The following is a 288358-nucleotide window of genomic DNA, read 5'->3' on the forward strand; positions in this document are numbered from 1 at the left end:
TATTGTAGTTTAAGTGCGGTAAATTAAAAACTCATTAAGTGCTTAACTACTACTTGGACAGAAACTTCTTTTTGTGGAACACTCGATTCAGGTCGGTAAGTGGTTATTTTAAATAATATAATTTAAGAATTACATTTATCGAAAATGTTGATTAAAGTTAAATTCAAAACAAATACAGGTTAACCGTGTTTGGATAAAGAATAAAATATAAATATGGCTGCAGGAGGAATGCAACCGACTACAATAAACGAAGCGTTTTTAATGCAACAAAATAATAATTTATTTCAAGAAAATTGTCAACGTTCCCAAAACGAACAATTATTATATACAGAATGGGTAAAAGTCAGCAATGAAAAAGATCAACTACATAGTATGATCACGCAAATGCAAACACATATCCGTGGCTGGCGTGAATATGTTGACATGTCTAAAAATGCAGTTTTTCAAGGCATTGATTTTAAGTTTTGACAATTAGCTGTAAAAAAGATTATTAACTTTTTTTTAGTTTAGTATCGTAAATATAAGTAATTTTAGTCGATTTTTACAAATCTGGAAAAAAAGTGGGATTTCCTTTGGTTATTTTATAGAAATCAGACTTGTCACATTGTTCACCTAGTACTTGTCAACTTATTCACCATAAGCAACTAACTCTAATTTAAATAAATCTGATGAAATAGAGAACTTTACAGCTAAATAAAACATGCCCTTCGGTTTGGAATATTTATTTCAGAAACTAACAGGAACGAAACATAAAATAAAAAATTGTAACTAAAATAAAACAGTCTTCTTTGTCACATACAAATAAAACTAAAAACAGTAAATAGTTTTTGTTATTATTCAATGCTCTCTTCATCTGCATTGTCATTATCGACATCATCTGGATCTCTTTCGTCAATATCGGGATCTGTTGATTTGGTTTCAGTTGTTTTTATATTTGAATAGAAGTCGTGGAACAAAGGATCTATTAGATGCAAAATGTCCAGAAGATCTTTTTTCTTTTCTTTGCTTATTGGTAAAGGTTCTTTCGTTATTACGTTTAAGTGAAAGGAGTGTGTAGGTTTTCCTCTTTTTCTGAAAGTAAGACATTTAAAGGGGGTATTATCTTCGATATTATCTTTAAAATGAATTTCGCCAACGGATTTTTGATATTGCAGCCATTTAACCGGTTGCCATAAAAACTTATCTCCAGCAACATCCTTTTTTCTAATTGTGAAAGGTCCTTTTCTTAAGCCAAGCTCAGTAAAATTATAAAAATCGTTTAAACTCATATGAACAACTTTAAATGGGTTTTTTATCTTACATGATCTAACCAGTTGAATCCAATCATGAAGATGGTTAATTTTCATTTGTGTTTTTTTTTTAGTTTTCTCAATAATGGCGTGATCAGAGTCACATTCCATGTGACTATGACCACTAAGGAGAAATTTGTGATTAATAATTTCTAAAGTTGGGTGCTTGTCTAATAAAAATGTAAACATCATTGCCACGATGTTATTTTTATTCTGTCCACCGCAAGTATCTGAAAAGAATGTAATTTCTTTGACAACTGGTGGAAGATAATTTAAACAAAAGTGCCACAGACAGGATGCGATTTGATTTGCACCACGTGCTCCAATTGCCTCATCCCACATGTAACACGTAGCTTCATCCGTTGCCAAGTTGTGAACCGTTAAATTAAAGGTCCAAAGCTGCCTCTTGTAAAAGGCAATTGAGGTTTGTAAAAGTGGTGTGGGTAGACACTGTTGGAGGTCAAACGCATAAGCCTGAAACGAGGAATCTTCTTGAGCTCTTACTTTACTGGCGCGTTTTGCAGAATAAGCCTTTTCAGCCTGCAAATGATGCTCAGCTAACTGAATTTTTAAATCTCCATTTTCCTCAGCTAACTTCATCTGCATCGTTATCATATCACAGGTGTGACAGGTGTCTTTTGATGGTTTTTTAAAAGACAGTTTTAAGTCGTGAAAACAGTTTGAGTACAGTTTTAAAGAAACCGGCTCTAAGCAAGTTTCTTTATATAGCCTATACATTTTTGCTATAGAAAGATCAGGAGATAAATATTTTTTATTCGTGGATTTTCTACAGTAATGGCTTTCGTAGCTAGGAAAAGATAGAATATGATTTTTGACTGAAGTTATATCTTCTATACTTTTTTTGTTGGCAGGAGGACCTACACCCCTTTGATCGGATTCTATTATTCCGGTTGAAGAAAACTTCTTCTTCTGGACAAGTACATTGATAAATCCTTTAGTCTCCCCTAATATTCTACAAAAACATTCTTTGCAGGTTCGTTTTGCTTCATTATTAACGATCAGTTTGTATGTACAATAACACTCTCTATTTATTGCTCTGCCGTCGGTTTTCTGGGTCTTTTTAGGTAAAATTGAAACTAACCCCGATATGTACATAGCCCTTCGATCTCTACTCCCTAACTTCCAGTAATCATTAAAACATGTAGCCCTTTCGGCTTCACTGAACCTTTCCGCACATTTTAGCCTACAAGGTAATAAGTTTTTCGATAATCTTTTGGGTTTAGTTTTGCCTTTTTCTGTAGTATAGCTCTCTCCTGCATTTCTAAGCCTTTTACATTCTTCTCTTTCTCTTCGTGTTCGACCTTTTCTTTTTGTATCATTTCTACTGGTTAGAGTTTGCAAAACTGGAATATTTTCCGTATCAGAGTTGCTGTCGTTATTTTGCAGGTTTTCGACTGGATGTTTCATGAAATTTTCTTTGGGTAAAACATAATCTGGATCTGCTACACTATCGTCTGAGAGATTTAAGTCTGAAAAAAAAATAATAATAATAGAGTGTGACCCAAAGGAAACAATCCACCTCAATATTTAGCAGTATTTATTAGATTTTAAAGAATTGACTAAACAGGTCGATTTTTGATCTAAGGGGGACAAATTTTTACATTACATACATCCGCCATTTGTCAACCACTTCCCTTCCACTTCCCCCACTACATATTTTTAAATAGGGAATATGGGTCCTGTGCTAGCTCATTTGAAAGAATATTGAATTCTATACTCAGTAATATAAACATTAACATAATTATTTATAGGCGGTGTCCAAGAAAAAAATTTAGTTAAATTTTTTCACCCAAAAAGAAGAATGTATGTAATTTATTTAATTCAAAATACATTCTACTGCTGTCACAAAACAGAAAAAAATGTTTTTTGATAAATAAACATTGCTTTTCGCTTAATTTCAATGTTCAAGCTGCCACCCATCTGTCTCGTGGTAGGTTGAAAATTGAATATAAGCAACAAACAATGTTTAGTTATCAAATAAACATTTTTTTCTGTTTTCTGTCAGCAGTATAATGTATTTTCAGTTAAATAAATTACATATATTCTTCTTTTTGGGTGAAATAATTTAATTAAATTTTTTTTTCTTAGACACCCTTTATAAATAATTATGTTAATGTTTATATTACTGAATATAGAATTTAATTTCCTTTCAAATGGACTAGCATAGGACCCATATTCCCTATTTAAAAATAAGTGGCGGGGGAAGTGGAAGGGAGGTGGTTGACAAAATGCAAATGTATGTACCGTAAAAATGTGTCCCCCTTAGATCAAAAATCGACCTCTTTCGTTATTTCTTTAAAATCTAATAAATACTGCCAAATATCGAGGTTGAGTTTTTGTTTTGGCCCACACTGTATACAATTCTACACACCTAGCTAATTTAAATAAATTTCTCACAAAAATTTCCGTTGATATCATTACAACCTATTAAAAATTGATTAACATCCACGTTTTTACAATTATTTCATTAATAAATTTTGCGTAGTCATATTAACAAAAAAAATACATTGATGTAACAGCTACTTTATTTGATAAAGACAACCTATTTCGAAAAAATTCTGATGATTTTAATTTAGCACCTTACTTTGCAAAGTATTATTTTACAAAATATTCAGAAATATAGACCAACTTTTAGATACGGCAGTTCACAACTTTTTGAATTAAAGATAGGTACTTACTAAAAAACAATAACGTTCATGTCATTTTATTTTTACTAGACTATTTAGTTGATATTTTGTACCTACGGCAATGTTCACAAATATTCAAATATTTCCTGGGCTAAAGTTTACTATGAAACGTAACTGAAAAATTGTGTGCCCCATACCTCGAAGAAAAAAGATTAAACCAGTTATGTTTTCAGTGTATATAAGGATAATAATTTATAATTAAAATGAATAGTTGTAACGCCTTTAAGCCTATATTCAATCAACGCTATAACCATAGCATACGACATACATTTTAAAACCCATTGCCTCTAACAATATCTCACAAATTGATACATGAGTACAAAGGTAAACATGCAACTTTTGTTACCTTTAATATAAGTTTTTTTACCAAATTAGCATGCATTTCTTACAGTAAAGCCTTACACTTACGTTCTTCTAGGATATTGTTTTCTCCTGTTGGTGAACAACTTTCACTTTTATTCTCTGGAATAAGATTTTCCACTTCCAGAAATTCCTCGTCATTACTTGGTACACAACCTTCTTTGACATTTTTGTGCAATTCTCTTAAAAATTGTACCCGCTTCGCCATTGTAATAGAAGTAACTGGTGTTTTCAACATTAACATATGTGATTAACTGAACAACTGAACAGCGGCAGCAGACAGAAAACCGTTAAACTGTATGTACATCACGTGACCCACGCACCTACATAATCGAAGCATCCTGATATTGAAAGCGGGAAATGTTCAGATCGTGCATCTCATTTTATCAACTTAAGATCATATTGTACCCAAAATGACAAGTCATGATATCAAAATACATAATAGTCAGAAACGAGACGTCAAGTTTCACATAACTAGTTATCAATTTATTATTACAAAAAGAGGATCAGGAATAACTGGATAAGTCGATGTATCACATTAGATATAGTGGCATTCTAACAAGTGTAACATCACAAAATGAGTTATAAAAATACGTAAAAGAATCTAAAGTAAAGATTATGTCAACAACTCGACTGGTCAAATTTAAATTTTCTTTATCAATTTGATATCTATAGATATTAGATATATCTCGGCTTTCAAAGAGCTGTCAGTATATTCACAATGGGTTTAAACGTTATTAATGTGATTTCTTAAGATATTCAGTTATTCACAGCATAAAGTCATTAATAAGCAATCCATTGCAATAAATATCACAAAAATGCAAAATTTCGACTTGTCAAGTTATTCACGCCAGCCACGGATATAAGTATGCTAGAAAATCAAATCAAACAGATTTGCAATCAATCAAATAATAACGCTAAAAATACTGAGGCAACGCCTCCTCCCAGGCAAGAATACGAGACTGATGAAGAGGAACTGGCTAAAGAAACAGAATGGGTAAGGGTAAGAAACAGGCAAAAAAAAGGAAAATAATGAATACCTCATTTTCTCCACCTACTCCTACAAAAAATGAAGAAATAACCAATAGGCTTGAACCAAAAAAAAAGTACAACCTCCACCACCAATAATAGTGGAAGGAATTAAAGAATATAATAAATTTATCGAACTGCTCACAAAGGAAATAGGTATAAATAAATTTATAATCCAAATGGTAAATAAAGAGAACTTCAAAATTAAAGCCAACGATGAGGATACGTATCGTGGCGTGACAAAAATACTACGAGAGCAAACACCACACAGTTGGTTCACATACGAAGATAAAAGAACCCGACCAATTAAGGTAATAGTCAAATATCTCCCGCATTCGTGCAAACCAGACAGCATAATTGAAGAATTGGTAAGGAGAGGTTTTAAAGCAGTGAATGCTATAAATAAAATTAAGTGGCGTACCAAGGAACCACTTGACATGTTCATAGTGACTTTTGACAATAGCGAAGATGTAAATAAAATACATAGTATACAGCATATACTACAATGTAAAGTCGAAATCCAACCATTTAAATCCTCCAAATTAATATCCCAATGCAAAAATTGCCAGGCATATGGGCATACCCAAAAATTTTGCGCCAGACAAGCGAGATGTGTCAAATGCACAGGGAAGCATCATACTAAGGAGTGTACCAAATCAAAAGATGTCAAACCTAAATGCGTACACTGTGGACAAGAGCATCCAGCTAACTATCGTGGCTGTAAAGTGGCTATTGAATTACAAAACATGAGGAATAGAGCAATAGATAAAAAAAGGGGGGTTAATAAACATCCTTCAGTAAGCAGGCAAGTTAACGAAAATCTAACATTTGCCAATGCAGTAAACAACGAAAAGGAAAGTGGCAAAAAGGAGGAACGAACTAATAATATCGAACAAAGTCTGCAACTCATATTAGCGAAGCTAGAAAATCAAGAACAAATCATAACAACACTGGATGAGAGGCTAAAAAGATTAGAATATAGTGCCAAAGGACCTATACCTAAATCGAAACAATATTAATTCAATTAAGGTACTAGTGTGGAACGCAAACGGACTCCTGAACCACCAGCAGGAGCTTCAATTAGTTCTACAGACAGAAAATATAGATGTATGCCTCATCTCAGAGACACATTTTACTAAACACTCATTTATCAAATTTCACGGTTATAGAGTCTATCATGCGATTCATCCTGATAATAATGCAAAAGGAGGAAGTGCAGTGATAATTAAAGAAAATTTACAACATTACGAAGAAGCCAACTACGTAACAGAAAAAGTGCAGTTAACTGCAGTAACACTTAGAACTCTTAGATACCCACTGATAGTGGCAGCAATCTATAGTCCTCCGAAACATGCAATAACTAAGGAGGAATATATTGATCTCTTTACCGAGCTGGGAAATAGATTTATAGTAGGAGGCGATTATAATGCTAAAAATACCCACTGGGGCTCAAGGTTAACCACAACAAAAGGCAGAGAACTTTTAAAAGCTGTGAATGAATACGGAGCCATAACCTTGTCAACAGGGAAGCCAACTTATTGGCCTACTGACCCCAACAAGATACCTGACCTAATTGATTTTTTCATAACCAAAAATATATCGCAAAACTACCTGAAAATAGGTGAATGTCATAAGTTATGTTCTGACCATACAGCAATAACACTAACACTAAGCGAAAACATAATATATAAAGAAAATAACCCTTCGCTAACTAATAAGTACACCGACTGGATAAGCTTCAGACAAATGCTAGAAGAAACAATTAATTTAAACGTTTCTCTTAGAACCGTAAAAGACATTGAAAAAGAAGTTGACCAATTCAATAAAGACATCCAAAGAATATCTTGGGAATGTACTCCAGACATCAAAAGACGCCTAAAAGGATGCAACTACCCGGCAGAAATTAGAACGCTGGTATACGAAAAACGGAAAGCAAGACGAAATAGGTTCCAAAGTAGAGCTCCTCAAGATAAAACAATTGTAAATAATCTCACCCAACAACTAAAAAGAGAGATAAAAGAATTTAAAGAAGAATCCATTAGGACATACTTAAACAACCTAACGAATGAAAGATCCACAGAATACTCACTATGGAAGGCAACCAATGGATTAAAAAGACCAATGATGCAAATACCACCCATAAAAAAAGAAGACGACACTTGGGCTAGAAGCAGCGAACAAAAAGCAGAATGCTTTGCTACACATCTAGAAAAAATATTTCAACCGCATCAACAACAACAAGAAGAAGAAGCATTACAGAGCAACCATTTGCAAGAAGAAGAGAACATAATGCCAGTAACTGTAGAAGAACTAATAAAAGAAATCAAGTATAATTTAAACCCGAGAAAACCTCCTGGCTTTGATTTAATAACAGGACAAATATTAAAACAGCTCCCAAGAAAAGCAATTGTCAAGTTGACCTATTTAATTAATGCTGCGATCAGATTAAAATATATTCCTTCATTGTGGAAAGTGGCGGAAATAGTAATGATACCAAAACCAGGCAAACCACCACAAATAACCTCTTCCTATAGACCAATATCACTGCTACCCACAATGTCTAAATTATTTGAAAAACTTCTCCTCAGAAGATTGCAACCAATTATAGTAAACAAAAAATTAATTCCAAATCACCAGTTTGGTTTTAGGCAAAAACACTCAACTATAGACCAACTCCACAGAGTCACCGATATTATAGAAAATGCACTAGAGGAAAGAAAAGTTTGTTCAGCTTTATTCTTAGATGTTGCCCAGGCATTTGACAGAGTTTGGCATGAATGACTATTTCATAAATTAGAGAATATTCTTCCAAAATCATACACAGACATAATTAAATCGTACTTAACTGATAGATATTTCAGAATCAAGCAAGATGATGCTTATTCTGAACTTAAAGAAATAAAAGCCGGAGTCCCCCAGGGTAGCGTATTGGGCCCGGTCCTATATCTCCTTTATACATGTGATCTACCAGAATTCGATAACTACTGTTTAGCTACCTTTGCCGACGACACCGCCATATTAGCAGTAGGTAAAGATAACGTAGAAACAGCCAATAAAATACAAAATGCGATAAGCAAATTCCAAAAATGGACTAAGACGTGGAAGATTACATTGAATGAAAGCAAATCAGTACATGTTGATTTCACTAATAAAAAAATTCTGTACGCACCAATAAAAATTAATGGACAAGACATTCCGTATGCCAACACAGCCAAATACCTGGGCTTAACCCTAGACACGAAGCTTCGCTGGAAAGCCCATGTAAAGAAAAAGAAGGAAGAATGAAATATTAAATATGAAAAATTGTACTGGCTACTGGGAAGATACTCAGGGTTGTAAACGTATAACAAGATGCTAATCTACAAACAAGTTATAAAACCAGTATGGACGTATGGTATCCAACTGTGGGGATGTACAAAAAAGACAAACTTGAAAATAATACAAACTTTTCAAAACAAAGTATTAAGGGGCATAGTTAACGCACCCTGGTACATCCGTAATGACGATATCCACAAGGATCTACGAATGGAGCCCGTAGACAAAGAAATCCGAAAACACGCAGAAAGTCATGAAAAAAGACTTCTTCTCCACGAAAATATTGAGGCTATACAGCTCCTGGACAACTCAAACCAGAAAAGAAGACTGAAGAGGACCAAACCTTACGAGTTGGTGTAGTGTGCGACAAAGCTAATAGCGGAGCATTGCGCGACTAGTGTGCAAGCAACGTGTTGGTGTAGTGCGTGATAAAGTGAAAAGCAGAGCTTTGTGTGATAGTGCGCAATCAAAAAGTGCGCCAGTAATAATAAAGACAACTAAGAAGACATCAAAGGGTGACTCTTAGATATTAAGTAGTTAGTAAGATAGGATAGATAAAAAGTTACTCATTGGTCAAAGACCAGATTGTAGCACTTAGCAAATAAAAAAAAAAAATAATAAAAAAAAAAAAATAAATTCATTATTTTGAGAATGGGCAAATTTCAAGAGAAATCCTCAGACAGGTCGATTTTTATTTTTAAATTAGGACTTTTTGGCATATATATAATACTAGTGACGTCACCCATCTGGGCGTGATGACGTAATCGATGATTTTTTTTAAATAAGAGTAGGGTTTTTTTGATAGCTCATTTGAAAAGATATTTAATTCTCTATTCAGTAATATAAACATTAACATAATTATTTATACAGGGTGTACAAAAAAAATTTTTCTTCTATTTGTCAAACTTTATCAAAGTTAATTTAATAAAAAAAAAATTTTTTGTACACCCTGTATAAATAATTACGTTAATGTTTATATTATTGGATAGAGAATTAAATAACCTTTCAAATGAGCTATCACACAACTCCTACTCTCATTTAAAAAAATCATCGATTACGTCATCACGCTCAGATGGATGAGGTCACTAGTATTAGGGCTTAAAATACCGAGCCAAAATCTCAATACCGGTATTTGGTATTTAAAATTTCAAATACCGGGATCCCGGTATTAAAACCGGTATTATGAATAAAAAATATACACGTTATATTTTTATACTATCCTCAGTTGTTATATCGACTTTTATTAAATAATATATGAGACCTATTAAATTTTGTTTTGAAATGAGTAGATGTTGTTTATAACATTCCTAGAGAGCAGGAATAGATAGATACAAAAAATGTGCAAATAGAAAAACTATATATTTGATTCTAGGATAAATTTTGCATATAATAGGATAGTACTTTTACTTATGAAATTTGCTATTTGTAAATTAATTTAACCTTAAAATATATTAATGCAAAGATTAACTTACTGTGACAAATATTTTATATAGATTACTCTGTATTTAGACCGCTATATATTTTAAATTATTATTAATAATTCAGAAAATAAGTGAGCCTAATTTATACACCACAATACACAAAAAATGAAAAATAGATCTGAAATGTAAAAACAATTCTGACTAAAAAATCTTTCGGCTTATTTATAAAATAAAGTAGTCTAATTTTAAATATTTAAGAATCTTTAAACTCAATTTTAAGAACTCATTTTATATATTTGTATATAATAATACACGAGATTTAATAATTTGTTTGTAGTGTAGAAGCTGATATGTATAAACGTTCGCCTTAAATTAACGACATTCACGCTTTTAGAAAGCGATATACTTGACTTGTATGTGTAATGAATGTGTTTAATAAATATTTTTTACAATGATATTTGATATTGGTAGTTTATCTTCAAAAATAATTTCTTGTAATAGCAAAAATTATCTTAGAAGAAAGTTTATTGTGCATCAATTCCATTTTTATAAATTAAGCTAATACCGAAATACCGGTATATTTATTATAAATACCGGTATCGAATACCGGAAAATATCGTCCGGGATCCCGGTATTGTAAGCCCTAACTAGTATTATATATATGCCAGAAAGTCCTAATTTAAAAATAAAAGTCGACCTGTCTGAGGATTTTTCTTAAAATTTGTCCATTCTTGAGATAATGAATTTATGCCAACTCAAACGTCCTCACTTATACTACAGTGTCGCGCTCGCTTGATTAGCAATTAAAAAACAAAGGCGTTTCCGATGTTGTATTGCAAAAAACTCTTTGGGATTTCATCAATCAATGTTTAAAGAATATCTACCTACCTTGGGAACTTTGAAATTTTTGGTTAAAATTGAAGTTGAAATTTAGGGTTAAAAATGGCCGATTTCGCAATCTTCAAAATTTTCAATCGCTTATATAACAAAAACTATTAACTTAAGAGAAAAATAGCTATAGACCTTTTCTGGTTGGAATTATTCAAAAAACCTAAAAAAAATAGTCGATGCAAAAAAAATAATTTTAGGAAAAACCCCTAATATTTCCCCTCGCCTGGCAAGGTCTTATGCTCTTCAGAATCACTGTCATGATACACATTTCTTTTAAATGACTTACTCAAACACATACTTACATTTAAACCTTACAGGAGAAAGTTTATTTTACCCCCTAAATTTGCACTTTTCGATTCACCTGGTAGATACACGTGCACCGCTGATGCCTTCCAGGTCATTGTTTTTAGCCTTGGTGTGCTATGAATAATTATCACTAGGAAAATTTCTAGCCTTACAGGACGACCGTTAGTCGGAGGGTTCACTAGCTCTTAGACTAAAAGCAGTGTTTTTATTTACAGCTTTTACAACAAAAGAGATATTCAGATAATTCAAAAAATAGAATGTTAGGGACACCTCCAAGAGAATACAAAAGAAGTATGTAACAAAATCAGCCCTCCAATTTTTCAACAAAATTTTTTTAAAGTGAGGAAAAAATACAACGCTTTTATTCACTCCATATATTGCAATCCAAGCAAAAATTGATTGTTACCGGAATAATAACAAACGACATTAATAGGGCTTTTCATTCACAGTCATTTGTTTCGAGCTTTTGTCATGTGTCACATAATATTAATATATCTACGTCATACGTTATTGGTATATACCAATGATACAAACCAAGACGTATGGCGTAGATATATTAATATTATGTGACACATGACAGAAGCTCGAAACAAATGACAGTCGATGAAAAGCCCTATATGAAATATGTAGCTACAACTTGATGCAAGAATCTTGAAAATCGGGGTACAAATAATAAGAAAATTTTGGGTGGAGGAACTTAGTGCAGTAGGAGTGTAGTTTAGACATCACCAGCCTTCCAATGTTAAATTGGAGAAAGCTTTAAAAATAATAAGAGGAAAATTAGAGAGGGAAATTGAAAGTACAAAAACATCGACAACCAAAACCAAATTGAATGTACTATTTCTGCTATACAGGTGTCCAGAAACTCTACCGAAAAACGAAGACAAGAGATTCATCAGATAATTTTAAGACAATTTAACCCAATTCACCTAGTCCGAAAATGCTTCTTAAGGGAGCTAGAGCTCTTTGAAGATGGCGTCAAGAAATTAGTTTTTCTTAAATACCTCCAGAACGCTTCTATTTAGAAAAACGAAAATTGGTATGCATATTTACTTTTTAGAGATGAATCGATTCCATCCATTGCAAATTTCTAGTACCGGTCATGGGCGTGGGTTTTGGGTAGAGCAACGGCTATTTTATCGTATAACTTTATTGTCCTTTACTTTTATGCATTTTTGACACCGGATTATTAAATTGTGAGGTATTCTAGTACTAAAAGGTACTCCTGATTTAAGTCGGTAGGACACACCGATTTCTGGAGAAATCGATTTGAAAGTTCTTCGTTTTTTTAATTTGAAAAAAAATTCAAAGAACTTTTCAACAAAAAATAAAGCATTTTACCAACATAAAGTAAGAGTAAATTTTAGTACTCGAATACCTCATAATTTAATAATCTAATGTCAAAAATGCTCAAAAATTCAAGACAAAAAAGTTATGCTATAAAATAACTGTTGACCTACCCAAAACGGGCGCCTATGATCGGTACTAGAAGTTTATAATGGATGAATTAGATTTATATCTTGAAGATAAATACGCGTACCAATTTTTGTTTTTCTAAATAAAAGCGTTCTGGAGGTATTTAAGAAAAACTAATAACAAGACGCCACGACATTTTCAAAGAGCTCTAGCTCCCTTAAGAAGCATTTTCGGACTAAGTGAATTGGGTTAAATTATCTTAAAATTATCTGAAGAGTCTTCTGTCTTCAGTTGTTGGTAGAGTTTCTGGACACCCTGTATATTTATGCATTTTGCGTAAACAACCTTAATTTTGATAGCAAGCAAATCTTACAGCTTTATATCGGTCCTGACAAATTTATAAATTCAAGTAGTTAAAAGTTGAAATATAATTTAATTTTTACATTGTTTGCAAGATAAAGTTTAAATGTGACAGTGTGTTAAAATACCAACGATTCTGTGAGTACAAAATTGCATTATTTATATCTAACCATAAAATCAGAAGTTAAAAGGCAATATTTTATCGATTTCAATCCAAATTATCGATTATCGACAACAACTTTTTGCTGATTCAAGTAATTAGGCTGCCGTCTAATTTTGTTAAGAGGCCAGGTCCGGCTTCAGATCCGCTGTTCCAATGCATGTAAATTTTCAACGGGACGATGGCTGAACCGGAATTAGCTACTACTTCACGAAATACACCGACAACGTCACATATCTCTTACTCTCATGCATTAAACAGTTTTAAACATCCTTCAAAAGACCAAGGTATCATACTTTCAACCATACAAGGAATACAAGTTTTCGAATATGTAAAAGCTGTTGGATCAATAGTACAGCCCAAAAACGTTATTTGGGCATCCAGAATCGCAAACAACCGCATCTGCATCTACCTCTCGTCTAAATATATAGTTGACCAATTTCTTAGCTCCCACAAACATGTAATTATTGACGGCAACCAAATTGAAGTAAGAAGATTAATAACTCCTGCCCAGAGATTAATCATATCAAGTGTATGTCCTACTATACCTAATAGCATAATTGAAGACCATCTAAAAACTATGGGTATAAAATCCGTCTCCAACATGACGTTTCTACGAGTAGGCATGCAAGACCCGGAATACAGCCACGTGCTTAGCTTTAGAAGGCAAATCTTCATAAGTCCTTTAGAAAATGCATCGATTCCTGACTCATTCCTAATTTCATTCGACAATACATCATATAGAATATACATTTCCATAGACGGTTTAAACTGCTCCAGATGCAAGACGGTCGGACATCAAGATTCTGACTGTCCTTCTTTATCATCATTAAGTAGTCCAATTAATCAAACGGAAACTGACCATCAAGTGAACGTACTCAACTCTGCCAATAAAGAATATAGCCAGCCAGAAGAACAACCACGGAAAGAACATGAAGAAGGTACCCAGACATTAAAGGAACCGAAACTTAACATCACAAAAAATCACGAATTAACATCAGCCACAAACGACCAAACCACTTCCTTACAAACAAACAAAGAACTACAGATTTCGTCACAACCACAAATATCCCAAGATTCAGTAATTGAAAGCGATAGAAAAATCTCTGAAGCTATTCATGTTACTAAAAGACAAATTTCCACTTCTCCCGAAATCATTGAAAATGACCTACCTCCTCCCACTACTGAAAAACAAAAAAATAAAAAGCCTAAAACTCAAGATTCTATTCCAGATATTCTCAATGAAATTAAAGAAAAAATTGAAAATAGAATCCCTTCCTTCACACTTTCTTTTCATGAAATATGTGATTTTCTGTCAAATTCCCTTCACTCAAAACATCCTGAACTTATTGCTAAAAATTATTCAAATGAAAGCGATGAAATCAAAGAAATTCTAAACTTTATATATTCTCAAACACAAAATAAAAGTTTAAAAAACAATATTACCAGATTGAAGAAGAAACTACTTCTAAGCAGTCTTTCTTCTACTGACGAAACTGACTACGAATCAAGTTCTCAAGTAAATAGTTAAAATGGCCAATAATACATTCATATTACAGTGGAACCTCAATGGTTATTTTACCCATATAGAATCCATCAAGCTTCTTATAAACGATTATCTTCCTTTAGTCATATGCATAGAAGAAACCCATTTCAAACATCAAAATGTAACATTAAAAAATTATGTTCCTTTTCTAAGAAACCGAGTTACAGATCATTCAAGCGGCGGAACAGCAATTTTCGTAAGGGATGACATAGAGTCAACCGAAATACAACTGCAAACAAACCTGGAAATAGTTGCAGTGTCAGTCACCCACAAAATGAAAATCAATATTTGCAACGTATACTTACCTCATCCTACTGATTTAGATATAACTGAACTAAGCAATGTTTTAAACCAAATTCCACACCCAAAAATAATATTAGGCGATTTTAACTGTCACAACAGTACCTGGGGAAGTAACAAAACCGACAAATGTGGTAATCTCTTAAACAATCTCATCGACAATTTAAATTTAGTGTTACTGAACACTGGCAAATCTACTAGGTTCAATTCATACAATGGTACATTTTCAGCTATAGATCTCTCTTTATGCAGTCCGTCGCTAGCTACTTTATTATACTGGGACACATTGGGGTATTTATATGATAGTGATCATTTCCCTATCACAATAAACATAGATACTAATGATATATTGACTTTTCCAATTCACCAAACATGGAAAATAAAGTCAGCTGACTGGGATTTGTATCGAACACTTATAGAAGGACAAACCAACAACTTTAATTTAACCAATACCGCAAACGAAAAGCTGGAACTATTTAATAATATTATTATTTCTGCAGCAACAATCGCAGTGGGAAAAACAAAATCTAGTAAAAGGCAGCCAGTTCCTTGGTGGAATAACGAAATTGCGCAAGCACTTACTTTGTCTAAACACGCTTTCAACGTTTATAAGAAACATAAAACTATCGATAACCTTATAATTTTTAAAAATCTCAGAGCAAAAAGCAGACAATTGATCAAGAAAGGAAAACGAGACAGTTGGAAAAAGTATGTGGCTTCAATAAATCCTTCCACTCCCATAGGCGACATATGGAACAAAGTACGCAGAATAAAAGGAACAAAATACTTCCGAGGCATAGATACGCTATCATATAATAACCAAATGCATTCAAACAAGGTAGCTATTCCAGAAATACTAGCAGATATATATGAACTTAATTCTAGTGATTCCAACTATAGCATATCTTTTTTAGAATATAAAAATCTAATGGAATCGTCAAATATACAAATCACCGAGAGCGACAATCCAATAAACAAACCCATAAGTCTTCAAGAATTAGAATTTTGTTTAAGCGCAAAAAATTCGACGCCAGGACCTGATGATATCCACCCTCTTTTCTTACGAAATCTTCCTCTAAATGCAAAACTAATATTAGTTGATATTTTTAATAATATTTTCATTCAGCACGACTTTCCTGATCTATGGTCGCAAGCAACTATAATTCCAATCCTTAAATATAATAAACCAAAAGACGATCCAAATTCCTATCGTCCAATCTCACTTACTTGCTGTACCTGCAAACTTTTAGAAAAAATCCTTAATTATCGTCTTAAATGGTATCTCGAAAACAATAACCTAATAAGTATCAGACAAAGTGGATTTCGTACGGGTAGATCCACAACAGACAATCTAATAACCCTTGAATCAGCTGTACATGAATCTTTTATGCACAATCAAAAACTTATTGCCGTATTTTTTGACATAAGAAAAGCTTTTGACACAACATGGAGACATCTTATACTAAAAACACTTCAAGAATGGAATGTCCAAGGGCATATGTTGTCGTTTATTAAAAATTTTCTAGAAACACGAACTTTTCGAGTTAGAGCCAATGGATTCACATCTTCCAGACGAGTACTGCAAAATGGCACTCCACAAGGATCTACTCTAAGTCCTACACTCTTTCTGATTGTAATAAATAGTATTATACATCAAATAAAGCTGCCTGTATTTACTAGCCTATATGCAGACGACTTAGTCATTTATCTAAAAACAAATAATGTAACTCTGGGATCACATATATTGCAAACGGCCTTACATACAATTGAAAACTGGTCGCAAAACACGGGTTTTATATTTTCTGGCGAAAAGACACGTTATTTAATTTTTAGCAAAAGGAAAGACTATCCTAATATTCAATTAACACTTAACGGAGTTATGCTGAAGCAGTCAGAAGAAATAAATTTCTTAGGACTTTCTTTTGAACGTGACTTAAAATGGAAAAACCACGTAACGAATCTGCAACGTTCTTGCCAATCCAGAATTAACCTACTAAAAATGCTGTCAAATACCTCTTGGGGGGCTGATACAACAACTTTACTTAATCTATATAGATCATTAATAAGAAGTAAATTAGATTACGGCTGTTTATGCTACGATACTGCTAACAAAACATCTTTAAAAAAACTTGACTACATTCAAAATACGTGCTTGAGATTGGTTTTAGGTGCCACAAGAACTAGTCCAGTAAGTAGTTTACAAGTTCTGGCTAATGAACTCCCTTTAAGCCAACGAAGGCAACTTCTATCACTGAATTACGTTGCCAGAATTTCAGCAAACAAAAGCAACGTAACCTACTCAACAATATTCTACAAAACAAATATATTTTCTGATCATTACGAAAACATTGCAAGAAATATGCTACCATTTCCTGAGCGAACAAAACGTATTGGTTTTAATTTAGAACAGTTCAGTCTCACTATACCCATTCATGTAAATTTTCCTCCCTGGATGATCAAACCTCCAAAAATAGATATGTCTCTAAAAGATCTCCCTAAACATTCCACACATCCTTTCCTTATCCAGCAAGCTTTTAAAAATTTAATTTCCAAATACCCAACAACTCATCGAATCTTCACTGATGCTTCCAAATGTGATGAAGGACATGCTGCAGCTTATATCTGCGGAAACATCAAGTCTACCGTACGAATCCCAACAAATTGTTGTATATATACCGGAGAACTTACAGCAATTCACCAGGCAATGAAAAAATGTGGTTCTATCCATGAAAGCAAATTTGTGATTATCACCGATTCAATGAGCGCATTACTTGGGATAAAACAGCTATATACAACTCACGCTATACTTCTCAAAATCAAAGAAGAATTATCTTATCTACAGAATCAACAGAAAGATATTCTCTTCATCTGGGTACCTTCCCATATGGGAATAATTGGCAACGAGGAAGTGGACTCTCTAGCAAGCAATGCAACTACCGACCAAAGTATTTCTATCACAGATCAAATACCTTGGACTGATCACAAAGTAAATATCAAAGGTCATGTCCACAGAACGTGGCAAACTACTTGGGATCAGACTAACAACAAACTAAAAGAATGCCTAAGTCAAGTAGGAACTAAACTCATGTTACCAAGAAATAGAAAAGACCAAGTCATCATCAACCGACTCCGAATAGGACATACGTTACTAACACACAAGCATATCTTCAACAAGGAGGCCGCTCCGATGTGTACCAATTGCAACACGCAACTGACAGTGAAACATATAATTATCGAGTGTCCAGTGTACCAGAAAGAAAGGATCGCGTGTGCTCTTAGTGACAATATTAAAAGTGTACTGACTTCAAACCTAAACTCCTTATTAAATTATCTCAAAATGACTAAACAATACACCAGATTGTAAAGCATTTTTATATAATAATATGTATCTTACTGTTTGTGTATGTCCCCCCGCTAATAACCCTTAGTGGTTGATGCGGGTTTATTTGTGTAAATAAAAAAAAAAAAAAAAACCTTAATTTTTAACTACATAGATTATGATTTTTAAAAATAAGATTTTGAATTCGTTATGGGCTCATCCTGATCTATATTATTTTTTGAAGGAAAAAAATTAATAAATTAAAAAATACAGATATTATTTTGAACGACTAACTTCATAGAAAAAATTCTTCCCTAATAAAACTTAGTCAGTTAAAGATATGCCGTAGGGTGGAATAAAAGGATAGGAAATTTGTTTTTCAAAGAACTTTCTAATAGCAATCGAAAGTTGCCTTATTATGTCTACAATAAAACTACAGACTAGTTTTGTTCTAGGATTATATCTTAAGGTTCCGCAAGAGCTTGGAAAAGATAGGTTTTTAACAAAAAAATACGGAAAGTTTCAATAATTTTATATATTTAACCTGGTGCCATAGCTAACATTTTTTAGTCAAAAATTGTTTCTAATAACAGTTAACATTGCTATCATTGCTATTTGTATATATTGCTATAAGGTTTCTTTAGTTAAAATATTCATTTTGTTACTTAAATAAATTGTTTTTTTTTATCTCAAACTTGGACAAAATCTTTTGGGAAGCAATATTTGTTCTAACAAAGCCATTTTTGCTTCAAGACCACAGACACTAAGAGATGACTCAGTCACGAGCTTTATGGCTCTTTTCACTGCCTGTGTATGACAGGGAAAACACGGAAAATCCACACACTGCACCTGACAACTAGGGTCTCTTGCTTCAATTATATACTTGTTTAAGTCCCCGTCAGTTATATGTTTTGTCATAGGAGGCTCAGAAATTTCTTCTTCCGTCCAGTTAATTATATCAATGTAGTCACTGGCATTGAAGTGAACCTTCGTGACAACAAACTTCCTTAATTTATGAGTTTCGATCTTCCCTTCAAAAGTCGCCGCAGACCTAGCTCCCTTATGAGTTTTCTTGTCACATAACATGGAAAGAAGCACCTTTTCTGGGTGAGAGAAGTAACCATTCCTTTGAATTACTGGATCAATTATTTGGACATGTTTCTTACAAAAAAAGATCACGTGAAAATTTGATGAGTCTCCATAGATATATCCATTTACACAAAATGTTTTCGGTTTGATATGAAACCAGACTATGGCATACACCTTCATCAAATACATAGTTAAAGTTTTCAGATTATTTGAAGGATTTTCTGTTGCAACATATATCCGTAGAAGACGATTGGCCAACGTAAGCCATCATGAATGATTTAATTTTCCATGAGTTTTTAAAGAAAGATCAGAAGGACATACACCCCTGGAGATTGCTTTGCATATTTTAAGTAAATATTTTTTATCTCTGCTTAGATCATCCTTAATATCTAGAATAGGGAGGTTGTTTTGTATGGGAGCGAAATTAACCACAGAAAGTTAGTTACAGATTTTAAGTTGTTTCCTTAAAAGCCCTCCAAATTCATGAGGGCCTTTAATTTTTCCATCCAATGTGCAAAACAAATGACGCAAAAGCAATTCATTGGTATAGAATAGAACAAACAAATCAGCAACTTCAGCGGCTTATTTAGGTTTTTCTCTATTAAAGCTATTACACCATTGTTAACACCGGTGTTAGTGGCAGCTCCATCACATCCGGCAGCTGTTATATTGGAAATGTTCAAAGGATTGTCACCTTGAAAATGCTCCATTACCCTATATTTTATATCTTCGTCTGTTCCGGAAGCAGGAGTTATATGCCCTAGGAAGGTTGATACAGATTCCTCTACTATTGAAATGTGCTCTTCCACTGTAGTTATAATATCTGTGGCTGGTTCTAAAAGGGCCAATGTCAAATTTTTGTTTTTTTGTACAGCTTCCTTTTGAATTTAATATTGACCAAAAAAAATGCAAATAATTGCCTCTGGCCCTTTTACCATTAAGCCACATTATGTGACTTGGTGGTAAAATGGCCAATTTCAATTTTTTGCATTTTGTTTGGTCAATATTAAATTCAAAAGAGAGCTGTACAAAAGAACAAAAATTTGACATTTGTCTTTTTAGAATCAAGCAACAGATATTAAGTTATATTAAGGAATGAAGTAAATATTTACTATTAAACATTTCTTAAATGAGGAATTAAAGTTCAAACTTTGCCAGTTTTAGTAAAAATAAAGATTGGATTATTGACAGTTAAAACTAAAATTATCTTGAAAAAGTGGTTTTAGAGTGTGTATTTTTCATCTAAAATAGGAATTAAGACATTACAATCATCATTACAAGAGCTATTTTTTACCAAATCAAAATCATCAAAATTCACAAAAATTTAACTAAAAATTCTAACTTTCAACCCTTTTGCGGCACCTCTATAAATATTTAGTTTAGAAAAATATTTTATTTTTGGCTTAACAATGACTACAGGCAACTTTCTAACACTATTACACATTCAAATTATAAAAACATTTTTTTCGTTCTACCCTACTATACGGTGGAGACGCGTAGTAAAAATGCATCACTTGATAAAAGTCCCTGCTGAAAGAGCTGTAGTGCTAACAAATTATAATTAAATTTTGTTTTATTGATTTAGTTTAACGAAGGCTAATTAAGCTTATATTTTTAGGCAGAAGTAAGAAAAATATGGGCAACGTGATGGTTCCCTTTCTCATTGGAGTTGCTAAAGGTACGGCAGTAACTATGGTCTTATCGACTTTGAAGTTGTTTGCAATAAAGGCATTACTTATTGCCAAGACAGCATTAATACTGACAGTTATAATAGTCGCTTCCAAATATATTAAAAAATCAGAATCAGAGCCACAATACATGGAAGTTGAGCAGCATTCATCAGCATCTGAGAATATTCCTATATTTGAGTATCCAGGTAAAGGTCATTGATTTGCATAAAGGCGTAAGCCCCCAAAAAAATATAATAAAACAAAAAAATCACATAAAAACTCGAGCAACAAGTCATTGGGCAGAGCCCAATAGGGCTCAGCACGATGACTTGGGGCCCAAGCAAGCAATTTTTAGTACCGCGGTTAAGTAAGTAAGACGATAAAGGTATAGAGCGCATCACGCTGAGCCTAAGATTTTTGCATTCGATTAGGGTACCACATGGAATCTTATTACCCAGGATTCCATTGTGAAGAGCATTTGGCTACGATAGTTGTGCCCTCATCGCGCATCAGCGTGCTATGGGGGGGAAAGGGATGGCCTGGGGCATTGGAGCGAAGTGGGGTGATCCCTGTTTACACTCGGGTCAAAACACCTCGCCCCAATGAATTGTTACACCCGAATGTACTCTTTCGAGAGGGTGGACATTCCCACAGGTCGGGTTGAATCAAATTGCTTGCTTGCTTGCTTGCATTGATTTGCATTTTTCTAATTAAAAGCTATAATTAAACAATAATATGTTTGTCTAAACAGATGACAAAAAAGGATAAAATATAAAACTTCTTTTTTTTTAATTTATCTGTAAACAACTTTTTCACAAATAATTTGTTACAGTCTCACAATCTAGTTTTTGGTGAACGAAGGTAGAATTCTAATAATAAAACCTATACTTCCACAGAATTTATTATAACTAAGTGACTACAGCTGTTTCGGCAGAGTGCCTTTCTGAAGTGATATAGTTTACAATGTGTTTGCCTTTTTAAGTCTTCAACTGAAGAGGTTGAGGAGTGGGGAGCTGTTTGTCTCGAGTTGGTCATTCAGAATTATATCTGTATTTTTTAGTTTATTAATTTCCATAGATTCTAAAAAAGATAGCTTATCTATGGAAATTAATAAACTGAAAAATACAGATATAATTCTGAATGACCAACTCGAGACAAATAGCTCCCCACTCCTCAACCTCTTCAGTTGAAGACTTAAAAAGGCAAATACATTGTAAACTATATCACTTGAGAAAGGCACTCTGCCGAAACAGCTGTAGTCACTTAGTTATAATAAATTCTGTGGAAGTATAGAAAACAAACGTTTTCAGTGTTTTATTATTAGATGAAATGAACTTCCATCAAGTAACGGTCGAATCAATCAATTATTTGAAGGTAGAATTATTATGCATTTCATGTGGTAGTCTTACCTACACCAGAGAGGGTAGAAGGTCTAAAGATTATATATATCATGTGTTAGTCCAGTTTCCAGTCCTTGACATCAGAACGGGACAGGAAGTAGGTGACTAGATTTCAAAGGTATAAAGGAGAGTGAACGCGGTTTTTTTTGTAAACAATTGATAAAAATCATGGTTTGCTTAGGAAGAATGGTTTTCTTCGTGTAGATTGTAAAAATGTGTGTGCGCACAATTTTTCTGAATTTTAGTTCGGAATAAAATCATCATCATCGAATCAAAACTTGGGCTGATGCTACGGTCACCAATTTTATAAAATTGTTTATCATATAAATGTAATCAAGTATATTATAACGTAAGGAAATGACCTATTAAAAAGATTAATATTAATGTACGCATAATAATTCTTAGATGTTACTTCATTAGTGTCCTATACACGGACTGGAAAGCTGGAGTCTGTAGAAAGACACTACGCAACTATTGTCGAGAGGCTAAGTAAAGACACAGAAAATTGGCTTAATTCGACCGTATTATGCGTAATAATAAATTCAAAATTCTACAGTTGATTTGAAAGGCAAGATTGAGGTCAGGAGAGGCCCAAGACGAAGACGTATATCCTGGCTGACCATTCTTACGAAGTTGACTGGTCTAATGTGATCTGATCTATTTCGAGCTGCTGTGAATAGAATAAAATGGGCACATTAAAAAGCGCATACCTACTTATTTATATTTAGTCTGGGCAGATTTTCGGAGAACAAGCCATTTTTGGGAAAAGTTATTTACCAGCAATTTTATTGCTGGAATCGAATCTTATGATTGTGTATATTAATAATATAGGCATACAAAGTCCGCAGATAGTGTGCTACTTTTTTTATAAAGAAAATGGCGCCCAAAAAACGTGTTTTTTTCAATTTTTGCTCTATAACTTCAAAGATTTTAACTTTACAGCAAAAACACTCAAATAAAAATTCACCGTAATTAAATTCTGCATAGTGACGGGTTTTTCCCGATTTACTTCGACAAAAATTTTCCCCGGAAAATGAGGGTTTGGAAACAAAATCTTTAATTTTCAAGTAAAATTTTAGATAAGTAATTGTTTATCAATAATTAAATAACTTGGCAGCATAAAAGCTCTTTCTTAGAGTATGATTCCAGAAGCCGATGGAAATTGAATGAACAGTTTAGCAACAATTGAATTGTTAATTAAAAATTTACGGTCGCTATAATAACCACAATAATTATGATACATAAGAATAACTATGATTTTTCGCACCCTCAGCACAATTCAAAAAACAGATTGCTGGGAAATCGCGTTTAAAGATTCTGGTTTCCAATATTACAGCTATTTTTCAAATAACATGCTTATTAATTAAGTTATAAATGTGAAATTTGGCAGATTTGTTACTTGATAATTACACAATAAATAGCCATGATAAAAAATAATATAAATAAATTACATTAATTATATGTAATGGAAAAAATATACTTTCAAGTTTGTCCCATATATTAAAAAAAAATAACATAACAGAAATAAGGAACTCTTTAAGTTTGATCCCTTATATTATGAATGCTTTGTCACTGTTTATATAAAATAGCGATCTATTATGAATTATACCCATTTATTTATAATATTTTCTATAATAAAACGGATCAAATAAAAACTGTTCTATATAATACAAAATGTTACAACACAAACTCACCAGGATATTCGTTATAGAAAGACATGTTACCGATTGCTACCTTGTAGCAGTAAAAACAAGAGGTGGGCGGAGATTAAGAAAGAGGCACAAAAATATAGTTACTGAACCATTTAATGTTCTTTTTATCTCTGTCAGCGCTAACCGGTAGAGAATTTCATTTTGTGCCCATATCATTTAGAATCACAGTTTACACAATTTTTATGCCCTTATATTACTGAGGGTGCGCTTTGTATAAAAAGACACTGCTCCTATCTAATGCACTTTACAGAATTGAAATTGGACTATTTAAGCGGCCTCAGAAATATTTTAAAATTATAAATAATTTTTTGGCTTATAAACAAATAGGATATTCAATTAAATTAAATCATGAAAACGGTATTGGAAAAAAGCAGCAGGACGCTTAAAAGAACAAACGTTTATTTGTGAGGAGTGGTTCCTGAGATACAACCGGTCAAAGTTGACTGGCATTTACGGCAAAGGTATAAACAATAGGATCATAATTTTTGAACCGTCACCTTTTTATTTTTATCCCCTTTCTTTACACCAATTTTCATATCTTTAAAATAATCATAACATATATTATTATACGAGTATATATAATATATTATATATACTCGAGTTATATATAATATATTACGAGTGAAAATTGTCAAAAATAGCAAAATTCCAATCAAAGTTACTCCAGTAGAGCCATCAAACTTACGCATTATTAAATGTCAAATTTGCTTTTGTTTTGTTATAATAAATTAATTTATTTGTTATAACAAAATTTTTAATTTATTTAAATAAAGATTGTTTAAATAATTATACAGCTTTCAAATGAAAATATTTGTGTTTTTAACGTTAAAAGGTACACTTGAAGTAAGTTTATCTAAAAAAAGTCTACAAACTGGAAAAAATATGTAGTTTTCTTTTCTTATAAATAAATTAATCTATTATAGTAAAACAAAAGCAAGTTTGACATTTAATAATGCGTCAGTTAGATTGCTCTACTCGAGTTACTTAGGAACAAACAAAGAATGAAGAAAACTTCTCCATGGGAAGCCGAGAAAATGCATTTATTTAATGTATACCGATTTTAAACTTTGAGATTACATTTTCTCCAATCTGATTTTTGATTGCAATTTTGCCATTTTTGGCAATTTTCACTCGTAATATCGATAGTGTTTATTATAATAATATATGTTATGATTATTTTAAAGATATGAAAATTGGTGTGAAGAAACAGGATAAAAATAAAAAGGCAATGTTTCGAAAATTATGATCCTATTTTTTATATCTTTGCCGTAAATGCCGGTCAAATTTAACCGGTTGTATCTCAGGAACCACTCATCACAATTAAACGTTTTTACATTTAAAAAAAGCGTTCTGCCGTGTTGTTTTCAATACCGTTTTCATAATTTAATTTAATTTAACATTTCCCGGGATATTCTATTTGTTTATAAGCCAAAAAATTGTTTATAATTTTAAAATATTCCTGAGGTCGCTTAGATAGTCTAATTTCAATTTTGTAAAGTACATTAGATAGGTACGTTGTCTTTTTATACAAAAATCATAGTTATTCTTATGCATCATAATTATTGTGTTTATCATAGCGACCGTAAATTTATAATTAACCATTGAATTGTTTAGTCCTGTCGCCAGGGGGGGTACAACGGCCTCGTTAATTCAGATGGACTTACCCAAATTTTTTTTATGTATTTTGACCCGTAGAACACGAATTTTTTGGGTAACAGTTGATCCGGATGTCGATAAGATTGTTATAGACCAAGAACTTGAGGAATCAAATAACAGCGATTTTTGGCAAAACAAAACAATATTTTGTATTTTTTGGGTCATTTTAAGCAAAAAATATTTCTACAAGTTTTTTAGTAGGATGCACAGTTTTCGAGATAAACGCGGTTAAACTTTCAAAAAATCGAAAAACTGCAATTTTTAAACCCGAATAACTTTTGATTAAAAAATAAAATAGCAATTCTGCTTAGCGCCTTTGAAAGTTCAAGTCAAATTATGTCGGTTTTGATTATTTGCATTGCTAAAAATTTATTGTGTTATTGCTAAACAAAGCTACAAACAACTAGTGCGTGAGTGATGTTTCTATGATTTCTCATTTAAAATCGAACGAGTAGGTAGAATAGGTACTAGTGCAATCAAGACTATTTCTACGTTACATGCGTTAAAACGCATGTAAAAGCACGGGAAACCCTACGTGTTTATAGCTTTGTTAAACAATAAAAAAATAAATTTTTACCAATGCAAATAATCAAAACCGATATAATTTGACTTAAACTTTCAAATGCGGTAAGCAGACTTGCTATTTTATTTTTTAATCAAAAGTTATTCGGGTTCAAAAATTGCAATTTTTCGATTTTTTTAAAGTTCAACCGCGTTTATCTCGAAAACTGTGCATCCTACGAAAAAACTTGTAGAAATATTTTTTACTTAAAATGGCCCAAAAAATACAAAATATTGTTTTGTTTTGCCAAAAATCGCTGTTATTTGATTCCTCAAGTTCTTGGTCTATAACAATCTTATCGACATCCGGATCAACTGTTACCCAAAAAATTCGTGTTCTACGGGTCAAAATACATAAAAAAAACTTGAGTAAGTCCATCTGAATTAACGAGGCCGTTGTACCCCCCCTGGCGACAGGACTAGTTGCTAAACTGTTCATTTAATTTCCATCGACTTGTGGAATTAAAATCTATGCAAAAATAACTTTGATACCACCAAGTTATTTAGTTATTGATAAGCAATTACTTATCTAAAATTTTGGTGGAAATTTATAGATTTTGTTGGAAAAACCCGCATTATCCGGGGAAAATTTTCATCGAAGTAAATCGGGAAAAACACGTCTCTATGCGGAATTTAATTACGGTGAATTCTTATTTGAGTTTTTTTGGTGTAAAGTTAAAATCTTTTGTTATGGAGCAAAAATTGAAAAAACACGACTTTCGGCCGCCATTTTGTTTATAAAAAGTAGCACACTGTCTGCGGACTTTGCATGCCTATATTATTAATATATACAATCATAAGATTCGATTCCAGCAATAAAATTACTGGTAAATAATTTTCCTTGTATTTTGCTAATTAATCCAGAGTAATTATAAAAGTTGGCACGTATCTCAATGTTTTTTATAATTTTTTGCATTAATACAGAAATAATTATAATTGACTTCTACCGTATATAAAGCTATTAGTGCAGTAACTATTCTTAACGCTGTTTTGCTTAGTAATAATTTAGAGAGACCTTTGAGACATATTAAAAATATTTCTTATTTGATAAATGATGCACCTGATCCACTCTCTCCTACTGTTTTAGCTCCTAGTGCCAGTGACCAAATACCAGCTGTTGCAATCTCCCCGTACCACGCTTATGAGCCATACGCTGCAGCTGAAAGTGCCTTGAACTATGCTACGGTCGTAGAGGCACCTGTCGACAACAAGACTGCACCAGTCAAGCAGTACTATGTACAACCTGCAACCAAGAGGCGTGACCTAGGAAGACGGAAGGTCATACCTGCGGTACTAACTATTCGGCAGTATTCACGGCCAGAAAGTGGACTTCTTTAGGGGAGAGAAGAGTCAAAAATATTTATTGTTATTTATTTTTATTAACTTATTTTTTTGCATAAATTTGCACTCACTTTGAACTATAAATAAATATTGTAATAAACATTATTACCTTAATTTATTCTGGAATGCTATAAAATCCTTTGTGATATTAAATCTGTGTATAATTGTGAATATATTTGTGTTTTTTTAACAAATAAATGCGTTTACCTACATAAACATTCTTTACTGTATCTAATTTTGTGACCTAATGAATCTTTTTTTCTCACTCTAAATACCAAATATGCAATGCGTAATTAATTTCAGGTCACATAACAAGATAATTTTTCTATGGATGCTATACAATATGCAACTTCCCTCACTACTTACATACATTCAAAACCAACAACTTCTCAGGCAGTGAGAAAAGTCGGCCATTGCAGTGAGAAATATTTTTTCTCGCGGGTTCTCCGCCGGTTTCAATACATGTGATCTCCGTTTCCATGGTAACATGCATAATACAAACACAATTAATGTTGTCAAACAAATGTGTCAAAGCCAAACCTACCAGGAATTAAATACCTTTCAAAACTCTTCAAAAATAACTGTGAATTAGAATTTTAAAAAATAAGATATGTATATTTTAAGAATATTAAATACCTATATGTATATGTATTTTATTTCCATTTATACATATAATACACCTGAAAGCACGTAAATTATTTAATTTTGAAGTTTAAACTCTTAACAGAACCGCATCCATAGAAAAAGTACAGTGTACAACACATGAGAAAATGACATATTTCTCCCTCGCTTGATTTGCGGCCCTCGCCTCGTGCCTCGGCTCGTGCCAACAAACTTCTACGCTCGTGAGAAATATGTCTTTTTTCTCACTTGTTGGACACTATACTATTTTCTGATACTTCATGTCCAAGTCAAGCATACCCTGGCATTGTATTGCTTTTGAGTGGCTTTCTTTGTTTCTATCCTATTAATTTCTGGCTGGAGTATAAATTTTACGTTTTTAACTTAAAAGTAACTGGTATACACGTTTTCCATATTTCCATAATTATAAGTTAGATTAGGTTAGCAAACTCATGGAACAGAGGAATGAAACAATAAAAGAAGAATGAAATAAAATTAATAGGTTACGTTGGGAAACAATAGTTAAAAGTCTGATATTAAATAAACATTAAAAACGCTTTGGCTTGATGAAGAATGTAGACAAGCAATAGACATAAGAAGTGAACTACACGTGCAGTATACTCAAACAGAATACGAGAAAGGCACAAAAAGTTTGAACAAGAACGAAGACGAACTTTGCAGAAGAAACACGAAGAGATACGAAAACAACCAAATACTGAAGATGCAGGATTTCAATCACAATGACACTAGAGGAGTATGTAAATTCCTAAATGAACTCAGAGGGGGATATAAACCACGCACTAACCTTATTGGAAATACACACACCGGCAAAATTAAAGGAACCCCTTAAAAATAGGACATGTTAGATGTCTCGAATTTCCTAAACCTGTTGTCCGATTTGAGAGATTTTTTTTAGTATGTTATAGCCTTATCATTTAAGAGTGTCAATGTAATAGTATTGTTGCTAGACAAGTAAATTTCATGTTATACCGAGTACAACAATCATACTGTGTTTTTTTCTTAAAATTCGAAACACTGGAATATTCTAGCATAGATAAAATATTTAAATTAAAACTCAATTGTAGTCTTAGGGAGTCCGGCACTGATATCGAATAAGCACACATGCTTTTTGATCGATCCTGACAAATAGTAAATTTAACTTAAGAAAACTAATCATAGAATTCTGACACTATGTTAACATCAAATATAATAGTGTTAGTTCAGTGTGTATAGAAATACATTTTCTGTGAGTACATATTTTTCTATTAATAAGTATTTCATAACCAAAGAATTTTATAAAACCGTCAATAAATAACACCAGTCATTGATCGACACCAGTTTTTTGCCGTTAAAAACAATTACTAAAACCCGAAGCGGAACAGGTCCGTACTTAGGAAAATCAAATGGTGTTGAGAAATGGAATATGACGTCACTAATCATAGCGATGAATTATCATTGCAATCCACATCACAAAAACCTTTATCTTACTCAGCTGCAGCCAGTAGACAAAAAGAACCAATCTATCTATCCAAGCTACAAGCAGTAGTTTTTAATTCTCTCAATGATGTTAAATTAGAAGAATACTTGTTAGCGGTAGGATCTTTAGTTAGTCCAAAACACATTCTTTTTTCATCAGGAATCACCAACAATTGTATCTGTATTTATTTCTCAACCAAACAAGTCGTAGATGATTTTTTTTCAAACAGTAAAGGTTTCATCACTGTAAACAATACACAAATTCAAGTCCGTAGACTAATTACTCCAAGTGAAAGACTCATAATATCCAATGTTTCTCCCACTATACCGCATAAGGTTATAGAAAACGAACTACTGATCTTAGGGCTAAAACCAACTTCATCAATGTCATTTTTGCGAGTAGGAACCAACAATCCTGAATACAAACATGTACTCAGTTTCCGCCGACATATTTACGTATCTCCACCAACAAGCCCAATTCCCGATACCATTTTAATAACTCATGAAGATACTATAAATCGAATTTTTTTGACATTAGACAACTTATGTTTCATTTGCAAACAACATGGCCATATTTCCAGTAGTTGCTCAGTAAATGTAAATGACTCAGGAACAGCTGTCCTAACTGCTACACTTTCAAACAGAAACGAACGTACTACAGTAACTTCAACACCTTCAACATGCACCTCTACAAACATATCAAACAACTCAACGTCACTAACAAAAATATTATCTACAACCAACCTAACACCTCTTGATACATCAACTACAGATAATACAATGCCAGTGATATCCAAACCAAATATACCCACCTCATCAGCTCCATCACCTCACATAATCATAACTAACCAGCCTTCATCTTTTAGTCTAAATAATAATTCTTGCTCGTTTAATAAAAATAAAGAGAATCCAGCACCAAAAGAATTTAGCGTATCCAACGAAGAAAATATATCTAAATCATCCCCAAAACGAACTGTATCTGAAGCAATATCACCCCCGATTGAGACATCAGCTAGTGACGGTGTATTTTCAAAGCCAACTCAGACATAAAAAAGAATAAAAACAAAAATTTCAACAATATTTTTAGAAACGCTAATGCAACCAATTAAAAAATTATTCAATTCCGAAAAGCAAATATTAACTTTTGAGGAGACAGTGGATTTATTTGAAAACAGTCATGGAACAAAAGATGTTATCTGCGTTATAAATAAATATACAGTAGACATTCCAGAATTAAGACAACTCATAACCAAAATTCATTCATATACATACGAGCGCTCATTAAAATTGAAATGTACAAAGCTAAACAAAAAAATTACGAGACAGCTCACAAAAGACAACTACGAGGATGAAGAACCTGACACGGATACATCGACTGAATTATCCCAGGAGCTGAACATTCAATAATTGTAACTATAACATTCAATTTATTACAATGGAATATAAATGGGTTTTATACCCATTGCTAAAACTCTTAATTAATGATATTACCCCCGCTATCATTTGTCTCCAAGAAACGAATTTCAAAGACCAATATCGCCACACATTTAAAAATTTTTCAAGATTTTATAAAAATAGAAACAACCAGGAAAAATCAAGTGGTGGAGTGGCCATTTATGTTAAAAATACTCTTGAAGCACAAACGATTCCTTTAAAAACAGACATCGAAGCTGTAGCCGTCTCAGTTAAAGCTTCCCAATGCAATGTATGTTGCATATATACTGCCCCAAATACACTTCTCGCCTTAACCGACTTAAAAGCACTCATTTCACAAATACCTATGCCCAGACTAATAGTAGGAGATTTCAATAGCCACAACCAAATGTGGGGCTCAACAAATTTTAATTTCAAAGGCAGACTACTCAAAGACTTGGTAACTAAGGAAAATTTAAATATTCTCAATGATGGAAGACCAACCAGATTTAATGTACATACTGGTACAACATCGGCAATCGATCTATCGATTTGTGACCCAACTCTTTCAATTGCTCTTAATTGGGATCCCCTACCCTTTTTATATGGAAGCGACCATTACCCAATAAAAATTTCTGTATTTTCTAATGACACTATCTCTGAATACCAACTAGTCCGAAAATGGAACCTGAAAAACGCTAATTGGTACAAGTACGCTGATGCCATAGAAACAGACATAGTATCACAAGGATCTAGTTTTGAAAACACTGATATAAATGAAACTCTCAACATTTTTACGAATATTATTACATACGCGGCAGAAACGCATATAGGAAAAACTAAAATATTAAGGAAACATAGACCTCTACCATGGTGGAATACGGAATGTCAAAATGCAATCAAGCAATATAAAGCATCTTTTAATAGAATGAAAAAACATAGTAACACAACTAACATAACTGAATACAAAAAACAGAGAGCACATGCTCGATATATAACAAAAAATGCTCGAAAAACCAACTGGAGGAAATTTGTCTCAAATATAAACAGTACAACACCTTTATCTACAGTCTGGTCCAATATTCGTAAAATATCAGGAAAAAACAAATTTTATCAAGTGCCTTTTATTACTCATAATACTGATGTAAAAACAAAACCTAATAAAATAGCTGATGCTTTTGCTACATACTTCGAAAAAAACTCCAGCAATAGCAACTATTCCGAAGAGTTTATACAACAAAAAATCATCACAGAAAAACAACAGCTTGATTGTGAAGATAGAGATAACAATTCCTTCAATATCTCTTTAACGTTAGATGACTTAACTTTGCCCTTAGTACTACAAAAACTCTGCTTCTGGACCCGATAGTGTACCTTTAGTATTCTTGGAAAAACTGCCAGACAATGCCAAGTGTACTCTTCTAAAAATTTTCAATCGAATATGGTTAAATAATGTCTTTCCAACTTCCTGGAGTGATTCAATAATTATACCTATTGTCAAACCTAACAACGCACGAAATAAAATTTCCTCTTATAGACCCATCTCTCTCACCAATGTAATGTGCAAAGTCATGGAAAAAATAGTTAATAAAAGATTGCTATGGATATTAGAAGCAAATCACCTCCTGGTTAACGAGCAAAGTGGATTTCGACAAAATCGAACTACTACTGATAACCTCATTGATTTAGAATCTGAAATTCTTGAATCTTTCGCGAACAAACAAGAAAGTATTGCAGTATTCATAGACATTACAAAAGCATTTGACACAGATTGGCGTTACGATATTATCAGATCATTACACACTTGAAATATTAGAGGTAATATCATTAATTTCATTTCAAATTTCCTTAGACAACGCAATTTTCAAGTAAGAGTCAACCACTGCACATCTTCAATAAGACGTCAAACAAATGGCACCCCTCAGTGGTCTGTAATAAGCGCAACGTTATTTTTAATTGCCATGAATAATATTATAGCATCAAACTCCAGCTTAGTTCGTGGCAGATTATATGAGGATGATCTGGTATTAGTATCTTCAGGAAAAAACATCTCATCAGTACAGCGTCACTTACAAACCTCACTTCATGAACTCGAAAACTGGTCGAAGAAAACAGGATTTCAGTTTTCACTCAGCAAATCAAAGTGGTTGTTATTTTCAAAGAAACGTGATCCGAATAAACCGCAACTAAAATTATGTAACCAAATCCTGAATTATGCCGATGACATTAGGTTCTTAGGGATGATTTTTGATACGAAACTCACATGGAAAAAACACATTCTACAAATAAAAAATACATGCCAAAATGGAATTAATCTTATGAAAACTCTCTCTAATAAAAACTATGGAGCTGACTATAACTGCCTAATCCATGCTTATAAAACCCTAATTAAATCTAAAATAGATTACGGTTCCATAGTATATACATCTACGAAAGAATCCTTATTACACCACCTTGACGTAATTCAAAATACGGCATTAAGAATAGCCACAGGAGCATTCCGGACCAGCCCAATAGAAAGTTTACGAGCAGAAACTGGAGAGCCATCACTTAAATATAGAAGGATGCACTTAACTCTCACATACGCGTTTGCTGCTAATTCTAATCCAAACAATCCATCTAGAAGTAACATATTCACTGATCGTTTTAAAAACCTATATACTGAAAATAGGAACATAAAACCGCCATTCTACGAAAGATTTAGGCAAACCCTTAGGACTTTACACATTCCGATACAAAATACCTATTCTAACTTCATAGAAATTCCTCCTCCTTGGACATTAAGCATTCCTCAATCCGATACATCCTTAAATATCTTTAGAAAGAACGATACTCCATACTCCTTAATAAAAAATACTTTCATGAACAAACTAACGAAATTTACTAAATCCTATCATATATATGCAGACGCTTCTAAAACATCTACTGGAGTTGGGGCAGCTGTCGTTACTCCAAATATTACACTTGAGTATAAACTACCATCCTTAAGCTGTATCCATACTGGCGAGCTATAAGTTATCTATCAAGCTCTCGTTCATATTAACTCCAGTAATATATCCAATGCTCTTATAATTACCGATTCCCTCAGTTCCATCCATACCATTAACCAACTCTACACGAAGCATCCAATTGCTCTCCTAATTAAAAGAGAACTAGCTACCATTCAAAACAACAACCATACTGTACAATTCCTATGGGTTCCTTCACACATTGGCCTTCAAGAAAATGAAGAAACGGATCGTACAGCCCAACAAGCCAGGAACAGTGAAACCGCGAGTGAAGTGAGAGATGTAGTTCTTAACGATTTAAAGTCATTTATTAAAGTGAAAGTCGAAAATCTGTGGCAAAACCAGTGGGACAGTTCAACTTCAAAACTTCGCGAAGTGAAAACGTTTGTAAAACCGTGGAAATTTCAAATTCACAACAGAACTCACCAAGTCATTGTTACTCGTCTTCGTCTAGGACATACCCGACTTACCCACGGACCCATAATTGGTCACACTAATCCAATTATATGTGAAAACTGTAATATCTCACTAAGACTTGCTCACTAAGGCATGTACTTGTAGAGTGTCCAAGATACCAGTTGCAGAGACATAATAACCACATCATCGGATCAACAAGTGAAATCTTAGGAGAAAATTGTAAAATTGAACATTTGGTAAAATTCCTTAAAGATATCAATGTATTTAACAAAATCTAACATTTGTAAATAAATTATCTTATGTATATGTATATATGTCGCTAATAACCTCGGAGGTTGATGCGACTATTTTGTAAAAAAAATTTTAGTCTTAGGCTTTCTTACATTTTCTTTTTTGATTTATTTGCTTATGTTGGACAATAAAAAAGTTAGGTACCTTAACAATTGGCCACGTTCTTCATCAATACAGGGTGTTTCTAAATAAGTGAGACATACTTTAAGGGGTTACTGCACGAAAAAATAATGACCGTTTGCTTTAAAAACATATGTCCGCAAATGCTTCGTTTCTGAGATACGGAATGATTAATTTTTTCTTATAAAGTGACGATATATTTAGTACTCCAAAACCAGTTGAGATATGCAATAGTTCTATATTTACCATTGGCGCGCATTCGGCTAATATTACCCGTCATATTACCCGTCAAAATTCCTAATTGTATGTCAAAAATTGCGCAATAAATAGATACCTTTTAAAAACCTACCAAATTTCACTTGTATATCTCAACAGGTTTTAGAGCAACAAATAAATCGTCAGTTTGTAAGAAAAAATTCAACATTCCGTATCTCGGAAACGAAGCATTTGCGGACATATTATGTTTATAAAGCAAACGGTCATTATTTTTTAATGCAGAATTACGCGTTAAAGTTTGTCGCACTTATTTAGAAACACTCTGTATTGACGAAAAACATGGCTAGTTGTTAAGGTACCTAACTCTTTTATTATCCAACATAGTCAAGTGAATCAAAAAAGAGAATGTTAAGAAAGCCTATGCCTAACAATATTATTACACCGATATTCTTAATTAATAAGGCTATAACATACTAAGAAAATCACTCAAATCGGACAACAGGTTTATTAAATTTGAGACATCTAACATGTCCCATTTTTAAGGTGTTCCGTTAATTTTGCCGGTGTGTCTAGTAAGAAAAAATAAATTGTAAGTAACTATATTGTAGTATCAGTCGTGGAATATCGTGGCTGCGCATCCTGAGAGAATGGTACTAATGTATATCAAATAAACTTTTCAAAGTCTCCAAAGTCCGAATAGTGATGATTATCGCCGACGACCTCCGTCGCCAAAATAAATAGTAATAAAATCAGGCTGAAAAAAATATTTGTATACTAATATTCTGTTAATTTAGGTTCGGGTAAGATGGGTTATTGTAAACGAAAGTTTGTTCTCCATATCCTTCCGTTATCGAAGGATTAGCTTGTTAAAACGAAAACCTGTCCAAAGGCAACATTATATTTTACACAGTTTATATTATGGTAAAAATTGTGCCGATAGTATGTACGTAAACACATAGTGTCAAAATTTTTGAATAAATTCATTTTTCTGGTAATAAGCGCTTTGAAGACAAATTCCTACAATGAGAATAGGGTTGGTAGGCTAGCTCATTTTAAATCTTATTCAATTTTCTATTGGGCAATATAAGGAATAATATAATTATTATTTATGCAGACTGGTGAACAAAAATAATTTTTGGATTAAATTAATTGACAAGAAATATGTATGGAATTTGTTTATTTAAAAATACATTTTACTGATCTCAGGAAACAAAAAAATGTTTATTTGACAAATATAATTGCTTTTCACATAAAGTAAAAGATGTAGCTCCTCTGAGCCAACTAAAATAATTCAGGTCGACTATAGTTTATATTTTCACCAGGAGGGGCAAACCAGAGATGGGCATCGACACGTCGACTTTAATTGTCGACACAGACGTGTCGACAATGTCGAGAACGTGTCAACAATGTCGACAATGTCGACAATGTCAGCAACGTGTCCATAATGGAAAAAAGTGAGGTTATGTTATGAAATTATTCAGTTGTAAACTTTGAATGTGATCTGATCTGATCAGAATCAAAATGAGTGGCAGAAAACTGAATAAAAACTATGATATATTATCATTCAAAGTATTAAAGATAGAAGGAAAGCACGCGGCTAAATGTTGTGTATGTGGAAATGTGATAAAAAATACAGCTGCAGCAAGATTGCAAAGTCACAGGTAAGAAGAAATATTTTAATTAATTTTAGCTGGATAGCTATAGAGATTTATTCTCTGAAATTGATATTTGTATCGGCTGATAACTAACCCCGTCCCGTACTTTCATTTTAAGAAACGTCTGCAAGTTAGATCGTGGCAATGGTAATCAATCCAATAATGAAATGTCGCATGTTTCGATATACGAAAATACTGGCTCAGACACAGGTTTTACACCTACAGTTAATCCACAAGTGAGTATATAGGACGTATGTTCTACTACATATTTAGCAGGGGCGGATCTAGAAAAAATTTTGGGGGGAACTTTTTGAAATTACATTTATCTATAATATATAAATGAATCGTAAAATGTGTTCGGAGCCGCATAACTCAACAACGCATGGATCACCATTTCGGTAGTAGTATATTGGAGAAAACATGGCGTCAAAAACCGTATAGCCATCTAACGGCAAGAAGTGAAAATAACGCACTATATATTATTGTAGATTTCTTGATTACTATTTAATTCGAATTCGGAAGGGGACATAAATTGCATCAGTTTTCACCCCAGAATTTGTATTCTGAGGTTTTCACGCCCGGCAAACTAAAAAGACAGATTCACACCCAAGAAAGTCACTAGAATAGTCACCAAATACATCTTCTTTTTTGGTTGATCATGTCGGCCCTCGACGGTAATCCATAAATAATATATTATATTAATACATCGCTAAAGAGTTCTGAAAACAACAACTGCTTTTTATATAAAAGCAGACTAAAAATTCAAAAATTGCAGGAATAACGCAGAAAATATAAAAAATCGCCGATATAACTTAATTAACTTATGAAATACCAATTGTGTCAAAATTTGATAAATGTCATTAGCGTCAAAATTGTATAACAGTGGAGTAAACTTGCCTGCGGTTGAACCAATTACAAACAACCATTACAGCGCTGTAAATTTGAATCACTCCTCTTGGTTTAAAAACAAACATTAGCCCCATATTGCAACTAACAAAACGGCAGTGGTATTTAAGGGACATATACTAGAAACAAGTCAAAGTTATAAAGTCTTCAATTCAATAGGTGATAGTTGGTTCAGAAGTGGCTACATATATGCATCCTCTGATGATTAATTAATAAGTGCTGAAACCGGTTAGGGTGCTTGTAGCGCTCTTTAAATGGACTAATAAATAAGACGGATTTGGCATCGTTTTGCAACTGAATGAAAATGTTTATTCATTTTTATTTCAGTAGGTTACTTCCATAGAGTACAAGGGTCCATTTTTTGTTGGAAATTTTCCGCCCTGGACAGATGAGTTGTAAAATTGTAAATTGTAGAATTTCCTCATCTTCATACTCCAGCATCAGTTTGGCTTGAACTTTTAGTAGCACGGAGGTGTAATCAGAGAAATGGTCCCAATACAGTTTTCAATTTAATATTATTTTATATTTTGTTGGACTAAAGACTATAACTTCGACCAATTACTGGTAGATGCCTCTTAGACACCCCTGCCATTTCGTTAGTTGTAATTCGAGGCTAGTGAACCTGAATTATTTTAGTAGGTTCAGAGGTAGGTACATATGCATCCTCTGATGATAATCTAATAAGATTTGATACCGGTTTGAGTGCTTGGAGCGCTCTCTGAACGAACTAAAATATAAGACGGCTTTGCTTTCGTTTTGCAACTTAATGAAAATGTTTATTCATTTTTATCTAATTCATTGATTATGATAGGGGAGCGTAAGCGGGGATTTTACGCGTTACTCGAGCATATCAGAAAATCAAATGTGGACAAACCTTGTACCCTGTAAATATATGGAACGTGTATGGATTCTTAATACAGGGGCCTGCGTTGGGGAATTCAAGAAAAAATTCTATCCTTAGAAAAACTCGAAGATATAAGATAAAAACTAGCTAAGTTAAATACATGAAGAACAGTGAATATGTTATTGTCAAAGCCCGAATTTCAGGCACTGCTAGGTTTGACTAAGCAATCCACAAGTCTGACTGACGATGACAGTCTTAGTCAAATTTAGAAATAAATTACAGTTTCGGCCTTTGAGTAGTCAAACTTAGGAGAGACTAAGTTGGTAAGGCAAAGGTAGAAATTTACTTTTTAAATCGGGGTTAAACTAGTCAAGCCCCGATTAGCGATAAAAATGTCGTAATTTGTTAGACTAGGTTTAGTAAAAGGTAATTTTTTAATTTTAGTGTTTATTATTTTTATATTGTAATTAAAATAAAATAAAATAATGTTTATTCTCACATGTTAAGGCATTATGGCATTTAGAGTTGCACAATACGTTAGACCTTTTACACTTATCTAATCTTGAATAGCATTTCTTATTCCAGTAGCATTTTATAAAGCCTTTTCCTCCAAATTTAGAATCTTTTGTACTAATTTCCCTTAGAGACAGCTTAACGTCTGAAACATCTTCGAAATTAAGAAAATTCTCTTTTTTGATTTCTTGAAAAAGTGTTTTTTCCTCCGTATTTCGTACAAGCTCTATATAAACCGTCAATTGTTTTATCTTGTATGATACCCAAAATATCTCGAGCATCTCCTTTGGCTCAATCAAAGCTGTGGATAAGTATTGTTACAGTTTTTCCGATCGAAATTGGAGGAAATTTTTTCACTTCATTGTTTCTTTCATAGCGTTATCTGGCCATGAAGACCTTCAGTCGTCTTTCCTTTATTTATTTTAATTTTTCTGTCTGTGCGCAACGCATGCATGTAACTTTTCTGTCAAAACCTTCATAGTATGCACCAAGGTGTGCTGTCAACGCCCACAACATGTACCACCTGATTACAAATTATGCACGTATGTGCGTCAGAGCTCTCTTTTTGGCAAATAGAGCAAAACAAATCTGAAGAAGTCGTCTGAATTGTTTGAGAATTTTATTCGTCTCCTAGTTAGACGTTAGGCTGTCTCCAAACGCGCATTTAAATCAAAGCGAACACGAACGAACGAACGAATTCGTTCGTTAACTTTATTGTATTTGTACAGCGAATTGAGCACGACCGAACGAATTCGTTCGCATTCACACATGTTCCAACCCATGTCGGTAAGTGAGCGAATCATCAAAGGAAATCGTTGTTCAATGTGGACAGTGGATAGACGGTAGCGAACGAATTCGTTTAGAAGTACTGATTTAATTTATTTACAAACATTAGTTTGAGAGGGTGGTTTATTGTGTAGTTGTTGAAAACATAATTTTGCAATATGGAATATGCCTATGAAACCCAAAATCGAAGTTATATAAAATAATAAACAGAAAAACTGATGCTTGTTTTAACATTTCTATAGGAATGGGTTGTGATGTCTCTGAACTAAAAAAATGAATAAGCTTCTGGCATCATTTAGACGAGAAAGACAAAAAGTGGTTTGCTTTTAAAAGCCTAATGTTTTTATTGGATAAATTTCAACCCAGACACTCTAATGAGGTAACCAAATCAAATTAATGGCTAAAATTAATTAAAAGCAAATTTATTTTGATACACCAATCTTACAATTTATTATTTAAACATAATATAGTCATAATATCAAGAGCAAGTAACTTTTTCGAGGAAGAATTTTAAGAAAGCTGGTTCTTTATTATGTTATTTTCTAAGCTTCCTCAAACAGCGTATAATATCTGCTATTTTTGTAAGCTATTATTTTATTAAAATTTACCCAGAAAGAAACACGAAAATAAACTTAAACACAATGTGTGACTGGCACTGGCCGATCTTAAAAACATCTGCGGGCAATATGCACTCCCGATCATCAACGAATGCGAACGTTCGCTTTAATGTAAATGGCCCTACTTTGTAGCGACGAATGACCAAGCGAACTTTGATTTAAATGCGCCTTAAGAGTACAAAAGATTCAAAATTTGGAGGACAAAGCTTAACAAAATGCTACTGCAATAAGAAATGTTCTTCAAAATTATGTAAGTGTAAAAGGTCTATCGTATTGTGCAACTCTAAATGCCATAATGCCTCAACATGTGAGAGTAAAAACTATTTTTTTTATTTTAATTACGACAATATAAAAATAATAAACATTAAAATTAAAAAATGTCGTTTTATTAAACCTAATCTAACAAATTACGACATTTTGATAGCTAATTGGGGTTTGACTAGTCAAACCCCGATTTCATAAAATTAAATTTCGACCTTTGCCTGACCAACTTAGGCTGTCCTAGGTTTGACCAGTCAAAGGCCGAAATTGTAATTTATTTCGGGCTTTGACTAAGACCGTCAGTCAGTCCTGAGAATTGCCTAGTCAAACCTAGGAGTGCCTGAAATTCGGGCTTTGACTATATATATTTTCAAAAATCTGACGATCTTAGCAGGGCGTCAGGAAATGGGTCAAAAAGTTTCACGCAAAAAAAACAAAACTATATCGCAAAATGAACATCAGATCGAAAAACTGAAAAATACGTGTTCAATCTTTTTCAAAAATCTATCGAAATACGGCAAACACGACCCACCAAGGGTGGGGGTGGGGGTAACTTTAAAACTTTAATTAGGAACCACGCGATATTTCGCGAAATGAACATTAGATCGAAAAACTGAAAAATACGTGATGAAAAATTATAATTTTTAAAAATCTATCTAAGTCTTAAATAGGAACCCTTATTGCAGATTTGGATTCCTTAGGTAAAAATAAGTAACTTTTATTCCACACATTTTTTCGACCTATGGATAGATGATGCTATAACCGAAAAAAAAACGATTTTGGAAATGAACAATTAAAATAAAAAATGGAAAGCCATGAGGCTTTAGTAACTGCAAATTTATCAATCCACAAGTAGTGATTAGGTTATTCAGGCTCCCCTACAATTATTAGTACTACAAAATAAGCATTTATTAGAAGTGTTTTCTGAGAATAAAGTTATAACAGAAGACCTTATAGTTAGCTTGTTGGCGTCACATCATACTTATTTAGATATAGCCAAAATAATTATTACAATTTGTATTAAAATAGTGGTTTAGGGACGAAAAGAATCATTACGATATGTAACAACATCTTCTTTTATTGCAACAAGTTTAACAAAACACATATAAATAAATATTAAATAAAATAAATTAAAGTTAAAACTCTGAAGTACTACACCAATATGGTGTCGGTAAAACCGAGAAAATCACAATTTAATTAGATGGAACATGGGCACTGTATGCTAAGTTTTGAGCAGCTTGGGCATCGAAGTTCCTTCCCCATCCGCCGCCTCCACCATGGGCGTCGAATCCTCCCCCGGAATGGCTGTGTTCGACGTGGTGCTCGTGATGGGGTTGAGCGACTACTTCGTATGTGACGTGTTTCTCGCCTCCACTGAGAAGCTTCTTCAAACCGATGATACTGGCCAATACAAGGGCGAGCTAAAATAAAAAAATATATATTAGTCATTTTGATGTATTGCGTTTGTACAAAATATACATGTTTAATCATATAATCAGATTAGATGTATCCGAGATAAAAATACTAAAATACTAATTCACGAAAAGGATGTCAAAAATATATGGAGAAAGTATTTTGACAGTTTATTAAATGAAGAATTTGACAGACAGCCTGTGGAGTTAACGGAGACAGTAACAGCAATGGTTACCAGAATAACAAATGGGAAAGTGGCTTCAAAAGCTTCAAAAAATAAAGAAAGGAAAAGCAGTCGGACCAGATCATATTCCGGGGTAAGTATGGAGAGCATTGGGAGAGACAGGAATAAGTTGGCTAGCAGGTCTATTTAATAGAATTCTGGAAGTTGGACAAATGCCAGACGAATGGAGAAGCAGTATATTAGTACCTCTCTACAAAAGCAAGGGAGACATACAACAATGTACAAACTACAGGGCTATAAAACTATTTAGCCAAACCATGAAAATATGGGAGAGAGTAATTGATAGACGGATACGTGAAGAAACCAAAGTATCCGATAATCAATTTGGCTTTATGCAGGGCAGATCAAGAACAGATGCAATTTTCATTGTAAGGCAACTGATGGAAAAATACAGGAATAAAGAGACCAACGCTCATATGGTATTCATTGATCTTGAGAAAGCATATGATAGAGTTCCTCGAGAGATTCTGTGGTGGGCACTCAATAAGAAAGGAGTCCCTGGCGAATATGTAAAGATTGTGAAAGATATGTATGAGGGAGTAACGACTAGTGTTAGGACAGGTGTGGGAGAGACTGATAAATTTCAGGTGAAAGTATGATTGCACCAAGGCTCGGTACTTAGTCCTTACCTATTCTCATTAGTTTCGGACCAGATACCAGCAAAATTACAGGGTGGCATTCCATGGTGCCTAATGTATGCTGATGATGTAGTGTTAATAGGAAATAGTGAAAGAGACTTACAAAAATACTGAAACAGTGGAGACTAGCTCTGGAGGAAAAAGGTTTAAAACTTAGTGGGACAAAAACAGAGTATTTGGAATGTTCATTTAAAGATGGAGTTAATACCAATAAAATGGTACCTTTGGATGCTGAAATGATTGTGAAAAGCAATAGTTTTAGGTACCTAGGATCGGTATTACATAGTAATGAAGAAATAGATTGAGATGCATGCAGTAGAATTAGGGCTGGATCGATGAAGTGGAAAGAAGCGAAAGCTGTGTTGTGTGACAGAAAAATTCCCATGAAGCTGAAGGGAAAATTCTTTAAAACAGCCACAAGACCGGCTATGATTTACGGAACTGAATGTTGGGCAGCAAAAAAGAAAGAGGAACAACGAATGCATGTGGCGGAAATGAGAATGCTTAGATGGATGAGTGGAGTGACAAAGAAGGATATAATTAGAAATGAATATATTAGGGGAAGTGTAGGTGTGGCACCAACTGATGCCAAAATGAGAGAGCAAGGTTAAGATCGTTTGGTCATGTTCAACGTCGAGACGATAATCACCCAATACGAAGATTAGCTGAAGTGTAGATTCCTGAAAGGAGTAGGAGAGGAAGACCAAAGAAGACCTGGATGGAGACGATAAGGCAGGATATGATGGTAAAGGGGATTAACATTGATATGACCCAAGATAAAATTGTGTGGAGAAATGCAATAAGGGAAGCCGAGCCCGCATAGGGGTAAGACAAAGAGAATGATTTACAAAATATATATGTTTCTTTTTCAAAAATGAGAATATTTGTATTTAGAATGTTAAAAGGTACACGTTTGGTAAGTTTTTCTAAAAAAGTCGACAACATAGAAAAAAATAATGTAGTTTTATTTTGTTATACACAGATTAATTAAATTATGTAAAAAGAAGACAATTACTACATTAGAAATCAACAAAATACATTTTTTTACGTATGTCGATTGTGAAGTTTGAAATATAATTTTCCCCAACCCAATTTTTTTTAATATTTTTCGTGCGCAATACCGATCGTTTTTTTATCATTGAAATATGTCATGTGTATCTTGCCGATATGAAATTTTTTATTGAAAAAGAGCTCAGAAAGAAAAAGCTAATGGTTCAAAGATTACCATCCTTCTTCGCAAATACCGGTCAACTTTGACTTTTAATTCCACTTTTTTCTTTAAAAAGAAGTATCTGGTTGAGTCTTTTTCAACGCCTTTTTCTGTACTTAATTTAAATTATTAAATACATACTCCTAAAAATAAAGAAAAACGTAATGGTTCAAAGATTACCATCCTTCTTCTCAAATACCGGTCAACTTTGACTTTTAATTCCACTTTTATCTTTAAAAATCTTGTTGAGTCTTTTCCAACTCCTTTTTCTGTATTCAATTTAAATTAATAAATACATACTCCTAAAATACATAAAAACGTAAGGGTTCAAAGATTACCATCCTTCGTCGCAATTACCGGTAAACTTTGACTTTTAATTCCACTTTTTTCTTTAAAAGAAATATCTTGTTGAGTCTTTTCCAACGCCTTTTTCTGTATTTAATTTAAATTAATAAATACATATTCCTAAGAATAAAGAAAAACGTAATGGTTCAAAGATTACTATCCTTCTTCACAAATACCGGTCAACTTTGACTTTTAATTCCATTTTTTTCTTTAAAAAGAAGTACCTTGTTGAGTCTTTTCCAACGCCTTTTTCTGTATTTAATTTAAATTAATAAATACATACTCCTAAAATACAGAAAAAGGTAATGGTTTAAAGATTACCATCCTTCGTCACAATTACCGGTAAACTTTGGCTTTTAATTCCACTTTTTTTTGAAAACAAACATCTTGCTGAGTCTTTTCCAACGCCTTTTTCTGTGTATTGTTTAAATTAATAAGTATTGATATATTATATTTGTTCATAAGCAAAAAATTTGTTATAATATTAAAACATTCCTAAGACCGCCCAAATAATCCGATTTTAACTCCATCAAGTACGTTAATTAGGTGAAGTACTTTTTTGTTGTGCAAGATTTTAAAGAATTTCAATAAAAAAAATATATTGCAAAATTATTGTAAAAAAATGAAAAATATGAAAACATTTCTATGCCTTAAAACTGTATCAAATAAGTTTTTACTGGCGTCTGTGTACTATCCAATAATATTCATATTTTTTGCTTTCTTAATATTTTTCTTCTTTCGAACTGCAATTTTCTGTATAAACTGGAAATCCATTTTTGTTATATATATTTTATCTTTGCTGATGTAGTAGGAACTATCATTTGCATATTTTATTTGTATGTCATTTGATTTATTGTGCCTGAGTTTGAGAATTTTTATTGTCAGTTTTGTATATCTATGCTGTTATTGAAACATAATCCCTTTTAGACATTTGCACGATTTTTCACCTTCACAAAATAGCATTTGTATTGACGCTCTACAAGATACAGTTTTTTTGTACACCTTTCTTTTGAGTGACATAAAGTAGTTGTGAGTCGTATTTTTGTAAAATCGTATAGACATACGAAAACATGTACAGGGTGTTTGCAAATAAGTGCGACAAGCTTTAAGGAGTTATTCTATACATAGACTAAATTTCTATACATTCAAATAAAAAACTTTTTCGAATATTTTTTAAGCGTTAAGTTTTACTTTTTTGTATGAAAACGGCGTCTCATAGGAAAAAATGGGAGGTAGATTTTTTATTAGAAATTGAACGAGAAATTTAAAAATGATTTTTAGTTTGAAATATCTCAGTGGCATACTATTTTTTTTCTTAAAAACATCAGACCATTGCCCTTATGCGCGCATTGTCATTATTTTTTGTTCATGCATAATTACTCCTTACAAGTTTGTTGCGTAATCTATTAACAAACGCCATATATATCAGTCATATAGTTTTGTTCAAATAGAGTAAACAGTAAAAAATCTAAAGTGGATTTGCGGTCTTGGGTTACGAGAAAAGGAAGAGATCTGTCTGTCTCTCTTACTCTCTTTCTTTCTCTTCCTCTCTCTTATTCAGTTGTCCATACCAGAAAGCGCTAAATGACTAGAAAACCAATACATGCATACAACAATATTCCATTATTTCTAATAAATAAAAAACTGAATATAAATGTAAATCATTGGTATCGTGTAATGTTGTTAAGGTTAAAATATTTTTGCAAAATAATCAAGTTTTTATTCTTTCATTTAACGAATTTATAAATCTCTTTCGCTCATTACCCTAGACTACACATATTTACGTTTTGAAGCTGTTGACCATTGCAGCAATTAAACATAATTAATGCTTATCGCTACCGTTAGTTGAAATGAGGCAATTTATATCCATTAAAAGTCAGATTTGGTTTTAGCAGGAATTTCGAGAATATATAGATAATAACAGGAAAATTTATTGTTCCGTTTAACACTGTTTACTGTGGCTATAAAACGAGTGGCTGGTAAACACTATTTTTTGATATACAGTAGAACCTCGTTTATCCGTCAGGACACCGGACCAAGGGTATGACGGATAATCGAAAAGACGGTTAACAGAAGATTAAAAAAAAATAAAAATTCATAGTACAACTCTCAAATTTCATTTGTATGCTTTGTTTGACAATATAAGAAGGATTTGTGTTCGTACAATCGAATCAATTTAAAATATTCTAAAATCTTTTTTTGTTTTACTGTTGCTTCACATTTTGCGACGGCTGAAATTTCTTAATCAGCAACAGATTATGCAATCTGCTTTATTGGCTTTTTCTTGTTGAGAATACCACTCGATGAATTATTGCATATGCGATGCAGCTTCTCTAGATTATTTACGCAAATCTTTGTCAGTTACAATAGGTTCATCAACATAGCTATAGTCAAATTCCAAGACTGTGTCAGCTTCTTAATCTGTTTGGTCCGCCTTTGTTGCCATTTCAACGATTTCTTTATGTGTCAGCAATAGATAGCCGTTTGTGTCCTCATCACAGATCAAATTAACTTTTTTTTTATTTTTCTTTACATTAAAATTTTGGCTTTTGTAGTCAATACAACTTCTGTATGTACCCTGACGGTTAACAGAGGTGACGGTTAATGGGGAGACGGATAATCGAGGTTCCACTGTACCTTTAACCATAACACATTTAATATATTTTTTGTGTACACTAGAGCAACGCACCTATAAGTTTAAGAGAAAGATTCTATAAACAAGAAATTAGTAAAATCCTTTATAAAAGGTATATTTTATTTAGAAATACTTTAAAAGGCTATAACACAAAACGTTTTCAGACTAAAACGTTCATGATGCTGGAGGATTTTTGACATGCTTGACCAACGTACCAGCAAAAACAGTACCACCAACGTACAGTAATTAGCCTCACATTAAAAAATGAGAAAACCTCACTGATGATGAACTATTTAGTTTAAAAACACTCTATGATGTAGCCCATAAAAAATTTTTAAATACAATGTACCTTTTACAATAGTTATTTATGATATAAGTGTTAAAAGTACACGTTTAAGGCACGCATGTGAAAGTTTGCAGTATGAGCGAAAGCGAGTTCTGCAATTCACATGCGTGCCTTAAAAATGAACTTCTTAACACGCATATCATACAATATTTGTTCTACAAACGTAATTACAGGACAATATCTACAAAAACTTTTACTTGAACTTGACTCACATTTCAATTTTATATTTTTTGACATTACATCAAAATTGCATATACGGTCAATACGAACTGCAGTGCCTTAAAAAATTTTTAAAGCACTAAAGCTAAAAGTGCTAAAAATTGCATTTTTAACACGGTTGTAGAAAAACGATTTTACTAATTTTTTTGTAATTTATAATATACAGCCAGCTACAGGAATTTGTTTTACCCATGGATTCTCTTAAAGTCGGAAATATTTGAAAAATAAAGATTTTTACTAATTTATTGTAAAAAATAATATCTTGTCGTAGCTATACTCGATTTATTATTCTTCTTAGAGTCGTATCTTCGATTGTACATTAGCTATTACCATTTCAAGAACATATTATGTTTGTATTAACTGCTATTTTAAAATCTCGAACCTTAGTCGAATATTCTTAAGCCACGATATTTTTGCACACCGTTCTTCAAGATTCCATACTGTGTTTTTCCTTATAAATTATGAATAAGCTTGTGGTATCATATATTCGATGCCCACAAAAATTTTGATGGTAACAGTTTTTAGATACGATACGAGAAACACTACTTTCTGAAACAGGTAGTATTTTTTATTTTCAAAATAAAAAGCAGATGTCGAGTACAGTTATTTATTAAATTCTGCCTAAGTATTTCCGCTCTGGAAGCATCATCAGGGGCATTTCGTGAACAAATAAGGAAAATATCCTATAATGTGGTATATACACTCACCGGCAAAATTAACCGCCCAACTTAAAAATGGGCCATTTTTAATATCTCGAATTTTCTAAACCTGTTTTCCGATTTAAGTGACTTTTAAATACGTTATAGCCTTATTCCTTAACCGTATTCCTGTAATTGGCAGCTAAACAGGTAAATATTCATTATATACCGGGTGTACCAATCAAACTCTGCTTTTTTCCTCAAAGTTCGTATCACCCTGTGGAATATTTCAGCATTGATAAAATACTGAAATTAAAATCCAATTTTAGCCAATTAAAATCCATATTTTCTCAACATTCTCTTTTTGACTTATTCGCATATGTTGGACCATAAAAAAGTACTTTAACAACTAGCCATGTTTTTCATCAATACAGGCTGTTTTTAAATAAGTATGGCAAACTTTAAGGGGTAACTCTGCATGAAAAAATAATGAGTTTGCTTTATAAACGTATGTCCGCAAATGCTTCGGTTCCCAGATAGAGGGTGTTAAAATTTTTCTTACAAACTGATGATTTATTTATAGTCCAGAAAGCCACTGCGCATCCGCTAGGAAAAATATTCTAATACGGATTTTTTGCACAATTTTACTCAAAAAGGACTCCTTTTAACAAATTTGCATGTTGCCAGGACCAAAAGGTGGTCAAAAATTTTTTAAACGTTTTTTTTTTGTTTTTTTCCTAAACTTATTTGTTTTGCATGGAAAAAAGTTTTTTTAGGTTTTTTGGATCATTCCAAACAGAAAAGGTCTTTAGTGACTTTTCTCTAAAAATGATAGTTTTTGACATATAAGCGATTAAAAATTGAAAAATTGCGAAATCGGACATTTTTAACCCTGGAAAACTATGTCAAAAACTGAAGATTTTAATGTTGCCAAGGTAGGTAGATATTCTTTAAACATCGATTGATGAAATCCCGAAAAGTTTTTTGCAATACATTATTCAAAACACCTTTGTTTTTTAATTGCTAATCAAGCATGCGCGACACTATTTTCCACCGACAGTATGGTGCAAATGAAAGGAATAAATTCGTTATTTCGTAAACCGGCGACTTTAAGGAAAAATCCCGAAACAGGTCGATTTTTATTTTTAACTTATGATTTATGATATTGTGGCATATATGTGATACGTGATGACGTAATCGATGATTTTTTTAAATGAGAATAGGGGTCGTGTGGTAGCTCATCTGAAAGGTTCTTCAATTCTCTATTCAGTAATGTAAACATTTACATAATTATTTATACAGGGTGTCCTTCTACTTCTTTTTTTGTCAAATAATTTAATTTAATAAAAATTTTTTGGACACCCTGTATAAATAATTATGTAAATGTTTATATTACTGAATAGAGAATTGAAGAACCTTTCAAATGAGCTAGCACACGACCCCTATTCTCGTTTAAAAAAATCATCGATTACGTCATCACGTCCAGATGGATGACGTCACTAGTATACCATATATGCCATAATATCATAACTTAAAAATAAAAATCGACCTGTTTCGGGATTTTTCCTTAAAGTCGCCGGTTTACGAAATAACGAATTTATTCCTTTCATTTGCACCATACTGTCGGTGGAAAATAGTGTCGCGCATGCTTGATTAGCAATTAAAAAACAAAGGAGTTTTGAATATTGTATTGCAAAAAACTCTTCGGGATTTCATCAATCGACGTTTAAAGAATATCTACCTACCTTGGCAACATTAAAATTTTCAAAATCCACAAGGAAAAGAAAAGGTTTTCCTGTAGTTGGCTGTATACCATCAATCACAAAATTGGAAAGAAATCCTTTGCAACATTGCCATTAAGTCATTGAAATGTGATCAACTCAATTTGGATCCCACGTGTTGGGAAACCTGTATACCTTACCTTAGGGCATTATCCTGTTTGCCATGTGACCACCACAGGCCTTTTTATCGAAGTATGCACTTTTAAGGCATCTATATTATATGTAAAGGGTTTTTACCCAGATATTTTTTTTTGTGGCTCAGCTAGCATCCAGTTTATCGAACACTGATCATGATTTTTTATAAAAATCGAAAACGTTTTGTTGTGATGTAGCCCTTTTAAGGGATTTTTAATAAAAAAATTTTATACCTTTTACAAAGGATTTCTTTCCAATTTTATTAAAATTTTCAGTTTTTCACATAGTTTTCGAGGGTTAGAAATGGCCGATTTCGCAATTTTTCAATTTTTAATCGCTTATATGTCAAAAACTATCATTTTTAGAGAAAAGTCACTAAAGACCTTTTCTGTTTGGAATGATCCAAAAAACCTAAAAAAACTTTTTTCCATGCAAAAAAAATAATTTTAGGAAAAAAACAAAAAAAAAACGTTTAAAAAATTTTTGACCACCTTTTGGTCCTGGCAACATGCAAATTTGTTAAAAGGAGTCCTTTTTGAGTAAGATTGTGCAAAGAATCCGAATTAGAATATTTTTCCTAGCGGATGCGCAGTGGCTTTCTGGACTATTATTGCTCTAAAACCGGTTGAGATATGCAAATAAAATTTGGTGTGTTTTAAGACATAGTTATAGCTAATTTTTTTACATACAATTAAGAATTTAATATTTACCATTGGCACTTACACGTAATATGACCATGATGACAATAATTAAAATACACTAGCCAACGGACAAACAGATTAAAATATTTTAACGACGCTAGAGAGTTATGAGTTTAGACTTAGAGGTACAATAATAATTGTAGGTATTGTTTCTATAACTAATTCACACATACTTGCAATAATTATGATAACACTAACGCTCAGTGATCTTCTTATAGGACGGGTCAAGATCCAAAAATGCAAAAATACAAAACAATTTCATGAATATTTCAATATTAAAAACAATATTAGGTATAGTATATATAAGTTAAAATTTGAAAGAAAAAAATAATAATTTGGGCGATAATGGGATACGAGTCTACAAAGTGGTAGATCAGATAGATAATTACAATTTTTCAGACAGATCTTTGCACAAACGTAATGATTAATTTGCAAACAAGTTTAATCAAAATATGAAATGAAACGTACTTCGGCATGTACTGTCAATGTAATTATTTGGAAATGGATATTATCCCGGCGGGCATGTTTTCTAAACTTATTTTATTGAATTGTTTGATCTCTATTCATCATTGAGGAGATTGATGGACTCCACATTAAACAGCTTGAACATCATCCGACTAATAATGATATAAAGAAAAATATAGAATGGTGATAAATAAATAAAAAAAACAACAAAAGTTAAACAGTAATATTGAAAATAAACAAATAAGTTTCCGATCGACAGAACTATAGCCAGACTTATGGACTATAATGACAATTTGTAAGTTAAAAATATTACTTGCCTCATTAGCTTAAAAATAAATAATTACTGGAGGTAATCAAATAAAAGGCACAACACAAGAACAACAAAACTTATGAAGATAAATACAGAAAGAGAAATGGGTGTATTCATTGAAGGAGAAGAAGTAGAAAATGTACAGAAGTTTTGCTATCTGGGAAGCATAATTGACGCTAGCGGTGAAATAGAAGAGGAAATTAATGGAAGGATAACTAAAGCCCGAAATGCATTCTATATGCTAAAGAAAACATGGGAGTCCAATAAATTAACAACCAAAACCAAAATCAGGATATTTAATACAAATGTAGAATATTTTGCTATATGCAGCAGAAACTTGGAAAATGAAGAAAAAGATTATACAAAAGGTTCAAACATTTGTAAATAGATGCCTTAGACGAATATTGCAAACATATTGGCCAAATCGGATAAGTAACAAGGAACTTTACAGAAAAACTAATCAGGAGCCGATAGCCAAAACGATAAATAGACGCAAATGGAAGATTATTTGACACACATTAAGGAAAAATGAAGATGATATAACCAAACAAGCCCTGGATTACCAACCAACTGGAAAAAGAAAACAAGGCAGACCAATGACATCCTGGAAAAGAAATATTACCAGAGATCTAGAAGACAATGGGTTAACATGAAAAGAGGTGAAAGCCCTGGCCAAAAACAGAGATGAATGGAGGGGGACTGTAGAGGCCCTATGTTCCAAATGGAATCAAGAGGAGTAAAGTAAAGTAAAATAAGTAATCAAATAAAAGAGTGGTAGCAAGTCATTCTAGCAAATATGTTTGAAAATAAAAATTACAATGAAAAGTTCAAACAAAGACTAAAAGCTTAAATAATATAAAAAACCATTTTTAAACACAACAAATGCGCCAATGTCACTGAAAATGATAAACGTCAAAATTCTTAATAATAAATAATGTACCTATTAAAGACATGACGTATCGCTTAACTTTAGTTTAACTTATTGTGGTTTCTATGTAGACCAGGGCGCATCTGTAAAAATATTAGTACATTTGGATGTTGAGAGGTGACTCATATTTTTTTGAAGAAATTACTTGGAAATAACTCATATAATATTAATTGAGTTATCCTCCCACTCAAAAAGGTCCGGAACATTGTTTAAATAATCAAAATGTCAAAAAATGAAGGAAAAATTCGTTATTTTCTTCGTTTTTTGATTGAAATTTTAAAAGTATTCACTTTCGAGAAAAGTTGCACTGACATAGAAGTTGCGTAATTAAATTTACTACAATATAGGATTACCTAAAATTTTTAAAAATTGTCACCCTTGTTCCGTTGCAAAATAGCAATCATTTCGAAAAAAAAAAAAACCTAATAAAACAAGTATTCGCATTTTACGTTTTTCAACCATTTATGCTAAACTTAAACCTACATATTTCATCGAGAAAAACTATATGATATAATAAAACAATACTGTAAATTTCATTAAGATCGGTTTAGTAGATTTTGCAAAATAAATTTTTCAATCCGGCTTTTGCAAAAAAAATTCATTTTTGTTAAATGTTGCAGCACTGAAAATAACGCAGATAGCAAGTTGAATTTTCTTTGCATATAGAAGAATACTGTACCTTTCATATGCAATTTTCCAAACTAAAATCGGTTAACTACCACGGCGTCAGGATTTTTTTTAAATAAACATTAATTTTTGGTTCTTTTTATGTTTTTTTTTTCGTGCTATTTTGCAACAAGAGTGACAATTTTTAAAATTATTAACCATTTCTATATTGTATGAAATTTAACTACGCAATTTTTATGTCAATTCAACTGTTCTAGGAAGTGAATACTTTTAAAGTAATAATCAAAAAACGAAATAAATAATCGAATTTTCCTTCATTTTTTGACATTTTGATTATTTAAACAATGTTACTGACATTTTTGAGTGGGAGTATAACTAAAATATTATTATAGGAGTTAATTGCAAGCAATTGCTCCAAAGAAATATAAGTCCATCTCAAAACAGATGCGCCCTGGACCAATGGACAAGCGGCTTAATTTTGCTATATCTAGTGTCTGTGACCTAGTAAAAAAAAGTAATTTCGAACTGTATATCGCCTAGTGAGAACAATAGTGGCGAAACTCGAAAATTAACGTTTTTGAGTTAAGTCTATCAATCGATATCTTAATATGCCCTCTTTTATGTGCAATATCGGCTAACAATTATTTAATTTCCTTATTACTAGAGGGCGCCTACAAGTCTTTATGGTATTGTGAATTTGTCAAATATTTTGATGCATTAACGACGAAAGCACACCAAACTTTATATCAATACTGGCGAATCTGTAATTACGCCGTGCCTGCATGTATTTGAAATATTAGATATTTTATTAAAGATAGTAGTACAATGTGCAATAGTGGCGAATGAGCACTTTTGTCTGTGTGGTCGTTTTTGCCTTTGTGTTTTTTTATAAAACTTCTTACAGAGAAACTCAGTTTCAATCGTTCTTAGGTACTTAGAAATAGCAAATCAAGAAAGCGTCTATCCACTTTGGATCAGTATTGTTTAATTCCATACTATCGAGAACCAATATTCATTTCTAAAAAGAAGTCCTACAAAATAAATCAATTCCTTCTACCTACAATAATTTCTTTAGTAGTTTGAAATACGAAACATACGTGAGTGAAATTATGAATTTAATTTTACTATTCATAGTTCTTTTGCTTACTTTTTATCTTTTATCATGTTTATCGTTTTCATAATTATTACTTAAGATCTTATTTTGTTATTTTTCTATTGTACTCAGTTTCATTTTGCGCATAACTGGTGTGTACAATAAAATATTTTATTTGATGCGTTTAATTTATTTTTAAAAGTAAATTTTTTAATTATTTAAAACAGAAACTAAACTGTTGTAGTATAGTAGTATTAAAGTATAGTGGCGAAACATCAAATTAAACATCTTCGATAATGCAATAATGGCGTAACGCAGAAAAAAAATCAAAAATGAATACAATATTAATCTCTTTTTCAAATAAAATTACTTCTACTAATTGGTTTACATATCTAGAAAGCACATTATTAGAAAAATTTTGCAAAATGATTACCTATAAGTCAGTTATACTGTTTAGCAGTTTCATCAAAACTTCAAATACGATTGTCTCTAAATGTTCATTTTGAAGTTTCGTCACTATTGTTCTCACCAGGCGATATGACCAGGCACATACAACCTTATACTTCTAATTATGCAAAGGAAAATGTGCTAAAAAGAATAATACAACAAAAACAAGAGATATCACAAGATTTCTCCTTTACACGCACAGAAACCTGCTTATCCATATATAGAAAACAAAAACATTGTAGTAAATACTGCCTTATAAGTTCAGTAATTGCTTTTCACTGCAGGAATTCTGCCGCTGCTGTTTTCAGCAAAAATGTGAGATTTATGATGTTTGTTTCCTGAGAAACTTTCTTCGGTTTATACATAGACAATCATGTTAACAATATCGGTCAATGAGAGTTGCCGACCTAGGTACTCGATAATACTCTATCGTTAAGTTGATATCTTTGGTGAAAGTCAAGATTCTTAAGACGTATAAAAGTTGCCTACATAGTAGATGGAGATGGCGATTCAACTTTAAGTGAAATACCTACTTGATTGATGTTTGTGTTAAACTGGTATAGTGTCGATTATGGTTCTTATGGACCAAGAGCTAGCAACGTCGGAAAAATAATTATTTTAAGAAAACTGGTTCTTTAATATATTATTTATTCCCTATGCTTCCTCGAATACCGTACCGGCCATCTGGCTGCTGATACAGGTTGCGTTCATTATTTCGCAGCACATTTGTACAGGTAAATATAAATATCGAATTTAAAATTATTGTAAGACGAAAAATTATTATGTCATTACTTTTTAAACCATATTAGGAATATGAACTATAATTGCCAGACATTTTTGTGGTTTAAAAAGTAATGACGAAAAAATGTTTCGTCCTAAAATAATTTAAATCCAATATACAAGGTAATTGATGAGTATGATAAAGCTCAGTAGATCCGCTATAGTAACAGATAACAATAAAAGTTGATAATTAAAATTGTAGCCAACTCTCAGCTTTACATTACGAAATTAGTTAGAATGTCACAGGGTGTTCGATAACATAGTGGCAAACCAAATTTGTGTTTTTTTTCATAAATTTTAAATGGAACACTGTATTTTATATCACCATCGAAAAGTATCATTACCGTACTTTAATTTTTGTATAATATTCCCTATGCCTAAATTTGTAAGATTTCGAGATATTTTCATTTTTCAGAGCAAGTTATTGATTAAGGTGTTCTATTTAAAATTACTGAGAAAATAATGTACTTGCGTTTTGACTCATCCTGTATTCGATATAAAGAAAATTAGCAATATCAACCATTTTTATAAATTTTGGCAATCAACAAAAAGAGATGGCACCGACAAACCATTGCTGTTGTGCTTATTTTCATTTATACAGGGAGCTGAACTTATTACGATTTTCGTAGAACATTGGTTATTTTTTTTTTTTTTTTAGTGAATTTGATGGCCTTGGCCGAGCCAATTAGCCAGACATTAAAATTGGTTATAACTTTGTAAATACCCTGTATAACATAACAAACCTTTATATTTTTGTGATGGAGAAGTTAACAGCATTTCGAATATAAAATAAAATATAGGGTGTTCCTTTTAAAAAAACATACGTTTGGTCTGCCAATATGATATCGAACACTCTGTAACATTCTAACTAATTTTGTAATGTGAATCTCAAAGTTGGCTACAAGTTTTGTTATTAAATTTTATTGCTATCTATTACTATAGCGGATCTACTACGCTTTATCACACTAATCAATCACCCTTATTTTGTATTTACCTGTACAGGTGTGCTGCGCAGCAATGAACGCAACTTGTATCAGCAGCCAAATGGCCGGTATGGTGTTCGACGAAGCATAGGGAACAATATATGAAAGAATCAGCTGTCTTAAAATTGTTTCTCGAAAACGATGCTCTTAGACCATTATTGAATAGTAGTCTTTTACGTTTTTGAACTAACCATATCATTAGAGTTTCTGGTAATTACGAAAGTGTTATTTACTCTTTTTTCTACTGTTATGACTTGTTAATATATTTTTGCCATCATCCGGAATTAAAAAGGCGTTGCCTATAAACTTTTTCATATAAGTATATTTTAATCATTTTAAACGATACAAGTACATTAAAACTTACGAGGCCATTGTTAGAACGTTACACATGGTCTGCTTACTGTTTTATCTTATGCGTGTTCCCTTTTCTGTCAAATAATACTTGTTATCTAATTTAGTCCAGGAACCGAAGCTTGTCACCTCGCAATTTTTACAGAATGGATCGATTTGATTGAAAATTTGAGAATAAGTAGTGGATAGTCCAGGGATAAAAATCTTTATGGTGCCGAAAGGCACCTTTACCATGGGGGTGGTTGCCACCCCATCTCGGGGGTGAACATTTTTTGTTAAATTTTGGCCTCAAAAGTTGATAAAAATGTTCATTTTAAGCAAAAAATGTTCTATACATTTTTTTGATAAAATTAATAGTTTTCGATTTATTTGCTATCGAAAGTGTTACTTTTATATCGTATTGCCGTAGAAAAAATTTTTTCAAACCAAATTCTTGGAAATTAAATAAACTAGAGTTTCATATTTTAACATTTTTTCGTATCTCTGACGCTAAACTTTCTATTCTGAAGAAAATGGCATTTTTTACCAAACTACAAAGATTCCTTATTCGTTTTTAACTCCAGTTTTCTAAAAATTAATCGTTCTAAGCCAGTAAAGCTTCTGAAATCTATTAATCTCATTCTTCTGAAATCTGTTAATAATACATAAATAAAGAAAAATGAATAAGGCCAATGACTAAAAATACTGCTGACTTAGATTTTGATGCTTCCAAATACATTTCTCATTTTTTTTTTCAAAATAATATATTGATTTTTAACCGTAACTTTTCATTTTTTGTCCTAGAAAGTTTGGTAAAAGAGAATGTAGTAGGTTTTTAAAAAATCTATGAGACTATAAATATTAAATCCTTTTAAAGTTGTCAGTCGCAAAAAGAGGTGACTTTGAAAGGGTTGGTAAAGGTGGTTTTTGCAAGTTATTTCAAGTTTTAATTATCAATAGCTCACTCAATTTTTGCTGTAGAAAAAATTTTTGCAAACCAGTTTCTTGGAAATTAAATGAGCTACAATTTTGCGTCAAAAAATTTTTCGTATCTTTGATGCTAATCTTTCTATTCTGAAGTAATTGGCATTTTTTACCAAACTACAAAAATTCGTTATTCGCTTTAAACTTCATTTTTTTTAAATTAAGCATTCTAAGCCGGTCAAACTTCTACAGCCTATTAATAATATATAAATAAAGAAGGCCAAGTAAGGTCAATGACTAATTTTAATTAATTTAGGAGTAGAAAGTAGGTGTCCGATCAGTTTTCGCTAAAAAAAAAATAGCGACTGACATTCTTTTTATCATAGGTCACTTAATTTTTGAGCTAGAGCTTATTTTTTTATTTCAGGAGATAGATATTATTAAATACTTTAAATTAGTTTGAACAAGTTATCCTCGAAAAATGCATAGTTTTCCCGTCTTTTGTCTTTGAAGCTACAATATTTAGCATTTGATGAAGAAGAGCTAAAATATAATAAAATATAACTCGATTGCTATTGGTCTTAAAGAAAATAAAAAACGGTTTAGTTTATTTTTTAAAAGGTAAATTTTTGTTTAGCAAAATTGTTTTTATAAAACGAAAAATTTTTGCGTTAGCAGAAAACTGATTTTCTGAAAAACTGATAAAAACATTAATTTTTTCGATATAAAACTAACAGTTTCGATAGCGAATAAATCGAAAACTGTTAATTTTATCAATAAAAGGTATAGAACATTTTTTGCTTAGAATTAATGTTTTTACCAACTTTTGTAGTCAAAATAAAATAAAAAATTTATATCACCGAAATAGGGTGGCAACCACCCCCATGGTGAAAGCACCTTTCAGCCTCATATAGATTTTGATCCTTGGACTATCCACTACTTATTCTCAAATTTTCAAGCAAATTGATCCATTCTGTAAAAATTGCGAGATTTTGTCCTATTTTAAGCTTCATTATTTGGACTAATATTGTTTCAATTTCAATCTCATTTTGAAACATCCACTACACTTTACAATCAATGCACCACATTAAATAAGTTTGAAGCTTTTTTCTTCTACAATATTAAATAGATTTTTTAATTTTTCACATTATAAACCAATTGTTAAGGAATTACTGTACCAATATTACCTGCCAAGAAATGTCAACGTTTTATCCATATTATACAATGGATTTATCAGACGAAGTAAAATTCCCAACAGATTTTAATCTAACATATAGTGTATCTATTTTGATCCATACAATGCACATAATAATATGATACAAATAAATAAGCTCCAGTTATTTGAAACGTACTGTCACAGAAGGATGCTTAAAACAACATGTAGGTACACAGAAAAAATCAAACAAGGAAATATTGCGAGAAATGGGCAAAGAATATAAATTAATATAAATAAGAAAGTTACAATACCTGGGATGCATAATGAGTGAACAGCGATACGAAATGCTAAAATCGATAATACAGGGAAAATAAGAGGCGGAATGCGTATAGGAAGAAGGGGAGAATCATGGTTGAAAATTTTAAGGGATTGGTTTAAACGCTTTTTAGGCCAGGCCGCATCTGTAAAAATATTAGTACATTTAGACGTTGAGAGGTGACTTAAATTTTTTTGCAGAAATTGCTTGAAAATAACTCAAATAATATTATTTGAGTTATCCTCCCTCTCAAAAAGTTCCGGAACATTGTTTAAATAATCAAAATGTCAAAAAATGAAAGAAAAATTCGATTTCTTTCTTCGTTTTTTTGATTATAACTTTAAAAGTGTTCATTTCCGAGAAAAGTTGCACTGACATAAAAGTTGCGCAATTAAATTTTCTACAATATAAAATTGGTTAGAAATTTAAAAAATAGTTACCCTTGTTGCAAAACAGCAATAATTTCGAAAAAAACATACAAAAATAAGTATTCGCATTTTACGTTTTTTCAACCATTTATGCTACACTAAGGACCTTCATATTTCACCCAAAAAAACTTTATGATGCAGTAAAATAACATTGTAAATTTAATTAAGATCGGTTTAACAGATTTTGCAAAATAAATTTTGAAATCTAGCTTTCGCAAAAAAAATTCATTTTTTCAAAATGTTACAGGACTAAAAATAAAGCAGACAGCAAGTTGATTTTTTTTGCTTATATAAGTGTACTGTGCCTTTCATTTGCAATTTGAAAAACTAAAATCTATTAACCACGACGGCGTCAGGAATTTTTTTTAAATAAGCATTAATTATTGGTGCTACGCGCAGGAGAGCGGATAGTTTGCTATGATTGGGCATTCCAATGACCTTTGATAATGATTGATACATTTTAATTTTTATTACATATCGATATAAATAAATAAATTTGTTTATTGCAAAATAAAAACACATACTCTGTCCTTTGAAGAAATAACACTTTTTTTTACAAAAATTTTCTTTGTTCACATATTTTCAGTTAGAGAATAAAAGTTTATTTTTTTTAAACATATGCAATTGCTTAAACATTATTTCACAAACAATAATAAAATTAGTTTGATTTTTGTGGAATTAAAATTTTAAAATACAACAAAATATAGGATAAGAAAATAATATATTAGATAAAGATTGGAAGAAATTTTGGTGAAAATCAACTTGTGTGAATCGAACACCGCTGTCCTGCGCGTAGCACTAAAAATATATGTTTATTTAAAAAATTTCCTGACGCCGTAGTAATTAATCCATTTTAATTTTGAAAATTGCAAATGAAAGGTACAGTACACTTCTATAAGCAAAAAAAATTCAACTGGCTATCTGCTTTATTTTCAGTCCGGCAACATTAAAAAAAATGAATTTAATTTGCGAAGACTGGATTGCAAAATTTATTTTGCAAAATCTATTAAACCAATCTTAACGAAATTTACAGTGTTGTTTACCTATATCATAAAGTTTTGCTGGGTGAAATATGAAGGTCCTAAGTGAAGTGAATACTTGTTTTTGTATGTTTTTTTTTTCGCAATTATTGCTATTTTGCAACAAGGGTGACTATTTTTTAAATTTTTTGCCAATTCTATATTGTAGGAAAGTTAATTACGTAACTTTTACATCAGAACAACTTTTTTCAAAAATAAATAATTTTAAAGTTATGATCAAAAAACCAATAAAAAAATCGAATTTTTCCTTCATTTTCTGACATTTTGATTATTTAAACAACGTTCCGGACCGTTTTGAGTGGGAAGATATCTCAAATATTATTACTTGAGTTATTTTTAAGCAATTTTTGCAAAAAAAGTTGAGTCACCTCTCAACGTCCATCTCAAAACAGATACGCCCTGGACTATTTTAATAAACTCTTTAGAATAGTGGTAGATAGAGTAAAAAATATCCTTCGATTGGGAGATAGCGCTCAAAGATATAAGGAAAATGAAAGCAAAGAAAAAACTACTTATATAAATTTTGTCATTTAAAACAACTAAGGTCTAAGAAAACATATTCAAAATCACATTTTGACAAGTTCTCTTTTAAAAAATACTTGATAATTATTATTTCCTCCTCTTTTTCTAATAACTTAGTCACAGCGACTATAGTTGTGTACACTTAATATACAAGTGTCATTTTTAGTCTTAATCAATTTTAGCCTAGACTTTTCTCACTGTAACATCTATATTTTATCGTCAAGAGAGGCAGGTGGTGGTTGTCGGTTCCTCAGTTAACGATTAACAATATCCCACCAATTCTTTATGGGAATTACATCAGAGCTGCAGGGTGGCCAGTTCATGGTTTTTACACCAACGTCATCCAAATATTCATGGACTACACGTGCAACATGTGGTCTGTGTTATCATTCATTAAAATATTTCACACTGTGTTGAACATAGAAATTTAACATTCATTAACATTCCAGTAAAAGTGATCTCTGGAAAATTGCGATCTACTTCTACGGTGATTTACGTTTAAAGCTGCTGCCCTTGCTTATAGCATGAAGCCTGATAAACTGATCTTGATGTGATATTATGACTCTTCCTTTTCCCTGTCCAGGCAACCACCAGGTCGTTTGTTTTTTTAAAAACGTTAAACGATTCGTGATATTATGATAACAAGTACATGCTATCTCGCAATATAATAGTCGTCACATGTAGCGTTTGTTTCCAATAAACTTCACATGGACGTGCAAAATAAGATGAACAAGCACAACTTCATTTTTTTGACCTCTTATATGGGTAAAATGTTGGCGTTTCTCAGAAAACATTACAACAGTAATTATTTGGAAATATGCCTATAACGTGAAATGAAACCACCAAAATCCAATGAACGGTTCAGACGAAAAAACGCTTCAAACTAATAGTACATTCAAATTAATACATTAATTTTGTAGAATACTATTCTTCTTCTTCAGATGCAAATCCACTAATGGATGTTAACTATCACATTTTCCAATAACTCTCTGTTTCTTGCAATGCGTATCAGAGATTGTATGCCGTAAATCCCTGTTCATTGCCTTATGTTTCGGAGCCAGGACATTTTCTTGCGTCCTATTCCTCTCTTGCCTTCAATTTTACCCTGGATTATAAGTTGAAGGAACTGGTATTTTTCGTTTCGCATGATGTGAACCAAATAAATTTGTGACTTTCGCTGTCCATGGTATCATGGACATTAATTTCTATTAATTGTTGCAATATATCGATTTTTTTTTCTTTACTTTATTATCTTATATTTTGTATTTTTGTATTTTATTATATTGACGATTTATCAAATTTCAGAAAATTGTATTTGTTATTGTTATTGTTAATGTTAATATTTATTTATTTTTTCTGACTTTATATTAAGCTTTGTCCGTAAAATTTGTAAAATTTTCAGTGAAAATAAAGCATATTTCTATTATATTCTATTAGGATATGGCGATAAAGCCACATTTCTAAGACTTATAATCTGTTTATATCCCTCGTTTTGAGTGTCCAGCCCTCTATGCCATATAGCAGCAACTAAAACACGTAGCATTTAGTAAACTTTAGTCTCATTGTAAGATCAAACTCTGAACAGGTTTTACGAAAACATACCTTACTGGTTTGTTATTAAAAATATTCTGGTATACTGGTATATAAAAATATTATTAAAAATAACACCTTCCTGAATTTTACGAAAGCTTGTCGAGCTTGCTCAATGCGACATTTTACTTCCCTGTCGATGCACAGTCTTGAAAAAGCCCCGTTCCCAGGTATTTAAATTTGCCCACACTTTCAATGGACTTATTATTCAATGTTATGGTGGAGTTTTCAAATGCATCCAAGTTTCTGGAGATGATCATGAATTTGGTCTTTTTGGTATTAATCTCTAATTCCATTCGCTTACTCTATTCTTCGATTTTAGTGGCAAGTTGTTGAAGATATGCTATATTGTCAAAAATTAAGATAGCATCATCAGCATATCGTATGTTGCTGATCAATACCCCATTCACTTTGATTCCCATCTCTGCATCTTCCAAAAACTCATAAAATACGGCTTCCGAATAAATGTTAAATAAAAGAGGGGAAAGCAAACATCTCTGCCGAACACCCCTTATTATACAGAGTGAGTTTTATGCATGGAAACGCTCAATTATCTCGGAAACGGCTTGGTCGATTTTTATAGATTTTGGTGGATAAGGGTTTTTTAATGAGGCCAATATTATAGTGGTAATTACATTGTTGTCAGATCTTCCATTTTTCTGAAAATCTAATGAAATTTCTTATTTTAAATAGAACACTCTGTATCTTTTTGGCGTTTTGAAGTCCTTAAGAAAAACTGATTATTTTTCATATGAAATTTCCTATACCTAAATGCCATAATTTCGGATTATTGCTACATTAATTTTCAAAAAAAAATTTAAACAAATTTTAAAATTCATTTTTTCAGCCCGGGTACCATTATTTTAGGTGGTTTGGATTATTGTGAACAAGAAAGGTCTTTTGTAATTTTTCTTTAAAGTTAATAGTTTCCGAGCTATAAACATATTAAAACTGAAAAAAATCGAATAATGACGATTTTCAAGGTTCAAAAACACAAATAAAAAATATTATACATATTTGAAACTATTAAAAACCTAAATTCAAGTTACAGCCTTATTTTATCAGCTACCGATAAGGAATTTGAGCTTGTTTCATTTTAAAACATTGTTTTTTAGTTGTTAATACCCGTCCTCTCATATGCGCTTCATTACCAATTAAAAAACAATTATTTAGAATAAAACGTGCCAACAATTCTTATGGTGGGCAGATAGAAGAAAGTTTGGGCTTGGAAATTTACATTGTCTACTTGTGTTTTTAAACATTGAAAATCGTCATTTTTCGTTGTTTTTTTGTTTTAAATTGCTTATAACTGAAAAACTATTATCTTTAGAGAAAAAGTACAAAATACCTTTTTTGTTCACAATATTCCAAACAACCTAAAACAATGTCTACCCGGGCCGAAAAAGTTTATTTTTATAATATTTTTAAATTTTTTTTTAATAAATGGAACAATAACTGTGAAATTATGTCATTTAGTATAGGAAATATAACATGAAAAATAATCAGAATTTCTTAAAGACTTCAAAACCTAAAAAATATATAGGGTGTTCCAGTTGAAACAAGAAATTTCATTAGATCTCCAGAAAACGGAAGATCTGACAACAATGTAAATACCACTATAATATCGACCGTATTAGAAAACCCTTACCCAGCAAAATCCATAACAATCGTGCAAGCCGTTTTTGAGATAATTGAGGGTTTTCATACATAAAACTCACTCTGTGTGTATGGGTTTAGATATAGAATTGTCTATTTTTAATTGTGCTGTCTGATACCAGTATAAGTTTTCAGTGCATCCTATGTCTTTTTGGTCTATATCAAGCTTCTTGAGAATCTGCATTAACTTGTGATGTTGGAAACGATCAAACGCTTTCTCGTAATCTAAAAAGCACAGGAACACGTCCTTCCTCTGATCGTAACAATTTTGGACCATGCTACTATTGCTTACCTTGTTCCTAAACCTTGCCTAAACCCAAACTGAGAATCACTGATGTCCCATTCACATTTTATATGTACTGTACTATATATGTAAAATATATAAAGAGGGGTTCTAAATTATGGCATAAATTCATTTTTTTTTCGAGAACAGGCTACTCTCTGTATATTTATGTCACGTAAATAAGTCATCACTTTACAACATAATCATGATTGTCGGCTTTTATTCCTCTCTTATTGATTTACTACATGATTTGCTTCTTTTTTACAGGAAAGTTTTCATAAAAACTCCGAAAACCATAGCTTTTCCAAACATACACGTAGGTAACATCATTCATTTTTTTTTTGCAGGTAGGGTTGTTGCGTGAGTAGCAAAACCGAAATATAATATTATGTTCTCATAATTCAGAGGTTTACCTATACCTGCAAATATCAAATAACCTTTATTCCCTGGATTCGTTTGTTCGTCGATACGATTCGTTTCATGTCAAATTAATAAAAGATAAATCTTGCATGAGCATGAGCTTAATTATTAATCTGGGCAGATTATCGGAGAATATGCCATTTTTGGGAAAAGTTATTTACCAGCAATTTTATTGCTGGAAACGAATCTTATGATTGTATATATTAATAATATAGGTATGAAAAGTCCGCAGAGTGTGCTACTTTTTTTATAAACAAAATGGCGCCCGAAAATCGTGTTTTTTCAATTTTTTCTCTACAACTCCAAAGATTTTAACTTTACACTAAAAACACCCAAATAGAAATTCACCGTAATTAAATTCTGCATAGAGACGTGCTGTTCCCGATTTACTTCGACGAAAATTTTCCCCGGAAATGCGGGTTTTTTCCAACAAAATCTTTAATTTTCAACTAAAATTTTAGATAAGTTATTGTTTATCAATAATTAAATAACTTGGTAACGTACAAGCTCTTTTGATATACAGGGTGATTGATTAGTAGGGTAAAGCTCAATTGCTCCGCTATAGTAATAGATAACAATAAAAGTTAATAAAAAAAATTTTGACAAACTTTGAGCTTCACATTACAAAATTAGTTAGGATGTTACAGGGTATTCGATAACAAAGTGGCAGACCAAACCTATGTTTTTTTAAATGAAACACCCTATATTTTATTTTATATTCGAAATCTTTTTAACTTCTCCATCACAAAAATATAAAGGCTTGTTATGTTTTACAGGGTATTTACAAAGTTATAACCAATTTTATATGAAAATCATAATAAGTTCAACTCCCTGTATAAATAAAAATAAGCAAAACAACAATGGTTTAATAATACCATATTTTTAACGTATTGTCAAAATTTTCAAGAATGGTCGGTATTGCTAATTTTCTTTATATCAAATACAGGGTGAGTCAAAACGCAAGTACATTATTTTCTCAGTAATTTTAAATGGAACACCCTGTATTTTATATTACTATTGAAAGTACCATTACCGTACTTTAATTTTTAGATAATATTCCCTATGTCTATATTTATTAGTTTTCGAGATATTTTCATTTTTCAATGGACCAGTAGCGTGGCCACTCAAATCACCAGAATTAAATAAACTGGACTGATTTTTTTGCGGTTACGTTAATAATGAAGTTTATAAAATACCTCCAACAACAAGGGATGAGATGAAAAATAGAATACAAAGTGTATTTCGATGTGTTAATTTACAAATGCTCCGTAGAGTAAGTAGCTCATTCAATGATCGTAGCTCATTCAATGATCATTCAATGATATTAAAACACTCAGTCGCAAAAAGTGGTGACTTTGAAAGGGTTGGTACAGGTGATTTTTGCATGTTATTACAAGTTTTAATTATCAATAGCTCACTCAATTTTTACCGTAGAGAAAATTTTTGCAAACGATGTTCTTGGGAATTAAATAATTAAATAAGCTACAATTGTCCTTCACATAACATTTCGAACATTTGTACTTATGGTAGTGGTCTTTTCGGGCCGCTGATCACAGTTTAAAGAAGCAGAAGAAGAAAAAGAAGATTATTAAGCTTCTTGACAAGTGACGTCCGCTCATCACTGTTTTTTTTTCTGTGCCTGTACTGATCACAAGTGGTTTCCAAATAGTTTTATAAAAATTATTAGAAAGTGTTTAAAATACAACAAAAGTCATCAGAGAATAATTATGTATCCCGAAAGAGGCGGAAATATGAAAATTTGCAACAGAAACTGGTAGAGTTAAGGTATTTATATGATATTTTTGGGTTTTATCCCAAAAGACCAAGTTATTTATAAGATATTTTTGAATTATTTTATGTTAGATAAATTAAATTATGTGTGAATAGATCGAACTATAAATATTTAATATTTACGAAATGACAATTTTAATCAAATTCAAACTTGGGGTCCTATTTTGTTGTTATCAATATATTTTCTCTGTTGTCATAGTTACTATATCTCGCCTTCTTCCCTATTCGAAATACTCAAAACGTCAATAGTATTTGTCAAAACACACAGAGATGTAACAGGCGCTATGTTGCCACACTGCTCTGATTTTCCTATTAATGTTTATTTTGTAGCAAAATGTCCGACAGACATGATATTATGCAAAAATTTATATTGTTTGTGTCAATAAGGATAACTTAAGGTAGCCCAAAGTAATACAGACTAAATTATTAGGGGTTTAACAATAAAATTATAGCCCAAAGGTTTAAAATAGAACAAAATAAAGGGTTTACCAATAAAATTAGAGCAGGGGTGTTTTTAAGCAGCCCAAAAAATCTTTATGATTATTTGACCTGCCTCTATTTTTCAGAGGTACTCTACAGTAGTCCAGAAGTTTAGAATAGAACAAAATATTAACTGCTTTTGTAAATTTTACTTCGATTTCACGTTACAAGCAAGTTTACTTGCACTAAATTATTTGTTTGGTTTTGTGTTCAAACAATAAAACTAGAGCAGAGGTATTTTTTAGTAGCCTAGACGATCTTTATGATCATTTTATCTGCTTCAATTTCTCAGAGGTATTTTTGCAGTAGCCCAGCAGTTTGGAATACAATATAATTATATTTATTTCACTACTTTTGTAAATTCTACTTCGATTTAAGATTACAAGCAAGTTTAATTACACCAAGTTTATTGTTTGGTTTGTCTTCAAACAATAAAATTACAGCAGAGGGTACTTTTTAGCAGCCCAGACAATCTTTATGATTATTTTATCTGCTTCTATTTCTCCGAGGTACTCTAATGTAGCCCAGAAGTTTAGAATACAATAAAATGTATTTATTCAACTACTTTGTGCACATTTTGGCTAGATTTCATATTACGAGGGTAGTAAGTTTACTGCTTTCATTAAATGTTTGTTTGGTTTGTCCTCAAACAATAAAACTAGAAGAGGGTACTTTTTTTTAGTAGCCCAGAAAATCTTTATTTTGAGCTACTCCTATTTCGCAGAGTTACTTATAGTAGCCCAGAAGTTTAGAATAGAATAAAATATATTTAACTACTTTTTGCACATTCTGCATTGATTTTTATCGTCTACCTTGATATTACAAAGTTAGTAAGTGTACTTACAATAAATTTTTGTTTGGTTTTGTCAAAAATATTAAACAAAGATACAAAATCAGCTTTATTAAGTCATCTCGAAGTCATTACGAAGCCACAAAAGACCACTGTTTATCCAAAAACTGTACCACAAAGCCAAGCTGCTGTTTCCACTCAGCATCCATCAAGAGTTCTTTCAGAATCTAGCAACTTTAATCAGCAGCGTTTAAACTTCAATCCAACCTTGAGCAGACCAAGATTTGGACAAAGTCAGTACTCAAATGACCCTCTACTAGCATCGAGATACAAACAATCGAACAGACAGCAGTACCAAAAGCAAATGAGAACAACCAGGATGTCATACTAAAGGTCAATAAAAATTAATAGGGTAATATTGCTAACTGTATTAAAATATGGAAAGGGATTACTTCAGATAAGAAAGTTTTAAGTTGGGTCTAAGGTTTTAATATTTTATTTAAAACAACGCCCTCTGAAGAGAGAGCACCAAAAGTTCTCATAGACCCAAACTGGTCGTATGACCAAAAAAAAAAAAAAAAAAAAATACTTGAAAAGTAATTAAAAATTACTATTTCTCCTTCTTCACATACAAAAGGACAATTTATTTTTCGTAGTTTTTTGTGCCCAAAAAGGACGGAAATCAGAGATTTTGTTTTGAATTTAAAACAATTGAATTGCTTTATAGAAGCCACATATTTTAAGCTGGAAGACTATAATAGGTCAGTCCTCAAGCTCATTTTCAAGGGTTATGGCAAAAATAGATTTAAAAGTTGTCTATTTTGCTATTCCTGTTCATTAAAATTCTAAAAAATATTTAAAATTTAAGTACAGAACTTTTTTATATTAATTAAACTGTTTACCGTTTGGTTTGAATAATATCTCGGCTTTTATATTTACAAAAACTTTAAAACCAGCCCTAAATAATCTAATAACAGGAGGCTTTACTTTTGTCAATTTTTTAGAGGACCATTTACCAATTTCAAAATCATATTTAAAATGTAAAGAAAATATTGTTTAAACATTTTCTATGTTTTTCTGCTTGGGATTTACTATAAATAAAAAAAAAAGGAAAAGTATACTTTCACCCACACAAAATATAACTTTTCTTGGTTTTACGTTTGATTCGAACCTGATATATTTTGCACCTGCTGACAAAAAAAAAAAAAAAAAAAAAAAAAAAATATCTAATAGTATTCAGAACATCAAAAATAAAAGTACATGTAAAATATGATCATTTGCAGCCTTAATCGGTCAGTTTGTAACAGTTAGTCCATTTATGGAAGTTAAATATGGAAAATTATACTAAAAAAATATATATATATATATATGTATATATATATAAATAAATAAAAAAGAAAAGTAGCCTCTTTCTTAAACTAATAGTTATAACACTGAAATGACCATACCTAAATACTTAAAAACGATTACAATTGGTGGTTAAATAACAAACCAATTAGTGAGCAAAATATAAAATAATCCAATTATGTACTTGAAATATTTTGCGATGCATATATCTTTTAGCATGGCGGGTATGCTGCATTGATAACAAAACTCATGGTTTTTGGAGTCATGAACAACAACTACATATAAATGTACTTCAGTTACTAGCAGCATATAGTGGCTTGAAATCCTTTTTGAACGAATATAGGAATTGTAACATTTTGCTAGGAATAAATAACGCAACAGCTGTGTCTTGCAATAACAAGATGGGTAGTGTACAGTACTCAACATTTGCAGATAAGTTTAATAATTCTGTGAAAATAGGAATTTAAAAATTATTTTTGCATCTATAACAGTAAAAAAAAAATGCTTTTGCCTGACTCGGAATCAAGATCTTTAAAAATTGAAACAGAGTAGGTATTCTTTAAGTGATAATTGTGTTACTATAATTTTTGAGCAGCTTCTTATTCCAGAAATCGATATGTCTGCCACATATCCTAAAAAAAAAAAAAAAAAAAAAATGTGCAAGGTATGTAATTTTGAACCCTGACCCCGGATCAGAGAAAGCCAATGCCTTAACTCTAGATTGGCATGGATTTAAATTTTATGTTTTTCAGCCTTGGTACACAACCTTTGACAACCACACCTTACACAACCAAAAAGATAATTATGGACCTGATAAAAATTTAATCTAGAATTTTTATTTGGGCTTTTATATCCAGGACATCCTTTGGGTTTCCATATTCTTGTCAGGCAAGCTTTTTAAGAAAAGGCATTCCTGAGGATTCGATCCCAACTATTACAACAAATCACTAAATCTGTATGATACAGTTTTCAAGAGATGGCGACGGTTTAGTATAAAATAGTAACCATTTTGCTTATGAATTATCAAATTTTAATTTTATTAAATCTATCGTAGAACAGGATTATAATTATAGCTCGTATAAACATTCACAGTGCTGCATTGGCGTTGATAGAAGATATCCTAGAATATTATAAAAACATTTTTAAATTTTTTTTTACAAATGTATATATAACCTCAAACCTTAATTGCCCAAATATTAATTAACTTGGGACCCTCTACCAGTATTACTTTATTTAGAAACATTATTTCGTCTCACAAGTCTTTCCCTGAAAGATCTTACTTACAAACTTGTAATGTTGATTGCACTCACTTCAGTTCAGAGGTTGCAAATCCTGTACCTAATAAAAATTCAGAATATTTTCATGGATCAAGATAAAATTGACATTTTGATATAACATAGGATAAAGACTTCCCCAAAAAATAATAATAATAATAAATAAACAAATAGCAACCTATTTAAAACAAAAAACACAGTTGAGAGTGTTTAGAGATTTCTAAAACATTCGTCCTCAATCGGAAGACAATTTGTTTATAACTAAAAACAAAAAAAAAGAGACGTAGAAAGCAACATCTACCCAGGCGTTGAGTAGATGGATATAACATTTTTTTAAATTAAAAATATAGACACTAATATTTTTGAAGTGTATAGTGTCAGACATGCATCTACCTCAGCGGGAGTTAGAACTGGATTATAGAAGATATTAGAGAGACGGCGAGATGGACAGAAAATTCTCAAGTATTCAATATTTTTTATAATAAACCTCTAGCAAAAGATTACGGACTCTTTGCAAAACCGTATTGTCTGGTGAGTCCATGTAATTGTATGTAATTGTAATTATATTACATGTGTAGGTTACTAATATTAGTAAGAACATTAATTTTCTTATTATGTTTATTTGTACCTGGTTGAAGGTACACATCTCATATAATTAAAATATAAACATGAATCTTAATTAATAATTGCTCTAATATGTTAGTTAGGTATACATATGTATATATTTTGTGTAAAGTTTCTAAAAAAAAAAAAAAATTACTAAGTACTATTCATTTTTGGATTGCAATGTACTTTTGTTTATTTATCGCACAATATTGTTTAATCTTTCAACAGCCTACCATAAGTACAAATGTTCGAAATGTTATGTGAAGGACAATTAATTGATTGGTTGACTTACCTGTTAAGGAGGGACAATCATAATTGTCCTATCTTACATTTCGAACATTTGTACGCTCCCCCCATTGATCCTTTTGAACCCACCCATGTCTTGTGCGATAAAAATATAAAAAAAAAAAAAAACAGTGATGAGCGGACGTCACTTGTCAAGAAGCTTAATAATCTTCTTTTTCTTCTTCTGCTTCTTTAAACTGTGATCAGCGGCCCGAAAAGACCACTACCATAAGTACAAATGTTCGAAATGTAAGATAGGACAATTATGATTGTCCCTCCTTAACAGGTAAGTCAACCAATCAATTAATTTTATATTTAAATATTTTTTGTATCTCTGATGATAATCTTTCTATTCTGAAGAAAAGGGAATTTTTTACCAAACTTCAAAAATTCGATATTTGCTTTGACTCCATTTTTTTTAAACTAATCATTCTAAACTAGTTAAACTTCTAGAACCTATTAATAATACATAAGTAAAGAAGACGAAAGAAGGTCAATGACTAATTTTAATCAGGGTGGTGATTAGTGGTTTGCTTTTGATCACTTTTTCGCTGAAAAATATAGGGTCTAACATTCTTTTCATTATAAGCCACCTAATTTTTGAGCTAAAGACTTTTTTTATTTCTGAAGATAGATATTTTTAAATACTTCAAATTAGTTTAAACAAGTGATCCTCGAAAAATGTATAGTTTTCCAGTCTTTTGACTTTGAAACTACAATATTTAGCATTTGCCGAAGAAGAACTAACATATAATAAAGTATAGCTCGAGTACTATTGGTCTTAAAGAAAATTTAAAAAAACGGTTTTGTTGATTTTTTTAAAAGGTACATTTTTCTTAAGCAAAGTTGTTTTGATAAAACATAAACTTTTTGAGTTATTTGCAGAAAACTGATTAAAAACATTAATTTTTTTAATATAAAACTAACACTTCGATAGCGAATAAATAGAAAACTATTAATTTTATCAAAAAAATGTATAGAACATTTTTTGCTTAGAATGAATGTTTTTACCAACTTTTGCGGTTAAAATACAATAAAAAATTTTCACCCCCGACATGGGGTGGCAACCACCCCCATGGTAAAAGCGCCTTTTGGCATCATATAGATTTTGATCCTTGGACTATCCACTACTTATTCTCAAATTTTCAAGCAAATCGATCCATTCTGTAAAAATTGCGAGGTTTTGTCCTATTTTAAGCTTCATTACTTGGACTAAATAGCAAAATTCCAAAAAATGTAATCTCAAAGTTTAAAATCGCTATACGTTAAAAATATGCATTTTATCGGCTTCCCATGGAGCAATTTTCTTCATTCTTTTGTTGTTCACAATTAACTCGAGTGGAGCCATCTGACTAACACATTATTAAATGTCAAACTTTCTTTTGTTTTGTTATAATAGATTAACTTGTTTACAAGAAAAGAAAACTACATATTTTTCCAGTTGTAGACTTTCTTTAGATAAACTTACTACAAGTGTACCTTTTAACGTTAAAAATACAAATATTCTTATTTAAAAGCTGTATAATTATTTAAACTATCCCTAATTAAACAAATTAAAAAGTTTTGTTATAATAAATAAATTAATTTATTATAACAAAACGAAAGCAAGTTTGACATTTAATAATGCGGTAGTTAGATGGCTCTACCCGAGTTACTTGGGAACAAAAAAAGAATGAAGAAAATTTCTCCATGGGAAGCCGGGAAAATTCATTTTTTTAACGTATACCGATTTTGAACTTTGAGATTACATTTCCTCCAACCTAATTTTTGTTTGGAATTTTGCTATTTTTGGCAATTTATTAATAATATAATATTAATATCGATAGCTTTTATTCCTCCTAGACAATTCCCAAGAACAGCGTAGGTTAAAGAGGTTCAAACCACTGGACCTACCATTTAGAGTAAACTTTTAAACTAATTAGTTAGTAGTTATAAAATGTAATTATTTTCTACACAACTTTCTAAAAATTGTACTTTGATTTTACCAGTGGGTAAAATCCTTCTTATCCTTAGTCAATGTCATAACTTTTGTTTATTGTTGACACTCAACAGATTGCAAAATACTTTTAAATACCTAAATAAAAAACACAACCTATCTCAAACCTTTGTATACCTAGCTGAAAGAGATTTTCTAATCGTGATGAGCAAGACTGGTCTTGGTCTTGCGGTCTTGGTCTTGGTCACCAAGACCGCCTTTTGGTAGCAAGACCAAGACCAAGCTTGCAAGAACAAGACCAAGACCAAGACCGAACCTTGCAAGACCACGCAAGACCAAGACCAACCTGCAAGACTCTTGCACTTTTTTGAGAAAAATTGGTTTTTATTATTTAACTTTATTTTTTTAGTTCAATAATATATACTGACAATGTAAGAAACCTCAAACAATATCGAATTTTTAAACTACATAATATTTTGGTTATATTTTTAAGTCGTTTTGATTAAGTCAAACGGTTTGCATTTTCTCAACCTTCAAAGTGTACAGAAGGCAAGTTTTCAAACGGCGACAGTTCAAGGAAAATTGAAATTACTTGTAAGACAAAAAAATGTAATTATAGATAGGGTAATTCATTTAAAAAAATGCAATTAAAAACGGTTTTTATGTACCAGTGGTTTTCGCTTTTTTGTCTAATAAAAATACTGACACTTATTTCAATTCTTTTCACATAATCGAGGAAAAATGTAGGTCGTTAAATTTAAAATGAATACAAAAAATATCATAATAGATTTTGAAAAGGGATTCACAATGCTGTGAAAGCATTGTGGCCTGAATAAAATATTGCTGGTTGTCGATTTTAATGTGTCAAGCTTGGTATCGCAAAATCCAAAGCTTAGGTTCAGTTTCTGAATATAATGACAAAAATTCCGATACTGGGAAATTTTTAAAATTATTTTTGGATTAATTTTTTACAATCAACGAAAGTTGGAATTTTAATTATTTGTGAAAATCCCGGATGACAAACGTGTAAAGAATTTTACTGATTTCATAGTTGAAAACTATTTGGGAGAATCTAGGTTTTCCCAGAAAGGGCCAGTAGTACAAATAGTATGTGCCGCACTTGAAATGTATGCGCATCATTTCAGTGTGTTTTAAATTCTAGTTTTTACTACTCACATCCGAATATTTTCAACTTTTTAAATGTCATAATGGGTATTCAATCCAAAAATATGTGAAAATAAAAAGTGCTAATAACTCGTGTTAGAAGAGCAATGTAGTTTAAATAAAATTAAAGAACTGCAAGATAACAAATTTATAACTTTCCATTAGGTTTAGTTATTATGCTATAATATTAGGTCTATAAATAAGTATGGTAAATATGTACGTATTTACTAAAAAGTATGTTTTAGTTAGTTTATAAAAAAAGTTATTTATATTAAATAATAATTAAATAGAGTAAAAAATATTTGTTTTTTGTGTTCTCTTAAAAAAATTTAATTTATGTTCTTAAATTTGACCCTCGTAGGATAAATACTACAGTATTCGAGTGAAAGGAGCAGATCATTATCTGTTAACAACTATAAACCGTTTATTCCTTTTCGTAAAATCCGTGAATTGAAGGTCCCCGACCATTTGTGGCACCTTTAAGAAGCTCTTTTTCTTTAACATTTTATTAAAATACAGGGGCAATAAACAATAATCCAGACTCAAGACGTGGTCTGAAGGCAGGCGGCAGGTATCGACAGCATGCAAAACACAACGTGACACAACCGAAGGCCGGCAATTGCAACAAGGGTTGTAAATGCAGGTTTTTCCTACTGATAAACATTACCATTATAAAAATATACTCTAATCTCTTTATATAGAGAGAAATAATTAGGTCATTAGGTGAATGTATAATGTTAAAATTGGTATCCGTTTGAAAATACATTCTACATTCTGGTAAAATTTTAAAGCAAAAAATATAGTTTCATTCTTCACATCTTTATTTATTCCAATGTACATTTTATTCGAAATTGTTTGGTTCAAATTATTACTACCAAAAAAGCAAGATCAACAAGACTAGTGCAGCAAGACCAAGACCAAGAACAAGACCGGCTAGTGCAAGACCAAGACCAAGACTGTATTTTAGCTGCCAGACCAAGACCAAGACCAAACTTGCAAGAACAAGACCAAGACCAAGACTAGCCTGGTCTTGGTCGTGTTCTTGTTTTGCTCATCACTATTTTCTAAGGCTTTGCATAATATTTCATTGGTAAAATACTTGATTCTGGTTATTACTTTATCAAATGATTTTTGAAGTTCATACAGAATGTTGCTGTTACTAATTGCATTGCTTATTTACAGGTCTCTGGCATATTTTATCTATTTCTATTATTGTACAATAGTAAATTATCAAGCGAGCGCACTTTTTAAAAAGATTACCGAATAATTGGTCAACTCTAAAGAAATTCTTTTTCCCAAAATGAAGCAAATATTTGAAATTTAGAAAATAAAATGGAAAAAATTATTTATTTTTTTAAAATAAAAATTAAAAAAAAACCGCTTCGAAAATTAAAGTAAAAATTCAAACAAACTCATTATTAAACCCAACATAACTATGGTTTACTTACCTTGCTTACAAGCAGAGCTTTTCCGACCAACAACACTAAAGCTTTAAAAGCTAAAGCCTTCAACAGACCAATCTTCATCACAGCTGCAGCCATAAGAGCGTTCATTCCACCATCCTTATTCTTCTTTTTACGACCTTCTTCAATACCGGCAGTATTAGGCTTCAAGGAGAGACCGAGATTGAGGCTTCCATCTTTGTCAGATCCGCCGGCCAAAACAAGATCGGCTCCATCTAGCACCTAGATCATTAAAGCAATATTAGTCATCTTTTAAATTAGTGGCTATAAATATGTTTTATGAAGACAATATTATCGTGAGATCGAAGATGAGTCAAATCCAAGACAATATGCCTCTAGTTTCTCAATGTGAAAAGACAGGTAAATAAAACACAAGGTTAAATATCTTGGAAGATATAATGTCTACTTGATTCAGACCTATATCTATTTTAACTCTATCGGTTTTTGCATCCTAATTGACTTTAACATGTAATGTCACCTTTTTGTATTATATATCTTTATACATTTGTATCTACAGGGTGATTGATTAGTGGGGTAAAGCTCAATAGATCCGCTATAGTAATAGATAGCAATAAAAGTTAATAACAAAAATTGTGGCTACTTTGAGCTTCACATTACAAAATTAGTTAGAATGTTACAGGGTTTTTGATAACACAGTTGCAGATCAAACTTTTGTTTTTTTAAATAGAACACCCAATATTTTTTTTTATATTCGAAATCTTGTTATCTTCTCCATCACAAAAATATAAAGGTTTGTTATGTTATACAGGGCATTTACAAAGTTATAACCAATTTTGTATGAACATCGTAACAAGTTCAACTGTGTGTGTAAATAAAAATAAGCACAACACCAATGGTTTATTACTGTCATATTTTTTAATTTATTGTCAACATTTTCAAGAAATAGTGACACTGCTAATTTTCTTTATATCAAATACAGGGTGAGTCAAAACGCAAGTACATTATTTTCTCAGTAATGCTAAATGGAATACCCTGTATTTTATATCATTATTGACAAGTAACATTACCGTATTTTAATTTTTGTATAACATTCCCTATATGTCCAAATTTATTAGTTTTCGAGATATTTTCATTTTTCAGAGCAAATTATTTTAGGTGTCTAAATTTATCTAAATTTTAAGTAAGCCATGACTGAATGAACAATTGACGATTACTGATTGTCAATCCCGTAATCAATGTATCAATGTATCAAATAAAGAAATAAAAATAATTTATTGGAAATACATTTTACAAAAAAAAACACAACCACAACATGCAACATTTTTGAAACAATTTAAAACTACTTTTTTATGTAAATGTAACAAATAAAGAAAGAAAATTAGTAATAAATTTTACAAAAAAACACACAAACGCAAAATACAACATTTTGTGAAGACAATTAAACACTACTTTTGTATGTAAATGTAACAATGTAACAAATAACGAACGAGAATAATTGATCAGTAATATATTTTGCAAAAAAAACATGTTTGAAAAAATTAGAAGCTACTTTTAATAAAATATTTTTAATATTTAATTAAATAAGGTGTTCAAAATTACCTCCTAACACATGCACGCCTAAAAACGATCATTGAATGAGCTACTTACTATAAGAAGCATTTGTAAATTAACTCATCAAAATACACTTTGTATTCTATTTTTCACCTCATCCCTTGTTGTTGGAGGTATTTTATAAATTTCATTATTAACGTAACCCCAAAAAAATCAGTCCAGTTTATTAAATTCTGGTGATTAAATTCTGGTCCATTGAAAAAAGAACATATCTCGAAAACTAATAAATTTAGACATAGAAAATCTTATATAAAAATTAAAGTGCGGTAATGGTACTTTTCAATAGTGATATAGAACACAGGGTGTTCCATTTAAAATTACTAAGAAAATAATGTACTTGCATTTTGACTCACCCTGTATTTGATATAAAGAAAATTAACAGTATCAATCATTCCTGAAAATGTTGACAATACGTAAAAAAAATGGCATTAATAATCCATTGGTGTTTTGCATATTTTTATTTATACAAGGAGTTGAACTTCTTACGATTTTCATATAAAATTGGTTATAACTTTATAAATACCCTATATAACATAACAGACCTTTATATTTTTGTGATGGACAAGTTAACAGAATTTCGAATTTAAAATAAAATATAGGGTGTTTTATTTAACCCTTAACTACAGAGATCCGGTATTTTTTACCGGCGGGCATTCCCAAAATGTGGATTTCATGGTAACCTCACGACTTACAAGTTCATGTGTCTCTGCACCTCTCGGGTAGTTTGTATAACAATGCTAGTCAAAGCGTGTAGTGTGTATTGTCAATATTTTGTTTTCTAGCACACATCAAAAATCTTAACCGGTAAAAATTACCGGATGTCTGTTTTAAGTAAGTATTTTTATATGAGTACTATATTTGTAAATCTGAAATGTTTATATTATTTTTTTATGTTTTTAGGAAAAAAGTAAAGAAATGGACTGCGGAAGTCATCCTGGACCTTCAATGAAGGTTAAATTTGACGATAAAAATTTTGAGGCCACTTTGCAAAAATGGAATTGCCATTTAATTCTGTGATAATTTTACCCCTTGCAGTTTTTTTCTCATGAATGTAAAATTTTTTGTAAATGCTATTTTATGTTTCCTTTGTGATTGTATGTTACGTTTATTTGTTAAAAAAAAGTCCAAATTTTTGTTCATAGCATTTATGGCCGCTTGTTTCAATAGACCAAAAATGTTACCAAAATTCTGGTTTAATAGATTATTCTTCAAAAATGTTGTATTAAATTATTAAAATCACTCATTTTACTATTTTTCCCATATCTAGCAACTCCAGAAAAACTCATAATGCAATTTTTTTTGTTTTTTATTAGTAACTTTATATTTTGACTCTATTTTATAATGACCGGTAAAAAATACCGGGATCTGTAATTACGTGCTAATATTGGGATGTATGTAGTTAAGGGTTAAAAAAACATAAGTTTGGTCTGCCACTGTGTTATCGAACATTCTAACTAATTTTGTAATGTGAAGCTTAAAGTTACCTACAATTTTTGTTTTAAACTTTTATTGCTATCTGGTACTATAGCGGAGCTATTTAGCTTTACCCCACTAATCAATCACCCTGTAGAATCAATTCTAGCATCGTTCGAGCTCGTACGAAGGCTCTAGTTTCAATTTTGTCAAAAGATTTTTTAAAATCAATGAATTTTTTTCTATTAATCTTCTTATAGTCTGATCTAAAGATAATCAATGATGCTAAACCCTTTTCGAAAACCTCCCTAGCCTACTGTTTGTTTTGCATGGAATGTATTAGGAGAAATTTGGAGTTTGGAAGAGTGAGGAGTTTATATACATAAATGCGAGAAGAGCCTGATTGGTCGATAGTTTTCTATATTACCATTATCCCTTTTCTTAAAAAGAAAAATTTTTGCTACGTTTTGCCACGCATCGGGAATACTGCCTTTCTACAAACATTTATTCAAAAGAGTTTGGTAAGATATTAAAGTTTGCAAGGAGTTCGCACTAATAGGTCTGGATCCCGCGTATGAAAAAAAAGTTGATTAATAGCAAGCTGAAAATTTGTTAATAGCTTAAGGGTGTCTAGTCGAATAAACTTTGATATGTGTGAACACTGGAACAGGGGTAGTTTTAATTGTGGAACAGGTTAAAAATTTGGAACGGTCACAGCACGAAAACGGCACATTTATTTTGTCCGACAGAACAGACTTAAACTCTTCGAACAGAGATTAAACTCTCATGCAAAAATCAGACTGCTATTTATCACCAAATGGGCGTTTTAATGAGTGAAACATGTAGAATATGTCAAATGACAGGAATTATGACAGGTAATAAATAGCAGTCTGATTTTTTCATGAGAGTTTAATCTCTGTTCGGAGAGTTTAAGTCTGTTCTGTCGGACAAAATAAATGTGCCGTTTTCGTGCTGTAACCGTTCCAAATTTTTAACCGGTTCCACAATTAAAACTACCCCTGTTTCAGTGTTCCCATATATCAAAGTTTATTCGACTAGACACCCTTAAGCTATTAACAAATTTTCAGCTTGCTATTAATCAACTTTTTTTTCATACGCGGGATCCAGACCTATAAAGAGTTTGCGTCGTTAAAGTAGAACTGGGTAGGACATGTCGCCAGATTATCAGACAACCGATGGACAAATTGTATTGTTGGGTGGAGGCTGCGAAAAGAAACACTACGGAGCAGAGGACGCACACCAAACTAGATGAACAGACAATTTGAATCGTGTTATCTGTAACTGGATACCAGCCGCACAAAACCGAGAGAAATCAAGAGAGCTCAGGGAGAACCATTGGACGCATACAAGATGACAATGAAGATACTTTGATGGCTGATACTCCAATTTTTAAGAGCAGCCAGTATTTCTGATTATGGTGTTTCTGGAATTATATTATATCTTATATATTTATCTATTTTTTGAACTCGTTAAAAAGCTTGGGATTATTTTATATACAGCGTGTCTACTTAACCCTTAACTTGGCGCGCCCATAACCGCTGTAAGAAAAATGTTTTTGCATACTGAATGTCATTTTTAGAGGGCTCCATTACCAGAGTCCATTACATTTTATTTTATATTTTAAATTTTTTGACATTTTATTGACATTGTATCCCATAAGATACACTACTAGGCGTACCGTACATTACAATGTACCTCGCAAGACACATTGCCAGGAACACTATAAAACAAGTACTGATGCCCAATAGATACATTGCCAGGTTATTACAAAAATACCTCCGTATCTAGAAAGATACATTGCCAAAATGTATATTTGTAATTTGGACCAATATATTAAATAATATTGGGTCATTGAATTAAAACAAAATTATCAAAATTCCACAAAATATAATGAAAACAATAAACAAATCTACAATAAATTGTCTAAAAGTCTTGTCGCTAAAAGTCTTTAGAATTTTCAAGACTTTTAGCGAAACATTTGTAGATTTGTTTAATGTTGTCATTTTATTTTGTGGGATTTTGTGTTACTTCAATTATGAATAGATGACTTTTTGTGTAGGGGTTTTAACCATACACATAGAATTGAATCAATTAATACATTAATCATGTACATTTATAAATTATAAATAAACTACAATGATGATCAAACATTTATTTTTAAAACTTAAATTCAAAACTTCAAATAAAACTTGGAACACTCAAAAAATAAAAGTAAAAAGTAATTATGAATAGGTCCATAGTTAAAAAATTACAAAATTTAGTTATTATGAAAATCATAAAAACAATTACGGGATTCTACCAAACAAATTGTCACCCTACATTTTGTACAACACATTGCTGTTTGTCCTTAGGAACAGTTTCGGCATCGTCCTTTGGTTGTAAAAGTTGGAAAGTGTCCGAAACGATCTTTTCTGACATCTCCAGGTATATTCTGAACGTGACTACGAATCTTATGCCAAATCGCCATAATGCCATGCCATTATGCCAAAAAATCGTAATTCAAAAATAAAAATCGGTCTGTTTAGGGAATTTCTAATAATATTGTTTATTTAGATAATAATGAATTTATGTGTTACTTTATAGACGCACTGTATATACCTAATATATAAAAATAGAATTCAATAATATGAAAACATACTGTATAACAGTTTTTTATACTGATACTTTCAAGAAATATTGACGGGACATACATATATGATTCACAAGCTTTTGGAGTAAATAAGAACATACGATAAATCATTACAAACATAATATACCAAATGTTTTTATCACTTTTCTGTTAATCCTCTAATGGGCAAAGTAGCTAATAAGAAACAGTTAGTATTTGTCCGTATACCGGGTAATGTATCCAAAAATATACTCATTCAATTTTCATCAGTACCTGCCAATGTATATTCAAGGATACTATCTAAATTGCCGCTAACCTGGCAATGCATTTTCAGAGATACTACTTTTCAAAGTGATCCTATCTGTTTGTTTATAAACAAATCCTGAATATTATTTTATGCGATTGTTTGTTGCAGGCCTAATTATCTAGAAACATAGTTTACCAATTCATATAATAACTCAAAACATTTAAAAAATGAATTTACTTTCCGAACGACACAAACTAACACCTTCTTTGGAAGCCATTTTGAGCACGCTTACATAAAACGCTCTCTCATTGGTGGAAATCTCTGTGTATGACAATCAAATTAATTTAATGGTTAGGCGAATGCTTTATGGAGAGGGTATGTTTAAAATATCGCGCCAACTTTACGTATATATAGAGAAATTAATTTTAATAAATAACGTATCCTGGAGTACACACCGCCAAGTTAAGGGTTAAGTTGGAAACATATGGGAAACTTTTTTATTATTAATTTTAGGAGAAAAGGTATTCTGCAGAAAAAGTCCTGCATACAATAAAACCCATGATTCAATCATCAGATATCAAATTTTATCAATATTATACGAGGTATGTCAAAAAATGTGAATTTCCTTCAAGAGTAAATTACCTTTATTTCTCTCAATATCGAAAATTCTTATTCGGAAAAGTTGTTTTAAATTAAAAACTAAGATCAAGTAGGTATGCAATTACATGCTTCTAATTGACAAAAAATGTTTTCCAAATTTTTCTCAAATTTATGGGGATACTTGACTTCATTTTTATTAATTACACATATGATAACTCTATTATTATTACTTTTACGAAAAAAGGTTCTTTTATAGGAAGCTCTGTATGTCCTAAGACCTAAGATGCAACCATCAGATATCACATTTTATTAATTTCATACGAGGTATATCAAAAAATATGAATTTCACTCAGGAGTAAAATATCTTTGTTTTTCACAGTATTGAAAATTTTTATTACAAAAAGTTGTTTAGAATTAAAAGCTATGTATTAATACGAAATTACATCCTTCTAATTAAAATACTGTAAAATATAAAGGTACTATACTTATGAGCGGAATATTTCATATTTTCTGACACTCATTGTATAAAATTAATAAAAGTTGATATATCATGGTTGTATCTTAGATTTTAGACTTAGCAGAGCTTTTTGTGAAGACTAATTTTTTTCCGTAAAATGAATAATAAAAGAGTTATTATATTTGAAATAAATCAAAACGATGTTGGGAAGGTATTCATAAATTTGAGAATTTTTTTTTTTAATTAGAAGCATGTAATTGCAAATTTGATGTTAGTTTTTAATTCCAAACAACTTCTTTCGATAAAAATTTTCGATATTCAGAGAAATAAAGGTACTTTACCCTTGAACGAAATTCATATTTTTTGACATACCTCGTATTATTGATAAAATTTGATATCTGATGATTGAATCATAGGTTCTAGTGTATGCAGAATATTTTATGAAGAATAACTTTTTTTCATAAAATTAATAATAAAAAAGTTTCCCATATGTTTCGAACTTAAATAGACACGCTGTATATAGGGTGAGGCAGATAACTGGTCTATTAGAAATATCTCGAGAACTAAAGGCAACAGAATCATGAAAATTGGAATAAAGGGATTTTGGAGGATGATCTATTAAATGAAGATATTTTCATCTCTTTGCAACTTCCGGTTATACCGGAAGTTGCTTATAACTTCGTTTTTTTAAACGGGACACCCTGTATATTTTTACATTTTTGGATTCTCCTCTATATCTTCTTTCTTAGAACATGAGATTTTGTAATATTATACAGGGTATTTTAAGAGATATTTACGTTTTTTTATTAATTTCGTAGCAAAGTTCACACCCTGTAGAATTGTAATAGTTTGACATTAAAAACTCTGCTTACGTTCAAGTGATTTTTAACATAGTCTACTATTGTTAAGAATCATTAGTATAGCTAATTTTGAAATTTTAGTATACAGGGTTGGTCGAAACTCGGAATGAATATTTTCTGAGTTTTCTTAAATGGAACACCCTGTATTTTAGTATTGTAATGAAATGATATTTCATGGTACTTTTTTATTTTGTTAGTATTCCCTATACCTACCTGCTTTAATTTGTGAGTTATTGGTGATTCAAACTAACCATTAATTTCAGCAAAAAATACGTAAAATTTTATTAGGTTGGCCGTGAAAATATTCAGTCATCAATAATTTTTCATAAGTAAATACATATTAATCCAGACTGATCCTTAAAATTACCAATAATGGTTTAGCTATCAAAATACCTACGTAGTTAAGATTATTAGTGCGATTAACAATTAAGCACAAATTAAAGCAGTTAGATATAGGGAATGCTTAAGAAATAAAAAAGTACCATAAAATATCATTTCATTACAATACTAAAATAGAGGGTGTTCCATTTAAGAAAACTCAGAAAATACTCATTCCGAGTTTCGACCAACCCTGTATACTAAAATTAAAAATTTGGCTATACTAATGATTCTTAACAATAGTAGACTATATTAAAAATCATTTGAACGTAAGTAGAGTTTTAGATGTCAAACTACTACAATTCGACAGGGTATGAATATTGCTACGAAATTAATAAAAAAACGTAATTATCTTTTAAAATACCCTGTATAACATTACAAAACCTCATATTTTTAGAAAGAAGACATCGAAGAGAATCCAGAAATGTAAAAATATACAGGGTCTCCCATTTAAAAAAACGAAGTTATAAGCAACTTCCGTTATAACCGGAAGTTGAAAGGAGATGAAAATATTTTCATTTAATAGATCATCCTTCAAAACCCCTTTATACCAACTTTCGTGATTCTGTTGCCTTTAGTTCTCGAGATATTTCTAATAGGCCAGTTATCTGCCTCACCCTGTATATTACGCATTTCCAAGTTATTTTAATGTAACTGTTTGCATATATTCGAGTATTGTGTTCAATATTTAAAGGCAAACGAAGAGTGACTACGTGTTTGGGAAAGAGAAATCCTGAGGAAGAACTTTACCAAGACGCCAACATCATAAAAGAAATCAAGTCCAGAAGACTCCAATGGGCGAGACACCTCAGAAGACATTCGGACGAAAGAACAGCATGGGAACAAGTCCCAACTGGAAGTAGAGCACTTGGACGCTCTCGTCTCCGGTGGCAATATAGCAGGAGACCTGAAAGCTACGGGATTGGAGAACTGGAGATTGCTCAAGGCCGAGAAGAGTAAAGGCATGTTGTCGAGTCGGCTAAAGCCCACGAAGGGTTGTAACGCCACAGAGTAAGTCATTTAAATCTCCTAAGGTTAGAGAGACCGGCGTTATCGAAATGCCTCCCACTTTTTCAGGTAAATATTTTCATACATGAAATGCCTCCCAGGTACAATCGAAATGCCTCCGTTTCGTTAATCATTTAGGCTGATATTTTGTCTATTTAATCTCTGTATAATGACATAATGTTGCCAAATCATAATTTAAATAGGTACTATCTATTTTGATATTTTTAATTCTTAACGCAGTTAATGCATAATTACATATCTTTGGGCTGAGCACTCCTCATCCTTACAAAGAACCACAAACCCATGCGAAAGTTTTCATTCCAAGTATAATTCTTCTTTCTACCCTCCTTATCCTAACATTAATAATTTTTTCTTCAAACATCAAATAATGATGACATTACTTATCTAACTTGATCCTGTCAAAGTTTGATGTCTACGCCGGCAGCAGTTTTTTTCCCATTTCTTTGGCGGAGGGAAAAATGTTGTCAAGGCAACAATATGAAACATGTCACAAAGCAACCATACAAATGTCATTAACAACAATTAAACATCATTTTTATTTATAGTAATATTAAAAGTACAATTATAGGTCTGGATCCCGCGTATGAAAAAAAAGTTTATTAATAGCAAGCTGAAAATTTGTTAATAGCTTAAGGGTGTCTAGTCGGACAAACTTTGATATATGGTAACACTGGAACAGGGGAAGTTTTAATTGTGGAACAGGTTAAAAATTTGGAACGGTCAGACCAAGAAAACGGCACATGTATTTTGTCCGACAGAACAGACTTAAACTCTCCGAACAGAGATTAAACTCTCATGCAAATTCAGACTGCTATTTATCACCAAATGGGAGTTTTAATGAGTGAAACATGTAGAATATGTCAAATGACAGGAAATATGACAGGTGATAAATAGCAGTCTAATTTTTGCATGAGAGTTTATTTTCTGTTCGGAGAGTTTAAGTCTACTCTGTCGGACAAAATAAATCTGCCGTTTTCGTGGTCTGACCGTTCCAAATTTTTAACCTGTTCCACAATTAAAACTGCCCCTGTTCCAGTGTTCTCATATATCAAAGTTTATTCGACTAGACACCCTTAAGCTATTAACAAATTTTCAGCTTGCTATTAATCAACTTTTTTTTCATACGGGGGATCCAGACCTATTAGTTAATGAGGCATTTTCAAAATTGAAACCGTGCAAAATTGTTCCCGACTCTTGATACGCATTGGTAATTGTTGATGATACTGATGGTCGAGCACAACTTTCAGCAATCATTCCCGATGTTGGCGAATCATGAGGTTTTAAAATTTTTTGAGCATTATCGTTCTTATTTCTTATTGAATCCTCTATATATTCTTCGGCAACCGTGCTTGATTTCCAGCCCCCATGTCGTTTGAGGCATTCTAGATTTCCGCCTCCATCAATTAAAAGTGTTGCTCAAGTTCGTCGTAAAGAGTGACCCGTGTATGCGCTTTCATCGTTTAAATTTAAATAACTAGCTACTTTTTGGGCTACTGCGCTGATCGAATGTATTCCCATGACGCTTCGGTAACACTTTCCATTTGGTACTTGATAAAAAATCATTTTTCTGTGAAATTTTCAGGACGCAGTGATGCATACTTATTATGAATTGTACTATTTATGGTTGAAAATTGCTACGTTTGAAGAAAAAATAGTATACTTTATTCGGCAAAGAAGCGACTTTTCTTGACTTGCCCTCTATTACGCGCCTCACTTCGTTCGGCGCGTAATATCGGGCGCGTCAAGAAAAGTCATGCTTCTCCGCCTCATAAAGTAATATACTATTATTGATATAATTTTACAATTTCAAATAAATACCTACATTAAAATGTTTCCGACACCAAAAAAAAATTGTTGCGGAAAGTACAGCAAAAATAAACTTTCTAAATGAAAAAATTTTAGAATTAAGAGAATGTAAAATAAATAGATTAGATAATTGATGGATTCGACCGTTACTTGATGGAAGTTCATTTTATCTAACAATAAACCACAGAAAACGTTTATTTTCTATACTTCCACAAAATTTATTACAACTAAGTGACTACAGCTATTTCACTTGAGAAAGGCACTCTGCCGAAACAGCTGTAGTCACTTAGTTGTAATAAATTTTGTGGAAGTATAGAAAATAAAAGTTTTCAGTGTTTTATTGTTAGATAAATAGATTAGAATTTGTCAAAGTAGTATCATATAAATTTAGGAAAAATATTTTGTAATTTTATATTTCTATGCACATTTTGTAATATTTTCCAAATAAGTTTTTTGTGATGGTATTTTAATAAATCTATAAAATACTTATTGTTTTTGAATTTTTTGTCAAATTATTAATAACAAAAAATAGTGGTTATTATATATAATGGTTATAAAACTAATTATATATGTATAATTTAGTTGAAATTTATAAATACTGCCTAGTGTCAATAATGTTTAATACATAAAGTTTGAAAATAAAATAAATTAAATAACAAAATACCAATTTTGCCGAAAATTTACAAAGGGACGAAGATGTGGCAACGTCTCACCTTCGCAAAAAGATTAGAAGTATGTAATTAATTTAGAGCTTGGGAGGCAATTCGTATGTGACCATTTTAGCGACAGGTAAGAAACGCTTCTTCGGGAGGCATTTCATATGCGCCCAGAGAGACTTGTCGTACAGCCCTCAGCCAACACTAAAATTCTTAAACAATAAACGAAATTTTTGACGATTTGTAAAATTTTAACTGAAAAGATGTAAAAAGTAAAATCTATAAGGACAATTTTTCCAGTAGACGGCTGTATACCATTAATTACAAAAATTGAAGAAAAAGGTCTTCTGTGTAAAAGGTATATTAGTTTGAAAACACTAATAAAGGGCTACATTAAAATACAGAACGTTTTCGCTCTAAAGAGAGCATCATCAGTGTTCTAACCAAGCTCTACATGCTAAGCCACTAAAAATACATGGGTTAAAACCCTTAAAATGCCGACCACAGGTCTTACATTGGCATATTATTTATTAAACCCTGGCGATGGGTGAAATTTAAAGGGTATACTTCAAGGCACCATATTATGAGTATATACCACAAGCATGTGGGTGGTTGAGTTGATTTCTCTGTCTTCACAAAGAGAAAGGTGAAAACCAACTGTCAGTTGGCTTTCACCTTTCAACTGTGAGTTGGCTTTCATCTTTCTCTTTGTGAAGACAGAGAAATCAACTCAACCACCCACATGCTTGTGCTATATAGTCATATGGTGCCTTGAGGTATACCCTTTAAATTTCACCCATCGCCAGGGTTTAATAAATAATATGCCAATGTAAGATCTTTGGTCGGCATTTTAAGGGTTTTAACCCATGTATTGTTGGTGGCTTAGAATGTAGAAATTGCTTAGAACACTGATGATGCTCCCTTTAGAGCGAAAACTTTCTGTATTTTAATGTAACCCTTTATTGCGGTTTTCAAACTAATATACCTTTTACACAGAAGATCTTTTTCTTCAATTTATGTAAAAAGTACTTACTAGTGTAGTCACCGAAGGTTTTCACCTCTGATTTCGTTGAACCTTTATCGATTTTCATGAAAATTGGTGAGTAATTAGAGGATACATCAAGGAATAAAGGTGACATGATGCCAACTTGTGCTTTTAGTCTGATGGTGGATGCCACCCCATTTCTAGGGTGAAAATTAGTTTATTAAAAATAATACCATAAATCGATAGAGGGTGAAATTCTAAGCAAAATTTGTTATATTAGGTTATTAACATATATCTATACTTCTTGAGTTATTCACTGTTTTTCACGTATAACTCAAAAATTATTAGCTTTTACAAAAAAGTTATTACCAAAATTGAAGACAATAAAAAATTGAATACACTGCTTACTGAAAGTACTAAACTAATATTAATTCAAAGTGAGTTATGGGTAATTGATGGTATATTTTTTTTCGACGAGTACTCAAATCTAAGTATTCAAGCTTAAATAACAGGAAAACGATGCATTTTATAAAATATACCTGCTTAACACTTATCAAAGTACTTCAGAATACCTAACAAATGAGCTCCAGAAGAAAATAATAGCATCAAAATTAAGCAAGTTATGATGAAACTAAGAGAACCCGTTCGAATTTTTTACAAAAAAGTGAAAAATAAAATATACGATATTTCCACAAAAATTAAAATTTATAGCAACCCTTACAAAAATTTCTTTGTATTAGTATAAGTAATAATCATAATAATTTTCACCGGTTTAGAATGCATATTTTCGAAAAAATGATACAATTTAAAAAAATCTGAATTTTTAAAATTATCGTCATTTTAATTTTCTTTTGATAATAACTATAAAAATACTTAATATACGTAAAAAATAGTAAATAACCGAGATAGAAACGTTTAAAACTTAAATTTTGCTACGAGAACCATGTAACCGTGGCCATTTAATCTTTGATTTAAAAAAAAAGTAAGGGGTTTGAAAGATTAAATTCAACGCCTTTTAATAGCCTTTAGAATTACCTTTCAAACCTTTTTTAGGCGAAACTGATATCGTAAAAATTAACGGAGTTATTAAAAAAACGATAACATTTTTTGGAAAAATTTTTAAAAGATAAAATTTGAAAAATTTTTGGAGTATAAATTTTAATGCTATTAACTTGTTTGGGATCTCATTTGATAGACATTTCTAAGTACTTTCACAAATGTTTAATAAGTTTATGTTATAAAATGCATCATTTTCCCGTAATTTTAGCTTGAATACTTAGATTTGGGTACTTGCCGAAAAAAATATGGATTCAATTACCTATAACTCACTTTTAGTTAATATTAAAAGGTATTTTTAGTAAGAAGTTTACTTAGTTTTTTATAAACTTCAATTTTGGTAATAATAACTTTTTTGCAAAAACTTATAGTTTTTGAGTTATCTATGAAAAATCGGTTAAAAACCTGCATTTTTCTTACGAAAGATTAAAATTTTTGATCTTTAATAACTCAAAAAGGTTTGATTTATTTTAATAACTTTATATAACAAATTTTGCTTAGAATTTGTCCCCCTATCTAATTATGGGGTTATTTTTAATAAAATAATTTTCACCCCGAGAAGACGTGGCATCCATCCCCAGGCTAAAAGCTCAAGTTGGAACCATGTCACCTTTGTTCCTTGAGATATCCTCTAACCACTCACCAATGAGGTTGAACGAAATCGGAGGTAATAGCTAATATCCGCCTTCAGTGACTCCACTATGAACTATAACTTTTTTAGGGGAAACATTCAATCTTGGGCTCGGGGATATTTGAAAAGCAATAAGCCAATATAATAAAAACTTTTGTAATTTTTTGTTCATTTGACAAAAGAAATTGTAAGCAGCTCCTAATCAACCATTTCTTTTTTCATTAAAAACAATAAATCGTGTTGTATAAGCTACATGAGTAGTAATTCAATCAAATTAAGTTAGAGCTGATTCAATCACAGTAAGTATATGAAAGAAATCCAACGTAAGAAACTAATAATTTGAGACATGCCCCGCTCATAGCCAAATGGCTCTTGGCCAAGTGCCGAAAAAAGTGTGTAGAAATCTTTTATTTCTTTTATTGGAAATTTCTTTCTGTTCGTTCGTAATGTAACTCGGGACTTAATTAGTTTCTATCGATGTTTCACATAGCTTATATCGATTACCGCGTGGGGAATAGAACTAAAACGATATATGGAAACAGATGTGTTTCTGAGAAATTTTTGATAAAAAATAAATTTACTAAAATGAATATAAAAAAAGTGGGATAAATTTACTTTTAAACTAATTTAGTAAAATATTCCGATTCTGAAGGCAATCCCCAAAGGCTGCTGCATGCATTTCATACTAAAGCTAAAGAACTAAATTGGCTCATCATAAGACTAAGTGCCTATAGGGCAGTCAATGAGAGCAAGAAGAGGTTATTACCTCCAAATTCTATCCTACTGCATGGATTTTAATGAAATTTTAGAACTAGCCTAAAAATATTTCCTTATTCAAAGGCCGATGTATGCATTTGTCTTGGGGGCGCTTCCCATCCCTTCTCCGGGGTGGAAAATTTTTTGGTTAAACAGCTACGGAAGTTGCTAGAGAACTCAATTCTAAGCAAAAACTGTTCTATAATTTTTTTTTTTTCGAAAACTCAATACTTTTTGAGTTATTCGTGGTTGAAAATTGGCCATTTTCATTGAAATATAACACCTTTTCAAACGGTTTTTGGCGAATACCTTAAAAACAATGAATCTAACCAAAAAATTATATAAAACATTTTTGTAGCTCATAAAAAACAAAGAGATTGGTTCCTTTTTCAATATTCTAGTTATAACACAAAAAGAGATATGGTAGGTAAAATGTTTGTTTTTTTTTGTGCATGCTCAAAGCAATGTATTCAACTTGAAATAACAGAGAAACGGTCGATTTTATGTATATAATGCTACCAATATATTTTATTGTGCTTGAAAAGTCTTTTCAAAAAAGCAATATTAAATGTCGATTACATTCAAACTAAGCGAGATATGCTGCAAAAAATTGATGACTAACGAATTTTAAGAAAAATTTGAGAAGTATATTTAACCCCTCACCCACAAGAATTTAAAGGCATCGTTTTCCTTCTACAATACATTTTACTATAGTGTCATTTTTTGTTCAAAAAGTTGAGCGTGTTTAAAATTAATGGTTTTTGAAAAAAATTAGATCAAATTTTACAGCCCATATTTAAATTTTTTTAAAAATCTTCTTTTCCTCCAAGTAACTTGAAAATGATAAGAGATACTGTTATAAAAAATAAAATCAGAATATTTATCCAGAAGAAACCTTCATTTTTGTATGGCTTTTTTTTTGGCATCTCCTATCATTTTCGAATTACGTAAAGAAAAAGGAAGATATTTAAGAAAATTTAAAAATGCGCTCAATAATTTGATCTTATTGTTTTCAAAAACCATTCATTTTAAACCCGCCCTACATTTTGAACATAAAAAGGACACTATAGTAAAATGTATTGTAGAAGTAAAACGATGCATTTAAATTCTTGTGGATGAGAGGTTAAATACACTTCTCATTTTTTTCTTAAAATACGTTAGTCATCAAACTTTCTACAGTTTATCTCGCATAGTTTGAATGTAATCGACATTTAATATTGCTTATTTTAAAGGTATTTTCAAGCACAACAAAAGTTATTGGTAGCATTATACACGTAAAATCGACCGTTTCTCTGTTATTTCAAGTTAAATACACTGATTTGAGCATGCACCAAAAAAACAATTTTTTTTTCACTTACCATATCTCTTTTTGTGTTATATCTAGAAGATTCATAAAGGAAAGAATCTCTTTGTTATTTTATAAGCTACAAAAATGTTTTATATAGTTTTTTAAGTTAGATGCATAGTTTTTAAGGTATTCGCAAAAACCGTTTGAAAAGGTGTTATGTTTCAATGAAAATGGCCAATTTTCAAGCAAGAATAACTCAAAAAGTATTGAGTTTTCGAAAAAAGATTATAGAACAGTTTTTACTTAGTATTAGGTTCTCTAGCAACTTCCGTAGTTATTTAAGCAAAAAAATTTCCACCCTCGAGAACGGGTGGGAACCGCCACAAGACAAAAGCACACATCGGCATAGGGTAGACTTTGTTTCTTGGGCTATTCCCTGCTTACTGTGAAAATATCACGTAAATCGATATAGTAGGATAGAATTCGGAGCCACATACCCTCATTGACCTACTAGTAATTTCCAAAGAACCGATAAGGTGCAAATTGGAAATTGACTCCAAAACAGCGGAACAGGTGAATCATTTCAGATATCTTGATGCGGATATAACAAGCTATGGAAATCTCTCAAAAGAAGTCAGAGAACAAACAACTAAAGCAGCTAGAATCTCGGGATGCCTGAAAGAAATCATATAGAGATAGTAATTTACGTAACAAGTTCCGAAAGTGATATTTTACGAGACGAGTAGGAAGTTTTCAGGGCGAGCCGTAGGCGAGTCCTGGAATCCTGTGAGTCTCGTAAAATCACTTTTGGATCATGTTACATACAATATTTTTTCTGCAGCCGTTTTGTATGTTAAAAAGAATATATGGATAAACTTTACTTATGACCTTTTATTAAACACTTTAAAGTTACTCTCGTGAATTCAACATTATAGAAATCTACTTATGAATACTAATAACAAAATTATAACAATTATTTACATTGATATTGTTAGGAATATTAACAGAAGTGGCAGTGTTGAAATTAGTGTTAGCATTACTTTTACTATTTTTTGAGATATTAATCTGGTTGTGGCCATTTTCAATCTGTGAATCTGTCATAATCAAATACAAAGTTGATGTTATTGTCAAAGCCGTTACCTAGCTACCCAAAATCGTCCCGAAAGTAAAAAAGTGCCCCGAAAGTGAAAAAATTAGTACCGAAAGCAGCTACTTTTCAAGTCCGAAAAGTCTGACCGAAAAGTCAAGATATATCAAACAAAAAAAAGACCTATCATAACATATGCGGCAGAAACAAGTCCAGATACAAATTAATAGAACATTACAAAAATGATGAGAACAGTTGAAATGAGAATATGAGAACACCAAGGAGTATAAAAGGCGAAACTCTACGTGACAGAGTAAAAAGTGAAGACAGCAGACAAAACTGTGGAATACAGGACACAGGCAGGTGGGTTAGGCAGAAACGAAGATATTGGAACAAACATATAAATAGAATCATATAAAAAACAAAAAATAGATCGACTGTACAAAGGGTTTCGACACCACAAAAAGTGCACTGGTTCCCTATTGGCTTTTAGCGCACCCGCCGTAATCAAGGGTCCCAAGACCGCATAAATTTCCACTGAATCAGTGGGCAACCAGGTTCTTGTTTTATTAGGATTTTTCCCATTCCAATCCTGAATGTATTTCTCCGCTTTCTGGTTTGTACATTTGACGATGATCTCTACAATTTTCTCATCTACATATAATTTGAAGCAATCACTAATTTTATAGACATTTTTAGATTTTTCTGTAAGCCCTGGTTTTTCGAGCAAATTTTTTGTGCGACATCTAGTTTTTCGTAAAGGACGATTTTTCCAAACTGTACCATTCTTGGAAATAAATGTGGAATCTACTGCCCCCAAAACTGGTTTATCAGAATCATTACTGTCGCTCTCAGATGGCTAAAATATAATAAACTCAAGATAGAAATATCGTACATAAAACAAAAATAAAAATCACCTGCAGAATTTCAGGCTCGTATTCCGCTACTTCTAAATTATCATCTAATTCTGAATCATCCGATAAACTATCTCTTTCAGAAAGGTAATCATCATCACTTTCCTCTAACCACTGCACTGCAGTTTCACGATCCTCTTCTTTCCGAAGGTCTAACTTTATTTTTTTCGACATATCGTTAAATCGTGTAATCACAAATGGATAAACTAAAACGGTATGTTAGCACTAAGTCATCCACAGAACTGATTTGTGTGTTATTGCAAACAACAGGTTTGGTGCCGTGCGCAAAACGTCTGGTTTAGTCAGTGGCGTCGACCGCAATGAACTGTACCGCGGTTGACGGAGGGGGAACAACTTGTACCCCAAGCACAGTGCTGCACTTTTGATAGGTAAAAATATGTCAAATTGAAAACAAATGGTTGGATATGCTTTTACACATCCCAATGAAGAAGTTGTCGTGTTAGTAGGAAGATGATGTCGTGTTAGTAGGAAATAGTGAAAGAGACTTAGAACAAAAACTGGAACAGTGGAGACAAGCTCTGGAGGAAAAAGGTTTAAAACTTAGTAGGACAAAAACAGAGTATTTGGAATGTTCATTTAAAGATGGAGCTACTACAAATAAAATGGTATCTTTGGATGGTGAAATGATTGTGAAAAGCAATAGTTTTAAGTACCTAGGATTGGTATTACAGAGTAATGGAGAAATAGATGGAGATGCATGCAGTAGAATTAGGGCTGGATGGATGAAGTGGAAAGAAGCGAGTGGTGTGTTGTGTGACAGAAAAATTCCAATGAAGCTGAAGGGAAAATTCTATAAAACAGCCATAAGACCGGCTATGATGTACGGGACTGAATGTTGGGCAGTGAAAAAGAAAGAGGAACAACGAATGCATGTGGCGGAAATGAGAATGCTTAGATGGATGAGTGGAGTGACAAAGAAGGATAAAATTAGAAATGAGTATATTAGGGGAAGTCTAGGTGTGGCACCAATTGATGCCAAAATGAGAGAGCATAGGTTAAGATGGTTCGGTCATGTTCAACGTCGAGACGTTAATCACCCAATACGAAGAATAGCTGAAGTGCAGATTCCTGGAAGGAGTAGGAGAGGAAGACCAAAGAAGACCTGGGGGGAGGCGATAAGGCAGGACATGTTGGTAAAGGGGATTAACATTGATATGACCCAAGACAGAATTGTGTGGAGAAATGCAATTAGGGAAGCCGACCCCGCATAGGGATAAGGCAAAGAGAATGATGACATCCCAATGAAGAAGTAACTAGAACAGTTAAACAAAATTCCAACATTTTTAAAAATTATTCATGAAAAATCGAATTTGGGGTACAATCTGTACCCCCCTCCGGTAGCGCAAGGTTAAACTCTCCGAACAAAGATTAAACTCTCATGCAAAAATCAGACTGCTATTTATCACCAAATGGGCGTTTTAATGAGTGGAACATGTAGAATATGTCAAATGACAGGAATTATTACAGGTGATAAGTAGCAGTCTGATTTTTGCATGAGAGTTTAATCTCTGTTCGAAAAGTTGAAGTCTGTTCTGTCCGACAAAATTAATGTGCCGTTTTCGTGGTCTGACCGTTCCAAATTTTTAACCTGTTCCACCAGTAAAATTGCCCCTGTTCAGTGTTCCCATATATCAAAGTGTATCGGACTAGACACCCTTAAGCTATTAACAAATTTTCAGCTAGTTATTAATCAACTTTTTTTTCATACGCGGGATCCAGACCTAATTGACCCTATAGGAAATTTTGATGTAATGTCAAAAAAATATAAAATTTTAATGTCAGTCAAGTTCAAGTAAAAGTTATTGTAGATGTTGCCCTGCAATTCGTTTGTAGAAAAAATATTGTATGATATGCGTGTTAAAAAGTACATTTTTAAGGCACTCATGAGAATTGCAGAACTTTCACATGCGTGCCTTAAACGTGTACTTTTAACACTTATCATAAATAACTATTAAAACTCATTTGAAAACATTAATTTCAGGTATATAAGGCAAAGCAATATATTTTACATCCATTTTTTTCTGTTCTTGTCGTCGTAATTATTGTAAATTTTGCGGATCCTTTGCTTTATTATAGGAGTACCGTCTAGTCAGTGTTAATTGTCAAAAGACCAACTCTGTCTACCTCGATTGCTTATCGCTCCGGACCGGTCTTAAATGGGCCAAGTCAGATAAACTTAATAATATTTACGGCCGCACTAATTGAAGTCAAACATTTACTGCTAAACAATCTTTAATCGACAGTGTGCTGTGTTGCCATTTATAGGCTGTATATCTAATTCAAAACTAAACACACGGTGTCTTCTTCCCGGTGAAGTCCAATTTGATAGTTTTCTTGGTTGATATTTAAACATCGTGTTCATGTTTCTAAGTTCACCATTGATAAAAAATTGCAGTTGTCTAATTTCTCTCCAATTTTCTGTCCTCCAAACGAACTTCGACTCCTCTATCCGTCTAGTAATTTTAGAATAATTTCGCTTTAAATATTAATCACAATTGAAGAGATTATGCAACCCTGCCTGACACGTGCAAGGTTTGTTCTAAAATTATCAGTAGTAATTGCACAAGAGCTCTAAAATTATTGAATTTTTCCCGAGTGTCACTTTGGCAGTTTTAATTTCACGAGCCGAAGGCGAGTGAAATTATATCAACGTGTCACGAGGGCAAAAATTCTATATTAATTTTAGAGTTCGAGTGCAATTTGTTGCAATTATTTCATGAATAAAACTGTTCAAAACCAAAATTTTATTGTAATTTATATATGTAAGTACCAATTAGTGAAATTAAACACACATCACTTTTATAATTTTTAAAACATTTGTCATTAATGTCACTGAATGTATTTTTTCGTAGCAACGAAGGGCATCTGACGTAATATGCTTAACGACGGGAGATTATCAAAAATTATCACCTTAATTTGCATGTCTGTAGCTTTCTATTGGTCAGAATCTCCTATGAATGAAATAATCCCATAAATTTACTGTTTATTTTACTGTGCACTTTTCATTTCGTATCTTATCATAGTACATTCTTTAACGGTAAAACATTGCAAAATCTCTAAATTTTAAAGAACCGCTTGGATTGACATGAAATTTGGCATACACATAGCTAACAAGTCATAGAAAAAAGCGATATTGTGCCGATATGTGCTTTTGCCCCGGGGGTGGTTTTCACCCCCTCTTGGGGATGAGAAAATATTCGTCCAAAGTAAGTCCGGAAATGGATAAACTGACTAATTTTAAGTAACTTTTGTTCTATAGAGTTTTTTCACAAGTTAATACTTTTCGAGTTATTTGCCAGTGAATATGTACATTTTTTCAACAAAATACCCACGCTTTTAGACGGTTTCTCGCAAATAATTCAAATAGTAAGTATTTTGTCGATAAAACATTATTAGCAAAAATATAGCCTGTAAAAAATTTAAAAAAAAAATGGTTTATACATCACGTCCCTATACCTAGTAGAAGCAGAGTTATAGCTAATTAAAAATATTCGTAATTAATTCGAAAAAAATCATATTCGTCAAATTCCAAATGAAATATTTTAACGTGAAATAACCAAAAATGAAGCACATTTCGGGGAAAACTCATTACAACTTATTTAAAGTGTTTAAAAAAAACTTCATTTTTGTTTTATAAACAAATTTCTTGCATCAAAAGTAAACAAGTTACGGTCAAAATAAAGTTAGTCCTTTTTGTTTGGTAACAACATCGGGAAAATCACCCCCTAATTAGTATCTCAAATGAACTTAATCGTTACGACTTCACAAGTTTCTTGACTCGTGTATGTATTGTTTATATGATCTGTAAGTTTCATCGGTTCAAAGTCCTTATTTTTGAAAGGGCTGTAGTTAAAAGGGGTTGAACGAGTCACTAATCACGAACGTATGCAAATTTAGAAACACCAAATCTTAATAAATTTTTGTGTAACAGAAAAACAAAAAAATAAATGATATTCAGAAAAGAAATGCTGACTTTTTTTGTTTTTCGAGATTTTTGGTATCTCTAGCAATTTTTAAGTTATTTTGAAAAAAGCATATTTTTAAAAATTAAATTTTTTAAGAAGTTTACTTTAAAACCAAATTTTTTCAAGAATAAGCACTTTGAATCGATGAAACCTACAGATCATATGTATAAACACAACATAAGTAAAATAATTTGTGAAGCGGTAACGACTAATTTCATATAAGTTGCTAATTAGGGGGTGGCCTTCCCGATTTTTTGCCAAAACAAAAGGGACCAACTTTGTTTTGAGCGTCACTTGCTTAAATTTAAGGTTAAAAACTTTTTATAAAAACAGAAATAAAGCTTTTTTAAACACTTTAAAAAGTTATAATGGGGTTTCCCCAAAAAGTGCTTAATTTTTTGGATATTTCACTTCGAAATATTCTATTTGAAATTTGGTGAATATGAATCTATTCTTCATTGGCTATAACTCTGGTTCTACGAGGTCCAAAGACCCAACGCGTACACCATTTTTTTACTTTTTTACAGGCTATATTTTTGCTAAAAACGGTTTTTTCGACAAAATACTTACTTTTTGAGTTATTTGCGAAAAACCGGCTAACAATGTAGTTATTTTGTTGAAAAATGAACATATGCACTCGCAAATAATTCGAAAAGTGTTGGTTTGGCGAAAAAGCTCTATAGAACTTAAAATTAGTCAGTTTATCCATTTCCGGACTTATTTTGGACATATATTTTTTCACACCCAAAAGTGAAAAGTCATCATCAGGGCAAAAGCACACATCGGCACAATATCACTTTTTTCTTTGACATATAAGCTATGCGTGTACCAAATTTCATGTCAATCCAAGCGGCTCTTTAAAATTTAGAGAAAAAACCGTGAAAGAATGTACTATCAGCTGACTACGTGGTGGGGATTCCCCATCTCCGCTAGAGTTGCCTGTAACTGCTGCCCCTTAGCTTAATCAAAGGCCTTTATATAATCCACAAAGTATATAAGTGTATGGACATTATGAGTTCTCTGACATTAAGGATGTGTTCTTTTGTGCCTTTTCCTGGGAAAAAATCTAGCTTGTTGTTATGATATTCGAAGCAGTAGAAAATCTTTGAGCCTTTGGTATATGACGTGAAGCACAATCTCACTTGAGTATGATATTATAGCTGCTGTTTTTTAGTTACTGCGCTTTAGCAGAGTTCCTTGTTTGAAGATAGAGATGCCAGTGGACATAACTACTGTCATTTGCCAATCTCCAGTTTCCCACATATTTTTGCATTTCTACGGATCCCATCCATGTAATAATAGTCGAAGCATTAAAGAACTGAACCTCCTAAAAAAAAGAAAGACAAGACGGATCTTAATAATTCTTTTTGCATTCGATTCGTAAATGCGCCAGGAAACTTTGTGACCCCGAGCCATGATATAATATTGAAAAACTGCATACAATAAATTCATTCTTAAAGTGCATCTCAAACAGACAATAAAAAAAATTCAAAACTCGTTAATTATCGGCGGAAATGAGTTCAATTTTGTTACTCTGGGGTTTTCGGGGTCGATGAAAACGAATATGACGTCATAAGTGATCTCCGTAGTACCTGTTGCCCAGGGTACCTACTGTTTACCTCGTCATTAAAATTCGTTAAAAACTAGTCAAAAATCATTACTTGGGGGGTTTTTAGGGTCACTAACGATGAATATGACATCGGAAGTGATCTACGGAGTACCTGGTGCCCAGGATGCCTGCTGTTTACCTCGTCTTGTGGAGTTTTCGGCAAAAATTAATTAAAACGTTAGTCAAAAATCGTTACTCGGGGGGTTTTTGGGGACGCTAACGACGAATATGACATCGGGAGTGATCTCAGGAATACCTGGTGTCCAGGGTACCTACTGTTTACCTCCTCTTCGGGAGTTTTCGGCAAATTCATTAAAAAATTAGTCAAAAATCATTACTCAGCGGGTTTTTGGGGTCGCTGACGACAAATATGACATCGCAAGCGATCTCCGGAGTACCTGGTGCCCAGGGTACCTACTGTTTATCTCGTGACTAATGATTTTTGACTAATTTTTTAATGAATTTGTTGAAAACTCCGGAGACGAGGTAAGCAGTAGGTACCCTTGATATCAGGTACTCCGGAGATCACGTCCCATGTCATATTCGTCGTCAGAGACCCCAAAAATCCCTCGAGTAATCAATTTTGACTAATTTTTAAATAAATTTGCAGACTTAAATCTCCAGAAAACGAGATAAACATTAGGTACCCTGGGTACCAGGTATTCCGTAGAACATTTCCGATGTCATATTCGTCGTCAGCGACCCAAAAGCCCCCAAGTAATGATTTTTGAAAAAAATTTTAATGAATTTGCCGAAAACTCCAAAAGACGAGGTACCTTGAGCACCAGATATTTCGAAAATCACTTCCGTTGTCATATTCGTCGTTATTAACCCTAAAAACCCCCCGAGTAAAGATTTTTGACTAATTTTTTATTGAATTTTAATTACAAGGTAAACAGTAGGTATGCCGGGCACCAGGTACTCCAGAGATCACTTACGACGTTATATTCGTTTTCAGCAATCCCAAAAACCACAGAATAACAAAATTAAACTCATTTCCGTAGATAATTGACGAGTTTTGAATATTTTATATTATCTGCTTGAGATGCACTTTAAGATTACATGTTTTGTATGTAGTTTTTAATATTATATATCATCGCTCTGGGTCACAAAGTTTCCTGGCGCATTCACGAATCGAATGCAAAAATAATTATTACGATCCGTCTTGTCTTTTTTTTTTTGGAGGTAAGGCCAATTTTAGTGCTTTATTGCTTCACCTATAAAGCGATAAACTTGAAACGTTAACGAAGTCCACTTAACATTTATTAAAAATCATTTTGTGCAACTTCACAAACTGTTTTAAAATCAACGGAATATTATTAACTTAAATAATACGTCTCCACCATATTCATGCTTTCGTTGTTTACCAAAGGGGCTGCAATAGTCATATAATTACATTTTCTGGATGAATTAGGTCAGCACTTTCTTGGAAAGTCACTTCGCATCAATTTTAAGTAGACCAATCTCATGCAATCGCAATAAGTTTACAGTCGGTCAAAGTTGAGTCACGATCTCAGTAAAGTAATAATAAATAATTAAAAAGATGAAAGGCCTTTTCAAGCGTGCTAGAGGAAAAAAACTGAAGTAAACGGTTTGCTGCTGAAGGCTAAGTAATTTCCTAGACAAGATAAATTGGCGTAAAGAAATATAAAAAATTTAAACAATTCAATTTAAATTGTTTTTTATGTAGATATAAGAAGCAAAAATTTGATGATTTAATTATACATTAGTGGGTACATTTATCGGAGTGTAACACTCAACACTTTTCCAAATATTAAGCTTGATTTTTACATGTAATAATTACTAAAAGCCCCCTAAAAATTAAACAAAAAATAACGAGCTGAAAACATGTGAAATGAAAATATTGGAAAAAACACATATTAAGATGCTTGAGATATATTGGGTTTAAATAATCTCAACTAAAAGATTACTAAAAGAACATAAATAGCCCCATAGGAGGACGATAAATAAGAAGTCTACTCTAAATATATAATATTAACCCTTAGCCATTGACATGCGGTACGTCATACCTTTCCGAACTAGTTATTTATGAAACAGTTCGTGAAGTATACTTTTTTCAAACGCACGCGATTTTTAGAGCACGAGCGACAACGGAGCGAGTGCTATACATCGCGTAAGTTCGCAAAGAGTACTTCACGCACAGTTTCATACCATATTTTATCTACGATAAACAAATAAAAAAACTGTAACTCTTCCTCATTGGAATTCATTTCTATTCTACGATTTTTAGAAATTTGACATTTAAAAATCCTAACTACTTTCAAACCACAAAACTGTCAAACATTTTGTTGTAAGTCATTGCTCATATTAACATCACCATGACAACGCGGAAGTTAAGGATATTTGATTATATGAAAGTGTGTCAAAAAACCCATTGAAAGTGTGCGAAACAGTAAATCCCATTTAAAATACATTGTTACTTCACGCACACTTCAAACACTTCACGCACTGCTATCTATAATGACAGTTTTCACAAACTAAAAACTTATAAATAATATGACATAAAGTAGATAAATATATTTTATCTACTCTATGTCATATGTATAAGTTTTTAGTTTGTGAAAACTGTCATTATACGAGTACCTAGATAGAAGTGCGTGAAGTGTTTAAAGTGTGCGTGAAGTAACAATGTATTTTAAATGGGACTTACTTTTTCGCACTGTTTTTGACACAATTTCATATAATCAAATGTCCTTAACTTTCGTGTTGTCATGGTGATGACATAATGAGCAATAAATTACGACAAAAGTTTTGTGATTTGAAAGAAGTTAAAATTTTTAAATGTCAAAGTTCTAAAAATTTTAGAAGAGAAATAAATTCCAGTGACGAAGAGTTACAGTTTTTTATTTGTTTATCATAGATAAAAAATATTGTATGAAACTGTGCGTGAAGAACTTTTTGCGAACTTACGCGATGTATAGCACTCGCTCCGTTGTTGCTCGTACTCTAAACATCGCGTGCGTGCGCAAAAAGCATACTTCAGAAACTGTTTCATAAATAACTATTATTGTAAAACGTGTTTTATAAAATATTTCTAAAACACCATCTCTGTAGCTTCAAGAGGTGTGTACCTAATTGTACTTGCTCCCAACTCCTGCTGTTTTAGTATGGTTTCGTCTTTGAGCTACGTTGACGTAAAGTTTTCTTGCGGTCTCACATACCGCATGTCATTGTTTACGTTTGTATAGTTTAAAACAGTCCAGCATTCCAGCAGTCCAGTATTCTTTCCTTATTAGTATGTGAGTAGGTTCATCCAGTTTTTCTACCTTCAAGTGGAAAGCACTATTTTACTATTTCTTGAGTTAGCAATACTCAAGCTTTTTGTAATTCAGGTTATAAAGGTTTTTGTAAGAACCTCCACCATTTTTTTAATATTCTGTATGCGTTCATAATTTTCTTGAAAAAATAAAGTTTATTTTATTTGGAGCTGTATTTTATTCTACAGCAGTGTGAAGAATCATTCCGTAGTTGTTGATGTAAAAAATAAATACAGTGATATAAGACAAATTCATATTGAAAACAAAAAAGAATAGGCGACGGTATGGCAACATGCCACATGTCAACAGGCACATGTCAGAGTCTATACTAAATTTACAATAAAGATGCAGTATAAATAGACAATCCAAGACACGTTAAGTGCTACTAGGAACACTCCAGAATCATAATTTACAATGTATTAACTTTGGAAATCATGATTTGGGATTAACAATATATATACATTTTAAATTATGATTCGGGAGTGCTCCTAGTAGCGTTTAACGTGTCTTGGTTTGTTTATTTCTACTGCATCTTCACTGTAAAGTTAGTATAGGTCCTGAATCATCCATGTCAGTAATAAAAGATTGAAGGACCAACCAGGTGAAGCAAATGGTAAATAAAAAAAATTCTGACAATAAGAATGTCCCGCATTAATTAAATTTGCAAATACCCTTATCTTACTCAACTTCAGCTAATAAACCAATCTACCCATTCAAAGTACAAGCAAGATTTTTTTCTGTTAATAATGTAAAAATAGATGGCTACTTGTTAGTCATAGGATATTAGAGCAGGTTCACATGGCACGCGCTTAAGGAGCGATGAACGAGCGCTTAATTTTTGTAGAGGGTTCACATCGACTCCAGACTCAACTGGACCGGAAGACCGATTAATGTAGAAGACATAAGGAAAATTAATACCATAACTGGTCCGAACTATAAAAATGAAAAAAACGGCTAACGTCGCGCGTCGGTTGTATCATTCGCCACATCGAATAGCTATAACTATATTTGAATTAATAGAATTAGTAATTATGGGTCATCATAATCATCATTCTCTTTGCCTTATCCCTATGCGGGGTCGGCTTCCCTAATTGAATTTCTCCACACAATTCTATCTTGGATCATATCAATGTTAATCCCCTTTACCAACATGTCCTGCCTTATCGTCTCCCCCCAGGTCTTCTTTGGGCTTCCTCTTCTACTCCTTCCAGGAATCTGCACTTTAGCTATTCTTCGTATTGAGTGATTAACGTCTAGACGTTGAACATGACCAAACCATCTTAACCGATGCTCTCTCATTTTGGCATCAATTGGTGCCACACCTATATTTCCCCTGATATACTCATTTCTAATTTTATCTTCTTTTGTCACTCCACTCATCCATCTAAGCATTCTCATTTTCGCCACATGCATTCGTTGTTCCTCTTTCTTTTTCACTGCCCAAAATTCAGTTCCGTACATCATAGCCAGTCTTATGTCTGTATTATAAAATTTTCCCTTCAGCTTCATTGGAATTTTTCTGCCACACAACACACCACTCGCTACTTTCCACTTCATCCATCCAGCCCTAATTCTACTGCATGTATCTCCATCTATTTCTCCATTACTCTGTAATACCGATCCTAGGTACTTAAAACTATTGCTTTTCACAATCATTTCACCATCCAAAGGTACCATTTTATTTGTAGTAGCTCCGTCTTTAAATGAACATTCCAAATACTCTGTTTTTGTCCTACTAAGTTTTAAACTTTTTTACTCCAGAGCTTGTCTCCACTGTTCCAGTTTTTGTTTCAAGTCTCTTTCACTATTTCCTACTAACACGACATAATCAGCATACATTAAGCACCATGGAATGTTACCCTGTAGTTTCGCTGTTATCTGGTCCAAAACTAATGAGAATAAATACGGACTAAGCACAGACCCTTGGTGCAATCCTACTTTCATATGAAATTTTTCAGTCTCTCCCACACCTGTCCTATCACTAGTCGTTACTCCCTCATACATATCCCTCACAATCTTTACATATTCACCAGGGACTCCTTTCTTATTGAGTGCCCACCACAGAATCTCTCGAGGAACTCTATCATATGCTTTTACAAGATCAATGAATACCATATGAGCGTTTGTTTCTTTACTCCTGTATTTTTCCATCAACTGCCTTATAATGAAAATTGTATCTGTTGTTGATCTACCCTGCATAAAGCCAAATTGATTCTCGGATATTTCGGTCTCTTCACGTATCCGTCTATCAATTACTGTTTCCGATATTTTCATGGTGTGGCTAAGCAGTTTTATAGCCCTCTAGTTTATACATTGTTGTATATCTCCCTTGTTTTTGTAAACAGTTACCAGTATACTGCTTTTGTCTAACTTCCATAATTCTATTAAATAGACCTGCTAGCCACCTTTTTCCTGTCTCTCAAAATGCTCTCCATACTTTCCCAGGAATATAATCTGGTCCTACCGCTTTTCCTTTCTTTATTTTTTGAAGCGCTTGAGCCACTTTCTCGTTGGTTATTTTGGTGACCATTGCTGCTACTGTCTCCGTTGACTCTACAGGATGTCTGTCAAATTCTTCATTTAATAAGCTGTCAAAGTACTTTCTCCATCTCTTTTTGACATCCCTTTCGTGAACTAGTATTTTATTATTTTCATCTCGGATATATCTAATCTGATTAAAATCTTTTGCTTTGTTTGCTCTCTGTTTGGCTATTTTATATATCTTCGTTTCGCCTTCCCTGGTATCAAGTTGATCGTATAGGTTTGAGTACGCTTCTGCTTTGGCTTTTGCTACTGCTACTTTCTCTTCCTTTTTCGCCACCATATAGTTTTGAAGATCTGTGTCGGATCTGGTTTCTTGTCACTTTTTATATAATTTTCTCTTCTCTTTTATTTTTCCTTGTACTTCGTTTGACCACCACCAAGTCTCTTTATCCTCAAACTTTTTCCTGGCCTTTTCCCAAGTATCTCAATAGCAGTCTCTCTAATACTACTGGCCATTTTCCTCCAAATTGTATTAGGGTTTCCTTTCATTTTCTAACATATTTTTTCTATTATTCTTCTCCTGAATATACCTTCTTTCTCATCTTTCAGCAGCCACCACTTGATTTTTTGTGGTCCTCTCCGATATTTTTGTTTAGTTTCGCTTTTTACTTCGATGTCCAGAACAAACAGATTATGTTGTTGTCTTAATCTCTCAATAACTATTACCTTGCAGTCCTTGCATTCATGTATGTCTTCTTTTCTTATCATAAAGTAGTCTATTTGGGATTGATGTTGTCCACTTTTGTAGGTAATAAGTTGAGTTTCTCTCTTTTTAAAGAATGTGTTAACAATTGCCATATCCAATGCTGTTGCTAATTCAAGCATGTCATCTCCAGCTTCATTTCTAGTTCCAAAGCCTAATCCCACATGTATTGTTTCATATTCTGTCTTGGTTTGGCCCACATGTGCATTGAAATCACCTCCTATTATAACTTTCTCCTCTGCTGGAATATCACTCAGTACGTCTCCTAATTGATCATAGGAAGCTCTTCTTTCACTCTCACCCAAACCTGTTTTGGGAGCATACACACACACACACAACAATTAGTACCTTTTCATCAATTACAAATTTCACTGACATCATTCTATCACTCGTTCTTACAACTTCACTACGTTATTTTTCATTTCACTATCAGCAATTATGCCAACTCCATTTCTAGTGTTACTATTCCCTAGATACCATAATTTGTATCCTTCAACTAGTTCTTTCGCCCTTTGTCCTTTCCACCTAGTTTCTTGAATACAAGCAATTTGAACTCTTCTTCGTTTGAGCGCATCCACTAACTCCAGACTCTTACCTGTAAGACTACTAAGATTCCACGACCCTATCCTGATTTTTCTAACCTGCAATGGTGTTCCCCCTGAGATAGTCCTCACCCGGAAATCCGAACGGAGGCTCATTTTACTTCCGGTACATTTTACCTCAGGAGATGCCATCATTTCAGTACAAGTTTTTTTTTATATCATTGGAGAAGGTCTTTACATTGTTATGGCCTGAAAAGATTTTGTTTGAATATTTGATGCCTGAACGCCTTTTCTATCAGCACCATACCCTGTCCTGCACGTTTAGCCAATACACCACCAATGCAACCAAAGGGCAGTATTTCCTTACACCCGCCTGCATTTTTCTGTATAGGCCAGGATCCCTATTGTAAGGACTGCCCTATAAGCCAATGTATTGTTGCCCGTATCCCGCCACTAGGAGGCACGTACTTTATTCGGGATACATGGAAATGGATATATGGGTCGAAAGAAAAAATTGTGACCAAGAAATAAAAGAGCATGGACGAACACCAACGGAAATAATCTAATACCTACTGCATGGGATAGATACAAAGTTGCTGTAATGATCACCACCTTAACCGTGGGGTTAGACGTGGGGGAATTCAGACGACGGCCGTTATCATGTTTACAACTCTTCTACTATTAAACCACATGATTGTTTAATATTACTCAGCCATGAGAAATTTTCTTTCGGTTAATCCATATTTTTCCTCCATTTTCCTTGTATTATAAAGTGAGGTAGATTGTGTTAAAGTGCTCTAATTATATGGCCGAAGCATTATGCTGTTCTCCTCCATGATATTTATGAGTAAACGTTCTGAGTTCATCATTTTTAGAACATAGTCATTGGAAGTGTGTAAAACCCACGATCTCTTTAGCATTCGTCGATAGCATCACAATTCGAATGCTTTTCTTGCAAAACCGACAAACGCAGATACTTATGTTGCACGCAAAACTGCGGCTGAATTGTTTTTTTTTTCAAATGAAAGTTGCCGTGTGAACTTAGCCTTAGCCTCAAAGTCTGTTCATTCGTTCGTTCGTTCGTTTGTGCGTCGCCGCCGCTGCAATACTTGTAGCGGATCTATCGATAGATTCTTATGTAGTTTTGTTTCCCGAATTCAAATCTTAAAACGGCATTTCGTTATCTCGAGATAACCTCAAAGTACAAAAATCTAATTTTTGATTTAAGGCATAATATGATAATCAATTCAATATATTTTTTACGTAGAATACGTATTACGATTATCATATTGCCAGTATGGATATCTCGAACCAAATAAATTTTGTCAAACTTTAAATATCTAATTTTGTGGCTTATATTATTATACAAAAAAATATAATAAGATAGAAATGATCCTTGCTAACCGTAAACAAACTTTTAGTCAAGTCAAGTTTACTTGCTTCCCTACAGCCATGATGTGAACTTGTCAGATTGAGCTCATTGGTACCTCTTGTGTATAACATTGGATATTTTATACATCCATGTTATAAATCACATCTTCTTCATATATGTTCCTATGAGGGATCAATTATAAAGGGTTCATACCCAAATATTTTTACTTTGGTGGTTAGCATGTAGATTCTACGATTACACTGATGATGATCGGTCAACCGATCGAAAACTAGTTATATCTTTGATGTAGCCCTGTATAAGCATTTTAACAAATATACCTTTTATAAAGGATTTCATGTTTATGATAACTCAAATATTATTTTATGAGTTATTTTCAAGCAATTTCTGCAAAAAAATATGAGTCACCTCTCAACATCCAAATGTACTAATGTTTTTACAGATGCGCCCGGTCTATTAAGTAACGGTCGAATTCACCAATATTTAATTTGTATTTGTATTGTTATCTTGAGTACCTGTTTCTCATATATCAAATATTCTTCCGCAGTGTCTTCCCCTTTCACTTGTAGTTAGTCATTCAACTTAGACGACGAGTAGATAATAAGGTTGATGCGTGTCAATTAACATGAACACAAAGGAACATATTAATTGGGGAAGACAGCCAAAATTAATTGTCGCATAAAATGAACTGATGCTGATCGGGAAATCGTGCAAAATGATTTATCTAATTCGTGTCTCATCAGTCATTGTCATTCAACATTAAACTACTTATCTTGTGGTATTGGGGGACACTCATTCAAAACAATGTTTTAATTTGGAAGATGTTTGGAAATTACAAAGAGAAAATCAGCTTATCAAAAATAAGCAAACAGAGAATGTGAGCATTGTCATAAAGAAAAGTTTGTTTACGGTTAGCAAACATCATTTTTATATTAAGTAATTTATTTTGTATAATAATTTAAACCGAAAAATTCGATTTTTCGACTTTGATGTCGGTTATCTCGATATAAAGAAATGCCGTTATCATATTTGGATTCGGAAAACAAAACTACATAAGAATCTATCGATAGATCGGCTACAAGTATTGAAAGGGCGGCGACGCACAAACGACCAAACGAACGAATGAACAGACTTTGAGGCTAAGTTCACACGGCATTGTACTGCACGCTTTTTTGCAGTATTAAATTTTAAACGCTTCAGATTTTAAACATCTTTCATTTGAAAGAAAAAAACAGATTCGACGCAGTTTTGCGTGCAGCATAAGTACGTTTGTACGTTTTTGCAATAAAAGCATTAGAAATGTGATGCTATTGACGAATCCTAAAGATATCGTGGTTTCACCCACTTTCAATGAATATGTTCTTAAAAAATGATGAATTCAGAACTTTTCTTCTTTCTCTTCTTCTTCTTCTTCTTCTTCTTCTTCTTCTTCTTCTTATAGTGCCTATCCCTTTCGGATGTTGTCGACCATCATGTCAATCTGTACTTTGCACACTGCTTCTATAAAAAGACTTGTGGTTGTTGTGTTGAACCATGTGGGTAAATTCTTCAGCCAGGAAATCCTTAGCCTTCCTGGTCCTCGTTTTCCCTCCATTTTTACTTGCAAGATTAGTTGCAGTAGTCCATATATTTCGCTGTTTCTCATGATGTAACCGAGGTATTCGATTTTGGCCGCTTTTATTGTGGTTAACAGCTCTTTTCCTTTTTGCATTCTCAGAAAAAAACCCTCATTAGTAACGTGGTCGGTATAAGATACATTCAGGGTTCGACGATAAATCCACATCTCAAAAGCCTCAATTTTCTTGCAGGTGGCGTCTGTGAGAGTCCACGACTCAACTCCGTACAACGGTATAGGAAAGATATAACATCGCAATAACCTGACTTTTATGGGTAATGATAAATCATGATATTTGAATAACTTAGCCATTTTTTGGAATGCAGATCTTGCTTTCTCTGTCCTACATTTAAATTCTGTGGAATGGTCCCAGTTTTCATTGATGTTCGTACCAAGGTAGGTGTATGTTTTTACTCTGTACATTTGTTGACCGTTCACACGGATTCGTCCAAATTGCTGTTCCTTCTTAGAGATCATCACACATTTTGTTTTCTTGGTGTTTAGTGAAAGTCTGTAACTCTGGCTGACTTCTGGAATTCTGTTCATTAACTCCTGGAGGTCTTCAGAAATGTCAGCGAATACCACCGTGTCGTCTGCGTATCTTATATTATTCATACATTCTCCGGTAATTCTAATTCCGGCTTCAACATCATCCACTGATTCTTGAAAGATTTGCTCAGAGTAGATGTTAAACAGCAGTGGTGATATTATACATCCCTGACGGACTCCAAGTTTGATTTTGATATCGTCTGATTCTCCTGCCTCTGTCCGGATAGATGATGTTTGATTCCAGTACAGATTGCTGATAATTTTTAAATCACAGGTGTTTATTCCAATATTGGTTAGTATCTCCATCAGCTTGTCGTGCTTTACTGTATCGAACGCTTTATGGTAATCAATGAAGCATGCATAAATATCGCAATTTACGTCTCTACATCGTTGAAATAGCACTTGTATACTAAAGAGAGCCTCTCTCTTACCCAATACATTCCGAAAACCAAACTGTGTACGGCTGATTTTGTCTTCGCACAGTCTATAATATATCCTTTGATGTATAATTTAAAAAAAAATTTAAAATATGGCTCAATAAGCTGATGTTTCAGAAATCACTGCAGGATACGGATTTTGTTTTCTTTGGTAAAGCAACAAACGTCTACTGCAGCCATGTACTTGGTATTACTCCGCTCAAATATAATATATGTCATTAAATATTTTTGTTGGCGTTGAGTACCGTCGGTATTAAATAATAGTTTTATGAGTTCAGCATATGCATTGTCAGGTCCAGGAGCTTTGCCATCTTTTAGTTGTGATATTGCTTTTTCCACTTCATCTAATGTGATTAGTAAGTGGTCATCATAAATGTAGAATCGACGTTGTTCGGATCTAGTATCATCAAATTGTATTTTGTCCATATGCAGATTTCTTGGTTTTTGTCTATGATAATATCTCCCTATTGGTCACGCAGTTTGCTGGCTGTGTTGGATTTTTGAAGACCAGCTGCTTGTTTGACCTTTTTATGCATGTTAAACGTATCATGTTCAGAATTCAGAACAGTCGCTCATAAATATCATAAAGAGAAGAACAACATTTTACTTTGGCCATATAATTAGAGCACCTAAATACAGTCTACCTCCTCTTATATCACAACGAAAATGGAGGAAAAAAGATGGATTCATCGAAAAAAACTTTCATGGCTGCGCAATAGTAAACAATCATGTGGTTTAACAGTAAAATATTTATTTTGCGCAGTAGCCGCTAGAGAAAGATTTAAGGAAATTGTAAACATGATAATGGTCAGCGTCTGAATTCGGACACGCCACCTTAGTAAGAAAAACGCTTTATTTTGCCACGATGTTTTAAATTAACCAAACAGTTAAGTTGGTGACCATTACAGCCAATTTTGTATCTATCCCATGCAGTAGGTACTAGATTATTTCCGTTGGTGTTTGTCCAAGCTCTTTTATTTCTTGGTCACTATTTCTTCTTTCGACTCTAAGACGTTTTTATTATTTTGTACAGTTGAAAAACGTCCATGTGAACACTATACAAAAATTTAAATCATCTGCACTAATCGCGAAAAGCAGTGTACACGAATCAATACATACATCGGAGATAGGAAATCCACTGTGAGCTGGAGAATTCTTAGAAATCTACGCCATGAGACAGGAAAAGAACTTATAACTGCAATATCACCGAATGAGTGGAAGGCGTATTTCAGTGACCTACTGACAGAAAAGGAACGGAATTCGAAACATCAGAATCATTCTAGGACACAGTATGAGTAACAGGATCTCCAATAAGGCTATCCACCAATGAAATAAAGAAAGTATGTACCGAACTAAAAAACGGTAAAACACCAGGACCTGGAGGGATTCCAGCGAGTTAGTAAAAAACGGAACTCCAAGACTTTACGAGCACATAAGGAAACTACTACAAAGATGCATCGACAACAGTCCCACAAGATTGAAAATTATCATATATGTCAGCAATATACAAAAAAGGAGATCGAAAACAATGTAATATCTACAGGGGTATTTTCGTTAAACTAACAGTCAGCAAAATATACGAAAGGATCTTAAAAAACCGGATAGACGAATACAAGGAAATGAAAGCAGAAGAACAAGCAGGATTTAGAGCCGGAAGATCTACAATTGATCAATTTTTTGCCATCACACAAGTCATGGAAAAGAAAACAGCGGTTAACGAAGAGATTCATTTTGTATATATTGATCTAAAAAAAGGCATACGACAGTGTACTTTTGGTAAAGTTATTGGAGGCAATGGAGAATACAAATATAAACAGAAATCATAAAAATATCTAAAAATTTTTATAACAACACGACCACGAGAACTAAACAAGGAAACAAACTCACCGAAGGATTTCTGACAAATAAAGGGCTCAAACAAGGATGCTGCCTCTCTCTCCAACACTTTTATAAATAAATTTGAAACAGGCTCTTAAAAATTGGAAACAGAAATGCAAGAACATGGGCTCCCACTAAATGACCATACACTATACCTATACTCTTTGTTTCGCAGACGACCAAATACTAATAGCACAAGACTACGATGATATTTGTTACATGACAAGAAAGCTAATAGAGGAATACAGGAAATGGGGACTACAGATCAACATAGAAAAAACCAAATATATGAATATCCGTGGAACGCAGCAGGACTTGATACTAGAAGGAGGAGAAACAATCAGTGAATGTAACGAATATATTTATTTATTTAGCGTATGGCTTAAGTATATCACAGAATATATTTAGATTTATGCATTATACAATGCATCACAAACAGATGTCCAATTTTTTTATATATTCGATTGACCCTTCAGTTGCCATTACAAAGTCTATAGGGTTGCCTGTGTATGCTCTGCGTGGGCAGTCCTGAACAATGTGACTGATCGTCTGTCTTGCAGCGCCGCAGTCACAAGAAGGCGAGGGGAGTTTACCCCATCTGTGGAGGGAGTCGACGCATCTTCCACAGTTTGTTCGAATTCGATTAAGGGCTGCCCAAATCTTACGGGGACGTTCAAATTCGCCAGGTTTCCCTATGATGTCCGGTAGACTACGGTAGTGCGGATCTATCCTACTTTCCCAATCTTCTCTCCATCGGGTATTTAAGTCAAAGTTGGATTGCTGCAGCGCTTGAGCAGATTGTAGAGGGGGTAACCTGGATCGGAGACGGTTTCCAAGAATATCGGGGATGTCGTTGTGGACTAGAAGCTGGCGACTGTCCATTATTTTGTTATATTCTTTAACCAATGTATGTTCGCGGCGTAGGTTGGGTGGTGCTATATTACTAAGGGTAGGTAGCCACATTGTAGGGGTGGGCTTAATTGTGCCTGTTATCATACGCATAGTACGGTTTAGTTGGGTGTCGACCAGGTGGGTATGCCTGCTATTTAGCCACACTGGAGCACAGTATTCTGCCACTGGATATATCAGGCCAAGAGCAGAGGATCTTAATGTTGATGCTGTGGACCCCCATGTAGTGCCGCAGAGTTTCTGTATTATACTGTTGCGTGTTTTAAATTTTGCTGCTGTTTTCGTCAGGTGTTCTCTGAATATGAGCGTTCTGTCTAGAGTAACCCCAAGGTATTTCGGGTATTTATTGTGTTTTAACAGCTTGTTATTAAAATACACTCGCAATTCTCTGTTTGCCAACTTGTTGTTTAGATGAAAAGCTGATACTTCAGTTTTTGTAGTACTTGGCTGTAGTCTCCATTTCTTAAGGTATTCGCTGAGGATGGATAAGTCATTCGTGAGAGTGATTTCTGTAGTTTCTAAAGATTGGTGGCTTGTTGCAAGGGTCCAGTCGTCAGCATATCCAAACTTCCGAGATTCGGTTTCAGGCATGTCAGCAATATAGAGGCTGAAAAGTAAAGGGGCAAGGACAGAACCCTGTGGGAGACCATTGTTAAGTTTCATCTGTCTACTCGTCTTCTTTCCCATTATAACCTGGAAGGCTCTGTTGGTCAGCATGTTGTCAATGAGGTTAATTATCTTTCTGCAGGGGATAATGCGGGCCAGAACGAATATAAATACCGGGTATGAAAATCACGAATGATGGAACACTGGACGGAGCCATTAAAGAACGAAATACTCAGCGCAGGAAAGCAATTACGCCACTAAACTCAGTACTCTTGGACAAGCAGATAAACAACCAAAATAAGAAAAAGATCTATAACGCCGTAGTGAAAAGCATTATATCATACAGCTGCGTAGTACGGTCTAGGAAGGAAAAATCAAAACGAATGTTAGAGGTCACCGAAATGGATTTCTGGAGAAAAGCTGCAGGAATATTAAGAGAAGAACATGTCACCAATGAACGGATACGAGAAATAATGAAGGTCACACATACAATTAACGACGAAATCAACGAAATACAACTACGATGGTTTGGTCACGTACAAAGAATGCACGAAGACAGAATCCCAAAACAAGTACAAAACTGGAGACTGCAAGGTAGACGAAGAAGAGGTAGACCGAGGAAAAGTTGGCAGGCAGGAATAAACAAAGCCATAGATGAAAGAGGTCTGCAAGTAGATCAATGTGCGGACAGAGAGGAATGGCGAACGGGTATAAGAAACCGATAATATATATATATATATATATATATATATATATATATATATATATATATATACTAATCGGTTTTCCATTTTTAGTTTAATCCAAAGCTTTAATTAAGGAATTCGTAAAGCATTTCAGGTATACCTAATTTAATGTCCCTCTACACAATTTTCTGTCTTTAATTCTAGTGCCTTTTATTCATCTATAATCTTGCGTCTCCTATATAGTCAATGTTGTAGCCCTTCACTTAAATTATTTGGTTTACACAAGTTTACAAAATATGTTTATTCATATTTCAACCGTTCTTGTTTCAATATGTTCGTATTTACCCTAAATAGAGTTTAAAAAAACTTGAAGAAAGAAGGAAACCTGATTGTTAAAGAGCTTGCGAGATTATTATGGTATTGATACAAGCATGCTATTTAAGGCGGTCGTGAAAAGGATTGTAATATGGTAACCAACGTTCTGAAAGGACAAGGTACATGGGAAAGAAGAATAAATATAATTTTATGTTAGTGCGGGCAAGAAGTTTTTCATGCTAATTAAAAACTAACAATAACAAAGTCATTTCGTTTAAAAAAAACTTACCTTCCATTTCAGGGATCTAGTTTTAATAAAGTTAAAAGCTTTGTTCATCAATACTTCATACAATTGTTCTTCTTCTCCCATTTTCTCAACTTCATTTAAACCTCTGGACGATTCTACGTTAACGGTTTCAGTGGAGGTCTGTGTGATTTCAATGTCACCTAGTTCAATATACGACTTCTTTAGTAGCCTGTTGAAATAGTTTACCAACTTCAGCATCATGCAGGAACTGATATCTTGATTGGAACATTTCACGTTGAGTTTCTTGAAAAGTGATTCTTCAATGGTTGATTTTTCTGGATGAACCTATAACAAAATTTTTCTATTAAAAAAAAGAAAGGAAATATAGGGATGTTTTTTTTTTCAAAACAATTATGTGTATAGTGCTGTCGCCAGGGGTGCAACGGCTTCCTTTATTTAGATGGACTTTCCCAAGTTATTTTATGTATTTTCACCTGTAGAACACCATTTTTTTTTGGGTAACTGTTGGTCCGGGTATTTTACAGAACCTTTTAAATCGAAAAAATATAGCCAACTTTATAGAGAAAGCACACCTGATTGTGACAACCAAGGTTTGAACTGTTGAAAAAGTCCAAAATATTTAAAACATCAATTAAAAATTCATGTATATTGCGAGATACACTGGTCAGAAGAGGGTTCCCTTTGTTATTTTTGAAAAATTCGACATTAAAAAGCAATAAGGAAAATTTTGGATATTTTATTAAAAAAACTGGCTTTTTTATGCCTACCACTTTGTATATTATAAACTGCTTAACGTTGCATTTAATAAATAAAAGAATATAAACGAAAAATTTATAAACCAGTCGTAGAAAGTATTGGGTTTTAGGACGCCGAACTCTGGGAAATAAAACAAAGAGGCAAATCAAAAATCAAGGCTGCAGAAATAAATTGGAGACCATATTTATTTCCATATCATTATCTATTTATAAAGTATACTTTTATTGGAAGTTAAAGGGAAGTACCACATATCAGTATGTACCACATATCAGTAGTTCATATATCATAATAATATGGTGTTGTTATCTAATTTATAATTTCTCTTTTATCAAGCACAAATACAATCGTGTGAAAATGAACTAATCGGATCAGGCGCTAAATAGAAATGATGTTATTAAATTGAATTGTATCGAATGCTATTCGTAATGGTTACCTACTTAAAACCACTCCTCAACAAACTTTTCCTAAGTTCTGTTTCCGGATTCTTTTCGTCTCATCCTACGAGTTTCACCGATCATTATTATTTTGCGAGAAGTTAGTTATTAAAACTCAATAAGTAGAAATGTGGCAGCAGTACTATTATGGTCTAGCTAGAGATTATCATATCTTGTACAAGCTATTACATTAACAAGCTAATTATATTCTGACTATAAATTAATAATTGAAAAATGCTTTTTTTTATAAATTAAAACAAATCGGCCCAGGCCGATATTATTTTAAATTTTTGGATCATAATAATAGTCTCCCGTTTTATACCGCTGACGCGGCTTTCGGATTATAGCAGGGTAGTCTGCTATACCTAGGGCCTACGATATACAAGGAAGGTAACAGGGCCAGTGCTACGCTTCAACCGCCTATTATTACCTCTGGTTTTACCCAAGGTACTCATTTTATTTGGGCTTAGTGGACCTGGGGCCTACAGATATTTAATAAAAATGTCTAGCTATTCTCGCCGGCGCTGGGTTTCGAACCGCAGCCTACAAGCATGCGAGTCAGACATCCTACCGCCTGAGCTACGCCGGCCCATCTTTTTATCTATTTTTGGATCATTGTAAACAAAAAAAAAAAGATTTTTATAATCTTTCTCTAAAGTTGATAGTTTTTGAGTTATAAACAATTTAGAATTGAAAAAAGAACGAAAGATGACGATTTTCAAGGCTGAAAAACATAAGTAAAGAATATTAGTTTTGAAATTATGTGATACCAAAATTCAAGTTCAAACATCATTCTATCAGATGTTGATAAGTATGTTGGACTTATTTCATTTCAAAATATCGGTTTTTAATTGTTAGTGCAGCCCAATCGCCCTTCTTCCTATAAGAAACTTTTCTCATTAACAATTAAAAAGTATATTTTAAAATAAAACACGGCAAAAATTCTTATCAGAACCTGATAGAAGAAGGTTTTAACTTGAATTCAGGTGCTTGATGATTACAAAGATAATGTTCTTTATTTGGGTTTTTGAGCCTTGAACATCGGCAAAACCCTTTTTTGTTTCAATTGGTCCAAAAATCTTAAATAATATCTGCCCGGACGGATTTTTTTACTTATCCTTAATTGTCAGAACGAAATTATATCGGGCTCCCTTTCTTTTTTTATAATTGTTAACATACTAAATTACATATCCAATAATTTTCTTCCATTAAATAGATCGGTGCAGTTCGACTTTATACCGGATCTTATGTTATGTAGTATAATTGATGAACCCTTTTTTAAAGATAGCTTAAATATAGTCCTGTCACCCGGGGGGTACAACGGCCTCCTTTTTTGAGATGGACTTACCCAAGTTATTTTTATGTATTTTGACCCGTAGAACACGAATTTTTTGGGTAACAGTTGATCCGGATGTCGATAAGATTGTTATAAACAAAGAACGTAAGGAATTACATAACAGCGATTTTTCGCAAAATATTTTTTTTGTATTTTTTGGATCATTCTAAGCAAAAAATGATTCAACAAGTACTTTCGTAAAAAGCATAGTTTTCGGGATAAACGCGGTTGAACTTTCGCAAAATCGAAAAATTGCAATTTTTGAACCCGAATAACTTTTGATTAAAAAATAAAATAGCAATTGTGCTTACTGCGTTTGAATGTTCAAGTCAAATTATACCGGTTTTTGTTATTTGCATTGCTATAAATTAATTTCTTTATTCTCAAACAATGCTATAAACAAATAATGTTTCCCTTGCCCAATGCATGCGCTTTAATGCATGCTACGTAGAAATTGCCTGTTTGCAGGCGCGCCAACTCGTTCGATTTTATGAGAGATGCATTAAAAACATCACTCAAGCACTATGCGTTTCTAGCTTTGTTTAACAATAAAAACATGAATTTTTATTAATGAAAATAATCAAAACCGATAGACTTCTACTTGAACTTTTAAATGCAGTAAACAGAATTGCAATTTTAGTTGTTCATCAAAAGTTATTCTTGTTCAAAAATTGCAATTTTTCGATTTTTTGAAAGTTCAACCGCGTTTATCTCAAAAACTATGCATCCTATCAAAAACTTTGTAAAAATATTTTCCACCTATCTCTACCGAAAGTATACTTTTCCGGACCTGATTGTAGGGAGCAAAGTTGTTCTTTTCCTCCCTAGGGAGGAAAAGTAAAAGTGACGTCGTGGTATTTCATTCATGAAATATAACTTATTGACACCCTGTACAATATCTATTTTCTATTACGTAAGTATCTATAGATTTTAACGTTTATTTAAAAACACTCTGTATTTTGCATAATGATAAAAAACAGTAAATTGTTATTCTGATTTAACAATGTTTACATTAATAATTTGACTTATATTTGACAGTTGACAGTTATAATGTACCTACTTGTTGTTTTTAGTTCTAATTGTGTTGGTTAGTAACATAAATATATTAAGTAAAAATAAAAAAATGACTTGTTATTTGAGGAAGGTGGAAAAACCATATGTATAACATGGGAGTAAAGTGCCTTTTCCTCCCTTCTTATACAAATAGCTATTTTTTGCTTAGAATGACCCAAAAAATACAAAAACACGTTTTGTTTTGCTAAAAATCGCTGTTATGTAATTCCTTAAGTTCTTTGTTTATAACAATCTTATCGATATCTGAATAACGGAGACCGTTGTACCCACCCCCCTGGCGACAGGATTAATACCGCCTCGTTTCAAATATTGGCTCATTTTATCTTTCTATCGTAAATACGTATTCTAAAAGTAAAAGAGACAAAAATATTAACCTAATAAAGTTTACTGATCGAAATAACCACATTATCTTGAATAAAATCTTTCACTTTGCACTAAAAGTTGAAGCCAGATAGCAGCGATAGCCAGAACTAAATAATAATATGAATTATTGTAGATTATGTAGATTGATTTTTATTACTTCAAAATTTTTGCGAATATTGTCCTGAGCTTTTAAATTGTCAAGTTAGCTACAACGTTAACGGGGTTTTATTATTTCATATAGTCAATGGACATCTATATATGAAAAAACCGCGGAGTGCTACCATTTAAAGTGGTGCGTTTTTGAGAAATGGGTGAATTAGTCCCTGGGCACAGGTTACATTAGGGTGAGTTCTATGCACTTTTGGTACAAACATATCTACATAAAAATTGTTCCTGGTTAAATTTCGTATCTAAATATCACTATTTAAAGTCAATGATATTTTTTTCTACAAAAATATATTCAAAAGAAAAAGCACAAAATAACCCAAAAGAAAGAAATTTTGTTTTTTGTCCCATAACTTTTGTCCACGAAGATATAGGTATATAGGTCCACATATTTTTTCTTTAAAATGTTGTTTGCTAGAGGTAATTAGGATTTATAGTTTTCGAGATATGATTTTTCACGCCACTCACAGCAATTTTGGGCAATTTTCCTTGTTATTTCGCAAATATTGTTCTGTAACTTTTTTCTACGTAACTTTAGGTATATGCAATGGTACACGTAATAGGAATAGAAATCAATTAACTTTAAGATGGTCTACTGTATAATGTTGTACAAATTTTTTTTAAAGAGATTAGGGTTTTTAAATGTTTTATACTTTTAACGATTTTTTATAATATAAAAATAAATTAATATTATTATATAATATATTATATATTATATATTATATATTATATATTATATATTATATATTATATATTATATATTATATATTATATATTATATTATAATACCTAATATAAAAAACATATCTATTATTTTTTACGATTATTTTTGAAATTTCTCATAACTTTTTTCTTCTACATTTAGGTATATATTCTATTATATAAAAAAGCTTATTTTGTTTACTTTAAAATGGTGTATTACAAAAAATTCTAGGATTATTTTTGAATAAGATAATATTTTTCACAATGTATTAAGAGGAAACAGTAGCGATCAACAGGTAGCGAAAACGCGTTCCAAGATTGCGGCTGTAATTTTGAATATTTTTTCGAGATATTTGGCACACGTATTCGTAATATAATAAAGAATGGCGGTACAGAGCCCAATTTGAAAAATATATTAATGTGTGGAAATTACTCTGTAATTAAATACAATATTAAAAAAACGAGCCTGTACCGCCATTAAGAAGAACAAAAAAATACACTTTCTTCAAATAAACTTTTTTATCCGATGCCTAGATTTTGTGTCATTTTGGAACTACTAAATTTTTTTATTTCATTAGTAGTTCCAAAATGACACAAAATCTAGGCATCGGATAAAAAATTTTATTTGAAGAAAGTGTATTATTTTGTTCTTCTTAATGGCGGTACAGGCTCGTTTTTTTAATATTGTATTTAATTACAGAGTAATTTCCACATATTAATAAATTTTTCAAATTGGTCTCTGTACCGCCATTCTTTATTATATTACGAATACGTATGCCAAATATCTCGAAAAAATATTCAAAATTACAGCCGCAATCTTGGAACGCGTTTTGGCTACCTGTTGATCGCTACTGTATCACCTTAAGTACTTGCAACGATTTTTGATTTTAGGTTTATTTTTTAAATTTCCCATTATACCTTTTTTTCTTGTACATGAATATACTATATATTGCTCAATAAAGATGGCTTACTTTCTGTTCTTTAAAATGGTGTATCATCTATATTTAAATAATGGAAACCGAATGATTCGTTGGTATTTTTTACCTGTATTATGTAAAATTATTTCATTTACAAAAATTACAAAAACATTAGTCTTAGAAAACATCACTTTAGTTAAAATTATTTAAACGTTGACATTTAAAATTTTTTTAGATTCAAAGTCCATCTCTTCGTTAGCATTAGATTCAATATCTTCCTCTGACACCCCAGTTATCTTAGAGTTCCCACAATTAGTACCCATGCACATGCACCCTTTGCAGAATATTGAACAACTAATTCCTATCTTCCTACAACCGCAGTTTTTTGTACATTCTTTGGTACATTTACATGCTATTTTTTCAAGCAAAGCTTGTGGTGCAGGAGCTTCAAGTGAAGTAAAGTCCGAGTCAAGTGGATCCAAAGTATTACCTATAAAAAATAAGATTCAATCATAACACACAATCACATAAAAAAATTACAATGAGAAATTTAAAAAATAATCCTAAAATCAAAAATCGTTGCAAGTTCTTATTACATTTTGAAAAAGCATATCTTATTCAAAAATAATCCTAGAATTTTTTATAATACACCATTTTAGAGAAACCAAAATAAGCTTTCTTTTTATTATATAATATATAGGTACCTAAATGTAGAAAAAAAAGTTATAATGGAAAATTTAAAAAATAATCGTAAAAAATATAAAAACTCGTTAAAATTATAAAATCTTGAAAAAGATAACCTCTTTAAAAGAAGTCGTACATTATACAGTAGAACATTTTAAAGGTAATTGATTTCTATTCCTCTTACGTGGACCAATGAATATGCCTAAAGTTACGTATAAAAAAGTTACAGAACAATATTTGCGAAATAACAAGGAAAATTGCCCAAAATTGCTGTGAGTGGCGAAATTTGAAAAATCATATTTCGAAAACTATAAATCCAATGACCTCTACCAAACATCATTTTAAAGAGAAAATATGTAAGTTTTTTTTCTGTGAAGCAATGTCTATACCTATATACCCGTGGACAAAAGTTGTGGGACAAGAAACAAAATTTATTTCTTTTGGGTTTCTTTGTGCTTTCTCTTTTAAATATATTTTTGTAAAAAAAAGTATCTTTGACTTTAAAAAGTTATATTTAGATAGGAAATTTAACCAGGAACAATTTTTATGTAGATATGTTTTTACCAAAAGTGCATAGAACTCACCCTAATGTAACCTGTGCCCAGGGACTAATTCACCCATTTCTCAAAAACGCACCCCTTTAAATGGTAGCACTCCGCGGTTTTTTCATATATAGAGATTCATTGACCATATGAAATAATAAAACCCCGTTAACGTTGTAGTTCCTTTCTATAGTACATAATCAATAGCCTATTGTGATAATAACTACTTTCTCTTTTGGTTTGATGCATGATTTTTCCTTTTTCGTATCTTATATTATACTTTAATTTCATCATATATTTTTTCTTAAGCTCCTTTAATGCTTGCCTATTGTTTGGGATACTATAGTTTTTTCAGCTTTGACACTCATAACCAAGTTCTATCCAATCTTTGGTATTTATTAGTACTTATATATCTATACAAATATATGTCTTCTTCTTCTTCTTCTGGCAGCACTACAACCAGGGGTGGGTCTTGGCTGACTGTACAATTCGCTTGCATCTCGAACGGTCGTCCATGATAGTTGGGACATTGGGTAGCCCCATTGTTCCTAGATCTGACCATATATTGTCGCTCCATCGCATTTGCGATCGTACTAAGGGCCTTCTTCCTGTGGGGGCTTCCTCCCAGATCAGTTTGGCAAGGAGGTTATTAGGGAGTCTATGGACATGACCAGCCCATCTTAGACGCTGAGATTTAATTCCTTGAACTGCTTCGCCCGCCCTATGCATGTACTTCATATCAGCATATACTCAGGGCTAATTATTTTTTCCCAAACAAGTAGTCTCTCTTCGTTTGCATTTGTTATCGTCCACGTTTCGCTTCCATACATCACAACGGGTCACATTATTGTTTTATAGACTTGTATCTTCGTACGTCTTGTTAGTTGTTTTGATTTTATAAGGTTTTGGAGCCCAAAAAGACATCTGTTGCCGACCTGTATCCTGTTGTTTATTTCTTGTGATCCTTTATTGTCTTCAGTTATTGTCGCTCCAAGATACTTGAATTCTTTAACGCGCTCAAAGTTGAAGAAATCGATGGTGATGTTCTGACCCATGCTGTCTCTGCTTTGGTTATTGCGGCTCATATACATATAGTCTGGGCTGATTATCCGAGGATAGGCCATTTTTGGGAAAAGTTATTTACCAGCAATTTTATTGCTGGAATCGAATTATAAGACCCTCTATATTAATAATATAGGTATGCAAAGTCCTCAGATAGTATGCTACTTTTTTTATAAACAAAATGGCGCCCGAAAATCGTGTTTTTTTCAATTATTGCTATATAACTACGAAGATTTTAACTTTAAAACAAAAACACTCAAATAAAAATTCACCGTGATTAAATTCTGCATAGAGACGTGTTTTTCCCGATATGCTCCGACGAAAATTTTCCTCGAAAAATGCGTGTTTTCCCAACAAAATCTTTAATTTTCAAAGAAAGTTTTAGATAAGTAATTATCTACCAATAATTAAATAAATTGGTGGCTTAAAAGCCTTCTTAGTTTAGATTATAGTTCCAGAGGCTGGTGAAAATTAAACTAATATTTTAGCAACAATTCAATTGTTAATTAATAATTTACGGTCGCAATAATAACCAAAATAATTATGATAAACTGATCAAACTTTAAAATCTTATAAAGATGAGATGCCTATTTAACATTTTGTCGACAAAATATTTTTTTTTTATTTTTTTGCAAAATCTTTAAATGTTTAAGAAAATAGTTATAAACAAATTAACGTTCCTCAGAAAGTTTTTATTATATTATACATTTAAAAAATAGCTAAAATGCGTATTTCAAATACCTTGAAAATGAATGCTTCTAAACTTTTTTGCAGCCATTTGCAAAAAAGTTATGAAACAGCAAAATAAACATAAGATTACTACGGTGTTTATAAATTTTTTTTAATTCTTTCAAAGCGTAGAAGTCAGTTTTATGGTTATATTTTAATTAAAGATTATATATATATATATATATATATATATATATATATATATATATATATATATATATATTGTTAAATGATCGTTAAGTCGACTAGTGGTGATCTCTAAGAGTCTCCTGAAGTAGTAAGGCAGATAAGTGAATAGTTGTGAGTTTGTTGAAATAAGTGTCCTGACGGAAGCTCATCACGTAAAGCATTGTAAGTTATATTGTTCTACTTATATTCCAAGAGTCACCGTTGCATGCCGGAACGAGAAATAGATTCAGTTTATCGAGAGGAGAAAAGGCTAGCATTGTTTTTTGAAAGATACGTGCATCTGTAGGGGGTCATTAATGACAATAGGCTTGCAATAATTTGTTGCGAGATTGCTGACTACATAGGGGGCTGCTAAGAGTAAATTGTAGGCGACCAGAGACAAGAATTTGGACAACTCATCATCCGAGAGACAGTTTTATTTTTTTTGTAGAATTATTCATAACGCAAATTTCAATAAGTACTTTAGATAGTGGTAGGGTTATTTCAATAATCAGAATAGGAGATATTATTTTTAGAGGATATTTTGAGGGTGAATTTATTTCAATAGATGCTTTTGTACCATATATGTGTTTTATTCCGTTAATCTTTGACCTTATTTATCATATGTAAAGCAAAGGAGATATTGAAGCACGAGAATATAAAACCCTGAGATTAGAGCATTAAATAGTGTGATTAAATCATAAGTGCATCATTAAAATTAAATTTAATTAATTAGTTAATTATCTAATCAAGTGCTTTGAGCACACCGATCTTTGAATATCACATTAACTGGAGCCCAGAACGTGGTGGCTTAAAAATATCGCAGCTTTGCATTTGATGGTAGGGAAAGAGATAAGGAATAACTACAGGTGATCCAGAGATAATTTGACAATTTTTCCAGGTGTAAAAATAATTTTGATTTATGGATTGATCGTAGGTATTGGATATTTACTGCCATTGAATTATTTGATTTTTTTTTTACCAATCGTACATTTGATATTTATTTTGAAATTTACTGATTGCATATTTGATATTTGTGGCGAAAATTTATTAAATTTGGGGAGAAATATTTGTCGTGTTCTGCAACTTATAGAGTGTTGTAAAATTTCACATTTGGCGGGGACAAAGAAAACAGTAACGAAAAGAAACAACATGTCGACCACAAGGAGGCAAAGCAAAATGCAAGAAAACAGAGAAGAGGAAAAAATTGTTGAAGAAGGATTGGATAATGAAGGAGATACAACGATTATGGAGAGAAAAGAACAGGAATTAACAGGAATAGAGAAACTATTGCAACTGATGCAACTCCAGTCACAACAAATGGATAGAAATCAACAGGAAACAAAAAGGACAATGCAAGAAAATCAACAGGAATCAAAACGAGCCATGGAAGAAACACAAAGAGAAATATCACAGAGAATAGAACAGAAATTGGAAGAGAATGATGGCAAATTGAAAAAGCGTTTGGAAAAATATGAAAATGAAATGAAAGCCTGTTTAGAAAAAGTTAGAGAAGAAACAGAAAGGAAACTGGAGATGCAACGAGAAGAAATAGAAACTAAAATGAAGGATATTAAGAATGTGCAGAAGATGGAATTAGAACAGTTAGAAAGCAAATTTGAAAATGCAATACAAGAAGACAGGCGAGAAATAGAAGAAAAATTTAAGCAAAACGAAAAACAAATTGCGGAACTCAAGAATCAACAGAATTGTGGAGAAAGAAGGGAAATGATTATCCATGGTACAAGCGACGCGAAAATACAATTTGGCGGGGATATTAGAAAAACACACCCAGTACCATTTGTTAAAAATTTGAGAACCAAATTGCAACATATTAGATATTTTGACGACTGCAAAGAAACAATTAGAAACCATCTGAAAGAAGGAGCAGCGTTATGGTATGAAAGTAAAGAAGATGAGTTTGAAAATTGGACAGATTTCGAAAATAAATTTCTCAACTATTTCTGGGGGAAAGTTAAACAGAGGGAAATCAACCAAGAGCTAGAGAATGGAAGATATCACGAGAAAATGTGAATATCGGAGGAAAGATATGCTTTGCAGATATATAACAATTCCAAATATCTAGACTACAAATACTCTACCGAACAACTGGTAGAAATGATAAGCAGACATTTCGAAGAAACGCTGGAGGACCACGTGATTTTGAGAAACTATCAAGATATTGATAGTTTGTGCCAATTCCTTCAAGTAAGGGAAGCAAAACGAAGAGAAATGCGAAACAGAAGACAACATGAACAATATAATGGACCGGCAAGAAGGTATCAATCAAATTATGACCACAGAAACCGACATGCCCAATCAACAAACGAAGATAGGCCGAGAGAATACCAAAATTACAATAGACAACAAAATTATGATAACAGGAATCACGCAAAAAATAGAACATATGAAAATCACAACAGAAACAGAGATGCACAAAATCCTCCGACTAGGAATACGAACGAACAAAGGGACGGTAGAAACAATCAGAATTTCCAACGACAAAATAGAAGGGAGATGAATCATGTAACAATAGAAAACGAGGAAGAAGATATATGCAATGAATCCAGACAGGATTTTCAATAAAGCATCCACTGAACAAACATAAACAACTCTCCGGTATATTTTGTCATCCGAGAGAGTTTATACAGTTGGCGGGAAATGAAAGAAAAAGTTCTAATTCCAATTTAATATTCTTAGATGCATTTATAAAACATAAAGCGATTAAAATTTTGATTGATTCTGGATCGGAGATATCGTTAATCAATAAGAAACTAGTAAAAGAATTAAATTTGGACAGATTTGTGTACAAAATTCCTAGGGTTGTTTTAGTGGGTGCAAACAACAAAAAATTGACGACAGTAAATGAAGGTTTGGGAGTGCGGATCAGAGTGGGAGACAAATACTATATTATGCAATGTGTGGTGATCGAAGATTTAAACCATGATATGATAGCGGGAATTGATGAATTGAGTGAAAAACACATCACCATAAATTTTTCGGAGAATAAACTGGAAATCAGAGCAGAACCAGACAACATAGAAGAAGAAACGGAAATAGAGAGGAAAATAATTGTTGAAAAGATAAATGAACAGGAAAAACATAAAGAAATCAATATGACTGTAGAGGAAAAACCGAAAGTACAAGAAAAAAATCAACCAGAAAAAAAAAAGAAGGAAGAAAAAGAAGAAGAGTTCAAAAAGAAAGAAGGAAAACACGGTGGATACAAGAGAAAGACAGGAAATCGAAGATACGGAAGAATTGTCGGCAATCGACGATAAAACAGAAAGGAAGCAGGAAGAAAAGGAAGTTCTCATAAGAGAAATGAAAGCAGTAGAAACATGGTGCTCGGGATACCAAATGGAAATTGAAGATAAAAAAAACAGAAGAAGAAATAAAGGATGAGGACAGAGAAGAAATGGCAATAATGGACGAGAATCCAGAATTTTATGAAGAAATATTATGGACAGTGAACACATGCGAACAAAATGAGGATGAAAGAAAATTAAAATGTGGAGAAAACATGGAAAAGGAAGTAGAGAAGATTCTAGAAAATTATGGAGATTTGATTAATGAAGAAAGCCGAGTGGCTAAAAATTATGAACATTCTTTTAAAGTTAAAAACTTAGAAAATTTTAAATCCAAGACATATCCAATCCCGTATAAATACAGGCAAAGCGTCGGACAGGAAATTAAAAAAATGATCGAAGACAAGGTGATAGAAAGATGTGACTCTCCATATATCAACCCGATAGTATGCGTTAAAAAATCGAGTGGTGATTTGCGATTATGTTTAGATGCAAGAAACATTAATTCACACACAATCGCGCAATACGAAGCGCCTTTGAACATCGAAGCCATATTTGGACGAATCACAGGGTCACACATTTTTTCCAAAATCGATTTGAAACATAGTTTTTGGTTAATACCTTTGGCAGAGAAATGTCGAAATTATACCGCTTTTTCGATCGACGGAGTGGTATACCGATTTAGGGTGGTACCATTTGGCCTACAGAGTGCATGCGCTGCTTTGGTTCGCGCATTGAACACAATCTTAAATAGGCATGAAGAATTTGTTGTACATTACATAGATGATTTATTAATTTTCTCACCGGATATAACAAGCCATCTACGACATATTCACACTGTGCTAGAAGAACTGGATCAAGCGGGATTGAAATTAAATATTCAAAAGTGTCAGTTTTTCCAAAAGGAAATACTGTATTTAGGATTCAAATTAGACACAAAAGGGATTAGTCTTGCAGAAGATAGAATCGAAATTATAAATAACTACGCTAGGCCAACCAATTTAAAAACATTGCGGGGATTTTTGGGAATGGTAAACTATTTCAAAAAACTAATACCAGACATCAGCACAAAAGAAATACCGTTGATAGCATTACTTAAGAAAAATGTTAGGTGGAAATGGGGAACGGAACAAGAAATGGCTTTCAAAAATTTAAAAGGAGCTTTCTCCACAGCTGTAAGAGTACACCACCCAAGATATGATCAACCTTTCATTCTCCGGACCGATGCTTCCATAACAAAATTCGCAGGGGTGTTATCACAGATCCAAGACGATGTAGAGGTGCCAATCTGTTTTGTCTCCCGTGTAACCAAAACATATGAGAGAAAGTACAGCGTTACTGAATTAGAGTTCGCCAGTGTGTTATTTTGTGTAAATAAATTACGGTTTTACCTACTAGGGGCAAAATTCACCGTTGAAACAGACCATGCAGCTTTGGTACATATAATGAAAAATAGGCTGGTAAATAATAGAATTCATAGGGGCATTCTTTTACTTCAAGAGTATGATTTTGAATTTAAATATATCAAAGGAACTGACAATATCTTGGCTGATGCGTTGACGAGAGATGAACAATTCCGCAAAGAGGACCACAAAACTCTCCACGTTGGCATGAACATAATGAGAGAAGAAGCAGGCTTATTTTCTTTGGCTCAGATCAGGGAAAATCAGGAACAACTGGATGAAAGAGAAAAGCAAAGGGCCGAACAAGAAGATAACTTATATTTTAAGAGGGTCGATGGTAAAGAACTATATGTAATCACGGAACAGATGGCAAAAGAAGTTTTAGCAAAATTACACTGTGACAACGGACACATTGGAAGCAGGAAGGTGTGGCTTATGTTCAGGGAGAACTACATTTGTCGACAGGACTATACAATAGCCAAAGAGATGACTCGAAATTGCGAGACATGCCAAAAGTGTAAAAGTAAGAATTTCAAAAACGAAAACATCACAAAAAACGTCATAGCTCGGAAGAAACTGGATATTGTCACCATTGATATGTTGAGCGATTTAATAACAACAACACAGAGGAATAAACACATATTAGTTATGGTGGATGTTTTCTCAAAGTATTTAAAACTGTACCCATGTAGAACCACGAAAGGAGCTGAAATACTTCGGAAGATAGACGATTTTATCGAAACAGTGGGAAGACCAGACAATATTTTGTTGGACAATGCGACATACTTTAGGAATGACCGTTTTAAAGGGGAATTAAGAGAGAGAGGCATAAATACAAAATTTGTAAGCATCCGACATCCACAGAGCAACCCATCAGAGCGTTTTATACAAGAAGTCACAAAATTTCTAAGAATTGCTGCGGAAGAACATCATCGACATTGGGACAGAAAAGTGTTTGAAATAGAGACGTATTTGAACTGTGCACCAAATACGGTTACCAAGGAGACGCCTTTATATGTAATGAAAGGAACAATGCCTACGAGACCGTGGGAAGACACCGCCCCCAGACAATACGAAGAAGTGATCGAGGTGGTTCAACGAAGATTGAGACGAAGTGGAGAGAAATATCTCCAAAGGCAAGAGAGGACCCGAAGAAGAAGGCCGGTTACATTCCAGAAAGGGGATAAAGTTTTAGTGAGGGCACTGAGGGTGTCCAATTTACAAAATGGTATTTGTGCTAAATTGATGCCGGTATTTGAAGGTCCATATAGGGTCAATACGGAAAATGGGGTAAATAGTTATGAATTAGCGCATATAGAGACAGGCAAGATACGGGGTATTTTTAACATTCACGACATTTATAAGTATCATGAGTAGAGTTTGGTAACATAATGGAATAATTTGATCCTAAAAAAAACTTGTGTCATTTAAATAAATAACAAATTTTTTCGGCAAATCAAATGGCGGGGAGTTGTTAAATGATCGTTAAGTCGACTAGTGGTGATCTCTAAGAGTCTCCTGAAGTAGTAAGGCAGATAAGTGAATAGTTGTGAGTTTGTTGAAATAAGTGTCCTGACGGAAGCTCATCACGTAAAGCATTGTAAGTTATATTGTTCTACTTATATTCCAAGAGTCACCGTTGCATGCCGGAACGAGAAATAGATTCAGTTTATCGAGAGGAGAAAAGGCTAGCATTGTTTTTTGAAAGATACGTGCATCTGTAGGGGGTCATTAATGACAATAGGCTTGCAATAATTTGTTGCGAGATTGCTGACTACATAGGGGGCTGCTAAGAGTAAATTGTAGGCGACCAGAGACAAGAATTTGGACAACTCATCATCCGAGAGACAGTTTTATTTTTTTTGTAGAATTATTCATAACGCAAATTTCAATAAGTACTTTAGATAGTGGTAGGGTTATTTCAATAATCAGAATAGGAGATATTATTTTTAGAGGATATTTTGAGGGTGAATTTATTTCAATAGATGCTTTTGTACCATATATGTGTTTTATTCCGTTAATCTTTGACCTTATTTATCATATGTAAAGCAAAGGAGATATTGAAGCACGAGAATATAAAACCCTGAGATTAGAGCATTAAATAGTGTGATTAAATCATAAGTGCATCATTAAAATTAAATTTAATTAATTAGTTAATTATCTAATCAAGTGCTTTGAGCACACCGATCTTTGAATATCACATTAATATATATATATATATATATATATATATATATATATATATATATATATTTTTGTAATTTACAAGCGTCAAAGTAGACTAATACAGTACTGTAGCTAAAATTTTCACTCGGAGCGACGACCGACCGCGCAACGTACACTTTTAATAAAAATAATGTATGCTGCGTGTCAGTCGCTTCGAGTGAACATTTTAGCTCCGACTCTGTATCAGGCCTACTTTTGCGCTAAAAATTACAAAAGAAAGTATTTTTAATCTTTGATTAAAATATAACCATTGCACTAATTTTTGACATTCTTTGTGAGTAATTAGTTTGTACCATAGACTCACACTTAAGCTTGGAAACAACTAAAACAAATTATAAACAACGGAGATCGTATATTTACTTTGCTGTTTCATAACTTTTTTGCAAATGGTTGTAAAAATTTTTTAAAGCATTCATTTTCAAGACCTATGAAATACGCATTTTAAGTATTTTTTAAAATTAGAATATAATAAACAATTTCTGAGAAATGTTAATTTGTTTATAACAATTTTTTTAAACATTTAAAGATTATGCAAAGAAATGAAAAAAATTATATTTTGTCGGCAAAATATTAAATAGGTATCAGACCTTTATAATCTTTCTAAGTTTGATCAATGTCTCATGATTATTTTGGTTGTTATTGCGACTTTAAATTGTTGCTAAAATATTCGTTTCATTTTCGCCGGTTTCTGAATTTATAATCTATACCAAGAAAGCTTTTATTTCACCAAGCTATATAATTACTGATAAATAATTACTGGTCCAAAAAATTTATTTAAAAATTCGAGATTTTGTTGGCAAAACCCACATTTTCCGAGGAAAATTTTCGTCGGAGCAAATCGGGAAAAACTTGCCACTATGTAGAGTTAAATTGGGGTGAATTTTGATTTGAGTGTTTTTGGTGTAAAGCTAAAATCTTCGGAGTTTAGAGCAATAATTGAAAAAATACGATTTTTAGGCGCCATTTTGTTTATAAAAAAAGTAGCACACTATCTGCGGACTTTGCATACCTATAATAATAATATACCGTCTCGGCAAAATGTTATGGTTGGTATTGACCTTACGTGAGAGGGAGTGAAAAACAGCTACTTTAAAAAGAGGTAGGTATATTAGGTCCGCCTAATATTGTCCAAAAATTCAGTAGTGGAAGTACCTAGAGAGGAGAGGTTTGACATTGTTGCCAAACTTATTGTTTTTACTTGACCTGTTGCATGTCGTCTTTTAAGAATTTGAACAATGTTCTATGACAATAAAATTTGGGTAAATTGATTTAAATAACATCATATTATTTTTATTGGGAATATGCCACAATTGTACTTTAAAATAAGCTTAGACATATTGTTTTCACCCAATTTTGAAAAAATCTGAAAACTTTGAATTATTCATGTCCGTCTGTCCGTCCCTCCGACCGCAAACACAACTCCTCCGTCATTATACCAGGTGGAATGACAAATGAGGTATTGAAATAATACAAGGCTTATAATACAAGGATGGTACTAAAGTTTAGAAATTTTACCTGGTACTTCCGGTTTTAGAAATGCAACCGGAATTACTGTTTTGAAGTCACTGGAATAGTACAAGCAATATATTATTCGACGCGCCTTAGCAAGACGAGAACAAATATGTACTTCCGGTTTCATGACAGACTGCGTGTCCGTCCGTCCGCGAATATCCTTCGTTTAGAATGACAAGTGAGGTGTCGAAAGAAAGCTTATAACTCGAAGATGGCATTAAAGATGACAAATTTGACTTCCGGTTTTAGAGCTTTAACCGGAAGCGATATAATATTCGACGTACCTGAGCAAGATAAGAACAAACGTATACATCTAGTGTTTAAATCATTTCCGGTTAAAAAAGTTCTAACCGGAAGTGCCATATTATAGTCGCAGAAATTATACATGTAACATGTCAATCGAAGCGTATTGAAAAGTCAAGCTTGAATCTTTAGTTCCGGTTTTGAAGGGTACCTAATTTCTATTTAAACAATAATTATGACCGAAAGTTTAGTAAAAATGGCTCAATCGACAAATTAGTGAAATCTTATATCAATCGACGCAAAGTTATAACTTTGCGTCGATTTTAAATATCGACTTTAGGTTCTACTTTAGATCACTTTAGGTGAAAACCTAGGACTTACTAAGTCCAATTACTTGTTTTGATTTTCACTTCGGAAATCGTTTTATATAAATAAAATTTATTAATGTTTTGTATTTTGGAACGATTTCCGAAGTGGAAATCTAAACATCAAAATAAACTTATTTTAAATTCAAATTGTGCCTGATTTCCAATAGTAGATTGCATTAAGATGCCACAAGAAAAAAGTTTCAGAAAAATATTAATTGGCAACGTTGTGTAGGTATATCATTCACAGGTGGGTGTGGTCGCTTGTGTCTAACCTGTTAAAGGTTAAAATGTTAAAGTTTAAGTTTAGTTAGTATTCATTCGTCTGTTAAGGGAGCGTGTGTTGAATTCAATTTAAACTGGAGAAAAAATTACGTTTTTTATGTAAAAATAAGATATTATTTGGTATTTTCCAAATAATATCTTTGAAACCATATTTTCTTTAAAATTTTTTGGAGGTAATAGGTGTTACAATAAAAATTAGTTCTATAAAAATGAAATAAAATACAATTAATTCTATAAAAATGAATTAGAAAAAATAAAATTTGTTCTAAAAAAATTAAATCAAACAAAAAATAATTGCAACATTACTGTTTAAATTAAAAATAATTCCAAACAATTAGAAAGTATAAACTAAATTGAATTCTTAGGGAAGTAAATGTTCAAACAATCCACCATTTTCATGCGAACAATAACCAAATCTGTTATACAATGCATTTCTCATGGCGTTGAGTTCATCTGCCGATATGTTTTGGCTAAGTTGGATAATCTTTTCTCTCAGTTCATCTAAGTTGGTGGCTCGTTCGAACTCATGCCCATACAAATTGTTCTTTAGCATCCCCCAAAAATAAAAATCTAGGGGAGCTAAGTCGGGTGACCGAGGCGGCCATTTTATTGTACCGTCTGTACTAATGACACGTTCACCAAAAGTTACAGATAAATAATGTTTAACTGCATTTGCATTATGTGCAGGACAACCGTCTTGTTGGAACCATGTTTCGTTGAAGTTAATTCGAAGACGTACAAGTTCAGGAATAATTTGATTTTGCAATAATTCAAGATATTTGACAGCGTTTAAATTGCCTTCGATGAAAAAAGGACCAATAATATGGTCTCCCAAAATTCCAACCCAAACATTTAACTTTTGTGGATACTGTGTACGTACAGACACACTCAAATGCTTATTTGCCTGAGACCAATAACGTACAACGGATGAATTATGTTTTTTGTGAATAGTGAAGGAGGACTCATCTGTAAATAAAATATTTCTCAAAAAATTATTATTTCTATTGCATCTCTCCATCATCTCTTCACAAAAAACCATCCGTTTAAAATGATCATCAGGAAATATTTCCTGAGTCGTCTGCACTTTATAGCAATGGTATTTATTTCTTTTCAAAATATTCCTCACTGTTCTTGCCTTCAAATCAACTTCATCGGCGATTTGTTGACTAGAACACGGCGTCGCTTCTGCCAATGCACATACTTGAATTTCTCTAGTTTCTCGTTCTTGAGAGATTTTCTTTTCGCGAGGTTGATCTGGTGGGCAGCATGTTTTACACCTGCCATGAGTACAGCCAAACTTTTCAAAGTGGTGAATAATTGCCAATACAGTTTTTTCGGAAGGTATTGGCCGATTTGGAAAAGCTACAATGAATTCATTGATAGTGTCTTGTACTGAACGGTTCGGATGACAGTACAATTTTACTATTTGTACTCGTTCTTCAGTTGTATAAACAGTCGGCATATTTATATTTAATTCCTAATTTTTATGTTAACACCTTGAAGTCTACCTCTAAAAAGAAATAGCCAGCCGACTTCGTGTCCCTTTAAGCACATTATGTGCCCAGTGTTGCCCAACCGTCGGCAAACTTTTTCCCTCAACTTACCTTAAAAGTTTTATGGAAAAATTTACTACTGTTTACAAAATTTGAGAAGATATGTTGAATTATTTTCAAATATTTTGGACTGGGGCAAAAATTTCCTTTTGGGTTAACTCTTTCCCTATTATCACATTTTATGTTAAAAATTCCCGCAAATGGGGGAAGTTTTCCTCTGGTTGGCAACACTAAAGCACAACAGCTTTGAGAAGCGGTGTCAGTAACTGATAGGATTATGGTACTATGTTGCCAAAATTATCGTGTTTTATCGGAAATTATGTTACAATTTCGTCAAATAAAACTGCGATTCTGTAAATTTCCCATGATTTTGAGAAAGTTTGTACCAGTATTTGTACAAAATATGTACCAAATATGTATGTAATAGCAACCCTGCATTTTACGTATAATACGGGTCGGTCTTAGACAAGGAAAGGGATCGGTAATAATCGTGTTTCGTGTTGACATTCTCTGATGGGCGTATATGAACAATGTGGTGGGGAGGACAAGGGGAAATACGATTGATATCTTTGTCTATTCGCTGAAAACATGATCTTATATCTTTGTTAGATATCGCATTAAATTTTGCTATACCAACCATAACATTTTGCCGAGACGGTATACGATCTTTTAATTTGATTCCAGCAATAAAATTGCTGGTAAATAACCTTTCTTTGTACTTTACTAATTAGACCAGCGTATTATAACTATTTTTTTTTTCAAAATTTAAAGATTATGCAAAAAAAAAGAAAAATTTATATTTTGTCGCTAAAATATTAAATAAGCATCTCATCTTTATAATCTTTATAAGTTTGATCAATGCATCATTATTATTTTGGTTATTATTGCGATCGTAAATTGTTAAATAACAATTGAATGGTTGCTAAAATGTTCGTTTAATTTTCACCGGCTTCTGGAATTACAATCTATACCAAGAAAGCTTTGATGTCACTAAGTTATTTAGTTATTGATTAATAATTACTTACTTAAAACTTTATTTGAAAATTAGAGTTTTTGTTAGGAATACCCGAATTTTCCCAGGAAAATTTTCGTCGAAGTAAATCGTGAAAAACAGATCTCTATGCAAAATTTAATTGCGGTGAATTTTTATTTGGGTGTTTTTGTTGTAAAGTTAAAATCTTCGGAATTATAGAGCAATAATTGAAAAAAAATACGGTTTGTCGGCACCATTTTGTTTATAAAAAAAGTAGCACACTATCTGCGGACTTTGCATACCTATATTATTAATATATAGGATCTTATAATTCCATTCCAGCAATAAATTTGATGGTAAATAACTTTTCCATGAATTTTGCTAATTAGCCCAGAGTAATATATTTTGTCTTGTTTTCGTTGATTTGGAGCCCCATCTTCTCTGCTTCCTTCTCGAACCTCACGAAAGTCTCCTTCATCCTTAATCGTGTGTTACCTATTAGATTAATATCGTCTGCAAATGCCAGTAGTAGGTTTGGTCCTTCTCGATGAAATACTGTATTTTACCCATACATGAGCACGGGTCCAATCACAGTTTTATATATTCTGATTTCTGATATTTGATGCTCGTGTTAGGCTCTTAGATTTATTAGTATTGTGGAGGCTATACATATACATACGTCTGTTTGCTGCCTGAATTCTCCCTTTAATCTCTTCCGTGATATATGCAGTGATTGTTGCTCCGAGGTATTTAAAACTCTCCACTTTTTCAAAGTTATATGGCTCTATCGTAACATTTTGCCCTATTCTATCTCGTCCCTTTTGTCTGTTGATGCACGCTCAAGGATTATATTAAAAAGAAGAGGTGACAGGCCTCCTTGTTTCAAGCGACTGCTTATTTCGAACGATTCTGAGAATTTGTTACCTCTCCGTACTCTGGATATACAGCCATTTACGCACACCTTAACAAGCTGGATAAGTTTTTTTGGAACTGAAAGTTCTGCCATTGCATTCCAAATCTGATCCCTTTCAATGCTATCGTACGCTTGTCGGAAATCTATAAAGAGTATATGGATAGTTCTATTGAATTCCGCATACTTTTTCAAGCAGCTCTCTTAGAGTGAAAATCTGTACTATGGTCGATCTATTTTTTCTGAAGCCGGCTTGGTATTCCGCTATGCCATCTTCCACAAACGGTGTTAGCCTACTTAAAAGGATGGATAGGACAAAATATATATCTTATACAAATATATCTATACAAATGTATCTATACAAATAATATTGATATGACAATATCAATATGATATGATATTTTGACAATATGCATTATAATTCTACTGAGAACTAATACATTTATGTGTCCGCATTTATTGATCCACCTAAATCACTAAACCGTGAATTTTATAAAGACTACCTCAATCATTAACACGAGTTAAGCGGTTTAAATATTTAGGATATTTGCAAAACACTTGTATGTAGTAGTTGGTATGTATTGTATTCAATATACAATAGGAATCGAAACGAATAATGATGGGCCATGGATTTTCTACTTTTCGTAGAACTTAGCTGCATTTATGTAGTACCTATTCAATTTACAGCATTCGAAATGTTACACATTTAAGCGCACGAAAACTGTTTACACATTATTTGATACAGTACACAGAAAGACAGGTCTGACGCCAATATCAGTACCTCAGCATTGGGTTTTATGGGTGCGAAGTAATGGGTATTTTTATATTATTGGATTCAGGGGGTAGTCGCACCGTTAGGAAAAATCTAACATTTTATCATTTTCCGTGATAACTTAATGAAAAATTTTGCAACAGAACTTTCCACTCGTAAGTGCCTCAAGGAAGATTGTAGTAATGGGTGGGATTTTTTTTAAATTTGTTTTAATTTTTAATTTTCTTTATTTTTTTTGTGGAATTTATGGCTTGGTAAGAACCAGTTAGCTTTTAAATTATTAGAAATAGATATTTTTAACATAACAAGTAAATAAAAATATTATAAAATAGTAATTTGTTTTAAATTCGTATTGTTAGATTTTTTACCATCGCGCGACGGCTTACGTGACAGAAGTGAGCGCGACTGCACCCGGGTTAATTATTATTAATGAGTAGGTATTTATATTATTGGAATCTTGATTTTAAAATTTAGTGCGTTAATTAAATGAAGAAAATTAAGACGCTTTGAAATGCTTCTAGAATTAGAAATAATCGGATATGTAGTAAAGTAATTGACTAACACTTAGCACATCACAAAAAATAGAAAAATAACTATTCAAACCTTCAACGCGTAAAATGAGTTTGGGATAGTAATCCGTAAATATAAGATCTTTGTGTTGGGACCCATAACACGAAGGCTATGACAAACTAAAAAAATTAAGAAACTTAGAAGAATTATAAAAATTTTTCCAAAAAAAACATAGGTATAGGTAAATAAGTGTAATAGAAAAACACTGTAGCGTATATTGTATGTATACTGTGTGGATACTTTTAAAAAAGAAACTATCACGTAAGTGCAAACAATAAGGGACCAGAATTGTGTCATTCATCATCCATCAGTAACATCGCAGCTCGTTCTTCTTTTAATTTATGGGCTAAAGTGATTATTTTGGACTTACCACTGTGGACTTACCACAGCAAGTCTAGGTATATGATAAATCGTCAATTATTATTCTTCTAGGTATCTCTTTACTTGATCTTGTAAAGTGGTTTTCAATGTTTTTGAGTCATGTACCACCAAATCCTTTTAAAATTATTCTTGGTACCACCTAACTGAAATATCTGTCGAGCTAGCTAATCTAACTAACTATAAATATGCTGAATTTGGCTGTGTTTTTGTTTTGTGTACCACCCCAAATAATGATATGTACCACCAGTGGTACATGTACCACAGATTAAGAACCCCTGATCTAATACAACATATATATTTGGTCTAGGGAGTCTAATCCGGACCGAGATTTGTTATTTTTCAATTTTAACACAATAGAAGTACATCTTCTCTATTTTTTTCTTCTTTTTTCTTCTTTAGAAATGGTATGAGCACAGGAAATGCTTTGTTTGGCTTGAATGTGCTGGCCCAGAGATGCATGGACATGAATAAGGATATGTACTTTTGTTTTGTAGACTTTGAAAAGGCATGAGATAAGGTTCAACAAAAAACGCTTGTAGATATATTAAAAAGCAAAAATATTGACAGTCGTGATATGAAAATTATATCTAATCTATATTGGAATCAAACTGCCAAGGTAAGAGTTGACAAACAAAATACCAAAAATATCAAGATACATAGAGGAGTCCGTCAGGGTTGCGTGCTGTACCCAGTACTCTGCAATGTCTACAGTGAAGCGGTAGTTCAAGAAGCGCTCTCAGATTTAATTGCAGGTATATCTATCGATGGATAAGTTTTGAATAACTAAACGTTTTGTAATCATTAATAATAACAATTATTTACAGAACGTAATGCAACGCCTTAATGAACTCTGTCAATGAGTACGGACGGAAGATGAATATAAAGAAAACTAAAATGCATGATCATATCATGACTAAATCAGCACATGCAAATAATATCCAATTGACTATAGAAAATACTGTAATTGATAGTGTGGACAACTACAAATACTTAGGAATATGGATAACATCAAATATAAACCAAACCAAAGAAATTAAGATACGTATTGAAATAGCACGTTTATTGTTCGTCCGCTGTACCTTTTCACATCCGTCACAATTCATTTTCAAAAAAATTAAGTCAAAACATAAAGTGAAACGTACGCCGATGTGTGTAGTGTATAGTATAGTATACAGTATACAAAATGTAGGTACATACACATCGACGTTAGTTTCGCTTTATGTTTTGACTTTATCAATTTGTTTGAATTTGTTTGAAAATGAATCGTGACGCATGGGAAAAGTTAATGCGGACGAACTATATCATTCATTAAACTGAAGAAATTTCTTTGTTGTCGGGATATAAGGTTAGAACTACGCCTAAGGATGCTTCGGTGTTACGTGTTCTCTACTCTTCTTTATGCCTTGGAAGCGTGGACATAAAACAGTTCATCTATGAATAAGTTGGCCGACTTTGAATTTTGGTGTTACAGAAATATCCGACGAATATCATGTATTCAAACAATCTCAAACGTTGAAGTAACTAGAAGAATAGGAAATGAGGCCGAAATAATTTTAGCTATCAAAATACGAAAACTTGAGTGCTTTGGGCATGTTATGAGAGGGCAAAAGTAGTTTTAGGCATGGCGAAACTCCAGCAAAGCGAAATGTCGGAAGATAAAGAATACCTGGCTTAAGAACTTGAGGAAATGGTTCGAATGCAGTAGTGCACAGGAGGGTTAAGGGAAAAAACAAGGAATGTCACGTTATCTTTGTTTTGAGAAAATAGAAAATTTAATGTTTGTGACTACATATCTTTAAACCGTTGCACTGAAGAAATAGTATTTATTTTTATTTAGTAAACTTAAAGTATATTGTATTTAATACACAAACACATTTTAACCAAATTTTTAAAGAACAGAGATAAAAAAGTTAAAAAATACCTAACTACAAATAAAAGCTGAAAAAAAAAACAAGAACTGTCCAAACGTCATGTTGTATTTTACAATACAATATTACTTTACGTTAGAAACATTAGTTGTACCAGCTGATACAAAGGCTGAAAACAAAATTATGGCAACAAAAATGGCAATAAAAATTATAACAAAAGGCAATGCAATATTTTTTTGGTAGTCTAAGGCAATGGTCGCCTGATTTTTTGACTTTTTGCCAGCAGCCTTTTTAAAATTATAGGTGCCTTACGTTTGTGTAACTCATTTTGAATACAAGAATCTACAGGTCGAGCAAGTCTCGTAAATTTCACGATTGCGAGCCACGCTTCACGCAACCGTGTTTGAGTACTTGTGTTTCGAGTTGCGTGGTCGTGCGGAGTTATATTTACCAAATTTAAATATAATCGTTTCTACTTCTACTGATTAGTGATTCATAATAAATGTCAATATGGCTACTGGGTGTAAAAGATAAATCTTATTCTATCTGTTCTTAATGAGTTTTAGATAATTTTAGTTGTATTTCTTTGTAATTTTGTGTTGTACAAAGATTAATTTAACATTTTCTCTGGAAGTATTAATTTAGAAAGATAATATGCTTCATTGGTGTTGTGTTTTGAAGTGTGAAATGCAAAGTAATTGTGATAAAGTCAAGATAAAGTTCACTTTTAAACTGAACTAAATAAGGTATCTGAGAGACAACAATGGTTAAATGCAATACAATGTACAGGTTTTACTAGCGAAATGAAAATTTTCCTGTCCTGTCTGCTGTAATCATTTTATATCTGGTAAGTTACAATTACAACAGTAACGATTTTTGAAGATGTTAACATTTTAATCTTATAGGAAAACCAGCCGACTTAATCGATAATAACAATCTCCAGATTGGGTTCCTTCAATAAATATGGGCTATAAACACAATGAAATAAAAAAATGAATAACCATTTTCAATTTCTGATAGAAAGAATAGTCTTTTACATCGAAATAAGTTCCCCAAAATCTAGAATGGAGTGGTATCAAAGGAGAATTAAAGGAAAAAATATTTATATTGAAATTATTTATAAGGCACTGGACTGTCTTAAATTCTACAATAATACTAGGTGGGTAAATGATTTTAGACATTTTTCATTAAGAGTAGATTAAGATTAAGTAGATTTTCATTCAGTAGATTTAAGACTTGTTTACACGGGTAGAGTAATGCTGCAAGTACTTGATAGAGTAGAGTAACTCTACCTGTAAAAATGCTCAGCACAGTAGAATAGCTGGTAGGGTGTATAGTTGGAGTTAAAGTAGAGTGACTAGCAACCTATGGCAAAGTAACTACTCTATAACCACCACTACTGTCAAAATGTCTACTCGGCTGCACACTCTACCCATGGAACACACTCAATTATGGCAGAATAGAGTAGGTAGGAGAGTACATGGGGGCGCTGTCATTCTGGCTGGAATTGTGTTTTGTGTAAATAGTGAAAATGAAGTTCACCGAAGATGAAACTTTAAAACTTGTAGAGCTATAATACGGCGAATACCAGTGTTTATGGAATTTAGGTAGTGTATACTACAGAAATAAAAGTTTGCAGCAAGCTGCGGAGGATGAAATCGTCGAAAGAATGGCAAAGGGGGCTTTGGAGTAAACGAGCTTAAGCAAAAAATTAAGAATTTAAGGTGCACTTATAATCAAGAGTGTTTAAAAATACAAAAATCGGTTTCACTATACTAGCATCAGTACTATACTTGTACTCTCCTCATGTGAATGCTATCAAGCCATTTTTGGTAGAGTACTACCGCTACTCTACTCTCCTCAAAACTCTACCCATGTAAACAAGTCTTTAGAAACAGTGGAAATGAGGTAGCCAGTAGAGTAGTAGTAGAGTAAAATATACTGGTTTAGCAAATTACAATGTTTTAAGGTAATACAGTAGCGATAAACAGGTAGCCAAAACGTGTTCCAAGATTGTCACTGTAATTTTGAATATTTTTTCGAGGCATTTGGCACACGTATTCGTAAAATAATAAAGAATGGCGGTACAGAGCCCAATTTGAAAAATATATTAATATGTGGAAATTACTCTGTAATTATACAATATTTAAAAAACGAGCCTGTACCGCCATTAAGAAGAACAAAAAAATACACTTTCTTCAAATAAACTTTTTTATCCGATGCCTAGATTTTGTGTAATTTTGGAACTACTAATGAAATAAAAAATTTTAGTAGTTCCAAAATAACACAAAATCGGATAAAAAAGTTGTATTTGAAGAAAGTGTATTTTTTTGTTCTTCTTAATGGCGGTACAAGCTCGTTTTTTTTATATTGTATTTAATTACAGGGTAATCTCCACATATTAATATATTTTTCAAATTGGGCTCTGTACCGCCATTCTTTATTATATTACGGATATGTGTGCCAAATATCTCGAAAAAATATTCAAAATTACAGCCGCAATCTTGGAACACATTTTCGCTACCTGTTGATCGATACTGTTTCCTCTTAAGATAGTTTTAATAGTTATTTATGATATAAGTATTAAAAGTACAATTTTAAGACGCGCATGTGAAAGTTAACTTGAAAAAATAATTTTATTAATGTTTTGACTTCCACATCAGATGTCATTGTCAAAATACAAAATATTCATTATTATTAGGTTTGTTCTAGCAAACAGTCAAACTAGTCAAAAACCATCAGCAAACAGTTGGTCAGTAAAAGAACATAATACAGTCACCAGTGCGATCCCCTCGACTCGCGCTGGTCCACTATTCGCTGATGGTTTCAAACTGATGCTAGAACAAACCTATTATTATTATGCATATCATTATCTGTAAATAATATTTTTTCTGATTGTTAATTGTAAAGGATAGAAAAACTACCATTTATTTTATTTTTTTTAGAATCAGCTGAGAGAAGTGGTCTACAAAAAACCAGGAAGGAAACGGAATATGTGGCTACGAAAGGCAAAAGAAAGGTTTACAAAGCAAATGTGACACATTTTTTTGAAATATTTAGGAATATCAGTAAATTGCATTAAAAAAATGTATGAAAAGATTTTGTTCAATAAAAATGTTTATATTTATCAAGGATGTATTATTTGGTATGGCCACATATCGTCAGTGATGTAATAATACATCCTATCTGTTTTTTCATGAGTTTTGTAAGAGAGACTAAAAACTTGTCTTAGGGTCACCTCCTGTTTTCATATGATATTTTTTGACTTGTTTTGTAGTAAATTAAACTATCTATGAACTACAAAACAAGTCAAAACTTACATATGAACAGAGGAGGTGACCTTAAAACATGTTTTTCCATCTCTCATACAAAACTCATGAAAAAACAGATAGGAGGTATTGTCACATCAGCAAGGATGTACAGTGATGAGTGCCCTAATAACCGGCAAAATATGGGCAACATATTTAGTTGTGAGATAAAAAGAAATGAAACTAGTCGAGCTGGGAAATTTAGCGAAATTAACCTTTAAATTTACGTTATATTGATCCCACCTTTACACATATCGGAGGAGTATGTCAACTAAAACTGTCACTGTGACAGTGGTAGTTTCCAAACTCGTCTGATACGTCTGAAGGTGGTACACAATCAATACAATCTAAATGTATAAGTTAATATCGCTAAATTTCCCAGCTCGACTAGTTTCATGTCTTTTTATCTCACTACTTAATACATCTTTTGTGCTATTTTGCCGGTTATTAGAGCGCTCATCACTGTATTTCTGGTATATCCAGGGAATGTCTACAAAATATATTTTGAATGTCCAGAGAACATTCGTGGACATTCATGGAATGTTCCAATAAGACATTCAGGTAATGTTTAAAATGCTGACACAGGATTTTCCTGGGATGTTCAGGGAACATGTTTTCGGGGATATTCCAGGAATTTTTCAATGTCTGTGTACCTTCTATGGAATATTTTGGCGTTATTACCGCCGCACTCCACTTGCGATTTGTAATCAGGAAGATTGAACACATTGTTTCAAATACAAGTCAATCCATTTGTGACTAAATAATCATGGATTGACTTCTATTTGAAAGAATGTGTTCAATCTTCACAACTACAAATCGCAAGTGGAGTCCGGCGCTTAGGGCTACTTCCTCTTCGGTATTATGTATTATACTACAGAAATCAGGAACTTTCCTTCTAAATATATGTATGCATCTTGGCCATCAAACATATTCTTCCAAACATTTTTTTAAGGGGTTACATAGGTCTTGTGGGTAAAAAAAGTGACTTTTTAAAAAAATTATATCTCGAAAACTAAAATTTATTTTTATTTATAATTGGAACATGTAAAAGTATAGTACTTAAGGTAGTCTCAAAAAAAGTTTCAGCCAAAAATATTCATTTTTGTAGAGTTTAAGTTTTTTTTGCGTTGGCAGCATAACTAAGTCCAGTCTCATCTGAAATCAAAAAGTTTCTTGTAGTTTATACCTCTGGCTAGAATATGAACGAAGGAATTAAAAAAAATGAAATTTGAAGATTTTACATAAGTTTAAACACATTTTTGACCCCAATTTTTCTCATTTTTAAAGCAGTTTTTTTTATAAAACAAAAATGACCTCATCCAATAAAAAATCCTTTGTTCATTCACTAGCCAGAGGTATAAACTACAAGAAATTTTGATTTCAGATGAGACTGGACTTGTTATGCTGCTCACCGCAAAAAAGGGCTGTTGTCGAAAAATTGCAGTCAACTCTACAAAAATGAATATTTTTGGCTAAAAATTTTTTGAGAGTACTATACTTTTACATGTTTCAATTATAAATAAAAATAATTTTTAGTTTCCAAGATATAATTTTTTTAAAAAGTCACTTTTTTTACCTGCAAGACAACAACTTAACAAATTGTAACAGTTGTTTTGCAAAGTATGCTGCCCTCTTGTATTTTCTGTGTTATCTTCAAAAAACACAAAACAAAAAAAAAATAAAACAAAAGTTTAACCACCTTCACACCACAGAATCAAGCAATCAATTTACACTACACAAATTTTCAAACACCTCACCTGACACAGCGTCTCAAGTACGATTGCGCGAATTGGTAAATATAACTCCGCACGACCACGCAACTCGAAACACAAGTACGCAAACACGGTTGCGTGACGCGTGGCTCGCAATCGTGAAATTTACGAGACTTGCTCGACCTGTAGATTCTTGTATTTTGAATTGTTAACTTACGAATCTCTACAACAACCTTGTCATAATTTAACAATTTTAGTGTCGCCTGGAATTCATTACATGTTGAACGTGTGTCTGATCTTGGGTAACCAAAGGACAAATTAAATTTCGTGTTAAAAATTTGCCGATATGTAACGTAAGAAACTTTAATGGTCGGATGTTTTTCTTTAATCAACTTGAACATTTTTGTATTATTCAAACTCTGTGGTAAATACTTTTTCTTAGATTCGTGTAAACTGTAATGGGATAATCTAGTTTTAAAAGACCTTGTGATTATATATTGCTTCACGCGATTCTGGATGCAACTTTTTATGCTGTGAACTATGCTTACCACGTTTGTCTTGTCCAGAAGTTCCTGTAGCTTTTAAATTATTTTGTAGGTGTTCAGTTTTGCCCTTAGTTACACCATGTATTGACATGAATGCTTTAAAACACACATTAATTTCTTGGGAAACTCCTTTACACTTAACTCTAACTTTATTGGCCGTGTTCTAACTCTTCAGGCTTTGGAGGTATGGTTGTACAGTAGGGTGTATCATAATAAATACTCAAATAATGAATTTTCGAAATTCAAATTTTCAAGTTGATAAAAAGTTGCCTCTTACATTACTCTTTCAGGGAAAAAAGTTTTGTTTTAATTAAAACATATTTAGGTCTCCCGGAATCGACTTAAACTTTAGAATTTTTTCTCAAAAACACGATTTTTCATCTTTTTTTAAATTTTATATTTTTATTGTCAAGTTAAAAAAAATTTAAACTTTCAAGTTGATAAAAAGTTGCCTCTTACATTACTCTTTCAGGGAAAAAAAGTTTTGTTTTAATTAAAACATATTTAGGTCTCCCGGAATCGACTTAAACTTTAGAATTTTTTCTCAGAAACACGATTTTTCATCTTTTTTTAAATTTTATATTTTTATTGTCAAGTTAAAAAAAATTTAAACTTTCAAGTTGATAAAAAGTTGCCTCTTACATTACTCTTTCAGGGAAAAAAAGTTTTGTTTTAATTAAAACATATTTAGGTCTCCCGGAATCGACTTAAACTTTAGAATTTTTTCTCAAAAACACGATTTTTCATCTTTTTTTTTATTGAAAATTAAATTTTATATTTTTATTGTCAACTTAAAAAATATTAAGTACGTGATAACAGTGAACAATAAAAATTAGGATAATATCTGTAACTAAGCATAAAGTCACCCGGAATCTTTATAAAAATCTCAATTGTAACAACGAAAAATCGAGGTACGAAATTTATTCAAGAAATACAAAAGTTTACTTAAAAATTACAGATTGACAAAGAAAAATCTTTAAAATGGTTCTTTATTTCATCTTGAAGGATGTTGGCTAAACAAATCCAGTTAGCCTTCAAAGCCACAGGTATTGTAATGCTTCTTCGATCTGGAACCAAGGGAATTTGTTAGGGCGAGTGTCAGATTGTAATTATAGTACTAATACTAAGTTACTATTCAAAATAGAATGCTGTGATGTAATCCTAAATAAGTATGAAATAAATCTTACCTGTAATTTATTTTTGCAATAGAGCTGTAGCAGATGTGTACTGTCGCTTAGTTTCAAACTTAGGAAGATACTTTCTGTCCAATAATCTTGATCTTATAAAGCCTTCTCGTTCTTGAACGCCACAAACGTGCTTAGAAGCTGCAGTAACTTCCTTTACAACTCGTTCTACCGCTTGAGTGTGAAGTGGTATTTTGAACTCTTTTCTATCACTGCTTCCTGAATTAACAATCATCTCAATCTCTTCTTTGCTGAAGTCAGCTATAAGTGGTGGTTCTGTAACTGTGGTGGATTGCCAGTCAATGAAATCGATGTAGTCTTCTGCCTCAAAATTAACTTGTGGTGGTTTGAAGACTCGATGTGCCCTTGTTTCTGTCTGTCGGGCTTTTTCTATCCGTTTGCCTGCCAAAGCTCTTATATGTTTTCGAGAGCCAAACAATATCCCTAAAAGGATGTGTTCAGGATGAGCCATAAAGGCGTTTCTTTGCAAGGAAAACTGAGCCACATCCTTCAGTTCACTGTCTAAAACCTTGGTGCACTGTACGATGAAGAAAAAGTGTTGTGATGCGTGGATAATTTTAGGACGACATATTATGGTAAACCATGAGGTAGCATGACGAACTCAGCAAGCTTTCTAAGTTGTGGGGTTGGTTCAATAGTTGAAATATACAGACGTAAGATTCTATTTGCTAATGTCAGCCACCGGGCGTGGGACAAGTTTCCGGGGTTTCTACTGGTCAACTCAGAGGGACATTCACCTTTGACTACAGACTGACATATATCCCAAAGGTATTTCTGGTCCGTACTTAAGTTTTTACTATCGACTTCTGGGAAGGTGCTATATATTTTGTCATAATTAACAACCGGGAAGTCTTGGCAGTTGGTCAAACCTTTGCCTATTGGCCCACTGAATGATGTTGGTCCTGTGGTTGGACCGTCAAGAGCAACAAAAACTTTCCTCAGAGGCAATTCGTTTAAGTGCAACATACATATTACTACTTGGACCGGATGTTTCAATGCGCGTTCAAACAACAAAACTGCTCCTTGCGATGTTCCAGTATTCGTTGCCGTACCATCACATCCAAGCGCTTTGATATTTGAGTTATCAATGGAGTTATCACTCATGTAACTTAATATTGATGATACTATATCTTTCGCAGATCCACTGTTTGGAGTTACATGACCGAAATATGCTGAACCTGGTTCCTCGACCAAAGATATGTGTCCTTATTGTATGGTTTTACGGACAGATTTCCCACGTACAATTTCTTTGATTATGGTTTCATCCTTCCTACCATCGAAGTAAAGAGCAATTATTTCGTTTGTGCGAGTTGAATTAATACTTCGGCGGTACTTTAACCTTTCACGAAAAATCTTGGACTTGTCAATAACTGCGGCTTGGTTTTCTGATGATATGACATTCAAATCTTGTAGAAGAGCACTTGCTAGTTGAGCACCTGCTCTGTTTGAAATGCCTTTGCGATCACATGCCCTAGAAAACAATGACAGATTCACTGGCAGGCCTTGTTTTACTTTCACGCTTGGACTTTCAATTTTGTTTCTTAGAGGAGTTATTTTAGAACCTTGAACTTTTTCATCAGGCCTACTTGATTCTTCTTCCATGGATTCATAATCAGAGTCACTACTAAGAATATCCACATTTATTAAATCAGGTGGAGTAGTTAGTTCCACATTCCTACTTAATTTAGATTGCAGGGACTTTTCCTTCCGTTTGTTTCGTTTTTCAATTTTTTTAGTCTCTGCTTGGTCAATACCTCCGATAATCATCATCCTCAAGTTCCGTTGGTCTGTCAAGAATGCATGTTCTAATTTTGGTACTTTTCTTGGAGCTGGGCACAAACATTTGTCTAGTTCACTACATTTGCATGAACAAATATCAAAAAGACTATTATCAATGTCAGATCTAAACTTTTCAACTGCAACTTTAAAACTCTTGGCATTTTTTGTATTACAACCTGAAGATTTTTTAATCTTTTCACACCTCTCATGAAATTGTAGAATCATAAAAACAATATTGTTAGTAGATGAAACAGGTATTGATGATATTTTCCAAATTTGCTCTAACTTATGTGTCACTCGCATTGCAATTAACTTTTTCTGTGGTTGGTAGCATCCTTCAGATTTCAACTGATTTCTCACCCATTCAAAATACCTCAGCACGTTACTTTTAGTAGGTAAAACATTAATATAACTAATGTCAAGAGGCTGTCCGACTAAAGGAGCTTCAGTGCATTTCCTCGTTGTTATAGTGTTTGTCTTTTTACTCATGATAGAAAAACAACAAAACCACGCGGAATTCACAAGTCATAAACCACACACACTAAACAAAACACACTGAAATACATGTAATAACGCGCAAACCACGTGCTTTCAGATTAAACGGTGGAGTCAGACTAACAGGAACAAAGGGTGTGAGTGAGTGGGGGAGGGGAGCCAGACGCCAGACATCCGGTGACTCACAAGTCAGTGCCAGCTGCCCGTCTCATTGACCCATTGCATTAAAATACAGCACTGTAATGATGGTATTAGAATTTTTTTTACTGTTTCTGATTCATGTCAAACTTGAATTAAATATGAAAATTGTGATATATTTAGGGTAATTCCGGGTTACCTAAATAATTTAACTCAGAACCAAAATGTTTACTATGGATAAATTAAATGTAAAAATACACATTTTTTAACTTGATTACATCATTTGTAATTTATAAACTGTGTAAATTATTTTTTCAAAAACGTATTTTTTACAAAAAATTATAAACTTTTTGTACATTCCGGGAGACTTAAATATTGTTGGAATTCAAAAAGATTTTTTTTGGTAGATCTATGATGGTAGTAACAACTTTTTATCAACTTGAAAAATTAAATAATAAAAAAAAATTTTTGTGATACACCCTATTGTACAGAAGGATCCTGAAGATAGCATGCACAGACAAAGTCACCAATAAAGAAATACTATGGCTACGGATGATGAATACAACCGCAGATTTGGTCAACATCGTGAAGAACAGTAAACTGCAGCCGTTGGCACATATGATGAGAAATCAAGGCAGATACGAGCTACTCCAATGCAGTTTACAAGGTAAGATTGAATGAAAATGGCCCCAGGACGAAGACGAATATTCTGCCTTGCTAACCTGAGAGCATCAAACAAAGTCATCATCGCTAGAATGACCGTCAACGTTCGGAATGAACAGACACCCTAAGAAGAAGAAGAAGTTTCTAACAAACATAAACAAAGGAAACTAAACGATTAAACACGAAATAAAAACGTAGTTAATTTTTGTTTTTCTTCAAGTGGACCCTCCTTTTCGTTAATAAACTGCTTTCTGGCTGCATCCCGTATCTCCCGATTTTACAATATATAATCACAAGAGACGACGAAAGTAGGAGAAAGCAAATAGAGGACGCTTAGGCCACGCATTTACCTTCCCTTCGTCAAGGAAAAGGACCGAAAGACAGTTTCTAAATACTCAAACTGAGTAGGTAAAAATGAAAAAGATAAAAAATATCAAGGCAGGTTTTGTTTATATTTGATTCAGAGTTGGACCACTATCTCCATATAGCTATTTCAGCATCCTTATGCCTCATCTGTGAAGCTCAGAAGTCTTAACTCTGAAGGAAATACAAACAACTCTGCCAATTTAAGGCAAACCATCGCTATGCAATGAACCCACCTCTGAGACGCAATTTAGCGACATCTCTCGTATTACGAGGAAAACAACGAAAAGCCCCAGATACAAAGTTTACTACCTTTTAAACAATTAGAATAATTGAAATAAAATTACTATAAACAATATTTTAAATCTAAGACTTTTCGTAGTAAAGGTAAGGTCTATTTCGTAGGTAGTAAACTTTGTATCTGGGGCTTTCCGTTGTTTTCCTCGTAATACGAGAGATGTCGCTAAATTGGGTCTTAGAGGTGGGTTCATTGCATTGCGATGGCTTGCCTTAAATTGGCAGAATTGTTTGTATTTCCTTCAGAGTTGAGACTTCTGAGCTTCACTGATGAGGCATAAGGATGCTGAAATAGCTCTATGGAGATGGTGGTCCAACTCTGAATTAAATATAAACAAAACTTTCCTTGATCTTTTTTATCTTTTTCATTTTTACCCAGTTTGAGTATTTAGAAACTATCTTTCGGTCCTTTTCCTTGACGAAGGGAAGGTAAATGCGTGGCCTAAGCGTCCTCTATTTGCTTTCTCCTACTTTCGTCGTCTCTTGTGATTATATATTGTAAAATCCGGAGATACGGGATGCAGCCACAAAACAGTTTATTAACGAAAAGTCTTAGATTTAAAATATTGTTTATTGTATTTATATTTCAATTATTCTAATTGTTTAAAAGGTAGTAAACTTTGTATCTGGGGCTTTTCGTTGTTTTCCTCGTAATACGAGAGATGTCGCTAAATTGCGTCTCAGAGGTGGGTTCATTGCATTGCGATGGTTTGCCTTAAATTGGCAGAATTGTTTGTATTTCCTTCAGAGTTGAGACTTCTGAGCTTCACTGATGATGCATAAGGATGCTGAAATAGCTATATGGAGATGGTGGTCCAACTCTGAATCAGATATAAACAAAACCTGCCTTGGTCTTTTTTATCTTGAACTCTCCTTGTTTTTATCTTTCACGCGTGGACATATCAGTTTTTATCCTTCGCAGTACTATTTTAAATAGATATATTTATGGGACGGTCCAAGTTATTATCCACCAGTCTACTGTAAATAGTGTCACTAACTCAATTTTTTATAAAGTGTGACATTCCCTGTTTTTTCCTTCACCCTTCAACTACTTAGAGCGGCAGTAAGGGTCCGCAGAGCCATGGTGATTTAAAACCTTCGATAGAAGATTTAACTTAACCCGGGAGTAGTCGCGCTCACTTCTATAACGTCGATAGTCGCGTGTGAGATTCTATCTCAAAATACGAATTTAAAACAAATTTTTATTTTGTACTATTTTTATCTACTTTTTATATTGAAAATATATATTATTTCTAACAATTTTATTAAAAAAACCGGTGTTAACGGCCACCTGCCAACATCGGCCACCTGTCCTAACGGCCAGTTTAAAAATTTCACAAACCAATTATATGTAGACTACAAAAACTGTCAATACCGTCCACCTTTCTATATCGGCCAATAGTTCTTTAATTTTTAGTGGCCGTTACTGACAAATTTTACTGTACAGTAAAACTTGTGTTAACGGCCACCTGCCAACATCGGCCACCTATCCTAACGGCCCGTTTAAAAATTTCTCAAACCAATTATATGTAGACTACAAAAACTGGCAATAGCGGCCACCTTTCTATATCGGCAAACAGTTCTTTCATTTTTAGTGGCCGTTACTGACAGGTTTTACTGTATTATGAAAAAGGATGAAATGTGAGATTCTATCTAACGGCGCGACTACTCGCGGGTACTCTCCCCAAAGCCATAAATTCCACAAAAATAAGAAGAAAAAAAATCCTATGCATTACTACACCATTCCTCGAGGCACATACGAAATTTTTTCAAAATTGCAAAATTTTTCATCAAGTTATCGCGAAAAAGGATAAAAATTGAGATTTTATCTCACCGCGCGACGACTCGCGGATTAAGGAAAAAGAAGAATTTTTTCTTCGGTAAGGCGTGGCTGTTGATAATTTTCATTCATTTGAATCATGGGGGTCAACTCAACTTGACGATTGCAATGATTGGCATTACGCAGCTCTTCAAAATGATTCGTCCATAATATGTTTAGTATCTGGTCCTTGTCATTATTTACAGAACCATCCATATACCTATTATTATTGTGGGTTTGAATTTTTGAATTTCTACAGCTGTGTATCTGTATGTGGAAACTCCGTCTGTATTTTCCGTGAGTATTTTCTGTTAAGGTGAGAATTCGTTGGCTATATTACCAAGAGATAGTTCACCAACCGATGGAAAAAGTATCGGCCGACCACGTAATGCATGGTGTGACAACCTTCCATAGAGGTGTTAACCTGACAATCAACAAACAAAACAGCTTATAGCCGAAAAAAGGAAGAAGAAGAAGAACTCGTAAACAACACAAATATCCGACCATGGAAATAATACGGCGAAAGTAAGTCATGAAGATTTTAAGCAGAATTTTAACTTAATATATGTAGGAAAGCGGAATTAAATTGATCAAAATATTGATTTATATTTACAAATATGTATACATCCTTCCAGTAAACATATTTAGTGCACCAAAATGCCTGACTTTCTACGTATACCTAATATTATTACTAACAAGATCAAAACATAGAAAACGCAAGTAAATAAAAAAGCAATCTTAGTGCAGGATGTACTATGAGACGTAATTCTGCAAATCATCCTTTCGCTTTATTGAAAACGAGAAAAAACTGTCGCAAAAAAGCAATCTAGACGTCGCCGTCGCACGGATCTGTTACGTGTTAGGCACACGTGAAAAAAAGTAATGAAAAAAAGTGTTGATGTAATAGTTTATTTATTGACCGTTTTTTTTTTCTCAGAAAGTAAAACAGACAAACGAGTTGATATTGTGTTAAGAGTAAGTAAGTATATTGGATATCTTTTAGATTGGATAAGAACAAAAGAGGGATGGTAAAATATTTTTTGTATAGTCACGTCTGTTATGGTTAAAAGTATTATAAAACATTACAAATTATTTATACATTATCTGTAGAAAACTTTAAATAATTTTTGGACCCAAAAAAGTTTGTACTTAAATGTAAAATTAATAACAAATACTATATAGAATCTTTATAACAGTCCTACATTTGACAACAGAAGACATAGTTATAAACACAGGAATCCGTCAAGGCGATTCACTGAGCCTCTTCATATTTGATTTAATAATGGACAAAATAATAGAAATCTCCCTAAAACCGCTGAATTTAAAATGGGTAACACATTCTTTAAAATCGTTTGCTACGCTGACGATGCTGTCCTTATCGCCGTTTCTCAAGACAATCTAAAAAGGCAGCTACTGCATGCATTTAATACTAAAGCTAAAGAACTAAATATGCTTATCAACACCGAGAAGACTACGTTCCTAGTAATTTCCAAAGACCCGAGATAAGATGCAAATTGAAAATTGTTCCCCAAACTGTGGAACAGGTGAATAACTCAAATATCTTGTGGCGGAAATAACAAGCTGTGAAAATCTCTCAAAAGAGGTCGGAGAACAAACAATGAAAGCAGCTAGAATCTCGGGATGACTGAAAGAAATCGTATGGAAGAACAAAAAATATCTAAATACTGTAAGCAAAGTCAAACTATATAAAACAACAATAAGACGTAATATAGCATATGCGGCAGAAACAAGACCAGACACAAATGGAACGTTACAAAAAATGATGAGAACAGTTGCAATGAATAGTTGAACAAACCAAGACAGGTTAAATGCAACTAGGAGTAATCCCGAATTATAATTTACAATGTTTAAACTTTGGAAGTTATGATTTGGGAGTGCTCCTAGTCAGTGCCGGTGCTAGGGTATAAGGTGCCCGCCTACAAAACTAGCATAGGCCCCCTGTGTTTTTTTAATTAGTATTTTGTATAATTAACAGCCATAAAAAGCTCAAAGCCTGCACTGCATCTCTTGCAGGTCCGTTATCGCCGGCCCTGCTCCTAGTAGCATTTAACGTGTCTTGGTTTGTTTATTTCTACTGCATCTTGATGGTAAATTTAGTACAGATTAATTTCATGCAACGCTAACTTAGATTTTACTTGAAAAAAAATTTGTTTTTAATATCGTAACTTATCTTCTAATCTCATTTATAAAAAATGCCGCTAACGGAGCATTTAGATTATTTTGTTCAACAATTCAATGATAAATAGTTTCGGTTTCTTATTCCTAAATCCACATATCAATTTTGTAGCTAATAATTTTATGGATATTTATGTCCCATAATATGTATTTAATAATTTGTAAATTAAATAAAAGTAATTGACCGAAAAAGCGTTGAAAGTCAAGGTGCATGAACGATCAGGCTGGAAACAAAAATGCCATTTAATATTGCATGTTATTTAAGAATAAAAACAACATTAAATATTGTTTTTATACCATAAATTTTATGGCTTTAAATAACTATCAATACCCATCAAATTGACTTTGTTTTAAAATGCTGGAAATTGCATATATTTATGTTTTGTATTTATTTTAGACAGCCATGAAGATTAATGTTTCAAATGGTGTTGAAAATAAATAATCGATATTTTGTTCCCTGTAATGTCGGTAGCCTTTCTCTAGATAGTACAAAATAGATAATAAATGACAAGTTACAAGTTGTATTAAGGAAAGCGCAGGGGAGAGTTAGATGATAAATTAAAGTAGATATCCAATGATTCTTTGGGGTGGATATTTTGAGGCAGTGCCAAAATTCCACAAATAAAGGAAACACTACAAATACTTTGTGAGAATTTTAAGATTACAAATTAACAACATAATGGATATTTTTGTATTTAAAAAAATATTGAACAACGAAAAGCGCATCAAATTATTAGAAAACAATGGAAAACTTTCATGTCTCGGATAGTGTGTGAAATAGGTGAAATTTTTAAAATGTTTATTTTTAAAAAGAGTCATAAAATTTTTACACACTTGAATGAATAAAAAAAGTAAAAAAAGGATATTAAAATGTGTAAATGTATTTAATCTCCTTAGCTAAGCGCTTTCGACATATATGTCATCTTCAGAGCTAATGATCAAAGTAAAAAAATTACCACTACAAAATTAAAAAAACAAAGTAAATATTTTTACCCAAAAACGTATTATAGATGTTACGGACAATGACACAAATCCGGCCAATTAACGTTATTGGCAGGCCAATAACGTTATTGGCCGGCCAATAACGACAATGGCCGGTTGAATTGGTCATTGTCGACAATGGCCGGATATTAACGGTACTGTCCATAGAAACTGGACATTGATGATAATTTTAAATTCTTGATAACATTTCTATCATTGCCCGGCCAATGTCGACAATGCCCGTTGTTAATCGGTCAATGTTGAAATTTTGACTAAAAGATAGGTTATGTGTAGGTTTACTATTGTTTACTTCATGTGTGTATATTGTGTATTGTTTTCGTGCTGAAATTACTCGTAAATTTATTTAATAAGTGTTATCATGCATATTAACGATGTGCGCACTCGTTTTAATAATTTTTAAACTGTGACGAATACCAATTAACGTTATTGGCAGGCCAATAACGTTATTGGCCGGCCAATAACGACAATGGCCGGTTGAATTGGTCATTGTCGACAATGGCCGGATATTAACGGTACTGTCCATAGAAACTGGACATTGATGATAATTTTAAATTCTTGATAACATTTCTATCATTGCCCGGCCAATGTCGACAATGCCCGTTGTTAATCGGTCAATGTTGAAATTTTGACTAAAAGATAGGTTATGTGTAGGTTTACTATTGTTTACTTCATGTGTGTATATTGTGTATTGTTTTCGTGCTGAAATTACTCGTAAATTTATTTAATAAGTGTTATCATGCATATTAACAATGTGCGCACGCGTTTTAATAATTTTTAAACTGTGACGAATACAATAGCCGAATAAGTGAAATTAAAGAAGCGAAAAATATTTTGAGAACACCTTGTGCTAAAAAAACAACAAAGCACTATATTATAATGGTTTTTAAATATGATGTAATTACAATAAGTGGTAAAGAGCGACTGATTATGCCAGTTGACGAAAACACCAAGTCTAAAGTATTATATTATGCTACAACTGTATATTATAAAAATATTATTATTTCCTTGTTTGTATTTATGAATATGTTACCCATATTATGATAAATAAAGACGTTTTATTTGTTTTTAATAACTACTTATATTTCTACAGCTACGTTCAGGAACATCTTAGTATCTCCTTTTAAACACTTATTGACTCACACCGATTATCTTCCGAGGCATCGATTTATCAACATTGGCCATTTGCTTCTGGCCACTGTCGTTATTGACCGGTTATTGATAAAAAATCAAATTTTACGTTAAGTTTTTACAACATTGGCCAATAGCTAAGGTTATTGTCGTTAATGGCCGGGCATTATCGTTAATAACCAAGGAAAATGGACATTCACGACAATGCCTGGCCATTAACGTCAATGTCCAATTTACAGCATTGACCGTAATATAGACATCCGATACAGTCGGAAAAATTTTATAGATTAAATATCAAACAGTTCATTTAGAGTTATTTATTGTGCTTTAACAGAAAAATCGTTAAATTATTGTTAAAAATTGGTAGACCTGTTTCATCAATGCAAAAATAATATTAAATGAACTTGAACCATGGAATACCACCAAGGTTAAGAAGAAAGTTATTCCTAACACTAACAGCAGAGTCAAGGATACTGGGTTACCATTACGAATGTATAATATATTTAATATTAGTTTGTTAATGAATACTTGTAAACTATATTAGACTTATTACTTGAGGAGAAGAAAATCTACTATAGCAGATGCAGCAGATAAAGGAAGAAAATTGAACAAAGTTTGAAAATTATCACTTGTAATTACACAAGAGCTCTAAAATTACCGATCTCTATTCCGAGTGACCATTTGACAGTTTTGATTTCCCGACCCGAAGGGGAGGGAATTATGTCAAATTGTCACGAGAGTAGTACAAAACTGTATTTTCAAATGATTTTACCTAATATTTTATTGACATCTTCGTCAGAATATATGCTAAACATGTTCATGATGTTCTCTTTGACAAGTTGTAAAACATTAATTCTCGATAATGCCATTTAATGTTTATTTTTGCCTAGGAACGAAAGGCCACTGACGTGCTGCTTGACGACGGGAAATTATTAAATCAATATATTAATATTAATATCGCAAGACTGTTTGAAAACAGTCGAAAATTGTTTGAAAACTTGTTACCTGGCAACAGACAGAAGAGTCCGCAGGGCTGGAGTGACTATTGCCGTGACAAGTCTGAGAAACAAATTATTTGTTAATACTTATTTACGAAATTAAGCCTATTAATTACAAGTCTTTGTAAATAAACATTCCATGATTTTTACCACAATTAACGTCTTTTAACTTGTCAAAGTGAACAAAACAAATTAGCAAATATTCAGTCGAAGATATCAATAAAACATTAGTTAGAATTATTTATAAAAATACAGGTTTATCCATGGAATAAGCTTACCGAATTATACCTAAGCGCTTAAAATTGCTGGTTTGTATTATTGTTCTCGTGACAATTTGACTTTAGATGCAGAAATAAAAGTGTATTATGGTTCGCTTTCTTAAATGTGACAGTTGTCAAAACTAGGAAACTAGTTGTAATTAAACAGAAGCAAAACACTTCAAATTTTTTCCCAGTATAATTAGGTAAATAGATTACTCCCACTATAATAATAATCTGATCGGACAGAATTAAACACGTAATGAAAAATCTATCCTATATAAACTATCAAATAAATCTAATGAAAAATTTCCTTTATAAAAGGTACCTTTATTTATTTAGAAAGCTTTAAAAGGGCTGCACGTATCACAGAACGTATTTGCTCTCTAACAAAAGCATCATCAGTGTTCTTACAGGCTTGTGATGCTGAGTCACGAAAAATACATAGCGACGGTTAAACTGCAAAACCTCGTTAGTCCATTTTTGGTTCTTTATGACTTTCATACTTTGTTTGTTTATAATTTTACATATATTTTAAAATACGAAAGCTTGTAAGTCAATATTAAAATTTTATTTTACTAGTACCATTAAATTTTAATATTGACTTACAAGCTTTCGTAGTTTAAAAGATATATAAAATTATAAACCAACAAAGTATAAAAGTCATAACGAACCAAAAATCTACTTACGAGGTTTTGAAGTTTAACCTTCGACAGGTTAAAGCCTTTTAAATATTAACCAAATGTCTAATGTTTAAAAACTTTTAAATGTAAAAGGATTGGAAAATTAATTGAGAAATCCAAAAGATGAATATAATCCCTAAAGATATGGCCCTGTGGCTTCCAATGTAAGATATAGTCAACATTGATATAGTTTTAACCTATGTATTTTTGGTTGCTTAAGCCTGTAAGAATACTGATAATGCTCCTGTTAGAGAGCGAAAATGTTCTGTGATAATTGTAGCCCTTTTAAGGGTTTTTTAATAAATATACCTTTTATGAGAGAAATTTTTCAATAAATTTATTTTAATTAATGGTATACACTATACAGCCAGCTACAGGGAATTTTTTATTGTGTATTCTTAATATCGATAAAATTAAATTAAATTAAATTTAAATCGTTAAAATAATAATCGCAGTAATTTTTATGGTTGTCGGTTTTTATTGGCCAGAATCTCTATGAATGAAATAATAATCAATGTAAAATGATTAAAAACGAAGCATGAGTAGAGCTCCGTTTTCCCGGCCCCTTTTGATTTCCCGGGAATCGGGAGTCGGTAATTTGGATTTCCCGAGAATTCCCGGGAATCGGAAAAATTAAAAATAAAAACAAGAAATTGTTTTTGTCTTAATTTTGCAATGCAATTTGTATAAAAACGTATTAATTTGATTACAAATTAAAGATGTTTAGAGAACTTCAAAATTTTAAATGAAATTATAAAAATATTTATAAATTTGCTTTTAGTCTGAATTTTCTTCGTTTTTATTATTGAAATATGGTTTAAAAAAACATAAATTGTTGAGTGTTTGACCTTTCAGGGTGGCTCCTTTTTTATACAGAACTTGCTGAAGTTGAAAACAGATTTTCTGTTGATGTCGGTCTGATGCATTTTAGTGCAGTGAGTAATTTTTTTACGTATTAAACTTCCTATGTACTAATTCTTCATAAACATAATTTGAATTCAAAATAAATATGTATGTTATAATTCTGGATGGTTCCAAATGAATCAGATCGTCGCATAAACAGAACAATGTTTATGGTGACGGATATGATACAATCTGATTTAACGCCCAATTTGGAAGGTTTAAAATATAATTGAAAAATAAATATTTTAAGTGGAATAATTTAAAATGATTATTAAGCAAACAGAGATAATAATTGTATTAGAATCATTTATTCGTTGTGAGTTAGTAACATCTCCGCTCATAATATCAAATAAAATATTTAAAAAAAAACCGGGAAATTTGTAAAAATTCCCGTGAATTGAGATTTCTATTTTTTACTGGTTTCTGGGGAAATTTGTCCCGGTAACTACCCGGGAATACAGTTTTAAGCATGAGTTGATGTTGTATTATGAAAAAAATGGAAAATTTATCAAAAAAGTCGTTTCCTAAACGTATGTCAACAGTAAGTGATACGATACTAAGAAAATACATTAAGAAATTTCTGGTGAATTTTTACAATCAAGATTTTTGTCAAAATAGATATACTCTGGTTTTTTGGGCTTAGAAAAGTACCTCTGAATTTATGAACTTGAAAAAATTTGGTTTATTTAAATATAAAAGTTGTAGAATTACATATTTAAAATCAAATATATGTTTAAATATCATTGTGTTTGTCAAATATTGTATTTCTTACCGAATTAATATGATTATTTGTAGAATCATCGACAACAGGACTAGCGAGGGCAGCTTCAAACAGAAACAATCCGCTAAGCACCACACAAATCACTTTACAGTTCATTTTCACGGTATTAATTGAAACAAATCTTTGAAAAATCAAATCTGATAAATAAAATTTTTAGTTTCAAGGACCAAGCATGTCCAAAGTTACAAACGAAATGGGAACTTCCGAAGAAGAGGAAGTTTTTATATGACAATAACACGCTAGCCGTACAGCAAGTATGTCATATGGACCAGTTGGTGAATGCCGGCAGCATGGGAAATAGGGTCTCCTGCAGAAATCTTGCGAAGAATATTGTTTTGTTTGGTCTTCTGTAACAGAGGCGGATATGGCAAACTTTCAGTGGGGCAGTGAAAACTTCTTTAAAAATTTAATTGGAGTAAAATCGATAAAAAAATATCGTTGTAACAAATACAACAATTATAAAAACATTATGATATATCGATATGACCTGTAATTATATACACAACGTGTGTTATTTTGGTAACTAAACCATGTCTATTACTTTTGATTTCAGATAGTTTGTGCCTTCGGGCGTTTTATAATAAAAAACTAAACAAGATACAAAACTAGTTTAAAAAACTACCACACGTTTTTAGTTTAAGATTACAAACAATTTAGATATAAATTGGAAAAGTACAAAATATTGAAATTAAAAATGGTACAAAAACGTGACATTTAAAAAATTACTCGGAAAAAGTGTTGTATGAAAATAACAGCGATTCGACAACAAATCCTTCAGATGAAGACCTGGACTGAAGGCTTTAAAAATATTAAGTAAAAAGTCAACAAAAATAGCAATAGGAACCCATTCTAAAAGGAAGAAAATGCAGCAAAAATGAAAGGAATAATAATTTATTGGTGATATGTGGTCGGGAATTAAGTAAAAGCGGGTGAGTTTTTAGGGGTAAAACCGGTTTATCATGATTTTCGGCAAAACTACAGGTGCTATGAAAAAAAAGCTAACTAGCGAAGTTAGTTCATTTTTCGTTAGCTAGTTAGTTAGTTATTTAGTTAGTTAATTATAGCAAAGTAGGTAATAAAATATCTACAATTTCTTAGGGTTTGCTCACTACGGAGATCAAAGGATGGTATCCTAGCCTAGAGCATGGTATCGTAGTCTTCATATTCGTGAATTATCGCCTTTAAAACAATGTACTTATTTTACCTGGCGATCGAAACTGTATTATCGGTCGCTATGTAAAATAAATGCATTATTTTGAATGCCAAAATTCAGGAATATAAAAAGTATGATACTATGCTCTAGGCTAGGATACCATCCTTTGGTCTCCGTAGTGAGCACACGCTTAGTCGAAGAAATTAAAGGGGAATTTGTGCGTGATAAGTAATATGGAAAAACTATACGGGGATATGTTGAATAAGTTGGGTACATGATTTTCCCCAACGGCCGGAAACCAGAGTGGGGGACGAGGGTAGTTATAAGGGGTCAAATTCGAGGTTTTTTTGATTTTTTTTTTGTGACGCTCATGATCGAGATAGTGCACCAAAATTTGGGAATAAGTAGATCATGACGTAACTAAGTAACGTCTCCAGGGGTGGAATGCTGCGTTACCGACAAAGGGGTGGAGGTTGGAGTGAATATAAAGAATATAAGGTTTTTTTTGCGACATTCGTGATACAGTGCATCAAAATTTGTGAATAAGTAGACCATGACATAACTAAGTAAAATCCTCAGAGCCGGCAACCAGAGTGGGGGCTGAGGGTAGTTATAAGGGGTGAAAGTTGCGGTTTTTATTATTTTTTTATGACGCCGATGATTGAGCTAGTGCACCAAAATTTGGTAATAAGTAGGTCATGACGTAACTAAGTAAAATCTCCAGGGGCGAAACGCTGCATGGCCGACAAAGGGGTGGGAGCAGGGGTGAATATAAAAATTATAAGGGATTTTTTGTGACGTTTGTGATCGATATAGTAAACCAAAATTTGGAAGTAAGTAGATCATGACGTAACTAAGCAAAATCTCCAGGGATGGAAACAAGAGTTGGGATGAGGCTAGTTTTAAGGGGTCAAAATCACAGTTCGTGTTATTTTTTTTGTGGGAAATGGGAACTTCCAAAGAAGAGGAAGTTTTTATATTACCAGAACACGCTAGCCGTACAGCAAGTATGTCATATGGACCAGTTGGTGAATGCCGGCAGCATGGGAAATAGGGTCTCCTGCAGAAATCTTGCGAAGAATATTGTTTTGTTTGGTCTTCTGTAACAGAGGCGGATATGGCAAACTTTCAGTGGGGCAGTGAAAACTTCTTTAAAAATTTAATTGGAGTAAAATCAATAAAAAAAATGTCGTAACAAATATAAAAATTATAAAACATTATGATATATCGATAAAAACTCTAATTATATACACAACGTGTGTTATTTTGGTAACTAAACTATGTCTATTACTTTTGATTTCAGATAGTTTGTGCCTTCGGGCGTTTTATATTAAAAAACCTAAACAAGATACAAAACTAGTATAAAAAACTACATACTATTTCACACGTTTTTAGTTTAAGGTTACAAATAATTTAGATGTGAATTGGAAAAGTTCATAAATTAAAAATGGTACAAAAACGTGACATTTAAAAAATTACTCGAAAAAAGTGTTGTATGAAAATAACAGCGATTCCACATCAGATCGTGTAGATTTAGACCTAGACCAAAGGCTTTAAAAATATTCAAAAAGTCAAAAGAAATAGCAATAGAAAAATAGTCCATGTGGTGAGACCGCTCCCGTCTGAAAAACATTTCTAATTTTAGTGCAGTCACTGAAGGTTTTCGCCTCCGATTTCGTTGAACCTCCGTTGATTTTCATGAAAAATGGTGAGTAGTTAGAGAAAACCTCAAGGAACAAAGGTGACATAATGCCAACTTGCGCTTTTATCCTGGGGGTCGATTCCACCCCTTCTCGTGGGTGAAAATGATTTTATTAAAAATGATACCATAAATCGATAGAGGGTCAAATTCTAAGTAAAATTTGTTATATAAAGTTATTAAAATAAGTCAAAACTTTTTGAGTTATTAAACATCAAAGATTTTAATTTTTCGTGAGAAAAATCCATGTTTTTAACCAATTTTTCATAAATAACTCAAAAACTGGAAGTTTTTATAAAAAAGTTCCAATTCCAAAATTGAAGCTAATAAAAAACTAAATAAAGTACTCGCTTCAAAAACTAAACTAATGTTAACTGAAAGTGAGTTAGGGGTAATTGGATGTATATTTTTTTAGACGAGTAATTAAATCTAAGTATTCAAGCTCAAATAACGGGAAAACGATGCATTTTATAAAATATACGTGTCAGGTACTTATTAAAGTACTTCTGAATACATATTAAATGAGCTCCAATAGAAATTAATATCATCAAGATTAAACAAGTTATGATGAAAATAAGAGAGCCCTTTCGATTTTTTTAGGAAAAAGTGAAAAATGAAACATACGCCATTTCCACACAAAAATTAAAATTTATAGTATTCCTTACTAGAAAAACTTTATATTAGTATAAGTAATGATTTCAATAATCTTGACCGGTTTAGAATGCATATCTTTGAAAAAAAGATATAATTTAAGAAAATCAGTATTTTTAAAATTATTTTAATTTTCATCTTTTTTTGATAATAACTCCAAAAATACTTAATATACGTAAAAAATTATATATAACCAAATTTTAGTTTTTTCCATACCAAATATTCTACCGTTTTTACTATTTAGTCCTGTCGCCAGGGGGGTACAACGACCTCCTGTATTCAGATGGACTTACCCAAGATTTTTTTATGTATTTTGACCTGTAGAACTCGAATTTTTTTGGTAACAGTTGATCCGGATGTCGATAAGATTGTTATAAACCAAGAAGTTGAGAAATCACATAACAGCGATTTCTCGCAAAATAAAACATTTTTTTGTATTTTTGGGCCATTCTAACCAAAAAATGTTCCTACAATTTTTTTCGTAGGATGCATAGTTTTCGAGATAAACGCGGTTGAACTTTCAAAAAATCGAAAAATTGCAATTTTTGAACCCGAATAACTTTTGATTAAAAAATAAAATAGCAATTCTGCTTACCGCATTTGAAAGTTCAAGTCAAATTTTATCGGTTTTAATTATTTGTATTGCTAAATATTTATTATTTTATTGTTAAACAAAGCTATAAACAGCTAGTGCTTGAGTGATGTTTTTAATGATTTCTCATTTAAAATCGAACGAGTACCTAGGTAGCAGAGGTAGAAGTGCAAGCGGGGCTATTTCTATGTAGCATGCATTAAAACGCATGTATTAGGCACGGGAAACACTATGTGTTTATAGCTTTTTTTAACAATCAAAAAAGAAATTTTTATCAATGCAAATATTGAAAACAGATATAATTTTACTCAAACTTTTAAAGGCGGTAAGCAGAATTCCTATTTTATTTTTTATTCAAAGGTTATTCGGGTTTAAAAATTGCAATTTTTCGATTTTTTGAAAGTTCAACCGCATTTATCTCGAAAACTATGCATCCTACGAAAAAACTTGAAGGAACATTTTTTGGTTAGAATGACCCAAAAAATACAAAAAAATGTTTTGTTTTTCGAGAAATCGCTGTTATGTAATTCCTCAAGTTCTTTGTTTATAACAATCTTATCGACATCCGGATCAACTCTTACCCAAAAAATTCGTGTTCTACGGGCCAAAATACATAAAAAAAACTTGGGTAAGTCCATCTGAATTAAGAAGGCCGTTGTACCCCCCCTGGCGACAGGACTAATTTCTCTAGGGTAAGAAATAACCGAGATAGAAACGTTTTAAACTTAAATTTTGCTGCGACAACCATGTAACCGGGACTATTTTAACATTTTACTTTTAAAAAAGTAAGAGGCTTAAAAGGATAAATTCGACTTGATTTATTATCCCTTGAAAATAGCTTTCAAATGGTTTTTACGTGAACCTAATATCTTAAAAATTGACGGAGTTATTAAAAAAAAACAACACCATTTTTTAGAAAAAATTTTAAAAGATAAATTTTGAAAAATTTTTGGTGCATAAACTTTTAATGCTATCAACTTGTTCGGGGACTCATTTGATAGATATTTTTAAGTACTTTGACAAATGTTTAATACTTTATGTTATATAATGCATAATTTTCACGTTATTTAAGATTGAATATTTGGATTTGGGTACTCGCCGAAAAAAATATACATTCAATTACCTATAACTCACTTCAAATTAACATTAGAATGTTTTTTTAGTAATGAGTTTATTAAATTTTTTATTAGCTTCAATTTTGGTAAAAATAACTTTTTCTAAAAACTTACAGTTTTTGAGTTATTTATGAAAAATCGGTTAAAAAGATGGATTTTTCTCACGAAACATTAAAATTTTTGATGTTTAATAACTCAAAAAGGTTTGATTTATTTTAATAACTTTATATAAAAATTTTACTTAGAATTTGTCCCTATATCGATTTATGGTATTATTTTTATTAAATAATTTTCATCCCCGAAAAGGGGTGCATCCACCCCCAGGGTAAAAGCACAAGTTGGCATGATGTCACCTTTGTTCCTTGAGGTATTCTCTAACTACTCACCAATTTTCATGAAAATCGATGGAGGTTCAACGAAATCAGAGGTAATAGCTCATATCCAACTTCAGTGGCTCCACTATTTGGTTTCTCTGCGGATTCATATCCAAAAATGTCCCAAACAAATTTGAAGGGTGTCGGACGGAATTTTGGACAGAAATTGTTTAAACAATTTTTTTAAACAAATATATAAGATCACATTTTATTGCTCCAAAAATATATTTTCACGTTTTTTGAGTAATTCTAAACAAGAAAGGTATTATATAATTTTTCTCGAAAATTTACAGTTTTCGAGTTATAGGCGATTTAAAATTTAAAAAACGCGAAAATACTCATTGTCGAGGCTTAAAAACTCATATTTAAATTAGTATTTTGAAGAGTGCCAATAACTTGGATTTAAGTTTAAAAATTCCTTTTCAAGATTCCGAAGAGTGATCGGGTCTAACTTCAATTTTAGACTATAGTTCTTTAATCCGATTTTTTGGCCGGTGCGGCGCGCTCTATTTTAAACATCTCCTATTTTCCTGCGAAAAATATTTTTTCTAGATTCTTTGGGACATTCTAAACAAAATAAGTTTTTTAACATTTTTCTCAAAATTTACTAGTTTTAAAGTGACAAGCGAATTAAAATGCAAAAATGTGTTTTTTTTTTGTCATTTTACGGATTTTAAATCGCTTATAACTTTAAAACTATTAACTTTTGAAAAAAATGTCAAGACACTTATTTTATTTAGAATGTCCCAAAGAATCTAGAAAAAGTATTTTTCGGGGCAAAAAGGGAGATTTTTGAAAATAGTGCGCGTCGCACCGGCAAAAAAATCGAATGGACACGCATAATTAATAATTAAAAAACTACGGTCTAAATTGAAGTTAGACCCGATCAGCCTTCGGAATCTTGAAAAGAAATATTTAAACTTTAATCCAAGTTATTGGCACTTTTGAACACAATTGGCACATCAAAGGTGAAGTTAAAGTTATTTAGGATTATTATTTTAAACCGATTGTTTATTACGGGAAAGGTAGAAGTCATAAGTAATTAGTTCTTAGAAAATTGAGGTAAAGAAAGTTTGGAATTTTAATCTCTTTTTGTTTAACCCCGAGTAAATTTTGTAGAATTTCCCAAAAGTAATTATTATGATGGTAGGAATATTTTTGAAAGTATGAGTGGGTGTTTTGAATAAAAAAAAAAAGAATGGGGAAGAAGAAATGTCTCTGATTGGTTAGGCAATTTAGAATGGGAAGGAGAGAAGGTTGCATTTTCAGATAGTTTTTGAAAGAGGGATTATGGTGTTACCGGCATTCGAGAAGAGCAGTCAAGAGTTTTCGTGAGTAGTTCAGAAGCAAGTACTAGTGTTTGTTTTGATAGTGAGAGTAGCTGAAAAGTGGAACGAGAGACAAATCAAATCGAGAAGAAATACCTCTTTAATTCTGTAAAGTCCAAGAGAGTAAGTTACAAGAATTATCCTTATTAAAATTATTTGTGACACCAAGTAAAAAAGATATTTGGGTCTCAGGAGATTATTGTTGAGAGAAAGAGAGGAGAGAGCTTTGGAGTTTATTGAACGAGTGCTGGCAAAAAGAGGCCTGGCTTGTGTTTGGGAGAAATAGGCTGGTATCCTGCTGGATTGTTTGCTGAGAACGGAGAGGGCTTTGATTGGTAGCCTAACATAATCAACAAGGAGGAGCTGTTTGGGTCAAGAGGAGACATCATTGTGTGTGAATCAAAAAGGTCAGTCAATAACCTATGTGATAGATTTTCTTTATAATCAGAAGTTAAATTCTTTTACGTAGAAGCATATGCATTTAAGATTCCAACATTTCAAAAATTTAAGAGGATGTATAAGTAATTTGCGAATACCAAATTTGTTTGTTTAGCTTGTTTTTTATTAAGGGTATCAAGAACAAAGCGATAAATATTTGTTTGAATTAGATTAATTTATATGGTAAAAGTTTCTTTTGGACAGTTATGCCCACAGGATTTAATTGATAAATTTATAGAGCATTGCTGTTGATAATAAAGGTATTTGTATATGTTTATTTATGATTTTTCTATTTATTTCCTTTTCCTATTTTATCCCGATAAGGATCAACTAAGAGATACTGAAGCCACGAGAAAGGATAAGTATAACCTAAGAGAATTTAATTAAATTTTTTTTGACAAAAGGCACCCTGAAATTTTTTTTTTAATATTTTTATGTATGATTTGCCTTAATTAAATAATTGATCAAATAAATAATAATTAATATAAAAGTAATCGAGAGCAGATCATACCAATACATACATACATACATACATACATACACATATACATACATACATACATACATACATACATATATGCATACATACATACATACATACATACATACATATCCACAAATTTTCCCTTTTTTAAATAAAAATTGAGTTATAATTCTGAGCTCGGTAACTTTTGAATGGTATAACCGATTTTCAAAATTAGACATGCGCTAGAAAGGTAATAATCAGTAATATTAGAAGCCGCAACTCGTAGTTCAATTTTGAAAGTTGTTGGGAGTTTTGGAGACGAGAACGAAAGACAGACCCTAAATCGAAAGTGTGGACCAAAATGGATGGTTGACATATAAATGGGTGAGTCTTACTGAACTTTAAGATGGGAGTTGGCCCAATTTTAAATTCAGTCAGATTTAGAAAATCGAAAATTTCGTGTATATATAGTGTCGCGTGTAGGGGAGTGTGGATGTGCGCCACTGGCGAGAACGGCCGTTCTCCGGTAATAATATTATAATAAAGAATAATAATAAAACTGATATACGGCTCACACTCCCTCTAAGGGGAAAATTGACTCATCCCAGATACCTACGGTATCAAAAGGATCTGGATAAACTGATATTTCTTTAACAAAATTTTTGACGAATTCATAACTACTATAAAGACAAAATTTTTCAGGAAGAAATATATCTTTAGTTCATTTAGATAGAAAAGATGCATAATACGAAAAAAGTATTAATTTAAAATATATTCGCAGATGAAAAAGCTTCTTTTTAAACTTTTACGTGAATATCTGTGTACGACGCGACGACCTCGTGAAAAGGCATTGTATAGTTTTCCATGTCTAAAAACTTGGTTTGGCAAATAAATCTCAATGCCCGACAATGTAGTGTCTATAACTTTGAGCTTTTTCTGTTTGTCTTTAGTCTTGTTGAATGTCGCGTCGCCTCGTAGGGAAGACTACTTGAACAGTAAACTGACGATGATGAACTTTAAATTATTAGCGTCTTTTCGGTCCCTTTCTCGCATTTAAGTTTCCCAAGTCACATCTTAATACTCATTCCAAATTTAAGCTAAAAGCTGATGGAATTCTAAATATAGATTTAGACTGCTTAAAAATTCTAAAGTAGGTATAGTTGTTCTGCATTTGCTAATAAGCTCTTGATTTTTGACAAATATTCATTGAATATTAAATAAACTAACTTACTCTTTGTTTTTTAAAAGAAACCTTATTTTTTTTATTGTCTATCCTTAATAAATACTCGTAAAAAATATATTTTATTGTAATAAATTTGTAGGTAGCTCAAAAGTTTACATTATACGACATTGCTCTTTTTTTAATATCTTAAAAATTGTACTGGTCATTGTACTAGCATTTATTATACTGGCTAAAATACAGTACACTATGGTGGTAACTGTATTAGTCGACTAGATAAATGTAAATAAATATTAGCTAATTACAAATCATTCATGGACATCATCATCGTCATTCTCTTCGCCCTATCCCTATGCGGGGTCGTCTTTCCTAATTGCATTTCTCCACACAATTCTATCTTGGGTCATATCAATGTTAATCCCCTTTACCAACATATCCTGCCTTATCGTCTCCCTCTAGGTCTTCTTTGGCCTTCCTCTCCTTCTCCTTCCAGGAATCTGCACTTCAGCTATTCTTCGTATTGGGTGACTAACGTCTCGACGGTGAACATGACCAAACCATTTTAACTTATTTTCTCTCATTTTGGCATCAATTGATGCCACACCTCTAGACTTCCCCTAATATGCTCATTTCTAATTTTATCCTTCCTTGTTACTCCACTCATCCATCTAAGCATTCTCATTTCCGCCACATGCATTTGTTGTTCCTCTTTCTTTTTCACTGTCCAACATTCAGTTCCGTACATCATAGCCTGTCCTGTGGCTGTTTTATAGAATTTTCCCTTCAGCTTCATTGGAATTTTTCTGTCACATAACACACCACTCGCTTCTTTGCACTTCATCCATCAAGCCCTAATTCTACTGCATGCATCTCCATCTATTTCTCCATTACTCTGTTTTACCGATCCTAGGTACTTAAAACTATTGCTTTTCGCAATCATTTCATCATCCAAAGATACCATTTTATTTGTAGTAACTCCACCTTTAAATGAACATTCCAAATACTCTGTTTTTGTCCTACTATGTTTTAAACCGTTTTCCTCCAGAGGTTGTCTCCACTGTTCCAGTTTTTGTTTTAAGTCTATTTTACTATTTCCTATTAACACTACATCATCAGCATACATTAGGCAACAAGGAATGCTATCCTGTAGTTTCGATGTTATCTGGTACAAAACTAATGAGAATAAATTATAAGGACTAAGCACCGAGCCTTGGTGCAATCCTACTTTCACCTGAAATTTATCAGTCTCTCCCACACCTGTCCTAACACTAGTCGTTACTCCCTTATACATATCTCTTACAATCTTTACATATTCGCCAGAGACTCCTTTCTTATCGAGTGCCCACCACAGAATCTCTCGAGGAACTATATCATCTTTCTCAAGATCAATGAATACCATATGAGCGTTGGTCCCTTTATTCCTGTATTTTTCCATTAGTTCACTTACAATGAAAATTGCATCTGTTGTTGATCTGCCCTGCACAAAGCTAAATTGATTATCGGATAGATTATCTTTCATGGACATTATGTACATATTTACAATTATTGATGTCATCAGTGTTATAAGTATATAACAAATAATTTGGTATAAAAGAACTCTTCTAAACTGTATAGATAAACGTAAAATATGGCTTATCTCAATATTCTGTGTAATATAATACAAAGTTTTAACTGGAATCAGTTAAACCGTAAATTATTAAAAATGCTGTAATAACTATGGGCGACCTATTGCATATTGAATAGGTACGCACCGAAAAAAAAAAATTAATAAATAAATAAATAAATAAATAAATAAATAAATAACTAAATAAATAAATAAATATATAAATAAATAAATAAATAAATAAATAAATACACATTCAATTGCCTATAACTCACTTAGTTATAATTAGAAGATTTTTCAAGGTAAGGTATGGAATTTATTTAATTTTTTATTAGCTTTGATTTTGGTAATATGTAATAACTTTTTTATAAAAACTTATAGTTTTTGAGTTATTTATGAAAACCCGCTTTAAAACAAACATTTTTAATGAAAAATTAAAATCTTTGATCTTTAATTATTCAAAACGTACTGATTTATTTTTATAACTTTAGATAACAAATTTTCCGGTATAATATCACAAGAGAGTGGGAATAAATGGACAATAATGCGACAGTTTTTCGAAAATTTGTTGTCCAATGACAACAAATTTGAGAGAAAACGAATCATTATTTTCTTACTTATTCTTACTGTCGTGTGATATTCGTAAGATTATTTTCGTTTTCTATCGGTAATTTTCTACAGTAGATTATTCCCAGTATAATTTTAATCTGATTGGACAGAATTAAAACAAGAATCTACAGGTCGAGCAAGTCTCGTAAATTTCACGATTGCGAGCCACGCTTCACGCAACCGTGTTTGCGTACTTGTGTTTCGAGTTGCGTGGTCGTGCGGAGTTATATTTACCAAATTTAAATAATCGTTTCTACTGATTCAGTGATTCATAATAATATGAAGGTATAGTATTTTTACTACAAAAACGTTATTACGTAGGTCAAAATTTTTGACGTAAGAGAACTGTCAAAACATTAGAATGTGACTTTTCATTATTGCTATGTTTATTATAACCACGGCAATAATGAAAAGTCACATTCTAAAGTTTTGACAGTTCTCTTACGTCAAAAATTTTGACCTACGTAATAACGTTTTTGTAGTAAAAATACTATAGTATACTATTCTCAATATGGCTACTGGGTGTAAAAGATAAATCTTATTCTATCTGTTCTTCATGAGTTTTAGATAATTTTAGTTGTATTTCTTTGTAATTTTGTGTTGTACAAAGATTAATTTAACATCTTCTCTGGAAGTATTAATTTAGAAAGATAATATGCTTCATTGGTGTTGTGTTTTGAAGTGTGAAATGCAAAGTAATTGTAAAGTCAAGATACAGTTCACTTTTAAACTGAACTAAATAAGGTATCTGAGAGACAACAATGGTTAAATGCAATACAATGTACAGGTTTTACTAGCGAAATGAAAATTTTCCTGTCCTGTCTGCTGTAATCATTTTATATCTGGTAAGTTACAATTACAACAGTAACGATTTTTGAAGATGTTAACATTTTAATCTTATAGGAAAATAGGAAAACCAGCCGACTTAATCGATAATAACAATCTCCAGATTCCTTCAATAAATATGGGCTATAAACACAATGAAATAAGTTCCCCAAAATCTAAAATGGAGTGGTATCAAAGGAGAATTAAAGGAAAAAATATTCATATTGAAATTATTTATAAGGCACTGGACTGTCTTAAATTCTACAATAATACTAGGTGGGTAAATGATTTTAGACATTTTTCATTAAGAGTAGATTAAGATTAAGTAGATTTTCATTCAGTAGATTTAAGACTTGTTTACACGGGTAGAGTAATGATGCAAGTACTTGATAGAGTAGAGTAACTCTACCTGTAAAAATGCTCAGCACAGTAGAATAGCTGGTAGAGTGTATAGTTGGAGTTAAAGTAGAGTGACTAGCAACCTATGGCAAAGTAACTACTCTATGACCACCACTACTGCCAAAATGTCTACTCGGCTGCACACTCTACCCATGGAACACGCTCAATTATGGCAGAATAGAGTAGGTAGGAGAGTACATGGGGGCGCTGTCATTCTGGCTGGAATTGTGTTTTGTGTAAATAGTGAAAATGAAGTTCACCGAAGATGAAACTTTAAAACTTGTAGAGCTATAATACGGCGAATACCAGTGTTTATGGAATTTAGGTAGTGTATACTACAGAAATAAAAGTTTGCAGCAAGCTGCGGAGGATGAAATCGTCGAAAGAATGGCAAAGGGGGCTTTGGAGTAAACGAGCTTAAGCAAAAAATTAAGAATTTAAGGTGCACTTATAATCAAGAGTGTTTAAAAATACAAAAATCGGTTTCACTATACTAGCATCAGTACTATACTTGTACTCTCCTCATGTGAATGGTATCAAGCCATTTTTGGTTGAGTACTACCGCTACTCTACTCTCCTCAAAACTCTACCCATGTAAACAAGTCTTTAGAAACTGGAAAATGAGGTAGCTAGTAGAGTAGTAGTAGAGTAAAATATACTGGTTTAGCAAATTACAATGTTTTAAGTTAATACAGTAGCGATCAACAGGTAGCCAAAACGTGTTCCAAGATTGCCACTGTAATTTTGAATATTTTTTCGAGGTATTTGGCACACGTATTCGTAAAATAATAAAGAATGGCGGTACAGAGCCCAATTTGAAAAATATATTAATATGTGGAAATTACTCTGTAATTATACAATATTTAAAAAACGAGCCTGTACCGCCATTAAGAAGAACAAAAAAATACACTTTCTTCAAATAAACTTTTTTATCCGATGCCTAGATTTTGTGTAATTTTGGAACTACTAATGAAATAAAACATTTTAGTAGTTCCAAAATAACACAAAATCGGATAAAAAAGTTGTATTTGAAGAAAGTGTATTTTTTTGTTCTTCTTAATGGCGGTACAAGCTCGTTTTTTTATATTGTATTTAATTACAGAGTAATTTCCACATATTAATATATTTTTCAAATTGGGCTCTGTACCGCCATTCTTTATTATATTAAGAATATGTGTGCCAAATATCTCGAAAAAATATTCAAAATTACAGCCGCAATCTTGGAACACATTTTCGCTACCTGTTGATCGATACTGTTTCCTCTTAAGATAGTTTTAATAGTTATTTATGATATAAGTATTAAAAGTACAATTTTAAGACGCGCATGTGAAAGTTAACTTGAAAAAATAATTTTATTAATGTTTTGACTTCCACATCAGATGTCATTGTCAAAATACAAAATATTCATTATTATTAGGTTTATTCTAGCAAACAGTCAAACTAGTCAAAAACCGTCAGCAAACAGTTGGTCAGTAAAAGAACATAATACAGTCACCAGTGCGATCCCCTCTACTCGCGCTGGTCCACTATTCGCTGATGGTTTCAAACTGTTTGAAACTGATGCTAGAACAAACCTATTATTATTATGCATATCATTATCTGTAAATAATATTTCTTCTGATTGTTAATTGTAAAGGATAGAAAAATTACCATTTATTTTATTTTTTTTTAGAATCAGCTGAGAGAAGTGGTCTACAAAAAACCAGGAAGGAAACGGAATATGGCTACGAAAGGCAAAAGAAAGGTTTACAAAGCAAATGTGACACATTTTTCTGAAATATTTAGGAATATCAGTAAATTGCATTAAAAAAATGTATGAAAAGATTTTGTTCAATAAAAATGTTTATATTTATCAAGGATGTATTATTTGGTATGGCCACATATCGTCAGTGATGTAATAATACATCCTATCTGTTTTTTTTTCATGAGTTTTGTAAGAGAGACTAAAAACTTGTCTTAGGGTCACCTCCTGTTTTCATATGATATTTTTTGACTTGTTTTGTAGTAAATTAAACTATCTATGAACTACAAAACAAGTCAAAACTTACATATGAACACAGGAGGTGACCTTAAAACATGTTTTTCCATCTCTCATACAAAACTCATGAAAAAACAGATAGGAGGTATTGTCACATCAGCAAGGATGTACAGTGATGAGTGCCCTAATAACCGGAAAAATATGGGCAACATATTTAGTTGTGAGATAAAAAGAAATGAAACTAGTCGAGCTGGGAAATTTAGCGAAATTAACCTTTAAATTTACGTTATATTGATCCCACCTTTACACATATCGGAGGAGTATGTCAACTAAAATTGTCACTGTGACAGTGGTAGTTTCCAAACTCGTCTGATACGTCTGAAGGTGGTACACAATCAATACAATCTAAATATATAAGTTAATATCGCTAAATTTCCCAGCTCGACTAGTTTCATGTCTTTTTATCTCACTACTTAATACATCTTTTGTGCTATTTTGCCGGTTATTAGAGCGCTCATCACTGTATTTCTGGTATATCCAGGGAATGTCTACAAAATATATTTTGAATGTCCAGAGAACATTCGTGGACATTCATGGAATGTTCCAATAAGACATTCAGGTAATGTTTAAAATGCTGACACAGGATTTTCCTGGGATGTTCAGGGAACATGTTTTCGGGGATATTCCAGGAATTTTTCAATGTCTGTGTACCTTCTATGGACCTATATGGAATATTTTGGTGTTATTACCGCCGCACTCCACTTGCGATTTGTAATCAGGAAGATTGAACACATTGTTTCAAATACAAGTCAATCCATTTGTGACTAAATAATCATGGATTGACTTCTATTTGAAAGAATGTGTTCAATCTTCACAACTACAAATCGCAAGTGGAGTCCGGCGCTTAGGGCTACTTCCTCTTTGGTATTATGTATTATACTACAGAAATCAGGAACTTTCCTTCTAAATATATGTATGCATCTTGGCCATCAAACATATTCTTCGAAACATTTTTTTAAGGGGTTACATAGGTCTTGTGGGTAAAAAAAGTGACTTTTTAAAAAAATTATATCTCGAAAACTAAAATTTATGTTTATTTATAATTGGAACATGTAAAAGTATAGTACTTAAGGTAGTCTCAAAAAAAGTTTCAGCCAAAAATATTCATTTTTGTAGAGTTTAAGTTTTTTTTGCGTTGGCAGCATAACTAAGTCCAGTCTCATCTGAAATCAAAAAGTTTCTTGTAGTTTATACCTCTGGCTAGAATATGAACGAAGGAATTAAAAAAAATGAAATTTGAATATTTTACATAAGTTTAAACACATTTTTGACCCCAATTTTTCTCATTTTTAAAGTAGTTTTTTTTTATAAAACAAAAATGACCTCATCTAATTAAAAATCCTTTGTTCATTCACTAGCCAGAGGTATAAACTACAAGAAACTTTGATTTCAGATGAGACTGGACTTTTAGGCTGCTCACCGCAAAAAAGGGCTGTTGTCGAAAAATTGCAGTCAACTCTACAAAAATGAATATTTTTGGCTGAAATTTTTTTGAGAGTACTATACTTTTACATGTTTCAATTATAAATAAAAATAATTTTTAGTTTCCAAGATATAATTTTTTTTAAAAGTCACTTTTTTTACCTGCAAGACAACAACTTGTTGATTTCAAATTGTAACAGTTGTTTTGCAAAGTATGCTGCCCTCTTGTATTTTCTGTGTTATCTTCATCATACAATTACTTCATCTAAAAATTTTCTGCGAAAAAAAAATAAACCAAAAGTTTAACCACCTTCACACCACAGAATCAAGAATCAAGTTACACAAATTTTCAAACACCTCACCTGACACAGCGTCTCAAGTACGATTGCGCGAATTGGTAAATATAACTCCGTACAACCACGCAACTCGAAACACAAGTACGCAAACACGGTTGCGTGAAGCGTGGCTCGCAATCGTGAAATTTACGAGACTTGCTCGACCTGTAGATTCTTGTGAATTAAACACGTGAACAAAAATCTTACTATAAAATTGGAAGTTAAAATCATTAAAAAATAATCCTTATAATTTGTCCCGCTATCAATTTCTGGCATAATTTTTAATAAAATAATTTTCACCAACGAGAAGGGGTGGCATCCACCCTCAGGATAAAAGCGCAAGTTGGCACCATGATCGATGAACAAAATCGATGAAAGTTCACCTAAATCACAGGTAATAACTCATATCCACCTTCAGTGACTGCACTGTATATTATGTCAATATGGGATTACATCTAGTGAGTAGTTTGGCCAGGACCTGCCATAATCTTTTTCCAGCCACTTTCAAGGCATTAACTTTTCTCTTAAAATATTAAGTGTAATATGAATTGGCTCTTATTTGAAACATTTATTAACGCTCCTTGAGGTATGATCGTTGATCGTCTTATATTATTAGTGTAATTAGGTACTATATTATTGACGAGTTTATCGCTTGTTTATATAGAGCTGTGTTCTTGTATTGTTATTGTTTTTAAATGAATATTACGACTAGGTATACATTTCCGATCATTTTGCAATTTAGTCCAGGGCGCATCTGTTTTGAGATGGACGTTGAGAGGTGACTCAAATTTTTTTGCAGAAATAACTTGAAAATAACTCAAATAATAATATTTGAGTTATCCTTCCAGTCAAAATGGTCCGGAACATTGTTTAAATAATCAAAATATCAAAATATGAAGGAAAAATTCGATTTTTTTTATTGGTTTTTCGGTTATAACTTTAAAACTATTCATTTCTGAGAAAAGTTGTACTGATATAAAAGTTGCGTAATTATATTTCCTACAATACAGAATTGGTTAAAAATTTAAAAAATAGTCATATCACTCTTGTTGCAAAATAGCAATAATTGCGTAAAAAACCATACAAAAACAAGTATTCGAATTTTACGTTTTTAAACCATTTATACGACACTTAGGACCTTCGTATTTTACCCAGATAAACTTTATGATATAGTAAAACAACACTGTAAATTTCATTAAGTTCGGTTTAATAGATTTTGCAAAATAAATTTTGCAATCCAGCTTTCGCAAAAACAATTAATTGATTTTAAATGTTGCAGGACTAAAAATAAAGCAGATAGCAAGTTAATTTTTTTTTGCTTATAGAAGAGTACTGTACCTTTCATTTGCAATTTGCAAAATAAAAATCGATTTATTACCACGGCGTCAGGAAATTTTTTAAATAAACATTAATTTTTGGTGCTACGCGCAGGACAGCGGTATTCGATTCACACAAGTTGATTTCCACCAAAATGTCTTCCAATCTTTATCTAATATATTATTATTTTACTCTATATTTTGTTGTATTTTAATATTTTAATTCCACAAAAATCAAACTAATTTTATTATTCATTGCGAAATATTGTTTAAACAATTGCATATTTTTAAAAATAATAAACTTTTATTCTTTAAGTTAAAATTTATGAACAAAGAAAGTTTTTGCTAATAAAAGTGTTATTTCAAAGGATAGAGTATTTGTTTTTATTTTGCAATAAACAAATTTATTTCTTTATATCGAAATGTAATAAAACTTAAAATGTATCAATCATTATCAAAGGTCATTGGAATGCCCAATCAGAGCAAACTATCCGCTGTCCTGCGCGTAGCACCAATAATTAATGTTTATTTAAAAAAATTCCTGACGCCGTGATAGGTAATCGATTTTAATTTTGCAAATTTCAAATGTAAGTTACAGTACACTTCTATACGCAAAAACAAATTCAACTTGCTATCTGCTCTATTTTCAGTCCTGTAACATTTTGAAAAAATGAATTTTTTTTGCGAAAGCTGGATTGCAAAATTTGTTTTGCAAAATATATTAAAACGATCTTAATGAAATTTACAGTATTGTTTTACTGTATCATAAAGTTTTTTTGGGTGAAATATGAAGGTCCTAAGTGTAGCATAAATGGTTGAAAAACGTAAAATGCCAATACTTGTTTTTGTCTGTTTTTTTCGCAATTATTGCTATTTTGCAACAAGGGTGACTATTTTTTAAATTTTAAGCCAATTCTATATTGTAGGAAATTTAATTTCGCAACTTTCATGTTAGTATAACTTTTCTCGAAAATGAATAGTTTTAAATTTATAATCAAAAAACGAAGAAAAGAATCGAATTTTTCCTTCATTTTTTGATATTTTAATTATTTAAACAATGTTCCGGACCTTTTTGAGAGGGAGGATAACTCAAATAATATTATTTGATTTATTTTCAAGCAATTTCTGCAAAAAAATTTGAGTCACCTCTCAACGTCCAAATGTACTAAAATTTTTACCGATGCGCCCTGGTCTAGTTGGCTATCGTGGTATTTAAAAAAAGTTGCGTTGACGTTAGGTCATTATTTTTAATTTCTTGTAATTTATTTGCTTAAGTAGAAACATGTGGCAAGCGATGAAGAATAACATCTTTGATTTTGAATTTAAATTGTTCTTAAAGAAAGAGAAAAAATGAGATATTATTTACAGGAAACTACAATAATATAAATTAAATGAAAAGTTTAACATTTTTACGCTTAATTTTACTGTAAGTTCTTGACTTTCAGATCATTCTAATTATATGTTCAAGAGGAGGGATGTTAGTATTGACAAAGGATAAACATAAAAAATGTAGAGCTGACTGGGAGTCTATCGATGAAAACTTTATAAAAATGTACATAGATTGGATGCATAGGAAGTTTATATTTATTAGATCAACCGATTATTCCAAAAGCCCAACATTTTACCGAGTTAAATATGTAATGCAATCGTAGAAATTGCAAAACTGTTCGAAAAACTGTAGGTACGTATGGAGAAGACCACCATAACGCCAATGGCAGAATACTAATGGACGTCTACAAATATAACGACCTCAAGATAACCAACGGTTGCTTTAAACACAAGAACATACATAAATAAACGAGCACTCAACCACTCGAAATCTTACATCTATTATTAGATAATCTAATAAACAAAAAACATCAAAAACTAATGGCGAATGTCAAAAACAACTATGTCATAAATATATTACCAAGTATGATCATATTCAAGAAGACGAGCAATAGTATAAAATAATAGAAGACCCAAAGTATAATTATTTAGACAAGAATAAAAAACCGCTAAACGCCGTATAAATTAGTGGCGCATACAATATTCCAGCTACAAAAGACCTGATATGAATATTACGTGGCGCGAAAATGTATTTTCATTTTGATGCAAAATAACATTCTAGTTTTATTTTAAAAGATTTTTTCATAATATTTGCTAAAGAAGTAAAACGCGCCACAAAAGAGTAACTTTGATACAGTTTGAATTTTGAAACTCTTTTGTGGAGAGTTTATTTCAAATTTAGCAAACATTATGGAAAAATCTTTTAAAATAAAACCAGAATTTTGTTTTGCATCAAAATGAAAATACATTTTCGCGCCACATAATATTCATATCAGGTTTTTGTAGCTGGAATATTGTGTGTACCACTCATTTTTACGGCGTTTAGCGGTTTTTTATTCTTGTTTCAGGAGTTTTTCAAAGTTATTTATAAATTAAATGTATAAAGTTGAATGTAATGTTTCTCGATTACACGTTAAGCTTTATAAATGGCCGCGTTTGTCGCATTATCTCCCAAATGATCTAGTGTCCATCGAATGTACACTAGATTTTTTTTTCTATTCGAAGTAGATTAAAAAAAATATTGAGATGTCAGGTAAATGAACTCTGATTACCCGTTGTCAGATCAAATTAGCGTCGTAACCACTTCTTCTTCTTTGAGTGCCTCTCCTATCGGAGATTGGATATCATTAGGGCGATTCTAATTTTATTTACTGCTGTTTTGAACAATTCGTTAGTGGTACAGCCAAACCACTCTCTCAAATTTCTCATCCAGGACATTCTTCTACGACCTGGATTTCTTCGCCACTACAACTACATAAACCATTTAGGGAATAATCGTTAATTAGATTATATTTTTTAGCTTAATAACTTCTAAACGGCTTAACCGATTTTGTTCACTAAACATGAGTTTGAAACGTATTGACAAGTAGTATCTTATGCATCTAAAATTAAGTATGATAACTGAAGCTATTACAGGAATTATTGAGCTTGAAAAACCGTTTTTCCCATAAGAAATAGATTTGATCATAATTATGAAGCCTATAACTTAAAAAATCGAATTTTCTCGGATTTAAGGTATATACCGTTAGATTAGTCTAAGGTCCTTCTACAAACGCTCAGTTATTGGCGTAATTCAAAGGTTGAAATTTTGAGTAATTGTCGAAAAACCAAAATTTTCAAAGTTTAGTTTTTCAGTTTTTCGGCTATACTGAGCCGTGTGCATGTCTGATCCTAACAGCTTAAACACCTTTTGAAAGCATATCTCAACGCTATTAATTTGGTGTATTTATTGTTCTCATGTCTCTTCTTGAACCGAAAATATATGCCGCCAAAAAATATGCCGTTTTGTATTTACCAAGTCCTATAGCTGGCTTTATGGGTAGTAAAAACTCACAAACTATACCGGTTCTAAATCGGCGCTCACCCCCTCTTCAAACACAGAAAAAAAAATTCAGATCGGTTTAACTTTTCCACACACATACATACATACATATCTACAAACATTTTCCCTTTTTTAAATAAAAATTGACTCATATTTCTAAGCTCGGTAACTTTTGGACGGTATAAGCGAATTTCAAAATTAGACATGCGTTGGAAAGGAAATGATAGCTTCTATTAGAAGCCGCAAAGGTCTGACTTAAATTTTTGACGTTATTGGGAGTTTTGGGGACGAGAAAGAAAAACAGACCCTAAATAGGAAGGGCCGTAAAATCCACACCCTTGGACCAAAATTGATGGTTGACATATGAACGGATGAGTCTTTTCCTGAACTTAGAGATGGAAGTTGGCCCAATTTTCAACTCAGTCAGATTTAGAAAATCGAAAATTTCGTGTATATATTGTTATATTTCTATTTGATATGAAAATTAAATTTTGATAATTATAAACAAAATTCAATTTAATATAAAATATTTTCAATTTTCTCAACCACGGGCATATAAATTTAGAACAACCTGTATACAACAAATTGTTGTATTTAATTTTAAGAAGTGATTAAACGAAACTCGGGACAATGCGCTTAAAATGAACAAAGTGAATGGTGCGTACCATTGTCGTTGTTCGCGGAAGGTTCGATCATTAGCCTATGCTAAATAAGACTAAAGTGAAATCGATAATAGGTCATTATCGTTGTTCGCGGAAGGTTCGATCATTAGCCGATGCTAAATAAGACTTAGTGGAAGTAGATAATAGATCATTAAATTTTGTAATTAGTAGAAAGTAATTTTAGAATGGGAATTAACTATTTTTCTTTTGAAATCCATTAAGCATATTTAGAAAGATTAAAAATTGGTTTTGAGGAATACTGCGAATGAGAGTTGGTGGTGGAAGTTTGATTTGTGAATCTGGAAGGGATATTTAGAAAGTAGGGGAATGAATGACAAATAGAGATCAGAATGTTTTGAGCTGTCGAGAAGTGAAGTCCAGTAGTAGACGGTAGTGTACGGAGAGTGAGAAAGCCGGTGTAGTTCCGTGAGTGTGGAGTATCTATCGTGGAACGAGAGGTAGGCCAGGTTGAGAGTAAAAGAACCTCCTTGAGCCAAGAGTTCCCGGTAGCTGATTGCAGTTTCGAAAAAGGTAGAACACAGCATCGCGACAGAAGCAGGAAGCGAGAGCTATACGAGCTAGTTTCAAAGGAGAACATTACTGGAAGCCAGGACGAGGTTTTGATTGCAGCCAAGGATAGCAGGAAACGGGTCTTGTGTGAAGACATTCTCAGTTCACCAGAAAAAGGTCAGTCTCATTTGTTTGGACATGAATGTATGGGTTTTTCGTATTAAATACCACATTTAAAATTGAAGAAACATAATCAATAATATCAGAAAAGCTTCATCAAACTTAAATAGAATTGTTGCTAATAAATCATAATAGTTAAATGTTAATAAAAACTTTCAATTGGAAACCAAAAGGAAATAAGATTCCCATGTATAAATGTAATGTTTAAGAAAAATAAGATATAGCAAATATTAAGCAGTGATTGCCATTTAAATAAAATAAACAATATTTTGATTACAATTGTAACCCATATGTGTTATTATTTTACTCTTTTCTTTCCTATCCCGATTAGGAACCATTGAGAAATACTTAGAAGCCACGTAAGTAAGTAATTAATTTTATAAAAAGCCCTGAGATTGAAAACATATTGATATGTGATCTGGTAAATTAATTAGATTATTATTAATGCATTGATTAAATTAAATGACATATAAAAATATTATCTCATATCAATAATCAAGATCACATCAACTGTCGTCCAACGTGGAAAGCATTGTAAAGTATTTCTAGTGGCAAATTTGAAGGATAGAAAGAGTAAAGCCGGTATTTGAAAATTTATATGCCTGTGGTAAAAAGTGAGATACTTACATTTGATAACATAAAATTTTAGATCTCTTTAGGTACAAATTTTACATAACTGATTTAATATTTTAATTTTTACGATATTTACATTTGATATATTTATTGACAATTTATAATATTTGAAAAAATAGTTGAAAGACTGATAAGTTTGTACACACTTGAATGAATAGAGGAAATAAAAAATGTAGTATATCAAAGTGTGTAAATAATTTATTTCTTTAGCTGAGCGCTTTCGACATAAATGTCATCATCGGAGCTAATGCTAAAATAAAAAAAAGAGGTCTTGTAAGAAAAAGAAGTACAAAACTCTTTTTTTACTTACGTCAATTGTTAAAAAAGTACCGCTACAAAATTGAGGTGTTAACATTTGCATCTTGTGAAAATAACTTTTGGTTGGATATCCTCCGTACAACCCCAAACAGCAAAAACAGAAAAACGGCCACATTACACGTTACACAAACACAAAAAGAATTTTTTCATGGTATAGGTATCACCCATCCATTGTTGGCCTAGTAGAAACAGCTGACTGACAAAGTCGGATATTTAAATCTGCTTTTATCTGTTCTGCGTTGACGTATGACATCTGACATTAAATTCTGAATAATTTTAACATTTTTGAAAGAAAAATTAAAAATTTTTAAAAAATTTTTAAGGAAATGTAGTACAAATTAGTACAAACATCAAACATCTAAGGTACATTTCCTTAAAAATTTTTTAAAAATTTTTAATTTTTCTTTCAAAAATGTTAAAATTATTCAGAATTTAATGTCAGATGTCATACGTCAACGCAGAACAGATAAAAGCAGATTTAAATATCCGACTTTGTCAGTCAGCTGTTTCTACTAGGCCAACAATGGATGGGTGATACCTATACCATGAAAAAATTATTTTTGTGTTTGTGTAACGTGTAATGTGGCCGTTTTTCTGTTTTTGCTGTTTGGGGTTGTACGGAGGATATCCAACCAAAAGTTATTTTCACAAGATGCAAATGTTAACACCTCAATTTTGTAGCGGTACTTTTTTAACAATTGACGTAAGTAAACTTCTTTTTCTTACAAGACCTCTTTTTTTTATTTTAGCATTAGCTCCGATGATGACATTTATGTCGAAAGCGCTCAGCTAAAGAAATAAATTATTTACACACTTTGATATACTACATTTTTTATTTCCTCTATTATAATATTTGGGTGAGAAAAAGTCGTCTTGGTAACATACTAGTAAAATTTCATATTTGGCGGGGACAGTACTTCTTGAAAACAAATGTCTGTGACAAGAAGCCAAAGCAAAGACAACAAAAAACAAAAAGAACATTCAAATCAAGAGAATAATTCAGACCAAGAAGATATTTTAGACACGACAATCATGGCATCAGGACAGCAAGAATTATCAGGAATAGATAAATTATTGCAAATGATGCAACTCCAGTCACAAAGAATAGAACAGAAAATGGATGAAACACAACAAAAACTGGATGACAATCAAAGAGAAACAAAACAAGCAATGGATGAAGCAAAAAGGACGATGGATAAAAATCAGGAAGAAACATCAAAGAAAATGGATAAAGTGGAGCAAAAAATGGATGACAATCAACAGGAAACAAAACAAGCCATAGAAGAAAACAACAGAAATATAGAGAGTATTAAGAAGGAAATGGTTAAAAAAATAGAAGAGATTGCAGAAAAGAGCGAGAAATAGGAGTTAGAGATTAAAGAAATCAAAATCAAAATAAAGCAGATAACGAATTGCCAGCAAAAGGAAATAGAAAATTTGGAAAACAATTTGGAAAACGCTATTAAAGCAGACATAGAAGAAGTGGAAAGAAAGATTGCGGAAATCAGTATTCAACAAAATGTCGGAGAAAGAAGAGAAATGGTTATACATAGCACAGATGACGTGAAGATAAGGTTTGGCGGGGATGTAAGAAGATTACACCCAGTGCCGTTCATAAATAGCCTGAAAAAGAAAATACAGCACATCGGAAATTTCGAAACAGCAAAAGAAACTATCAGAAACCATCTCAAATATGAAGCAAGCCTATGGTTCGATAGCAAAGAAGAAGAAATAAAGCTAAAAAATGAAAGTGAAAAGAATATGATTGAAACAGTGGTATTTGAAGAGGAGGTATATGCAAACGAGGATGCAGAATGCACGGTAAACATGTGTGAAGAATCTGAAAAAAAAGACAGAAAATTGATATGTGGAGAAGGGAAAGAAAAAGAATTGCGGTTGATGTTAAGAAACTACGAAAATTTGATCAATGAGGAAAACAGAGTGGCTAAAAAGTACGAACATTCATTTGAGGTGAAAAACTTGGGAAATTTTCGATCAAAGACTTACCCGATTCCATACAAGTATCGACAAGAGGTGAAAGAAGAAATAAATAAAATGTTGGAAGATCAAATCATCGAAAGATGTGATTCACCGTATGTTAACCCGATTGTGATAGTAAAGAAAAGCAATGGAGAATTGAGATTATGTTTAGATGCCAGGAATATCAACCAGCACACTGTATCACAATATGAATCACCTCTAAACATCGAGGCCATTTTTGGAAGAATCACCGGGTCACACATATTTTCGAAAATTGACTTAAAACACAGTTTTTGGTTGATACCGTTAGCTGAAAAGTGTAGAAACTACACCGCTTTTTCTATTGATGGTATTGTCTACCGGTTTAAGGTAGTGCCATTTGGATTGCAGAGTGCTTGTGCTGCACTCGTCCGAGCTCTACATACCATTTTGAATCGCCATGAAGATTTCATAGTTCATTATATCGATGATTTATTAATTTTTTCACAAGATACTCAGAGTCATCTGGAACACATAGAAATAATTCTGAAAGAATTGGACACAGCGGGATTGAAATTAAACATTGAAAAATGTCAATTTTTTCAAAAAGAAGTCATTTATTTGGGTTTTCAATTGGACACCAAAACAGTAAGATTAGCCGAAGACAGAGTCAAGCTCATAGATGAATACCCAAGACCAACGAAGTTGAAAACATTGAGAGGTTTTCTTGGCACGATAAATTATTTTAAAAAGCTGATTCCCAATTTGAGCCAAAAGGAAATCCCTCTGATAAAATTGCTTAAAAAAGAAATAAAATGGAATTGGAAAGAAGAACAGGAGGAAGCTTTCGAAACATTAAAACGAGAATTCGCAAAAGGAACGAAAATATACCACCCCATTTACAATTTACCTTTTATACTCCGAACTGATGCGTCCATACAAAAATTTGCAGGAGTTCTGTCTCAAATACAAAACGACCAAGAAGTGCCGATATGTTTTATATCTCGAGTGACTAAAACACATGAGAGAAAATATAGTGTTACAGAATTGGAGTTTGCCAGTGTACTATATTGCTTAAACAAATTGAGGTTTTACTTATTGGGAGCAAAATTCACAATCGAAACAGACCATGCAGCTTTAGTACATATCATGAAGAATAGATTAGTAAATAATAGAATACATAGAGGCATTCTATTATTACAGGAGTATGATTTTGAGTTCCAATATATAAAAGGGAAAGACAACATAATAGCCGACGCTCTAACACGGGATGAGGACACCGGAAAAAAGGAAACAATTACTCTACAGGTGGGACTAAATAGATTAATACAAGAAGAAGGGATATATTCGTTAAATGAGATAAGGACAAACCAGGAAGACCTAGAGGAAAGAGAAAAAAGAAGAGCGGAAGTAGAAAATAACATATATTTTAAGAGAATAGACGGAAAGGAACTATATTTAGTGACACAGACATTGGCCGAAAAGATAATAAAGAAATTACATGAGGACAACGGGCATATCGGTAGCAGAAAAGTTTGGCTCGTTTTTAGGGAAAATTATATCAACTGACAGGATTACCGCATTGCAAAGGAAATTACCCAGAAGTGCGATTTATGTCAAAAATATAAGAGTCGGAATTTCAAAAACGAAAATTTTGCCAAAAATATTGAAGCCCGAAACAAACTAGACATTGTAGCAATAGATATGTTAAGCGATCTAATTATGACCACTAAAAGGAACAAACATATTCTGGTAATGGTGAATGTGTTTTCAAAATACGTAAAATTATATAGTTGCCGCACCACAAAGGGGGAAGAAATATTAAGAAAAATCGACAATTTTATAGCCATAGTAGGAACACCAAAAAAGATTTTACTGGACAATGCAACGTATTTCCGAAATGATCGTTTCAAGGGACAACTTCGAGAACGAGGAATAGAGACAAATTTTGTCAGCATCAGGCATCCACAGAGTAATCCTTCGGAACGATTCATACAGGAAGTGACGAAATTTCTTCGCATTGCAACAGATGGTCAACATCGCCACTGGGACAGGAAAATGGCGGAAATAGAAAGGTATCTAAATACAATTCCGAGCACAGTAAAAAAAAAAGACCCCAGAATACATCATGAAGGGTGTACTGCCGATAAGGCCATGGGAAGACCAAGAGCCAAAAGAATATCAACAGATGATTGAAACCGTACAGAGAAGATTACGGCGAAGCAACGAAAAATATATCCAAAGACAGGAACAAAATAGAAAAAGAAGACCAGTGACTTTCCAAAAGGGTGAAAAAGTACTCGTGAGGGCATTACGAGTATCAAATCTTCCTGGGGGCATTTGCGCAAAGTTGATGCCTGTTTTCGAAGGTCCGTACATCGTAAATAATGAAAATGGGATAAATAGTTATGAGTTGAGGCACAGGAACTCGGAAAAGACCCGAGGAATTTATAATATTCACGATGTATACAAATATCACGAATAAAAGACAGAATTACATGAAGTAGATAGTAAGTTAGGATATAAGACGTAGATTAAAGTAAGGAAATATACAGGGAGTTGGTTTTGCCTCGAGAAAATTTATTTAAAAATGCAGATAAATTTTATCGAATACAAGGCGGGGATTTGTTATATTTCTATTTGATATGAAAATTAAATTTTGATAATTATAAACAAAATTCAATTTAATATAAAATATTTTCAATTTTCTCAACCACGGGCATATAAATTTAGAACAACCTGTATACAACAAATTGTTATATTTAATTTTAAGAAGTGATTAAACGAAACTCGGGACAATGCGCTTAGAATGAACAAAGTGAATGGCGCGTACCATTGTCGTTGTTCGCGGAAGGTTCGATCATTAGCCTATGCTAAATAAGACTCAAGTGAAATCGATAATAGGTCATTATCGTTGTTCTCGGAAGGTTCGATCATTAGCCGATGCTAAATAAGACTTAGTGGAAGTAGATAATAGATCATTAAATTTTGTAATTAGTAGAAAGTAATTTTAGAATGGGAATTAACTATTTTTCTTTTGAAATCCATTAAGCATATTTAGAAAGATAAAAAATTGGTTTCGAGGAATACTGCGAATGAGAGTTGGTGGTGGAAGTTTGATTTGTGAATCTGGAAGGGATATTTAGAAAGTAGGGGAATGAATGACAAATAGAGATCAGAATGTTTTGAGCTGTCGAGAAGTGAAGTCCAGTAGTAGACGGTAGTGTACGGAGAGTGAGAAAGCCGGTGTAGTTCCGTGAGTGTGGAGTATCTATCGTGGAACGAGAGGTAGGCCAGGTTGAGAGTAAAAGAACCTCCTTGAGCCAAGAGTTCCCGGTAGCTGATTGCAGTTTCGAAAAAGGTAGAACACAGCATCGCGACAGAAGCAGGAAACGAGAGCTATACGAGCTAGTTTCAAAGGAGAACATTACTGGAAGCCAGGACGAGGTTTTGATTGCAGCCAAGGATAGCAGGAAACGGGTCTTGTGTGAAGACATTCTCAGTTCACCAGAAAAAGGTCAGTCTCATTTGTTTGGACATGAATGTATGGGTTTTTCGTATTAAATACCACATTTAAAATTGAAGAAACATAATCAATAATATCGGAAAAGCTTCATCAAACTTAAATAGAATTGTTGCTAATAAATCATAATAGTTAAATGTTAATAAAAACTTTCAATTGGAAACCAAAAGGAAATAAGATTCCCATGTGTAAATGTTATGTTTAAGAAAAATAAGATATAGCAAATATTAAGCAGTGATTGCCATTTAAATAAAATAAACAATATTTTGATTACAATTGTAACCCATATGTGTTATTATTTTACTCTTTTCTTTCCTATCCCGATTAGGAACCATTGAGAAATACTTAGAAGCCACGTAAGTAAGTAATTAATTTTATAAAAAGCCCTGAGATTGAAAACATATTGATATGTGATCTGGTAAATTAATTAGATTATTATTAATGCATTGATTAAATTAAATGACATATAAAAATATTATCTCATATCAATAATCAAGATCACATCAATATAGTGTCGCGTGTAGGGGGTGTAGGTGTGCGCCACTGGCGAGAACTGCCGTTCTCTGGTAATACTCTTATGCACGACAGTGTGTGCTTCCTTTACCAGAAGAAAACTAGATAGAACCCTTATAGAGGATTAAAATAAATAAATCCAGGAAATGTATGGATACTCATATAATCAAAATTATTCACGAAGCAGCGGAACTAGCACTTAATAAAAAATGTAAACAGAAACGCAACCCTGAACGCTAGATAGACATATATACTTACAGCTAGTCGAATAAAAGAAGGTGATAATATACTTGACATCGCTTAGCTCAAATTTAGAAAATATACGGACATAATTATTTCGAGAAGAAAATTAATGTTGGAAGAACAGTGGCACCGAAAAAACCAAATTGTCAATTATTGCAAACGAAAATGTTAGGAAATGAAACTACATAATCAGGAAATTTATGAAGTCAGCAATAAGAGAAAGAAAAGACAATATAATAATAAAAGTTCTTCTTCTTTTTCTTCTTATACCTGTACATCTGCCGATCTGTTAATTCCGACGTTGATGCATTTCTTGAGAGGTAGACTGCCAGCTATTTCTCCATATTTTTGGTGGTCTCTCCGGTGGACGCTTGCCTGCTGGTTTTACTTCTAGCGCAATTCTTGATAGTATGTGCTCCTCCATTTTTTTACGTGACTGAACAATTCTCTTCGTCTTTGCCTGCCCCATCTGACTACATCTTGCACGCCACATTGTTCCCTAATGATGTTTTTTCGTATTATATCTCTTCTTTTCTTCCCTACTATTGCTCTTAGTGTATTAATTTCGGCTGTTCGTAGAATGCTTTGGTTTTATTGGTGTCTCTTGATTTAATTTCATAATCAGTAACAGGCCTGATGCAAGTTTTATAAATTCTAACTTTGCTGTCCATTCTCAGATATGGGTTATTCCAGACCACATCTTTCAAACATCCAGACAAGACAGCGACCTTGTTAATTTGTCCTCTTAGGTCTCTGGCTGGGTTATGATAACTTGATAAATCCACACCTAGATATTTGAACGGGTTTAGCTGTTCTATTGGTTTCCCCTCTACCACGAGCTTGCATCTAATTGGGTCTTTCGCAATGGTAATGCATTTTGTTTTCTGCGTGGATATGTTCATGTTGAGTCGTAATACTGATAATAATAAAAGTTAAAAGAGATAGACAATGAATTCAACACAATTACATATTCACACACATATAAGGGAATAGACAAAAGTGAGTAGACCAAAAACATCCTAAGGCAAACTGTAATGTTTTCAAAAAATAACAGAGTTGGTGGTCCTAAGCAATTGATGCCAAACTCCCCAAATATGGCAAAAACTATTTCGGTTAATAAACAAAAACCATTAGTATGTGTATAAGTAGATAACTCGTTCTGAACCAAAGAAAATTTGCATACATCTCCTGAAAATTAAAAATAGAGTGTACATCGGCGGTGAAGTGTGACCGGTAAAGAATATTCGGGAAAAAAGATGGAGGTAGCAGAAACTAAAACGTTACTCTGGATGTTGGGTTAGATTAAAAAAGACAGCAGCAGGAACGACTTAATTAGAGAAAGAGCATGGGTTCAGCGTTCAAAAAGATTCAAGAACGAAGACTACCATGGTTTGCTCATGTCAGACGTACACAAGAAAACTATGTGGGACTTAGGATACATTTGTTAGAAGTTGATGGACAGAGAAATAGAGGAAAATCGAGGATAAGATGTAGACTATGTGGCAGTAAATTTGAGATATAAAGGTTTAGGTTAAACGTTGTTGCAAAACTGCTTCCGTGTTAACAACAATTCTTGAACAATCCCTGTAATTTTATATCATTGTGAGCGAATATTGTTTAAGTTGAAGTTTTAGTGCTTATTTATTGTTTGTGATTTTAAAAATGCCACTCGTTCCAACTGATGCTGCTAGGACAGTGGCTTTAGTTGACGCTGGTTACAGTCAATGTCATATCTCTCGTACACTCGATGTACCCAGAACTACGGTACAAGATGCCATCAGAAGATTTCGGGAGACAGGATCGCACAACCGCAGGCAAGGTTAAGGCCGACAACGATGCACTTCAGTTCGAGATGACTGCTTCATTGTCAGCAAAGTATTGAGAAATCGATTTTGCACCTCTCCTGAAGCTCGTAGGTCTCTTCTTGAGGTGAGAAACGTTAGTGTAAGTAGACAACGATTAGAAGAAGGTTGTCAGAAATAAACTTGAGGGCTTTTCCTCCAGATCGCGCACCACAACTGCTCCCACAACACCGTAGGCGTCTATGGCGGACTATACGTAGGACGTCATTCTACCGACTATGGCGGAATGGAAGAATACACTGTTCTCAGATGAAAGCAGAATAGCCCTTAAAGGTCCAGATGGACGCCAACGTGTCTATAGGCGTCAAAACTAAAGGTTTGCTCCATACGCTATAACCGAAACAGTGGCTTACCGTGGAGGGTCAATAATGATTTGGGGAGGTATTTCTTATGAAGCGCGTACTGATCTTGTTGTGTTCGGTAGAGGCAATGTAAATGCCAAAGTATACGTGCAAGAAGTTCTCCAAGACCATGCCATGCCTTTTGCACCGTTCATTGGTGATAACTTCAGACTAATGCATGACAATGCATGTTGCCATACAGCAAGATCTACCCGTGAGTACCTTAATGAGGTCGGGATTCAAGTTCTAATATGGCCAACACAGTCCCGATCTTAACCCAATTTAGCATATCTGGGACAACCTCAAAAGACGGGTAAGAGCGAGAGTACCAGCCCCTGTATCCTTTGAAGAGCTGAAGACAGCTGCGGTAGAGGAGTGGCACAATACCCCCAATCTGATATCCAGGATATCATGAATGGATTGCCGGCTCCAAGAAGTCCTAAGGGTTAGAGGCGGCAACACCCTTTATTGATACCCAATTTTTTTTCAATTATATTTTGATTTCCAAAATATTGTTAATTTTTTCAAAAAGATTATTTTTTCTCTTCCGAGGAGGTAATTTTCACCGTATCCTTCATAAAATGTGGTCCAAGGTTAACAATTTCTGTAAATTGTCAGAAATACAAGGTGGGCGGTTAATTTTGTCAGTGAGTTTATTTATTACTTTAAAACCCGTTGAGACATGCACATGAAATGTGGTGAGTTTTAAGACGAGTTATTGCACATTTTTTTGGAATACAATTAAGCATTTAGTATTCACTATTGGCGCGCATACGGGTAATATGATGGCTCATGTTACCCGTATGCGCACCAATGGTGAATATTAAATTCTTAATTGTATGTCAAAAAATGTGCAATAACTACGTCATAACACCAACTAAATTGCATTTGCATATCTCAACCGGTTTTAAAGCAATAAATAATTCGTCAGTTTGTCAGAAAATTTTCAACATCCCCTATCTCGGCAACGAAGCATTTGCGGACATAAGTTTATGAAGCAAACTGTCATTATTTTTTCATGCAGAATTACCCCTTAAACTTTTCCAAAATTGTTTAAAAACACCCTGTATTGATAAAAAACATGTCTAGTTGTTAAAGCACCTAACTTTTTTACTATCCAACATAAGCGAATCAATCAAAAAACAAAATGTTGAGAAAGCATGAGGCTATAGTCAGGTTCTAATTTCAGTATTCTACAAACGCTAGAATATTCCACAGGGTGATGCAAACTTTAAGAAAAAAACACAGTTTGATTCGTACATCCGGTATACAATGAATATTTACCTGTTTAGCAGCAATATTATTATAACGATATTGTCAAGGAACAAGGCTATAATATATTAAAAAACAACTTAAATCGGACAACAGGTTTAGGAGATATAAGACTTCAAAATAGACCCATTTTTAAGGTGACCGGTTAATTTTGGCCCAGAGTGTATTTTCTTTTAACATTTTATAATACTTTTTGGTGTAGTGATCTTGAAAATGTAGAGGTATATGCGGTTTTGTGAATGCAGCCGTGAAACTGTGCTAAAAATATCATGACGCATAATTATCAAAAACTTACTTTAAAAAAGTAAGTTTTATAGAGATATTATATAGTCAAAGTGAGCGGGTCAGTGTGAATGTGAAATATGATATCACATTTTGTATACCTAAATATTTATTAAATTTAATTAATTTCCTAGCTTTAATTATGTTTGATGGAAAGATTGCAATAGTTTCTGGTAACTAGTGGAAGCTATGTAGGACTCCTGTTATTCGATTCTATTTGAATAGCTGTTTTGTCATTTATAATAGTAATAAAGTATGCATTACTCGACGTTGGTTTATTACAACTCTATATCTATCGTGTACACTCATAATGATATTGTTATTGTTTATTCCTGACTTCTAATTGAAACATGTTTAATCGGATTGAGATTTGAGGTCATCGGTGGTATCCTCATTGGTTAATCACTTTGATATAGTATGGTGACAAGTATGATTTTGATGAAAGTGTTTACCAACAACACCTACCAACAGAGGAACAAAAGCTTAAAAGTCATATCAAGGTACTAATTAGCTATCATCGACCGATTTGTAAAACAATATGGGTTCTGCCGCCCAAAATTATTCCACCCAATTTTAACCCTTCCATCTTTGTATATTTTAGAAACTGTTTGCTTAATTCGTAAACATCTACATGTCTTTCCACCAAGACCTAATCATGACTACTTCACGAGAAATTCTACGTTTGACATCTATATGCCGACCCCGTCCTTTGAGTTAGTAAAGAAATCTATATTATATTCCGCAAAAAAACTTTACAATCATCTCCCTCTACAACTTAAATCTGCAGGGTCTTTCCCCATATTCCGTAAACTGACAAAAGCCTACCTATCTGAAAGACCATATTGTAGAAGATTTTCTTAATCAATAACTAAGAAATTACAGTACCCTTTGCACAAGTAGTATTTTTATTATCATTTTTTTGTCTATATTTGGGTGTCATATGCAGCAGCTTAACTTTTAAACTTATTAATTACTAGGTAGACTATGCATTTGCAACTTACTTAAATTTTGCAATTGATTACTTCTGTTTAACTTCATTATTATTGTTATTATTGTAAATATATTGACGATTTATATAATTTTAGTAAATTGAATTGTTATTGTTTTGTTTTCTTGACTTTTTATAAGCTTTGTCGATAAAATTGTACAATTTTTCATGACAATAAAGCATATTTCTATTCTATTCTATTCTAATACCAATATTATACCACCACTTAACGTGTAGACTAACTGGACTACATTTCTGGATCATCTTGATATTCTGATTTGACGCACATATGGATGAAATCCAAATTTGAATTGTTAATCACTAAAAAAACTGTAGCCTTTTTATTTCCACCCCAGTCATGATATTCTCGATACATCTCTAATAATGCAAAGTACATGTTTATTTCTGGGAAGAGATGCGCAATGCGCATCTGAATGATTTTTGATTACCGAACTTACGCGATAGGTAGGACCGAGCGATAATCGCGTAAGTCGAATTCGCGTAAGTCGGGATATAATTTCGAATGTGTATGTACATATTGTACAAAATATATGTATTACAATTTCAAGTATTTTTAGATACAAAACAAAAGTTCCCTTTATAAAAGTAACAAACACCCACTCCATTAGACAAAACTGTAGATAAGAAATACCTAATAAAAAATAAAATCGCTGACTCCGTGTGAAAAGTCCAAACATGTATAATACATTGGATGAGCAATAGTGTGTGGGTGGTAATTCTATCTCGTCAATAACTAAATGATTGTGTGGCGCTTAAATAATGAATCGACAATATTTTAAAATCGCGTAACTCTGGGTTCGCGTAAGTTGGGGTAGCGTAAGTCGAGGTATTACTGTATACATATTGAATTTGCGGAGACGGTTACTTAAAATATTTCGATCAATGTTTACTTTATGTGTCCGCTGTAAGGCGGTAACCAACTCAGATGCTGTAATAATAGGCTGCTATGTAACTTCAGCAAATATAACAGAAAAAATTAGATGTGCAACAAAGACTTACATTTTAAAAATAAAAATCCACCTCTTTTTTTATTTTTTTTCAACTCTGACAAACAAAATTACGAGTTTTCTTCGTTTTATTGCTTTTGATGAAATTATTGTCCATAGAAATATTTACATGTAGTCTAAATTATTGACAATGACATTTACAACATATTAGCGTTCGAATTATTATTCTGGAATAATAAATATATTCAATCAAAAAATCTATAATAAATATGTAGTGCTATTGATTTTACATAGTATGCATGTTTTTCATATTATTATCTTATTAATAATCAAATTTCTGTTTAAATTGCAACGTTCAGCTTTTAGGCCTGGAATTTGCGTACAAAAAAAGATGATTAATATAAATCTGAAAATTTGTTAATTTGTTAATAGTGTAACGGTGTCTAGTCGGACAAACTTTAATGTATGGGAACACTGGAACAGGGAAGTTGTAATAATTGTGGAACGTGTGATCGTGACAAATTTATGATTGTGAAAACTAGCAGGTTGTTTTTAAGTTTATTTAATAGCAAACTTTATATACACTGTGTCTGCGTAACTTGGAACCATATGGGAAACTTTTTTAATATCAATTTTACGAAAAAAAGGTATTCTTAATAAAGTGTTCTGCATAGTCTAAAACCTAAGATGCAATAACAGATATCAAATTTTATCAATAATATACGAGGTATGTCCAAAAATATGAATTTCGCTCAAGAGTAATATGTCTTTATATTTCACAATATCAAAAAATGTTATTAACATTTACACCATTCTAATTGAAAAAAAAAAATTTTAAATTTTTTCTCAAATTACGGACACCCAACATCATTTTTATTTAAGTTATTCTTTTGCAAAAAGTTATACTATAATTACATATAATTAATTATATATATATTATAATTTTGCAAAAAAAAAGTTATTCTTTAAAAAAATTGCTGAATAGTCAAAAAACTAAGATGCAATCATAAGATATCAATTTTTTTTTAATTTTATACGAGGTATGTCAAAAAATATAAATTTCGCTCAAGAGTAAAATACCTTTATAATGGTTCACAATATTTCAACTAGAAGGATGCAATTTCATATTGAAACATAGTTTTTAATTATGAACAACTTTTTATAAAAACAAATTTCAACAGTGTGAAAAATAAAGGTACTTGACTCTTCAACGAAATTCATATTTTTTGACATACCTGGTATAAAATTGACAAAATTTAATATCTTATAATTTTATCTTAGTTGTTAGACTATGCAGAACGTTTTATAAAGAATAACTTTTTTTCATAAAATTAATAATAACGGAGATATCATAAATAAAAATGATGTTGAGTGTTCGTGATTTGAGGAAAATTTTCAAAAATTTTTTTCACTTCGAAGAGTGTAAATGCAGATTATAACATAATTTTTAATTATAGAATAGAAATATGATTTATTGTCACTGAAAATTATACAATTTTATGGACAAAGCTTAACATAGAGTCACGAAAAAGATATACAAACAATAACAAATACAATTTTAGAAAATTAGATAAATCGTCAATAAAAAAAATATAAACAAGTTAAAAAAGTGAAGTAAAAAAACAAAAACCAATATATTGCAAAATAACTATAAATTGCAAAATTGAACATACAACATAATTCAGGGTGTCCCAAAAGTAGTGGAACGGTCGAATATTTTGCGAACTAAACATCGGATCGAAAAACTGAAAAATACGTGTTCAATCATTTTCAAAAGTCTATCCAATAACACCAAACACCAACCCCCACTACACCCCCTGGAGGTGGGGTGGAGGGTAACTTTAAAATCTCAAATGCAAACCCCTAGTTTTTCTTGCAGATTTGGATTCGTTATGTAAAAGTAAGTAACTTTTATTCAAGACAGTTTTTCGAACTGTGGATAGATGGCGCTATAATTGAGAAAAACGATTTATCCTGATACCATAGGTAAATTATAGAAACGGTCTAATATCTCGAGAAATACACTTCCAAATGAGAAACCAAAAAAAAGGTTTTTAATACTTTTCGAAAACCTATCGAATAACACTAAACATGACCCTCCAACCCACTCCCTGGAGGTGGGGTGGGGGTAACTTTAAAATCTTAAGTAGCAACCCCACTTTTTATTATAGATTCGGATTCGTCATGAAAAATTAAGCAACATTTATTCGAAACATTTTTTAGAATTGTTGATAGATGGCGCTTTAATTGGAAAAATACGATTTATTAGCGCCATCTATCAGCAATTTTAAAAAATGTTTCGAATAAATGTTGCTTAATTTTTCATGACGAATTCGAATCTGCAATAAAAAGTGGGGGTTGCTATTTAAGATTTTAAATTTACCCCCCACCCCGTCTCCAGGGGGTGGGTTGGAGGGTCATTTTTGGTGTTTGTCGATAGGTTTTCGAAAAATATTAAAAACCTGTTTTTTGGTTTCTCATTTGGAAGTGTATTTCTCGAGATATTAGACCATTTCTATAATTTACCTATGGTATCAGGATAAATTGTTTTTCCCAATTATAGCGCCATCTATCCATAGTTAGAAAAAATGTCTTGAATAAAAGTTGCTTACTTTTATGTAACGAATTTAAATCTGCAAGAAAAACTAGGGGTTTTCATTTGAGAATTTAAAGTTACCCTCCACCCCATCTCCAGGGGGTGTAGTGGGGGTTGGTGTTTGGTGTCATTGGATAGATTTTTGAAAATGATTGAAAACGTATTTTTCAGTTTTTCGATCCGATGTTTAGTTCGCGAAATATTCGACCGTTCCACTACTTTTGGGACACCCTATATAATAAAACACAAACAAAGGAACTAATAAGTTTAAGCTGCTCTATGTGACACACAAATATAGATAAATACACTTTAGTTACTTTTACATTACTGTGATTTCTTAGTTAGTCATTAAGAAACTCTTCTCCTGAATAATATGGTTTTTTAGATAAATGAGCTTTTGTCATTTTACGGAACTTGAGAAAGGATGTTGCAGATTTGAGTTGTAAAGGGAGATGGTTGTATAGTTTTTTTGCGGAATATAGTATCGATTTCTTTACTAACTTAGAAGACGGGATCGGTAAATAGACATCAAAAGTTGAATTTCTGGTGGAGTAGTCATGATGAGGCCTTGCTGGAAAGACATGCATGTGTTTACGAATTAAGCAAACAGTTTCTAAAATATACAAAGATGGAAGGGTTAAAATTTCGTGATCTTTAAAGTAACTTCTGCAATGGGTTGTTCTTCTGAGGCCAAACAGATATCTTATTGCTCTTTTTTGTAATTTGAAAATAACATCAAATTGGGCAGCTGTACTAGACCCCCAAAAATGAAGACCATATCGAAGATGAGACTCGAATAAAGAAAAATATGTTATTTTAGAAGATGCTAAATTGAGTACCTTCGAAACAGATCTTATGGCATAGTAGGCTGAGGCGAGTTTCTTACTTAACAAATCCAAGTCAAAAGTAGAAGACCCAATACTGAACCTTGTGGTACTCCACATAAAATGTTTTTGAGACTAGAGTCAGTATCATTTGCTCTAACCAGTTGTTTCCTATTATCTAAGTAAGATTTGAACCAATTCAAGGAAATACCTCGAATTCCATAGAAATTAAGTTTTTTAATCAAAATGTTGTGATTTACACAATCAAAACCTTTGGAATAGTCAGAAAACAGTGGCAGTATAAAGATTATTGTTTAGTGCTTGGTAAACCTCGTGAAGTACAGAAAACATGGCATCAGTTGTACATTTATTAGTTAAGAAGCCGAACTGATTTTGTGATAAAATATTGTTATCAAAGAGAAAGGACATAAGTCGGGTTTTTATGAGCCTCTCAATAATTTTGGAGTGTACCGGTAGCAGGGCAATAGGTCTATAGTTGCAGGCATTAGATTTTTCGCCACCTTTATGAAGAGGAATAATAATGGCTGTCTTTAGGCACTCTGGAAATTTACCGTTTTCAAAGGAATCATTAATTAGGGACACGAGGAGTTCTAACACATTATCTGTGAGATTTGAGAAGATTTTTATGGATAGTACATCAGTACTACAAGATGAATTGCTTTTGATACTATTGATCGTTTGGATCAATTCAGATTTATAGATTGGTCTTATAAATAATGAATTCGAGACAATTTCTGAATTAGGGAGATGGGAAATGGGATCTTGTTGAGACTGAATAGTTGATGTTATATTTTTACTCACGTTAATGAAGTATTCGTTTAGATTTTCAGGGTTTGGAAGGGCAAATGTTTGAGCTGCGTGGGTTTTATTTCGAAGATCGTTTATTATGGACCAAGTTTCTATTGCAACACTTTTGGAGCTTCCCAGACGATTTTGATAGTAGGCTTTTTTAGCTGATTTGATGAGTTTTAGGTATGTAACTCTGTAATTGGTGATGTCTTGAGTGAGAGAGACGTTGGTAGTAAATTTCTTGATATAAAGTAGTGAACGCATATTTTTTGCTGGTATGCGGATACCTTTGGTAGTCCAGTGTTTGCGACGTTTAGGCTTAATCGTAATTAAAGGAAATGCCTTACTGAAGATACAGACAAGCTTCTCCAAAAAATCACTGAAATTATAGTCCACGTGCGTAGAAGGAAAATGCCAGTCAGAAGTTAAACATAAATTTTGGAATTTATGAAAATTCCTAGCGGAAAAAATTCTACCTAAACGTCGGGTTTTCGAGGAGGGTTTGCTGAAGATGTTAAATTTCGTATATATTGCTTCATGATCCGATAGTTCCGTATTAATAACTGTAGAGCAGACATCAAAGGGTGAGAAATCGGAGACAATATAATCAATTATGGTAGATGTAGTTTTTGTACTCCTTGTAGGAGAATTAACGTGCATTCGTGCATTGAGAGACCATATGATTCAAATATGTTGACCAAGAATATTTGGGTTGCACAAGCAGCAGCATAATTTATGTTGACGTCTCCGCATAGAATTTTTCTGCTTTTGCGAGGCAAGTCATCTAACAAATTTAGCAGGTTCTGAAAAAATAGTTTCACGGAAGAATCAGATGATCTCTAGATGCAAATAATGTAAAGATTAAGATTTTTATTAAAAACTAAGGAAAATTCAAAGAAGGCTTCATTCAACAAAATGTCATATTTTATTATCAGAGAAAAATCGTTGTTTGCAGAAAGAATTAGGGTGCCTCCATGAGCTGAGTTTGGACGATCATACCTAGCAATTGTGGTATATTTCTGTACAAAAAAAGGCTCGTTGACTTCAAACCAGTGTTCTGTAACAGCAACTATCTGGGGAAATCCTAATTCCTCTAGAAACAAAAATAATTCGTCAGTTTTATTTCTTATAGAACGAATATTAATCAGAACCATACTAAATTTGTCATCACTAAAATTATTCGAGGTTTCTAGTTCCTCAGAACACGTCGTATTATTTAAAAATTTCATCTTGGAGAGCTAGTGGAATAATAATTTCGGTGACATTCCCTTGATTTTTGCAGGTGAATAATTCTTTTCGAAGTGAGAAAAGACCTAAAAGCAGCAAGATCAGCGTCTACCTCATCTGCACCAATTCCATAAGCATCGTTGAATTCTATAAGAATTTTTCTTAGATCTTCACTCTTAGTCGGAAATCCTTCGGAAGCCAGAAACAGTTTAACACTTGTGTTGGTATACCCATCATAAAATACTGATGCAGGTTGGTCGTGTAGAAAAGCAAGATGAAGTTTAATGGCCTTCAAGATATCCGGTTCCCTTAATCTGGCTAAAAGATATCGACTATTCGAGTTATTGGTCAATCTAACTCTTGGTGGGTTCAAAGGATCCAGATTTATCGATGGTTCTAAAATATCCTTCTTAATGAAATGAATATGAGAACGGAAAGGATCTTTAGATTTGCAAATTACAATGGCCTGCTTGTCTGTCAGTATATTTGTGGTATCAATTTCATTCTTGTTGTTACTTGGAATGGTAATTGGATTTTCCAAGTTAACCGTGCTTCTGATGTTCTTCCGATTTATATTTGTCTCAGATGAAGTCGTTGGTTCGGAGTATAAGGATTCTGTAGACCACTTAACGTTTACACCCGGTGGCCAAATTTCTTTATTAAATAATAAGTCAATAGATGTTTTAGACTTAATACCTATTTTGAATGAGGAGCCAGTATCTGAGTTGACATCTTTAAGGAGGGCGTAACATCTTATAAATTCCTTGATACCTAGCTTCTCTTTAATGTAATGAACTACTTGTATAAGTGTGTATATTGGGGGTTGCTAATGACGACAAAGTGACATTTATCTTCTGCAATTTTTGTTTTTTTCACTGTACTGGTTTCGAAATGCTGGGTGTCTTCAGTTTGGGTACTTGAAGTGGCATATACTATGTTTTTCTTCGATACCTCTTTCTTCGTTGGTATAGTAGGTAGTTTGTTGGAAAGATTACACATTTGATTAGATATTTCACTGATGTGTGAAGAGAGCCTCTCTAATCCCAACTTTATCTCAGATGAATTTGTATCTTGGACTTGTACCTTAATCGTGTCATTTGAACAGCCAAAAAAAACTGACGATATATTAAAAATATCTTGTTCAATCTACCTTATGGATTTTAAAACATATTCAGGATTTAACAAGTTATTTAATTTATGAATCTCGTCAATTTTTTTGTAAGATAGTCTAATTTGCCGTCATTTTTTGCTAATAAATCATGTCTCTATAAATACAGGCAAATTATCTGTGAGTTTTTTAGTAACTTGAAATAAGGCGTCAAAGTTCTCTTGTGGTATTTGATTTTTTGTTAAATTTGTTACTTTTCATTTAAACATCTGAGGCTAGGTGAATCACATAATGTACAGAAATATTTATTTTAAATGGGGATTTTTGGATCTAGTAGAGTTTTTGAGGTGGTTTTATTGAGACCAGAACACTTGAGACAAAAATATCGTCTACAGCCCCCATGGCAACGTATATTATATTTGTCAATCGGAAAATTCAATCAAGCAAATATCACAATTGTAGATCATGGTGGTCAAGTTTAAGCAATATTTAATTGGGTCGTTGAATGTAAAAAAAAAACAAAATGTAGAATAGTCAAACAAATCTGGTAACCCTTACAACGAGTTTAGTTACACAACACTCCAAAACAATAACAAAAACACTTAAACAAATTTGAGTAAGTCGGTCGTGATGACAACCAAAACAAAACACAACTGGTCACATCGACGACTGAAAACGAACTAACTTTCAAACAACTGAATTACAAACAACATTTCTCAATGATCATTTTCCCTATTTTAAAATATAAAGGCACTTTACTCTTGAGCGAAATTCATATTTTTTGACATACCTCGTATACTGTTAATAAAATTTGATATCTGATGATTGCGTCTTAGGTTTTAGACTAGGCAGAGCACTTTATAAAGAAGAACTTTTTTTCGTAAAATTGATATTAAATACGTTTCCCATATGGTTCCAAGTTACGCAGACCCACTGTATAATATATGAAAAATGTTTGTCTGAAAAATATGTTAAACATTTTAATAAGTCCGACACGTAGAACATATCAAAAATAACAGGTAGTATATTAGTGGTAAATAGCAGTCTGATTTTTGCATGAGAGTTTAATGAAAGGGAAACAAAGCAATTGGAAGTATACATGGGACGTTTTCGTAGTTTGACGTTCGAAACCTCTAACCTGTTCCACAATTAAAACTTCCCCTGTTCCAGTGTTTATGTACATCAAAGTTTGTCCGACTAGACACCGTTAAGCTATTAACAAATTTTCAGCTTTTTATTAATCAATTTTTATGGTACGCGGGATCCACGCCTATTTGCCAAGGAACATTTTATCATATTTGTAATTGAATATTATTGAATATACTCATTGAATATTATAAAACTATGTCTCTACTTCCTAAAAAAAATTAATAACAAAAAATCACATGACAAAATTCATGAAAATTTTTCGACGGAAATTTTGCTTTCCGTTTATTATGAAACGTATGATAAAAAGTAAAAATCAAAAGGTCAAAAGTAAAAGAATTCTAAAAATAAAAATTATAAAATTTAATTGGCAGAAGTTATACAGAAGTTATACAATATAAATATATTGAAGTATTCGTGTTCATGAGTTCCTTAAATTAAGAAAGATTAATTGGAAAATATTTAATTTGTTACATTCCTAACAACTTGTAATGATTTATAAATTTATTAAATATGAGTTGAGACATAAAAGTGTAATCGAAAAGGCAATCATAAGGCAATCAAATGGTTGATAATGAGTCCTAGGGGTGGTTAAATTTGCCGAGGACTTGGCCACACAAAAACCTTAGGAGATGCTCACAGGCTCAAGAGAAAAATCAGCAAATCCTACTTCCACGTCCTCGTCGTGATTGCTGGGCAATACATAGCGTACAGTGGGTGTGCGTTATGTCTGTAGCAGGTGGAAGAGGGTGAAGGGTGAGTTTCCAGCGCCTAAAAATAGAATATCTCGGCTAAGGGAGAAAACCTTAACAGAAAATTCTAGCCCTCCAGGTTGGGGGTTAGGCGATGGGCTAACAACTCATTCCCGTAAAATACTAAAATTGTTACAAATCCACACGCTATGCCTCGGATCCAGGATGGAACTTACGGAAAACGGAACAGGCTACGGAAATGGACAATTATTTTCGGAACATGGAATATTCAAGGAATCTCTACAAAACATAATATTTTTGAAGAACTAAAAATTAATCGCATAGATATCTGTGCTCTTACACAAACAAAAAGGAAAGGAACTGTGCAAAGTGATATCAAAACTAGAAGTTTATATGTATTTATCCTCATATTGCTTAGGGCCGTCGAATAATATATCACTTGAACTATTTCTCCTACTTCAAAACAGAACTTCTCGTACCAACTCTGGAAGCGGAAGTCCGAGGTTAAATATCTCACCTTTGAATACCATCTTTGAGTCATAAGCTCTCTCTTGATGCCTCATTTTTTATCATTATGTCAGTTCTACTGTCGTAAGAGTTATATTTGCGTATAGGTAGACGAACGGACAGATAAGCATGAAACCGAAAGTACATATTTGTTTTTGTTAAGGCGCGTCGAATAATATGTAATTATTTGTCATTATATCTGGTCTAATGACGGAGGAATTCCGTTTACAAAATTTATAGACAAACGAAGATGGATAATTCAACGTGTTCACATTTTTTAAAATGGGTCAAAACAATAATACACTTTCGCATGTAACACCTAATTTTTGGGCATTTTTTCTTACGTAAATTGTATAAGTGGTGTAATTTCAGTCACAATAACGATTTGTTTGTTTATCGTTTTGCATCTGGTGCTATTAATATGATAGCGGTTTACATACAGGGTGAGTCATGAGGAACTGTACATACTCCTACCTCGTATAGAGGCCCCTATGGGGAATAACAAATGACCATTAAAAAGTGTCTGCTCCCATTGTTTAATCATATACAGGGCGAGTTTCGCATTTTGACAGAAATTTATATTCGTCATAATTTTTGAACGGTCAGATCGATGTGTCTCTTATTTTGGTAAATCGTTACACTATTACAACCTAATCAACTGATTTATTGAAACTAGAAAAAAATCAGGTCCGGCTTTAAAAAAATAGTTCGTTTGGGCCTTAGAAAAAATTTCACCCTGTATACGCTTTTTGAAAACTCTAATATTAATTTTACAAATTAGACAAATAGGCAATTAAAATGACATACTTATTTTTTTCCCCACACGATTAATTATTTTTTTATAAAAAAATCAAATTTGACTATGAATTAAAAATTTGGTAAAGTGAACCATAGATTTAAAAAAAATTAACTTTTATTACAAAAATTAATTTTTTTAAACAAATATTTAATTTATTTTACCACCCAATCAACTGATTTATTCAAACTAGAAAAAAATCAGGTCCGGCTTTAAAAAATTAGTTCGTTTGGGTATTAGAAAAAATTTCACCCTATATACGCTATTTGAAAACTCCAATATGAATTTTACAAATTAGACAAATAGGCAATTAAAATGGCATATTTATTTTTTTTCCCGCACGATTACTTAATTTTTTATTAAAAAATCAAATTTGTCAAAATCGCGATTTTACCATAAAAATAAAAAAAATTAAACAACGTTTTTCTTAAAATTAAAAGTGTCACCATTTTATTTTTCTATAACACGTCTAGACCTAAAACTCCCCATAGCACTTCTCTTTGGACTCTAGAGTTTAACACAGACGTGATCAAATAGATACATTTTAAATTTTTCACTTAATTTTTGCGATTTAACTTTGCAATTCACGAAGCTGCGCTTTTTATTTTTTTAAATTCATAACTTTTACAAGAAGAAGACTAAAAGTCTACAACAATTGTCATAGTCTTCACAATGGTAAGAGATATGTGCTGTAAGAATTTCAGAAAAAAAAAATTTAAATGGAACTTTGTAGCGACTTAAACCGTGATTTCATCTTTTTTTTTTAATTTTTAGGTTAAAATTCCGATTTTGACAAATTTTATTTTTTAATAAAAAATTAAGTAATCGTGTGGGGAAAAAATAAATATGCAATTTTAATTGCCTATTTGTCTAATTTGTAAAATTCATATTAGAGTTTTCAAAAAGCGTATACAGGCTGAAATTTTTTTTAAGACCAAAACGAAATAATTTTTTAAATCCGGGCCTGATTTTTTCTAGTTTGAATAAATAAGTTGATTGGGTGGTAACATAAATTAAATATTTGTTCAAAAAAAATTAATTTTTGTAATAAAAGTAAATTTTTTTTAAATCTATGGTTCACTTTACCAAACTTATAAATATTATTCATAGTCAAATTTGATTTTTTTTTATAAAAATAAGTAATCGTGTGGGGAAAGAATAAATATGCCGTTATAATTGCCTATTTGTCTTATTTGTAAAATTCATATTAGAGATTTCAAAAAGCGTATACATGGTGAAATTTTCTAAGACCAAAACGAACTAATTTTTTTTTAACTTAGACATTATAAACGTCAGTAGAAAATGCGTTTGACCATTTGAACTATTTTAAAAACATATAAAACTTGTACTTTTACTAAATGGCACTAAACAATACTTATAGTGTTTTCTTTTATTTTTCATAGTAAACCTTATTTCCATTAATTCAAAAATTGTATCAAACTCCAATCTCAACAAACTGGTATATATTATTAAAATGACATACGATAAATGTCATTAGGATATAAATTTTTCCTTAATTCCGCGACGATGAGGTGGCCAAATACCCAACTAGGCGGATGCCAATAAACTAAAGAATAAGAAGAAGAATATGCCTAAATATAACCATAAATATAAATATAACCATAAAGATCAACTATGTGACGTCACAGGTCGTTTGAACTATTTTAAATTACAGAAGATTTTAAATTTGTACTTCTAAGTTATTATGAGTTTTTGAAGCGTAAAATTTTGGAAATCTCATTTTAAAAAAAAACTGAACATTATTAAAAAAATAAAAAAAAATTGCAAGTTCCCTATTCCGCATAATATGTAGACCATGCATCACACTAACCATATATGACCTCTACTTGATCAGAGACTCTCTGGAGATCTCCCTGAATAGGTAACTAGGGAAAATGCTATAAATCACAACAGAACATAATTCGAAACATGTATCAAAGATAAAAAAGTTTTGTTTGTGTTCCGTTTGGCCCCTGAAGTCGAGAGAAAATTCAAATTATAGCAGCTAGCCAAAAACGCGCTCTCACTGGTCGTGAAGTTAGATCATTATAATTTGTAATTCATTACGTTTGATATTCGTTTATTTGTTGTAAAATAATCTTTTTATTAGAGTTTCACGATATTCGAAAAAAATATCGATATTGTATTGATATCGTATCGAAAACCAATACGATACCGATACAATACATACCTTAGCAATATTAATGTCGATACGATACTCATTATCTGAAATCAATACAACACTCTTGTATTGTCGATACGCTTACCTCGATATTATTGAAAATATCGATACCGAGAAAAAAATATATAACGCCACAGTTGTTTGATTATATTTCGTAGAATAGGTATTTAAATCATAATTATTTATTACATAAAATTGTAAGTGATCTGCAACCCAAGCATCAGCTGTTATAATATTTTATACTTGAGTGCATGAACTTGAAATTCTTGAGAGTAAGTAAATGTCTGTTATGATTACACTGTTTATATCATGTGGCAGTTTATATCATGTGGCATTTGTGGCAATATTATGGAAGTAAATGATTATGACTGAATTTTTAACAAATACTGAATTGCGATTTATTCCGAATCTCCAGTGATTTCCCTATATTTTTAAAAGTAGTTTTTAAACAATACAGAATTAGTAAGTATTTGTTGACTTTTAAAGAAGCATTAAACCATAATCAATCTTTATAAGAATATACATATACATAAGTTATAAGCAATATTCGTAATATTTTTAGAATAATGTCTATTTGCCAAGCATGCAGAAGTAGGCATAAAGGGCCTGCACAGCTCAGATGTATAATCCTTTTTATGTCGATATTTTATCGAGTATTGTATCGATATCTTACCGAAATAAATATCAACGCGATATTTTTATAAGAAATTATTGCCTGTATCGATACTAGGGGTCGCCAAATTCTTGAAAGTTTTAATTTTTAAGACAAGTAATTTTAGATTTCAAGACAAGACAAGAAATTTTATGTCAATACCAAGATTTCTTTTCAAGAAATCAAGAAATCTTGAAGTCTCTTGACTAGATAATAATAAAAACTCTAAAACGTATTTATTTGTGAAAAATATAATATATTTTAACATAAAATAACGTACTTTAATGTATTGAACACTTTTTTTGTTAAAACGATTTACAAAAATGTAAATCATGTAAATGTAACATAAATTTTTTAATCGGAATTGATAAGCCATGAATTAAGGCAGATAATACTTCTAATGGAGTCAACGTCTAGCCGATTTCTTGACTTTGAAAAAAAAGCTGCTCTTGAAATTAGCCTTTCCGCAGGTACAGATTTTGCTAGCGTGCCGAGAAAATCCTAGGCCATTTTCGATAAAAACGGGTAGACATTTTCGTGTCTTCTATACCAATCAAGTATATCCTCAGTCTCAGCATCTTCTGACCTAGGTTCATTTAAGTATTTTTCGGCTCTGGTATTGGATTCTGTAGGTCATTCTGGGATCTATTAGGCCGTATTAGCACGCGACGCAATAAAAAGGTCGCCGGGGAATCACCGTACCAGGTAATCAAGAAATTTCAAGATCTTGAAATTTATTGAGTCAAGACAAGATATAAGATGTCAGGAAAACGTCAAGACAATATTTTTTAAATTTCTTGATTTTTTCTCAAGACAAGACAAGAAGTTGTTATCAAGACAAGAATTTTTTGTCTTGTCGACCCCCAAATCGATACTCGATACAATACTTCATTGGCATAACCAATACAATACTCAATACTTAAAAAGTATCGATATTGTATCGTATCGTGAAGCTCTACTTTTTATGGTGTATATCAGTTTTCTAAAGCTTTAGATAGTTGCTGTGAACTACGTATTTTAAAATATTTGAGTGGTTTTGTTAATACAACTTTTTTGAAATGACCGAAGAGGGTTTTTCTAAAGGTCAATATAATAACTTACCCATTACGAGCATAAATCTTGATTATTAGGATGAGTTTATTTTAATTTTATAGTAAAAACAGTTCCATACTATCTCTTGAAAAACTGTATTAAACTCCAATCTAAACAAACTGTTATAATACTGTTATAATTATTATATTGTCATAATGAGAATTTTCATTATAAATATTATGATATGACGTCACAGATCGTTTGAAATGATTTAAATACACAGAAGATTTTAAATTTGTATTTCTAACTTATTATGAGGTTTTGCGACGTGAAATTTTGGAAATCTTATTTTTACACGAAACTGAACTATATTGTGTAACAAAACAAAGATGTGCAAGTATCGGCTGTTACAGCTATTTACATACACACATCAAAATAATCTAGGGGACACCCATATTAACAGCTTTTAAATCAATGTTAGCTGCAAATACAAAAAGAAATTTATGATTTTAATATTTTTTGTTGTTTTTTCGATTATTGTACCAACTTGGATGGTAATGCTAACAAGAATGGCTATAAAAAATAAAACAAAACCAGAATGCGTTTTTGTCTATAACATAAGAACTAATATTTCTTTATTGGTATTTGATTTTCGATGTCTATTTGGATTTTTATTTATTTTGTAATTGCCAATAATAGAGAGACATCATTTAAATAGCGAAATCCAGTGGCGTGCTATCGGTATGCTTATACCTGGTAGAAGTCAAAGAGACGTTGTTAAGGCTCTCTACAAGAACAGTAGTGTCATTAATTGTTTGTGGTTAAGGTTTCATAAAACTGGTGACGTTGCTAAACGTCATACAGGCCATATAAGGATAACCAACCAGATTGAAGATAGTTTTCTTAGCTTGCAGTATTTGGAAGATCTCACTATAACTGCATCACAATTACAAATGAGGCTGCAAGAGACCCATCAGCTGGCTTTAAGTTGCCAAACTATTAGAAAGAAACTGCATGAAGTAGGTTTAGATGCACGTCGACCTCTGAGAGTGCGTGTGTTATCCACAGGAAATCGCCTCATCGACTTCATTGGGCACAAGAAAACGCAAATTGGGTTAGATGTAAGTGATCCTCTACTTTGTTCACAGATGAGTCTCGATTTAGATTTGCACCAGATACGAGATGGACAAGAATTTGGAGACGATCTGGCAATGCTAAACGATTGGTCACCGTCCAGGAGGTTCATAGACAGCAAAGCAGCAGTATAATGATACGGGGTGGCATCTCTCTTGGTGGAAGAAGCAGTCTCATTTATCTGGAACGGTTTCTAGATGTAAAAGACTACCGCGATATTATTCTCGAACCTATTGTTATATGCTTTGCATAAGAAGCTGGTTCCCAATTTCAAGTAATGCATGACAATGCGCGTCCACATACTGCCAGGCTCTTGCAAACATTCCTCGAAGATAACGAAATTGAGGTTTTATCATGGCCTGTACAATCGCCAGATTTAAACTCAATTGAGCATGTATGGGACATATTGGTCAGATGCATTTTACAACAAAATATTGCGTTCAAAACAAAACAGCAACTGTTTCAGGGCCTTTAAATGGAGTGGAGAAGAATACCGCAGAAAGACACTGACCATCTGATCATGAGTTAGTCTAACAGATGTAGGGCAGTAATCAACAACCATAGAGGTCATACATTGTATTAACTTAACCTACAGACTACTTTGTTAGGAGTTGAGGGGCAACAAATTACTTTTTTTTATTTATTTATGTTAGCATTTTTTGACTTAATCGCTATTGCGATAATTCTAAGAAAAAATGTTTATTTTATATTCGGGACACTTGTTGATAACTTATTTTTTAAATATTCCAAATAAATTATTTAAAATACTTCTGTAATCTCGCATTTTGTTTTTGTCCCCTAGATTATTTTGACGTGTGTATATCGTCAGCTATAACCTACATGACCCAAAATTCTAGAATGTGACATTTTTCACTATGATATTAAAAAGCTATAAAAAATTTAATTCTTTTTAATTTATTATTTAAAAAAAGAATATCGAGCCTTACTGATGTACAATTTAATCCTACTTTATGGAGAAAGATTAACTGTATTTTTTGTATATTGATCAGAGCCGGATTTAAGGCAGTGGGGGCCCCTGGGCAGAATTGTTGTGGGGGCCCTTGAGCAAAATTGGTGTGGGGCCCTACCTCCTACCAATAAACAAATTGTTGTTATGACTATGGTATGGTTAAAGTCCGGGTACTTTTCGAGATTTTTTGATTGAAAATTCTTTGATTATGTAGGAACTCTCTAGTTGATTTAAGGCATTGTGTTCAATGCTCATTATAAAGAGATGGTTCAAACGCTTTAGAATGATCTCTCTCCACTGCAGTTAGTTACCATCAGAACTAAATATAAACGAAGTGCCACTACAACGTTTGGAACCGCATCATTCACATTTCTTTTAACCGTCGCGGTCGGTACATTTGAAGTTCTTTACTTATATTTGATGAGTAGATTTCCTCTTTAAATGAATTGAAAAATTCTACAAATTGTACTAGTTCGACACCTAGTTTTTTAACTAAAATCATTGCTATAATTGTCGGTAAGCTTCAGTGAGTGAGCTTCAATTTCACTAGGAGTTAAATTTTCAAAATAATGTAAAAATCCAAAATTTGAACGAATGGATTCATATGCCGAAAGCCTATGACTTGAAGAGGAAATGAAGTGATCTATAATAGCTATAAAATTTTGAGTCCTAAATTTCTCTGATGTCATTTCAGTCTCTGAAATATTCCTTAAAGGAATATAAATTTTTTCATTGATTTAAGTGCCACCACTCCTGAATTAAGGTCAATATTTGGATCTTGGAGAATACGACTTGTGCTGTTTGTCCTCTCTAAGATTTCATTCCAAAATATTGCAAATATCCCTGTTTTCAGTAAACACACTCGATTATACAAACCATTTTTGTATCGCTACGAGTTTCAAATTGTTGCCCATCGTCTTTTGAAATTTTGGATAATACTACTTTAATCTGATTATAACCTTTAACTAGTTTTTTTGCGGCATCACTTCTAGACGACCATCTAGTAGTATTTACTATTTTTTAGGAACAATAATATTTCTGCCATGGTCGGCGTTGCTCTAGCTTAAAGACGTTTTTAAACATTCGATTAAAAATTTGTATCTATATGTAAAGGAAGTGAAAAATACATAGGGTTCATACAGTCCTTCCAAGAAATCAAAGAATCCTATGGCAGCAGGACAACACCTAGCTGCAGCTTTATCAACTAAATTTAGAGAGTGGGCGACACATGGAATCTACAACGCCAAGATATTGTGTTATCTAAATTTTAGCTGAACACCATTGTGCTTTCCACTCATAACTGACGCATTGTCGTAGAACTGTCCCCTGCAGCTTTTCTTATCGATATCATCTTCTTGCAAGAATGTCTTAAATATATCTTCTGCTTTATGACCGTAATTTGCCAAAAATACATTTTTAATAGGAGAGAAATCTTCCATATAACGAAATATTACAGTTAATTGATTGACAAAAATTATTCTATGTGAATAATGTGCTGATTTTTTTAAGTTTGGGACTTTGTGGGGGCCCCCAAAATGTGGGGGGCCCCGGGCAGCTGCCCAGCCTGCCCCCCCTTAAATCCGGCCCTGAAATTTATCATGAAATTATAAAAATTTTCACCTCTATTTTTCATTTAACACAATGTGAAACTTTACATATAATATATTCCATATGTTCTGAATACTATAAGCAAGTCATCATAACAAGAATACCGAAAATAAAAAATGAATAAGTTTATTAGTGCTGATTTTTAATGGATAACCTACTCGCAATTGAATTAAAGCATATTGTCCAATGAAACAAACTAAATTTCTACAGTCGAGTCATTAATAAACAGGTTCGAACATGACTAGCTGTAATTCCAATTAACAATTGTTATAGTTATTGTGGTCAATGTTTTAGACCAGGACGTTTAGAATAAAAAATACCGGAATAAATAGATTTTTAAATACAGCACTTATCGACTTGCAACTTTTTGCATTCTATTGAAGATGACATCAGGAAAAAAAATTATAGAAAAATGAGTGGAAATTCTTCTTCTTCTTCTTCTTGACTGTCTTTACAACTCGGGGTGAGTCTTCGCCGCATCCACTATGGCCCTCCATCGTCTGCGATCTTGCGCTTCGATTTGCCATTGTTGTACCCCAATCCTAGATAGATCGGTTTCAACATCATCCTTCCATCTTTTTCTGGGACGGCCCACTGATCTACCGTCTGGTGTCTCGAAGAACACTGTCTTTAGCACTCTGTCTTCCTCTGATCTTACTACATGACCTGCCCATCTTATCCGATTAGCTTTTATATGTCTGACGATGTTTTCAGTACCATATAGAGTCACCAATTCAGCATTGCGGCGCCTTCTCCACTCTCCTGTCAACTCATCTCTTTGAGGACCAAATATCATTCTGAGGACTTTCCTTTCAAATGTCAGCAATTTATTTATTTCTCGCTGATGAAGAGTCCATGTTTCACTCCCATATGTAACAACTGGGCGAATAATTAACATGTACAGTCTTAATTTAGATTATCTTTTCAGCAGCTTAGATCTTAATAATGATGATAGGGAGTATAATGCTCTATTTCCCGCAGCTATTCTTGCTGAGACCTCTTTTTCTATGTGATTGTCCTCTGTGATTACTGCTCCCAGATATTTAAACTCTTTCACTACTTCAAAGTTGTGGTCATTAATAGTTACGTTCTGCCTAACTCTTGGTCTTGGATTTTTGGTCACCAGCATATATTTCGTCTTCTCTTCATTTATTCGAAGGCCCAGGTTACCTGTTTCCTCCTCGAGCTGTGAAAACACCTCTCTTACGTCTCTTGTAGAATGAGCGACTGCATCTAGATCATCGGCAAAGGCCAACAACAGTTTTGATCCTCGATTTGCGAATCCCCCTGTTAGTTCAGATGATATTTTACTTATTGCGTATTCTAAAGCCAAATTGAATAGCAATGGTGATAAAGGGTCTCCTTGTCTAAGCCCTGATGTTATACTAAATGGCATCGATGTTCTGTTTCCTATCTTTACCTGTGCATATGAGTCTGCCACGCACATTTGAGTGAGCTGCACTAATTTTCTTAGTATTCCCATTTCTAGCATTGCTAGCCATAGTCTGCTTCTTTTTATCGAGTCATATGCTTGCTCGAAATCTACGAAGATTTGGTGTACATCTCGGTTGAATTCCCAGTTTTTTTCTACTATTTGTCGGATGGTAAATATTTGATCTATTGTTGACCTTCCACTTCGAAAGCCGCATTGGTAGTCGCCTAGAATATCTTCCAAATACGGAGTGAGTCTCTTTAGTAAGATAATTGATAGAATCTTATACGCTGTACTAATAAGCGATATGCCTCTGTAGTTTCGGAATTGCTCTTTATTTCCCTTCTTATGTATGGGTATTATAACGCTTCCATTCCATTCTCTAGGCATTTTCTGCTGTTGCAATACTCTGAGAATAATGTCATACAATTTTTGATGTAAAACGTTTCCTCCTTTTTTTATCAATTCTCCATTTATACCATCATTTCCTGGTGCTTTGTGATCTTTAAGAGATACTATTGCATTCTTTACTTCTTGGAGTGTTGGTGGTGGTATTTCCACATCTGCAGAATGAAATGTAGTCTCTGATTCATCCATCTCACTTTCAATATTTAGTAAATTCCGAAAGTATTCCTTCCATCGCTCTACGATTTCTGTTTCCATCATTATCAGTTCACCTGCTTCATTTCTCATAGCTTGTGTTACCCCAACATTTCCACCTTGTCTGACTGTCTTCACTGTGGAAATGCATAATTGCATTTACAATGCATCCAAAAGTGCATAAACATATTAAAAGCAGTATATTAAGGGTCAGATTTTGTTACTATGGTGTTTTTGGGTTGCCGAACATGAAAATGTTATCAAAACCAACCCCCGGAGTACTTATTGCCCAGGGTCACTGCTAAGGCACATATTCAAGAGTTTTGAAAGTTGTTTTGAGTATAACTTATATAACTACGTATTATTAATATTATTTATAATTTAAACAACATATAATATATTATATATTAAAGTCAGAATTTGGTATTAGTTTTGAGAGTAAAATAAATGGAAGACTGTTGGATATTGTAAAGATAGTTTTAGAAGACCACTCTGTAAAACCTAACAACTGTTATCAGAGTAACACATTTCTTATTATTGTAAAAAGTACATTCGCCAAATGAGTATTAAATGAGCCTTCTTGTAGACAGATGTGTTTTATTTTAGTAATTTATATTTTGTAATATTCACCCTCAAATTACATTACAAAGTGGCGACGAGTTTTATGGACATTTGTTCTAGTATTACGAACGAGACTAGTGACTTTTTGTCGTAGTTAACGCATTTTTTATATTAAAAATGCCGGACGTGCCAAAAACGCCATCGTATGTTCCGTTTACCGGTACCATTCAAGAGTTCGTGCCCGGTAACTCAGATTGGACAGTGTATAAGAAAAGATTAAGTAATTACCTTGTTGCAAATGATATTAGTGACGAAAATCGGAAACGCGCTATTCTCTTAAGTTCATTAAATGAAGAAGCTTATAAATTGTTGTTCAATATGTGTATTCCAGACGAGCCAGAGATAAAAACGTTCAAAGAGTTGGTTGATTTGATGGATGAACATTTTAAACCGATTAAATCAGTGTTTAGTAACAGGGAAAAATTTTTTATAGCACGCAAAATGGCCAACGAAAGTGCCAAAGAATGGGCAGCACGTCTACGTAGTTTGGTAGTGTCGTGTGAGTTTGGTGGCGCTCGTGAAATCGAACAGGCGTTAGTGAATCAATTTATCATAGGCTATGATAGTGGCACAGTAAAAGATCGTCTCAACGAGGAGAAATCCACGGTAAAGTTTTCCGAGGTGGTGGAAATAGCTTCCGCAAAATCTGTAAGTTTTTCAAATTTACAAGTTGTAAAAAAGGAACCAGAAATCCATTTCGCCGGCGGAAGCTCTTCCAAATTTAAACAGTCGGCGCATGTTCGCGCATCTACATCTCAGAAAAGCAACTTCGACGCAGGAAGGAGGAGCCAATCTTCAACAGCTGGAACTTCCACCAAAACTAAATGTTTGGTATGCGGACGTAAAAACCACAATTCAGATAAGCGTGCCTATCGAGAATGTTTTTGTCACATTTGCAATATAAAAGGGCATTTGGCACCAATGTGTTCAAATAAAAATAATAAATCTAATGAAACAGGTAATAAAAACAATTTTCTAGATTCTGAAGAATATTGTTTATATAGTTTACAATATAATACGAATCCTGTGTTAATAGATTTATTAATTGATAATGAGTTGTTTACATTTACGTTGGATACTGGCGCTAGCTATAGTGTTATTTCAGAAACCTCCAAAATTTTTAATCTTTATAATGGGGACAAATTAAAACCTTTCGGTTTCGTTAATTGTGAGGTTAAATATAAAGAGAAAAATGCTATGTTAAATTTGTATGTTATTAGTAAAGGAGGACCTCCATTGCTAGGTAGAGATTTCTATAATCTGTTCGCTGTTACCATTTTTAACGTAAACGATTTAGCATTTCCGTCAGATTTGAATAATATCTTAAATAAATTTCAAAATTTATTTTCGCCTGGTTTGGGTAAATTTACCAAAGGTGTAATTTCAATAAAATTAAAATCTGATTCTGTAAGTCCTAAATTTTTAGAGCTCGTCCTTTACCATTCGTGATGAGGGGAAAAGGTAGAAAATGAGCTAAACAGGTTACTACAACTAGGTGTAATTGAAGCTGTAGATTTTTCAAATTGGCGTACGCCTATTGTTCCTGTATTAAAAAAAATGGGTGTGTTCGAATTTGTGGTGATTTTAAAGTCACCGTAAATCCTTTAATAGAAATTGATTCATATCTATCCTTTACCTAAAATTGAAGACTTGTTTACAAAATTAAACGGGTGGTTACATTTTACAAATTTAATGTTAAATAGGAACTTAAGGACAAGATTTGACATTTTATTATCAGGTGATCGAAAAAATTTAAGAAATCATGTAACTACAATACAAAATAAACAAAAAATGTATTCTAGCGGTAAGAGATTTTTAGTGTTTAAGCCTGGTGAACAAGTGACTGTGCGCGACTATCGTAAAAAAATACGGTTGAGTGGATAAAAGCCGTAGTTTTAAGTAAAATCGGAAAAGTAACATATATTGTTAAAATTCCTGAACCAAATAATGTTAACTGGAAAGGTCATTTGAACCAAATTAAAAAATTTCATATAGTGGAATCTTCACTACTGAGTGGTTCAAATGAAGTTTCTCCTATGGTAGATACTGATGTAAATATTGTAAATAAAGAGAATTTAAGTAAAGAAAGTACTGAACGGCCTAAAAGAGTGATCAAACCCATAGATCGTTTAACGTATGAGTAATTTCTTTTTAATTATTTTGTAAATACTTATATTTGTTTTACTAGTAAAAAAAATTTTTTTTTTAAGGGGGAGATGTTGGATATTGTAAAGATAGTTTTAGTAGACCACTCTGTAAAACCTAACAACTGTTATCAGAGTAACGCATTTCTTATTATTGTAAAAAGTACATTCGCCAAATGAGTATTAAATGAGCCTTCTTATAGAAAGATGTGTTTTATTTTAGTAATTTATAGTTTATAATATTCACCCTCAAATTAGGGCTAAAATATATTACAAAGACCAAATACTTACGATGTCGGGATAGTATCACGAGGTTTTTTCTTGGTTTTCCCTCGTAATTTAGTACGGAATCTCTAACGCGAGAATTTTACTGTCACCGTTGCATTTGGTTGTCTTTTTAAAGAGAGATCACATGCTATCATTTTTTGTGGCGCATATTCTTGAGTTGGGGTTGATTTCATGTAAACGAATGAACTATCTTTCAGTAAAGTCGTCCCAGGAACGCAACTCATAAATATTGGCAATATCATTTTAAAGTCTTCTACTTTAAAATATATATTATATGTCTGAATGGCCGACATAAATCAGTCAGATTAAATAAATTATTAGAAGAATTTTTTAGTATGGAACAACATTTTTGTTTAATTTAGTAGTATTTTGTATTTTGACAACGACACCCCATTTGGGCGTCAAAACGTTAATAAAATTATTTTTTCAATTTAATTGTGGCTTATTTCCCATCTAAATAGTAAAATTTTAAAAATGCCACAAGAAAATAGCTTCAGAACAATATCGAGAGTTGTTGTCACTAAATTGATGCGAGCAGACTACTCATGCGTTTTTGAGGTTTCTGAACAAAAATACGCCGACTACCGGAGCACTTGTTATCCAGGCTCACTGCTAAAGCACATCATCTTATGAAGTTTCGAGGTTTTGCGATACTAAATTGATGCGAACAGAATGTACGAATAATCATGTACTGTACATATTTATGTAAAATTGTTATTATTTTCAGAGTTGTGTGAACTGTAAATGTAAGGTATGTTTGCTGGTTCAAGTGGGAGGATGAAAGGGTTTATATCAACAGACAATATCAATAAGTATATAAAAAGTCTTACCAAAATTTGGTTAAGTCTCGTCGGGCTTTGCGTTTCGCGAACACTAATGCTGCTCACACACGAATTGACTGTTAAACGTTTCTCGCGTTTTTACTTCCGTGAACTCATATATGCCGTAACACTCGCGGATTAAACTGTCCAACTGTCCGTGTACGAATCGTAATAATTTTTATTATCATTTAACAATTATTTAATATCTAATAATTACTGTCTTGTTATGCGGAGATGTTTTAGAAAGCTAGCACATGATAGAGAGAGATTATTAATGACAATGTTCGTTTTCGTACGAGATTTAGCCCAAAAGAAAGGCTCACTTCCAATTCAAAGGAAGAAGTCCGTGATGGGAATTGTCCCGTGTACAGGTAATAATGTTAGCCCGCAGGCTAGTGCCTGCGGCTAGTGCCTGCGGCATTAAAGAGAGAATGTGCCCTCAACGCGAGGTGAGGGTCACTTGATACACAATGTCAATCTTCAGCGGGCAGTACTGGAAGAGAGAGTGTACCCTCAACGCGAGGTGAGTGGCACTCTATATACAATTTCACCCTTCAACGGGCAATAGTAGAGGAGAGTGTTTTTTTTTTCTCGCAAATGTCCAAGTGTAATAATTGTCTGTCTTGGAAAGGATGAAATTAAGTAGGGATGAATTAGGTACTACTGGACAGGATAGTGTTGGCTGTGTAATGATTATGGATTTAATACAGTAAAAAATACAACATTACTTTTTACATGCGAAAAATTTAACACAGAGTACTTAGCCATAGCAGTCACACTGATTTTAATACCAGAGTCGGTTCTGATGTTTTATTCATGCCTCTCTCTTCAATCGCTGGGAGGGAGTGTAGTGGTCGACGTGATGTCGTGTATTGTCCGTCTCTTAAGATCTCTCTCTCTCTCTCTCTGGTCATTTCTTTTAACTCATGCATAGATTTTTTGCATATTCCCGTAATTTGATCAATCCATCTTGTTGGTGATCTTCCTCGTGATCTTCGACCTTCCACCTTTCCTTGTATAGTGAGTCTTTCTATGTTTTCTGTGTTTGCTCTCATAACGTGTCCAAAGTATTTTAATTGTTGGAGATGGACTTTACTGAAGAGTCGTTGACTAACTTTTAGATCTCTTAAAATTGAATTATTTGTTCTATGGTAGGTCCAAGGAATTAGAATCATTCGTCTCCAACAGAACATTTCAGTGGCGTCTATCTTTCTTATTTCCGAATTTCTCAGGGTCCAAGATTCAAATCCGTAGGTCAGTATTGGGAATATTAAGCAGTAGTTGATCAACCTCATCTTTAACGCTCTTGAAATTTGACAGTTCTTCCGTATTGTAGTCGTTTGGGGGTGAAAAAATATTCGTCCAAAGAAAGTCAGGAAATGGATAAACTGGCTAATTTTAAGTAACTTTTACTCTATAGAGTTTTTTTAACTAAGTCAATACTTTTCGAGTTATTTGGCAGTGAATATGTTCATTTTTTCAACAAAATAACCACGCTTTTAGACGGTTTTTCGCAAATAACTCAAATAGTAAGTATTTTGTCGGAAAAACATTCTCAGGAGAAATATAGCCTATAAAATTTTTTAAAAAATGGTGTATATATCACGTCTCTACACCTAGCAGAAGCAGAGTTATAGCTAATGAAAAATAGGTTCATATTCGTCAAATTCCAAATGGAATATTTTAACGTTTAATAACCAAAAATGAAGCACATTTCGGGGAAAACTCATTACAACTTATTTAAAGTGTATACAAAAAGCTTCATTTTTGTTAAAAAAAAAATTTCTAGCATCATAATTAAACAAGTTACGCTCAAAATCAAGTTAGCCTCTTTTGGTTTTGGTAAAAAAATTGAGAAAATCACCCCCTAATTAGTATCTTAAATGAACTTAATCTTTACGACTTTACAAGTTTCTTAACTCGTGTATATATTCTTTATATGATCTGTAAGTTTCATCGGTTCAAAGTCCTTATTATTAAAAGGGCTACAGTTAAAAGGGGTTGAACGAGTCACTGATCACGAATGTATGCAAATTTAGAAACACCAAATCTTAATCAATTTTTTTCTAACAGAAAAACAAAAAAATACATCATATTCAGAAAAGCAAATCTGACATTTTTTGTTTTTCGAAACTTTTGGTATCTCTAACAATTTTTAAGTTATTTTGAAAAAAACATATTTTTCAAAATTTAAATTTTTAAAAATTTTATTTTTGAAACCAAATTTTTTCAAAAATAAGCACTTTGAATTGATGAAACTTACAGATCATATAAACACGACATAAGTAAAATACATTGTGGAGCGGTAACGATTAATTTCATTTAAGTTGCTAATTAGGGGGTGGTCTTCCCGATTTTTTTTGCAAAAACAAAAGGGACCAACTTTATTTTGAGCGTAACTTGCTTAAACTTAATGCTATAAACTTTTTGTAAAAACAGAAATAAACCTTTTTTTAAACACTTTAAAAAAGTTAAAATGGGTTTTCCCCAAAAAGTGCTTAATTTTTTGGATATTTCACGTCGAAATATTCTATTTCAATTTGGTGAATATGAATCTATTTTTCATTGGCTATAACTCTGGTTCTACGAGATCCAGAGACCTAACGCGTACACCATTTTTTTTATTTTTTTATAGGCTATATTTTTGCTAAGAACATTTTTTTCGACAAAATACTTACTTTATGAGTTATTTGCGAAAAACCGTCTAAAAATGTGGTTATTTTGTTGAAAAATGAACATATTCACTCGCAAATAACTCGAAAAGTGTTGACTTGGCGAAAAAGCTCTATAGAACAAAAGTTACTTAAAATTAGTCAGTTTACCCATTTCTGGACTTATTTTGGACATATATTTTTTCACCACCAAGAGGGGGTGAAAGTCACCCCCAGGGCAAAAGCACACATCGGCACAATATCACTTTTTTTCTTTGACATGTAAGCTATACGTATGCCAAATTTCATGTCAATCCAAGCGCTTCTTTAAAATTTAGAGCAAAAACCGTGAAAGAATGGACTTTATTTCTTCCTGTAGTGACCTTGTGTTTGTGATTAATGATCCCAGATATAAGTATGAGCTCACAACCTCAAACCGATTAATTGTGGTTATGTGTGGATGATTTTTATGTAGTCTAATCACTATCAAGATGTCATGATCTTTGTCTTTGATATATTTAATTGCAGACCAAATATTTGACTTTCGTTTTCAGCCAGTCGTATAAGATCAGTCAACTCTGCTTGACTATTTGCAATCTGTGTCATCTGCGAAACGTAGGTTGTTTATTTTATGACCATTTATTGAGATGCCTTTTTCCCGTCGATTTATGACAAGCAACACTAAAAACCTCCAAGTAATATGTTTGCATCAATTTAGCGTCGCAAACCCTCGAAACTCCTGAAGATAACATGCCTTAGCAGTAACCCTGAGCACCAAGTACTCTGGGGTTTGGTTATGATGTCGTGTTCATGTTCAGCGACCCCGAACACCCCAAAGTAATATGATTGCATATAGGTGTAGTATGGATAACTGTCGAAACTCCAGTCGACATTCTTTAGCAGTAACCCTGGGAACCAGGTGCTTCCGGGATATGTTCTGATGATATATTTATGTTCAGCGACCCCAACAACCCCCCAAAGTAACAAAATATCGCCCTTGATATACTGATTTTGACATGGTTATGCACTTCTGCACGTTTTCTGCACTGTAAATGCAATTATGCATTTAATGAGTGAAAAATAATTTCGACCACGAATCAAATAATTTGTTAATCGAGGTACACAGTACCAAGCGGCGCTGCTAGGAGAACACTTTATACTCTAATAATGCGTCGCAGATTACTTATATGAAACTTGGACATTTTTTACTCTAATACAGAGTATGGTATGACAAGAAAGAAAATAATCGTTTCGTTTTGATTCAATTCGAGTATCTGTCCATCCTCTGACACCTGATGTTTCGGAATCTATTACTTGTCAAAGAGGCTTTACAAGAAGACTGAATTGGATCATAACGAAACGAAGAAGATGGTGTAAATATTAAAATATTTGAACCGGATTATGGTTAGACTGTCCTATACCGGGGAACGATGAAATGAGTGAAAAATAATTTCGACCACGAATCAAGTAATCTGTTAACAGAGGTACATAGTACCGAGCGACGCCACCATCTTCTTCATTTCGTTATGGTCAAATTCAGTCTTCTTGAAAGCCTCTTTGACAAGGAATAAATTCCGAAACATCAGGTGTCAGAGGATGGCCAGAGACTCGAATTGAATCAAAACGAAACGATTATATTTTCTTTGTAATTATGCATTTCCACCCATTTTTCTATTCTAGACTCTTTTCCTGACGTCATCTCGAACACATCTTTTTCTTCTTTAAGGAGGTTGGTAACCATCATGACAATTCGCACTTTCGATAGCGCTGCTCTGAAGAGATCAGAAGAAGTGCAGTAAAACCAAGCGCTCAGATTGTTTAACAAAGGTGCATCTTGTTTTACTACCCTGTATTCTTCCTTATATTATTAATTGCAACAATTTATAATGCTAGCCCCTCATGACATGTCCCAGATATTGCAGTTTTCTAACTTTAATTTGTATTTAAAACCTCTCTATATTTTCCCATTTTTCTTAACACCTCGACCTTCGTGACTCTATCCACCTAACTTATTCTTAATATCCTTCTGTAGGCCCATAACTCAAAAGATTCTAATCTGTCCGAAACATCTTTTTTAATGGACAAGCCTCCAACCCACAAAATAAGTTGATACGTACTGTATGCAAAAATCGAATTATTTTTTCTAAATGTCCTGGTCTATTTATTATATAAAACTTTAACAACAAAACGTTTTTGTGTAAGGTTTATTAATAGATGTAAAATTTTTATGCAAATTGGCAAAAAACATGCTGAAACTTTCTTTTCTAGCAATCCATTATTAAGATTTATGAGGTTGACAAGTTATTATTTTAAACAATATTTCAGAACCCATCAAGACAATAATTGTTAGAATTTATTGTATATTTTGGATGTCAATTGGATGTACAAAATACTATCCTGTAGCTTATAAATGCTAATAGGTCTGGATCCCGCGTATGAAAAAAAGTTGATTAATAGCAAGCTGAAAATTTGTTAATAGCTTAAGGGTGTCTAGTCGGATAAACTTTGATATATGGGAACACTGGAACAGGGGCAGTTTTAATTGTGGAACAGTTTAAAAATTTGGAACGGTCACACCACGAAAACGGCAGATTTATTTTGTCCGACAGAACAGACTTAAACTCTTCGAATAGAGATTAAACTCTCATGCAAAAATCAGACTGCTATTTATCACCAAATGGGCGTTTTAATGAGTGGAACATGTAGAATATGTCAAATAACAGGAATTATGACAGGTGATAAATAGCAGTCTGATTTTTGCATGAGAGTTAAATCTCTGTTCGGAGAGTTTAAGTCTGTTTTGTCGGACAAAATAAATGTGCCGTTTTCGTGGTGTGACCGTTCCAAATTTTTAACCCGTTCCACAATTAAAACTACCCCTGTTCCAGTGTTCCCATATATCAAAGTTTATCCGACTAGACACCCTTAAGCTATTAACAAATTTTCAGCTTGCTATTAATCAACTTTTTTTCATACGCGGGATCCAGACCTATAATGTAAAGAAAGGCTGAATAAAAAAAAGGCAAAAAAGCACACAGTCAACACAGCATTAATCACAGACATTATTACCACCTAGCGAGGATACCTAGTCTCATAGTAAATAAAAATGAAGAAGAAAGCAAATATATTTATATATTATATATTATATAGGGGAACAAATTGAATACATAGGAATCGTTCTCATGATTTTCATATATATTGATTTGAATTATATGAAGTATTTTTCTATTTGTGTCAAGTGCAGATTACAAGTCTACGAATTCGCGTAGTAGTTCCTCCCCTTTCGGTTGTCTGCTTTTTGTTTTCTGAAGCCAGCTTGTTCTTTTTATGTTGTTTTCTACTTTAACTTAGTTAACTTCTGTTTACTCTATTCTCTATTATATCTTGTTCTCTGCTTCCCCTGAACTTGATGTGACATGAAGGAAAGCATGGATTAAAGCAGTGTAAAAGAATTCATCACAAATGGTGAAATTCCCAATAATATAAGGTATGCTGATGACACTGTTATATTTACGTCAACTTTACAAAATCTTACAAACATACTGCAACTGTATTAAAATGAACTTAAATAAAACAAAAGTTATGGTAATTACAAAACATCCAAAAGACGAGACACTCCATAATAATAATATCCAGATAGAAAGGGTAAACAAATACAAATATCTAGGAACTTTGGCTGGTCAAAACGCAGAACAAATATAAGAGATTAAAAGCCGTATATAAAGGACAAAATTTGTGAAAATCAAACATCTGTTATGTAGTAGAGACCTAAGAATGTATCCAACGATAATGACTAGATGACATAAGATGACTTGCCTCATAGAAGCAGAAAAATTCTATGCGGGGACTTCAACATTAATTATGATGCTGCTTGTGCTACCCAAATGTCCTTGGTCAACATATTTGAATCGTATGGTCTCTCAATGCACGTTAATTCTCCTACAAGGATTACAAAAACTTCATCTACCATAATTGACTATATTGTCTCAGATTTCTCACCCCTTGATGTCTGCTCTACAATTATTAATGCGGGATTATCAGATCATGAAGCAGTATTTACGAAGTTTAACATCTTCAGCAAACCCTCCTCGAAAACCCGACGTTTAGGTAGGATTTTTTCCGCTCGGAATTTTCATAAATTTCAAAATTTATGCTTAACTTCTGAGTGGCATTTTCCTTCTGCGGACGTGGACTATAATTTCAACGATTTTATAGAAAAGCTTGTCTCTATCCTCAATAAGGCATTTCCTTTAATTTCAATTAAGCCGAAACCTCACAAACCCTGAGCTACCAAAGGTATCCGCATATCAGCCAAAAATATGCGCTCACTATTGTATATCAAGAAATTTGCTACCAACGTCTCTGTCACTCAATATATCACCAAGTACAGGGTAAGCTATCTAAAACTCATCAAATCAGCTAAAAAAGCCTACGATCAAAATCGTATGGGAAGCTCTAAAAGTGTTGCAAAAGAAACTTGGTCCATAATAAACGATCTTCGAAATAGAACTCACGCAGTTAAACATTTGCCCTTCCAGACCTGGAAAATCTAAACGAATATTTCGTTAATGTGAGTAAAAATATAACTTCTACTATTTTGCCATAAAAAGATCCCATTTCCTATCTCTCCAGTTCAGGAGTGTTCTCTAATTCATTCTTTTTAAGACCAATCGATACATCTGAACTGATCCAAACTATCAATAGTATCAAAAGCAAATCATCCTGTAGTACTGATGGACTATCCATAAAAATCTTCTCAAATCTCACAGAAAATGTGTTGGAAATCCTCGTCTCACTAATTAATGATTCCTTTGAAAGAGGCAAATTCCCAGAGTGCCTAAAGATAGCCATTATTATTCCCCTTCATAAGGGTGGTGAAAAATATAATGCTTGCAACTATAGACCTATTGCCTTACTACCGGTACTTTCAAAAATTATTGAGAGACTCATAAAAACCCGTCTTATGTCCTTTCTCATTGATAACAACATCTTATCCCAAAATCAGTTCGGTTTTTTACCTAAAATGTACCACTGATGACTTGTTTTCTGTGCTTCATGAGGTTTACCAAGCACTAAACAATAATTTTTATACTGCCACTATTTTCTGTGACTATGCCAAAGCTTTTGATTTTGTAAATCACGACATTTTGATTAAAAAACTCAATTTCTATGGGATTCGAGGTATTTCTTTGAATTGGTTCCAATCTTACTTGAATGTTAGGAAACAACTAGTTAGAGCAAATTATACTGACTCTAGTCTCAAAAACATTGTATGTGGAGCACCACAAGGTTCAGTATTGGGTCCTCTACTGTTCCTTATCTTTATAAATGACATCACTAACTTAAAAATCGATGGAAAAAATTTTTCTTTTTGCTGATGATACCAGTATCACTTGGAACAACTCAATTATTGCATCTCTTCATGCAACTATAACTTCTGATTTGCTTACGATAAAAACCTGGTCTGACTCTAATTTACTCTCTTTTAACGTGGATAAGACAGTAGCATTATCCTATAAAAGTGCTCTTCAACCCCTGCTTGTTCATATCAGCCAGATCTCTACCGTTGATTCTGTAAAATTTCTTGGTATTTTTTTAGACAGCAACCTCAAATGGTCCCTTCATATCGATTTGTTAAGTAAGAAACTCGCCTCAGCCTGCTATGCTGTAAGATCTGTTTCGAAAGAACTCAATTTAGCATCTTCTAAACTAACATATTTTTCCTTGTTCGAGTCTCATCTTCGATATGGTCTTCCTTTTTGGGGTTCTAGTACAGCTGCCCAATTAGATGTTATTTTTAAATTACAAAAAAGAGCAATAAGTTATCTGTTTGGCCTCAGAAGAACAACACATTGCAGAAGTTACTTCAAAGATCACGGCATTTTAACCCTTACATCTTTATATATTTTAGAAACTGTTTGCTTAATTCGTAAACACATGCATGTCTTTCCAGCAAGGCCTCATCATGACTACTCCACCTGAAATTCAAATTTTGATGTCTATTTACCGATCCCGTCCTCTGAGTTAGTAAAGAAATCTATTATATTCCGCAAAAAAACTATACAACCATCTTCCTTTACATCTCAAATCTGCAACATCTTTCCCCAATTTCCGTAAAATGACAAAAGCTCATCTATCTAAAAGACCATATTATTCAGTAGAAGAGTTTCTTAATGACTAACTAAGAAATTACAGTAATGTACAAGTAACCAAACTTATCTATATTTAAGTGTCACATGCAGCAGCTTAAACTTATTAGTTCCTATGTCTATAAATAGTTTACTTTGTTGTATGTTCATTTTGCAATTTCTATAAATTGTTGCAATATATCGATTTTGTTTTTTTTTTCTTTACCTTATTAACTTATATTGTGTATTTATGTATATTTTTTTATATTGACGATTTATCAAATTTCAGAAAGTTGTATTTGTTATTGTTATTGTTAGATATAATTTATTAATTTTTTCGGACTTTAATTAAGCTTTGTCCATAAAATTTTTATAATTTTCAGTGACAATAAAGCATATTTCTATTCTAATGTCGTTCGACCTCTAACCAACTATTTAGAGCTGTTGTAAGGAAAATAAGAATTGCCACGTTGATATCCAACCTTTGACAGAAGATGGAATCATAAGAAAGAGAATAAAGTTGAAAGAAAAGATGAAGAATTTGAAACTATTCATTAAGAGAATGATAATGACCTAGAACCTAGAAAGTGAAGTGCGTACGTAGAATCGTGAAAGCCCTTCTTTGCTATACGTTTGTAAAAGGTTCTGCCGATTTGACTGGTTCTCTGTAATTCCTTTTTCTGTTGAAATGTAAAGATTGAAATAATTTTGTCCCCACTTATGACTACAAATAAACAGGGAGAAGTGTACTTTTGAAGTGTGTAAAATAAATAATTCCTAGCTGAGCGCTTTCGGCTTATAAAGCCATCTTTAGAGCTATGGTCAAAAAGTTCAAAATACCACTATGAACAGAGATGGAGCCATGTACGATATAAAAATACTTCTATTTCTTATGCAGATTTTAATGATAGGAAAAAACCTTCTCTGTCTGTTGAAAAAAATTGTTCAATGTTGCTGTTGGTTTGTAGCCGGAAAAGTTAAAAACATCAAATACAAGCACAAAAGACTTTCACACAAAAAATTACATTACAGATAACGAATATTTGATCATGGTAAGGTCTTCAAAACCCTACCATCTTAAGTGTACGGAGGCTGCGGATTCTGCATGCTAAAACTGATTAAAGGTGACATTTCTCCGTGGCAACCGACAGCAATAAGCAGAAAATCCCAAATAATCTCAACACGTCTGAGACCGGGTCATAGTAGGTATACACACGCACAAGGGCGCCCATATAAAAAATTTTAGGGGGGGGCCAAACGTGAAGATGTTGCACATTACATTTTGTATATTTCGGATGACAATATATACAGTAGACTCTCTCTATAAAGAACACGGGTATAACGAGGTTTCGCTTATAACGAGTTACATTAGGTGTCCCATGAAATTCCTATTGAACTATAACGCTCTGTAACGAGGCATATTTGGTTACAACGAGGAAAATTGAAATCGAAGAATACGTGTCTTCACCTGTTTTTAGCGTTGTAATGGTCATAAAAAATAAATGCCCCAACTGCCTGTACATAGAAATGCCCAACATCTGTCTTATTATCGAGGCCAGTGCTGTAATAAACTCGGCCACCTGTAATAAACTTCTGTCTGTTTATCGACCGATATTGAATATTATAGGAAATTTACAATTTATGACGGCGAAGTCTCATTGTTCACTGTTCAGGTTGACCATCGACATCTAATAAACTACGTAAGAGGCATCAAAACATTTCATTATTATTGTTGTTTGATATAACGAAATCCGCTTATAACGAGATAATTAGTCCACCATTTCAGTTCTCGTTATAGAGGGAGTCTACTGTAGTTTAAAGCACCTAAAAAACCTAGTTTGAACCCTGTTACGAGAAATTATTCATACATTTAAATACTAGACCAAGTTTTTAAATGGAAATGTCATGGGTACCACAAAAGTTGCGCCTCTCTTTAAAACCCGTTTGAAAAGAATACAATGCCCTGCCTTGAACTTTGGCGAGTAGACTAACCATGAGTATGTGTCGAACCAAGTTTTTACTTTAAAATCTTAAAAAGGAGCCCTGTTTATTTTTGCAGATTTAGAATCCTTATGAAAAATAAGTCACATATATTCCAAACATTTTTAGAATCGTTGATAGATGGCGCAAATAAATCGCATTTTTCCATTACAGCGCCATCCGTCAACAATTCTAAAAAAAGTTTCGAATAAATTTTACTTATTTTTTGAGGAGGAAACTCAATCTGCAATAAAAAACGGGGTTCCTATTTAAGATTTTAAAGTTAACTCTCACCCCACCTTCAGAGTGTGGAATGAAAAATCCTGTTTGATATCATCCTATAGATTTTTGAAAAATATTAAACACATGTTTTTTAGTTTTTCATTTGGAAGTATATTTCTCGAGATATTAGACCGTTTCTATAATTTTGCTATGGTATCACGATATATCGTTTTTTCCGATTATAGCGCTATCTATCCACAATTCGCAAAATGGCTCGAATAAAATTTGCTTATTTTTACAAGGAAAATCCAAATCTGCAACAAAAATTAGGGGTTCCATTTAAGATTTTAAAGTTACCCCCCGCTCCGCACCCAGGGGTTGAAGTGGTGGACTTGTTTAGTACCATCGCATAGATTTTTGAGAAATATTTAACACATATTTTTCAGTTTTTCGATCCGATATTCATTTCGCGAATTATTCGACCTTTCCGCTACTTTTGGGACACCCTGTATATAAGACTCATTCGTCATGAAAGATCACCTGTTTTTCATTTAAATAAAATTGTTGTGTTCATCATAATGTACACTTTAAAAATAATCTACTTACTAAAAAATACTTTTGCAAACTAAAATTTGACTATGTTCAATAAATTTAAAAAATTATTTTTAAATATGAATTTTTTTCTGCTTATGAAGATGGTTCTATTCGGTGTACACAAAACTTAATATTATAGAAAACAAATATAATCACAGATTTTACACTTTATCTTTATAGTGCCAGTTCTCAAAGACGAATGGCTCATTAGTGATTATCGGTCAGAGATCGGATTTCTTACTGATATGATTTTTTTTGCAGTAATATAAATGATTCATTTAATTTGTAATTTTGGGTGTCGGTTACAGAATATATTATGTTCCCACGTTTCTAACCTCTTTCAATGTTTTCGTTAATAGCATACCCTGACTGTGCGAAATGTGTATTATGCACATTCCATATAGACCGCTGTCGCAGACACGCAGATTCTGTGTTAAACTATTAATTACCCAATATGTGAATTATTTTATTAATAAATATGTTGTTTCCAATTTATCTCTCAAAATTATCCAATAATTTTTTGACAAAAATACGTTTATGTAATATAAATTTAATTTTTGTTCTTTCCCGAAAAGCTAGGGGGGGCCACGGCCCCCCTGCCCCTGTGTATGGGCGCCTATGCACACGCACACCTATTTACAAACAGCGAAGCTCCAAAGTGTTCCGTTTGTGATGTAGCAGACAGGATAGATCATTTTTCTTAATTGATTTTTCTAAATATACCATTGAAAGATGTCTATAGGGCATCCCGAACAGCTTACAAACGTTACTGGGAAAGAACTTTGATTACAGAAAACTAATAGGATATTATTTATCTTGTAATATCCTTCGGGAGGATGCGGCTTTGTTTTGAATAAAAAAAAATAATATCAACTTTATTTATTTAGCTAAAAAATTAAATAGAAACAAAATTACTACAATTAGTTGTAATGAAGCACTAGTTATTCCATGTCATATTAATATTAAAAACACTTAAGGATCAACATGTTATTTTAATCAAGAATAACAATATTCCTTTCACATAAAAACTATTGTCTTTAAAAAAGAAAGAAAAAATAAACAATAAACGTAGGTTCAATTTCTTTGGAACGATCACAATCAGAATTTATAGTATCTTAGTAAAAAATACCTTCAGATTCATCACACGATTCTATTAAAGTAGCCATTGTCTTAAAGAGTCTGAAGGAGTGAGAAAGGTGTGCAAGCATTCTTCTATTGTTGAATAGACATTCAAATAAACGCGAGAAACCCAATTATGGCAAATACTACTTGAACAATTTATTATTGAAATTAGAAATTAAGATCATACTCGAATTGTAAAGAGAAAATAAGCACTTGCGATAAAGTAGATACTTGACTTCTAACCTAATTAGTGTAAACAGTTTTTATAAGTATAGAATGTAAATTTTCTCTTTTTACTATGAAATTCTGGTGACATTCATGATCGCACTGTTCTCATACGTTGTTTAATCAATTACTTCTAGTAGCACAGATCTGAACTCGGCCCAAAATTTAGAATAAAACAGACTTTGGATTAAAATTCAGTTGGTTTTGTTTATAGAGAGAATTCCACACTGTATATGATTGAATTTAATTCTCTAATAAGACTTTTACAAATTAGACAAACAGGCAAATAAAATGGTATATTTATTTTTCCCCAAGCAATAATAATTATTTATACCTAGTTGCATCAGTTACGAAACACACATGTTGCATCATTGAGTCTTAGATCAATCATTTGTCAGCTTGCCACAATGGATTTCCACGTGAATGGCATCTCAAACTTAATATCCCTAGACGTGCTTAGATAATAATAGAAAATTATGGTGCAACGTAAATGAGACTTAAGGCGTCCCTATATATAAGCAAAAGTACGTGTTAACGATCAGCTGTCAGAGGAAATTGAAATCAGATGTGGAGTGAGACAGGGATGCGTGTTGTTGCCAATTCATTTTATTGCGTAGGGGAGACCGGGGTTGGTTGTCATAGATTCGCCTATTACATTTTTTTAAAGATTAGTATTACTTGTTTTGAAAAGTGCGCATTACCACAAGATAAAGTGAACATTACTTCAATATTCCTTTTTTTTTTCTACATCTCTAGATGTATTCCAACATACTCATATAAAATAATAAGAGTAGCTCTACAACCTATGTCAATTTACCCCGTGATTGGGGCAAATTGTCATAGCCTTTGGGGTAGGTTGGCTAGGCTGGCATATAGGTATAAAACATACCTACAATTAAAAAAGACGCAAAGGAACAGTAATCAATAATAGGTATGTATATAAAGTAATAGAAGCCGAAAAAATATAGGTAAATGTATTTAATAAAAAGGTCTGAATTCAAACAACTTTAATTTTTTTTAATTAATCAAATAATTAGAAATCTGTATTTAGAAATACTGTTATTATTCATCACAATCGCAGTATTGACATCTATAATATGGCACAATATTGCTATCAGTGCATTTGAAGTGTGCTGAAAAATTGCATTCAATGCATTCAATCCACTGTTCTCTAGGGCGACTATTGGAATGTGGCTCCATGCAAACTAGACAGAAAGCATTATCATGGTCTGGGTCTTCAGTTGAAGATACTGTTAATGGACGCTTCTTCTTTATTTTTCTCTTGAATAAATCTTTTTTTGGCATTATCAACCATCGTTGTGGTTGAAGTGGAAGCAGAGTTTTTTGCGATTCTTTTCTCTTTTCTAGCCTTCTTCTCCTGTGCTGCCTTTTTTCCACTTCTAAAGCTTTTTTTGATTAGTGTGTCTGTGAGAATTGCAGTGGAACGTCTTTTTCTTCCTAGTTTGGTATTTGTTTTCTGTCGCCAGCTTTAGGAAATGGTCTTAAGCTCATAAAAAATATGAGCAAATATGAGCACGTACAGCTCGTTCCTGTTTTTCTTTTGGTTGCATCTGCAAATAATTAGATAATATAATTAGATAATACTTTTGTTACAAACAATCGATTTTATAGTGATATACGGGGCAGGTTGGCACAACGTGAAAACCCTAAGAGTCGTGCTTTCTAAACGATCTGCAAATCTTTCTGCTTTCTGTTCGTTACTTCTAGCCCAGTTGCCGTTTTCCAACTTGATAGGAGGAGAATGAATAATTGGTCTCTTCATTCTTTTTGTTGCCTTCCATAACGAATAATCTGTGTTCTGGTCAGCTGCTAAAGTACTTAAAAAAAATCAATTGATGAATTTTTTATATTCTGTATCTCCCTTTTTAGTTCTTGTGTAGCATTATTTCGACTAGTTTTGTCTCGTGGAGCTCTGTATTGCTGCCATTTTTTCCTTAACTTTCTTTTTTCTAATATCAGTTCTCTGATTTCTTTTGGATAATTGTTCCCTTTTGTTCTGGGAGTTATTGTGGGAGTATTTTCCCAAGCTACCTGTTGGATAGTTTTTATAAAATATTCTAATTCATCATCAAGTTGCCTGGTGTTTCTCAATGGCACAGCAAGGATAATTTTGTGTTCAATGTTTATTTTGAAGCTCTTCCAGAAAGTTTTTATTAGTCAATATTGGATTGAACTCGTTTTTGATTACTGTATCACTCATAGTTAAAATTATCGGTGAGTGATCAGAGTTCATGTCGCAGCCATCATTGATATCCAGATAGTTAGCTGAGATATTTTTGTAAATAAAGAAATCTATCAGGTCTGGAATTTTGTTCCTATCGGTAGGCCAGTATGTTGGTCTACCAGTAGATATTACTTCACCCTTTTGTTCTTTAACAGCTGACAATAGTTATTTTCCTTTAGTTGTAGTTAGCCTAGAGCCCCAGTGGGTATTCTTTGCATTAAAGTCGCCACCGATGGTGTACCTTTCTCCTAAAGTGTTCAGAAACTCCTGGTATTGTTCTCTTTTAATTGAGTGTCTAGGATGACAATATATTGAACTTATATTTATGATATATGTTTTCATCTTTACACAAACTGTTGTAGCTTGTATGTGCTCAGTTGCATATTTTAATTCCTCATGATGCGAGATGTTATCTTTAATTATAATAGCGCTTCCTCCTTTAGCTGCATTATCTGGGGGTACAATTGAATATACTCTGTACCCCCTAAATTTTATATATAACTGTTTAGTGAAATGTGTTTCAGAAACGAGACACAGATCAATTTTCTCAATGTCTAGTACTGCTTGCAGCTCAATCTGATGTTGTAACAGTCCATTTGCGTTCCATTGCGTTAGCCATTTCTGATTTTCGGAATAGCTCCTTTAGCGCTATGCTCTAGTCGGGTGACTCTAATATCGATTTAAGTTATTTTGTCATCAATCTTAGTGAGCTTTCCATTATCATTTTTAATGTAATATCAGTTTCTTTTTCTTGTTGTGATGGTGCATGTCTCAATCTGATGTTGTAACAGTCCATTTGCGTTCCATTGCGTTAGCCATTTCTGATTTTCGGAATAGCTCCTTTAGCGCTATGCTCTAGTCGGGTGACTCTAATATCAATTTAAGTTATTTTGTCATCAATCTTAGTGAGCTTTCCATTATCATTTTTAATGTAATATCAGTTTCTTTTTCTTGTTGTGATGGTGCATGTCTCCTTGCATTCTTTGTTACATCCCTATAACTTCTACTTTGACTGACCTCTGCCGTTTTCAGTTTTTTGCTTTCAATAACCCTCTGGGGCGCTCTTATAATATTGTCTTTGTTTGTTCTCTGGTTTCTCATTGTGTGTAATTTTTTAGCTACATAACATCGGCGGTAGTTTGCAGGATGGTTTTCGCCGCAATGAACACATTTTGGTTTATCTTGGAGGTGTCAAAAGTAAAATGGGATATCATTGGAGTCAGTGAAGTAAGACGACATGGAGAAAACCTGAGAAAACACTAAAATCAGGGCATATATTTTATAGTATAGATAGTGAAACCTAATCAATCGGGAGAGTCGGATTCTTTATACACAAAAGACTTGCAGATGACATAGTGATTACAAGAAGCATATCCAAAAGAGTAGCCTATTTAATCGTAAAGCTAAACCGAAGGTATAAAATAAAGATTATTCAGGCATACACACCAACAACGGACCATCCGGATGAAGAAATTGAAGACTTCTACGATGACATCTCAACGGCACTGAAAAAAACATTAACATATTACACGATTATATGCGGCGACTTTAACCCAAAGATCGGTCTAAAGCAGGATATACAAGAAACAGCACTAGGTAAATTTGGCTCCAAAGGCCGAAACGAGCGTGGCCAAACACTACTAGCATTTCTTTTACAAAAAAATCTATACCAGATGAATAATTTCTTCTTTAAAAAAGCTCAGAGCTCATACCAGAGATCACACTAAGCGAAATCCAGGACGCAATGAAAAAGATGAAAAACAACAAAGCGCCAGGAGAAGATGGAGTCGTAATAGAAGCTATAAAGATGGGTGGACGTGCCCTTCTCAACCAAATAAAAATTTTGTTTAACCTTTGTCTAACCGATTGTTGCATACCGGAAACATGGAACAATGCAGTAACAATTGTACTACACAAGAAAGTAGACAAAGCGCACGTAGAAAACTATAGATCAATCAGCTTATTGAACCACATCTATAAAATGTTTACTCGAATCATTACGACAATATTAGAAAAAAAGTTAGATTTCTACCAACCCCGAGAACAAGCTGGATTGGGCTCAAAATTCGGAACAAACGACCACCTACAAACAGTAAAATCCCTAATAGAAAAGTCTATAGAATATAACAGACCACTGGTACTTATCTTCGTAGACTTTCACAAAGCCTTCGGCACTGTAGAATTAGACAGCATTATAACTGCTCTGAACAATAGTAGAATAGATTACCGGTTTACAAAGTTAGTGCAAACATTATACCAAAACGCCACAATGCGTGTAAAACTACATGATGCCACCAGAGAAATTCATATAAAGCGAGGTGTGAGACAGGGCAACACTCTCTCACCTAAACTATTTAGGGCGGTCCTCGAATACGCCTTAAAAATGCTAAAGTGGGAAAATAGAGGAATAAAAATAGATGGAGAAATGGTCAATCATCTGCGTTTTGCCGACGATATAGTACTTATTGCCAAAGATCTGGGTGAAGCACAACAAATGCTACTAGAATTAGAAACCGTATCTTCAACAAAAGGTCTAAAAGTGAACATCAGCAAGACCAAATTTATGACAAATTTAGTTCCGAGCGAACAACTAACCATGCAAAATTAGGTGGTAGAATTGACCGAAAATTACATATATCTCGGTCATGAAATCAGAATAGGTAAGGATAATCAGACTTGCAAATTTCAACGACGAATAACATTTGTTTGGACGCCGTATGGTTCACTCAGAGACATCTTTAAGAGCAACATCCCGACAGCTATGAAACGGAAGACATTTGACCAATGCGTTCTTCCTATTATGACATACGGAGCAGAAACTCTCACGAAAGAAAGGCAAAATAAGGAACCAAGACTTAAGGAAAAGAACAGGTATCACTGATGTCGTTGAACGTATAGCCAAGCTGAAATGGAATTGGGCAGGTTACATAGCGCGACTGAAAGGCTCAAGATGGACCAGAAAACTAATTGACTGGGGCCCAAGAGAAGACAAACGCAGCAGAGGACGACCACCAACACGCTGGATGGACGACATTAACCGAATATCCAAGAAATGGTAACAAGAAGCACAGAACCGTGAAGAGTGGCGAAGAATGGGAGAGACCTATGTCCAGCAGTGGACAGAAGAGGTTGCATGATGATGATGATGATGATTTTAAAGTTTGGTAAGCCGGACCACAGATTACAAAAATGTGGTTTTTCTTATTTTTATTTCTGAGCAAATACAACTATGTATAACTAATTAGACAGTAGAAAAAACAACTTAGTACATACACAGTAAGTACTATACACCTTTTCAATATTTTGTTTAATATATCCAATACAACATACATATTCCTCCACCTGAGCACCTAGATAAGTCCATTGGAGGAGATGATGATATACGATATACATGATTATCCATGGTAGCGGAGAATCCCTTGTAACTGATATCGTATAGTTTTGTTTTTCTGTCAAATAAAACTTTGTGTATTGGTGGCCTGATTATGGGACAAAAAAATTGAAATTCAAAAACTTATACTCCTGGGAAAGTGTGGAGAGCACTAGGAGAGACAGAAACAATTCAGCTAATAGCTTAATCTAATAGAATTATGGAAGTTGGAAAACTGCCAGACAAATATGGAGGAACAGAATATTAGTACCTGTTCAAAATGCAAGAAAGATATACAACAATATAAAAACTGCAGGGCAATAAAACTACGTAGTCAAACCATGAAAATATGTAAGAGAGTAACTGATAGACAGATATGTGAAGAAACCAAAATATTGGTTGATGCAACGCAGATCAATAACAGATGTAATTTTCATAATAAGGGCCAAACCAGACGGACTACTCTGCAGCGCTACTCTGTGGATGCACAGGGTGGCTGAAACTGGCGATTTTCAAGCGCCGCCGGCGACTACGCTGCGAAGTGGATCGTTTGGAAGGGTGTGGTGTTTAATGTAATGGGTGAGAAAAAACATTAAGTTTGTTCAAATGATTAAAAACTTGCCGGCTAATATTGTTTAAAAAAAGTGTGTTTGTCAAAATCAGTGTTTGTAATGTCCATAGTTTTAAATGTTTTATAAAATTTTAACGCTTTTGAAAAAATACCAATAAACTCCATAAATGGAATTAAGAAGAACCAGAGAAAAACAGCTATATCACAGAAAAAAGCACATAAAAAATCAACCAGTACATCTGGTATCCTACAGGCGTAAAATAGTTTGATACAACCTGACAACTGAGTGAAAGAGGCCCTTAAGGAGATGATGACATTGAATATATCTAAACATGTTAGCTTGCAACTCTCTTTTAACTGATATCTTATCGTTTTATTTTCAACAACAAACAATAAAACCTTTTTTGGCCTAGGATGGGACCCCACTATTTAACATATATAAACAAACAAGATTGTGAGTTTTTGTTTTGTTCAGTTTTAATGCATCTAATGTATAATAAAATGTAAATATAGATAGACATTGCTTACGGGATTTATTCTTTTCTATAGGGCTACCTTCTTTAAAATCAGGAACAAATAATTCAAAGATGACGTCCCACGCTTTCCCTTTTAATGCCCTATAAATCTGCCCTCCGGTTCTTATATCCCTTATAGCCGGTCTGTTTTGCACTTTGATTAAAAACCGTTCCGAATCGAAATTAGTTTTAGGTGCTCACCATAAACTACTCTCGTAAACATCTGCGGCAGTTACAAAAGTGGTCCATCTGAATGCGTTTTGCCACTAGTGGACGCCACTAAAGCGCTGGTCTCCTCGAAAGCGGTGCCGACAAACTACGACCGTAACACTGCGATGAATGACGTCATAAAAAAGTGTACCGTGCAAAATAATAGCGGTGGTTCCCAAGGATGCGTTGGAAGCCACTGCTTGCTGAGTTTGCACATTCCATTGCCGCAGTGAAGAACCTTGAATTTTTCACCGTAATCTGACGTAATTCATCGCAGTGCTACGGTCGCAGTTTGTCGGTGCTGCTTTCGAGGAGACCAGCGCTTAACAGTGGGACTCAGTGACTGTGGCTGGCCACAGTCGCGCGTCTGGGGTGCAACGTGCACTTCACATAAGAGCCCACGACCAATCATCGGAAGCTGCTTTGTGGATCCACAGAGTAGCACTGCAGAGTGGTCCATCTGCTTTGGCCCTAAGGCATTTGATGGAAAAATACAAGAATAAATAAATTAATGCTGTAATTCTGTAATGAGAAGTCAATATGAAAAGAGTGACTAGTGTTAGGACAGGTATGGGAGAGACTGATAAATTTTATGTGAAAATAGGATTGCCAAGATTACAATTTTAGATGCTGAATTTGGTGCTAAATACGTCCAATTTGGTAAATTGTCGAGTTTTGTCGACTTATTAGCATCCGGTATTACCAAGCTAATACACTTTATTTATTTTTATGAATAATTTTATTTTGGCAAACATTGAGCTATTACCGTCCTGGACCCTTCACTTGTTGCAATGTTTATTGTTATGTCTAGTGACGTTTAGAACGTCAGAAAATCTTTAGAAACTAAATATTGAGATAGAAAGCTGACAAATAATAGTACTTTGGGCTAATTAGCAAAATACAAGGAAAAGTTATTTACCAGCAATTTTATTGCTGGAATCGAATCTTATGATTGTATATATTAATAATATAGGTATGCAAAGTCCGCAGATAGTGTGCTACTTTTTTTATAAACAAAATGGCGACCGAAAATCGTGTTTTTTTCAATTTTTGCTCTATAACTCCAAAGATTTTAACTTTACACCAAAAACACCCAAATAAAAATTCACCGCAATTAAGTTCTGCATATAGACGTGTTTTCCCCGATTCACTTTGATGAAAAATTTCCCCGGAAAATGCGGGTTTTTCCAACAAAATCTTTAATTTTCAACTAAAATTTTAGATAAGTAATTGTTAATCAATAATTAAATAACTTGGTAATGTAAAATCACTTTTCGTATAGATTATAATTCCAGAAGCCGATGGAAATTGAATAAACAGTTTATCAACAATTGAATTGTTTATTAAAAATTTACGGTCGCTATAATAACGACAATAATTATGATGCATAAGAATAACTATGATTTTTTCATAAAAAGACACTATACCTATCTAATGTACTTTACAGAATTGAAATTGGACTATTTAAGCGGCCTCAGGAATATTTTAAAATTATAAACAATTTTTAGGCTTAAAAACAAATAGAATATCTCGGGAAATATTAAACCAAATTAAATTTTCAAAACGGTATTCGAAAAGCAGCGGTAGGACGCTTCTTATAAAAGAAAAAACGTTAAATTGTGACAAGTGGTTCCTGAGATACAACCAGTCAAAGTTGACTGGAATTTACGGCAAAGATATAAAAAATAGGATCATGATTTTTAAACCATCACCTTTTCATTTTTCTCCTCTTTCTCCACACCAATTTTTATATCTTTAAAATACTCATAACATATATTATTATAATAAAAACTATCGATAATACGTGTGAAAATTGCCAAAAATAGCAAAATTCCAATCAAAAATTAGGTTGGAGAAAATGTAACCCTCAAAGTTCAAAATCGTTATACGTTAAAAAAATGCATTCTCTCGTCTTCCCATGGAGCAATTTCCTTCATTCTTTTTTTGTTCCCTAGTAATAACTCGAGTAGAGCCATCGAACTAATGCATTTATAAATGTCAAACTTGCTTTTGTTTTGTTATAATAGATTTATTTATTTATAAGAACAGAAAACTACACATTTTTTCCAGTTGTAGGCTTTTTTTTAGATAAACTTACTACAAGTGTACCTTTTAAAGTTAAAAACATAGATATTCTCATTTGAAAGCTGTATAATTATTTAAACAATTTTTATTTAAACAAATTAAAATTTTGTGTTATAATAAATAAATTAATTTATTATAACAAAACAAAAGCAAGTTTGACATTTAATAATGCGTTAGTTCGATGACTCTACTCGAGTTACTTGGGAACAAAAAAGAATGAAGGAAATTGCTCCATGGAAAGCCGAGAAAATGCATTTTTTTAACGTATACTGATTTTGAACTTTGAGGGATACATTTTCTCCAACCTAATTTTTGATTGGAATTTTGCTATTTTTGGCAATTTTCACAGGTATTATCGATAGTTTTTATTATAATAATATATGTTATGAGTATTTTAAAGATATGAAAATTGGTGTGGAGAAAGAGGACAACAATAAAAAGGTGATAGTTTAAAAATTATGATCCTATTTTTTTATATCTTTGCCGTAAATTCCGGTCAACTTTGACCGGTTCTATCTCAGGAACCACTTGTCATAATTAAACGTTTTTTCTTTTAAAAGAAGCGTCCTGCCGCTGTTTTTCGAATACCGTTTTCACAATTTAATTTAGTTTAATATTTCCCGAGATATTCTATTTGTTTATAAGCCTAAAAATTGTTTATAATTTTAAAATATTCCTGAGGCCGCTTAAATAGTCCAATTTCAATTCTGTAAAGTACGTTAGATAGGTATAGTGTCTTTTTATGAAAAAAATCATAGTTATTCTTATGCATCATAATTATTGTCGTTATTATAGCGGCCGTAAATTTTTAATTAACAATTCAATTGTTGCTAAACTGTTCATTCAATTTCCATCGGCTTCTGGAATTATAATCTATAAGAAAAGAGATTTTTCATTACCAAGTTATTTAATTATTGATTAACAATTACTTATCTAAAATTTTAGTTGAAAATTAAAGATTTTGTTGGAAAAACCCACTTTTTCCGGGGAAAGTTTTCATCGAAGTGGATCGGGAAAAACACGTCTCTATGCAGAATTTAATTGCGGTGAATTTTTATTTGGATGCTTTTGGTGTAAAGTTAAAATCTTTGGAGTTATAGAGCAAAAATTGAAAAAAACACGATTTTCGGTCGCCATTTTGTTTACAAAAAAAGTAGCACACTATCTGCGGACTTTGCATACCTATATTATTAATATATACAATCATAAGATTCGATTCCAGCAATAAAATTGCTGGTAAATAACTTTTCCCAAAAATGGCCTATTCTCCGATAATCGGCCCAGACTATAGATCAACTGTATTAAATACAGCTGATCTAATTTTGACGTTTTTAGTTGTCATTTTGTTAAAGTTGTAAAAGTTTTAAAATATTTTAATATTGTTGGTGTTTGAATACAGCTATTTTAAAACAGTGTAATAATACTATTAATTAATGTATTTTTGTATGGAAAAACATTTATTTTGGATAGTTTCTTGACAGTAACATGACATAAAAGTCACATCTGAGAACGGATTGGAATAACCCATAAGCATAGTAATTAGGTACCCACCCATGTATCTAGTAGGGTTGCGATTACTGTATATGTACTTTGTAACAAACTAACTACTTACGCTACGCCCTTGAAGGGTGACTGTAGTAATGCCTGTTGTTTATATTTTAAAGTTTGCAGATGTGAATATACAAACAGACAATATTCTTAGCTTCTGTTTTAGTTAGTTAGTGTTCAGATTTTGTATTGTAAAGACGAAATACAACGATTGATCTTTTATCGTGATTTTCATTATAAACAACCCTAAACCCTGAGATTAGGTATTATTTTAGTAACGTTACAAATATAAGTGTTCGGTTGACCAATATATTTATACAAATGTTTCGTCAACTATCGCGTCGCTTGTATCTATTATAATCTGTCCCCCGCGTGGAGCTTTTATAACTTCCATTAATTTCTATTTTTCGCGTATAAAAAAAATAATATATAAATAATGACATACTACACTTTCTTTTCCTTAAAAAAAAAATAATATACACTATTACACGTAACAAAATAAGTAGAATAAATCCACAAACATAAATACGGACCTGGCCCAACAGGCAAGTGTTTGCCGTTGATAAAGATGACGATGAGATATTTCCAGTTGGATGCAAAAAATCGTATAAAAAAATAATAACCCATGTTTGATGTCAAGAATCCAATTAGGAAATTAAATATTTTGAAAAAGTTCTCATTAAATGATGCTTAATTATTTATTTAATATGATCTTTTTTAGAAGCGGAACGGTGATGATTATGTTGATTATTTTTATGCATTGGGCATGACATTAAGTAGTAAACTAACAAGCATTTTGTATTAATTTGAATGTAGTAGTCGGCGTAAAATTTAATTTTATTTAGTAAATATACAGTGAGGACGTTTGAGTTGGAATAAATTCATTATCTCGAGAATGGACGAATTTGGAGAAAAATCCTGAGACAGGTCGATTTTTATTTTTAAATTTTGACTTTTTGCCATATATATCATACTAGTAACCTCATCCATATGGGCGTGATGACGTAATCGATGATTTTTTAAATGAGAGTAGGGTCGCATGAGAGCCCATTTGAAAGGTTATTTAATTCTAGATTCAGTAATATAAATGTTAACCCTTAACTACAGAGATCCGGTATTTTTTACCGGCGGGCATTCCCAAAATGTGGATTTCATGGTAACCTCACGACTTACAAGTTCATGTGTCTATGTACCTCTCGGGTAGTTTGCATAACAATGCTAGTCAAAGCGTGTAGTGTGTATTGTCAATATTTTCTTTTCTAGCACACATCAAAAATCTTAACCGGTAAAAATTACCGGATGTCTGTTTTAAGTAAATTTTTATATGAGTACTATATTTGTAAATCTGAAATGTTCATATTATTTTTTTATGTTTTTAGGAAAAAAGTAAAGAAATGGACTGGGAAGTCATCCTGGACCTTCAATGAAGGTTAAACTTGACGATAAAAATTTTGAGGCCACTTTGCAAAAATGGAATTGCCATTTAATTCTGTGATCATTTTACCCCTTGAAGATTTTTTCTCATGGATGTAAAAATTTTTGTAAATGCTATTTTGTTTCCTTTGTGATTCCATGCTACGTTTATTTGTTAAAAAAAAGTCTAAATTTTTGTTCATAGCATTTATTGCCGTTTGTTTCAATATACCAAAAATGTTACCAAAATTCTGGTTTAATAGATTATTCTTCAAAAATCTTGTATTATATTATTAAAATCACTTATTTTACCATTTTTTCCCATATCTAGAGACTCCAGAAAAACTCAAAATTGCAATTTTTTTTGTTTTTTATTATTAACTTTATATTTTGACCTTATTTTATAAGGACCGGTAAAAAATACCGGGGATCTGTAATTACGTGCTAATATTGGGATGTCTGTAGTTAAGGGTTAACATAATTATTTATATAGGGTGTCCAAAATTTTTTTAGATAAATTAATTAAGACAGAAATAAGAATGTATTTAATTCATTTATTTCAAAATACGTTTGAATGGGGTCAGAAAACAGAGAGAACTGTTTATTTGACAAATAATAATTTTGTTGTTCGCTTAAATTCAATGTTAAAGCTGCCACCCACCTGTCTCTTAGCTGTTTGAAGATTGAAATTAAGCGAAAAGTACGGTTACAAGTAAACATTAGTACCTGCTTTTCTGACAGCAGTAAAATGTTTTTGAATTAAATAAATTGCTTACATTCTTCTTTTTGGGTCAATTAATTTAATAAAAAAATATTTTTTGGACACCCTGTATACACAAATATGTTAATATGTATTACTGAATAGAGAATTAAATAACCTTTCAAATGAGCTATCACACAAACCCTACCCTCATTTAAAAAAATCGACCATTACCTCCTCACGCCCAGATGGATGACGTCACAAGTATGATATAATATGGAAAAAATTCATAATTTAAAAATAAAAATCGACCTGTCTAAGGATTTCTCTCCAAATTCTCCCATTTTTGAGATAATAGGTTTGTTCTAGCAAACAGTCAAACTAGTCAGAAACCGTCAGCAAACAGTTGGTCAGTGAGAGAACATAATACAGTCACCAGTGCTATCCCCTCTACTCGCGCTGATCCACTATTCTCTGATGGTTTCAAACCGTTTGAAACTGATGCTAGAACAAACCTAATGGTTTGTAAACCTATTATGTATAAGTTTTTAGTTTGTGAAAACTGTCATTATAGACAGCAGTGCGTGAAGGATTTAAAGTGTGCGTGAAGTAACAACGTATTTTAAATGGGATTTGCTTTCTCGTACTGTTTTTGGCACACTTTCATATAATCAAATATCCTTAACTTTCGCGTTGTCATGGTCATAACATGTGAGCAATAAATTACAACAACAGTTTTGACAGTTTTGTGATTTGAAAGAAGTTAGAATTTTTAAATATCAAAGTTCTAAAAATTGTAGAATAGAAATGGATTCCAGTGACGAAGAGTTACAGTTTGTTTTTTTATTTGCTTATCGTAGATAAAATATTGTACGAAACTGCGCCTGAAGTACTTTTTGCAAACTTACGCGATGTATAGCACTCGCACCGCTATCGCTCCGCTGTCGCTCGTGCTCTAAACATCGCGTCCGTTCGCAAAAAGCATACTTCACGAATTGTTTCATAAATAACTATCATATTTATTATACATCATTAATTGTACATTAACCTACATTTTCTATCATTTAGACACTGTATGGTATAGCTGATAATAGTTACTATTTTCGTAACTTTAATGTCTCATTGTGAATGAATAAACTACATTTTTAAACCGACATAACAGTATATCTTAAAAAAGAACCTTTAATCAGTGTGATTTGCCAGTGTTGAGTTACAAAGTGGAAACGTTGGCTATGACAAGGAGAACAGTGCAAAGGATTCGCGTATCTGAAAGGGCGATAGAGGGTCCTATGTTGGGCGTTTCACTGCGAGACAAGATCCCAAACCGTCAGCTACGACGAAGATCAGGAGTGCTGTAGAGACAATAGCAACACTGAATTGAAACTGGGCAGGAAACGTGGCTAGAATGATGGATAAGAGATGGACAAAGCGGATACTCTAATGGAGATAATGCCTACCGAAATAGACCACCAACACATTGGACTGACGATGTAAAACGTTGCCATAAGAATTGGATGCAAGAGGCATAAGTTCGAAACAGACGGAAAATTATAAGAGAGAGAGAGAGAGGGAGAGAGAGAGAGAGAGAGAGAGAGAGAGAGAGAACTGCATCCAGTAGAGATCAAGCGAAGAATAAAATATGACAAATAAATTTTTTAAGGATCCTGGTATAATACTAGCCACGAACTTTGATGACCTGTAAATAGGAATATGTTCCTTTGTACATATTATGTATTACCTATGAAGCAAGAATATGGAATTTACTTCCAAGACTAAGAGGATCAGAGTATTCGCGTCTGAACTAGCTTTAAAATATTTTAACTGGAAGGGGGGGCATCAAGTGAATTACTGCCGATGAACCAGTATTATGTGATCCTACTTCATCCTTGCACAGGCTAATTAGCACCTGTTGTCTGACTAGTAGTGAGCCTGGTTGAAAAACGTAAAATGCGAATACTTGTTTTTGTATGGTTTTTTTGCAATTATTGTTATTTTGCAACTAGGGTAACTATTTTTTAAATTTTTAACCAATTCTATGTTGTAGGATATTTAATTACGCAACTTTTATGTCAGTACAACTTTTCTCGGAAATGAATACTTTTAAAGGTATAATCAAAAAACGAAGAAAAAAATCGAATTTTTCCTTCAATTTTTGACATTTTGATTATTTAAACAATGTTCCGGACCTTTTTGAGAGGGAGGATAACTTAAATATTATTATTTGATTTATTTTCAAGCAATTTCTGCAAAAAAATTTGAGTCACCTCTCAACGTCCATCTCAAAACAGATGCGCCCTGGACTAAATAAACAGTTCCGTCAATAACCGCATGGGTATCATGTATAGGTAAGACATATTCCCGGAAATTTAATCATAGTTTAAAATTAACATTACGTAAAATTAGGTTAACGTTGTAACTTATCTAACTTTCCACGTTGTAACTTCTATCTAGCTTTTACTATTAGAATTACCCTGTAAGTTATTAGCAAGTTATCTATTGCATGATACACAAATTAAATTATCACTTGCACTTGGTAAATAGTCCACCGATGAGTATGCTTTGTAATAAAATTTAAATTAAATATTTAATAAGGAACATCTCGTGATAATGAGTTTGGTAATTATGTGTAATGGTTAAACTAACTAAATATATAAATAAATGAAAACATTCTTGTTATATTTAACAAAATATTTGGACAGATTTATTAGTGTGAACTTTAGTTATAAAGTAGAGGTAATAATTCAGATTTAGCCCTAGAACAGCACAGTTCGTTCATCTAACGTAGACTGCACAGTGGGGTCTCGAAAACCCTTATTGTCTTTTTTAGTAATAAATGTTATTTATTTATGTTTTCTGCGGTATGTAGTACAAAACAATAAACAAGAATATCTTATTTTCAAGGTATGTTTATTTCAAAAGAAACATCTTCCATTAGATCTGATAAACGTCAAAAAACATAATCAAGTGCTTTTATTACACTTTTTAAAAATATGGAGATATGACCAAAAAAATTAAACAAACTTCCAGTGAAATAAAACGTGTCTGTTAAAATCCCTTTAAACTAAAATAAAACATAAATGTTGTTACAAGATAACTATTTCTTAAGCTTAGCCAGGTACTTCAACTTTGGTTCTGATACACATAACATAACTGAGCTCGATGTTCTAAACAGTACGATGTTCTAAACAATAATTTTTCGCAGTATACTGACGATATTTCTTTGCGAGGTATTGCAGGGTTTCGTTTGTTCTTCTTCATTATCGTCGTCACTTTGTTCGTTATCAGTGTCAGACTGATGTTCAGGAACATAATCATCGTCTTCATCTGATGAGTCTCCAAAATAATCTTCGATGGTCTCAGGTTCATCTTCATTCGCCGACAGGTTTTCAGCATCCCACTCTAATTCTTTTGATGTCAGTGGACGCTAATATTTTCTCTTAGAATCTGCCACACTAGCAAATAACAAAAAATTATCTTAAAATTTTAACACCCTCTAACTGCAAACTGGGGTCCGAAGTACCCTTATTCTTCTTAAAGTTCCCTCTTCGATCGGTGGTTGCATATCGTAATGGCTATGGTCACTTTGTTGGCCGCTGCTCTGAACAGTTTTAATGAACTACAGTTAAACCATTCTCTAAGGTTGCTCAGCCAGGAGATGCGTCTTCTTCCTATGCTTCTTTTTCCTTGGATCCTTCCTTGCATAATAATTCCGAAGTACCCACAGTAGGGTGCATCGAAAAAATAAAAGTTGGAAATGTTATATCTAATAGCGTGAAAAAGTTGCTTGTGTTATTTTTCAGCATATTAGTATTTTTAATTTTTTTTCTAAGCCAATTTTCTGCCCCCCCAACGACCTTGAATTTTATTAAATATCTGATTTTTATGGAAATTTTAATTTATGTTATTTGGAATAAAATATGTGCTAAGTCGATCTAATATCAATTAAAGAAAACTTAAAATTTTGTCAATTACAAATTTAAACGATATTTAAAATTTTATGTATTTTTTCAGTCTTCCCAACCCCTTTGAAATGTCCCGCTTCGTGTGTCCGTGCGTGTAATTTTCGCTTATGTTTGGTGCGATGCTTTACTTTGTTATTATTGTTGTTTGTAAATTAAAGATTTTTAAAATAGATAAACCAGGACGATGGGGAATAAAATCAAGATGTGCTGTAGACCGCCCCATTTTTGGGCATCCGCCAAATATACCTGAAAATGTTTTACCGAAATACAAACAAGCGATGAAGTTTTGGGGTTGCAAGAGGATAAAAAACTCAGCAAGAAAGAGCCAGAATTTTCTGGTACTGCCGAACAGGTTGCAATTAAATTGGAGGAAATATGGAAAAAGGCTTTAATTCCAATAATTTAACATACAAGAATTATTCAGCTTTTAAAAGCCTACCATGACAAATATATGAAACTTATGACCATTTAATAACAGGCAAAACAGTGAATTTTACAGAAATAAAATCCAATGCTTTAAGAACAAAAGTAAATTTTCTTCGTAGCAAATCTCAAAAAGTGCCTCTGGATGAGCGCGAATTTCTAATAAATCAAAGAGGTACCAGATAAATGGTGATAAGCTCGATTGATAGGGAAAACAAAAACAAATATAATCAGAGAGAACAACGGTAAAAGAAGAAAGTTACCGACGCAAGACAAAACTTTAGTTCAAGTAAAAAACAGTACCAAATTTTATGGTCAATCGATCGTGGAAGAACACATAACACTTGTGCGTGGGCCAGGGTGCAAATATTTCGGATATGGGTATCCGCTGTCTGGTATATCAGAAAGTATCAAATCCAGCTATTGCATGTGACGAAACAGTCGTAAATACTGGCGTTAAGGGTGATGTAATACGGCTGTTAGAAGAACATCTTAAAAAACCGCTTCAGTGGTTTGTATGCTTGCGACATTCAAATGATCTACCCCTTGGACATCAAAAGAAGTTTTCCAGTGACCAAATCAAAAAACGTAGGGTCTTCAAACTTTATCATTAAAAATTTTGATTCGAACGACTACTGTGAGTTAATTAACTAACAAGAATATCACCTTACTACAGAACCATCTATATTCTCTAGATTTTCGAGTGACAATCTGCGAGATTTTATTAATAATCCTAACTTAGACCCTTTAACCCACTGCCACAAACAATGTGTAGAACGATGTGTTAAACTTGTGACACAAGATTCTCTAGCAGTTTGTGGAGCGTATTCGAGGATGGATTGATGGATTTATAAAAGCTCGAATTAATTCCAGAAAAACTATGCCCCACTTTAATGCTAACTCGGAAGACCTTCGAATAGAATCCTTTTACCATATTTTTTTGTAATATTTATATACCTAATTTTGTACTTTGCTTTATATTTATTGTAGTATTAAAAAATTTGGGTGACGTCAGGGAGACGGATAGGTTAGGCTATTTTGTTATAAAAATAATGTTTTAGTATACTTTTCTTAAGTAAAATTTTTAATTACGTTGTGAAACCAGAAAATATGTTCCTATTTAAACCGAATTACATTTATTACATTACATTTTCCTTACAAAAGAAATTCGCATATTAATGTATTTTTTCTAATTTTTAGTTGCGGTGGGGGGCAGAAAATATTTTTTTATTTCAACGCAATTTTACTAAAATACTAAATAGTGTGTTAAGCAACTTTTATGAGCTATTATATTTTCGTTTCGAAATAAAATTTTTTGCCATCTGTTGACATATTTTTAAATTTTTAATTTTCTTGGGGGGGGGGCAGAAGATATTTTCCAATTTCGAAAAAATTTTACCAGAATACTTAACAGTTGATTGGGCAACTTTTGTGAGGTATTACTTTTCCATCGCAAAGAAAAATTTTTTTTTCGCCTTTCTCGATGCACCCTAACCCACAGCTCCACTAAAAGCGTCACAGCAAACTATACAACAAACTTACGCTGCGCAGCGATTGTCTCTCAACGTAGTCGGCTGTTAACTGAATTTACGTGCAAGGGATCGCCAAAAGACGCAGCCATGGGCAAGTTAGGTACATTGAAAAATTCATGGTAGAAGTAGCGGATCTTCGGGGGAGGAAGAGGTCCAAAATTAAAAATAACAAACATAGACAGACAAATTCAACCCAATAAATCCGCTAACTACAAAAATTATGGGAACTTAATGCATATCAGTTATTATTTATGTCTTTTATTCCGTTATATCAGTTTATATCAGTTATGTGGTTCATTGTAAGTCCCCCCCCCCCCGGTACATTTTAAACAAATGACCTTCCTTTCACACTGTCTCATAAGCGAAAGTCAGATCTTTGAACGATAAGGTTTTAGTTTATTTTGAAATCCATTTTCAATAAAAGTCATTAGAGAGCGTACTTAATCGATCGCCACAACTTTCTGGCATAAATCCATCTTGTTCTTGAGGAATATATTTATATTCACATAAAAGAACGTTTGGTCTCTACCTATCAGGTAGTGTATCTATAGCTTTTCCATTAACCATAGCAAGCAATCAAGCAAGCAATTTGATTCAACCCGACCTGTGGGAGATGTCCACCCTATCGAAAAAGTACATTCGGATACAAAAAGTACAATAATTGAGCTCGGTCCAATGGCTCGGAACTCAAGAATTTTATGATTTTTTTGGTTTTGTGTAATTTTTTTGTTGGCTTGCGCCTTTTTTGTTTTTTTGTGTTTTTTTGTTTGACTTACGCCTTTTCCTCTATTTTCTACTGGTTTGCTTACCTGGTCGTGATGTTGGACCTACGCTTTGGTTGCGTCTTTTCTTCGGCACTTGGAGTTTCGAGCTACGAAATAACTACTATCACTTTTATTTGTCTTATTTTATTCACTTTAATCCACTATTTGCTGTTTAGGACGTCTGTGCTCCCATCGGTGGAACTCGTCATACCTTAGCGTCTCTCGCAGTATGTGACTTGGGTGGTGCACCAGTTCCGCGAATATTAACCATAGCTTGTCGCTCGAAGTGACTACCGGGAAGGCAGTGTGTGCGCTGCATCCATGTGTGTATCAGCCGCCGGTGGCGACCACAAGTGGCTGTGTTTGCAAGCGCCCTTAGAGACAATGTTAGATACGACTTTAAAGAATAACTACAGATGTCATAGTGCGCAGAAAATTGCAAGTGGAGCTAGGGGGTCATTTGGCCTGAATCAATGACGTGCAGTGGACCCGTACAAACTATCGTTTGTAGATCACGAGCAAACAGAGGAAGGAGAGGTAGACCATCTACACGATGGACAGACGACATCAAAAGAATCGCTGTTAGATATTATTAGAATTAGAATAATATTAGATTCTCGTATTCTTTTTAATATCAGAATTATGTATATAAATTATACTGTTTTTTTCCAATTTTTTAATTTCTTGCCATTGAGCCCCATTTTCGTTTCTTAGACCCTCAATTTTGATTTTCTCTCACATAGACCCCCTGCAGGGTAACATTTTGAAAAGGGTCATATTACTTATTGATCAAAACTTTCAGTAGAATATACAGTACAGTAATTAAACAAATAATTTAAATAGAAATTAAACTTTCGTTATTAAACGGATATGTGAGACTTGATGTAATCAATATTGCTCTATTTTCAATGTCGTTTTCACTAACGCACCGAGATAAACAAATCAACAAAAAAAAAATGGGAGAAAGTAAGTACCTACGTTGAAGATACTAGATCAAGATGTGGTTGAGTGTGTAACATGATAATAAATTATAATTAGACATTTTGCGCCAATATTTTTGCTGTACGCCTACTAGTTTAAACCTCGTCATATATTTTACTTAATGTGTTTCTAAAGAATGTTTTTATATTATGAAAGTTGTCTTATTTCTACTTTCTGTGATCTTCGGCAAATGTTTTTGGTATGTTTGATATTACATGTATTAAGATATATATAAATAATAACGCACACCTAGTTCAATAGTGCCACAACTGCAAAAAAATCGAATTTTGAGTTAAGGATGTAAAAGATTGCCTATATTATGTCCCATCTAATGCAATGCAGCCTGATCTAAAATATTGTTTTGGATAAGTATAAAGTAAGATACTTCGGTATTTCACTGTGGGGTTTTTGGAAGGTTTGAAAATGCAATATGGCCATAACTGGGAGATGTGGCGATAATACACACCGCGACAATAAAACCAATGTAATTCAATACGGCCACAACTGCAAAAATTTTTAGGTCAGTGGTACGATTTTATAATTTTATCAGTTCCCAATTATGCATGTAAAAGTAATCAACGGGTTTAGTGTAAAACTATTTGATTGAAAGCCAGAAAACAGTGTATAGTGATATTATTATTAACTTTTTATCAAACACGATGTCAAAGACAAGAGAAATTGTTGGGCTAGCTTTGTAAATTAAAGATGGTAAGAATTTGAGAGACAATGCAGAGGTTTTTTATGAATACCTTGGACATTGGTGACAAATTTATTAGAACAACTTGTAGAAAATCGGATGGTAAAGGATCCGTGGAAAAGGACAAGAGATGAAATTGTATGAAACGAACAACGGTTATTGAACCGGTGAAAAATAAAATAAGAGAGCACATAAATTCTTTTCAAAGGGTAGAAGCACATTACTTAAGAGCACAAACTACAAAGGAATATATAGATGGTTCACTTAATTTAGCACAAATGTATCGCTACTACAAACTACAGGAAGCGAGTGAAGGAAGACCTGTGGCCAAAAAATGCACTTACGAGCATATTTTTAAAACTGAGTTTAACATAAGCTTCTTTCGGCCAAAAAAGATCAGTGTGTGGTTTGTGAATCATACAAAAAGTCTTCTGCTGAGCAGCAAGCTACTCTTGATCAAATTTATAATAAATGTATCCAAAATAAATGCAGAAGCAGAGAAGGAAAAGCACAAGATATAGCAGAAGCAAAAGATGATCCTCAAGTGTTGGTAGCTTGTTTTGATTTACATGCGGTCCTTCCTACACCTTGTGGAGATGTTTCAAGCTTCTACTATAAATGCCGCCTGAACTGCTTTAACTTTACAATTTTTCAGATGGTTCAAAAGTGTGGTTACTGTTATATTTGGCACGAAGCTATTGCTAACCGCGGCTCAAACGAAATAGCTACGTGTCTGTTTGATTATCTTTTAACTCATTGTAATGATAAAGACGTCATAATTTATAGCGACAATTGTGTTGGGCAAAATAAAAATAAATTTATAATTACTATGTATCTCTATGCAATTGCAAAAATTAATATTAAATCAATCACACACACATTCTTAACAGTGAGACATACCCAAAATGAAGGGGACGCCATGCACGCAACTATTGAGAGGCAAAAGAAACAAATAATTAAAACAGGTCCCATTTATGTGCCTGCCCAAAGGCCTGTTATCATAAGGTCTGCAAAAAAGAAGGAAATCAGTACAATGTAAAGGAAATGTCAACAGAAGACTTTTATGACTTTAAAGATCTCGATTCAAAAATTGGAGGAAACTTTACAAAGAATACAAAAGACGAAAAGGTTATTTGGAATGATATCCAAATTATTAAAGTTGATAAAAGCAATCCTGGCTCTTTCCTCTATAAAACAGATTATAATGCCAACGAGTTTAAAGAGGTCCATCTTAAAAGATCTACAAGGGGACACTCAAGTACTTCGGAAGCAGTACCTAATCGATTTAAAAAAAGCGTACATAAAGCCACCCTCGATATCTGCAAAAACCAAGCAACATCTTTTGGAACTGTGCGAAAAAAAACTTAATAATACCTGTTCATCATAAATTTTATAGGGACTTGGCTAATAATAATTAAAAACATGTTTGTATACACTTATAATAACAATAATAAAAATATTATATACCCGAACGATACCGATTATTATGTCTACTACTGGAGTCATTCCGAAGACCCTCCTCGAAAGCATAAAAAAGCTGGGTCTTAATGAACATCTTTATAAGACCATGCAGAAAGCAGTACTACTCGCAACGGCCAGATGTGTACGAATATTTTTGGGAGATACACCTGCATACCAAGTCACCTAGGGCTCGATAACACGGAAAGAGTCCCACCAGAGCTCAATCCTTTTGATACCGTAGGTATCTGGGAGGAGTCAATTTTCTCCTTAGAGGGATTGTGAGCCGTATGGCTAAATCTGAAAATATTATTTGTAATAACTAGTTGATTTTTTCATTATATTGTCGACGTATCTTCTAGGTATCAATTTATAAATGACTTTCTTCACAATGCAATATCGCCATAACTAGCAAAATACAATTAAAGTTTTATTTTTAATAAATTGTTTTAAGATCCAGCGAATAACTGTATAAGTTGCTAGCTAAATTGTTATTTTGAAGCCAGTCATTCTCAAAATAAATTATTTACAGGGCATAATGCGTTTGCTACAGAACGTTTTGCTCATTTCTCGAAATTATTGTGTTTTGCACTTGTGGCACTATTGAACTATGTGTGCGATATACATCATAAGTCAGCAAAATCACCTTTCGTGTATTCTGCTTGTTTCTGCATGACAGAAAACTTGTCTTTTCGAGAAGAGTTTAAACCTTCGAACCCTAAACACGCATCGAAGACGAGCTAGGTAGTTATCAAAAAGCAATTAGCAGAAAATTAGTCATTCATTAAGTAAATATAAATAAAAGTTTATATTATAAGTTAAGTTTTTGTAAAAGTGGTAAAAGTAAAAAGGCAGTAAGTGATATACGGCATGCTATCTAATTTTCACGTAGTTAATTGAAATAATAAATATTTGATTGCGTTTTAATATAAAATAATTGTAAATACTAGTAACATTTTAAGCACGTTTGCTAAAAATCAGTCTACATCTTGTATCTCCCATAACATTTCTAAAAATCGGGGCAAATCTTCTCAAGTAGAGCCATATCTTAGGCTTTCGACGGCAAGTATATGTTCGCCCTCACAATTTAACCATCCCAAGCGCCATAGCAATAACATTCGAAAACAAAAACTACACAATTTTCTTTTTCCAGGATAGAAACGTCTGCTTCAATTGCAAAAAATCAGGACACCTGGCAGCAGCTTGCACTGAACCTATAAATATATCTGCGAAACAACAAACTCCACTAAGTTCTACAACTTCAAGTACTGCAACAGTTGCTGATTCGGCTGCACCAACAGCAACATCACCGATTCCTACGCAAACCCTTACCAGTACGACTAACCAACTTGAAACGTCCCAATCTAATTAAGCTCTAACCACGTTATCACACCAAAGTACCTTTTCAGAACATACTGAGTAAAAATTACTAAACGTAAATACAGAAGTAACCGAAAACAAAGAAACTCATTTATACTTAAATGAAGTCGCCTCTCTAGAAACCGGCAATGCACTTTAAGAAAACCCATTTGTAGTACCAAAATCTACAGGAACTCGAAAGAAGCTAAAGACATCTAAACTTGAAGAAACGCATTCGAATGTATCCATTTATTCCATGATAAATCCTGCCAAAACCTTCATCAATAACCACGAACCACCATTTCCGCTGAACAGTGATCAATAAATTAGTCCTGCTCGTAGAAAACATACCTGGCTTATCGAACCCCATAATCTCAATCAATGACTTCCCTTCTGATTTGAGAGGTCTCAGTGACATGTTAAAAGAAATACGTCCATACTTAGAAGAAAGATCAATAAAAACAAGGCTGACTAACATGAATAAAAAAATACTTGCTCACCTTGGAGAGGTGGTGTCCGGATTAGAAAGTGCTTTGATAGAGCCAAAGGAGATGCTCGAAATATTTTGGGTATCATACAAGATAAAACAATTTACGGTTTATATAGAGTTGGTATAAAATACGGAATAATAAACACACTTTTTTCAAGAAATCAAATAAGAGAATGCACAGAGAATTTTATTAATTTCGAAGTCGTTCCAGATGTTAAGCTGCCTCTAAAAGAAATTAGTACATAAGATTCTAAACTTGGAGGACAAGGCTGTATAAAATGCTACTGCAATAAGAAAAATGCTCTTCAAAATTATATAAGTGTAAAAGGCTAACGTATTGTGCAGCTCTAAATGCTTCTGAACGTATGCCCCAAAATGTGAGAATAAACACTATTTTTTATATTTTAATTACGACAATATATAAATAATAAACACTTGGCAACGTGGCATTGGAACGCAAATAAAGTGTTTAAATTTACTCCTGCATTTTCCCCGAATATCGCGTGGTGTAGTGAAATTTAAATACAAAGCAAGTGCGAAACGTAAATTATAAAAGTGAAGACGTTCTATTGGGACAAAAAAAGTGGAAATAGACAAACATAAACAGAACAGCGTTTTTTATAAGGTAACTATTGTGGTTGATAAATAATAAACATTGGAACACTACAAAAAGCTAAGTGGTCAAGCAGATAAGAAAACCAGTACCTATACCAGAGGCGAAGTTCTGCTTGAATTTTAAGCAGTGTTGCCGGATATAAAATAAAAACAACAATCTACAGAAAATAAAAATAAGAGCACTTTCAAAAAATAAGAATATTTTTGGTGCGTGGATAAGTGGACACACCTCCGCGTGGTTGAAACGGGTGTGGCTCATTTTACGCTACGTAACAAAATAGTAAAATTCTAATCTCTGAGATTGGATAAAAGCAAAGTCTTACGAACCGTCGAAGTGAGAAAGATTCTAACGCTAGCCTAGAGATTTAGAAAAATAATCCATAGTCGAAAAAGGATGGAGGAAATGATGAAAAAGATGAGTGAAAAATTAGATTGTATGGATAATAGAGGCATAAGAATAGAACAAAAACTAAATGAAGTGCAAAATGATTTACAGCTCATGAAACTGGAAATCGCAGAATTAAAAGCTGAAAATATAGCATTAAAATCAGAAAATAAAGTACACGAAAAAAGAATAGAAGATCTAGAAAGAGAGGTAAGAAAGAAAAGTAGGAGGAAGAATAAAAAGTATACAAAATATGGCAATTAAAATCCAAGTTCCACTAAACGAACACACAGACATAATAGACATAAAACGCGTTGGTATACAAAGAGATCCCCTAAGACAGTTACCGAGACCTATACTACTGGAACTTAAAAGCGGTTCCAAAAGAACTGAAATATTGAACCAATCGAAAAGACTAAAAGGAACAGACATTTACCTAAGTGAAGATTATTCCAAGGAGATACAAGACCAGAGAAAAATACTGAAACAACACTTAAAGGAAGCAAGAGAAAGGGGTCAGAAGGCATCGCTAAATTATAATAAGCTAAAAATAAACGACAAAACATATACTGTGGAAAGCTTAGGATACAAGAGGACACAAAGCGAAACGATGAATACTAATACACCTCAAGGAAAACCCAGAGGAGGAACATATACTGAAAGATCACCAGGAGATGACGAAAATGAATCAGAAAATATGACGAAAATAACCAAGACTGCAAATAATTCCGGCACAAAGCCAAAAAACTGAGATTTTATGTAAAAGTAGCACATAGTAAAGAACAAACGACTAGTATCACTAAAACATACCGGCAACGAATATGGAAAACGCATTTATGGAATGTAAAGAGACTGTAAAGAAAATGGATGAAAACCTGAAGACGAAACTAGCACGGAAAAAGAACAACGAATCAAACATAAGAAAAAGAGATAGAAAAAGGAAAACCAAGAAGAAAAATAGAGTAAAAGTAGGAACCTGGAACATTCAAATATTATTGAGACCAGGAAAAATGGAAGAGGTAGCAAGAGAAATGCAAAGATACAGAATAGACATACTAGCACTACAAGAAGTACGATGGAAAGGAGAAGGAAATATCAAAAAGAAAAACTACCCAATATACTACTCGGGAGAAAACAAGCAAGGGAAAAACGGTACAGCATTCATGGTTAACAGTAAGATTAGGGACAAAGTTATAGAATTTAAAGCGAAAAATGGACGAATATCGTATATAAAAGTAGAAAACAAACAAGCCAATATGACAATCATAAACATATATGAACCCACAGAAAATGCACCAGAAAATGATAAAATTGAATTGTATGAACAACTGGCAGAATTATATGAAAGATTACCCAGAAATGATATAGTACTAATGGTTGGTGACTTCAATGCAAAAGTAGGCAAAGAAAACCAGTATAAGGAAGTAGCAGGGAAAGAAACTATTCATCACGAGACAAACGATAACGGAAGAAAATTATGCCAACTAGCAGCAATAACAAACAGTTACATTATAAGTACAAACTTCATGCACAGAAGAGAGCATAAAGTAACATGGTTGATACCTGGCACAACAGATGGCAATCAGATAGATCACATACTAATATCCAAAAAATGGAAAGCAATAATGCACGATGTCATATCATATAGAGGAGCAAACGCGGACACAGACCATTTTCTAGTAATAGGAGAAATCATAATGAAGATAATTAAAGCAGAGAGAACAAGACAAAACAAAAGAAGATGGAATCTGGAGAAGTTAAAAGTACAGGAACTAAGAGAACAATATGAGACAACCCTAAAGGAAAACCTAACACAAGCAAATAATACAGAGGACATATGGAAAAATATAAAAGAATCCATTTTGAATCAGCTGAAGAGGTGCTAGGACAGAGGGAAATAAAAAGAAGGAAAGAGTGGTTTGATGCAGAATGCGAAAACAAAATCACACAGAAAAACCAAGCAAGAGATAAATGGATATCAACTAAAGAAGTGCATCATCGAAACGAATATAAAGAAAAAAAGAAAGCAGCCGATAATTGTTGCAATAACAAAAAAAAACTGTGGATCGAAGAGCTGTTAAAGGAACTAGAAATGAATAGTAAAGACAGCGCCAAACTATTTGGATACCTAAAAGCTCAACAAAGAAAAGGCAGACCAGTAGTTAAAATTGACAATAGATCATGGGAAACACACTTCACAGAACTATATAGATGCAAAGAAAGCCCGGCAGAGGAGGTAGGCGCAATGGAAGACATTAGAGATAATGAAATAGGGATGCCAACACATGATGAATATTTAGCCATCATTCAAAGAATGAAACAGAAAAGAACACCAGGCCCAGATGAAATTCCCAATGAGCTCATTAAAAACGGAGGGGAAAAGTTATTAACAAGCATTTATAACCTAATAGTTAGAATATGGGAAGCAGAAGAAATGCCCGAGGATTGGAAAGAAGGCAGAATTATACCAATATTTAAGAAAGGAGAAGTAACAAACTGTAACAATTATAGAGCAATATCTCTACTGAGTACAACATATAAAATTCTAACAGCCCTCATCAAACTAAAACTCAAGCAATTCACAGAGAAAAAAATTGGGGACTACCAGCAAGGATTCAGAGAAGGCAGATCCACTACAGTTGCGATCCACATAGTTACACAAACAATCGAAAAATGCCACGAACACAACATAGAACTCCACATCCTCTTCGTAGACTTCGGACAAGCCTTTGACTGTATTGGAAGAAATAAATTATTTATTGAAATAAAAAATCAAGATATACCAGCAAAATTAATCAGATTAACAAAAATGACCATGGATGGAGCTCGAGCCAAAGTAACAACAGAAGAAGGTAGCACAAAATCAATTGCAATAGAAACAGGAGTGCGACAAGGCGACTCCCTGTCAACCACATTATTCAACATAGCACTAGAAGGAACAGTCAAGGCCAGCAAAATTAAAGGAACTATAGCCCACTCCTCAACACAAATAGTTGCATATGCAGATGATTTAGTTCTTATGTGAAGAGACAAGGAAAGATTAAAAGAAGCAGTAACAATCCTGGCAAAAGAAGCACGGAAAGAGGTCTAGAAATTAACGATGGAAAAACAAAATATCTACTCTGCTCTAGAAGAGAAGATAACAGGATGAGAGAAATCAAAATAGAAAACTACACTTTTGAAAGAGTCCAACAATTTAAATATTTGGGAGTAATAGTGAATGGCCAAAACAAGAGAAGTGAAGAAGTAACGGAACGAATACTAACAGGCAACAAAACATACTGGAGATATCATAGGCTTACGAAGGACAAGAACTTATCCAGAAATACAAAACTGAAAATATACAGAGTTGCAATCAGACCAGTAGTTACGTACGCAGCTGAGACAATGTGCCTCACGGAAAAAGATGAAGAAAAATTGAGAATATTCGAAAGGAAAATCCTCAGACGCATCATGGACCCGATAATAATGGACAACGGAGAAATGAGAAGAAGAATGAACCATGAACTAAGAGACATAATGAAGGGAGAAGATATAGTTAGATTTATTAAATCACAGAGGCTGAGATGGCTGGGACACATAGAAAGAAGGAAAAACGACCGACTGATTAAGAAGATCACCAGATGGAAACCGGCAACTGAAAGACCAAGAGGAAGACCCAGAGAGAGATGGGAGGACCAGGTCATGAGAGATATCAAAATTCTGGAAGTGAGAAACTGGAGGGAACTATGCACATATCGAAATGAGTGGAAGAAAATAGTAACGAAAGCCAAGTCATACAACAAAATTTGACAACATACAAGTGGAATGCGGAGTGATTCACCGCAATAAGCGAATCTGAGAGCTCTAAGTAAGAGCGGCAAACATTCCACCTGGTATGAAAAGCCCTGATGATGATGATAAATAATAAACAATAAAATTAAAAACTGACGTTTTATTAAACCTAATCTAACAAATTACGACATTTTATTAGCTGATCGGGGTTTGACTAGTCAAACCCCGATTTCATCAAATTAAATTTCGATATTTGCGTGACCAACCTAGTCTCTCCTAGGTTTGACTAGTCAAAGGGCGAAACTGTAATTTATTTGGCTTTGACTAAGACTGTCAGTCAGACCTGAGAAATGAGGATTGCCTAGTGAAACCTAGGAGTGCCTGAAATTCGGGCTTTGACTATAACACATACATCAACGCTATACAGAACATGTACATAAATGCAAAAAGTGCAGTTAAAATGGAAAATAAAATTTCAGACGCGTTTCCTGTAACAAAAGGCTTAAGACAAGGATGTTCTTTGTCCCCAACTCTACTTAAAATCTATATTCAGGAAGCATTAAACAACTGGAGGAGAAAAGCATAGGAATTGGAATAGAACTTGGAAACACGTACATAGCAAATCTTTTCTTTGCAGACGATCAAGTGATTATGGCAAATGATGGGAAAGACATGGATTATATGATTCTCGAAAGTTAACCGAAGAATACGAAAATTGGGGACTTACTATCAATATAAACAAAATGGAATATCATAGAATAAAAGACGAAGAAAGAGTCCCACAACTCTCGATGATTATAGATATAAAAAATGCGAAGAATTTAAATACCTAAGGACAGTCATAGCGAAAGAAGGAACATCGAAACGGGACATCCAGCAGAAAATACAACAGGGCCGAAATGTGGTACAAACACTAGACTCGTTACTGTGGTCTCATAAAATTAGTTTACAAACAAAAATGACAATCTACAAGTCGGTTGTAGAACCAATTTTGACGTACGGATCTGAATGTTGGCAAATGACCATGAATAAGAAGAAAAAACTGGAAGTAGTAGATATGGACTATCTAAGAAGAGCGTGTCGGATATCTAGACTTGATCGCACCTCAAATGAAGAAATAAGAAGAAGAACAAAAGGGATCTATAATACTGTAGATACAATAGAATTCAAATGGCTTTTATGGTACGGGCATGTAATGCGAATGAATGATGAACGATGGCCAAAACAGGCTTTAAAATATGTTCCATGGAATAGAAGACGGAGAGGAAGACCAGCACTGGAATGTAGAGAAGAAAAAAGAGGAACAAAAGATAGAGACATAAATGACGAAGAATGAACCGACCGAAAGAGGTGGAGATCGAAATGGGGGACGCAGTAGAGGCTGTAGCACCCCCGCATATACACAATTAAAAAAAACTCACTAGGTATATTTTATTTAAACGGTTTTAACTGTCCTCACATTAAATTTTATTGAATCTTTTGCTCTAACATTTTTAAAAAATAAATCCTTCATCACAAATAAACGTTAAATTTTAAGTACAACTGCATATTTCAATTATATATTTCAACACAATAAAACACTCTCATCGATTTTATTTTCCTATTCCATCTTTGCATTCGTAAATAGATTGCACTCATCGCTCTCTCATTGTTCTGTTACATATTTTGAATCCTTTGAAAAATCTCTCGAATTACCTGAAAACAAAGCATCCATTATTTTGTGTCAACAGCAAGTTATTAACAAACGAGTAAGAGATAATATTATTATGATGAGTCGAGTTTTTAAGGTCTTAACACATGACAATAGATAGTAATATTGGAATATCAAAGTATGTATTGAATTCCTTTAAGTAATATTACTAAATTTTTTTGTAGAGTCGATGTAAAAAGAAAAATATTTAAATGGCGTAATTCAGCGAAAATTGTTATTCAAAATATTATGTATTTAGGAATACGTATATTAAAATATTGTTATATTTTGTAAATTGTATTAAGTATATTGAAGAATTCTAGATTAAAAAATCATACTTGTCTTTCTAACAACAGTTTTTCTCTTCTTCTTTGCTCCGCTGGTGTACAGTCCATTATTTTTTTTGGCCACCTTGGCTCCATTCATACGTCTTACCATCTGAAACGCTTCGCTTCAATGGAGTCAATTATTGTTAAAAAAAAAGTCTCAGTTTCAATCTACTAGCACATAAAATAATATTTAAAATATTATGTTATATTCCACCAGATTAAAACTATTGGGACCATTCTGGTTACATCTCCGAGGTTTCTAAAAATGCAAACCATAAAGGATGCTGAGACTAAAGAAGATGAGGGAAACTTACAATTTATAATTCACGTCCCATCTGCTCAAAGCGGTAAAGTTCCAACGAAAATGGCTCCCGCCGTACTCAAATTGGAGTAAAAATGCAAATTAAAAATTAGAATATTTTCAATTGATATATTCGACACTGGAAAGATTTCAGGTTCTTCTTCTGCCGGTTGAAAGTTAGGGATAGTTTCATTTATTTCTTTCCTTTCTTCAATACAATTTTGATAAGTGAAATAATTCTGACTGGATTCAAGTTCTCTGTTTAACCCAGGTATGATAATACCAAAAGGCACCGTTAGGAAAATATTCCAATTTACAGTTCAGAGAACCTGTATGAAAGGAGTCTGTGTACTCTAATACAGAGTATGGCATTAGTAAAATAAGAAAATCTACGGTTTCGTTTTGATTTAAATCTGTCTCCCTCTATCCACCGATACTACTATTTCTAGGTCTACCTGTTGTCAAGGAGGTTCTGAGGAAGACAAATTTACACCAACACGACTTAGAAATAAGTACTATCGGAGGGTAGAGGGAGACAGATTTAAATCAAAACGAAACCGTAGATTTTCTTATTTTACTAATGCCATATTAGAGTACATAGATTCGTTTCATGTAGGTTCTCTGAACTGTAAATTGGAATATTTTCCTAACGGTCCCTTTTGGTATTTTCATATCTGGATTAAACAGAGAACTTGAATCGAGTCGAAATTAATTTCACTTATTCCCCGTTAGAGGGCGTTTTAACCATACTGCCATATAAATAGTTTTAATTTATATCGAGAAACTACGGTCGAGTTGGTGTAAATTTGTCTTCCTCATAGCCTCTTTGACAGCAGGTAGACCTAGAAATAGTACTATCGGAGGATGGAGTGAGACACATTTAGATCAAAACGAAACCGTAGATTTTATTATTTTATAATTTTGATAGTCCATTCTTAATTTTTTGTTGGCACATCACTATGTTCTTCTTCTTTTAGTGCTGTCTCCTTTAGTATAGGTTAGCCACTACACTGGCAAATGGGGCTCTAAACAAAGATGTTGAATCAAGGCCGGTCACACAAGAGATCACTATCAAACAAGGGAAATTGCCCTAAATCCATAAATACATATCAAGGAGGTGGTTATAGTAATGTTATCTCTCTTTTTTAGAGTACAGACACAGTCTAGAAGTACTTTTTAAAGAACATTTTAAAATTCTGTATAATTCCTTGGTCCAAGGGTTGTCAATGTGAGGTAGTATTGGGTGGAAGAAAAATAAGTTTAACATTATACAGTGCAATCTTAGATGTAGCATTATCCAAAAATAATACTACTTTTCGATTCTATTCTTTCTTCTGTGTGTCGACTTTGCTGAGCCATTCGTCGTGATGTCTGCTCTGTCATAATATATATCTTTTGTTTTTGGAGACCCATTCAAGAGAAAATTATCGATGTGTTTGTTCCCTAATAACTGATTCTTTACTTTAATCTTTCACATTTGCACAGAACAAAATTGTAATATGTTGTTTTGCACTTTTCTTCCGGGACACTTGTCATTTTTCAATGTATATGTTCTTGCTGGGAGCGCGTTATAGTAGAAACTCGTCTTGTCTGCACTAAATGTGTTAAATGTGTAAAATAGTTCTTATGTACACCAATAAAGGTTTAATTCTTATGATATCTAAAAATTACTTAGGAGATTCTTAGCAGAATTCTAGCAATTCTTAGTTTGTAATCTTAATCTAATATTAATATATATTAACTTATTAATTTAATAATGCACCAAAGAACTGCTAACATTTCTTATTTTTGTTCAGTGGCGTGCGGAAAATCCTGGTTCTTTGCCTGGATACAAATTCTTAGAAAATTTATAAACACTGATCTTTCTGGTTATTGTTCTGAATCGATAGTCTAGTCAATAGCACTTAATTTTTGTTACCACATAGCGAGAAAAGCCAAAATTCGTGAAAAAGAGACATTCCTTGTTTTTCCCCTGTACTCTTCAACTACAAATCTCTTGGGCAGAGCACTCTTCTCATTGTGTTAAAATTTGCTCTTTGAATGTCCCATTCAAAACTTTAGCAACATTAGATAAAAACGAAAAACCTTCATTCTTGTCGAAAACATATTTCATTTTTTTTTTAATGAATTGACCGTTACTTCCAGGTGCCGATTTAATTTTCGTCTTTAAATTATCTATTAAATTTACTGACTCACATAAATTTATCTCTTGTTTTTCTAATAAGGTAATTGTGGTAACTATTAATTTATAATTGTCATTGATATAAGCGAGTTCCTGTTTCAATTTGGGATTTTTAATATTTTTTTGCTTCTCGAATGGCTTCGGAAATATCATCAACAAATTCTGACATAACTAATTTTATTTCATTGCAGTGTTCAAAGTAAAAAAAAACTGTTTCGAGCCAGATTCCCCTCCTTGTAATTACTGGTTTAGGTGGCAAAGGGACACCGGGAAGTTTTTCTTTATATATTTGCACCCTCAACGGAGCCTTTACAAAAACTTTTTTCATAAAATTTATAAAATTATTTACCAACGGAAACAGATTTCTTATTTCTTCAGCAGTTGTATTTACCCCGTGGGCTACACAAGTGCAATGAATTAAATTAGGATATAAAATCTTTAAATTAACAGCAGCTTTTAACATATATGCAGCAGCATCTGAAAGCATTAAAACTATTTTATTCACTGGTATAAGGTTGGGTAAAAAGGGGTTTGTTAAACTATCTTGTATAAATCGACTTATTGTTAAATTGTTTGTTTTTTCCAATTCTTTAACGGCAACTAAATAAGGTTTTCTCGCAAAGTTTTCGTTCAAAATTCCAATCATTAAATTAGCTATATACCTGCCGCATACATCTGTCGTTTCATCCACGATAATATACAAAAAATTGCCCTCTAACTCCCTCTTAATTTTTGAAATACAGTCCACATAACATTTTTCCACAGTATGTTTTCTCAATGTACTTTCGTCCGGAAAGGATTTATTAAGATATTTTTCGAGAAAGCATTTAAAACTAGGGTTATTAACTTTATGTAGAGGAATGTTGGATGCAATCATCATCTGGCATAAATCAAATTTAAATGCGTCTTCCTCCTTTTTTTTGAACTGCTTAAACTATTCCGCAGAGATATTTGGGCTAACTTAGAGGAATTTAATTTTTCCAAATTACGTTTATGAAGTGGGGTTCCACAATGCTGGTCAATAAAGTACTATTTTCTACTTGAAATCTGAGAATTAAAAAAAATAATTAGAATTTTAAGACCGCTTTAGAATTTAGTTATGTTGTGGGACGAGAAAAAGAGAGAAAAATAAAACTTACCGATTTGCCGCATGGTTTACAAAATACTCCATCTCCTTCTAGAGAAAGTTCCGAATAAGGTGCGATCCATAGCCTTAATTTAGATGTCATCTTTTCACACAAATATCTAAAATGTTTTAAAACGTGTTCTTTGCTTTTCGGTATACGCAACAAAACTTAACTAGGATATAGCAATTTGTGACTAAACTCTAATACAGTAACCGACTGTACAACTGATAATAAACTAACAAAGCTTAGGGATTTCAAAATAGTTAACCCTCAAGTCTCGATCAGGTACATTCTCCTAGAAATCTGTTATATAAACAAACCATTGATATTTTATTATTGACCCAAAATGTTATTATAGAATGGTTTAGTAATAGAATAATATCATGGGTAGTACCATGAAATTTTAAAAAAGGCACAAATAGGCGGAATTTACGAAAAAAGGCAAATAGTGCAAAAAACAATTATAATAGACAAAATAGGCAAAAACAGGCATTTTGCCTATAATCCGAGCTTTATTAATAATGTTGTTGTAAACTCCATTTGGCTTTATTCAAGCTGTTTCACCCTCAAGGGCTTTTTTCAGGATCTGTTCCGAGTAGGCATTAAAATGAATTGGTAACAACACCCATCCCTGTCTCACCCCAGCACCCCACGTCTGATTTCAATTTCCTCTAACAGCTGTTCGTTAACACGTACTTTTGCTAGATGATTATAGTATAAATTCGTTATACCTAATCCTGAGGTCATTGTAATCTATCTTTTTTTATTTCAGGAAATGTATTAATTGTTCATGTCTCACTTTGTCGAATGCGTTATTATAGTCAATAAGTCACGCATATATATCTTTGGCGTTCATGCACCTTTGTATTAGTATAGTAAGTGAAAAAAGGATCTGGCGTTCATGGATATTTGCGAGACCCAAATTGCGTATCATTAATGTATATATTCAGCTTATGATATATTCGGTTATGGATGACTTTCAGTAGCAATTTTAGCCTATAGGATATCAAACTAATGTTGAGATAATCGCCATATTCTCTTGAGTTTCTCTTTTTAGGGAGATAAATAAAGACGGCAAGAGCGGTCTGGGACGTAAACAGATGTCATAGCTGCGTAATATTCGCCAATGGACAGGAATTCACAGCTATGAAATGCTTCGCAATTATTTAATCCTAAATATCTAACATCTCACCAGACAAAACAATGTACGGTAGACGCCTACGCAGAAATGCACGGCACTTTAAGAAGAAGCAGAAGTAAAGATAGACATTAACCATTCTTCGGATAATATGCTTGACTACAAAGTTTGTTCAGGAGTATCACAGGAACATCAATAGGCTGCTCATAGTGCTCATCTATAATTTTACTAGTTCGATTGGAAGCATGTCAGGTCCAGGACTATTTCCGCTTTTCATTGATTTTAATGCGTTTATTGTTTCTTCTTTTGTCATAATATGTTAATGTTGCGTACAAATTCTTTATTATAACTAAACGCAAATCGCTAAACGGCCTATACGTGTAAAATTTTCCTACAAGGTACAACTGGACACAAAACAAAATTTAAAGACCGGTCAAGAGAAAAAGCTTGTTTCACCTACAACATAATTATTGTCGTTCTGAAGCTATTTCCTTGTGGCATTTTTATAATTACGTATTTTTTATGGGAAATAAGCCACAATTTTACTAAAAAATGAATTTATTAACGTTTCGAAGCCCAAATCGGGTTTCGTTGTCAAAATACAAAATACTATTAAAATAAACAAACATGTTGTTGCTAAGTAAAAAAATTCTTCTAATAATTTATTTAATCTGACTCATTTATATTGGCAATTCAGACGTATACATTTTAAAGTAGAGGACTTTAAAATGATATCGCCAATATTTATGAGTTGCGTTCCAGGTTATAAAGTTTTGAAGTTTTAAAGTCTTCTACTTTAAAATGTATACGTCTGAATTGCCAATATAAATGAGCCAGATTAAATAAATTATTAGAAGAATTTTTTTACTTAGCAACAACATGTTTGTTTATTTTAATATTATTTTGTATTTTGACAACGAAACCCGATTTGGGCTTCGAAACGTTAATAAATTAATTTTTTAGTAAAATTGTGGCTTATTTCCCATAAAAAATACATAATTATTGTCCTCTTGATGTTATTCAGTAAATGCACTCTTGACCCAACCAAAAATATTCACGCTTCAAAACGTGTCACTTTTCTTACGAAAAATATATTTATTGCCAGAGAACAACAGTGGCGCACACCCACACGCCCCTACACGCGACACTATATATACACGAAATTTTCGATTTTCTAAATTTGACTGAATAGAAATTTAGGCCAACTCCCAACTTAAAGTTCAGGAAAAGACTAACCCATTCATATGTCAACCATCCATTTTGGTCCAAGGGTGTGGATGTTACGGCCCTTCCTATTTAGGGTCTGTTTTTCGTTCTCTTCCCCAAAATTCTCAAAGACTTAAGTCCGGCCATTGCGGCTTCTAATAGTACTGATCATTACCTTTTCAACGCATGTATGGTTTTGAAAATCAGTTATACCATTCAAAAGTTACCGAGCTCAGAATTATGACTCAATTTCTATTTAAAAAATGGAAAATGTTTGTGGATATGTATCTATGTATGTATGTATGTGAAAAAGTTAAACCGATCTGATTTTTCTTTTTGTGTTTGAAGAGGTTTTCAGAACCGGTGTAGTTTGTGACTTTTGACCACCCATAAGCCAGCTATAGGAATTCGTAGGTAAAAAACGGCATATTTTTTGGGGGTATATATCTTCGGCTAAAGAAGAGACAGGAGAACCGCAAATACACCAAATCAATAGTCTTGAGTTAAGCTTTCAAATGGTGTATAAGCCGTCAGAATCAGACATACGCACGGCTCAGTATAACCGACAAACTGAAAAACTAAACTTTGAAAATTTTTATTTTTCGACAAATACTCAAAATTTCAAACTACGAATTGCGCGAATAACTGAGCGTTTGTAGAAGGACTCTAGACGAATCTAGCAATGTATACCTCATATCCGGGAAATTCGAATTTTTAAGTTATAGGCTTCATAATTATGATCAAATCTATTATCCATGGCAAAAAACGGTTTTTCAAGCTCAATAGTTACTGCAATAGCTTCAGTTATTATACTTGACCTTAGATGCATCAGATACTACTTGTCAATACGTTTCAAACTCATGTTTAGTGATCAAAATCGGTTACGTTGTTTAGAAGTTATTAAGCTACAAATGTATAATCCAATTAACGAGAATTCCCGAAATGGTTTATGTAGTTGTAGTGGTTACGACGCTAAATTAGATCTGGCAACGGGCAATTCGAGTTTATTTACCGGCCATCCCAATATTTTTTTTCAATATTTGTATTTCAAATAGGAAACAAATCTAGTGTACATCGATGGACACTAGATCATTTGGGAGGTAATGCGACAAAGGCGACCATTTATAAAGCTTAACGTGTAATCGAGAAACATTATAAAAACTGCATTAAACTTCATACATTTAATTTATAAATAACTTTGAAAACTCCTGATACAAGAATAAAATACCGCTAAACGCCGTAAAAATGAGTGGCGCATACAATATTCCAGCTACAAAAGATCTGATATGAATATTACGTGGCCCGAAAAAGTATTTTCATTTTGATGCAAAACAAAATTCTAGTTTTATTTTAAAATATTTTTCCATAATATTTGCCAAATTTGAAGTAAACTCGCCACAAAAGAATTTTAAAATTCAAACTGTATCAAAGTTGCTCTTTTGTGGCGCGTTTTACTTCAAATTAAGTAAATATTATGGAAAAATCTTTTAAAATAAAACTAGAATTTTGTTTTGCATCAAAATGAAAATTCATATCAGATCTTTTGTAACTGGAATATTGTATGCAACACTCAGGTTTACGACAATATTTATGGGCGTCGAAACGTTAATAAAAATCATTTTTTAATAATATTGTGGCTTATTTCCCATTCTAAATAGTTAAAATTGTAAAAATGCCACAAGAAAATAGCTTCAGAACAACATCAGGTTTACGACGTTTAGCGGTTTTTTATTCTTGTAATATTTACATATAAACACTCACACACATATAACACTCCGTTATGGCAGTTGAAATATTTATATGATTATATTAAATACCTGATCTTTAAAATTTAAAATGCAGCCTACATTTTCGTCTTCGAACATACTTCTGCTACTTTCATTTGAACAGGATAAAAATATATTTTATTAGATCTTTAAAGCGTATGGTTTAAAAATCTGCTTTCAATGTTAAAATAAAACCGGATCGGAAATTATATTTCCGTAAATGAATTGGTGAAAGTTTACTAACAGCTTCATAATACACATCGATAGTGCGACTTCTATTTGGTTACTCTAGTTTTGTGCGTAAGGAGAATTTAACTTTTATTTCCTGTTTATACCCATCTATTACTGCACCTGTAATTTTAATTCTCTTTAAGAAGTACCGCATTATCTTTTTGTGTACCTCGAGAAATTAATTTCTTACTTTTGTTGTACCTATTGTTAATTAAAAAGCATATACAATCGATGTCCTATTATTTCCATAGTAATAAAGTTTCTTGTGGCGTGTGAAAGTTCAATATTATGTTTCTATCGGGTGAAGCCACAATTTATTCTTATAAAAATTACATTTTAAACTAGTCCATGTGGTGAGACCACTCCTGTCTGAGAAAAAATCTGATTCGGTTTCTTTGTGGATTCCTGTTCAAAAATGTCCCCTTTAAACAAATCTGAAGGGTGCCGGGTGGAATTTTTAGGCAGAAATTGTTTAAAATTTTTTTTAAACAAATACAAAAGATTAAGTTTAATTGGCCTGGAATATATATTTTTAGGTTTTTTGGGTCATTCTAAACAAGAAATGTATCTTGTAATTTTTCTTTAAAATTGATAGTTTTCGAGTTATAGGCGATTTAAAATCTGAAAAATGCGAAAATACGCATTTTCGTGGCTTAAAAACTCATATTTAAATTAGTATCTTCGAGGTTGCCAGATACTTAAATTGTAGATTAAACATTTAACTTCAAGATTCTAAAGAGTGATAGCGTATAGCCTTAATTTATACCGTTGTTTTTTAATTGGTAAATATGCGTGTTTATCCGATTTTTTTGCCGGTGCGGCGCGCTCTATTTCAAATAATTACACTTTTATAAAAAATAACTTTTTTATAATAAAACCTTTTTATTATTATTTATAGGAAAGAATATAAAATAATTTAACGATAAACGATTTAACGATAAAATGCTTAAAATTCCCAAAATTACACTCTAATAAAAATAGTTAATTATGAAACAGTTCGTGAAGTGTGCTTTTTGCGAACGCACGCGATATTTAGAGCACGAGCGACAACGGAGCGAGTACTATAAATCGCGTAAGTTCGCAAAAAGTACTTCACGCACAATTTCATACAATGCTTTATCTACGATAAATAAATAGAAAAGCTGTAACTCTTCGTCACTGGAATTCATTTCTATTCTACAATTTTTAGAACTTTGACATTTAAAAATTCTAACTACTTTCAAACCACAAAACTGTCAAAACTTTTGTTGTAATTCATTGCTCATATTGTCATCACCATGACAACGCGAAAGTTAGGGATTGTCACCATGACAACGCGAAAGTCAAAAACAGTGCGAAAAAGTAAATCCCATTTAAAATACTGACAGTTTTCACAAACTAAAAACATTTACATAGGGTAACGGGTACAGTTGTTGGCCGGTCACTAGTGATTGGCCACTTTCACAAAAATCCGAAATATTAAGATTTTTAGAAAGTATAAGAAAATAAATGTATTTGCATTGCAATTCGGCAACATTGATATATATTTGGTCTAGCCATCATCTCTCTCAGTTAATATTGTCTAGTTGTGACAGCGTGTTTTGTTCGAAGCTTAACAGGTGCATCCAGTTTTAAGGGTTTTTTAAAGAATTTGTTAAGGAAGGCCATTCATGAGGTGAGTTATCTTGGCTAATAATATTGTGTATCTGCTTATATTAATGTTTTGTGATGATTTAGTGGGGTACATCTCACGTTATCGGTGGTTTTAATAGTAAGGTTATCATTTTTTGGCGGTAAATTTTAGTGGCCAAGCAATGTATCTTAAATATGTCCGCATTATAATGATTGGCCTACCGGCCAATTACTGTACCTACTTTAAATTAAAATATTTATTATAATTTAGGCTCTTTTAGCTTAGTTTGGCCCAACACAACATATTTCAAGCATTTTTTCTTATTTTTTATGGCAATAACTAGTGGTTGGCCGACTGCCAATCACTAAACCACAGGGTGGCCAATAACTGTAATGTGTAATAAGAATATATTTTTTATCCGGATTCGTTTGTATAAAATTACAATTATTTTAGTTGTTATAAAATTAAAGCCAATGCGGGCAATCTGAATCAAATTTGAAACGTCCGTATTGTAGGTAACATTATTAGATACTATTAAATGATTTTTATTTTTAGAATAAAAAATGCCAAATATCCGGAAAGATAAAACGTATGACAAAATATATACAGAACAAGATCTTCAGTCTGCTTTTCAGGCCATAGAAAATGGCATGAGCCAACGGAAAGCCGCTGAACAATTTAATGTGCCAAGAGCAACACTGCAGTTTAGAGCAAGCGAAAAATTTAATGAAAAAACTAACCTTGGTCCCAATCCTATTATTTCTTTGGAGGAAGAGAATCGTTTAAAGAATTGGATCGTAACATGCCAAGACAAAGGTTTTCCAGTAAGAGTGGAAAATATACAAGACTCGGTTAAAGGTTTTCTTGATGCAAATCCAAGTGCTAATCCTTTTACTGACAATCGGCCAGAAAGAGGTTGGTATAGATCCTTTTTAAAGAGACATCCAGATTTAAGCGAGCGAACTCCAGAAGCGGTAACAGCAGCAAGTTCAGTTGTATCTGAAAAAGATATAAGAAAATGGTTCAGCGGTGTTCAAGAATATTTACACCGTAAACGTTACATTGATATTATTCAAGACCCTTCACGTGTTTTTAATGGGGATGTTGCAAAAAACACTAAATTTCCAGTCATTTTGTTCGTTGATGGACATAAAGCTCACTTAATCATTCAAACCAGTGAATTATGCTCAAAGTTACAAATTATTTTAGTGGCATTATATCCCAATGCGACCAGAATTATACAGCCTGCAGATGTTGCTGCATTTAAACCATTAAAGGCAAATTGGAACCGGGCAGTATTAAAGTTTAGACGAGAAAACCCAAACAAAAAGATACTATTGTCACAGAAGATACAATGACTTTAGATATTCAATCGACATCCGATAATCTGCCTTTAGTAAATCAAGAAAACTCATTATATAAAGAAATTGACACCTCAATTGACAAATTCTTTTTTGGCCAAAAACCCCAGAAAGAAAGGGTAAAAATCAAACAGAACGGTTGCCTTTCGTGCTCACTTCTTCAGATCGTCAAAATGCAGAGAGGCGTAAAATTGAAGAGAAAGACGAACAAGAAAAAATAAAATTAGAACGAAAACAAAAGCGAATTGACGCAAAAGCAAACAATAAAGGTAAACAAAATAAAGGAGCCAAGAAGAAAGTAATAAAAAAAATTGCCACAAGAGCCAATTCCGAGAGCAAAAAATGTCAAAATGTTGTGAAGAATAAAGAAAATGTTACACTAAATATAGGTGATATTGTAAATACAAATACTTTTAAATCAGACACACTTCTTGATCATACAATTAAAAGCACTACTTTGAGAAGTGGAGTTAGAGTACATATACCAGAAGTGATTAACGCCAAAGAAAACCACGAACTGCCACGGAACCAATTTCCTGATTCTGTAGAGGAAAACGCTATTCTGCCCTCAATTGATAACGTATCTTTTGATGTCTCCAACAATAAGAATTCATCAAATTTGAGGAATACTTCCCAAAGCAAATGTACAAATTTGGAAACCAGCAAAGAAAAACGTGCTGGTGAGTCGGCTAAAAGAAAGTTGTTTTTCGAAACAGAGGGATATCCAGAACATGAAAAAATACAAATTCTCTCAGATATATTGGTGAAACAATCAGACAACACCAACATATCTGTAAATAATAATCTTTTGTATACAGGATTGTGCTATTCTTGTTCCTAAAATATTTCTAAATCAAAAGTTGGAATAAAATGTTTAGTTTGTGTCAGAGGCTCCCATATTGGTAGTTGTGTTAAAAAACAACAAGAAATTGAAAATCTAAATAGTTTTATGTGCCCTAACTGCACAAACAAAAAATGAAAATTAGGAATTTTATGAGTGGCCAATAACTGTAATTCTATATGCCAATAACTATGTTTGCATGGCCAATAACTGTGTAATTTTGTATGTTTTTAAATTTGTGTTAATTTTTTATGTACATTATTATTTTTACTAAAATAACCTGAGTTTTTATAAAATTTGAAGTTTCATTGTTATAAAAAAACCCTTACAAAATATTTCACATTAAAATATACCAATTTACAATTTTAATTCAATTTGAAATCCCTTAAGTGGCCAATCACTGTACCCGTTACCCTAATATGACATAGAGTAGAAAAAGTACTTTTTATAATATCACGGTTTTGTTATTGTACATGTAGATATGTAGGACACAACATATTTGGAAAGAATAATTAACTTATAAAATATGAATTTTTAGTAGGTGTATTAACTGTTATTTATAATTATGATTCCAAAAATTACACTAGTATAAAAGAGTAATTTTTAAAATACCACTGTTTTTTAAAATGGTATATATAATTTTAAGTATATAAAGTTTTATTTAATAAAGTTTTATTTTAAATTATTTATTAAAACAATTATTAAAAAAATATACGCAACAGCCGGGTTCCAACTGGGGACCTCTCGATCTGCAGTCTAACGCCACTGAGGCACCATTAATTTGTAAATATCGATTTATTAACGTACTTTAAAATATCATTGCATTAGTCACATTTTTAAAATAGTTTGAAATTAAAAAAAAATCGATTTATCCATACAGTGTGATTGGTCAGTAAAGCTTTGCAGATCCGTTATTAGTAATAGATAGTAATAAAAGTTAATAACAAAAATTGTAGCCTACTTTGATTACAGATTGATAATCAGTAATCGTAAATTGTAAGTTTTAGACCCGTAATTATTAATAATTTTGCTCTGAAAAATGAAAATATCTCGAAAACTAATAAATTTACACATAGGGAATGTTACACAAAAATTATAGTATGGTAGTGGTACTTTTCGATAATGATATAAAATACAGGGTGTTCTATTTAAAATTACTGAGAAAATAATGTACTTGCGTTTTGACTCACCCTGTATTCAATATAAAGAAAATTAGCAAAACAAACATTTACGAAAATAAACCATTGACCTTGTGCTTGCTTTTATTTATACAGGTAGTTAAACTTGTTACGATTTTCATATAAAATTAGTTATAACTTTGTAAATACCCCGTATAACATACCAAACCTTTATATTTTTGTAATCGAAAAGTTACGAAGATTTCGAATATAAAATAAAATACAGGGTGTTCTATTTAAAAAAACAAAAGTTTGGTCTGCTACTATGTTATCGAACACCCTGTAACATTCTAACTAATTTTGTAATGTGAAGCTCAAAGTTCGCTACAATTTTTGTTATTAAGTTTTATCGCTATACATTACTATAACGGATCTACGGAGCTTCACCCAACTAATAATTAATCACCCTGTACAATAACAGTTAAATATTGCATTGTTAGCTAGTTCTAAGCTATACTGAAAATTTCAGGTGTCTAGGTAGCCTAGAAATATTTTTAAAATGGATTAAAAATTTGCGGAGTCCGTGACACCAACCAAGCTAAGTATGTAAAAAGGTTTTAAAATCTCCTATTTTCCTCCGAAAAATATTTTTTCTAGATTCTTTGGGATATTCTACCTAAATAAAATAGGTTTTCTGACATTTTTCTTAAAAGTTAATAGTTTTAAAGTTATAAGCGATTTAAAATCCGAAAAACGCCCAAAAACGCATTTTCGGATTTTAAATCGCTTATAACTTTAAAACTGTTAACTTTTGAGAAAAATGTCAAGAAAATTATTTTATTTATAATATCCCAAAGAACCTAGAAAAAATATTTTTCGGAGGAAAGTTGGATATTTTGGAAATAGAGCTCGCCGCACCGGCAAAAAAATCGGATGGACATGCATATTTAACAATTAAAAAACGACTGTTTAAATTAAGGTTAGACGCAATCATTCTTCAGAATCTTGAAGCTGAATGTTTAAACTTCAATTTAAGTATTTGACAACCTCAAAAATGCTAATTTAAATATGAGTTTTTAAGCCTCGAAAATGCGTATTTTCGCATTTTTCAGATTTTAAATCGCCTATAACTCGAAAACTATCAATTTTTGAGAAAATTTACTAGATACTTTTCCTGTTTAGAATGACCCACAAAACTTAAAAATATATGTTGCGAAGCAAAAAAATGTGATCTTATGTATTTGTTTAAAAAAAATTTTTAAACAATTTCTGCCCAAAAATTCCGCCCGGTACCCTTCAGATTTGTTTAAAGGGGACATTTTTGAATAGGAATCCACAAAGAAACCGAATCAGATATTTTTCCAGACGGGAGCGGTCTCACCACATGGACTAAACTCATTATAGGTCGAAAAAATAATATGTCAAAACATATCTTGAAGAGAAACAACTGAGCTGCAGGTAAAGAAGGAATACTAAACGAATTAGTGAAATATTCTGGAACAGCAATGACAAAACTATTAACAAAATTATAAAACACAATAAAATACCAAAAGAATGGAGAACGCGCGAACCAAATCTCCTATTTACAAATGGAAAAAAACAGCTAGAAAACTTCAGAGGTTTCAACTTGTTAAATACTACCCTCAAACTTAAAACTAAAATTTTAGAAGAACTAATGAATCAGAGGATAAGTTTTGCAAATAAACAACAGGGTTTTGGTACTGAAAGGTGCAATATTCGTCATAAAGCAAATTACTGAGAAATCACTAGAGTATATACAGAGTATCACTAGAGTATATCATCATCACTTAGCGCTACAACCCTGGGTGGGTCCTGGCTGACTGTACAACTTTCATCCAATTTGTTCGGTCTTCCATCAACCTAGGGTCAAATGGGATGTTCATTTTTCAGAGATCTGCTTTGATGTTATCTCTCCATCGCATTCTGGGACGTCCGACTGGTCTTTTGCCTGTAGGAAGCTCCTCCCATACCAGTCTTAAAAGTATCTCATTATGAGGTCTGTGCACGTGGCCTGCCCATCTTAGTCTCTATGATTTAATTTCTTGGACAATATCGGTGTCATTGTAGAGTTCTTTTAATTCGAAGTTGGTTCTGATCCTCTACTGGTTTGTGTTAATGTGGTGAGGTCCGAAAATTGTTCTAAGTATTTTTCGATCAAAACGTCTGATCTTTTCTTCGTTTGATTTGGTCATGATTCACGTTTTGCAACCATATGTTAGTACAGGTCTGACGATGGATTTATAGATTTTGATCCTGGAACTTCTTGTAAGATTTTTTGATTTTATAAGCTTATCTAGTGCGAATAGACAGCGATTTTCTGATTGGATTCTGTCTTTTATTTCTTCAGTAACATCGTTGTCAGCTGTGATTACGGCCCCCAAAGACTTAAAACGTTGTACTCTTTCGAAATTGAAGGTGTTGACCGTCACATTTTGTCCTATCCTTTCTCTTCGTGTCGTTTTATTTATACACACATATTTCGTCTTCTCTTCATTAATCCTCAGCCCTACTTCGCTTGTTGCTCCTTCCACCTTGTTGAAAATGGCTTTTGTGGATAGGATGGAGTCTCCAACGAGATCAATGTCATCTGCGTATGATAGTAAAAGCTTGGGACCTTGAACCGATAGCAGTTCTGTTTTCATTTCGGCCGACCTGATGGCGTTCTCCAATACAAGGGTAAAAAGTAGTGGATATAACACATCACTCTGTTTGAGTCCACTGTTGATTCAGAAGCTGTCAGACAGTTTATTATTTACACGTACTTTTGATATTTCACCTTCCATACAGACTTCAGTCATCCGAATGAGTTTTTTTGGTATTGAGAACTCCGCCATGGCATTCCATACTTGGCTTCTTTCTACGCTGTCATATGCCTGTCGAAAGTCTATGAAGAGATTGTTTATGGGTCTGTTATACTTCCATTCCTTTTCTAGAAGCTGTCTCAGCGTGAATAGTTGATCTATTGTGGATCTGTTTGCCCTAAAACCGACTTGATATTCTCCTAGGACATTTTCAGCATAAGGGGTTAGTCTACTAAGAATGATGTTTGAAAGGATTTTATGTGCCGTGTTTAAGAGTGAAATTCCTGTCATTCGCGCATTTTGTTTTGTCCCCTTTTTTGTGGATATTTTCCTTCCATCTTGCTGGTATCCTTCCTTCTAACCATATCTGTGTTATTAATTGGTGGATTTGGCGAAAGAGTATATACTAGAGTATAACTAGAGTATACTAGAGCAGCATTTATATATCTGATTGACTTGAGTGCATTTGACACAGTAGGACTTACAGAATTAGTCAATCTTCTGTATAATAGACAAGTTCTCCTAGATAGGTACCATAAAACTTATTGAAAACATCTACCAAAATAACAAAATTGAAGTTAGAATAGATGGATAACTTACATAACATATAGACATAGGCAGTGGAATAAGACAGGGAGACCATTGAGTCCTATTGTCATAAATTTAATCATCGATGAAATCATCGAAAGCGCCAACAAAAGAAAGACTATACAGAATGGCAAACGAAGAAGTTAGACTACCTACTCTGTTACGCAGACGACGCAATACTGATAGCTCAAAATGAAGATAGTCTGCATAGATTAGTTCATCCATATCAGATTTAACATAAGAGCAAAAATTCTATATGATTTCACCTCAGAGAACTAAAACAGTATTAATTACTAAAGAAGAAATTAGATGTAAAATAGAAATTGATGGCGTCAGTATTGAACAAGCAATGGAAATAAAATATCTTGGAATTCTACTGTCAATCTACGAAGGCGTGAACAAAGTTGTGAAAAATCAAGTACAAAAAGCGACATTTAATACTGAAATGAAATCAAGAATTTATAAAACCAATGTAAGTACAATAATGATATATTTGCATCAGAAACAAGACCTTATACATCTACAACACCTAGACTATTGGAAACGGCTTAGATCAGAGCACTGAGAATAATAATTAGAGGAAATACGCTGAGAAGTAGAAAGAGGAGTGAAGACATTAGCAGAAAATGTAACGTACAGTGTATAAACGAATGGACAGTAAATAGAAAAAAGTATGGAATAACCACATAAGCAGAATAGGGGAGACACGTTTGGTCTAAATAACAAAAGATAAATCATCAATCGGTAGAAGAAGTACCGGCCGACCCACAATAGATGGAGGGACAACCTTCCATAGAGGCATCAATCCGCGAACGAACAAGCAAAATTGCTTATAAAGAGGAAGGAGAATGAGAAGAACCCATTATACGTCAGCGTTCCATTTATAGATCACTGAAAATTCTATTTTGTTCTCAACCCTTAAAATTTGTTTACTTTAAATAACATTGTTGAGAGTTATTATAGGTTGTAGTAAACTGAATTACAATAATTATTCTTGTATCACATTTTGAGTATCGTTTCAATAAAAAATTATAAAAATCCGAAAAATTTGCTGACTTGGCTTAGAGTTTTACATTTAGTGATAAAAGTTTCGTATCGGCCCTTTTTTATCTCAAATCTCGGAAATATAAATTATTAAATCGTTAATATAAGTTTTATTCTACTGATCTACAAATAGGTATATTGGCATTGGTACTTGGCGTTATCAAAATGTGCTGCATTTCAGTATTGAGTTGAATGTGAATCTGTGCACAAGTCGTATTTTTTTTTAATTTTACATTTATTTACACTGTTTTTTTTCTTAACCGCAAGTATAAGAATACATTCATAGAAGGCATGGCACAGCACACTACTGGTTTGTTGTATAATATGCCACTAAAATTAGAGCCAACAATTGTAATTTACCAATATCCACAAGACTGAAAATTACATTAGACAATTCTTGACCAGTCTAAAAAATACTTTATTAGATTTTCGTCCCACTATTATTTTCGTCCCACAATATATTCCACTAAAACTTCAACAGTTTACCAGTCTTCGTCATCATTTTGTACTTTGTAGCCGAGTATAACGTGACATAGATATTAATGATACACAATTTGGGTTTCGCAAAGGCCTAGGAACGCTTGAAGCTCTTTTCTCACTTAATATCCTAATACAAAGGTGCCTAGTGCCTAGACGTCAATCAAGATATATATGTCTGTTTTATTGACAATAATAAAGCTTTCTGTAAAGTACGACATGAACAATTAGTGAATGTCCTGAAATTAGAGAAGATAGACTACAATGACCTCAGGATCGTATCTAATTTATACTATAAGCAGCGAGCAAAAGTACGTGTTAACGAACAGTTTTCAGAGGAAATTGAAATTAGACGTGGGGTGAGACAGGGATGCGTACTGTCGCCAGTTCTCTTTAATGCCAAATCGGAAGAGATCCTAACACAAGCTTTTGAGGACTAAACAGCTGGAATAAAGGTGAGCGGAGTTCCCATTAACAAAATTAGATATGCGGGTGACACTGTCGTCTTAGCCGAAAATGTTGAAGATCTTCAGAGACTGGTTAACAGAATAGCGACATATAGCCAAGAGTACGGTTTGACAATGAATATCAAGACGACCAAATCTATGAGAATATCTCAAACTCAAAGAAATAACGAGAATCTCCTCATAAACGGAACCAACGTCGAACGAGTAGACCAATATGCATATTTTGGAAAAATGTATGGGATGTGTTATAGGGGTATATATGGGATGTATGGGATGTGTTATAGGGGTAGTACCTTTCTATCGGAACGGCCACATCGAGCGTCATAGACGGGAGATGGTTCTTGATAACTGGTCCCCATAAGACATCCAACTCATTTATGGCTCCTCGTGCCACATTCCGGGCAACTGCATTGGTCTGCAGGCTAAACTAAGTGAGGGTAACCAGATATGGTGAAATCTACTGAATGATTGCCGGTATAAGCAATCCCACCACTTACTGGCCAACGGCTTCGGGCGGATGAGCTAGTATGTGGAAGGGCACTCTTTTGTCCTGAGATCGAGAAATCGGTCTTGAAGGCGGATGAACCAAGGATGGTCAACGGTGGAAGGATGCAGAAGGCAACGGGGAACCACTGCATTAAAGACTCATAGAGTACCCCTAGTTAAGTCATTACGGTGTACACAAAAAATAGTGGAAACTCTACTGATCATGGGAATCGGATACCAAGATCCGGCAGAGAGAGAAAAGCACAAGACTACAAGGCTCACTCGGTCGTAAACCTGCAAAATCCTTGTACAAAAATGCAGAAACCAACAACTTTAAGAGTTGCAACGTGGAATGTGAGAAGTTTGTTCTCTGCAGGAAAACTGGATAATGTTGAACAAGAAATGAATAGACTAAACATCGATGTTTTAGGAATCAGCGATACACAATGGCCAGGATCTGGGAAATGTTCAACACGAAATGATGGCGTATTTTATTACTCCGGAATCGACAACAACACCCATCGGTACGGAGTTGGAATCATCATTTCAAAGAAATGGAAAAATTCTCTAATTACCTGTACTCCTTACTCAGAACGCTTAATATTAATACAAATTAAAGAAAGACATAACTTAATAAATCTTATTCAAGTCTATGCACCAACAGCAGATAAAGATGACGATGAAATAGAACAATTCTACAACGACTTAGAAGAAATGCTGAAAGCAATAAAAAAGCAACACATTAACATAATAATGGGCGATCTTAATGCCAAGGTCGGTCAAGGTAAGGTAGGAGAACATGTAGGAAACTATGGACTTGGAAACAGAAACGACAGAGGAGATCGATTGATTCAATTTTGCCAGAGCGAAGACTTCGTAATAACAAACACCCTTTTCAAATTACCTCCTAGGCGATTATATACATGGACATCTCCACAACATACCAAAGAAAAAATAGTGAGAAATCAAATAGACTACATTCTGATAGCAAGGAGGTATCGTAATGCTGTTAAATGTACTAAGACGTACCCAGGAGCTGATATAGGCTCAGATCATAACCCGGTAGTTACTGTGATAGAGACGAGACCAAAAAAGATTAGGAGACCACACAGAAAGACACTAGATTTAGATAAACTTAGAAATAAAAATATACGACAAGAAACAGGAGAAGAAATAAATGAAAACCTCAGTTCAGTGCAACAAAAAATTAATGATACGGATAACGTTAACCAAAAATTAAAGTACATAAATACAGCTATACAAACAGCAGGAAAGAAACATCTGACAAAAACAACAACAAAGAACAAGGGGTGGATGACACAGGACATACTATACTTGATGGAACAAAGAAGAAAGATGAAGAATTACCTAGACAAATACAAAGAAATAAACAAACACATAAAAAAGAGAATAAAAGAAGCCAAAGAGGCGTGGATTAAAGAACAGTGTGAAGAAATGGAAACCTATGAGAAAAAGTACGATGCGTTCAATATGCACAAAAAAGTAAAAGAGATAACAGGAAGCATAAAGAAATGCGAAATAGGTAAACTTAAAGACAAAGATGGAAATCTTATTGTAGATCTAGAGAATAAAAGAAAAAGATGAACAGAATACCTGAATGAATTATTTGAAGACGATAGAAACAACTTAACTCAGATAATCAATGCAACTGGGCCAGACATATTGAAAGAAGAAGTAGAATACACAATAAGAAACGCTAAAAATGGAAAAGCAAACGGACCTGATGAAATCCCTACAGAACTGCTGAAGCTTTTGAATGATAAATCCGTAACCATAATATTGCATATATTCAATACAATATACAGTACTGGTATAATACCGCAAGAATGGTTGCTGTCTACGTTTGTCACCATACCGAAGAAAACTAAGGCAATGCAATGTTCAGATCATCGAACAATCTCCTTGATGAGTCACCTGCTTAAAATATTTCTTAGAGTCATTCACAACCGAATCTATCAAAAACTAGACATCGATATTAACGATACACAGATGGGATTCAGAAAAGGATTAGGTACAAGGGATGCTCTCTTTGCCTTGAACGTTCTAACACAGAGATGCCTAGATGTTAACCAAGAGGTACACGCCTGCTTTGTAGACTTTGAAAAGGCCTTTGACAAAGTACGCCACAGTAAACTCAAAGAAATCCTGGAGAGTAAGAACATTGACACCAGAGACATAAAAATAATATTAAATCTGTACTGGAATCTGCGAGCTAATATAAAAATAGAAGAACAAACATCGGACGAAATAGAAATACGTAGAGGAGTACGACAGGGTTGTATATTGTCACCGCTCTTATTTAATATCTACAGCGAACAAATATGCCAAGAAGCTCTCTCATATGCAAACGAAGGGATAATAGTCAATGGAGAAGTTATCAATAACATTCGATATGCTGACGATACTGTGATAATGGCAAGAACAGCGGAAGATCTACAACATTTAGTTGAAACTATGAATGAGATATGTAATAACTACGGCATAAGGATGAACGTCAAAAAAACCAAATATATGACCTTCAGTAAGAATCCAATAAATGACACTAGTATCACAATAAACGGTACCCAACTTGAAAAAGTAAACGAATACAAATACTTGGGAACCCTTATCAATGAAACAGGTGACCAAAATCACGAGATAAAAAGACGTATTGAAATTGCCAGGTCTACTTTTATAAAAATGAAAAAATTATTTTGTAATCGTGATATTAGTATTCATCTACGAACTAGAATGTTAAAATGCTATGTATTCAGTACTTTGCTCTACGGTGTGGAGTCATGGACTCTTAAACAGAGGAATACTAAAAATCTTGAAAGCTTTGAGATGTGGTGCTACCGCCGTATACTACGAATAAGTTGGGTGGATAAAATTACAAATGAAGAAGTAATACGCAGAATAAATAACGAGCCAGAAGGTCTACTGAGTATAAAAAAGAGAAAACTTGAATACTTAGGCCACCTGATGAGAGGACAAAAGTACACATTCCTACAAAATATAATGCAAGGAAAAATCCAAGGACGAAGAAATCCAGGCCGTAGAAGAATGTCCTGGATGAGAAATTTGAGAGAGTTGTTTGGCTGTACCACTAACGAATTGTTCAAAACAGCAGTAAATAAAATTAGAATCGCCCTAATGATATCCAATCTCCGATAGGAGAGGCACTCAAAGAAGAAGAAGGAACAATGTTCAACTCCACAAATGATTACTTCCAGGAGATTAAAATTAGAATAGAAAAGGCTAAAGCGAATTTTAACAAAATGAGAAAAGTGCTCTGCACAAGAGATCTAAGGTTAGAGCTAAGAGTAAGGTCGGCTAGGTGCTACGTTTTCTCAACTCTCTTTTACGGAATGAGAGCTTGGACCTTGAATGAGGCATCAATAAAAAAACTGGAATCATTCGAGATGTGGGTATATAGAAGAATTCTAAAATATCATGGACAGAACACGACACAACCAAAGTGGTTCTGAGAAAGATGAATAAAGAAATGGAAGACTTAAATACAATCAAAACCAGAAAATTTGAATATCTCTGACACGTGGAGAGAGATACAACTTGCTCCAACTCATTATGCAGGGAAAGTTTCAAGGAAAAAGAAGCATAGGTAGACGCAGAATATCGTGGCTGCGCAAAATGGCTGCGCAAAACATCAGCAGTTTACCCGTTTTAATCGCCATCATTTTGTACTCTGTAGCTGAGTGTAGCGTTTTGATTTAATTCAAGTCTCTTGCCATCTAAAGGTATACGTTAATAGACGTTAAATATATTTACCAACGAGTTGGTGCATTGCAAATCCTATTTGATAACGAGTAAACGTAGAAACACTTATCAGCGGATGGCAAGAGACTCGACTTGAATCAAAACGGAACCGTATATTTTTATTTACTAATAAACAAATTTCCCGTATGTGTCCAAATTAAGAAGACAAGCTGTTTATAATTAGGTAGCATATATTTTCGTAAAAGCAATTATCTTATTTCAATTTTTTTGATTAGCTCAAAATAAATTTTTACCTCTTAAAATTTAATTTAAACTCAGTAAATAATTTAATTAACAGTGACTAAAAACTTAAAATAGCTTTTAGTAATTAACAAAAGTAAATAATAGATAGCCATTTTCTATTAAAATGACTGCTTTTAAGAGTTTTATTGAAGTCAACTTTGTTAGCTGAAACTCAGCAGAAAGATGTTTTTACAAGCAAATGCCGTAAAGTGCATTGAAAACTTGAAAACTTATTTTATTTCGTATAGTAAGCATTCTAAGCTCTAGAAAATTATTTGAGGAGGGAATGTTATTAAATTATATGTACAAAAGCATTGTTATTTCCAATAAACGACGATAGTTGTTCTGTTCAAAGACAGGTGAACCTTTTGAAGCAGATCTTTTTCCTTTTCAACCTACAACTTTATTAAAACTTGACAAAAGTAACGTTTTAATAACATTATGCTTTTTAGTGAGGTCTATAATCTAATTGTTTTAAAACAAGCTTTCTCAATGTCATTAATAGCTTATAAGAGAGAACTTTTCAATATCAAGGAAATAATTTTTAAACGTAAATATAGCTTAAATGAGAGCCTAGATTCCTAGACGGTACATTAAATCTGTTACGAGCACTAAATAGACGATGTTTACACTTAACGAAAAAGGTACGTAATATTCATAAATATGTTAATTTAGACAACAAAAGCAATGCTTAAAATTTGTCCAATTCTTGGTTTTATTGGAACAACAAAGCAATGTTCATCTATTCATTATTTTCGTTAGTTGATCCAATGTATTATTTACGTTTATTAATACTACGAACACTGTTCACTGAGTCAACAAATACTATTCATTGAAACAACAACGTCGTGAATTGACCGACGAAGACTATTCGTTGTGTAAATAAGTGTTATTTCTCCTAATATATACTGCTTCATGCATCCAATAAATTTCGTTTATTTCTGCAATTATTTCCGTTTATTCTTACAATTAAGTCCGTTAATCCCTACAATAAATACGGTTATTCTTACAAGCAATTATATTCATTCCTACAATCAGTTTCGTTCATCCCTACTATGAACGTATTTTATATTAAAAATTACTGAATGCATTAGCTCAATGTATGATATTAATTGAATAATAATAATTTTGCAAATTCACCTTTTGTGTCCTAAACCTAATGGACTTTACA

General features: G+C 32.8%; 2 protein-coding genes and 4 long non-coding RNA genes across 6 annotated transcripts; 4 read left to right on the forward strand and 2 right to left on the reverse strand.

Moving 5' to 3' along the window:
- Nucleotides 1-21132: 21132 nt before the first annotated feature.
- LOC114336181 (uncharacterized) lies at nucleotides 21133-27908 on the forward strand. The gene is made up of 2 exons (XM_028286510.2): nucleotides 21133-21385; nucleotides 27596-27908. Exons 1-2 carry the CDS (start codon nucleotides 21145-21147, stop codon nucleotides 27844-27846), a joined length of 492 nt encoding a protein of 163 aa, XP_028142311.2. The 5' UTR covers nucleotides 21133-21144; the 3' UTR covers nucleotides 27847-27908.
- A 14145-nt stretch (nucleotides 27909-42053) lies between these two features.
- Nucleotides 42054-162187, reverse strand: LOC114336182 (uncharacterized). Its single transcript, XM_028286512.2, has 4 exons — nucleotides 161976-162187; nucleotides 116433-116735; nucleotides 76718-76954; nucleotides 42054-42414 (listed from the first exon to the last, which is right to left on the reverse strand). The coding sequence occupies exons 1-4, from the start codon at nucleotides 162078-162080 to the stop codon at nucleotides 42187-42189; spliced, it is 873 nt and encodes a 290-aa protein (XP_028142313.1). The 5' UTR covers nucleotides 162081-162187; the 3' UTR covers nucleotides 42054-42186.
- Nucleotides 142591-144839, forward strand: LOC126886594 (uncharacterized). The gene is made up of 2 exons (XR_007698706.1): nucleotides 142591-142871; nucleotides 144658-144839. It is a non-coding gene; the product is annotated as an uncharacterized LOC126886594 (long non-coding RNA).
- Nucleotides 162188-173698: 11511 nt separating the features above from the next.
- Nucleotides 173699-176268, forward strand: LOC126886593 (uncharacterized). Its single transcript, XR_007698705.1, has 3 exons — nucleotides 173699-174037; nucleotides 174096-174293; nucleotides 176089-176268. It is a non-coding gene; the product is annotated as an uncharacterized LOC126886593 (long non-coding RNA).
- An 8794-nt stretch (nucleotides 176269-185062) lies between these two features.
- On the reverse strand, nucleotides 185063-185516 carry LOC126885843 (uncharacterized). Its single transcript, XR_007698466.1, has 2 exons — nucleotides 185193-185516; nucleotides 185063-185132 (listed from the first exon to the last, which is right to left on the reverse strand). It is a non-coding gene; the product is annotated as an uncharacterized LOC126885843 (long non-coding RNA).
- A 248-nt stretch (nucleotides 185517-185764) lies between these two features.
- LOC126886031 (uncharacterized) lies at nucleotides 185765-186019 on the forward strand. The gene is made up of 2 exons (XR_007698554.1): nucleotides 185765-185903; nucleotides 185950-186019. It is a non-coding gene; the product is annotated as an uncharacterized LOC126886031 (long non-coding RNA).
- Nucleotides 186020-288358: the final 102339 nt, after the last annotated feature.

This window comes from Diabrotica virgifera, chromosome 6 (genome assembly GCF_917563875.1).
Source record: "Diabrotica virgifera virgifera chromosome 6, PGI_DIABVI_V3a".
NCBI classification, from domain to species: domain Eukaryota; kingdom Metazoa; phylum Arthropoda; class Insecta; order Coleoptera; family Chrysomelidae; genus Diabrotica; species Diabrotica virgifera.

What these genes read in the sequence shown, in the direction of transcription:
- LOC114336181 (XM_028286510.2), top strand. Translation starts at nt 21,145, where the DNA reads ATGGGCAACGTGATGGTTCCCTTTCTCATTGGAGTTGCTAAAGGTACG. An exon ending in TCCTATATTTGAGTATCCAG is followed by an intron (nt 21,386 to 27,595) that starts GTAAAGGTCATT and finishes CTACTGTTTTAG; the next exon opens with CTCCTAGTGCCAGTGACCAA.
- LOC114336182 (XM_028286512.2), bottom strand. Translation starts at nt 162,080, where the DNA reads ATGAACTGTAAAGTGATTTGTGTGGTGCTTAGCGGATTGTTTCTGTTT. An exon ending in CAAATAATCATATTAATTCG is followed by an intron (nt 116,736 to 161,975) that starts GTAAGAAATACA and finishes ATTTTGTTATAG; the next exon opens with GTTCATCCAGAAAAATCAAC. An exon ending in AAGCTCTGCTTGTAAGCAAG is followed by an intron (nt 42,415 to 76,717) that starts GTAAGTAAACCA and finishes TTTTTATTTTAG; the next exon opens with CTCGCCCTTGTATTGGCCAG.